The 288358-nt window shown below is 43.3% G+C and overlaps 1 protein-coding gene and 1 long non-coding RNA gene across 4 annotated transcripts; one reads left to right on the top strand and one right to left on the bottom strand.

Annotated features, from left to right (window-relative positions):
- Window positions 1–127281: 127281 nt before the first annotated feature.
- Window positions 127282–277272, top strand: TRPC7 (transient receptor potential cation channel subfamily C member 7). Of its 2 annotated transcripts, none has more exons than XM_042250549.2 (12): window positions 127282–127607; window positions 135727–136504; window positions 175794–175976; window positions 209407–209571; window positions 218027–218243; window positions 231698–231931; window positions 241989–242253; window positions 257827–258022; window positions 266604–266825; window positions 267470–267547; window positions 274359–274434; window positions 276410–277272. In XM_042250549.2, coding segments are annotated over exons 1-12 (2586 nt in total). In that variant the 5' UTR covers window positions 127282–127605; the 3' UTR covers window positions 276580–277272. The 2 variants fall into 2 exon arrangements, with proteins under 2 accessions (XP_042106483.1, XP_042106482.1); XM_042250548.2 differs by having other exon boundaries at window positions 267467–267547.
- Window positions 253846–283892, bottom strand: LOC121819648 (uncharacterized). 2 transcript variants are annotated; one of them, XR_006059960.2, is made up of 5 exons: window positions 279102–283892; window positions 277716–277816; window positions 277264–277360; window positions 275824–275997; window positions 253846–255464 (listed from the first exon to the last, which is right to left on the bottom strand). It is a non-coding gene; the product is annotated as an uncharacterized LOC121819648 (long non-coding RNA). The 2 variants fall into 2 exon arrangements; XR_006059959.2 differs by having other exon boundaries at window positions 277264–277355; window positions 279102–280667.
- Window positions 283893–288358: the final 4466 nt, after the last annotated feature.

Raw genomic sequence — 288358 nt, 5'->3', positions numbered from 1 at the left:
GGTCCAAAATCACTGCAGATGGTGATATCAGCCATGAAATTAAAAGACACTTACTCCTTGGAAGGAAAGTTAGGACCAACATAGACAGCATATTAAAAAGCAGAGACATTACTCTGCCAACAAAATTCCATCTAGTCAAGGCTATGGTTTTTTCAGTGGTCATGTATGGATGTGAAAGTTGGACTGTGAAGAAAGCTGAGCGCTGAAGAATTGATGCTTTTGAACTGTGGTGTTGGAGAAGACTCTTAAGAGTCCCTTGGACTGCAAGAAGATTCAACCAGTCCATCCTAAAGAAGATCAGTCCTGAGTGTTCTTTGGAAGGACTGATGCTACAGCTGAAAATCCAGTACTTTGGCCATCTCATGCGAAGAGCTGACTCATTGGAAAAGACTCTGATGCTGGGAGGGATTGGGGGCAGGAGGAGGGGATGACAGAGGATGAGATGGCTGGATGGCATCACTGACTTGATGGACAGGAGTCTGAGTAAACTCTGGGAGTTGGTGATGGACAGGGAGGCCGTGCTGCAATTTATGGGGTCACAAAGAGTCGGACACGACTGAGCGACTTAACTGAACTGAACATAAGCCACAAATACTTACTCTTATATTTCACATTAATCATTTTAGCTCTTAAATGATGTAGGTTTATAATCTGTTTTGCATTTACTTTGTATATGCTGTGAGACAGGGGTCCAACTTTATATTATTGCATGAGAATATTCAGCTGTTTCAGCACAATTTGTGAAACAGATTATCCTCTCCCCATTGAAACCTCTTGGTACCCTTGTCAGAAACCAGTTGATCATAACTGTGGAGGTCACAACAAACTTTTTAAGAATGACTATCTTTAGGGTTATTGCCGTAGGCAGTGAGATTGGCAGTGGCACAGCAACAAGTTGATAACTTCTTAAATTTTAGACTTTTGTATCATTTTTATGCACAGTGACCTTACATGACTTTATCATTTAAAATTTTAGTTTTTTTAACACATTACATTTGACACACCTTTTCTGATGAGTAAAGTCAATTACTAAATAGGTATCATACCTCAGAAAGACATCTTTTTCTAAAAGGAATTTTCTAAGCTGATTTAAAGATATTTTAAGATTCATTTTGTACAGAAGAGCTAACACCTATCCTACTCAAACTCTTCCAGAAATTGCAGAGGAAGGTAAACTTCCAAACTCATTCTATGAGGCCACCATCACCCTAATACCAAAACCTGACAAAGATGCCACCAAAAAAGAAAACTACAGGCCAATATCACTGATGAACATAGATGCAAAAATCCTTAACAAAATTCTAGCAATCAGAATCCAGCAACACATTAAAAAGATCATACATCATGACCAAGTGGGCTTTATCCCAGGGATGTAAGGATTCTTCAATATCCACATCAATCAATGTAATTCACCACATTAACAAATTGAAAAATAAAAGCCATATGATTATCTCAATAGATGCAGAGAAAGCCTTTAACAAAATTCAACATCCATTTATGATAAAAACTCTCCAGAAAGCAGGAATAGAAGGAACATACCTCAACATAATAAAAGTTATATATGACAAACCCACAGCAAGCATTATCCTCAATGGTGAAAAACTGAAAGCATTTCCCTAAAGTCAGGAACAAGACAAGGGTGCCCACTTTCACCACTACTATTCAACCTAGTTTTGGAAGTTTTGGCCATAGCAATCAGAGCAGAAAAAGAAATAAAAGGAATCCAAGTTGGAAAGGAAGAAGTAAAACTCTGTTTGCAGATGACATGATCCTCTACATAGAAAACCCTAAAGATTCCACCAGAAAATTACTAGAGCTAATCAATGAATATAGTAAAGTTGCAGAATATAAAAACAACACACAGAAATCCCTTGCATTCCTATACACTAATAATGAGAAAATAGAAGGAGAACTTAAGGAAACAATTCCATTCACCATTGCAACGAAAAGAATAAAATACTTAGGAATGTATCTACCTAAAGAAACAAAAGACCTATATATAGAAAACTATAAACACTGATGAAAGAAATCAAAGAGGACACAAATAGATGGAGAAATATACTGTGTTCATGGATAGGAGGAATCAATATAGTGAAAATGAGTATACTACCCAAAGCAATCTATAGATTCAATGCAATCCCTATCAAGCTACCAACGTTTCCCCTCCCCCCAGCCCCCACCACAGAGCTAGAACAAATAATTTCACAATTTGTATGGAAATACAAAATCCTTGAATAGCCAAAGCAATTTAGAGAAAGAAGAATGGAACTGGAGGAATTGACCTGCCTGACTTCAGGCTCTACTACAAAGCCACAGTCATCAAGACAGTATGGTACTGGCACAAAGACAGAAATATAGTTCAATGGAACAAAATAGAAAGCCCAGAGATAAATCCACGCACCTATGGACACCTTATCTTTGACAAAGGAGGCAAGAATATACAATGAAGAAAGGACAATCTCTTTAACAAGTGGTGCTGGGAAAACTGGTCAACCACCTGTGAACGAATGAAACTAGAACATTTGCTAACACCATACACAAAAATAAACTCAAAGTGGATCAAAGATCTAAATGTAAGACCAGAAACTATAAAACTCCTAGAGGAGAACGTAGGCAAAACACTCTCTGATATAAATCACAGCAGGATCCTCTATGACCCACCTCCCAGAATACTGGAAATGAAAGCAAAAATAAACAAATGGGATCTAATTAAAATTAAAAGCTTCTGCACAACAAAGGAAACTATAAGCAAGGTGAAAAGACAGCCTTCAGAATGGGAGAAAATAATAGCAAATGAAGCAACTGACAAACAACTAATCTCAAAAACTATACAAGCAACTTCTGCAGCTCAATTCCAGGAAAATAAATGACCCAATCAAAAAATGGGCCAAAGACCTAAACAGACATTTCTCCAAAGAAGACATATAGATGGCTAACAAACACATGAAAAGATTCTCAACATCACTCATTATCAGAGAAATGCAAATCAAAATTGCAATGAGGTATCATTTCACGCCAGTCAGAATGGCTGCTATCTAAAAGTCTACAACCAATAAATGCTGGAGAGGGTGTGGAGAAAAGGGAACCCTCTTACACAGTTGGTGGGAATGCAAACTAGTACAGCCACTATGGAGAACAGTGTGGAGATTCCTTAAAGAACTGGAAATAGAACTGCCTTATGACCCAGCAATCCCACCACTGGGCATACACATAACTGAAAGAGACACGTGTACCCCAATGTTCATCCCAGCACTGTTTATAATAGCCAGGACATGGAAGCAACCTAGTTGTCCATCAGCAGACAAATGGATAAGAAAGCTGTGGTACATATACACAATGGAGTATTACTCAGCCATTAAAAAGAATACATTTGAATCAGTTCTAATGAGGTGGATGAAACTGCAGCCTATTATACAGAGTGAAGTAAGCCAGAAAGAAAAACACCAATACAGTATACTAACACATATATATGGAATTTAGAAAGATGGTAACAATAACCCTGTATGCGAGACAGCAAAAGAGACACAGATGTATAAAACAGTTATGGACTCTGTGGGAGAGGGCGAGGGTGGGATGATTTGGGAGAATGGCATTGAAACATGTATAATATTATATGTGAAATGAAACACCAGTCCAGGTTTGATGCATGATACAGGATGCTTGGGGCTGGTGCATTGGGATGACCCAGAGGGATGATATGGGGAGGGAGGCAGAGGGGGGGTTCAGGATGGGGAACACGTGTACACCCATGGTGGATTCATGTTGATGTATGGCAAAACCAATACAATATTGTAAAGTAATTAACCTCCAATTAAAATAAATAAATTTATATATTTTTAAAAAAGATTCATTTTGCACATTCAAATCTGAAAACATGTGTACAGCCATACAACAATCCTTGTGTTTTCACTCTTTGGTCTAAGAACCACGGCTGAAGACACTGGAAGGGCTGGTTGATATTCTGGTGGTAGATAAAAGTATTAAGTATTACTTGAAGAACCTGTTACGGTTCTCTTTGGCAGACCTCTCTGGTCTTTTGGATTTGTGTTGCCTGTTTTTACTTCTGAATTAGAATATTTTGGTTGATGCTTTTTGCTTAAGAATTGCCCAATCTCTCTCTCTCTCCTTTCATTTTACTTAATGAATTTAAAGTGATTTAATTTGTCCAGTGGTTTCCTAAGGAAATCTGGCATAATCAAATTCTTTTAATAATATCCCAGAGAGCTTCTTTTATCACCTAAGTGTAATGATGCCTTTCTTGTATTTATGGGCTGCCAGGAGCATCCAGCTAATTTTATATATATATATATATATATATATATATATATATATATATATTTTTTTTTTTTAAACAGAAGAAAATCAATATGTTTTACCCAAAACTTTCACTCTTATTTTCTGGGCTCATAACTCTATAACCATTTATCAGTTCTTTCTTTTACTTCTTACCAGAGTGGGAGGTATAATGGTAATTATAAAATGATGGTGATATAGAGTAATTGATTTAATACATGTATATTGTTCCCCTAAGTCATATCTTGTCCTCTTGGGACCAGTGGTCACTGCAGTTCTTGCTTTCAAGGAACTTAGATCACTGGGAAGACAGACGCTAATTATACTATGACATAAGTAAATGTGTTTGCACAAAAGGAGGCGAGGAGTTTGAAGGAAATGAAGAGTGCTACAGAAATCTTTAGGGAAGACTTCCCTGAAGAAATGATGCCTTAGCTGAGAAGACTGATCAGAAGGAGGTGAGAAGATGAAGAAGGATAAAGGTTGTTCCAGAGAAAGAGAAATACTCATTTTTGCAAAGACTCTACAGTAAGGGAGTGCATACTGAAAGAACATCTTATGACTAGAACACAGAAAGGTAGGGAGGAGGTGGTATGAAATGAGGCCAAATAAATGAGTAAAGGCCATAAAATTTCCAGTCTTGCAAAATTCACATCCAGCTCTGCCACTTTCTACCAACATGACCAGGGCCTAACTAGTAAACCACTATTAACTTCACTTTCCTTATCTATAAAACAGGAAGAACAATACCTCAATGATGTTATGCAGAAGTCTAAATGAGATTATTACACATAAATATACATGAATACTCAATAATAATGACTCAATAATTAACAGAATTACTAGAGGTTCTTTGTAACTAGTTTTCCTACTCTTCCTCTCTCCTCTACAATCAATCCTGTGGTCAATGATCCTCCTAGTGAGTGAAGTCGCTCAGTGGTGTCCGACTCTTTGCGACCCCGTGGACTGTACCCCACAGGCTCCTCCACCTATGGGATTCTCCAGGCAAGAATATTGGAGGGGGTTGCCGTTTCCTTCTCCAGGGGATCTTCATCGAACCCTGGGTTTGATCGAACTCTGGGTCTCCTGCATTGCAGACAGATGCTTTAACCTCTGAGCCACCTCCTAAAGCATTGTTAATCATATAATCACAGTGTTTAAAAAATAATAATCTTATTACACTGTTTACAACAGGAATGGCAAATAGGCTTAACCTCAAGAACCATTCCTAAGTAAATTACAGCATATTTCTGGGCTGAAGTTTCTGGACTCAGCAGTAAATATAACTACAATTGACTGGACATCTCTGCATGGGCGCTGAATACAACACGCAGCAGCTATGCCTCTCCTCAGCACAGAACCCAAGCACTTCCTTGACCAACCGCATCCCTGTTTTTCAGTCTCCTCTCAACCACCTTCTGTCCTCTTTCCCAACTAAAAATGCACCTCAAAAGATGTACAAACAAGAACGATGTACCCCAAAATAACATGTTACTCCTTGCACATACTGTAAGTACCCTTCATTCCACTGCACATTGGTTCACATTTTCCTTTGCCTGGAATATTCTTTCCAACTCAGGGATCTCTTACTTATCCACAAAATCCTTGGGTATCCTACTTGAGAAGTCTATGCCCCTGTTGTTCTAGATCAGGCCCCTTGAATGTATGCTGTTGGAAAAACACACCCCTTCCCTTCAGAGACTATCTTAGTTTGAAGTCACAGAGGTGGCAATGTGTTTTGGTGATCACCATCACTGTCCTTCTTCACACTCCTAGCTCACAAGAGGGAACCATGCCTGTACATGCCTTCTCCTCCACTTCTGTGTCTCCAGCACTAAGCACCTACTCTGCCATAGAGGCCCAATGCAATCTTGTCAAATGGATTGATGGGCTCAAGGTACTTCCTTTCTCACATACCCTTTCAAAAATTTCTTGCCAACCAATTCAGTATCAATGTAAAATCTGAGGTAAGAAAGGAAGGAAAAAGACAAGTGAAGTATGTATTTTAAATATCAAGGATCTACTAGTGTTTCTCACATTTCAGTGAGTAGCAATTGCTGTATGTGGACCCTCCATGGCCCAAAGTCTTCCATTATCCTTGAAGAAAATATCTGTCTAAATTCCCCAAATCACCACTGGGATGCATGTGTAGAAATAATCCAGAGATCTAAAGAAAAAATTGAGATGTCTCTCTTTTTATCCTATTAGGCTTGTTTGATGCACTCATTTGTTATATGCCAAAGACAGAGGTTTTGTCTCATTATGACTGCTAAAGATCAAAATGAGAATTCTAGTCTGTATCCATTACTAATTCAGGATTTACACTGAGATAATTTTAGGTGGTGTATGGAGTCTATTGGTATCACTAATATCCAGAGGTTTGATAAATTAAAATCTAGGAGACAAAAGATACAGAACATACTCTCCTCAGGAGAATTCTGGTTCAGCTCCTGTGTTTGCCAGCTAATAAAGGAATCTGCCCGCCAATGCAGGAGGAGCAAGAGATGCAGTTTCGATCTCTGAGTCAGGAAGATCCCCTGGAGAAGGAAATAGCAACCCACTCCAGTTTCCTGCCTCGAAAAGTCCATGGACAGAAGATCCTGGCAGGCTACAGTCCATGGGGTTTCAAACAGTTGGACACAGCTAAGCGCACACATGGCATGGCAATGGCAAAATCCCTATACCAATAAATCTTAGATTTTATTGGCAACAGAGTTCTAGTTCTTACCAGAGAAAAAGCAATTGAAATATTGGTAAGACTTTACTGGAAAGTGTACACTGAGAATTTTTCTATTTTATACACTTAGGGTCAACTTGAGAATGACTTCCCCCAGCACTACATTTTGTATTATATGCAGGTTATTTTGAAACTGACAAGGAAATCAGAAAAGTTCCAGTCTAATAACATTTTTGTCTATAGATGAGAAAACCTGGAAGGAGTTAAATCAATGTATGAGACACTGTAAAACAGCATTTTTGAAAGAATGTTCCTTGGAGCCTAACTTTTGCCAGATGTTAATATTTGTTTTACAAAAGAGGGAGGAAAAAATGTCACTGAATTTGTCTAGGAAATGCTGATTTAAGCAAAGTTCACCCAGTACCTACTACAGGAATTCTCAGTCTTTAATTTGTTTGTAAATGATGAAAAATCTCCAAAAGAGAGAATACCCCAGTGTCACAATTAAAACCACTTTTTGTAACTGTTTGTTGGCACGGTGGTTGTTGAAAAATATTGGGCAAGAAACGCTGCTCTATCCCAAGTGTAAAGGGATTATATACCAGGAGAAAGCTGAGGACTGGAAAGGGAAAGACAGCCAAATTAGTTGAGCCTCTGAACTGACAGACTAGCAAAACAAGACAAAAACAAAGAGTAAAATCCTTGGTCAACCCAGCAGTCTGGGACCAGGAGTCAAATAAATACCTTTCCACACAGGGACTTTCACCACCTGCACTGGTTCCCCAAAAAGGACTCAGGAGGTAACCCAGAGATCTGTGTAATAACAGGACTCCTTAATGTCCCTTCACATGGGATGTAAAATGGAGATCAGGAGCATTTGAGGTAAATTGCATTCTCGACTTAAATCAATTCTGCCTTAGGTTACAACTGGATAATCCTGCTTTAAACTGTTGTCTAATGTATCCGTGGGCTGTTAAACAGCAAGTGCCTTTCATTTCATAGGAAATGGCTTTTAACTGTATAAAGCAATCTTTGTGGAAGTTTGTACTTCTCTTAATGCTTGTGAAGTGCTTTGGGACAGAGGTCAGTATAAAATCTGAATTTATTACTACTATTAGCAACAGTGAAAGTGTTATGAGGCCATTTATTCTGTGTTTGATCCTGATAGCTGAAAAAAGCCAATTCTCCGATGTGGAATGAGAGCTCAGCCTCAAATTATAAACATTCATCTTCTCCATGTGCTCTAGCTTCCAGCTGCAGGTATAAAGAGAGGACTGAGGCTTTTGTCAACTGAGCTCTAGAGCTTGGGCTTCCTACAGTTGAGAGCCACACCTCCCTAAGTGGGTGAAGTTGTGGGATACAGAAATGGAGCTGCAGAACATATCCAAATCCAACACGCATTCTAAACCATCAGAAGCAATTTTACTTTGGTACTCAGATTTTTTTCTCTCCATTTTATTTTATTTTATTTGTCCTCACTAGAACGATTTTAACAAAGTTAGCTATAGGCTTTTACCAGAGTTCAGAGTAGAAAGACAAAATGTTATTCTACTGACTCACTGGAAATTAGATTTTTAAAGTTCTATTCTTCAGATCTTTTGAGTCCAGGCTGGCCCTGAACCATGTACCCCGTCACTGCCTTTTCTTATGCATTCTTCAGCTGAAATTCCTCCTTTTTCTCCATGATGAAATGAATAATTGTCATTAAAATATTAGGTTGACCAAAAGTTTCTTTGGCTTTAAAGTGACAATAGAAGACATATTTTTCATCATCTTTCATTTTCACCAGAACTTTACTGAACAAGGTATTCATTTTGTTTTTCACTACATTCTGTGATTTTTCAGGCAACTTCATAATTTTATCTTCCCAAAATTTATCTTTTTGAGCAAAAAACTATTCTCGGTGCCTTTTACAGTCTTCCAAGGAATTGAAATTTTTTCCATTAAAAGAATTTTTAAAAACTGAAATACATAGAAATCTGAAGGTGCAATGTATAGTGAATATGGTGGATGAATCAGAACTTCCCAGTCAACCTATAACAGTTTTTGCCTGGTCATCAAAGAACATGCAGTCTTGCATTATCCTCGTGGAAGATTATGTGTTTTCTGTTGACAAATTCTGGATGTTTTTTGTCAAGTGCTGCTTTTAATTGGTCTAACTGGGAGCAGCACTAGTTGAAATTGTTTGGTTTTCCAAAAGGTGCTCATAATAGATGACTCCCTTTCAATCCCACCATATACACAAGTCAGCTTCTTTGGATGAAGACTGGACTTTGCTGTGGTTGGCGGTAGTTCATTTTACTTATTCCAAGACCTCTTCCACTCATTATTGTACAGTATTCACTCTTCATCGCCTGACACAATTTGTCTTAAAAGCAGAATGTTTTCATTACATTTCAGTAGATCACATGCAGAAATAGTCAAGAAGGTTTTTTTTCTCCTAACTTCTGTGGAACCCAAACATCAAAATGATTAACATAATCAAGCTGGTACAAATAATTTTCAGCACTTGATTTGGATATTTTGAGTATGTCGGCTATCTCCTGCATGGTTTAACATTGATTGTTCTCATTTAATGTCTCTATCTGATCATTATCAACTTTAACTGGTCTACTTAACCATTGAGCACTGTCCAGTTGGGAAATTTCTAAGCACAGAACTTCTCAAACCACTTTGATAGGTTTGAGCAGTCCCAGCACCATCTCCAGACACTGCACATTTCTTATTTTGTATTTCACTTGCATTTTTACCTTTCTTGAAATAGTAAATGATAATATGCCAAAAATGTTGCTTTTTATCTTCCATCTTCAATATGAAAATGGCTACACAAAAACTCACCAATTTCAATGTTTTTTAAAATGCACACTGATATAACAGTTGTCATAATACAATCTAATAAAATTGTTTCAAATGAAGTTAAAGACAACTAAGTACTTCTAGACCTGTCCTAACTTTTCTGCCAATCCAATATGTGCCATTGAGGAGAAATAAAGAAAAACATGTCTTGCATAAAGGTTGACATCTAGGTGTTGTTGATGAAGAACCTGCCTGCCAATGCAGGAGACACAAGAGATGTGAATTCGATCCCTGGGTTAGAAGATTCCCTGGAGTAGAAATGGCAAGCTACTCTAGTATTTTTGCCTGGAAAATTCCCTGGGCAGAAGAGCCTGGTGGGCTACAGTCCATGGGGTCACAAAGAGTTGGACATGACTGAGCATGTAGCCAACGTCTTGCATGAAAGTTGACTTCTAGCAGCCTTTAATTACTTATTTTCTTGAGCTTGTTAATTTTGTGATAGGAATGGAAGTGTCATTTCAGAATATATTAGCAAACATTTTAATACAAGTTGTAGTCCATGAAGTCTTATAGTTCTTCCCAGATGTTATAAAGGGTTAAAGACACATGTTTTCCTCAAAGTCCAGCTTGCATTAGCTATCTCAACAAAGTCACCATCTCTTACATGGCATTACAGTAAATTAGAGGAAGTAGAGTGAGGCTGGAGGGCTGTTCAGGAAGAGATGTTCTTAATTTGGGAGAAAACAGAACATATTAAAGTACTATCAAGAAGATCAAGATATATCACATTGATGATACAGGGAAGAGCAGGAATAATTAACAGCATATGGTTCCTGAGAAGATGGAAGAGAGGTAATGAAGAGTAGAAGTAGAGTTGAGAGGAGGAGAGCAAAGAGGCATGCAGATAAGGTGCCAGGCACTGTTCGACCATGCGTTCTACTTTCTTTTTAAGATAACATCATCTGCTAAGAGTATGAAGGGCACGGAAGGAAATTTAGACATCTTCTGCAAATGCCAAGAACTGGATGAGCCAAGACAAGTCCACATTAAAGGTCCAGTTGAAGTTGTAACCATGAATTAACAATAGAACTAACTTGCCAGATGGTATGATTTCATGACTGTTCAGATACAAGTCTAGAGAAGACAAGTGGATAGGTTACCGATCTCCAGCAGTATTCAGGATCAGGAATGTTCAGATGAGGAATGTCAACTTGTGGAAGCATGAGAAGTGAACCTAAGTGAAATGGAAAAGAGGGTAGCAATCTCCTTTCTTGACCTTGAGACTCTGTCTCTAACTCCCCACAGCAAGAGAGGTCTTGGTTCAGGAGTGCCAAAGCCAGAGTTCCACAATGAAGAATCCCAGACTCTACCTCCTTCTAGGTGTGGATATGAGGGGGGAAATGCCTGTAGCCAAGCATGCAGTAGGAGCTCAAAAAATAGCCAACTGAATGAGTAACAAGTCTGTGATATTCTATTTGAAAAAGCAACAGTAGACACTCAGAATTCTTTACATTATTTAGTGTGAGCAAGGGACTATTTGCATTAGCAGCATTTTACCTTTGCTGTAATACTTCTCAAGGGAATCGTGCTTTTCCCCCTTTGCTGGTAAAAATAAAAGGAAGGAAAAATAAAAGAAAGAATGGAAGGAGGAAAGGATGGAAAGAAGCAAGGAAGGAAGGGTGGGACAGAGGGGTAGATGAGAAGGAAAGAGGAAGGAAAAATGAGAAGGGGAAGAGAAAATGAGAGAAAAATAAAAGAAAAACAATTTCTGTATGTTTTGAAATATGTCTGAGAAAAATTACTGATAAAATGGTTAAATGAATTCTTAAGTAATTTTAAGAACTCAAACTGTCAACAGTCATTATGAGTTTGGATTCATTTTAAAGTCCTGTAAAGCTCTTGCTTGGTCTCATTACTTTTCTTTATGTACTCTATTTCTTGACAATATAGCTTTTCCCACATGGTAGCCTGTATTGTGCATTAGCTTTATTTTATGTGAATTTTAAAGATTTAGAGTCACAGGAGTTTGGTGGATAGAGAATGGTCCAAAAATGAAGGTGCATTAGATCATGTAAAGGAAATTCATGTTGTATTAATTCTGTTTTGATATATTAGCATATGATGGTGTTTTTGTTTTTGTTTTTTTTTTTTTTTTACTGCAAGAGCAGTTCCTTTGCCCTGGCCCTATATTAGGTATAGAATATAACAGATAACCAGATGTTCAAGTACTTAACTATAATTCAGGATGTTGCCATTTTAAAATACAAATGTGAGTATTTTTATTCTCCTGATTAAAAGGGCATTTTGTTTTCTTTGGCATGCCTTCCTTAGGAATTATTTTGAGTTATAGTGATGAGCAAATCAAGGAAAGCATTTTAAGAAGACACAGGATGCCCATTTTAAATGGGTTATAATTGCAGCAAAAAGACTTGGCTCCACTGGATGTGTTTTTCTTTTCCTTCATCATTAAAGCTGAGTCGAAATTCCAACGACATTAAAAAACCTTGAAGGATACATTGATTTTTATTTCTTTAACTCAAATCTAAAGGCAGTTATACAACAGCCATGCATTTCTGCACTTACTATTATATTTTATTGATCTATAGTTGATTTACAAAGTTGTGTTACTTTCAGGTATACTAACAGTGATTCAGTTTATATATATACATACACATACATATATACACAAACACACACCTGTACATATACAGTTGTATATATATACATACATATTCTTTTTCACTATAGGTTATTAAAAGATATTAAATATAATTCCCTGTGACAAGTAGGTCTTTGCTTTCTATTTATTTTGTATATAGTGAAGTCACTCAGTCATGTCTGACTCTTTGTGACCCCATGGACTGTAGCCTACCATGCTTCTCTGTCCATGGGATTTTCCAGACAAGAGTACTGGAGTGGGTTGCCATTTCCTTCTCCAGAGGATGTTCCCAACCCAGAGATCAAACCCGGGTCTCCCACATTGTAGGCAGACCCTTTACCATTTGAGCAACCAGGGAAGATTATTATATATATAGTAATATGTATATGCTAATCCCAAACTCTCAATTTATCCTTCCTCACCCTTTTGCTTTTGGTAACCCTACATTTGTTTTCTATGTCTGTGGGTCTACTTCTATTTTGTAAATAAGTTCACTTGTATCACTTTTTCTAGATTCCAAACATAAGCGACAACATATGATAACTGTCTTTGTCTGACTTTACTTAATATGATAATTTCTAGGTCCATCATGTTGCTACAAATGGCATTATTTCATTCTTTTTTTACAGCTGAGTGAAAAAGCAAAGGAATTGCAGAAAAACATCTACTTCTGCTTCATCAACTATGCTAAAGCCTTTGACTGTGTGGATCTTAAAGAGATGGGAATACCAGACCACCTAACCTGCCTCCTGAGAAATCTGTATGCAGGTCAAGAAGCAACAGTGAGAACCAGAGATGGAACAACTAATTGGTTCAAAATTGGGAAAGGAGTATGACAAGCCTATATATTATCACCCTGTTTATTTAACTGATGTACAGAGTACATCATGTGAAATGCCAGACTGGATAAATCACAAGCTTGAATCAAGATTGCAGGGAGAAATATCAATGACTTCAGATATGCAATTGATACCACTCTAATAGGAGAAAGTGAAGAAGAACCAAAGAGCCTCTTGATGAGGGTGAAAAAGAAGAGTGAAAAGTTGGCTTAAAAGTCAACATGCAAGAAACTAAGATCATGACATCCAATCCCATTGCTTCATGGCAAACAGATGGGGAAAAAGTAGAAACAGTGACCGGTTTTCTTTTCTTGGGCTCCAAAATCACTGCAGATGGTGACCACCATGGATTTCATGGTTGCATCACATGCAGCCATGAAATTAAAAGATACTTGCTCCTTGGGAGGAAAGCTATGACAACCCTAGAAAGTGAACATTGCTCAGTCGTGTCTGACTGTTTTGTGACCCCACGGGCTATACAGTCCTGGAATTCTCCAGGCAAGAATACTGGAGTGCGTAGCCTTTCCCTTTTCCAGGGGATGTGAAGATCAGACCCAGGTTTCCTGCACTGCAGGCAGATTCTTTACCAGCTGAGCCACAAGGGAAGTAGCCTATCCCTTCTCCAGCAGATTTTCCTGACCCAGGAATTGAACCAGAGTCTCCTGCATTGCAGGCAGATTCTTTACCAACTGAGCTATCAGGGAAGACCATGACAAACCTTGACAGCATATTAAAAAGCAGAGATATCACTTTGTTGACAAAGGTCTGTTTGGTCAAAACTATGGTTTTTTCCAGTAGTCTTGTACAGGTGTGAGGGTTGGACCATAAGGAAGGTTGAATGCTAAAGAATTAATGTGCTGGAGTAGACTCTTGAGAGTCCCTTGGATACCAAGGAGATCAAACCAGTCAACCCTAAAGGAAATCAACGCTGAATATTCATTGGAAGGACTATTGCTGAAGCTCAAGCTCAAGCTTCAATACTTTGGCCACCTGATGCGAAGAGCCAACTCATTGGAAAAGATCCTGAAGCTGGGAAAGATTGAAGGCAAAAGGAGAAGAGAGCGAAAGAGGATGAGATGGTTAGACAGCATCACTGACTCATTGGATATGAATTTGAGCAAACTTCAGGAGAGAGTGAAGGATAGGGAAGCCTGGTGTGCTGCAATCCATGGTGGTCACAAAGTCAGACACGACTTAGTGACTGAACAACAAACATTCATTATGGGCTTCCCAGATGGCTCAGTGGTAAAGAACCCGCCTGCCAATGCAGGAGACACAGGAGATGTGGGTTATATCCCTGCATCAGGAAGATCCCCTGGAGGAGAAAATGGCAAAAACCAGTCCAGTGTTCTTGCCTGGAGAATCCCATGAACAGAGCAGCCTGGTGGGCTGCAGTCCATGGAGTTGCAAAGAATCAGACATAACTAAGCAGCTGAGCACAATGGCACAATATTCCATTACATATTTATAGGTATGTGTGTGCACATGTGTGTGTGTGTGTGTGTGTGTATATATATATATAATATTTATGGCTGAATAATATCCCAGTAGGGATTTTCCAGTGGCTCAGTGGTGAAGAATCTGCCTGCCAATGTAGCAGATGCGAGTTTGATTCCCAGGTCAGGAAGATCCCCTGGAGAAGGAAATGGCAACTCACTCTAGTACTGTTGCCTGAGAAATCCCATGGACAGAGGAGCCTGGAGAGCTACAGTTCATGGGGTTATAAGAGTGGGACACAACTTAGCAACTAAAAAACAACATTCCATTCCATATAAATATATATAGTTACATATTATTTATTCATCTCCTGATGGACATTTAGGTTCCCTCTATGTCTTGGTTATTGTAAATGTTGCTTCCATGAACACTGGGATTCGAGCATCTTTTCAAGTTAGAGTTTTCTCCACATATACGCCCAGGAGTGGGATTGCTGATCATATGGTAGTTCTAGTTTTACTTTTTTAAAGAACCTTCATACTGTTCTCTATGGTGGCTGCACCAATTCACATTCCCACCGACAGTGCAGGAAAGTTCCCTTTACTCCACACCATCTCCAGCATTTATTATTTGTAGACTTTGATGATGGCCATTCTGACAGGTGTGAGGTGATATTTCATGGCACTTTTGTTCGGCATTTGTCTAATAATTAGCAATATTGAGTATCTTTTCATATGCTTGTTAGCCATCTGTGTGTCTTCTTTGGAGAAATGCCTGTTTAGTTTTTTTGCTCATTTTCTAGTTAGATTGTTACGTTTTTATAGTAAGGTGCATGAGTTGTTCATATATTTGGAAATTGAATATCTTTTTGGTCACATCATTTGTAAATATATTCTCCCATTCTGTAGGGCGTCTTTTTATTTTACACTTATGATAATATAAGGTAACTTTTATGAGAGTTACTGGACTTTTACAATTTATTGTACCACAGTTTTTGTTTATTCTAGCTAGGTAGAATGTCCTGGTATTTGAGTGCTGAGTTTCATTGGTCCCAAATGTCACTTTTATTTTTTTCTGATTATAAAAGCAATACATGCCTGTGTATTCATCTTTTCACCAACAATAACTGTGTATGTTTCGTAGAGAGGAACTAACTATAGTGACTGAGAGCAAAATTCAGGAATCAGGCAAAAATGTGGTTACAATCATGTCCCTGTCATTTATTAGGGGAGTTATTTTAGACAAGTAACTTAATTGTGCCAAGCTTCAGTTTCTTTATCTGTAAAAGTGGGCAAAATACTTATCTCTTGGGATTATTGTGAAGCCTCAATTAAAGTGCTTAGCACATGCTGAGCACTGATGAGTACTCAATAAATGCCCTATCCTAGCAGGGATGGGGAGGAGCTTAGAGGAGCTTTTACCCTTCCTTTACTAAGCTATCTAAGAACAACTTGGCAGGTTCTCCTTTCTTGGCTTCTCCAAGTATCTGGGATTCTCAACTGAAATAGCAGAGATGCATCTGTCTTCTCAGTTCTGCAGCTTAAACCTGATGGACTCTAGACATTAAGCCACCTTTTAGACATGAATAATCCCTAATTCATTTTCCTACTTGTTATTAAAAGAGCAAAATAAAATTAGCATTGACTAAGCTGTGCCTGCTTTCCAACGCTATGCTGCTAATTTCAATCTTGATTCAATATATGGTCTCAGAAGTTCCCAATGTCACTAGAGCAAAGCTACTCCCTCCTGCATGCAAGTAATATCTTGACAAGAACACAGTATCTTGATATGCAAAGTGTTATTCAGTTTACAAAGCATGTTCACACTATTGTATCACAGCACCACGGAAAGCCATGTGAAACCCAAGTACTGGAACTCTCAGGATCCCAGAGCTAATGAGTGGCAGAACCAGGCCCAATCTCAAGATTTCCAAAGATAAGTTTTCTAATTTCTTATTCACTACCTCTCTCCTCTAGCCGTTCAGACTCTGGTCAACATCTTGGACAGCAGTTCTCAGATTGGGGTTTATACAAGGATCATCTAAATAGTCTGCGAAAATGATCCAAGCTTCAGAGATTCAGATTTACTAATTCTGGCATGAGGTCTGAAAATTTGCAGGTTTCATCAGCTCCCAGTTAATTCTGATATGGTGGCACACCAGGAGAAACCTTGAATTCTTATAACTCTGTTCTCTGTCTAAGCTATGACACCACTCCTCTGAGAATGTTCTCAGAGAAAACCAGACTATTTTTCAATACCTTTCACAGATATAGAGACGTCAGTCAGCTTAGGCTAAGCTGTGCAACAATAACAAGACTCCCAGCATCACTGGCGTACAAAGCGAAGGGTGATTCACTGACTCACAATTATATCTCTATGAACTTGCCAGGAATATACTACATTCCCCTTTCATTTGGGGACCAAGACTGATGAACAGTCTCTATGTGGGATATCATGATGTCACAGTAGAGGGAAAAGAGAGATGGCAGAATCTCATGATGGCTCTTCAAGCTTTTGCTGGGGAAGAACGTCCTATGTCATTTCTGCTTACATTTCACTGACCAAAGAAAATCAGATTCCCAAGCTTGCTGATAAGGAGTCAGGAAGTAAACTCCTCCCTTAGAAATGGGCTGGGAGCTAATAGCTCTCGTGCTTATTTTCACCATAATATAATGAATGGATCACAGGGACCTCATCTGAAGTGTTGAGTAAGTCTGTGTGTGTTAGTCGCTCAGTCGTGCCCGACTCTTTGAGACCCCATGGACTGCAATCCACCAGGTTCCTCTGTCCATGAGATTTTCCAGGCAAGGATACTGGAGTGGGTTGCCATTTCCTTCTCCAGGGGATCTTCCCAACCCAGGGATCGAACCCGGGTCTCCTGCACCGCAGGCAAATTCTTTACCAACTGAGCTACAAGGGAAGTAAGTCTAAGTGCCCATTTTTCCTGGGCTAACTCAGATCTCTTCTTCAAATTAATTATCTGATGACTAATCTTAATAGTTTGCCACCCATAATGCCCTCCCACTTTTAATTTAACTATCCTCTTCAGGTATTATGTTCTACCTTGTATTGTCTTATGGCTGAATACTTTTGATTATTTAAACATCTAAAGGTCTAAATTTCAAATTCTAAAGAAATGTATAGCATTGTTAATATTTCTCCATGTTAAGAAATGTGCTTTAATATATTTAAGGATAACTCTGGGTCAGACAGTGATCCTCTGTATCTTACAATGTCTATTTCTGCTTTTACAGCACACCAGTGGCTGCTGGCCACATGCTTCAATCAAAGGCAATTTTCCTCTCTCTGTTTAGCTCTGGTTCCCAGCCAGCAGAAAGAATAACTTTGAAGCTTTCCCATTTTTGTAATAAACAGGCACTTCAAATGCTAGTGTCCTGTTCACCATTATAATTCATCTTACATTTTTCCCTTTCTCTGCACCCTCCCAGGCGGATAATGGTTGGTTCATGATAAAGTTGAAGTGTCTGTTTTGTCCCTGGGTCTACAAAGAATGAACTTTGCCAGAGTAATCTTTCTTATTTTCTCTGCTGAGTAAATAGGTGTTGGATTATATATAATTTTAATACATCTATAGAGAATATGATCAGTAAAGCTTAACAAGGCATACCATTAAATGTACCTCACTTCAAACCAACTGACACATTTTTTTTAAAAAGGCAGCTGACAAGGACTGTGTAAGAGTTTTCATGATAAGCTATATTTATTCACAATGTGATTTTCTGTCATGGGGGAATTGCAAATTTTATTTGAAATTGTGGCTCTAACCTAATAAAATACATATAATATTTGTAAAACCCACTGTAAAACGAAAGTGAGCTCTGAAATACAAATACATATTCATTGTCTTTTCTTTTTTTATTTTCATCTCTCCTTTAAAAATTTAATAATATTTCCAATTATTTTATTAATGAGCTCTGATCCATCCAATCCATAAAGGTATAATGAATGTCTATTAGGTATCAGGCCCACTTCAGGACACCAGGAAGCATGTGACAAACAAAACTCAGCTCCTACCCTCATGGAAATTGCATTCTAATGAGTACACACATCACCTTTCATCTTGGTTTTTCTACCCATAATGGACATTTATTTATAATATATTAAACAAACCTTTACTGAACACTTACTATGTGCCAGGCTTACTAGTTTGAAATGCTGGAGATAGAGCAGTGAATAAAACCAACAAAAATCTCTACATTCTTGGAGCCTACATTTAGTGAGAGGAAATTGATAATGAAAATATGTCAGAGGTATGTAAGTACTATGGAGAAAAGTAAGAAAGGAGAGGAGAAATAAGGATTGCTAGGGCGTGCAATTTAAACAGCATGCCTGAAGTTGATTAGGAAGAGAATGATGCAAGTATCTTAGCTAAGAACAGTCCAGGGAAACATAGCAGCAGGTGCAAGAGCCCTGAGGCAGGAGAAGAGCATTTTCAAAGGGCAGCAAGAAAGTTCTACTAAAGGTGAGAATATACACACATACAGCATGAACACGTCTAAGCTGTCTAAGCTATTTGTGGAATAATAAACACTGAATCATCAACTGGAATGATGCAGAAGTGGGCAGACAGCAGAGGATCGAAGCTGAAAGGATCTTGCAATTATTCTTATCACCTAAAATAGATACATGATGATGAGAAGAAGGTTAACAAAAATGACTGTGTGAGAGGTCTTCACAACCTGTCTCTGCATGAACAGCACCCTTCTAAAAAAAACATATTGTATCCAGATGCTGACTACCAGATGAGTAAAAACCTTTATCCATTTTAATCCAGATGTTTCAAGTGTTTAGATAAAGAAAAACAAGCACTCTCTGGAGCCAATCTTATGTAGTCAGTATTGTCTATAGTACAACAACTCCTCTCCCTTTTTTATTTCCTTTTTACAAAGGCTATAATTCTCAGGGAGCTCTATAATTTCCTAGGTGTCTTATCCCCAATTTATTTCTGTTTTTCTACATCTTTTGTAAAATAAAACAAACAGTTCTCTGGACCAACATCCTGAAAGAGAGTTGGTGGTACAGCAAATGTCAAAAAAAAAAACCCTAAATTTATATATTCTAAAATCCTAAGTAAAATTTCTGACCGTAATAATTACTATACCTGATTATTTCAGTGCTGCAATTTTGCATCAGTATTTTGTGTTGGTTTATAATAAATGAAACAGTTGTGGTGGTGCTGTCATTATTGTTGGTAGAGGTGGTGGTAGGAACACAAAGTTTTTATTAAATAAACTTCTTCATACTTTTCTTTTAAAAAGATCGCCACTGGAAGGATGAGGGAAGGCACGGTTGGGAAGTTTGGGATGGACAGGTACACACTACTATATTTAAAATGGAAAACTAACAAGGACCTACCATATAGCATAGGGAACTCTGCTCAGTGTTATGTGGCAGCCTGGATGGGAGGGGAGTTTGGGGGAGAATGGATGCATGTAGAGGTATGGCTGAGTCCCCCTGCTGTTCACCTGAAACTATCACATTGTTAATTGGCTATGAAAAGTACAAGCGTCAGTCATGTCTGAATCTTCATGACTCCATAGACTATAGCCTGCCAGGTTCTTCTGTCCATGGAATTCTCCAGATAAGAATACTGGAGTGAGTAGCCATTTCCTTTGCCAAGGGATCTTCCCGACCCAGGGATCAAACCCAGTCATCCAGCATTGTAGGCAGATTCTTTACCATCTGACCCACCAGGGAAGCCCCTCCCCAGTACCAAATAAGTTTTAAAAAATAAAAAGCCCACAACTATTAAGCATTTTAGAACTGATGATTAGAGGTATACTGATAGTTCCTACAGCTTTATCAAAGTAACTAATAAAAAATATTAGGAGACCACAAAGCATTGCTTGGGGGAAAAAAAAAAAAACACTTGTGACTTGAAAATGGACCAGAATTTGGATGCCAACAGTGATACTTAGAAGCTGTTTAATGTTGGCAATTACTCAACTCCTCTGACCCTCTGTAAAAATGAGGAAAGACATCATACCCGTCCCACAGAGCTCTACAGAGGAAAAGGGAGTCTTACCTATAAGATAGCCTACAGTTCCTGTGCTCGATGGATGTGAGCTAATACTGTGAATAAATAACTTGGAGATATTTGCTCTTTCACACAAGGGTCTGGTCAAAAGTCATATATGAGGGATATTAATTTTACATACATCTTTTTCTGGGTCATCTCGGGTTTTTTCTTTCTGGGGAGGAAAGGGGTCAGAGGGCAAGGAAATCCTTCTGGGTTTCACGAATAGGACATTGAGCACTGTATTAATTTCACCTTGGGCTGTTGATCATCAGAGGGAGCCACACTTTCCCAGACTTGGTTTTGTCCTCCCAGTAGGAACACATATCCACTTTGTGAAAATGAGATTTGCCCTTTGTTAATAAAATTCCACTTTATCTCAAATCAGAATTCTAAAGTGTATTACTTTTAAAATGGTTAAATCATTTCTTCAATAGTTTAACTTCTTTTATACAGACAGTATGCGAGAAGAGAACCATTATTAAACACTCAAAAGGGGGGGAAAAAAAGGTCTCTCAAAGCAGGACTGGCTGTTTAATAAATAATCCATTGAATTCTTGCAGCCCTTTCTTTCAGATAAAAAGCAGCAGCAAGGCCTGTTAAAAAAAAACCCATCATGGCAAAATCCACACCCAACAGAAAGTGTCTAACAGACTGAGATGACAGTACAAAGGGCTGGGAGCAGCTCATCTTTGTAGAGAGAACAGAGGTGTCTCCGGCAATTAGAAGCATGTTTGTCTGCTTAACTGTGCTTGAGGGGAAGTCTGGGAAAGCCGTAGTTTATGTGGGTGCTATTGAGGTGCCCTTGCCATAAGGCAGGTGGCAGGAGCATATTAGTGAAGGGAAAAAATAATGATCAAATCAGCCAAGTTGGTATGGGATGATTTTAAATACATGACAGCGTAATGGTGGTCTCATGATTTTTATTACCCGGCTGTTTTAATGTTTTATTTTTATCTGTTATATAGATGTATTCTTATACGCTGATATTGAGATAAGCTGCAAGGGAAGTCAAATTCTAAAACAAATTCATCTCCTGGGGACCTTTGTTCATCTGGCAGCCAAGACTCTTACAATATAGGATGTTTCTCCCATTTTAAAGTCTCTTGTCTCTACTTTCACATCTGCATCCTGCACTCTGGCCAGACTGACAAGTTTGTGGTCTCCAAATAAGACATGTCCTCTGAGAGTTTCAGCAGCTGCTTCCCCCTCCTGGCTGGCCTCCTCCCCACCCACAAGTATCTTCTCTTGCCAGGTACATGTCTACCATCAAGAGGCCTTCCTCACCTCCCCACAAAGAGTTCTTTGTTCCCTGGGGTTGCTTTCTCCCCGGGATACCCAGTGCCATACTTTCATCAGAGCTCAGAACCCTGTCAATAACTGTAGATATTTACTTATATCTCCCCATGAGACTGGAGATAGTCACCTCCCCATGCCAAGATCCAGCTAACCTTGACACAGAGAGAGCCTCAGTCAATAAATTAATGTAAATGAGTTAATCAATCAATGAATACAAATTAACATATAAAATCTATCTTCATAAAATAATATGAAGATTTGGGTTTGTCTTTATCCCTCCTTAAATTAGCATTAGCACCAGTGCTTTATACAGGTAAAGCTGTTGTAGGCAGTTTGGTATGGGCAGTTAAGGATTTGTGATACCACTATCTTTTCCCATTCTCCCAAAAAATAGTCAGACCACGTTAGAAGTTGCTATCAGGGAAGGGTCTGTGGCAGTGAGGCCAAAGCCATCCCTCTCTTTTCTGAGTAGGTTTGAAAAAACTAATTTATGAAATGGAATAGAATTCAATCCGGTGTAATTAAGTTGTCCCATTTTGTTCACTGGGAAAAATAATATGTATCCAAATCTCCAACAGATTGGTGTGAAAGTATTAGTTGCCCAGTCATGTCCAGCTCTTTGTGACCCCGTGGACTGTAGCCCACCAGGCTCCTCTGTTCACGGAATTCTCCAGGCAAGAAGACTGGGGTGGGTAATCATGCCATTCCCTTCTCCAGGGGATTTTTTTCAACCCAAGGATCAAACCCAGGTCTCCTGCATTTCAGGCAGGTTCTTAACCATCTGAGCCACACACACACAAATAGAATTTCAGATGTAGAACTGTTAATATGAACAACTTCAGGCCAAGAATGAGAGTCTTGAAAAATGAAGGCTAAAGGCATTCACATGGAATTTGATGTGATTCATCTGTGGCTCTCAAGCCACAGTCCCTGAGAGCACATGGAAGCTGGTGAGAAGACATGGGACACAGAAACGAGAGGCCAGCTCAGAAGCACCCTAACCAGGCGTCCTGAAACTGGGAAGCCACCAACTGCTCTGGAGAAGTAGACAGACTTCCTCAACACAGTCCTTTCTCACTCAGAGAAAAGTACTAGATGAGGAGCCAAGGTTAAAATGGTAGCTGTAGGACCACCCTGCTTTTCAGCTTACCCCAAAAAACTTGATGGTCTTGCTATTTCACATAAAAATATTTATTCAATATCTGTCCCCATGTGCAAGCCCTGTGATGCCACCACAACGTGGCAGGAGGGGCTGTCAGTCTAGTAAAGGGAAACAGACAAGCGGACAAATTAATACAGTAATGTGTCCTGGAAAACATAGACGGTTCAGGTTGCCATGGGCCACTAAGGAAAACTCAGATACTTCATCAGGGTGTCTTAGAGGGTCAGCAAACAGTCCAAAGAGGAGACAGCTCCGGAATGAAGGTTTGAGAAATGATGATGGTTGCTACGATCCAGGGCTCGGGTGGGAGCAGAGTCTGAGTGTGTGAAGGGGTACTATGGGGCAAGGTTCACTCTCCAGGAGAGTATGTTTAGGGGCCTTCCAACAGTCAATGGGAATAGAGTACTGAGCGTGTGGGAAGAGCACTGTTGAGCTGGGGTAGGTAGGAGGCTGGGTGGGTACGTGAGCCTGATATTTAAGGCTTTCATGTACATCATGGCTGTATATTGTCACCCTGCTTATTTAACTTATATGCAGAGTACATCATGAGAAACGCTGGACTGGAAGAAACACAAGCTGGAATCAAGATTGCCAGGAGAAATATCAATAAACTCAGATATACAGATGATACCACCCTTAGGGCAGAAAGTGAAGAGGAACTAAAAAGCCTCTTGAGGAAAGTGAAAGAGGAGAGTGAAAAAGTTGGCTTAAAGCTCAACATTCAGAAAATGAAGATCATGGCATCCGGTCCCATCACTTCATGGGAAATAGATGGGAAACAGTGGAAACAGTGTCAGACTTTATTTTGGGGGGCTCCAAAATCACTGCAGATGGTGACTGCAGCCATGAAATTAAAAGACACTTACTCCTTGGAAGAAAAGTTATGACCAACCTAGATAGTATATTCAAAAGCAGAGACATTACTTTGCCAACTAAGGTCCGTCTAGTCAAGGCTATGGTTTTTCCTCTGGTCATGTATGGATGTGAGAGCCGGACTGTGAATAAGGTTGAGCGCCGAAGAATTGATGCTTTTGAACTGTGGTGTTGGAGAAGACTCTTGAGAGTCCCTTGGACTGCAAGGAGATCCAACCAGTCCATTCTGAAGGAGATCAGCCCTAGGATTTCTTTGGAAGGAATGATGCTAAATCTGAAATTCCAGTACTTTGGCCACCTCATGTGAAGAGTTGACTCAATGGAAAAGACTCTGATGCTGGGAGGGATTGGGGGCAGGAGGAGAAGGGGACGACAGAGGATGAGATGGCTGGATGGCATCACTGACTCGATGGACATGAGTCTGAGTGAACTCCGGGAGTTGATGATGGACAGGGAGGCCTGGCATGCTGCGATTCATGGGGTCGCAAAGAGTCAGGCACAACTGAGCGACTGAACTGAACTGTGCCAGACTGGGTGGTCTGGCCTCTAACCTATAGGTGATGGCAGTCCCTTAAAAGGATCAGAAAGGTGATAGGGCTCTGAAATGAAGGAATTTCTTTACTTTTTAACTCACATGTTATCCCTTGGCCCTCAGGCCCTTTTATAATAAGAATTTGAGTAAAGCAAGCACTCATGCTAAGCACCAGAAGCTTTCAACATCTATAACTCATTTCCACTCACTTGCTCCTGTCCTATCTAATCTGCTTAACACATGCTTTTAATTGTCTGAGATACTTGATTAGCTCAGCACCAAACCTGTCCCATCCTCCACAATGGTATGGTCTCCCAACTGGTCATGGAATACTAGAGAAGATTTATTTCCCTCCTTTTGCCTCAACACCTCATCACACAACTTAAAGACAACGTGGATTAAAACCTTGGCCTGATTTTCAAACTCTCTCATTTCACTAATTCATTCCATCTTTTGCCATAATATACCCAAAGCCATGCACCAGGCATTTTATCCTAAGTTGCACCTGCTTCGGGGTTACCTGGCCCCGGCCCAGACCTCCTGGGTAAAGATGAATAAGAAGTAGGTCCTGGGATTCTGCATCACAGCAAGGCCCCTAGGACCTCTAATGTCATGTATGTCACCAACTGATCTACAGTTAGGCAAATTTACAGGAAAACATAGCCTCCTGAGTATTTTGAAAGCAACTGGCTCCACATGAAGGAAAAATGATTTTGGCATTTTAGGGAACTAGATGTTTACAGTTCCCCAAAATATGAAGTTCCTAAGCTGAAAACAGTAATTACTACAAAGGCCTGTGTTGTTTTGCCAAATTAAATGATCCTTTGTTGTCTCACATCTCCCTCCCTCACTACCCTCACTTCTGATGTTGCGGTTACTGACTCCACACCTCTTCTTTCCAATGTCAGTTTCTTTCACCAGAAGCCTTGCTTGAAAGTGTCAGGAAAACACGTTGGTCTCTATTTGCTCCCTGCAAAAGTCACCTATTCAGGAGGCTGCTGTTTACTCAATCAGGTACCCTTGGCTCAGCTAGACAATAAATAAACCAGGTGGGCATTAAGGGGGGTGCTTAGGAGCTAAGAAAGATGAGGAGAATAAAGAACCTGAATCTTGGGGAGATAGGCTGGAGTTCACTAAGAATGAGGAATGTGGGCAGATCCTGGGAGTTCACACAAAGAAGACACCCTGGCCAGGGGAGGATTGAGAGTATTGACCTTAAGACAGCATGTGGCATAATGTGAGTTAACAGCAAATTTAATATTGCACAGTGTTCAAAGAAGCCTTTTTCTTTGTGGAATGAAAATGAAGCTATTTCACTGGATATAAAAAAAATGGCAATATTTCTGACTGTCCTTGTGTATTTTTAGCTGTCGAGATGAGATGACTATCTTATAACCATAGTTAATGCATGATTTTCAATGGTTCAGATTTTCCATGTTGCAGATTTGGGTGTGACATTTTGGGATCTCTTTGTGTTGAGGGAAGATAGATGTCTTTCTTTGTTAATGATTTAGAATAAATTTCATCTGCGTTCTAACAGATTTTGTTCTTTTCTAAAATGACAAAGGAGGAGGAAAAAAATAGGGTTAGATGGCATTTCAAAGCCATCTTGTCCAGTCCCCTTCCCCAAGTGGAGAAGGAAGCCATTTGAGCCATTTCGGACACTAATTTGTTTGGACATAAATGCCATGACATTCAAACAGAACACCCACGTCTGGGCTGCTTCAGACACCCAAATACAAGAGGTGCTAAAATGAAGGACACATGAGGCTTTGGGCATAAAACATATGTCAAGTCAAGGCATAAATTTACTGGTTTATTGATTTTAAAGAGTTCATGCTCACTTCCAAGAACTGTGGTAAAAGGACACCGTTTTGTGATCACTCATTCCGACAGACTGGTACAGTTTGGTACTGCATCTCCATACAGCACAATGTTGGAACACTGGGAATAATCCTGTTTTGCAATTCAACAAATGTATATGACAGATTTTTAAAGGCATTTTGGAAGGAGCAGATTTGTGTTAGATAAAAGGCACTCTCATAGCCTGCTTGTGGGAGGATAAATTGTACAAATTCATGACATTATACACTTTGTGAGGATAGAAACTGCCTCATCCACATGACTTTTCTCCAGTGTCTATTACTGCCTGAAAATTACAGGTGCCTAGAAATATCTGCTAAATACATACATAAATCAATGGGAGTTCGGCTGTAAGTTTGGACCCACCATTCAGCCTTTAGAAAGCTTGTCTAAAGAAATAAACATGAATGAGATCAAAGATTCAGCTATGCAGAGTCTCACTGTGATGCTGTTAGTGATATCTAAAATTGTATGAGGGATAAATGTAAAAATTGGGTTGGGGTGGGAATAACAGTCCATCTGTGTAATAGGGTGCTAGCAAGGTTATTAAAGTGGTATTATATTAAAGTATCTAATGACAAAAAAGATGAAATAGGTTGATAAAAGTGGATTACCAACTTTTAAAAACTATATGATTTATCAAAAATGACTATAGCATTTATCACAGGATCCTAGAATATTTCCTCATTTTTGTTTATTCTCTACTTTCTAGAAATATCATGAATATGTATTATATATATTTGTAGCAATAAAATATTATTAAAGGTATAATTTAAAATCTTTCACCTCTCTCTACCTCTCACCTCAAAACTGCATCTTGATTCCTGAAATTAATACCTCCACTTATTAAGCTATATCAGAGGTCATTAATCAGTTTATTAGTTTTATTAATTTGTTTAGTTTAGAAAAAAATTCAAAGAAAGACTAAGAGTTTAAAAGGTACATACGGATAAATGTGTTAATATTTATTAAGAAATGGCACTTCTGAAGTCAAGTAAAAATTTTGATGCCATTGGGAAACATAGTAATAAGCCAAAATTTAATCAAACAAAAGGAGATTTGACTGTAATTCAGAGAGCTGAAGAAGGGAAGACTACTTTGTGTGGCATGTTCTAAGAGCATCCACTCTGGTTAGCCAGGATCTGAAGTCCTCACATACAGGAGCATGATGCCTCTGGTGGGGAGATGTGGCTGTGAAGACCGCTGTTAAGATGCCTGGTGACTATGTGGGAAGATCACTGTACTCAGACCAATGAAATAGGTGGATCAGCACCAATGGCCTTGCTTTCTTATCAGATGGCATCAAGCTCACTGTCTTAGCGTGGGGCTACCGTGGTGGCTCAGACAGTGAAGAATCTGCCTGCAGTGAGGAAGACATGGGTTTGATCCCTGGGTCAGGAAGATCCCCTGGAGAAGGGAATGACAACCTATTCCAATATTCTGGCCTGGGAAATCCCGTTGACAGAGGAGCCTGGTGGGCTACAATCCATATGATCACAAAGAATTAGACATGACTGAATGACTAAAACTTACTCACTGTAACAAAATGCCCATAGACTGGGTGGCTTAAATAACAAACACTTCTTTCTCACATTCTAGAGGCTTAAAAGCCCAAGGTTAAGGAGCTGGCAGTTCCATTGGGGGAGGCACTCTTCCTGAATTATAGACAGCCACTTTCTCTCTGTGTGTACACAGCTTTTGCTCATTGCATGTAAAGAGAAAGTTTTGGTGCCTCTTCTTCTTACTGTTGTTGTTGTTCAATCATTAAGTTGTATCTGACTCTTTGAGACTCCTTGAACTACAGCACGCCAGACTTCCCTGTCCTTCACTACCTCCCAGAGTTTGCTCAAACTCCTCTTGCTATAAGGGTACAAATCCCACCATGAGGGCTCCATCCTCATGACCTCATCCAATTCTATTTACCTTTCAAGGCCCAATCATCTAACACTGTCACACCAGGAGTCAGGACTTCAACTCATTAATTTGAGGGGACACAAATATTCAGATCATAGCACTCACCCTTCCTTTTGCTACTTTCTAGTCAGTTGTAGTTGAAAATATGACTTTGAAGAAGGGATAAATGAATTTTGCACAATGGGCACAGAACAAAGTCTAGGGTAAGGGAAGGAAACATGCCACTGAGAAGGAGGTAGCTATACTGAGAACCTTGTCAGTGCCAGGCTTGGCTTCTTGTATCATGTGTTCCAAGTCTCACATTCTTTCTAGGAGCGGGAATTACGGTTTTCATGGTCCACATTTTCCCCATGAGGAAAACAAGGCTCAAACAGGTTAGATCCCACAGCTAAGATATAGGTGGAACTGACTGCAGAAACTAGAGCTGGCTGACTCTGAAGCTAGTGCTCTTTCCATATAATGTAAATCACTGGAACTGAATTTCTATGCAAGCAGGGATCTTTGTCTGACTTGCTCACCAATGTATACCAAGCATTTAGCACCATCCACATAGTGCTCAGAAAGTGTTAGCTGAATGAATGAGTAAATGAACTACTCAAGACAAAACTACAACTGGCATGGAAACATCAACAGTCTTACATCTTTCTTCTTGAGTGGAGTCTCCAGAGAGGTTGCAGGTTGAACCCATCAAAACTGGGTGGCTTTGTCTTGGCTTGCCAAGAGTTCAGAAATGGCAAAACAGGCACATTATCAACATTGTTCACCAAAATAAGTAATTGCTAAAAGATGACCTAGCTAGGGGCTTCCCTCATAGCTCAGCTGGTAAAGAATCCTCCTTCAATGCAGGAGACCCCAGTTCAATCCCTGGGTCAGGAAGATCTGCTGGAGAAGGAATAGGCTACCCACTCTGGTATTCTTAGGCTTCCCTGCTGGCTCAGCTAGTTATAGAATCCGCCTGCAATGTGGGAGGTCTGGGTTCAGTCCCTGGGTTGGGAAGATCCCCTGGAGAAGGGACCTGGCTAGGGAAGGATTCATTATGGCTGAAGGGATGACTCCCATATGATAGCCTTGACTCTGCGGGCTCATTTGTTCTCCTGAGGCTGCCCATTCGGTCTCTCACTTGCCTTCCCTACAGCTGCCCACTGGGACAGGACTGCTGCCAAGCAGAGTAAAGTCCAGGGCAAGCTGCCATCACTGATGCAGCTGACCTTATGTCTTACTCCTTTGCAGCTGGCTTCACACTTTTTATTTCAGCCCTGTCCTTGAATATGGTTCAAGTGAAAGTGGTTTAACATTTTAGTCAGTCCCTAATTCAGCACATTCTCAATTCAATTTAAACAATGCCAAACAGTATTTATAGTCATCTCGCATAAGCAGCTCCTTGGAGCAACTTCATTGGAAATACTCCTCCATGCAATTTCTGTTAGAGACTTTAGGACTGTAGAAAAGACCAGGATTGACTGAATTCTCATAGATCGGTGCTTCCATGTGTGTTGAGGACAAGGCTGGACCTCTGCACCTGCATATGTTTGCATCGGGCACCTAGAATCAATACCGAAAGCAAATTTTCTTTCTGTTGTTTGAATGCCAAAATACAACTCAACTGTGAACAATGCACTTGAACTCTATAAGCTTCAATTTCTTATGCTGTCAATTGGGTCAACATAACCTTATAAAATTCTTGTGAGTATTAAATGAAATAATGCAGTGCCTGGAGTTCTCTCATTACTGGATCCTGAGAGGACATGTGGCTTCCTCTATTACACAGCATGAGGTGGCCCCTCTGGAATTAGTACCCAAGTCTCCCAACTCTGTGTTCACATGTTATCCTGTTGTGCTGCGTTAAATCACTTCATTCATGTCCAACTCCTTGTGACCCTACGGACTGTAGCCCACCAGGTTCCTCTGTCCAGGCAAGAACACGAGTGGGCTGCCATTCCCTCCTCCAGGGGATCTCCCCAACTGAGGGATCAAACCCGCAACACCCACATCTCCTAGACTGGCAAGCGTATTCTCCCAGGTGGCAAGCGTGCCACCTGGGAAGCCCCTGTTATCCTGCTGCACCTTCTCAACTTCTGACAGGAAGTAGAGCACATTTTGTATCTTATCCTGGCAATTTTCAATCTAAAAAGCCAACCTGGTGTGTGTGTTTTTTTAAGAAAGAATAATATATAGATTATATTTAAAATAATTTTGTTCTTTGTTTTCAAAATGTTGAAATTGAGTTGGCCCTCCATAACCAGTTCAACCAACTGCAGATTCCAAAATATTTGAAAAAATATTTTGCTACTGCTAAGTTGCTTCAGTCATGTTCGACTCTGTGAGACCCCATAGATGGCAGCCCACCAGGTTCCCCCATCCCTGGGATTCTCCAGGCAAGAACACCGGAGTGGGTTGCCATTTCCTTCTCCAATGCATGAAAGTGAAAAGTGAAAGTGAAGTCGCTCAGTCATATCCAACTCTTAGCGACCCCATGGACTGCAGCCTACCAGGCTCCTCCGTCCATGGGAGTTTCCAGTCAAGAGTACTGGAGTGGGTTGCCATTGCCTTCTCCAAAATATTTTAGGAAGCTCAAAAAATCAAAATCTGAATTTGCTCTGATAACTATTTACATAGTATTTGCATTGTATTAGATATTTTAAGTAATCTAGATTGATTTGAAGTAAATAGGAGTATGTGCTTAAGTTATATGCAAATACTGTATCATTTTAATAAGAGACTTGAGCATCCACAGATTTAGGCATCCTCAGGAGGTCCTAGAACCAACCCTTTCAGATACAAAGGGACAACTGTACTTCAGCCTCCCCCTACCCCCATTTGTTAGTCATGAGCCTGGAGTATAATTATTTTTGTGTTTTTCATGGAATAGTAACTTGTCCTTAATTCAGAAAGCAGACGTATAGAACTTTTTATTTTCCTATAGGAAAAAAAGGCTGTGATATTTTTTAATTCAAAAAACTGATTCCTAAGCCTGATACTGAATTAGGGAAAATTTGTGCTGCCAGATATTTTAGCAATCATTTTCATTCAATCAAAATATGACTCTAATAGGCTCACAAGAAATGCCTAATAGGTAATAATAAAAAGAGTCCACTGTGGGCTATTTGATTTTATTGGTGGTCAATTTCATTGCAGAATACCCAAATGAAGTGTCAAGTTACTTTGCATTAGAAATCATCATTGAAATTCAAGGAACAGAGGAACAGGGTAAGGATGAAAGTGACTGCCAAGGATGAATATCTGTGGAGCTCTCAACACTGCTCTGGGCTTTGCAACTGGGAAAGGTATCCCCATATCTAAAGAGTAATATGTTACATAGTTAGCAAGAAGATAGTACTCTGAGGTTGGACAGGCCTGGCTGTGCCTCTAACCAGCCCTGTGGCCTTAAGCAAATGAACATTTAAATGCCAGTCTTCACACTCCTGATGGGTATTATACTGGTAGTCTTACAGGGTTACTATGATAATTAGATGAGATAATACAGGATAAAACTTAGGGAAGCTGTTAGCATATGTGCTCAGTCGCTCAGTCCTGTCCGACTCTTTGCAACCCCATGAACTGTAACCAGGCTCCTCTGTCCACGGGATTTTCCAGGCAAGAACACTGGAGTGAGTTACCATTTCTTTCTCCAGTTAGCATGTGGCAAGTGCTTAAGAAATGCCACATATTTACTTATTTGATGTCTGCTTGTTTGTTTGTTTAAATATCTGCTAAATACCAGGCTGGCTACAAATCCAGCAGGCATATTTATGAAACACCTCCAATCACCCTGTCCATCCTTTCTGTTCCAGAGTCTGATCAAGGCAGACAGACTCTATGGAGTGCCACCTCTAGCATTTGAGAGATGTGGCACCAACTAGTTTCAATTCACTTTTTGCTGGTAACTTATTAGTTCCAGGCCTGGGGCAAGTCATTTAAAATCTGAATTTGGGGTTTCCTCATTTGTGAAACTGAGGAAAGTCTCTGAGAGATGTCATGAAGAACGATCAAAATAATACACATAAAGAACCAAGAACAGTGATAACAAGGTTTTGTCAAGCCTTCCTGTAACCTTTTGTTAGCATTATAATAAGAGTCACACCTGCATTATTTCTTTAATGTTTTAAACTACCAAATATCATTCCCAGTTTACAGGAGAGGAAATGAATGCTCAGAAAAGTTAATTTCCATATCTGAGGTCATACAGCTCATAGGCACCAGAACTAGAAACTGAACCCACTCTGTCTTACTCCAAAGGCCAGGGCAAATTACCCCTCCTTACACCACCTCTCCTGACCCCTTAAATAATATGGGTCACAGTATGATTCAGTGTCTAAAACAACAGATTCATGAGCCATTTGACTGATTCTCTGAATGGCATCCTCTATGAAATTTCTTCAGTCTGAAATCAATATCAATCTTTGGACCAGGGGAGTGTGCATACCAGGATCTTCTCACTGAATCTTATCATAGTATTAAGTATAAAAGATGTGTCTGTCCCTTGTTCTGGGTATGTGAAGTGTATCATTATCATATTATATCTAACAACTAGTCTATTCTAGACATGCTGGAAAAGGGTTTTTGGAACCTCTGGAACTGCTTTCAAAATCAGTGTAGCACCAGGATGCAACCTACCACCCTTCCCCACCCCCTGCCACACACACACAACAAGGAGTAGGGACTGGTTGAACTCATCAAAAATGGTATATGTAGGAAACAAATACAATCTACTGGAACTCTGGAAATCAGCTAAGTTTCCCCTAAAAATCCTTCAGACTTTGGGATAGATAATAAGTTGTAGGAAAATATAAAAGTAACATCCTTCTGCTGTGGAAAAAATGTCATTACCTATTGCTAATGGTAAATGGGAAGAGCTTACACTACCTAAAAGACATTCCCATGTTCTTAACATGCTTCAGTTTGGAGCCTACCAGTGTCTATTTTAACCACAGGAGTTTCCACCCTCCCTTTTGTACCCACTGGCAGGAAAAAGATGGAGTTCTTTGCAGAACTACTGTGCTGAAATCTTCTCAATACATTAAGCTGGAATGTTTTACTGAATCTTATAGCTCCATAAAAGCTGAATTAAAAATATGAGTACTACTTGCTCACTTCCTGATCCATCTTCCTGGAGAAGGGCAACACTCTTCCTGGTCATTTCAAAACTCTCTTGTTTTGACAGCAACCTAATTTGGAAGCAGTGACTGCAAACAACTGGGAAGAATTGGGCCTTGGTAGTTTGGGGCCAGCTTCACAGCCATAGCTCACTCAGGCAGCTGAGAATCCAGTAAGTGGAAGATTGTGGAAGGGTGGCCATTAATCCCCGCAGGGTTTCCTTTTCCAAAATGTTTTAGTCCTGGCATTAACATCTTGGTTCAGGATACTGTATGCAGCCAACTGGAATGACCAGACAAATCCCTGAAGGGTGGGTACACATTATCTACACTGATAAAATACTACTCCCGGTAAAGATGGAGTGAAACCTTTAGAAGTTTCTAAAGGTTACCAAGTACAAGCCATAAATTGCCTGTAATTTAACAAATATCTGATGATTATCTACTAGCTCTGATACACACCAGGGTTCTTGGCCTTCCCTAATCAATAGAAATTGACTAGAGGCCAGAGAAGAAATTCAGGCAAGGCTTTATTGGGACCCCAAGGCAATGGCACCCCACTCCAGTACTCTTGCCTGGCAAATCCCAGGGACAGGGGAGCCTGGTGGGCTGCAGTCCACGGGGTCGCTAAGAGTCGGACATGACTGAGAAACTTCCCTTTCACTTTTCACTTTCATGCATTGGAGAAGGAAATGCCAACCCACTCCAGTGTTCTTGCCTGGAGAATCCCAGGGACGGGGGAGCCTGGTGGGCTACCGTCTATGGGGTCACACAGTCATTCACGACTGAAGTGACTTAGCACCAGCAGCAGCTGTAGCAGGGGGTAGTGAGAACAAGCAGCAGGATCCCTTACTCCCTCCCTGAATGGGGATGAGCTGGGGTGAGGCTAAAGGTATGTCCAGGGATGGCTTAAGTTACTCGGTGGTGGTAAGTGTAGGAGGCATGTGCAGTATCCAGCTTTTGCTCCCGGCTTTTCAGATGTGGCAGTTGGGTTTTTTGGCCTTTTCGTATCTTTTTCTCCAGAATCTGCCCTAACTGCACATGCATGTGGTTATTTCTAGTCCCATATAGCAGGGGTCCCCAACCTCTGAGACCTGAAGCCTGATGATCTGAGGTGGAGGTGGTGCAATAATAATAGAAATAAAGTGTACAGTAAATGTAACGTGCTTGAGTCATCCTGAAACCACCTCACACATCTCCAGTCTATGGAAAAATTGTCTTCCACAAAACTGCTCCCCGATACCAAAAAGGCTGGGGACCATTGCCATAGAGTTTCTTTGTCATTTGTAGCTCAAGGAAACATTTGTCCAGGTGCAAGCTTTACAGCCCTGCCTGTCTCAGCTCCACATTACCTATTAGATATGTGAGCACTTGAGAAAGTTACCCAAATTTCCCAATCCTCAATTTTCTCATCTATAAGATGGAGAAAATAGAGCTCCTCATAAAGTTCTTTGTGGCTTAAGTGAGATAATCTCTGTACATATATTAATATTTATAGGTGCTTAGAATAATGCTTGGCACATGGAAAATGCCACACAAATGACTATTCATTAAATAAAATGCTTTGTCTAGTGATGTAGCGACTGAACAACAAGTGCCTGACAGATAAAAAGCATTCAATAAATGCTTGATGCTATTCTTTTTTTCTTTTTAATTGGAGGCTAATTACTTTTACAATATTGTAGTGGTTTCTGCCATACATCCACATGAATCAGCGATGGGTGTACATGTGTTCCCCATCTTGACCCTCCCTCCCACTTCCCTCCCCATCCCATCCGTCTGGGCCATCCCAGTGCACCAGCCCTGAGCACCCTGTCTCATGCATCGAACCTGGACTGGCGATCTATTTCACATATGATAATATACATGTTTCAATACTATTCTCTCAAATCATCCCACCCTCTCCATCTTCCACAGAGCCCCAAAGTCTGTTATTCACATCTGTGTCTCTTTTGCTGTCTCGCATATAGGGTCATTGTTGCCATCTTTCTAAATTCCATATATATGCATTAATATACTGTATTGGTGTTTTTCTTTCTGACTTACTTCGCTCTGTATAATAGGCTCCAGTTTCATCCACCTCATCAGAACTGATTCAAATGCATTCTTTTTAATATCTGAGTAATATTCCATTGTGTATATGTACCACAGCTTTCTTATCCATTCGTCTGCTGATGGACATCTGGGTTGCTTCCATGTCCTGGCTATTATAAACAGTGCTGTGATGAACATTGTAGCACGTGTCTTCTTTCAATGTATTTTTAGTTCTCCCATTGAACCCCAGCAGTGGAATTAGATTAGGTCAGTATTTGCATTATCTAGTTCCACCTTTTTATATTAAGGCAATCTTGGGCAAGTTGGAGCTATGTTATTAGTGGCTAGATGTCCATCAGCAGATAGTTGTGCATAGGACTCAAGTTCATAATCAGTTCTGATGAGATGCTCATTTTTCTCCACACCCTCTCCAGCATTTATTGTTTGTAGACTTTTGGATAGCAGCCATTCTGACCTGCGTGAGATGGTACCTCATTGTGGTTTTGATTTGCATTTCTCTGCTAATAAGTGATGTTGAGCATATTTTCATGTGTTTGTTAGCCATTCATGCATTCTTCTGGAGAAATGTCCATTCGTTCTTTGGTCCCATTTTTTGTGATTTGGGTCGTGTCTCTTTCAATTATGGAATTGAGCTACAGGAGTTGCTTGTATATTTTTTAGATTAATTCTTTGTCAGTTGCTTCATTTGCTATTATTTTCTTCCATTCTGAAGGCTGTCTTTTCACCTTGCTTATAGTTTCCTTTGTTGTGCAAGTTTTTAAGTTTAATTAGATACCATTTGTTTATTTTTGCTTTTATTTCCATTACTCTGGGAGGTGGGTCATAGAGGATCCTGCTATGATTTACGTCGGAGAATGTTTTGCCTATGTTTTCCTCTAGGAGTTTTAGAGTTTCTGGTCTTACATTTAGGTCTTTAATACATTTTGAGTTTATTTTTGTGTATGGTGTTAGAAAGTGTATGTATGCCCAGCAGTGGGATTGCTGGGTCCTACTCCAGTATTCTTGCCTCGAGAATCCTGGGGCAGGGGAGCCTGGTGGACTGCCATCTATAGGGTTGCACAGAGTCGGACACGACTGTAGCAACTTAGCAGCAGCAGCATGGCATTCTACTGGGCATACACATTCTTTTACAAGTGGCTGACCAGTTTTCCCAGCACCACTTGTTAAAGAGATTGTCTTTTCTCCATTGTATATTCTTGCAAGAATATATATAAGGTATATATAAGAATATACCTTATCATTTGTCAAAGATAAGGTGTCCATAGGTGTGTGGATTTATCTCTGGGCTTTCTATTTTGTTCCATTAATCTGTGTTTCTGTCTTTGTATATCACTGTTATCATTACCATCTCAGGCACTATGTTAGGCATAATGAGAAGAAACAAAAATGAAAAACATAGTTCTTCCACTTAAGGAGCTTCCCGTTAGTGAGGGAGTGAGACATGCAGCCTATGAGAATGCATCCTGCTGGTCACTGACCTTGAAAGTAGAACCAGACTATGACAGTCCCTCCCCAATCCTGTCAGCCCCCAAAGAGAGTAATCAGCTGTGATACAATGATAGCACACCTCGAATAACTAGACACAGGAGCTGCTTTAACTTTCAGATTTATGGTGATAGTGAAAGTGAAAGTCGCTCAGTGTGTCCAACTTTTTGCAACCCCATGGACTATACAGTCATTGAATTCTCTAGGCCAGAATACTGGAGTGTGTAGTCTTTCCCTTCTCCAGGGGCTCTTCCCAACCCAGGGATCAAACCCAAGTCTCCCACATTGCAGGTGTATTCTTTACCAGCTGAGCCACAAGGGAAGTGATAAAACAATAGTGATACGGTGATAACGGAAGTGCAAAACAATGGCCGTGTAAGGGAAGAAAAGATTAATTCTGATCTTATCAGGAGATTCTTCAGGGAAGAGGTGGCATTTAAGAGAGTCTTTGAAAGATGACAAGAATCAAAACACATCGTCATGCTGCAATTTCTTTCTCTTGCTTAGATGAAGTTATTGGCCCTGTATTCCAGTGGACCCCCTCCCCACTGAAGACAACTATAAACTGGACAAAATCCATGAGGCAACTGTTTACAGACACTGACTGACAAGTAGTGAAATTCTGTGATCCATAAGGGAAGGAGAAGTTATGAGATGAGTTACATGAAGGCCCTAATCATCTGCTGAGGAACGATATCCTGACCACTGCACAAGCAGAGCATGGCGGTTCCACTGAGCTGATGAGAAAGAGATCACAGTTTGGGCACACACAGCTACTGAAATCTGAAGAGCAGAGTTCATATACATGGGAATGGTGCAGAAGGGCCCCTGGGAAGCCTTTTTGAGAGTCTTCCACAGGCTTCACCTGAACACTGTGATTACATAAGGTAGACAAAATAAGGCTTACTGGTTGCTGCTGCTCCTGCTGCTGCTGCTAAGTTGCTTCAGTCGTGTCTGACTCTGTGCAGCCCCATAGATGGCAGCCCACCAGCCTCCCCCATCCCTGGGATGCTCCAGGCAAGAACACTGGGGTGGGTTGCCATCTCCTTCTCCAATGCATGAAAGTGAAAAGTGAAAGTGAAGTTGCTCAGTCGTGTCCGACTCTTAGCGACCTCATGGACTGCAGCCTACCAACCTCCTCCGCCCATGGGACTTTCCAGGCAAGAGTATTGGAGTGGGGTGTCATTGCCTCCTCCGTTACTGGTTGCTACACAGTCAAAATCAGAAAAAAAGATAATAGCAGTCAAACATGCTAGAGAATATTTGTCAAATCTAGCCTAAGAGGACAAAATTCATTAGCATCCCAGATATTCAGCCGAGACACAAGAAAAACAGCCTAAGACGACTATATCGTAAATAAAGTATATTCTAAACCTAGCCTAACAAAGCCTAACACCAGGACCTGACGAGATCTGTAAGGAAGAACAAAGTTTGGAGGCTTAGTCTTGTCAAGTTAGAGCAGGTAAGCAAACACCTCAGGATTTGCACAGGTCCATACTAAATAAATCATAGAATCAAGTCTACAAGGTTGAAGGTGATCAACCAGTAAGTGAACTATCTAATGGAACAAAATTAACACTCCTCAAAGGAAGATAAGACCCCAGAGTGGCTAAATGTATCATTACCCATATTCAGCATGCCACCAAAATTTACACACCCAAGGCAGGCAGGTGGGTGAGGAAAACCGGGAATGCGTAACCCATACTAAATAAAGAATGCATCAATAAAAATCAGCTCGAGATGTCAGATTCAGCACACAAAAATATTAAAACACAAATGATTGATATGTTTAGAGAATTAAATAAAAATGTTTAAATAATTAAAGAAATACTGTCTTAATAATATCAACTCCTGTTAGAAAACAAAATTCTTTCTTATCAGTTGGCACTGTTAAGAGAATCAACAGATAAGCCACAAATTGGGAGAAAATATTTTCAAAATATGTATCTGGTAAAGGACTTGTATTCCAAATATACCAAAGACTTTGAAAACTCAACAGCAAGAAAATAAATAACCACAGTAATGGAATTCCCTGGCAGTTCAGTGGTTAGGAATCTGCACTCTGACTGCCCAGGACATGACCAGGGTATGGATTCAATCCAGGGTAGGAATTCAGAGTTCACAAGCCATGCATGTGGCACAGCCAAGAAAAGAAAAGAAACAACCAAACGCAAAAGCAGGCAGGAATTAGAACACCAAAGATGCACAGATAACAAATAAGCGTAAGAAATTACTAATATGTTTGACATCATATGTCATTAGGGAGCTGAATATTAAAACAACAGTAAGATACCACTATACACTTACTAGCGTGGCAAAAAACTGAAATTAAATTTTTAAAACCTGACAATACTGATGGCTACCGAGGATATGGAGTAAAAAGAACCCTCATTCACTACCAGTGAGAAATGAAAGCGGCATAACACTTTAGAAAACACCTTGGCATTTACTTACAAAACTAACCGTAATTACCACACAATCCAGCAATTATACTTCTAAGCATTTACCAAACTGATTTGGAAATTTATATCCACACAAAAGCTTCACATGAATGTTTTTAGTAGCTTTATTTATAATCACTCCAAACTGGAAGCAACCAAAAATGTCCTTCAATAGGTAGGGACATTTTTTTGTGAATAGGTAAACAAAGTGATATATCCATACAATGGAATATTACTCAACAATAAAAAGAAATGCAGGATACAGGATGCTTGGGGCTGGTGCACGGGGATGATCCAGAGAGATGATATGGGGTAGGAGGTGGGAGAGGGGTTCATGTTTGGGAACTCATGTACACCCGTGGTGGATACATGTCAATCTATGGCAAAACCAATACAGTATTGTAAAGTAAAATAAAGTAAAAATTAAAAAACAAAGAAATGAAGGTAGCTCCCAGGCTCCCATAACTGGAGAGACTGTTTGGGAAACTAACAGTTGCCTGAGACAACTGTTCTCCCACCCAAGCAAGGAAACTGAGACAGAATCCCACTGTTGCAGCTGTTGGGCTCCCCTCTGACCACAAAGGCTGGTGAGAACTGGAAGCTGTGCAGCCCAGTGGCACTAAAGCAGAGAGATGCTAGCCTACAGACTGTAGAGTAAAGCCAGTGGACTATAGGTCCATTGATCAGGAAACTTGGGACATGGGTCCACGTGAGTTAAGATGAGCAAAGAGCTATATCAACTTTAGAGCTACTTCCCCCACTGCACCCAGGAAGGGAAGCTAATCCTAGCCCTACTCATTGCTGAAAATATCCTCCAGTCTGCCTGACCAAGGAACTGAACCAGAGCACACAGGAAACTGCACAGCCCATGAAACAGCCCTGCTGACAGCGGCACCTGAATGGAGAGCACAGCCTATGGCTTCCATGAACTGCAGAGCAAAACCAGTGACCTCGCCTTATCAGGAAATACATGCACACTCTTACCTGATCCAGATCCCCAAATGATAAGCTGCAGAAGCCCTGGGTTCTGTCCCAATGCCCTGCCAAGGCAAAGAACCTAATTCATAGTCCCACCTACCAGTGAATACAGTTTCCAGTTCTAACCATGTATTAAGTCTGACCAGAGAATCCATACAACCAAAAAAATCCATCCTACAGCCTCACTTGGGAAGGGAATCATGCCAGAAGTCCCATCCAATTGTTACCAGCCAGGGCACCATCCCTACTATGCCCAATCTCAGAGCTCAGTTTCCTTGACCAAATATATACCATGAGAGCAGGTCCTACCTGCACAAGAACTCACCAGGAGACATGTCTGGACACCCAGACTGGGTAGACTGACGAAGAGCTGTCTCTGCTAAAGCAAATCTGTAAAGCCTGGAAGAGGAAGAGAAAGCCAATTAGTCAAAGATGCAGATAAAAATATAAGAAACCACAGATCACAGAGAAACAGGTAAATATGACATCAAAAGAAAAAAAAACTAATAAAGCTCTAAAAACTGATCACAAAAAATGGAGACATATGAACAGTCATGAGTTTCCCTGGTAGCTCAGTTGGTAAAAAATCCAATTACAATGCAGGAGACCCAGGTTCAATCCCTGGATCAGGAAGATCCCCTGGAGAAGGAAATGGCAACCAACACTAGTATTCTTGCCTCAGAATTCCCATCAACAGAGGAGCTTGGTGGGCTATAGTCCATGAGGCCACAAGAGTCAGACGTGACTTAATAGCTAAACCATCACCACCACATGAACTGCAGACAGCAAATTAGAAATAATCCTCTTAAAGAATTTAATGAATTACAAGAACACACAAACAACTAAACAAACTTTGGAAAGTAATGCATAAACAAAATGTTCAACAATATAATAGAAACCATTAAAAAAAAAAACCCTAAGAGAAATCATAGAGTTTAAAAATACAATAAATGAACTGAAGAATTCAATAACTTTCAAAAGCAGATTCAACCACATAGAAGAAAGAATCAGTGACCTAGAAGGCAGGACATTAGAAATTAATCAGTCAGAAGAAAGAAAAGAATGAAAAAGAGTGAAGAAAGCCTGCCAGAAGCATGCAACACAATGAAAAGAAACAGTATTTGCATTACGGAAACCACAGAAGAAGGAAAGAAAGAGAAAGGGACAAAAGGTATATGTAAAACAATAATGCCTGAAAACTTCCCAACCTGGAAAAAGAAATGAACATACAGATCCATGAATAGAATACAAATAAAGGAGCTTAAATACGTTCAACTTGACTAGGGCTACACCTATTATAAGGCACATTATAATAAAATAGTTAAAAGTCAAAGACTAAGAAAAACATTTAAAGCAGCAAGAGAAAAACAGAATTTTCACACAGGGGAACACCTTGGGTTCTTCAAGAGAAACAGTTCAAGCCAGGAGAGAATGGGATGACATATTCAAAAGCTTGAAAGAAAACAAGTGTCAACCAAGAACACTACACATGACAAAGCTGATCTTTAGAAATGAAAGCAAAATAAAGACTTTCCCAAACAAAAAATCTCAGGGAGTTTATAACCTCTAGACCTGCCTTATACGATATACTTAAGAGATCTTTAAGTAGAAGTAGAAAGACATTAATTAACACCATACAAGCATAAAAAAGTAGTGTAAAACTTGTGGAAATAGTAAATATGCAGCCAAAGTTAGATACTGTAATTTAGTAATAGTGATATATAATTTGCCTACATCTCTAGTCTAAAACTTTTTTTAAAAAATGAACATAGGAAAAATAACCCTAACTATAATAATCTGTTATCAGTTACACAACATAAAAATATGTAAAATTTAACAATTACCTAAGATGTGAGGGAGAAGAGAAGTAAAAGTGTGAGATTTGGGAATTCTACTAAAGTTTAAGTTGCTAACAGCTTAAAATAGGATGTTGTAATTTTTAGATATTTTATGTAAGCCTCATGGTAATCACAAGGGAAAAACCCATAGCAACTAAACAAAAGAACATCATAAAGAAGTTAGAACATAATGACACCAGAAGACATCAAAACAAGAAAAAACAGTGGGATAAAAATACGGGAAAATGGATCTAAAAAACAACAAGAAAATAATTTTCAAATGGCAATAGTAAGTCCTTACCTATCAATAATACTTCAAATGTAAACAGATTAAATTCTCCAACCAAAAGGCAGAGAACAGTCAAATAAATTTTTTTAAAAAATCAAGATCTGACAATACATGGCTTACAAGAGACACACTTTAGCCTTAAAGACATGCATTGTTTGAAAGTGAAGGACAGATAAAGTCGTTTCAAGCAAATGGTAACAAGAACAATAAAAATGCAAGATATTCTGTCAGTCTATCAGACAAAACAGACTTTAAAAATGGCAAAAAGAGACAAAGTAGATCATTACATAATGATGAAATGGTCAACCCATCAGAAGCGATAAACAACTATAAACATTTGTATGCTCAATATCAAGCACCTACATATAAAAGCAAAGTCCCAAAGCACTAAAAGCACAAATAGTAATATGATAATAATCGGGGGCTTTAGCATCCTACTGTCAATAATGGATAGATCGTCTAGATAGAGAATCAATAAGGAAAAGAAGACTGGACACCAGGCACCTAAAAGGCCCAGAGAACATTCCATCCACAACAGCAGTACACACATTCTTCTCAAGTACGCAAAGAACATATTCCACGACAGACCATGAGTTAGGTCACAGAACAAGTCTTAGCAAATTAAAGAAGACCGAAATAACACCAATTGTCTTCTCTAACTACAGTGGCATGAAATTAGAAATCAATAACAAGAGAAAAACCGGAACAGTCATGACGTGGAAATCAAACAACAAACACTGCTCTGAATAAGCAATGAATCAAAAAAAAAGGGGGGGGGGAGGGTGGATTTAAAACTTTCCTGAGATATGTGTGAATAGAAACACAATAAACCAGAACTTATAGGATGTAGTAAAAGCAGTTCTGAGAGAGAAATTCATAGCACTAAATGCCTACATTAAGAAGCAAGAAAGGTCCCAAACAAACCTAACACTACATATTAAGGAACTAGAAAAAGAAGAATCAACTGAGCCCACAGTTAGCAGAAGAAAGGAAATAACAAAGATCAGAGCAGAAATAACTGAAATGGAGAACAAGAAAAACCAATAGAAAGGATTAATCAAACTGATAAGTTGGTTCTTTGAAAAGATAAATAAAATTGACAAATCCATAGCTAACTAACCAAGAAAACAGGAGAAAATCCAAATCAATAAAATTATAAATTAAATATAGACATTACAATGTATTCTACAGACATACAAAAGATCTATGGGATTACTATGAACACTATATGTCAACAAACTGAACAACTACCAAAAAAAAAATTAAATGTACAACTTACCAATACTGAAACAGAAAAAAAAGAAAAATCTGAATAGAATCATTACTAGTAAAGAGAATGAATTAATAATCAAAAATATCCCAACAAAGAAAAGCCCAGGACTGGAATGGCTTCACTGGTGAATTTTATCAAAGTTTAAAGAAAAATTAACTCTGCTTCTCAAACTCTTTCAAAAAACTGACAAGAATGGAACATTACCAATTCATTTTATAAGGCCAGTATCACCCAGATACCAAAATGAGAAAATGACACTACTAGAAAAGAAAACTAGACCAATATCCCTAAAGACTATAGATGTAAAAATTCTCAATAAAATACTACCAAACTCAATTCAGCACACATTAAAAGGATCATTCATAATGATCAAGTGTGATTTATGCCTGGGATGTAAGGATGGTTCAACATACATGAACCAATTCATATATTAAAAGAAAAATCATATTATCATCTCAATAGATAAAGAAAAACCATTCAACAGAATTCAACATACATTCACGATAAAAATTCTTAATATATTAAGCATAGAAGGAACACATGTCTACATAATAAAGGCCAAGGTATGATAAGCCCACAGCTAACATCATACTCAATGGTGAAAGGTTAAAAGATTTTCCTCTAATATAAGGAACAAGATCAGGGTGGCTCACTCTGCCACTCTATCCAATGCAGTACTGGAGGTAATAGCTACAACAATTAGACAAGAAAAATTATAAATTATCAGAATCAAAACAGGAGAGAAATTGTCTCTATTTGCAGATGACATAATTTTTTTAATATAAATTTATTTATTGTAATTGGAGGTTAATTACTTTACAATATTGTATTGGTTTTGCCATACATCAACATGAATCTGCCACAGGTATACACATGTTCCCCATCCTGAACCCTCCTCCCTTCTCCCTCCCCATACCATCCCTCTGGGTCGTCCCAGTGCACCAGCCCCAAGTATCCAATAATCAAAGACTCAACCAAAAAAGTCATTAGATGTAAATAATCAATTCAGTAAAGTTGCAGGAAACGAAATTACCATGCAAAAGTCAATAGTGTTTCTATACACTAAGAATGTATTTTCTGAAAAATAAAGAAATTGATTCCAGATATAATAGCATCAAAAATGATAAAATGCTTAGAAACAAATTTAGCAAAGCATATAGTTAATGCTACTGTATGATATACATAAAAGTTGTTAAGAGCAAAGTCTAGGAATTCTCTTCATAAGGAAAATTTTTTTTTCCTTTTTTCCTTATTCCTTTTGTTTTTATGGTATCTAAATGAAATGACAGATGTTAACTAATGTTATTTGGGCAATCATTTCATAATATATAAAAATCAAACCATCACGTTATATGCCTTAAAATTATACTGTGATGTATGTCAACTGTCTCTCAATAAAACTGGAATAAAAGGAAATGAGTTATCAAGTTATAAGAAGACATGGATGAATCTTAAATGAATATTGGTAAGGGAAAAGAGCCAGTTTTTAAAGAATTCCAATTATCTGACATTCTAGATCAGACAAAACTATAGAGATGGTAAACATATCAATGGTTACATCCAAGAGGAGGAAACAGGGTTAAATAGGTTAAAAAAACGGAGATTGTTTACAGTGGTGGAACTATTCTGTATGAGACTGTTACACTGAATGCATGACATTAGCACGTTTGTCAAAACCCATAAAACGTTTCAGCACGAAGTATGAGCTTTAATGCTGTAAATTTCAAAAATTCATGTAGGAAACTGGCAGATTCCCAAGATGAAATGTTAGGAAAGGATGAAATGTAGAATATGACAAAATAATTAAATGTTTTACAAATGTATGTAACAGCCTCACTGAAGGGGTTAGGAGCGAATGGCACTGACCTCATTTAAGTAACCCTAAAATGAGTGAAATCTTTAAGCCTAAAGGCAAAAGAAAACTATACCTAAGTACTGTGTTCCAGTTGATAAAGTTGTTCCCCAAGGAGTTCAGGTTAATAGTTATGAAACTGCTACACAACTGTCAGTCTCTCCCATCAGGAAGCTTCCATAAACCTCTTATCCTTTTCCATCAAAGGGCAGACAGAATGAAAAACCACATCACAGAAAACTAATCAAACTGATCACATGAATCACAGCCTTGTCTAGCTCAATGAAACTATGAGCCATGCCATGTAGGGCCACCCAGGACAGATGGGTCATGGTGGAGAGTTCTGACAAAACGTGGTCCACTGGAGAAGGGAATGGCAAACCACTTCAGTATTCTTGCCTTGAGAACCCCATGAACAGTATGAAAAGGCAAAAAGATAAGACGATGAAAGATGAACACCCCAGGTCAGTAGGTGCTCAAATGCTACTGGAGAAGAGTGGAGAAATAACTCTAGAAAGAATGAAGAGATGGAGACAAAGCAAAAACAACACCCAGTTGTAGATGTGACTGGTGATGGAAGTAAAGAAATTATTTTGCCGACAAAGGTTTGTCTAGTCAAAGCTATGGTTTTTCCAGTAGTCATGTATGGATGTGAGAATTGGACTACAAAGAAAGCTGAGCACCAAAGAATTGATGCTTTTGAACTATGGCATTGGAGAAGACTCTTGAGAGTCCCTTGGACTGCAAGGAGATCCAACCAGTCAATCCTAAAGGAAATCAATCCTGAATATTCATTGGAAGGACTGATGCTGAAGCTGAAACTCCAATACTTTGGCCACCTGATGCGAAGAACTGACTCATTGGAAAAGACCCTGATGCTGGGGAAGATTGAAGGCAGGATGAGAAGGGGACGACAGAGGATGAGATGGTTGGAGGGCAGCACCAACTCGATGGACATGAGATTGAGCAAGCTCCGGAAGTTGGTGATGGACAGGGAAAACTGGCATACTGCAGCCCATGGGGTTGCAAAGAGTCAGACACATCTGTGCAACTGAACTGACTGACTGACTGCTCTACATGTATATTGGAACTGAACAATTAAGCAAATGGTTGGTGGATTGTGGGTGGAAGTTTCTGACTATTGGAAGTTACAGACATACAAGAAGAGAACGTTCCATGAAGTAATGAATCAGAGTTGGAGGCATCAGCATGAACTCATCTTTGCCTTAAAGTTGAGGCAAATCATGTAGAGATGGCCACATACAGAAATATGTATAGATATGTGTATATACACGTTACTATCCACACATATATTTTCTTGTTCTATTAGCTGAAAGGCCCTATAAACAACAGCATCTAGCAGCAATGAACACATCAAGCACCCAGATAACAGAATTTAATATTCTCCTTTTAAGAAATCAGTATTCAGGGAAATGTCTGATTTTAGGTCTGAGGCAAGAAATACACAAAATGAGCCTTGATCATTTTGTAGCACCAGAACATAAGTACTTTTTTTAAAAAGTACACAATGAGAGAGGTTTGTCAAAGGGATATGGGGGCCAAATGAAAGAGATCCCAAAACCCAAGACTGAATGAATCTGAGCAGCAAAATAAGTAAAATAGTATTGGATTATAACCTGAAGTTAAAATAATATCTGTAATTTCATACTGGAAAAAAAGGGGTTAAAGAAATAAACATAACGAGACACAGATTTCCTGTGCAGTAGATTTCTAAATAATTCACGTGGATACTTTATCCTGAAGAAGAGGGAGCCTCCTTAAGTTTCAGCTATAATAGTGACTTCATTTCAAAGAGTACAATACGGAAATAGTAAAAAAGAATAACTTTACAGCAGAGAAATTTGACACACACGATACACACTAACCCAGCCAGTGGAGCAAAGTCAACATCAACAGTGACAAATATGTTGCTCATTGGTACACTTGGCAAAATGTGATTTTCATGGCCATTTACCTCTGTGGTCTTTCTTCCAAGAACACAGTCCCCTAAACTAACCATGAGAAAGCATTAGACAAATGTCCACTGAGGGACATTCTATAAACTACTTAACCAATACTCATCTCAACTGTCAAAGCCATTAAAAACAAGTAAGTCTGAAAATTGTCACAGGCAAGATTAGTTAATGAGCTATGACTACTAAAGATACTATGGTATCCCAATTGGATCCTGGAACTAAGGAAAAATCAGGTAAACTAAAGAAATCTATTTATTAAGTAAACAGACTTTACTCAATGATAATGAATCAAATTTATTTGTTACCTGTAACAAATTCATCCTACTAAGATAAGAAGAGATGGCAAGAATACACAGAAGAACTGTACAAAAAGGATCTTCATGACCCGGGTAATCACGATGGTGTGATCACTCATCTAGAGCAAGATATCCTGGAATGTGAAGTCAAGTGGGCCTTAGAAAGCATCACTACGAACAAAGCTAGGGGAGGTGATGGAATTCCAGTGGAGCTATTTCAAATCCTGAACGATGATGCTGTGAAAGTGCTGCACTCAATATGCCAGCAAATTTGGAAAACTCAGCAGTGGCCACAGGACTGGAAAAGGTCAGTTTCCATTCCAATCCCAAAGAAAGGCAATGACAAAGAATGCTCAAACTACCGCATAATTGCACTCATCTCACATGCTAGTGAAGCAATGCTCAAAATTCTCCAAGCCAGGCTTCAGCAATACATGAACCATGAACTCCCTGATGTTCAAGCTGGTTTTAGAAAAGGCAGAGGAACCAGAGATCAAATTGCTAACATCCACTGGATCATTGAAAAAGCAAGAAAGTTCCAGAAAAACATCTATTTCTGCTTTATTGACTATGCCAAAGCCTTTGACTGTGTGGATCACAATAAACTGTGGAATATTCTGAAAGAGATGGGAATACCAGACCACCTAACCTGCCTCTTGAGAAACCTGTATGCAGGTCAGGAAGCAACAGTTAGAACTGGACATGCAACAACAGACTGGTTCCAAATAGGAAAAGGAGTATGTCAAAGCTGTATATTGTCACCCTGCTTATTTAACTTATATGCAGAGTACATCATGAGAAGCGCTGGACTGGAAGAAGCATGAGCTGGAATCAAGATTGCCAGGAGAAATATCAATAACCTCAGATATGCAGATGACACCACCCTTACGGCAGAAAGTGAAGAGGAACTAAAAAGCCTCTTGATGAAAGTCAAAGAGGAGAGTGAAAAAGTTGGCTTAAAGCTCAACATTCAGAAAATGAAGATCATGGCATCAAATCCCATCACTCCATGGGAAATAGATGGGGAAACAGTGGAAACAGTGTCAGACTTTATTTTGGGGGGCTCCAAAATCACTGCAGATGGTGATATCAGCCATGAAATTAAAAGATGCTTACTCCTTGGAAGAAAAGTTATGACCAACCTAGACAGCATATTCAAAAGAAGAGACATTACTTTGCCAACAAAGGTTTGGTCTAGTCAAAACTATGGTTTTTCCAGTAGTCATGTATGGATGTAAGAACTGGACTATAAAGAAAGCTGAGCGCTGAAGAATTGATGCTTTTGAACTGTGGTGTTGGAGAAGACTCTTGAGAGTCCCTTGGACTGCAAGGAGATCCAACCAGTCCATTCTGAAGGAGATCAACCCGGGGATTCCTTTGGAAGGAATGATACTAAAGCTGAAACTCTAGTACTTTGGCCACCTCATGCGAAGAGTTGACTCATTGGAGAAGACTTTGATGCTGGGAGGGATTGGGGGTAGGAGGAGAAGGGGACGACAGAGGATGAGATGGCTGGATGGCATCACTGACTCGATGGACGTGAGTCTGAGTGACCTCCAGGAGATGGTGATGGACAGGGAGGCCTGGCATGCTGTGATTCATGGGGTCGCAAAGAGTCAGACACGACTGAGCGACTGAACTGAACTGAAGGTAAGATATTAATAAAAGAATAAATTGGCTGAGAGGTATATAGGAATTCTCTGTACTATCTTTGCTATACTTCTAAAAATCTAAAATTATTCTAAAATAAGGTATTTCTTACAAATACAATATAATTCACAACAGCATCAAAACCATAAAATTTTTTGGAGTTCAAGAAAAGATATATTAAGACTTTTAATCTAAAATTTAAAACTCGCTTCTGACAGAAATTGACCTATGCAATCAATATACTCCTAATAAAAATCTTAGAAGCCTTTTTCAAAAATAGAAATCGCCAAGCTGATTCTAAAGTTTATATGCAGACTTAAAGAAACTAGGATTCCTAAAAACGGCAGGGAGGTCAGACTGACACAATACAGATGGCTGACATATTTCCTACAACCTCCCCCACATGCACCTCTACCTCAACAGGGTTAATGTTCCAGCATCACATGCTTCACATTGCAAATCCATTTTAGAACAAAGGCTGCCATGACCAAAGGAAAAATATGGCCATGAAATGCTGGGGTAGCTTAAGCCCTAAGCAGCATCTGAGCAGGAAAGAGATAGCTGTTATTGCCTACTGTGCGGGTGACGCATCAGAGGCACTCTGGATCTTTGACTTTGCTCAGACCAAAGCAATCCATGCCCCAGCCCTTCTAAACCAGCCCCTCTGGGGTGAGGGTGCTGGTGCTGGGAGCAAGAACAGCCTATACTTAAAACTGAATCAGCTCAAATCCAACCCTAAGAACTTCTCCCCCAGGGACTTAGGACATAACCCCATCCCAAGTATGACAGTGCTAGCCAGTGAGCAGAGGGCAAGCCCCTGACAGTACATCCTACAGAAGATGCGACCTGTGTTCACATCAAATCCAGTTCTCCTGCCAAAGCCACTGGGCACGCGCAGACTGTAGAGAGATGCTCCCACATAGCCTTCAAGACTTCCACAGGTAACTGTTTCATCTAATTTCATAGAAATAGAGAAAGATACGCAAACTGAGAAGACAGAGGAATCCCTCTCAACTGAAGCAGCAAGAGAAAACCACCAAAAGTGAATAAAACAGAAGTAAGCAATTTATCAAAGAATTCAAGCCATTAGTAATAAGAACACCAACTGAATTAAGAAAAGAATAAACAACCTGAGAATTTTAACAACGAACTAGAAAATGTAAAAAAAAATAACCAATCAGATATGAAAAATACAATAACTGAAATTTTAATAAAACGCACACGAGAAGGGATAAGCAGCAGACTAGGCATAAGAAGAAGAAGGCATAAGTGATCTGGAAGATATTATACAGAAAATCACCCAATGAGAATAACAAAAAAGATGATCAAATTAAAAAGTAAGAAGAGTTTAAGAGATCTTTGGAATAATGTCAAGTACATGAACATTCACATAGGGCTTCCAGAAGGAGAAGAGGGAGAGGAAGGGGGCCAAAAAATGTATTTAATGAAATGACAGCTGAAAACTTCCCAACCCTGAAGAAAAAAACAGGGCACAGGAAGCACACAGGCTCCCAAACAAGATGAACCCAAACCCAATCACACCAAGAGATGGTGTGATTATGATGACCTAATTACAATTAAATGGCAGAAGTTGATGACAAAGATAGAATTCGAACGTGTCATGTATGAGGGAACTCCCATAAGGCTATGAATTGATTCTTCTGCATAAGCTTCACAGGCTAGAAGAGTCAGATGATATATTTAAAGTGCTAAAGGGGAAAATCCTGAAACTTAGCATGCTCAGAAAGATTATCATTTAGAATTGAAGAAAAGAGAAAAAAGTTCTCAGAGAAGCCAAAAATAAGGGTTCATCAATACTAAGCCAACCCCAAAAGAAATGTTAGATGGACTTCTCTAAGTCAGAAAGAAAAGCCTATAAAAAGAGGTAAATATCTTTAAGAAATAAAATTCCACTAGTAAAGGCAAATATACAGTCAAGGCTGAGGACCAACCACTTGAATAAGCTAATATGATGATGATGATTGAAAGACAAAGAAAAAAAAGCCCATAAAATCAAGAATAACTATAATAATCAGTAAGAGTATAGTATGAATATTTAAAATATGCCATCAAAAACACAAAACGTGTGGAACCATAAAAGGCCCAGAACTGCCAAAGAAATCCTGAGGGAAAAGAACAAAGCAGGAGCTATAACCCTCCCAGACTTTAGATAATACTATAAAGTTACAGTAAACAAACAATGTGGTGCTGGCACAAAAACAAACACGAAGATCAATGGGACAGGATAGAGAGCCCAGAGATAAACTCATACACCTACGGTCAATTAACCTTCGACAATGGAGGCAAGAATATATACAGTGGAAAAAACGACAGTCTCTTCATCAAGTGGTGTTCAGAAAGTTGGACAGCCCATGTAAACCAGTAAAGTCAGAACACACCCTCACACCAACACAAAATAAACTCAAAACAGCTTGTGTATGTGTTAGTCGCTCAGTCGTGTCTGACTCTTTGTGGCCCCATGGACTGTAACTGCCAGGCTCCTCTGTCCATGGAATTCTCCAGGCAAGAGCACTGGAGTGGGTTGCCATTTCTTTCTCCAGGGAATCTTCCCAACCCAGGGATCAAACTCAGGTCTCCTGCGCTACAGGCGGATGCTTTACCATCTGAGCTACTAGGGAAGCCAGCTTAAAGACTTAAATATAAGACACACCACCACAAAACTCCTAGAAGAGAACATAGGCAAAACATTTTCTGATATAACAACATTTTCTTAGGTCAGCCTCCCAAGGTAATAGAAATAAAAGCAAAAATAAACAAATATAAACTAACCAAACTTTCGAACTTTTGTACAGCAAAGGAAACCATAAACAAAATGAAAGGGCAATCTATGGACTGAAAGAAAACATTTTCAAATGATGTGACTGAAAAGGGCTTAATTTTCAAAATATACAAACAGCTCATACAACTCAACAGCAACAACAGAAGAGATATTCACGTCTCTACAAATGACCCAACGTTTTTAAGGCTGAGCAGTATTCCATTCTATATGTACCACATTTTCTTTATCCATTCATCTGTTGATGGACATCTAGGTTGCTTCGAAATCCTGATTATTGTAAATAATGGTGCAATGAACTTTGGGGTGCATGTGCCTTTTTGGATGATGGTTTTCTCAGCATATATGCTCAGTAGTGAGACTGTTATGTTATATGGTAGTTCTATTTTTAGTTTTTTGAAGAACCTCTACTGAAAATTTGGCAGAAAACTTAAATATACATTTCTCCAAAGAAGACATACAGATACCCAAGAAGCACATGAAAAGATGTTCAATATCACTAATTATTAGAGAAATGCAGATCAAAACTACAAGGAGGTATCACCTCACACTGGTTAGAATGGCCATCATCAAAAAAATCTACAAACAATAAATGCTGGAGAGGGTGTGGAGAAAAGGAAATGCTCTTGCACTCTTGGTGGGAATGTAAGTTGATACAGCCATTATGGAGAACAGTATGGGGGTTCCTCAAAAAACTAAAAATAGAACTACCATATAACATAGAAGTCCCACTACTGGGCTTACACTCTGAGAAAACCAAAATCCAAAAAGACATATGCACCCCAGTGTTCACTGCAGCGCTATTTACAATAGCCAGGACATGGAAGCAACCTAATCATCCACTGGCAGATGAATGGACAAAGAAGATGTCACACATACCTAGAATGGAATATTACTCAGCCACAAAAAGGAGCAACACTGGGTCATTTGCAGAGACGTGGATGTCTGCCATATAGAGTGAAGTAAGTCAGAAGGAGAAAAACATATTGTATATTAACACACATACAGTGCGGTAGAAAAATAGCATAGATGAACCTATCTGCAGGGTAGGAATAGGGACACGGACGTAGAGGAGGGAGGGGAAGGGAGGTGGTGTGAACTGGGAGATTGGGATTGATGTATATACACTGCACATGTAAAATAGATAACTAGTAGAAAACTGCTGTATAGCTTAGGGAGCTCAGTTTGGTGCTCTATGGTGACCTAGATAGGTTAGAGGGAGACTCAACAGGGAGGGGATATATGTATACACATAGCTGATTTACTTCATACAGCAGAAACTAATACAACATTGTAAAGCAACTATACTACTACTACTAAGTCGCTTCAGTCGTGTCCGACTCTGTGCAACCCCATAGATGGTAGCCCACCAGGCTCCCCCGTCCCTGGGATTCTCCAGGCAAGAACACTGGAGTGGGTTGCCATTTCCTTCTCCAATGCATGACAGTGAAAAGTGAAAGTGAAATCGTTCAGTTGTGTCCGACTCTTCAGGACCCCGTGGACTGCAGCCTACCAGGCTCCCAGGCTCCTCCATTCATGGGATTTTCCAAGCAAGAGTACTGGAGTGGGTCGCCATTGCAAATATACCCCCCCCCCAAAAAAAAGCCAATTCAATGTATCAGAGTATAAAACTATAAGTAGCACCAGAGCTTTGTGATTGGTAGAAAGAAATATGCCTCTGAACGTTAGCTCACTCAAGTTTCCTGGCACGAGTTTCAAAACAATGCTTGTCCTCAAGTTCTTGGGAGCCTTTCTACAACATGTTGGTTAGGACGCTTTTGTTCATGACCATGCTGCTTCATCTTTTTCTGAGTTAGTTATAATTCCTGTGCACTTAACCTTGCGATTCATCTGTCTCCTACATCTCCAGGGCCAAATCAACTCTCTTTATCTTAATGAGATCCAATTGCAGAGCAAGCTGCTCTAGTGTCTATTGGCAGGCTGGGCAAAAAGCTAACCCCTCATGTAGGGCATGTTTAACTACTCAGAGGAAAATGAGAAGGACAGATTGGGCACTCACTGTCTGAATATTTAGTGAGGACGGAAATGTTGCAAGTTATCCCCCTACTGAGAGTTCAGAGAATGAAGACACAATCCAGGATTATTTTAGGTGGGGAATGTGGTAATGACCTCGCCTCCAAGATTCTAGTATTCATCCATCTAAGAATGGTTACTGAGCCCAACAATATGCCAGGGCCTATCCTGGTTGCTGTGGGGGCCTCTAGAGGAGGGGTCCTGAGGGATGATGAAGGGCCAGGAGAAGGCAGTTTGCATGCTCGCTTCACAGCTCTCTGAGGCACACCAAGTGCCACTCATGGCTCTTGTGGAATGTAGCTCCAGCTGGGACTGCTGGGCAGTAGGTCTCTACTCCTGGGGATGCTCCTGGCTGTCGGGGTGGGAGAGATTCTCAGCTCAGGGTTTCTGGTGCATGTAGGAGTAGAGAGACCCTTCTGTTCTCAAAGGCCTTCAAGGGGGATGATCACTGATTCCCAAGGCTCTGATCTCCTGGACTCCGGGAAGAAGCCCTTCCCCTGACCCTCTTCACCTGCAACAGCTCCCCTCCTTCCTCCCAGAGAGCCTTCTCTCTCTTCACTGTCTCTTAATCCACCCAGACCCAACTCAAACAGCACTTCCTCCGTGAAGCATTTCTGACGCTTCATGAGCATGAGGATGGAGCATCCTCTATGCTCACAGGAGTCTTGTATGTCATGGAGATGGTGGCACTGTAGCTCAAAGAATGGGTAGTATTCTGAAAGAATTATGTACACAAAATATATACAAGGATCAGCCAGTGTTAATTCTGGGAGGCGTGAACACAGTCACTCACTTGTTCATTCACTCAACACATATGATTGAACTCTGTCTAGGTTCCAGGCTCAGTGCTCAAGGCTGAGAATTCAGGCAGGGGCCTTATTGCTATAGTCCTGACCTACACATGACTACAGAGGCAGGCAAGGGAGTAAGCACTGGTCCTTCTCACATTAACACACTTGCTTTCAGAAAGCAGTGTTCTGCTGCTTTGGCAACTGCAGCATCTGTGTCATCTTGACCTGCTTGCTCAATCTCAGGCAAAGAAGTGGGATTTAATAGCAGATTAATAGCAAGACGCAACAGGATTTGCGTATGGCAGAGAGAACCACAATTTCCATCCTATTTTTATATGTTGATACCCCAAAAAAGGCTTTTTCTTTTCTATTCTTGCTATGGGCTAGATAAGAATCATCTTAGAAATTGTAATATCTCTCTGGAGCTAACAGCAGGATGTATATTTTTTTCTGGATTTCTTTCCATTTATTTCTCCAAAGAAAAAAAATGTTTGTTTCCAAACAAAATGTTTGTTTACTGATCAGTTAGATAGCCCCTGGAAATACTGATGAGATAGATTATTTTGACCAAGTTGATGACACAGTATTTATCACAGAGGAAAAAAAGATTATTTGGATGCGGCTTCTCTTTAAGAAAATACAGAGAAAATCAAGAAAATACAGTGAAGGGATTCTCAGACATTCGTATCATTTTCCAGGGCTGTAGTCTCCCAAATGGGAGAGGCTCTGACATCAGCCTGATTTTGTTATAGCTGTTCTCAGCCTCCTGTTCAATGAGTTATATGACTGCTTAATCTTCAATAAGTGAAGTAAATTTATTTTCTTGTTAGGAATGTGAGATGCTTTCTGGAATAATGAGTGGTTCCCTGGAGAGACAGAAAATGGCCAGAGGTTCAGAGACTGTGAGTCTAAGAATATAGAAGCCAACCTTGCCAGCACTATGGAAGGAGGGAACAGGTTGGAGGTGGGAGGGGGTATTAGAGATCACCAACCACAGTCCAGTGAAGGACAGGGCTCAGACTGGAGATGGACCCATCTGGAGACTCTCAGCCTTTATTCACCAGACAAACACATTCTGAGAGGTTCCAGGGGCCATTGGTCCCAGTCGGGAATAAGAAAGTCCCCTGTCTTACACAGGAGACAAATAAGGATCTAGAGGATCGCTAATGGGCCATGATCACAAGAGAAACGAGCTCTGGGGGGTGGGAGGAGCGCAGTGAATGACAGAAGGAAGAGAGAATACTTGGATAGACCTCAAAGGGCAAGTGGAAGAGAGCTGGGTGGGCAGGGTTCAAGGCATTGCACAGAGACAGGAAGTAGCATCCATGTGCAAAAACATGGGATAGGAATGGTTCATACTGCAAACTGCTGGTACTCTGCCTGGCAGGGTTAGTGGGAACTTAAGGAGTACAGGGGATAAAGGAACCTGAAGGTACCTTTTAAACACTGTGCTACGACTTTATTAGGAAAAAACCAGCGTGCTCAGCTGTTAAGTTATGTCTGACTCTTTGCTACCCGATGGACTGCCACCTGCCAGGTTCCTCTGTCCATGGAATTTTTCAGGCAAGAATACCCACTGGAGTGGGTTGCCATTTCCTACTCCAGGGGATCTTTCCAACTCAGGGATCAAACCTGCATCTCCAGCATTGGCAGGCAGATTCTTTATCACTGAACCACCTGGGAAAACCAACAACCCATTCTAGTCTTTCCCGATGAACCTGGAAAAGTTACTGTATCTCTCTGAACCTCAGTTTTCTCATCTGTAATGTGGGGATAACTGCAGCACCCACTTCATAGAGTTGTAAATGCAAAGTCATCAGGACAATGCTCATAGTCCTGCCCTCATAGACTTCACATCCTAGTAAATGACACATGGGGGCTCCCCTTGTGGCTCAGCAGTAAAGAATCTGCCTGCCAATGCAGAAGTCATGGGTTCGATCCCTGGATCAGGAAGATCCCCTGGAGAAGGAAATGGCAATCCACTCCAGTATTTTTGCCTGGAAAATACCATGGAGAGAGGAGCTACAGTCCATAGCGTTGCATAGTCAGACACAACAACTACAAATGATACATCTCATCAATCAAGTGACTAGCACAGCTTACATTCTGAAAATATGGCAACCGTTCTCCCTCTTCAAAAAACTAAACTAAACTAAAAACAAACAAAAACAACTTTTTTTCATCTTCATTATCATGTTTCAGCTTTCTGAACAATGTTTGTTTTACCAACTTGTATTTTCTGGGGACTCAAAAGACAAGCTTGTGCAAAAGCCAACCAGATTATTTCAGCTTTCCTAAATCATGCCCCAATGTAAAGATAGTGACTTATGTGACTATTAGAAAGCACATTTATTTCTCTTTCTATTGGCAAATAAAGGACATCCCATGGGGAGAGACATGAATGACATAGAGACAAAACTATTTTCTACAAGGAAACTAACCTCTATAAATTAACAAGGAAATTAAATGGACTGGAAAGATCTTCCTACATTCCTGAGTTTTAAGGAAATAGCACGTCCATCTGATACTAACCAAAATTGTAAATGAAACGTTAGCAAACCAAATCCAGTACTGAGTTTAAAGAGTGAAAACTGATGTCAGTGCCAGAATGATACCATATTAGGGAATGTATTAATATAACTAATCACATCAACATATGGATACAGAGACAGTTTCCATGGAGTGGTTAAGAGAGAAGATCTGACTGGAGTGGGTCCAAGAGTGAATTAGATGATGAAGTGGAGACACAGTTCCAGAAGAGTATTTCAAGGCTTGCTAAGAACAAACACAGGAAAGAGAGAGATGGGATGGTAGCTTAAGACAAGGCCGCAGAACAAAGGCTAATTATGTGTGCAGAGGTGGGGGCTAGTGTTGTCTTCTAAGGTGTCAAATAGCAGAACACGCTGGCAGCCTGCAAGAAAGGAGATAATGTAGAGGGAACATGTACACATTAAGAAAGGAACAGAAAGAGATGAACTGTTTGACTATTGATGCGTTAGTTCCATAAGTGGTTAAGAGCTCAGACTCTGGACCCAGACTGATGGGTGTGAATCCTGTCCCCATCATTTACTAGCTGTGTGATCTTGCACAAGTTACCTAACCTCTCTGTACCTCACCTATAAAACAGTAATGGTGCCTTCAGCATAGAGTTACTATAGGAACTAAATGAATTAATATTTATAAAATGCTAAGGAGTATGCCTGATGGTGTGTTAAATAAGATAAATAAAATCAATGTCTTCTACTGTAGAATACTTAGTATATACGTTTAATACTAATAAACATAGAATAGATATTAAACATCTATATCATATTACATGTATTATTTATTTTTGACTGGGTATGTAAAAAAGCATGGAAACAAGGAAATCAGAGGATATTAGGCTATTAGTGGACCAGATGAGATCAAGAGTTGCTGATGTCACCTATATGCACCATTAACAAAATGATGCGTCAGCCAGAAACCCCCAAATTCAGCTTCGTGACAGGATGACCTTGACCGTTTTGACACAATGAGGAAGAAGTAAGGAGTGGGGGAAGGAGGCACAGCAAAGCAGAGTAGGGCCCAGACGAGGAGAGAGGCCAAGAGAACAGGGTTCAAAACGGAACTTCAGCCCTGCTCTATGTACTTCCGTATTACTTGAACCTACTGCAGCAAACTGTGTGAATGTAATATTTAGGAACTTCAAAACAAAATTTTAAGTGTGAGATGTTATCCTCAGGGGAAACTGGGTAAAAGGTACATGTAACCTATATGTATCTCAGCCAAAAGCTCAATCTGAAAAGAGAATAAGAAAGAATGTGCTTTAAATCTAATGTTACATTATTTTTTTCACTCTGACTCCAGTCACTACTGCAAAGAGGGGCAGATGAGCATGTATTTTACATACAGAAATTAAAATTATGACAAAAGAAGCATTTCTTTCTTCACAGGTGGTGATGCCCCAAGGGAAAGGCTGGCAGACAGGCCCTCTCCTGTCACAGTGTCCTTCGCTTTGGGCTTTTCACCGTGGTCCCTGGTCTTTCCTAGTTTTACAGCTCAGAATCTGGCACTTCCAGTTCACCAAGAAAAGGCCCAGCACATCTACAGAAGAACTCTTGATGCTAGGACAGCCTTGTAGCCAAGAACATGGTTTTGGCAAAAAGCAGCCTTGGGTTCAAATCTCTGTGGCACTGTGTGGCTTTGGCTATGTTCTTAACTTCTTTCTTAACTTTCTTTCCTCCTCAGTAAGAGTTAGATCTTAATAGTACCACCTTCAGAGAAGGCAATGGCACCCCACTCCAGTACTCTTGCCTGGAAAATCCCATAGATGGAGAAGCCTGGTAGGCTGCAGTCCATGGGGTCGCTGAGGGTCGGACACGACTGGGCGACTCCACTTTGACTTTTCACTTTCGTGTATTGTAGAAGGAAATAGCAACCCACACCAGTGTTCTTGCCTGGAGAATCCCGGGGACAGGGGAGCCTGGTGGGCTGCCGTCTATGGGGTCGCACAGAGTTGGACACGACAGAAGTGACTTAGCAGCAGTACCACCTTATTTGGAAGATTAACTGTCATGGATAACACAGTGGATTTAACAAGGATAATAAACTGATGGCTACCTTCACCAAAACTACAAACAATAGTTCAGAAACAAAAGAAGTATGATATGCAAGGCTTAAGAGAACAGAGAGTAGACAGAGAGAGAGTTATCAATAATATTTTTATTATGTCTATTACTGTGAAAGGAAACTAACAAACTGGACTAGACAGAGAGGAAAGTGGAATATAAAAGCATCTAGCCAGCCTTCCTTGTGAAATCAAAGTATCAAACAACTAGAAGAAATTTTAGCAATTCAGAGTTCTTTTTTAAAATGTAGAACTAAGGCCTAAGAAGGGCAGCAGTTTGTGCAAGAAGACATGGCAATTGGTGTCAGAGTCAAGCCTAGAACTTCTTTCTGACGCAAATCCTAATGCTTGGCCATTAGGTGTTTCTTCCTTCATTTGATACCTAAGAGGGATTTTCCAATGTGCCAACCAAAGTCAGGATTTTCTCTTTTTTTGTTTGTGGTTTTAGTGATTTGAAGGAGGAAATGAGGGTCACTGAGATGGGAAGGAAGGAAGAAATCATGGGAACCAGGAGAGGCATCAGGGTACCCTCTGTGTCTAAACAGAATTTTGCATTCTAGCTGTTCTGATTTTTCCAGAAGGTACCTGCAAAGTCAGAGAAACACTGCAGAAGACATCTACACAAAGGCGGCTGCTCTTGATGTTCTGAAACTAGCAGAGGTTCAGAATTAATTTGCTGGTTCTCTGGTCCCAGGTGACAGCACTGCTGGAAGCCTGAATGAAGTTCAGCAAATTAATCTTGCATATTTTATGGGTTCTGAGTGCTGTATACACAGCATTCTTGATGTTGATTTCTGTCTCAGTCAGCGCAGGTCAGGAGGTGGGGGGTGGATTTGTTTTATAATGACTTCAATTACAGATAACTGTTATACCCAGAATCACACATCAGCTACTGGTAAACCAGAAGATGATACTACACTAGCAGATGAAGGCCAAGGCTGCCCAGAACACACTTTTACCTCAAACCTGATGATAAAACAGCTCTGTTTCCAGAGAAAGTTCTGCTCCTCCTGTGCTTTCCTGTTGGGCCCCGTCCCTGCTCTGGATTTGGAATCATGCAGAAATGGCAGCACCGCTGCCTTATGCCCCTTTCCAGCTTCCTTTTGGGGAATGAGCAGCATTTGAATACTTCTATTTGATGTGAAAAGTTGAGTGGAGGGAAATGACCCAGCAATCCTGACACCCTCAAAATGAATCCCCAGTTTTGTATAGCATCCTGGGAAGATGCCTAAGTACCAAGCCCAGAAACAACAGGGGGCGCTGTAGAGAGACAAATGGCCATCAGGCATCCATCCAGACTGCCTGAGTCATGAAGGCCTTTCCTTTGTCACGCTGGGGCACCTGGAAGCCAGTCCTTGCCTACTCAAGCCAGCAGTGTGTGTGTCACCGAGGGCAGTGCTCTAAGCATATCAATTTGTGAGAGATCAGTACGTCCAGCGAGCTGTGGTGCCACAGTGTGGGCTGGGAGCACCGCAGCTGGAGAGGACCAGGTGCAGCCCAAGCCTGACCTCTTACTGACCTGATTCTCAACAGGACTAGAGAAGACTGAGCCCTCCTCCAGGTCTCAGAGAACTGGAGTCTCATCTCAGACAAGAAGCAGACATCAGCGCTCTCAGTTCAGTGATTAAATTTAGAAACCCATTATTTCTATTTTCTTACTCGTTCCTCACATTCGACTCTCTGAAAAGGCAAAATGTTTATGAACTTGTTCTTACAGTAACACCTTCCAGCTCTTACATTTCCCACGAAATCCTATCTTGAATAACACCATATGGTTGGGTTCTCTTTTACAAACTCACCCCACTAACAATGGTTTGCAGTAAAGCAGAGAAGCATGGGGGCAGCCCGACAGCACTCAAAGATGGGTACATCTGCACAGTACATTTGCCCCTGCCTCATGTCCACTTGCCTAGGTTTGACCCACAGCACATCTCCGCCTAACACCTGTTAGTCTTTGTGTGCCTGGTCCTGCCCAGAGTTCAGGATTTTGGGGCCCTGGCAGGAATCCCTCACACTAACGTGATTTTTATTTTTATAAAGAGAAGCAATGTGTTGTGGATATTTGTGGGGACCCCCACAGAAACCACCAAGTTTACATTCTCCACTGACTTATGACTATAAAGCAAAGTGACCTTAAAAAAAAAAAAAAAAACTCCAATTATTGCAACACAAACCCCACTTAATGTAAGTCCCTCTGGCAAACTCCCAGCTATTTCTCCAACTCTTCCCTCTTCCTCTGAAACCTGCTGGTCTGGTCAGACACAGCTGCCTCTTCCCCCTGGTCTGGGCCAGTGATCACCACACCCTCCCAACTTCAGAGGCAGAGCACCGTGCTTTCTAACTTCCCAAAGCACTGCCGTGATATTAACAAGACAGTACAGGTTCCCAGAAGCATAACTTCTTCCTGAAAGGCAACTCTATTCTCCTTGAGCTGGTCATTCTAAGATGCATGGACTCTATCTTATGCACGATGCCTATCCCAGCTGGTCCTTGCCTGTCTCCAGCCTGTCCTGGGTGGCAGAGCCCAACTCACTGCCTTCAGTAGGAAGCTCCAAGCATCTTCACACCCATAACCTCCCCAACACTCTCTTCTCTCTTGACACCAAATTAAAGAAGTCCTTCCACACTCTCACCTAACATCAGTGTCTTTCCTCCTCTAGAATTAATCCTCAGGTTGACAATTTCTTCAGGAGGAAACCCGCAAGTGTACCCTGGCAAAGAAAGTCAGAATAGTCCTAAGAGGTATATGTGGCAACATATAGCCTTTTACTGGGCTTCCCTGGTGGCTCAGATGGTAAAGAATCTTCCTGCATTGCAGGAGACCCAGATTCAATCCCTGGGTCAGAAAGATCCCCCAGAGAAGGGAATGGCAACCCACTCTAGCACTCTTGCCTGGAGAATACCATGGACAGAGGAGCCTAGCAGGCTACAGTCCGTGGGGTCAGAAAGAGTTGGACATGCCTGCGACAAGCACACGCTACTAGATGAAAGCACAGCATGAGATGCACCAAGGGTCCCCTGCGCCCTGTCCAAGCCTGATCCCAGTCCTCTTCACCACTTTTCCTCACCAGAAGGAGAGACACTGATGCCTGTGTCCTTGCCCCTGTTCTGGATGGAGCTGTCCTTCCTCTGTGAGCAGATGTTGGAGTGAGAAGACCATGTTTTCTAAGAACAGGCAAGAGCAGGCCACATCAAGAGGTAAGAGCAAGGTAAAATGAAATAAAATAGGTCTCTACCTCTTTGGGGACAAGACACACTGCCGGCTGCCTTCTGAGAACAAAGCACTTCCAATCGCAGTCGGCAGCACTTCCGCTGAGCTCTCTGCTGCATGTGGGGCTTCCCCCAGGAAAATGAGGGGCTATTATTGCCTTACATCTGCATGACTGAAAGGGGCTCGCCAAAGAGAGAGTCCTCCAAGGAGGTCAGAGGTTCAGTTCCAAAAACAAACTGCCGCATTCATCCAGAAATGTTCAAACTGCCTTCCACTTCACAAACGGTAGAATTTCTAGCTTCTAAAACAAGGTTAGTGACCGTCAGACTTCCTGCTGCCTTCAGATGACACTCTCAATGCTGTCACAGAGAGATCCCAACATGGACGCGTCTAGGTTCTTTAATCCAAATGGGTTGCTGGAAATGCAGCTAGGTGTCAAAAAAAAAAAAAAAAGAATGAGGTCATAAGACGGCAGGAACAGGTATTAAAGTGTAGTTTTTGATAAATTGAAGTCTTTAAGTAAAAACAGTATAATAAATCTGATGGCCCAATTTGGTAATCATGTCATGATGTACGTAAGTCAAACATTATGCTACATACTTGAAATTTACACAGTGCTGTATGTCAATCATATCTCAATAAAACTAAGATGATAAAGAGAGAAAAAAAACAGGATTCAGTGATGTTACAAATATTAGGAAGATGCTCTCTTAAGGACAGGGGAGAGTCAAATCTCATTATCAGACCACACAACTCTGTGATTTGGGCCAAGAACCACCCTGTGATCTCCGCTTCTCCTTCCCCTGGGTACCACCCCCTGGGCAGTGCCATGTAGCTAGACATAGTTGTGGCCTCTGAGAATCCCAATGCCTTGCCCAGACCAGGCTGCCGTTTCTAAGCAGCTGCCCCCCTCTGAGTATTTCCTGGGGTGCTCAAAACAGCACAGGGGTTATGGAGTCAGCAGGGCTCTGTATGTGCTCACAGGGGTCCAGAACAATGCCCCTTGGTTGCCTCCTTTAGACACTTCTCTGGCTCAACACAGAACTTAGTCATTCATCGAACAGAGACCTGAACCAAGCGATGAACAAGGGAAAAAGCCTTTGACTGCTAAAGTCTGCCCTGCCTGGTCCCTTCTGCCCTCAGGGTGCGTTCTCTCCCTGCGGCTCCTCAGCCCCTCAGGAAGAGGGAATCTTAGCCAATTCACCTACGGTCTAGCAGCCATGCTGACGGGAGAGTGACGGTCAGGGGACACTAAGCCCCCTTGCTCCGTGGACACATCTCATATGCAACACACCAGCGAGGAGGATGGGGCTGCTGTGCTGGCCCCGCGTCGTCGTCTAAAAGGTGTCAAGCTCAATGATACCCCCACTTGCTGTTAGTGACCATTTCTCTATTTTCCCAACCCAGGGATCAAGTCTGCATTTCCTGCATTGCAGGCAAAGTCTTTACTATCTGAGCCACCAGGGAAGACCATTTCTATCTCAGAACATGGCGCATTGACACATGCTGGCTGAAAGGGCTGTTTTTTAATAGAGAAGTCCAGAACACTTGCAAGAGAGATGGCTGACTGCTGGATGCCCCTTCTGCCAAGAGTTCGCACTGCTTTCCTCAGGATCCTCTAGCCGAGAGATGGGGGCAGTAATCAAACCATTCTTCCCTTCTACTGACTCTCCAGGGGAATTCCACTTACATGGTGGCTGCCTTAGGAAGAGATAAGTAAGACTCTACTCAGAGTGACCTCAGCACAATGAGTTCACAAGCCCTCCCCCCAAACTGGAACATGTCTATTCATTCAGAGATCTCTTGCATTTCTTAAGCCTCAGTGGTACCATATCACATGAAGTCCCAGCCTAAGGGAAAAGGGAAAATCAGAAACACCACAGACAAAACCTCACAAACATATTTAAACATCAGGAAGACATCTTCAAGAGAAGCAAGCAACTTCCAGCACAGCCAGAATGTTCTCCTTCACACTAGAAGTAGCCACTGTCCTAGGCGTGTGGTTCCAGGCCCAGCTTCATCCAGTTCTTTGGTAAACCAAATTAATTTGAGTTTGAATTTGATTTTACCCCTTTCATTTACAGATCGAGGTGCCCTTCAGCACCTCCCAGGGTTAACAAGGAAATGAGCTGATGAGGTATAATCTTTCAATTAAAAAAAGTACATATGTGAACATATGTTAGCTCTTTTAAATCAACAATCTCCAAAGTGACCATGAAATTATTATTTCCTATTTTTTCCTCAAATGCTCCATGAGGTAGCTACCAACAGGAGTGACAGGCTGTGAGGGTGGAAATCAGACCTGAGGCACAGCAAATACCCTCTTCCTTTGCCTTTCTTGCCAATGTCACTACATTTATTGATGGAGTAATTGGAAAGTTTGGCTTGGAGCCAAGTGTTGCCTTCTGAATGAAGGGCAGTGGGTAGAGGAGTCATAAAATGTTAATTGCAGCATGCAAGCTCAGGGCCACCTACCCCTTGCTCCTTGTTGCATTAATCACTGCAGCCTCCAGTTTACCCAACAGATGAGGCTTCCCTAGTAGACGCCTAGAAGAGGAATAATAAATGTTGACCTCCCCTGGTGCCAGCAGCTCCTGACTACATAATTAACATTAATAATATGGGCATGAAGTTATTTCCAAGCTCTGGAAACTCCATTTTCCAGACTGAGAAAATGAGTGCAGAATGAAGCAGTGGCCAGGATCCCCCAGCCAACAGTACCACAAGGCAGACACCCCATCTGTCACTGAGGAATCCCCAGCCTGCTGCCCCGGCGCTGAGCAGAAGCACAGTGATTGTCTGGAGAGACTCCTTTCTGACCACAGGCTCTGCCTCACCCCCTCCTACACCCACTGACATGTGCAGGTGAACACAGAGACTCAGAAACACACATACACGCACACTCACACTCATGCACACGCACACAGACACATTTCTGTTCATAACAAGGTTTGGAGCTAGAATTACCATTATTGCTTTTGTCAGTGAGATACTCCCTTTTGCTGGTGAAAATAAAGCTATTTATACCAGTAGGGCCCTGCTCTGTTTCATTAAATTTCTCAGTTGCATCTCAAGAGTCACTGAGAGCTTTTCTAGGCCAATGTCTTCATTTTAAAGGTGGGGAAACTGAGGCCCAGATGGGGAGGGGGCTGCTTAAGTGAAGGAGTGATGATCAGGAATGAATCTGGTCCTTTGTCTTCTAAGCTAAATGGTCCTGAGCTCCTCCGGGCTTTTACTTTACAGCCACCCCCACCAAGACTAACTCTATAATGAAAGCGGCTGCAGTTTATTTAGTGTCTCCTTCCTGCCAGGCATGGAAGCGGGCCTTCAACACACATGAGCTCTAATCTCACTGTTGATACTTCAGGGTACGTGATGATTATCTCCCGCATCTTAGAACTGAGGGAATCAAAGTTCAGGGAGACAGAATATTCAATGTGACCACTGAAAGGTCACAACCAATTATAGTTATCTGGTAAAATGGCAAGTTGATCATTTCCGCAGGCCTCAGAGCAGGTGAATGGCCAGGCCAAGCTGTGCCCCTGGAGCCCTTTCCCCCGACTGTGGCTCCTCACACGGCCCTAGAGCCGGCCGCGCCTCCACCACCCACCTGCTGCTCCCTGTGGCCTTCATCAGTGCTGCCCTCCACTCTAGATACTGAGCCTCCATCACAGCTGCCCTCTGCCACTTCGGATCTCAACTCTTTCCACTTCGGGCCTCTTCCTCTCCCATCAGACTTCTGACTATCCCTCTGATTCTTTTACCCCTTGTGCCCACACTGGTCAGGACAGCTTCTCTCCTGGCTAGTCTGTCCTGTTCCTCATTTGGAGCCTACTAAGCATTCACTCCTCACATTTTTGCAGCTTACTCTAAACACAGGCAGTATCTTGGCCTTAAAATTATGCCCATGAGTGTTCTGCTGCTGCTGCTTTCAAGAAGGAAAGCTTACCTTCCTTCCTCCTAAGCATGGGCTGGACTTAGTGACTGGCTCCTCACAAAGAGAAGAGAGACGAAGTGACGGTGTGCCACTTCGGAGATTAGAATAGTGAGGGAAGCCATGCCATGTGGAGTCTGAAGGAGATGGTGCCACAGCAGTTTCTGGCCAACAGCTGCATGAATGGGCCTGGGAGAGGAACCTCCAGCCCCAGTCACGTTTCAGTGACTTCTGCCCTCGCCCACAGCATGATTCGAAAGACACCAAGCCAGAAGCACCCAGCTAAATTGCTCCTGAGTTCCTAACCCACAAAACCTGTGAGATAAACATTCATTGCTTTAAACTGCTAGTTTGAATAACAACATAGGCCTTAATTGGGCTTCCTGGTGGCTCAGCTGGTAAAGAAGCCGCCTGCAATGTGAGAGACCCCGGTTTAATCCCTGGGTTGAGAAGATCCCCTGGAGGGGGGCATGGCAACCCATCCCAATATTCTTGCCTGGAGAATCCTCATGGACAGAGCTGCCTGGAGGGCTACAATCCGTGGGGTCACAAGAGTCAGACATGACTGACTAAGCACAGCACATAGGCCTTACCTAGCAGGAAGAGGCTCCTCCCACAATGACAATCAGATATAGCAGGTGGGCTACCTTACTTGTTCTCCTTATTTATTCTCCATGCTGCCCCCTTAATTGAAAACTGTCCTACACTTCTCCCTTCCCAGCGTCCTTCCTTCCCAGGTGCCCATTGATTCCAAGGTTCAAGTTAATGGGTATTTTCAGACCAACCTTTGCTGTTAGTTCCATTTGCCTAAAAAGCAAACAAACTAATGAGAAGTGAAAGAAAAATAACAAAATTACCAAAGATTTGGTGTACTTGTCTGACATAAACATACGCTGCTGCAAAATGATGTAAGCAGCTATTGTGTGCATTCTGAGTCGCTTCAGTTGTGTCCAACTCTTTGTGACCCCATGGACTGAAGCCCACCAGTCTCCTCTGGTTCTCCTGGAGAACCAGGCAAGAATACTGGAGGGGGTTGCCATTTCCTTCTCCAGGGGATCTTCCCGACCCAGGGATCAAACCTGCATCTCCCATGGCTCCTGAATTGTAGCGGATTCTTTACCACTAAGCCACCAGGGAAGCCCCAGGCAGCTACAGCACCAAAGAAAATGTTCCATTGCTTTGTTCTTGGTCTCTAACTTCGAGCTGCAAGAGAAGATTTTCCAGTCCAATGAAATGCAAACTGACATTGACAACATGTCGGAGAGGTGACAGAGACAAAAGACTTGAATGTCTGAAAATTGAGTCCAATTCTCAGGAGTGTGCCCTTTGCCCCATGTGCACAAATTATTTGAAACATCTATACAGGGATAAAATCCTACAACAATAGACACAGAAAACCTCTTTGGGTTATTTGGTAGCCATGGAATTTTACTGAATAGAATTTGCTTTAATAAAGTGGACTTAGAAACTCTGTTGGGAATTCCAAGGCTTTTATCAGGGGACTACTACCATGATAAGACAGAGTGCGTGTTCTTTAGGCCATGTACATGGCAGGAAGATGGACATGGTATTTTCTCTCTCATCCCCTTTGCTCCTCTTGTCCCATCCCCGTGTCACACTCCCTTGTCAGGCTGTTAAGCCACTCCAGTCTTCCCAGAAGAATGAGGGACCGGTTTCATTACTCATGACAGGTCTATCACTGGCAACCAAAGTGTTATCCTTTGCTTATTTGTGGCATGCTAACCAAGTCTTCAAATTGCCTAGGAACATCATCATTTCTAACCTTTGGAAATGGACAAGAAAATTAAGTTGAGCTTTCTAGCTATTTTACAAATAGCCCATAGCAAATAGCTCTGGTTGTAGGCACCATCATTGCTCATCCGTGCTCCATTAAATTCCCCACTCTGCCCGCCCCTGAGTGAACAGCCAATAATTATGTGCATCTTCAGGAAACCAGGACACCAGGTAGGAGCTGATCTTCTCACCTTCAGAATCACCAGGTTTAACCCCCTTCTCATAATAGGGCTCCATTGAGAATACTGTCTGGATAGAAAGCTAAGCCTCTGCAGTGTGACAGAAACCAAGTCCTGGGCTACCTAGATGGAAGGCTGTCCCATAAAGGAGGTGACATCATTTAAAGTAAGACATGGCTAGAGGCGGTCGTGTGGAGTGGATAAAAGCAAGCCTTAATTAGAGACAAAAATGAGCCTGCTGGGTTTGCTTTAGAAATTACAGATAAGGGGATGTCAAAATACAGGCTGTATGGGCTTCCACTCACCAATCCCACTGACTAAATGGATTTCTGAAGCAGCCAACTGGAAATGTAATCTATATTTCAAGAAAGCAGAATCAGCTTGCATCCGTCAAATTTGTTGATTTAGCGTTTCTGCACTTGCTAAAGCATGAAAAAGAATAAAATAATTTGAGATCAAAATCTGAAAACAAACAGGTGGATGAAAGCAAAAACAACCGGAACATTTCTCCTCATCCCAGGCTTCAGCAAACTCTAGGATCTAGTGGTGCGACTTCCATTTTGTCTCATCATCGGTAAAACGCAGATAGTAATAAAATATTAATAAAATCTTCTTCCTTATCAGATTATTGTGAAGATATTCTTTAATATAAAATCACACGTTAGAACGATTCCTCGCACATAGGAAGCCCTCAAAAAATATCAGCTATTGCTGTTGATGTTACTTATATCATCCCATTCTGTCTCTGCAAACAAAGACACCTGGGAAAGCCACTCCATAAGCATAGTGTTGCGCGGTGAGCAGGGGTCTGCACATTGGAATGAATCCAGCGTTTACTGGCATCAGCCAAGATGCACTGGCTGTATGTACCTATCCACTTCTTCATTACACGCACATTACAGCCTAACTGCCCAAGGGGTCACACTGGAGATTAGCAAAATCAACTGAACAACGGCAGAGAGAACAGTTTTCATTATTTTTTCTAACACTTTTTATTAATTTTTAACACTGTCCTTTTAAATAAGCACATGATCCTACTTAATTATGTTCAAGGGCTACTTCAATGTAGATGTGATTTCCATATCAATTACAGGCAGTGAACCTACTTTCTCTGAAATGTCCTAACATATATACCGCTGATCAGGTCAAAGGTTCCTGGCTAGTGGTGGTTTAGTCACTAAGCTGTGTCCGACTCTTTGCAACCCCACGGACTGTAGCCCACTAGGCTCCTCTGTCCATGGGATTCTCCAGGCAAGAATACTGGAGGGGGTTGCCATTTCCTTCTCCAGGGTAGTACTGTCAGAGATCTTTCCATGTGCACCATCAGGTATTCACAACAAACCTTTGAGATAGGGACTAGGCTGACAAGGCCTAGCTAGATCCATTAACTTACCAGAGGACCAGAAATGGTAAGAGAGAGAGTTGGGATGTATTTTTTTGTTTGTTTTTTGAGTCATAATTCAATCTAAATGCAGAAGCCCCTCGAGACATTTTAAGTAAAGGGATTAAATATGATGAGTTGAGTTACAACATTGTTGGGAGAACTGCAGGAGCAAAGAGGGGTTCATGCTATGATCCAAAGATAAACTATAGGAAGTAACTGCCCCCCACCCCCACCCTCCCCCGCCCAGAGCCCTTCCTTTTTTGATCCATGGCCCTTAACCCTTGAGCTGCCAGTACCGCTAACTCAGGAGCTCATAGACCCCCTCAGCCACTGGCTGATGCCACTGCTACCAGTTTTAGGTAAAGAAGTCCATTTCTCCCTGCCTGCACCTAAGTACTCAAGCATTCTCCCACTGGAAGAACATAAAGGAGATCTTCACTGGAAAATGTAGCTTACTGACTTTTCGCCCCTAGGGAACAGAGGAACAGGTTCCTATGAATAGAATTCAGGGCCCACAAACCTGGATGAGAGAAAATAATTACATCATCATTTTCACTAATTTCTTACTGAAATTTAACATATCTTTCAACTGTGAGCACAGGTAACTATCCACAGAAAAACTGATAGTACGGTAATATATTTACCTATAAAACACATAGGCATATTTATATAACATTACGGTTGACGGAATTCCAGTTGAGCTATTTCAGATCCTAAAAGATGATGTTGTGAAAGTGCTTCACTCAATATGCCAACAAATTTGGAAAATTCAGCAGTGGTCACAGGACTGGAAAAGGTCAGTTTTCATTCCATTCCCAAAGAAGGCAATGCCAAAGAATGCGCAAACTACCACACAATTACATCATCTCACACGCTAGCAAAGTAATGCTCAAAATTCTCCAAGCCAGGCTTCAGCAATATGTGAACTGTGAACTTTCAGATGTTCAAGCTAGTTTTAGAAAAGGCAGAGGAACCAGAGATCAAATTGCCAACATCCGCTGGATCATCGAAAAAGCAAGAGAGTTCCAGAAAACATCTATTTCTGCTTTATTGACTATGCCAAAGGTTTTGACTGTGTGGATCACAATAAACTGTGGAAAATTCTGATAGAGATGGGAATATCAGACCATCTGACCTGCCTTTTGAGAAACCTGTATGCAGGTCAGTAATCAACAGTTAGAACTGGACATGGAATGACGGACTGGTTGCAAATAGGAAAAGGAGTACTTCAAGGCTATATATTGTCATTCTGCTTATTCAACTTACATGCAAAGTACATCAGGAGAAATGCTGGGCTGGAGGAAGCACAAGCTGGAATCAAGATTGCTGGGAGAAATATCAATAACCTCAGATATGCAGATGATACCACCCTTATGGCAGAAAGTGAAGAGGAGCTAAAGAGCCTCTTGATGAAAGTGAAAGAGGAGAGTGAGAAAGTTGGCTTAAAGCTCAACATTCAGAAAACGAAGATCATGGCATCTGGTCCCATCACTTCATGGCAAATAGATGGGCAAACAGCAGAAATAGTAGCTGACTTTATTTTTCTGGGCTCCAAACCCACTGCAGATGGTGATAGCAGCCATGAAATTAAAAGACCCTTACTCCTTAGATGGAAAGTTATGACCAACCTAGATAGCATATTAAAAAGCAGAGACATAACTTTGCCAACAAAGGTCTGTCTAGTCAAGGCTATGGTTTTTCCAGTAGTCATGCATGGATGTGAGAGTTGGAGTGTGAAGAAAGCTGAGCGCCGAAGAATTGATGCTTTTGAACTGTGGTGTTGGAGAAGACTCTTGAGAGTCCCTTGGACTGCAAGGAGATCCAACCAGTCCATCCTAAAGGAAATCAGTCCTGAGTGTTCATTGGAAGGACTGATGCTAAAGCTGAAATTCCAATACTTTCGCTACCTGATGTGAAGAATTGACTCATTTGAAAAGACCCTGATGCTAGGAAAGATTGAAGACAGGAGGAGAAGGGGACGACAGAGGATGAGATGGTTGGATGGCATCACCGACTCAATGGACGTGAGTTTGGGTAAACTCTGGGTGTTGTTGATGGACAGGGAGGCCTGGTGTGCTGCGGTCCATGGGGTCGCAAAGGGTGGGACATGACTGAGCAACTGAACTGAATGGCTGATATATTTCAATAGTGCATCCCAGGTAAAAATTAGTGGCTATTTGATTCATCCCTAGATCTCACTATTTAAAGCGTTAATAAAGAAGTATATGTATTACTATACCACAATTTATTATTTTATAGTTTCACAGCCAATATAATTGGTTTACTATGAAATCTTATGTTTTTTTATTTTAATCATTTAAAAATCAATGTTTGAAAAGAAGTTCATGGGCTTCACCAGATGATGAACGGTTTGGAGTGCAGCAACATGGTCAGAAGGACATAGCTGATTCGTAGCAGCACAGGGAATCTGAAATCTGAACCCCTATCTATCAGACTCCATCAACCCTGATTTAATCATCACACAATATTGGGCTTTGAGAGTAATAGTAATCCTTTTTTGTATGTGGAATACCATCAACAACTTGAAGGTTCCTGGGAATATTCTTGGCATTGATACAGTCTTGAGAATCCCCAGCAAACACTGGAGGAGTAGTTTTTTCATCCAAAAGACCAGTCCTTTTCAGGGAGGGGAGTCATCTTCCATCATCTTTAAAGAATTTCACTCTATTTTCCCACACACATTGCCTTTTCGGTTGCAAAGTGCCTTTCCAGGTGACTTCATTAAGACATCTCAGAAATACGGAACTGACTCCTGTTTTCATCAGGCAGAGTAATGACATGTACAAAAACTAAATGTTTGGTGTGCTCAGAGGGAGAAATAAAGATGTTATCTTAAGACTTTTTCCATGAAACATCCAAGTCAAAAGGCACCTGTGTGGTATTTTCTTTTCTGACAGGGCTTCCATCTGTGAGTATGGTTAAAAATATGACTGGCCTGTTTGTCCTCATGTATCTGAGAATGCCATAAATAGAAGAGACCTCATTTAACAGATAAACAGGCCAAAAGAAACACTGTGTCACGGTTAAGGGCTCAACTGTGCAGTCAAAAGGACTTGGTTTGAACTCAATTTCTCATCCTACTTGTATAAGAAATCCTGGATAGAGAGTCACTTCATCACAGGTCCATCAACTATAAAGTGACAGGGCCAGGTGTGGGGATTTACTTCTCAAGACATTTTCTTTTTTATAACAAATGAGATAAAGTATGAGCTGATTAGCACCCACAGTGATTATTAACACAAAAGAGACAAGATCACTCAAGGTCGTTAACATGGGATGGTAGAGAGACAGGTCTAAGACCCAGGCTACTGGCTTTTTCTGCAGTGCTCCTTTATGTATGAAGACTTTCTATGTGACAATTTTCCATCCTCGAGCACTTGGCTGGGAAGCTGGTGAACTGCGTGGCACGTTTTTAGCTTATCCCTAGAGAAGGAAAGATGTAAAACCACCTTTTATGTTTATGGAACAAGCAGAGACCTCATAAGCAACCACTTGCTTCTTCCATCCCTAGAGAGTGAAAGAATAACAGCAGACCAGCCAAAGACAGACGTGAGGGGAGCTTTTAATCTCGTGTGTGTGTGTGTGTGTGTGTGTGTGTGTGTGTGTGTGTGTGTGTGTGTGTGTTCAGTCACTTCAGTCCTGTCTGACTCTTTGAGACCCTATGGAGCCCACCAGGCTCCTCTGTCCATAGCATTCTCCCAGGCAAGAATATTGGAGTGGGTTGCCATTTCCTTCTCCAGGGTATCTTCCTGACCTGGGGGCCGAATTTGCACCTGCCTGCATTTCCTGCATTTCAGGCAGATTCTTTACCCACTGAGCCACCTGGGAAGCCCCAAGTATTGGTTACTTGTATTAAAAAGTAATAATAATATATTGCTACGCACTTGATCTTCGTCATCAGATTTCTGGACTCTAAACTCCCTCTGACAAACTGGCCCTTCTCTTTCCACATCTCCGTGATCCATTTGCAGCACCTGCTCAGCCAAGGCTTGTGTTCAAATCATAATCATCTTGGCAAACTCATTTCCAGGTGATTCAACAGAGATTTGACAGGTAACATGTTCACAAGTTGTCCTGTCACTCACCCGGGGCTCCCTTTACCACCCCCTTGGCTGGTCAAGCTTAGAGAAGAGCACCTCCAACATAGACCAGGGCCTCAGGGACTCACAGTACAGGGGACAGACAGCACAGGCCACACACTGACAAATCCAGGCTTCTGGGGAGCATCAGGCAGGAGGGCTGATCTTCATGGAAGAGGGAGTTTGGGAGAGCTGCCTGGAGGGAATTATGCTAAGGAGCAGCTCAGCAGGTGCAGAAAAGGATAAAAGCCAGACAAAGGAGACAGCCTACAGCAAGGCCCAGAGGGTGAGAGAGTAAGACTGGGTTCAAGAAAAGAACAATTCTGTGAGATTCTGTAATTGGTGGACAGTCAGTAATCTTTTTACTTAATACTCTGATACCAGAAAGAATTTGTTTATTCTATGCTGAGATGGATCCAGTCTTTTCCAGTGTAGAAGAATTGCTTTTGCAGACTTCCAGCAGTGATGAGCTGGAGAAGGCAATGGCAACCCACTCCAGTACTCTTGCCTGGAAAATCCCATGGACGGAGGAGCCTGGTGGGCTACAGTCCATGGGGTAGCTAAGAATAGGACACGACTGAGCGACTTCACTTTCACTTTTCACTTTCATGCATTGGAGAAGGCAATGGCAACCCACTCCAGTGTTCTTGCCTGGAGAATCCCAGGGACGGGGGAGCCTGGTGGGCTGCTGTCTATGGGGTTACATAGAGTCGGACACGACTGAAGTGACTTAGCAGTAGCAGCAGCAGCAGCAGTGATGAGCACTCCACAGCTGCTGAGGTTTGTGTGAAGCATAGCAAGGGCCTTAAAAGAGACCCACCAGGCTGGGCCGGGCAGCAGGGTAGACTCTCGGTACACTTACCACCAATGAGAATGAATCAGGCAAGAAAAAGACAATATCCCCTCTGATACAGCCACCAAGACACTCCCCAGTCGAGGTCTGACCAGAGGTGGAACTGAATTTCCCCCAGGCATCCCACTGACTCAAGTTCTTCATAGGCAAGGGCAAGAGAATGAGTCAGTATTAGGGTTCAGTTTTTATTGATTCAGCCTAGTGTGTCAATCATTCCAGTTCTCCTGGGACTCGGGACTTCAGAACACGGGAAGAAAGGTGCTAGCAGGGTGCCAGGTAAACCAGGAAGAGGTGGTCACCCTAGTTCAACCTACGAAAAATTCACCTATTCTGTGCTGGGCTCCTAGGGGCTAAAAATATGCAGACGGATAAAACACAGTTCCTGCCCTCAAGAATTTCACAGCATAAGGGAAAAACAAACGGGCAACCAAAACAAGTCCTGGGCCCAAAGCGTAACCCTGTTTCATTAAGTGGCAAATTCAAAGAAATGAGTTCAACGATTAAAATTAAAACATAGTTCCAATTTCTACTCATGCCTCTCACCATATCACAGGAGATCCAGTTTACCATCCACACTCCTCTTTTTTGTTAATCCCCCTTTCATCTCCTCTCCAAATTCCTCTAAACCTAGTTGAGCCTCTGGGGCCATCCTCGTACCTAGCTCCCTCCCCAAGGTTTCCTGGCATCCCAAATGCAGGTGTCTTCTGCCTTCTCCCTTCCCTAAACGTGTAACACCATTTCCCAACTAGAAGTGGCTGCTGGAACAAAGCTTTCTCCTGGGTCATTTCAGAAAGGCCAGAGACCCCAATAACTCCATAGCTGCAGTCTTCTTGGCCGAGAGGAGCAGAGAGATTATTTTCTCATGTGATTGCTTTTCTTGCAAAAAATTCTCCACCTCATTTCACTCACATAAGCAGATCATTTCCAACTGCTCTGAAAAGGGCTGTGCTGAGGGCAATGTGTGTACAGGGAGGTGTGCAGCCAAAGAGGTGGGCATTAAGCTCAAGAACAAAGCAGAAACTTGGTCGCTGGAACCAAATCAGGCTTGTCCTGCATACTGGAGCTTTCTTACTGTTTTGGACCCAGAGGAACTACGTGTCGGGGTGCAAGAATGGCATGGGGTCAAGGCCGGGGCAGTGGGGCGGGGGAGGGGGGGTTGGAATGAGGCTTTAAGGCTTTGTCCATCCAACTCACAAGCAAATGAGGTTGAAAACAAAGAGAAATGCACAAACCAGTCCCTTGGTCTCTATTCTCTGATCCACTTAAGAACAATAGCTTCTTACAGGGGAGTCAGGGGTAGGGGATAGTTAGGTCTGCAGGGGGTCATCCATTTGGTCACTAGAAATGTGGGTTAATTCTGTCCCTGAAGGAACAGAGCCTCACTATAGTGAGTGCTAGCAATATATTGTTTGGGTGGGGAGAGGGCATCATTATATTAATAGTTCATTAATAAATAGTTCAAGGCTCTTTGTCATTGACCTTTATGGAACATCATAACTGTAAGGCTTCACAGACTGATATGGAGCCAAACTACCTGAGTTGGAATCCACAATTTGTGGGATTTTGAAAAAGCTATTTCACCTCTCAGTGCCTCAGTTTCTACCTCTGGAAAACAAAATAATACTACCTACCTCATAAGAATATTCAACAAGATAATATCTGCAAAGTACTTAGAACAGTGCCTGGTACATAGAAAGCATCACATAAGTATGTTAAATTACTCTCAATTTCAGTATTAATACCATTTAATTGGTACTTACTGTGTGCCAAGCACTATTCTCACAACGATTCTCTCCAAAAGGCAGGCAGTTTAAAATGATCTCTTGTTTACAGCTAAGGAAACTGAAGCTCCAAAAGGAAAGTAACTCACCTAGATCACATGGTTGATAAGTAACAAAATCAGAAGCTAACTCCAGGCTGCCTGACTTTGAAGCCCGTGCCCTGGGCTCTTTTGCCATCCTGATTCCCCAAACCAAGTTCTGGAGAACTATCCCTCCAAGAGGTTGTCTAAGATCTGTCTCCCCATCAAAGTGCCCCCAAAATCTGGGGCTGGGCACTCCATCACAGGCGGAGTGTCAGGCAGGACTCCACTGCCTAACAATTAGCACATGCTCCTGAGATGGTGGGAGCCACACCACCATTTCTGCTGGAGCCATCTGCTCCACTCCAGCCTCTGGCTCAGGAGAGTGCCTCCCTGGGAAGCACTCCTGTCTTCAGTGCCAAGTGACTCAAAGAAAACCTGAGCTCCTGGAAGGCCTGCTCTCCTCTGGCCAGGTCTCCTTCCCTGGGAGAGGAAAACCACCTTTGACTCCAGGGACAACTCAGAGAGGCTCGGGCAGGGCAGAGGACAAGGTGATCCCTCGACCTAACACCACAGCTGTGTACACAGATCAGCAGTAAGAACAGTAACTGTAACAACACAACAACAAATGCAGTGGTTATCACACACGGAAATGTGAGCTAACTGAAGGGGTTCTTGTGTGCAGGGAGCTATTTTGAACAATTGACCAGCTGACACGCATCATCTCGTACACGCCTCACAATAACCCCAAAACATTATCAATACACCCATCTCACAAATACGAAACTCAGACACAGAGACAAAGCTATAATCCTTGTCAAGGCCCTAGAGCTAGTGAGTAGCGGAGCAGGGGAGAGGGCCCAGGTCATCTGATTCCAGAATCTGTAAGTCTCCTCTCTCCTGCTCCAGAAGACCTGGCCAAGTTGAGGTGCTACAAGGCCATTTTCCCCTTTAGTCTGTGGATCTAACTTCTAAACAATATGTTTCATTTCTTTGACCCACCACTGACCCTGCCCGATGTCTTCCTGGCTGGTTTGAAACTGCCAGAGAATTCTTCAGAGCTCATCAGACTGAAGTGGGGAGTGTCCAAGCAAATAATGTTTCAGAGAGAATTGAGTTAAATAAATGAGTCTGTTCCAAAGGGAGAAACTGTAGCAAAGCTCCCCCTGGAAAACATCAGGCCAGCTGTGCAAGCTCAGCAGTCTGCTAGAATCCTGCTGCTCTGCGCCATGCCTGCCTTTCTTCCTCAGTGTCTCTATGTGTGTGTGCCCAGTTGTGTCTGACTCTGGGACCCCATGGACTGTAGTCCGCCAGGCTCCTCTTCCATGGGACTCTCCAGGCAAGAATACTGGAGTGGGTTGCCATTTCCTCCTCCAGGGGACCTACCTGACCCAGGGATCGAACCTGCATCTCTTGCGCCTCCTGCATTGGCAGGCGGATTCTTCACCACTGCGCCACCTGGACTCTGGCTATCGCCCACAAGGGCCTCATCAGGGCACTAGCACCTGGTAGTGGTCCTGGGCTGAGAGGCATGATTCTAGCTTGCACCCTCCCCTTTCTCCCACACTACCTTGGCCTAGGCGGTAGACACCTTTGCTCTTCTGCTGGTCCACACTGAGAGGGTTCTGCCCAGGACTTTCCTGGCAGTACTGGACCACTCTGTAGCACGAGTATCTGACACTGGCCCCCTCAGCCTGGTATGTTTAGAAATGGATGGTTCGGCCCCATGGTGATGGCCACGAACTGCTGTCTATGATAAATCAGATCATTCTCCAAAACAAGGAGGAGCCTACCAGTCACAGGAGCAGTCTTCACAAGCAGCTTCTCTTAAGACACAACCACTGAGGGATCTCCTCCTCTCCCCCCAGAGCCGGTACTGCAACTCCTTGCTTACTCTCCTGGGAGGCTCCAAGGTTGGGTGGCTTATGGTTAAGAACAAGAGATCTGAAACCAGATAAAACAAGTTCCAGTTCTAGCGAGGCCACGTGCTGATCACGTGACTTCAAACAAGTTGCTTTGCTTCTTGTTGCTTCTCTGAACCTCCATTTCTTCACTTAGAAAATGGAGAAAATAATATACCCTACTTTAAAGAGTTGCTACAATGGTTGAGTGATTTAATGACCACAAAGAAACTAGCACAAGGCTGGAACAGAGTTAGCACGCAAAACTGATATCTGTCCATTTCATGCTGGTTGATAATTTCTTAAGGTGTCCAGCTCCCCACGTGGGTTGGTGACTGGTAAGTCTATATTTTCATTACTCACTGCCCCCTGGGCCTCCATGTGTGCGGGTACAGATACTCAAGCTTCAAAACATCTACAAAAGACTCCTCCTCTTCTCTTCCCAAATTAGTGTGACCCATAAGACCTTCACCCATTTCTGTCCCTGACACACATAGCTTTAACTCTCATTCCACAGGACAAGTTACATTTTTCCCAAAAGAAAATGGTTATGTTTCATGCTTCTGTACCTTTCTGTGGCTTTCTCCTCTGCCTGAAATACCTTTGCCTAGTTTCTTGGGCTAACTTATTCCCACTGCTTTTCATTCAAGCACCACACTCTCTCTCTCTGAAAGTCTCGCCTGACATCCCCTCCTTCCCCTCCCAAGCTGGGTTGGCTGACTTCTTATGAGCTTCCTTAGACCTCGTCCTTCTTCCATCATTGCCAGGATCACAGTGAATCAGAATGGCCTGTGTGGCAGGTGAGTATCTCAGCCTACAATCTAAATTGTGCACGCACGCACACACATACACACACATACAAAACTCACCTTTTCTGTGTTGCCTGATAATTGAAATTAATTTCCTTTCAAGCGCCCAAATCTTAATCTCAGTCACGTCGGGTAATGTTTGTTAATTTTAAATTTTCTCAGGCAGTTTGGCCCCACTCCCAATCCCCCCACTTCCCCAGCTTGAGTCTGGGCTCTGAGTGTCTCATACAGTGCTGAGGCACCGGTGGGGCAGGGAGAGAGATGGGTGTGACATCTGCTTCTCAGTTGCCATCATTACCTCGGCTGACATTAGTAACTCACGTTGGCATCTGCTGACATGAAGCCCAACCCACCTCTGATCCTCTGTTATCATTCTGTAGAGGTCTCAGCTCTGGCCCATGATCTGCCTCTCCAAGTCCAGCATTACCGGGTTCCTTCTGTGTCTCTCTGGGCACAAGGGAATCATTTTCCTGTTCTGCATACGATGCTGGGCCCTAAGAGGCCATCTCAAGGCCACATGCCCCATGTCCACTGCCCCTGTGTCCTTGAGTGTCAAGGAACAATGCAAGGAGTCCTGTCATCTTCCCAGTCTCCACCAAGAAAATTAAGTGCAGGTACCCTCCTTCCAGGTTGTCCCCAGTCCCACCTGGATATACTGGCAGTTCTCTCACCCATCCTCCTTAGAACTCAAGCCTCGGAGTCATGGACCCCATCTAAGGGAACAGTTCCCGTATGCCACCAGTATCCACTTCTACTGCATTCCTTTCCATTCTCTTTCAGACCAGGAAATATGGATCTTTTATAGAGCAGGGGAAAAAACTCCCAGACTCTGATTGGTTTTATATCTTCTAGCCTCTGAGTCTCTTCAAGGAGAAGGTTTTTGGAAGCCCCAAATCTTTCCTTTGAAACTACTGTCTATGCTTTGATGTTTCAAACAAATTTTGAAACTCAAAAGCGACTTGATTGCTATCATTCTGTGTTCTGTAAAAACTCTTCCCTGAGGCAAAGAATGCCTCAAGGTCTAATTTGAATAGGGAAGTGCCATAGGACAAAAAAAAAAAAATCCTTTCCTGAGGCAAAGAATGCCTCAAGGTCTAGTCTGAATAGGAAATGTGCCACAGGACCCCCCCCCCCCACCTACAAAAAGAGAAAAAAACTAACCAGACACAGTAGTAAATACATCAAAACAGCATCTCACTCCTCTTAATTTGTTCTATTGTACACCAAACTGAGTTCTCTTTCTGAAAGCAATTATTTCATTTATTTCACTAATACTTAGCATGTGCTCAATAAATTTTAGTTGACTAAATAATACATCTATTTCTGTTCACAGTGTTTGGAATTTCAGAAAATAACATACTGGACCATCAACTAGAGTGCGGAAAAGTAATGCAGAAGTAACAAAGCTCTTTTTAGCTGAATGGTAAAGCCAACTGAACAAATCATCTTGACTCTTCTGAGAGACACTTTTCCCCCAGCATTTACTAAGCAGTTTATGATCAGACACTGTTAGATATTTTACATACATTATCTCACTTAACTCTATCTTGGGGCTTCCCTGGAAAAGGGAATGGCAATCCACTTCAGTATTCTTGCCTGGAGAATCCCATGGACGGAGGAGCTTGGCAGGCTACAGTTTGTGTGGTTGCAACAAGTCAGACACGACTAAGCGACTAACACTGGGGCTTCCCAGATGACGCATTGGTAAAGAATCGGCCTGCAATGCAGGACACCCAAGAGACACAGGTTCAACCCCTGGATCAGGAAGTTCCCTTGGAGTAGGAAATGGAAACCCACTCCAGTATTCTTGCCTGAGAAATTCCATGGACAGAGGAGCCTGGTGGGTTACAGTCCATGGGAGCACAAACAGTGGGACAAGACTTAGCATGCATGTGAGAGGAGGCACTCTATCTTAGAAATGAGAACTGGAATCTTCTAGGCAGTAACACCTAGTGCTTGAGGCTTAGTATTTTCACTAGAAATATGCCGCGGCCAGCACAAGCTAGAGTCGCACCTGCACAGGGAGAGAACGGAGCGTCCCCGCTAAGAAAAATAAGAGAGAGACAAAAGATGGGGTTGAGAGGATCAGCCCAAAATGGCTGATGCCTTGCTTTATTGTGCTGCAGTATATATAGGGTAAAGTACGTGACTTATGACATTCACAAGGTTGTTTTTAATCTCAAGATACAATCACTAGACCCTTACCATTGTATACAGAACACAATCAGATAATCTATCTTCTATGAAGTATACATAATAAGATAATCTATCTTCTAGGACAGGTTGCAGGAACTGGACATCTTGAAGCCTTAAGGGCTATAAAAATTCTTGAGGGTGGTGGGACAGGGAGCTTAGGAACATGTCCTAGGGCTCTGCATATCTGCTGAGGAGCTCCCAAGACTTAACCCTTCACGGGTCGTCCCCCGCAGAAATAGAAGGGCTCTTCCTCCCCACAGAATAGCCACCAACCTCAAAGGCTTATCAGTCCAGGTATAGTGAGAGGGAGAACATAGGAAGTTACAGGAAATGAGCATCTTTCCTGGCATCTGTGGCTCTGACCTCATTAGATCTGCAAGTGAGAAACCAAGGAACATATTTATCATCTCATGTTTTGTATTACCACCCTCGTACTGAGATAAATTCATGGAAGTTAATACAGGGAAACTGGCAATAATTTCAGGAAGGCTCTTGGAAACCTCATATTGCCTTTGCCCTGAGGCTCATAATTTGACTTTCAATCAACGTAGCTGAAATACATGGCATGAAAATTTTATAGCAAAAGGAAAATGTGTGTGCCAGGAGGTAACCTCCTTTATGAGTTAATTATTTACTTTTAAAGGGAAAATATTACAATGTAAATCACAGGTGCATTCTTGCTTAGAGTCTGGCTGGAGTGTGGGGATGACTATGCTCTCTGAAATCAAATGGGGTCATTTATTCAGATTCATCCTACAGCGCCTGCTGTCCAGGTGTACTGCCCAAGTGGAAACTAAGGAGGAGGCAAGGTGGTGCAGGGGCATCACCACGCAACACAGACAAAAGGCTTGAGCTCAAGCCAGGACTCTCTTGCCTCACTTGCTAAGTCACTTATGACCTTGACCCTATTTCCTCATCTTCTGGAGATAACAATATTGACTCTATAGCAAATGGTTGCAGGGAGGACCAAATTAGCTGATAGAAGTGAAAGAACTTTGTAAAGCATCACGCCCTTGTGAAATGAGAGAAGGAAACCTGGCTAACAGGTTTATGCTCCCCATCCCTCTCGTAGAAATAGAGAATACGGAGAACAACACTGGCTGGCGGTCCTACTGTGCCCACCATGCACAAGTGCCATTCTGTGTGATAGCTGATATGAACTTATTTAGTCCTCAACTCACTGTGGTAGGTGCTACTATTATTCCCATTTATAGATAAGGAAACAGAGTCAAGGAGAGGCTCAGTCACTGGTCTAGGAAAGTAAGCTGTAAAGCTGGGATTCTGAGGAAGGCCTACCTGGCTCTAGAATCTCTGCTATTAATAGCCTTGGCAAGGATGTCATCCAGGATTCCCAGGTGGCTCAGTGCCTCTTCTGCCTGCCAATGCAGAAGACAGAGATTCGATCCCTGGGTCAGAAAGATCCCCAGGAGGAGGGCACAGCAACCCACTCCAGTATCCTTGCCTGGGAAATTCCAGGACACAGGAGCCTGCCCATGGGGTCTACAGTCCATGGGGTTGCAAAGATTCGGATGTGTCTTAGTGCCTGAGCACGAGCAAGGATGTCTTCCAGTCCACCTTCAAGCGTCCACTCAGACATCTTTATCCTTTGATCTTACTGCAAAGCCATACTTCTCTGGGCCATAAAACATCTAAAAGAAGTACCTCTCTCCAGAACAGAGTCTGCCTTGGGATCTGGCGCTTCTTCCCCACTTAGTATTCATATTATATTATGTATCTTACAAAGATTAATTCCTGCTTTTTGGTCCTCCCTCTGCCCTCTAAGCTCATGCAGAGCAAGGTGAGCCCCTTTCGCATGGAAGCAAATACTAAAGATAATCCTCAACTCTACCATGAATCTCTTCTAAAAGCTAAATGACTCTTCAATTCTTTATCACTTTATGGAACAGTCATAGCAATTTTTCAGATGCTCACTGTCCACTTCTGTATTCCTCTGATATTCTCCCCTAGAAATAGGCTGTCTATGACTGGACTTACAATTGCAAGGGCAGTCTGTCCAGGACAGAGGTTAGGACTGCCATTTCCTATAGCCACAATCCCACCCACTAAATCACAGCTAAAAATCATGCTTTTATTTTCACGTGCTGCTGTATCCATCTGAGCTCAGCTTCCCTCCAGCCTGGTGTTTGAAAATCTTAAGGTATGAAAATTCTTTCTGCAGAGAACACTTTCCTGACTGAGGAAGGTTCAGCCAACTCCCATCACCCAGAGACAGATTATTATACCCTTAGATTACTCTGCTCCTGGATTACTCCTCTCATTCTCCTTCATGAATTCTTTTTTTCAACTTCTCTAGACATTCATTCAAATATTTATGGAGAGTCAACCAAATAGGTGATACTCCAGAAGCTGGGTCAGAACATATTAGGACTGTTTAGTAGTTCTGAACAAGGTAGAGACTCAGTACATCATTTGGAAGCCTTTAGGAAATCTACATAGATCTGATTCATTCGGACTCTCTCTTTCTCTCTCTGCTTATACAAATATGGTTCTACCTTGACTTAGAGCAAGCGTTCAATAAGCCTTTGGTGAACTGGATTAAAGGTTATAGAGGTGTGATGTACATGTGTATGATGAGCCACGATGTGTCCAAATGTCTGCTGCAAGGAAGACAAGGTAGAAGTGTATCCACCTTACTCTGTAGGTTCCAACATTTATGTTTTCATCTTGCAACTGCATTGAAAGACTAAGAAACTAGGTAATTATCAAAACAGTGTCTAAGTAAAGAAAATCATTTGTAGATTTTCTCAAGGACAACCTTTATTCTGGCTTTTTGGCTGTTGACTTTGGAGAGATGTTGGGTACCAAATGGTTTAATAATTTTCACAGAGGAAGGTCTTCTTTGATATCCCTAGTGTTTATGACTTTTCTGTGTGTAATAAATTGTTTAATTATCAGCCAAGAATGAATGGTGAAATTGTTGTAAAGTCTACTTATACTTAAAAAAAGTTATGAACAATTATAAATGAGTTTTTTAGGCTTTGACTTTTCATAGAATTTGCCTCTCCCCTTACACAGTACATCACTTATCTACTGTGTACCGCACACCACTCCAAAACTCATTTAAAACGACAGCCATGCTGAAGTTCACAATATGGGTTGGCTGGGCTCAGGGTGGATAACTTGTGTTTGTTCCACACTGAATCAGCTTGGAAGACTCAGTTAGCAACAAAAATCCAAGCAAGCCTCATTTAGGCCTGGGAGCTTGGTGCTGGCAGTGGGCTGGGGTGCCTCAGTTTCCTTCCAGGTGACCTCTCTCTCCAAGTGGGCTCTCTGGAGCAAGATGGCCTGGATTTCTTTACATAATGATTGGGTTTTGAAAGTAAAAGTGGAAGCCATAAGGCCTATTAAAGGTCTGGGTTGCAAAATTTCAGAACATCACTTCTACTACATTCTTCTTAGTCAAAGCAAGCCCCAGGGTCAATCCAGAGTGAACGGGTAGAGAAACAGACTTCACCTCTTGATGGGTGAGACAGCAAGTCACATTGCAAAGCAGTATAGATACAAGAAAACATTATTTTAAGGACTCTACTACATGTAGCCTGGCCAAATAGATGGAATAATATCACTCAGATGATAGTAAGAGGGACTCTCTCTGCCAAATCCTTGTGAGGGGTGACCTGAAGCGTTTCATCAAGTATGCCCACCAGAATCAAAGCAGTCAAAAAGGAATGATATGACTGAAAAAGGTCTTCCTTGAGGTCCACCCTGAGTCGAGTGGACTGGAATAAGCGCTATTTTTCAAAGCCCAGTACATGTGCTTGGCAGCCTGACGGCCATGGGTTCAAATCCCAGTTTTGCTATTTGCCAGTATTGGCAAGTTCTTGACCTCTAAGATCCTTTTTTTTTTTTTTTTTTTTTCTCAAGCACAAAATAGGCATAATATTATTAGGGGCCTCCCAGGGGCTTTTGTGACAATGAAACAAAATGCTTCAGATGAAGTGCTTAGCACAGAACCCGGTAACAAGTGAGTACCTACTGAAGGACAGCCCCCATTTCCCTCAGAATGTAAGTTTTCTCTTCTAATGAAAATGTGCTTCCTATCTCCATGGCGGAAGGCAGGCTGGGCTTTCCTTGGCAAGTAAGCAAGGGTGAGATCCAAAATACTGAACAACCTGTTTGGCCCAGGACTAGCCGTGCAGAACTGAAGCCAGTCTTAGGGCTTTGCCGTGCTGAGCATTAACCCTTCAGTTTCTGGATTGGGAGAGATTTAGGAGATCCCGGGCGCCATGCCAGGGCAAGCAGGGTGGAAGGGAAGCCTATGAAGGGCTTGGAGCAGTGGCTACATACTAGTAAATACAGAAGGAGTCCAATGTTATAACCCCAAGATGGTGACACAAGTGTGGACCAGCTAAAACAATGGCTTTACCTAGGCCAAGAAGTGCCAAGGCCCCTCTTCTGCAGATAGTTTGGTGAGTACAGCCAGCCTGGAAGAGAGAAGCCAAAATCGTATCCCTCCTGCCTGAAGGACTGGGGTCTAAAAAGCAATTGATACCCAGCAGTGATTCCAACCAGGTAACAAAAGTACAATTCTACAAATTACATCCAATGAATGGTCTGGCAGCCAGTGCTGGAAGATAAACAGCAGCCAAGAAATAGCAAGAGAAGCTGAGCATCCGAGGGAGCAGGAAAAGAATGCGTGAAGGTTCCAATACACATGGACACTCGTGAGGCAGGAACACAAAGTTTGCAGCTGCAAGTACCATAAACCAGACCAACCAAAGAGGCGGTACTCTTTAAACTGAGAAAATGGAAAGAGAAGGGGGTTTCTCAAAAAATATCTACATAACTGCTATTAGTCCAAAGGTCTGTGCTTAGTGCTGCAGGGGCCGAAGCAGTGACATTACCCTTGCCTTTGTGGGGCTCCTGTGCTCAGGGACCGAAGAGCCCACTGCCCCAGCCTGAGGTGGGGGCACCCCGTGAGGCCGGCGACTGTGATGACGAGGAGCAGGAAGCTGAAGGGTGGACTCCAGAGAGAACGGGCAGAGACTACATGGGTGTACAGGCTCTCAGCAAGAATACAGTGAGTGGGGGAGGAAGCCTGTCCTGGCTAGGCCTCGGAGGTCCAGGCAACGGAACAACCTTGCGAGGAATTCACCAAGTAACCGGGGTGAAAGCCTCCTAAGCCAACCAAATAAGTCCCTATTTCCCAAACCTACAGTCAAGACCCTTCATAATTGGCTCCAACTTACTGTACAGGCATCAACCCCCACAAAGTGGAATTGCCTGGAATGGGGAAATGAATAGCACATACTTCACAGGTGGTTATGAGGGGTAAGAAAGTTACTGCATGTGTGAAGCACTCAGCACGGAGCCTGCTCCTGGTTGCTGGCAAACACGATGACCCTTTCTGCCACCGTGTCCTGTTAGCACTTGTACACTGCACAGTGCTGTCCAGTCACTCCAAGTCACGTGCCCGTGCGGTGTCTGCCATTTTCTCATTCCTCAAAGCTACTGCACTGGCTAGCAGAGTCCTGATTTCCTCACAAAGTTTTGTAGAAATGAACTGAGATTAGAATCATTGTGTTTAGCTGAGTGTTTAATAAGAACTATACGTTCAGTAAATGTTCACTGACATTATGTTATTTTGATGATGTTTAATGTCCAGTTTAAAAAAACGATTTCCTTTTTCTGTGCATTCATTGTTGTTTTATTTTGAAGTAGGGTTGATTTCTGATACTGTGTTTCAGCTGTACAGGAGCTGGATTCAGAGATACACAGACATTTATCAATTCTTTTTTGGGTTCATTTTCCCCAGAGAGAGGAGTGCAGTGTCTCCAGTAGGCTGCCCTTTGCTATTCAACATTGTTTTTCCTGATTATCTGTTTGATGTATGTTAATGCCTGTTTGTTCCTTACAAACTCTTCATTTATCCCATACCCCTAACTTTTTTTTTTTAATAATCATAAGTTGGTTTTCTTTTTATTTTATTTTTTTATTATTTTTTTATTTTATTTTACTTTACAGTACTGTATTGGTTTTGCCATACATTGACATGAATCCGCCACAGGTGTACATGAGTTCCCAAACATGAACCCCCTCCCACCTCCCACCCCATATCATCTCTCTGGATCATCCCCATGCACCAGCCCCAAGCATTCTGTATCCTGCATCGAACATAGACTGGTGAAAAAAATTTACAGCAGGATCCTCTATGACCCACCCCCCAGAGTCATAGAAATAAAAGCAAAAATAAACAAATGGGACCTAATTAAACTTAAAAACTTTTGCACAACGAAGAAAATTATAAGCAAGGTGAAAAGCCTTCAGAATGGGAGAAAATAATAGCAAACGAAGCAACTGACAAAGAATTAATCTCAAAAATATACAAGCAGCTCCTACAGCTCAATTCCAGAAAAATAAATGACCCAATCAAAAAATGGGCCAGAGATCTAAACAGACATTTTTCCAAAGAAGACGTACAGATGGCAAACAAACACGTGGAAAGATTCTCATCACTCATTATCAGAGAAATGCAAATCCAAACCACAATGAGGTACCATCTCACGCCAGTCACGATGGCTGCTATCAAGGAGTTTACAAGCAATAAATGCTGGAGAGGGCGTGGAGAAAAGGGAACTAACTCTCTTACACTGTTGGTGAGAATGCAAACTAGTGCAGCCACTATGGAGAACAGGGTGGAGATTCCTTAAAACACTGGAAATAGAGCTGTCATACAACCCAGCAATCCCACTCCTGGGCATACACACTGAGGAAACCAGAACTGAAAGAGACACATGTACCCCAGTGTTCATCACAGCACTGCTTACAATCGCCAGGACATGGAAGCAACCGAGATGTCCATTGGCAGATGAATGGATAAGAAAGCCTGGTACATATGCACAATGGAATATTACTCAGCCATTAAAAAGAATGCATTTGAATCAGTTCTAATGAGGTGGATGAAACTGGAGCCTATTACACAGAGTGAAGTAAGTCAGAGAGAAAAACACCAGTACAGTATATTAACACATATGTATGTGGAATTTAGAGAGATGGTAATGATGACCCTGTATGTGAGACAGTAAAAGAGACACAGATGTAAGGAACCGACTTTTGGACTCTGTGGGAGGAGGCGAGGGTGGGATGATTTGAGAGAATAGCATTGACACATGTATATTATCATACGTGAAATAGATCGTCAGTCCAGGTTTGATGCATGAGACAGGGTGCTCAGGGCTGGTGTACTGGGATGGCCCTGAGGGATGGGATGGGGAGGGACGTGGGAGGGGGCTTCAGGATGGGGAACACATGTACACCCATGGTTGATTCATGTTAATGTATGGCAAAAACCACTACAGTATTGTAATCAGCCTCCCATTAAAATAAATTAATTAATTTTAAATAAATAAATAAATAAAAATTAAAAAATAAAAAAATTATTTCCTTTTCTGTTTGCTTCCAAACCAGCTTTCCCATTGCCAGTTGACTAGGGAGTGTGCAACACCTTTCCATGTTTCTCATCGGCCTGTCTCGTGCACCACCAGTGGTTAAAGCTTTCCCATGCCCCACACTCCTCTTCAGTTCCTGCATGCTCTGTAAATTCCCTGACAACTTCTGCCTTCCTCTTCTGAAGCCTCAGAGCATCAGTTGTCAGGATAATTCACTTGCAGTTAGTCATTCTGTACCTGTCACAGCTCCCTACTGCAGTTAAACAGATGATCTGTCTCATCCCTTTCTGTGGCCTGTGTCCCCACCACACCACCAACTTTTGGATGTTCCTGAAGCACCAAGTCCAGTATCCGGCACCTAGAAGGAGTTCAGTGTATTCATTTGGAGAATGAGATGAGATATGGTAGTGACTTGAAGAGTTGAGAGCAAAGTGCCTGTGAAACGTTCTGGGATGATTATAAAGAAATTTGCAAAAAAAGAGAATTAGCACTTCAGTTGATCAAAAGATCCACTTCAGGGGGTCTGTATGGATAGAGTCTAAGCAGGTGGTTCATGCCTATGTGTTGCTCATTTTCCAGGCTGCTCCCAAATGAAACTGAGTCCCAGTGAGCCCCTGTGAATTCACAGCACAGCTCCATCCAAGGGAAGATGGCACCCTTGGGCCTGACTTAATCATCCTTTTGAAACTGGGGAGAAATGAACTCTTGTTTCATACCATCTCCCTTACCTAGGAGCCTATTCATTAAGTAAGAACACTGAGCACCTAACAAAGTACAGACAATAACACAGGACCAAGAAGAATGAGTCACAGACCCTGGCCCGAAGGGGCTACGGGACTGTAGGGAGGAGTTCACACACGAACAAGAGACTCTTGCTCAACCAGTACCAACTGCCAGAACCCACCTACATCAGGTCCCAGAGTACGAGAGGACAGAGAAGAGGCAGACAGTCCCTGTGAACCTCCAGGCCACACTCCTACGTTTCACCAGCAACCCCTTCCCCACCTCCAAGACCTATTCCAGTCCCAACCCCTGCTGTAGGCTTTTTCTGTATTTTCCAGTCACAGAAAACTGCTCCCTTCTCAGGATCATTCAACCCTTTTGGTCAAAATCTGTCGCTTCCATACTATCCCAAAACACTCTGCACTGATGTAAAAAATCCCAAGGTTTGCTTCCAGGTTCATAAGAGGCTGAAGCAAATGTGAGTCTGGGAGCACAACCACAACACCCAATTTCAAATATTTATGTTCATCAAAGTGGCCACGTGATTGGCTGCAGTGGTGTTATTCAGTCACTACGTCATGTCCCACTCTTTGGGACTCTGTGCACTGTGGTCCACCAGGCTCCTTTATCCTTGGGATCCTCCAGGAGTGGGTTGCTATTTTCTCTTTCAGAGGACCTTCCCAACCCAGGGATTGAACCCGCGTCTCCTGCATCTCCTGCACTAGCAGGCAGATTCTTTACCACTGAGCCACATGGGAAGCCCTTGATTGACTGTATAAATGTATAAACATAAAATCAATCTGTATTAATAAAAGGTTTTATCCATTTTAAAATCTGTACAATCTTGTTTGAAAATGAGCCCCACCACTGAAAACAAAACATAAGTTTGAAAAAGACAGCTTCCTATCATACATCTGATAATTAACTCTTAATGCTCTAAAAATAATTTTCTGGTATGGTTTTATTATATTTTCATTATGTGTTGACTGGATATTAATTATTAATTGTAGTTTTTGTTTTTTTTTTTAATGTTCTAGAAGTTGAGTTCAGTTCCAGAAGCAGCACGGAGATGAAGCTGGGCATTCTGTCATTCTGACAGAGGCAATCCAGCTCTCCTTGCCTTTCTCCAATTTGAGAACCTTGATTGCTCACTTCGAAGGAGTGTACACACACAGGACAGGAAAGATGCTGATATCCTTCTCCAGGCTTTTACAGAGATGATGTCCATTTGCTCTATTTCCTGAATCCATGCCAACAATTGATAGAGTCAGTGATTCCGAAGGGGCCATTCATGTTCCACCTCTCCTGACTAGCTAGCTTTTCCTAATCAAACTGATGCTCCAGACCTCCTTCTCCTAAGGAGCCTGCAGTATGTTACCAGGTGTGTGGAGTTCCATTTGAGGACTGTTGGGATTTGTGGGCCATCAAGAGTTCATTCAATGATAAACATCAAACAACCTGGGTTGCCACAATCTACTATCATGAATATTTCAGATCACTTAGGGGAAATAGTTTCCCCGCTCCAGTACGCTTGCCTGGAAAATCCCATGGATGGAGGAGCCCAGTGGGCTGCAGTCCATGGGGTTGCTAAGAGTCGGACACGACTGAGCGACTTCACTTTCACTTTTCACTTTCATGCATTAGAGAAGGAAATGGCAACCCACTCCAGTGTTCTTGCCTGGGGAATCCCAGGGACCAGGGAGCCTGGTGGGCTGCCATCTATGGAGTTGCACAGAGTCAGACACAACTAAAGCGACTTAGTAGCAGCAGTAGCAGGGGAAATAGTTTAAGCAAGAGTTAAAATACTAGAGGGCAGTTTGGCATAGATGATAAGCACATTGTGGAATTCAACTATTATCCCAGATTTCTCCACTGATCTGCTGCATGGCCTTGGAAAAGTGACTTAACCTCCTTGAGCTTCAGTTTCTTCATTTTTTTAAAAACAGATAATATTAATACCTGCCTTTTACACATCTTGAGGAGAAGTAGGACAATCAGTTCAGTTCAGTTCAGTCACTCAGTCGTGTCCGACTCTGTGACCCCATGAACTGCAGTATGCCAGGCCTCCCTGTCCATCATCAACTCCCGGAGTTCACCCAAACTCATGTCCATCGAGTTGGTGATGCCATCCAGCCATTTCATCCTCTGTCGTCCCCCTCTCCTCCTGCCCTCAATCCCTCCCAGCATCAGAGTCCTTTCCAATGAGTCAACTCTTTGCATGAGATGGCCAAAGTATTGGAGTTTCAGCTTTAGCATCAGTCCTTCCAAAGAACACCCAGGACTGATCTCCTTTAGAATGGATTGGTTGGATCTCCTTGCAGTCCAAGGGACTCTCAAGAGTCTTCTCCAACACCACAGTTCAGAAGCATCAGTTCTTCAACACTCAGCTTTCTTCACAGTCCAACTTTCACATCCATACATGACCACTGGAAAAACCATAGCCTTGACTAGATGGACCTTTGTTGGCAAAGTAATGTCTCTGTTTTTGAATATGTTATCTAGGTTGGTCATAACTTCCAAGGAGTAAGCGTCTTTTAATTTCATGGCTGCAATTGGACAATATATATATATATTATATATATAATATATATATATATAATATATACATATAGTGCTGAGAATATCTGGTATTCAACAAATGTTATCTGTTACTTTTAATTAATGAAGTTTAAACATGATTTGCTTTTAAAAAGTTAAATGAACAAGGCCTCACTTTCACTGACCCACTTCTGAAATGCATTTCTGAATGACAAAGAAAGGCTGGAGGTGTAGCGAGGCTGTGGGAAATTGTGCACTATCTCAGGAATATAAAATAGAGAGCCTTGCCCACATAAACATTCATCATGTATTGGGGAGGATTCAGACATGCCTCTCTGCCTAAAGCCAAAGGCATTTTTTTTTTAGGAATGAAATTCTCAAGGTTTAGTGGTGATTTTTCTTTCTTTTTAAAATGTAATAACTTGGGGATCATGTCTAGAGCCCAAAGATGTCAAGAAGACACAGGCATTGGAAGCTAAGGGATATGGGTTCAGAGCCTAGTTTAACTGTAAATCATGTGACCATGGGCAAGTTACTTATATTCTATCTTTCTCTCTCTCTCTATTTTGTAAAATGTAACAAAGAAAACATATCCTCATGAGTTGACATAGGATTGAGTCAAAGTACGCAAAGCACATAAGCTAGATTTTTTCCCCCTATGTGACAATAAGCAACATAACCTCTAAATATCAATTCTTCATGAGTGTATTGAAGATGAAAATAATCTCTCCAGATTGTTTTTTACACTGTTATTGAGTCATAATTGGCATACACTAAAAACTGCATTTATTTCAAGTGCAATTATTTCAAGAGTCACAATAGTGTGTATCTATAGTTTGTTATTTTCATTGCTAAGTAATATTCCATTGGATAGATATAGTATAGTACACTTATCCTTTTGCCTGTTGATAAACATTTGGGTGGTTTCAATTTTTTAGACTATTCCAAATAAATTTATAAAGTTGTGACTTTCTCTAACAAGAAAACTTGCTTTGCTAACCAGTTTATGCTAGCCTCAGAGACTAGTTGAGAAGTGTTTCCTCCACATCAGTTTTCGCAAAGAGTTCATGTAAAATTAGTATAACTTTTTTCCTTAAATGTTTGGTAGAATTCACCAGAAAGCCATCCAAGCACTAACTTTTCTTTATGAGAAAGTTTTTAAGTAAAAATTAAATATCTATTTTAGAGTTATACAAGCTTATTGTTTCTTATTGAGTGAGTGTTGATATTTTGAGTCTTTTGAGAAATTTGTCCATTTCATCTAAGCCATCAGGTTTATAAGCATAAACTTGTTGATAACTTTCCCATATTATCCTTTTAAATAGCTATAGAACCTGTAGTAATGTCATTTCTCTCATACCAGATACCATTAATATATGCCTTCTTTTCCTCTGATTAATCTGGCTACACACTTAATTCTATTGATTATTTCAAATACATGTATTTTGTTTCATTTTGATTTCTCTCTTTTTTGTTTTCTTTCAGTGATTTCTGCCTTGAACTTTATTCCTTCCTTCCTTCTTCTTAATTTAGTTTAACTCACTCTTCTTTTTATGCTTTTGTTTTTAAGGTGGTAGCAAGATTGCTGATTTGTGAGCTTTCTCTTTTCTTGTACAGATGTTTAGTGCTATAAATAGCACCAAATAAAATACTGTTTAGCAGCATCCCACAAATTCTCTCAGTGTCTTTTTTTTAATCAATTTCAAAATATTTTCAAATTTCTCTTTAAATTTCTTTGTTGATCCATGTTATTTGGAAGTATGTTATTCCGCTTTCAACTATTTGGGGACTTTCCACGGATCTTTATGTATTTATAATTTAATTCTATTATTATCAGAGATCATATTGTAATCCTTCTAAATTTATTAAGACTTATTGTATGGCCCAGTAGTCTATCTTGGTAAATGTTCTTTATGCATTTGAAAATAATGTGTATGCTATTGGTATTGAAAGAGCTATATAAACACCAATCAAGTTAAGTTGGTTGATAGTGCTGTTCAAGACTACTGTCACTGAGGAATTTTTGCCTGTGTGTTCAAGTGGGAGTACTAAAATCTCTGTCAATAATTATGTTTTATTCATTCTTCTTGCTGTTTTATCAGTTTTTGCCACATGTTTTGAAGCTGTGTTGTTAGGCATAACAAAAACATTTAGGATTGTTGTGTCTTCTTGATATATTGACCTACTTATCATTATGAAATTACCTTCTTTATCCTTTATCCATGGTAATATTCTTTGCTCTGAAATACATTTTGTCTGATATTAATACTGTCATTCCAGCTTCCTTTGGACTATTATTACTAAGGTACATATTTTCCCATTCATTTACTTTTAATCTATTTGTGTCTTTACATTTCTTGTAAGCAGTGTATTATTGGACCGTGCTTTTTATTCAGTCTTAATGATCTCTGCTTTGTTGGACTAGCTACTTTTAATATGATAATTAATCCGCTGGGTTTTAGGTATCTTGCTTTTTGATTTCTGTTTGTCCTCTTTGTTCTTTGCCTGCTTTTCTTCTTTTTCTGAGCTTTTTGGACTATTTTTTCATGATAAAGTTATATTTCCTTTGTTGGCTTATTAGCTGGTAACTCTTGCTTCGCTGTTTTAGTGGTATCTCTGGGGTTTACAGCGCACATTTTTAGCTTATCCCAGTTTATCTTCAAGTGATATTATACCATAAGAAAGTAACAGTGGAGAAAAAATTAGAGACGGAGTATAAGGAAATGAGGGGCTTCCCAGGGAGCGCTAGTGGTAAAGAATCTGCCTGCCAATGTAGGAGACTTAAGAGACACAGGTTCGACTCCTGGGTCAGTTAGATCCCCTGGAGGAGGTCATCGCAACCCACTCCAGTATTCTTGCCTGGAGAACTCCACGGACAGAGGAGCCTGGCAGGCTATGGTCCATAGGGTCGCAAAGAGTGGGGCACAACTAAAGTGACCTAGTATGCACACAAACATAGGGAAATGAGGGAGTTTCAGCATTTGACACGCCAAATTTGGAATGAAATGTCAAATGAAAAGGAGTTTGTTATATCAATGATGTCTCAAAAAGGCTTCCCTAGAAAGACTAAACTTACATATTTCTCAGGTTAATGTGTTCTGTGATCTAGTCTTTTCCAAGAGTTTTAGATTTTAGACTGCATTAAAAAAAATCTTAATGCAAATAGAAGAAGGGGGAGGAGGTGAAGGAAAAGTATAAAGGGAAGGAGAGGGCAGGGCAAATGTTCAAGCGTGTGACTGCATTCTAACATCTTGACTTTACAGACTGTAAATTAAGAACATCTCTGCTGTCATTCCTGGTCTCCTTTCACAAGTCTACATTCAGTCATCCAGAAGAGCTGAAAATGGTTCTTCAAATGCACCAAGACACCTGATATAAGTAAAGGCTTTTGAAAAATGCCTTTCTTGTGGTAAGTCATCATACAGGCTGGTGTGGAAATAACAGAGCTAAGTCTGTCAGTCTATGTCCAATGCAGGATACAGCATGCTTGGGGCTGGTGCACGGGGATGACCCAGAGGGATGTTGTGGGGAGGGAGGTGGGAGGGGGTTCATGTTTGGGAACGCATGTACACCCATGGTGGATTCATGTCAATGTATGGCAAAACCAATACAAGTATTGTAAAGTAAAATAAAGTAAAAAAAAATAAAGATAAAAATAAAAGAAAGGGGAAATAATAATATTTCTAAATTGCAGGCTTTTTATGTCTTTTTTGAGTAAGAGAAATAAACTTATAAATTAAAAAAAAAGAACTCTAAAAAGATTTCATGAAGAACATATTCCTGTCTGCTAGCAGACAAAACTGCAGAACTTAGGCAAAGCAACGCAGTTTAGCAAGGCACTGAATCCTTGAACAGAGTCAGTACAGATGGGTGGTAGTGGCTTCTTGTGATACTGTTGATGCAGAGAAACCTCCTTCTTCTATGAAATCATAGAAATGTGTGAAATTCTTCACAAAATGTAAGATTCTTTCACAAAGTTCAGTGTCAAAGAAACAAAAGGAAATCCTCAACAGTCAGAAATGAACAGTCAAAGCAGTAAGGGGAAGGTACTGTCATGGTGGATTAAGGGAGTGTGGGACCATACATAGGCTCCAGGGATTGGGAGCTGGGGTTTTAAGATCCCTTTAGGAATCCAGGGTCATATCGGACATAACCCCCTATTATAGAGTTACAGTATTCCATGCGACAGAGCTGTCACAGATTTAAAGAATTCCCGCTATCTAGTATTCTACTAAATCATTACAGCAAAATTTATTTGCTCATTCTCAATGACAGACATTTGGGTAATTTCTGATTTTTATGAATACAGACATTGTTGCTATGAAAACCCGTGTCCCCTTATGCAAGTCTCATGGTGCACAAAAACAAGTCTTTTTAGGGTATATGCCTAGGAGTGGAATTGCTGGATTATAAGGTATATAAGTTCTTTACAAAATGTGATGTTTTCAATTGTTTTGATTTTTACTAACTGATGGGTATAAAATGGTATTTATTGTGCTAGTAATTTGCAATTGTTTGATTACTAAAAAGGTTGATCATCATTTTATTTATTTAATCTTTGGATGCTCCGGGTCTTGGTTGCTACAAGTGGGCTTTCTCTAGATGCAGAGAGTGAGGGCTACTCTAGCTGCTGTGCATGGGTTTCTCACTGCAGTGGTTTCTCTTGTTGCAGCATGTGGACTCAGTAGTTGAGATGCATGGGTTTAGTTGCCCCATGACACGTGGGATCTTCCTGGACCAGGGATCAAACCCGTGTCCCCTGCATTGGCAGGCTGATTTTAACCACTGGAACACCAGGGAAGTCTAGTCATCATTCCATATGCTTACTGGCCAGGTTAAGGTTCCTCTTCTGTGATATATCAGTTTATCTTTTGCCCATTGTCCTACTGAGTTCTTAAGAAGTTATTTATATATTCTAGGTATTAATTCTTTGTCAAGTACATGTATTGTAAATACTCTCTAATTTTGTTTATACCAGGCTTTGATGAACAAAAACATTAACTTTGCTTTTAATTGTAGTAATTTTACTTTTATAAAATGTAGCAAAATGTAACAGTTTTTCCATTTAGTTTGGAAATGCTGCCACCTTTTAAGTCACTTTCTATCCCAAAGGCATAATACATTTTGCAATATTGTCTCCTAAAGTTATATGATTTGAACTTTTATCTGTATTTGTTATCATTTTTAGAAAGGAAATTGATTATATATTTTAGTATGTAAATGAGCCCAGTATCATTTATTGAAAACCTTATCCTTTCACCCACTGATTTGCAACTGCAGTTTATCTGAAAACAAAGTCTATTTCTGGATTTCCTATTCCGATTCATTGGCCTATTTTTATATCCATATACCAATAACTCACTAAATTACATTTATAGCTTTAAGATAAATCTTGATATCTGCTACACCAATCCCCTCCACCATATTTTTTCCTTTGGGATGTTTTAGCTATTATTGCCTTTTTGCTGCTCTGCATAAACTTCAGAAATAACTGGAGCAAGCAAACACCCCACCACACACACACACACACACACACACACACACACACACACACACACAAAGTCCTGTTATTATAATGTTTCTTAAAGTTTGAAAAGAAAGATAAAGTAAGAAAATATTAACAGAAACATGCTATGATAGTAGTGATATCAAATTATACCAAGGCAAAGTGCATCTTTAGGGATAAAACAGGATCTTACTTAATGATGAAATTTAAAATTCACCAGGAAGATAGGACAATCCAGATATAGTATAAATGAACTACACAGTCTCAAAATGTAAAAGAAAACTAAATAGATTTAAGATGAGAAATTGATCAAAGAATCACCATGGGTATTTCAACTCATCTCTCTTGGAAGCTGATAGATCAAGCAGGCAGACTTGAACAGCAAAATAAACAATATTGACCCAGCAGATGTACCCTACAAATAGAGTAGACACTTTATTTTCAAGTACATATGGATAATTCACAAAAATTGACCATGTTCTGAACCACAAAGGAAGTTTCTACCAAGCAATTGATACAGAACAGCAAATTCTCTTTAACTACAAGGCGACAACATTAAAAATCAATAGCAAAAGGACAACTGCCAAGTCCATAGCTACAGCTCTGATAGGTTTTTCAGTTTGCCAAGCTCTTGGAAAGGGAGCCAGAGAGGAATGGTCTGTCCCATTAGATTAAAGAAAATGAGTTAACAATATAGACTATGAAATCAACCAGACCCCAATAGGGATTCTAGCTCACTACCAGCATTGCAACCTCGAGCAAGTGATACGGCCTTTCTGTCCTCCTATTTCCTCACAGTTAGAAGGGAAAGTGCCTTTCTCATAGGGTTGTGTGAGGATTAAATGAGATAATACACAGCAATATGCATAAAGACTACAAAGAAATATCTAATGTTTGCAATATTTTTAGGCTTTATTTTATATTGTTTAGTTATGATTGTTGGTATTATTAATTTATGAACATTCGTTTCTCAGCATCACAAAGTGAATTTCTCTTAGGTTTTCTGTCCTGGCACAGGTGCCTTTTCCAAATCCGAACCACTGATTAAAGTTGAAACACAGCATTACAGTAGAAGAGGCCAACCAAAATAATTAGCTTCGTTTCTCACACTTGGTTTCTCTGGATGTTCATGGCTCCCAAGGAAACTCTTTTTCAAATTTCCCTATTTAAAACATCTATAGCGATCATTCAGATTTGATACCTTTTACCAAACATATGAACTAATGATTTTTTTCCCTCTATTGCCCTTGTTATCTCTTCTTTGAAATCGTTTAGAAGTCCTTTATGGATGAGTATAGAGTTGTGGGACACCCAAAATGCTGATCAACTACCAGCAAAGTGACTGGGATTTGAAATCCTGCTGCATCTCGTTTGGTCTCCTGGTGACCCTAAAGAAGTCTGTCTAACAGGGAAAGGCCCCCTTTGCCAGTGAGATGGTGAGCACTTCTGGAGAGCAAGTGAATGACATTGTTAGCCACTGGTTGAGGTCATCAGCTCCCTCTCCCTGCCTCTGGCCCTCACTGCTGTACCCAGCTCCCAGTGGGCAGTTGCGCTCCTTTCATATCATGCCATTAACATAGAAAGAGAGGAAAGGAAGTGATTTAGTGAAAGAAAGCTCAAGAAGATGTGGGAAGTGTTACAAATCAAATCAGTAGAAGCATGGGGAAGAGAAAGGGCCCAGGGAACCTGAAAGGTGGGCACAGATCACTGGATCTGTTGCAGGACTTTTCCAGACATCTCTGATGATAATGACAAAGAAACATGGGTGACGATGAGAACAAAAGCCCCAAAACAGATGTCATATGAGAGAACAGTTAAAATATAATGTACATAGTCATGGAATAGAATAATTTTCCTAGTGAAAAATCATTTCTGCAAAAATTTGGTGATATGGGAGGAAACGTATGATAAAATGCTAAGTGAGTGATTGTAAGTGCACTGCAGTATGATCATGTTTCCTTCTTTATTTTGTTCTGTGGTGGTGGTGGTGGTTTAGCCACTCGGTCGTGTCTGACTCTTACGACCCCCATGGACTGTAGCCCACCAGGCTCCTCTGTCCATGGGATTTTCCAGGCAAGAGTACTGGAGTGGATTGCCATTTCCTTCTCCAGGGGATCTTCCCAACCCAGGGATCGAACCCAGGTCTCCTGCATTGCAGGCAGATTCTTTACCGACTGAGCCGCGAGGGAAGTCCTTTTGCTGTGTACCTGTCATATTTTCTGTCATAAATGTGTCAGTCACAGGCTGAAGCCACCCTACAGAGGGTCATGAACGCCAAAGTTAACACTGGAATTGCCTCCAGTTCAGTCTCCTCCATGGAGCAATGGACTCAACGGAGAGAAAGACTGCGCCTAATTTGTCTTTTTATCCCAAGTACTTATTCAGAGAAAAGGATCTGAGCTTGGAGGGTGCTCAGAGAATGTCTGCTCAAGAGAATGAATGACCATAAGAATATATGCAGGAGTGAAGAGGAGTTTGACATGGTGAACAATGAGGCTCATAGGTAAGAACACACTGAGAAGACTAAACAATACAGGAGAGAAGTACTGCTGGTAGGATGTAGCCAAAATACACTTATTCTCTTCTCCCACTGTCCCTCTGATTTTCTCCCTAGTAAAGCATAAGTGACATACAATAAACCACACATATTTAAATCAAACAATTTGACACATTTTGATGTCTGTTCTCCCCATCTCCCTACATTTAACCATCAGCAAAAGCAATATAATGAACACTTCAATTACTCCTGGGGGCTTCCCTGGGGCTCAGTCAGTAAAGAATCCGCCTGCAGGATTTGCAGGAGATGCAGGAAAAGCCTTTCGATCCCTGGGTCGGGAAGATCCCCTGGAGAAGGAAATGGCAACCCACTCCAGTATTCTTGCCTGGGAAATCCCATGGACAGAGGAGCCAGGCAGGTTATAGTCCACGGGGCTGCAAGAGTCGGAGGTGACTTAGCGACTAAACCACAACCACCATCAATTACCCCTAAAGGTTTTCTCCTTATACCCCCTTTAAACAGGCTTTGAAATGAAGGCCTGTGTGTAGGATTATCCAAGAGTGCTCTTGGGAACAACACCTGTGCAGGAAGTGAGACCAGCAGACCAGAGAGAGGAAAGAGCAGCGTTGAACTGAGATGTAGACACAACAGAGGCTCCAGCTCAGCTGACCCCAGGGGAGCATTTCAGTGTTGCCTCACAAGGGAGCCTGTCCTTTGTACCCCACCCCCACCAATCATTGGATATGGACTTCCCCCCAGGGAGGAGCTCAATCTTGCCGTCTCCCTTTGACCCGAGGCAATTCCTAGTGACAGACTGTCATGGACCCCAGGAGGTGACATCTCAGGAGTCACAAGAGTAAGTACCTGCATCCTGAAGAGGGATCTGGGCAGGGCACCACAACACATACCTTCAATGGGTCAAGTAAGGGACAAAAGGGCAGACCGATGTGGTCCCTGCCCTCATGGAATGGGAAAAACAACAGTGTCTTCTTCATAAGGGAGAATCAGTGCCACCAAACCGAAGCTTCTGCCTGCACTGTGCCATGCGCTACTCCAAGAACCGCACATTTATCAGAACCACTCCCGTCATACCCTGGGACAGTAGACAAGGCAACTGAAGCACAGGCTAAGTAATCACCCAACATCACATAATCAGCAAGCTCAGAGCTAATAAGCACCACTCCAAAGTGTGTGGTTACTGTTTTACATTCTAAACTACTATATCCAACTGTCTCTCTGAGCTTGTATCTCCACTCAGGTTTTTTTAAATTATTATTATTATATTTTATATTGCATATCTTATCTTGTAAAAGGTATTATTTTTACATGTTATGTTCAAAATGTGAAAATTGGCAGTTTGGCATACACTGATTTCTACAAATCATTCAACGCCTGTATTAGAAATTTCCAAAGTAAGCAACATCTGCAAAATTATGTGATATTTTGTCACCACATTAGGAAAGGCTATCATTATAGCTTGTAATCATTGAAGGAGTTGAAAACACCATCTTAGAATTAGTTTGATTCAAAGGAGTTATAACTATACATAGATATATTTCCACACACTCCATAAGCAAGGAGAACTTGAAGGTCTGAGCACAGAGCCTCACTTCTTATGCCCTGGAAAATGGTAGTCTTTTACTGAACTGTCCTAGTAGCTGAGAGGTATCAAGCTTGATCTATGTAGGTCTCTGATGAAACTCACTGCCTGTTACATCTGACAAGGTTCTATTACAGAAGCAAAAGCAATATGACAGATTAGATACATTAGAAGATGAATCGGGGATTTGACTTTATGTCAAATTTGGGAGAGCAAGTTAAAGAGCTGCCATGAAACTATTCCACCCGCTTCTTTCTGGTACTAGAGCCTAAATCTGCAGACAAGGCAATTAGAAAGAGAAGACAGATGGGAAATCTGGAAGCATGGAAAAGTCGGAACCTATGAGGATGAGCAGAAAGGACTAGTGCCCCGTGCAGTCTTTCACTGCCCCCACGCTCCTACTGTGATGGTGGAGATGTCCTGCATCCTTCATCAAGGAGCCAATCACGTCTGGATCCAGGAGTTAGAGAAACATGAAGGCAGAAACGCAACAGGAGCTGGAGTGAATCAGTAGATCAGCTGCAGCGTACAGCACGCAGCAGGCTGTACTCACACCCTGCACTCACTTCCTAGGTATGAAGATCATGTCTGTTGTTCCACTTCCACCCACCACCACTCCTGTGAAATGCCTCTTGGTGCCCCAGTGATTTAGAATTACTCAGGGATGGGAATTCTGGGAACTTTAGTTTTACCTAAATTGATGTAATACAAATCTACCACATCTACTTTGGGGGGCAGATCTATCACACATTCCACCTGAGAAAATGTTACCATGGCTCTTTTCAACACAGTTATTAATATTACCATTATGTAGGCAAAGACTTTTTTGCAAAGAAGTAGTGCTAAGTTACTAAATATTCAATACTTGACACTGGATTTATATCCGCTACCTTAGTTAACTCTTATGGTCAATTATTATATTTATTAGTCCTATTTTGCAAACAAATGCAGTAAAGTTCAGAGATATTATTAGGCTTACTCAAAGCTACACAGAATGTTACAAATTCTGCAATCCCTGCTCATCCGCAATTCACTCTGCTACGCCTGTGGCACTAGTTGGAGAAAATCGTTTCAAATGCTGCCTCTTATGAACATCTGAGAAGAGCTAGACTCTTTATTGCACTGGTGCACCCTACTTACTTCTTCCTGAGTGGATTCTGAGAGAGAGCCAGAGATTCGTAGAGAAGCAGAACTGGAAGGGAGCCAAGAGATGACCCACGCCTGGGAAGAAGGAAGCGGAAGAGGAAAAAAGAGGATTAAAAGTTCAGGAAGAAAGCAACAGAAGAGGATCACTGACTTGTAAAGGGAATATCCTCCAGGAAACTAAGGTGGGAAGAAGCAAGATATGTGAGCAGAGGAAGGAGTACTCACGTATTTTCAAAAGAAAAGTAGGACTTGTGTAGTGTCATGAGCAGACCAAGGGAAAGTCAGGAATCTGAGTAACAACTGGGTTAAGGATGTCCTTGCACCACTCTCAGTCAGACCTCTGTAAATGCGTCTTGTGTGTCTGACTGTGTAAATGTGCTCATCCGTGTCTGACTCTTTGCGACCCCATGGACTGTAGCCCGCTGGGTTCCTCTCTCCATGGAGATTCTCCAGGCAAGAATATTGGAGTGGGTTGTCCTGCCCTCCTCCAGGGGATCTTCCCAACCCAGGAAATGAACCCAATTCTCCTGCATTGCAAGCATATTCTTTACCGAATGTGCACTATCAGGACCCAAATGGCCTTATTCCTTCAGCTTAACTAAACTTCAGACAGGCTTCCCTTTTCTTAGAACATTTACTTTTGAAAATTTGTAATTGCAACCCTTTCTCTGCTTCTTTGAGATGCAAATCTTTTAAAAAGCCTCTTAACCAATTTTTACAACCCTGTACTAATTTTCTCAAGGACCTGGGAGCTGTCCCTTTCAAATATAAACATCAAAGGAGACAGTTCTCTTATCTCCTAGTTTCTGGGGGAGGATGGGAGTCTAACCTCCCGTGGACATCCTGTTCCAAAGTGTAAAACTACTTCCTGCCGTGAAGATACAGAAAGTTTACTTTTCCTTTCCCTTTCCTTATGGTCAGTTAACAAACAAGGGTGCCCTATGATCCTCTCCGCCCACCATCTCAGTTCTTAAAAATCATTCCAACCCTTTGTTTCAGTGGAATAGAACTCATTCGGTTTCAGCCTGTCTCTCTTACTGCAGTAACCTTGAATACAGTTTCTTTTACCTGCTTAATTTTTGCTTTGACAGTCATAAGCCCAGGATGGAAGGGGCAGAATTTTAACTTTGGTCTACCTGATAGCTCAGTTGGTAAAAGAATCCGCCTGCAATGCAGGAGACCCCAGTTCGATCCCTGAGCTGGGAAGATCCCCTGGAGTAGGGAGAGGCTGCCCACTCCAGTATTCTGGCCTGGAGAATTCCATGGACTGTATAGTCCATGGAGTTGCAAAGAGTCAGACACAACAGAGCTACTTTCACTTTCAGTGAGGAAAACACTTACTATGCTAAGGAATATATTAGCATCAACCAAATAAATAAAATGAGGAATTTAAGCACTTTGGATGTCAAAGTGAGAGAAAGACAGGGTAGAGGTTTAGAGCACAGGCTTTGGAATTCATCAGACTCAAGTTTCAGCCCTCGATCCACCTCTTACTGCTTTTATTATTCCTGCAACACTGGAAATGTTCCTTAACCTCATCTTTCTCTTTGGCACAGCAAAACAATGATGATAATAATAGTGCTAGTTGTGCTGAGAGCTAAATCAATGTACCTGATGCTTTTTTGAGTGGGGTCTAACTAGAAATTAAGAAAAATTATCCTAATTATTTACACAGAGGGAGATTTTTTTCCCCCAAAGTTTTATTCTGAAAATTTTCAAACCCAAAGAAAAGTTAAGGAATGGTCAAATGAATAACCACACTCTCTACCTAGATTCACTAACGTTTATACTTGGTGTATGTGTGTGTGTGTGTGTGCCTGCGTGCATGTGTGTGAATGTGTGCACACACATACTCTGTTTGAAAATAAATTGCAGACATTATGCTTAAATTCTTCACCTCTAAATACTTCAGCATCCAACTACAGAGAATAAAAACATTCTCTTACATAACTGAAATGCATCATCACACCTAGAAAATTCAATAATATCATGTTATTCAGTCCATATTTAATTTTTTTCAACTATTTTCAAAATTTCTTTTTTAAAAAAACTTTTTGATTCAGGATCTATTCAAATTTGATCTATTCAATATTGTTTGAGAATTCCAGAAAAAAATATTGATTAGGCCAAAGCCTTTGACTGTGTAGTTCACAACAAACTGTGGAAATTCTTAAAGAGATGGGAATACCAGACCACCTTATCTGCCTCCTGAGAACTCTGTATGCAGGTCAAGAAGCAACAGTTAGAACCAGACATGAACAACAGACCTGTTCCAAATTGGGAAAGGAGTATGTCAAGGCTGTATATTGTCATGCTGCTTATTTAACTTATATGCAGAGTACATCATGTGAAATGCAGGGCTGAATGAAGCACAAGCTGAAATCAAGACTTCCGGGAGAAATATCAATAACCTTAGACACGCAGATGACACTATCCTTATAGAAGAAAGTGCAGAGGAACTAAAGAGCCTCTTGATGAAAGTGAAAAGAGGAGAGTGAAAAAGTTGGCTTAAAATTCAACATTCCAAATACGAAGATCATGGCATCTGATCCCAATACTTCATGGCAAATAGATGAGGAAACAGTGAGAGACTTTATTTTCTCAGGCTTCAAAATCACTGCAGATATGAGTCACTGACTGTGACTGCAGCCATGAAATTAAAAGATGCTTGCTCCTTGGAAGAAAAGCTATGACCAACCTAGACAGCATATTAAAAAGCAAAGACATTACTTTGCCAACAAAAGTCCATCTAGTCAAAACTATGGTTTCTCCAGTAGTCAGGTATGGATGTGAGAGTTGGACCATAAAGAAAGCTGAGTGCCAAAAAACTGATGCTTCTGAACTGTGGTGTGGGAAAAGACTTTTGAACATCCCTTGGACTGCAAGGAGATCAAACCAGTCAATCTTAAAGGAAATCAATTCTGAATATTCATTGGAAAGACTGATGCTGAAGCTGAAACTAGCCACCTGATGTGAAGAACTTACTCATTTGAAAAGACCCTGATGCTGGGAAAGATTGAAGGCAGGAGGAGATGGAGACAACAGAGGATGAGATGGTTGGATGGCATCACCAACTCAATGGATATGGGTTTGAGCAAGCTCTGGGTGTTGATGATGGACAGGGAAGCCTGGCGTGCTACACTCCATGGGGTTGCAAAAAGTCAGACACGACTGAGCGACTAAACTGATACTGTTTTGGTCTTTTTAAATCTAGACAAATCTGAATTTTGTGTGTGTGTGTGAATTAGCTGCTTACTATAAGTAACTTTTTGGAGAAGGCAATGGCACCCCGCTCTAGTACTCTTGCCTGGAAAATCCCATGGACGGAGGAGCCTGGAAGGCTGCAGTCCATGGGGTCGCTGAGAGTCGGACACGACTGAGCGACTTCACTTTCACTTTTCACTTTCATGCATTGGAGAAGGAAATGGCAACCCAGTCCAGTGTTCTTGCCTGGAAAATCCCAGGGATGGGGGAGCCTGGTGGGCTGCTGTCTATGGGGTTGCACAGAGTCGGACACGACTGAAGTGACTTAGCAGCAGGAGCAGCAGCATAACTAACTTTTGAAAAGACTCCAGGCAAGTTATCAGTAAAATAAACCAGATTCTAAATATGCCTATTATTTTCCTCATTTTAGATTCAAGTTTCTCAATAGCTGCAGAATACACATTATTTTCAAGTACACATGGAACATTTGCCAAAGTTAAGTCATATGTGAGGGCCATAAAACAAGTCTCATCTCAAAAATGCCACAGGACTGAAATCTTACACAGGATGTCCTTTAACCACAGTGGTATTAAATTAGAAATTAACAGCAAAACGCTATTTCAAAAATTCTCTAGTATCTTAAAATTAAGCAATACATCTAAATAATTCACAGGTCAAAAACAAAATTCTAAGAAAAAACGGAACATATACTGAATAACATTATACAACATCTCAAAATTTGTGGGATGCAGCTAAGCACTGCTGAAAGGGAAATCTGTAATGCTGAATACTTATGTCAGAAAATAAGAAAGGTCTCAGATCAGTAAGCTAAGGTACAACTCAAACCCAGAGTCAACAGAAAGAATGAAATAATAAATATGATAAAATTAAAAGAGAAAGTTAATAATCAAAAATTACTAAGTTGGCTTAAAGCTCAACATTCAGAAAATGAAGATCATGGCAGCTGGTCCCATCACTTCATGGGAAATAGAAAACAGTAGAAACAGTGTCAGACTTTATTTTTTTGGGCTCCAAAATCACTGCAGATGGTGACTGTAGCCATGAAATTAAAAGACACTTACTCCTTGGAAGAAAAGTTATGACCAACCTAGATAGTATATTCAAAAGCAGAGACATTATTTTGCCGACTAAGGTCTGTCTAGACAAGGCTATGGTTTTTCCTGTGGTCATGTATGGATGTGAGGGTTGGACTGTGAAGAAGGCTGAGCGTCAAAGAATTGATGCATTTGAACTGTGGTGTTGGAGAAGACTCTTGAGAGTCCCTTGGACTGCAAGAAGATCCAACCAGTCCATTCTGAAGGAGATCAACTCTGGGATTTCTTTGGAAGGAATGATGCTAAAGCTGAAACTCCAGTACTTTGGCCACCTCATGCGAAGAGTTGATTCATTGGAAAGACTCTGATGCTGGGAGAGATTGGGGGCAGGAGGAGAAGGGGACGACCGAGGATGAGATGGCTGGATGGCATCACGGACTCGATGGACGTGAGTCTGAGTGAACTCCGGGAGATGGTGATGGACAGGGAGGCCTGGCGTGCTGCGATTCATGAGGTCGCAAAGAATTGGACACGACTGAGTGACTGAACTGAACTGAACTGACTTGAAAAAATAAAATAAAATTGATAAGCATTCCCTAAGAGTGATAAAGAAAAAAGAGGGATTACAAATTACCAATATGATTAATAAGAAGTACATCACAGAAAAGTCTACTGATATTGACAAGATGACAAGAGAATATTATAAAGAACTTTTGATCACTTAGGGGCTTCCCTGGTGGCTCAGATGGTGAAGCGTCTGCCCGCAGTGTGGGAAACTTGGGTTTGATCCCTGGGTCAGGAATATCCCCTGGAGAAGGAAATGGCAACCCTCTCCAGTACTCTTGCCTGGAAAATTCCATGGACAGAGGAGCCTTGTAGGCTACAGTCCATGGGGTCGCAAAGAGTCAGACATGACTGAGCGACTTCACTCACTCACTTTGATCACTTTAGATGAAATGGACAAACCTCTCAAAAAATACAACTTACCAAAACTGACCTCAGATTTAGATTAAATGTTTTTAGCAAATATACCACCTAAATGATGTTTTATATGTCTCAGTTCGTTAGTTGAAGAGGCACATAATGTAAGTTTATTCCATTTTTAGAGATGCCACATTTGATTATTTGGTTAAGGTATGAAACATCAGGTATGTCTATTATAAAATTATACTTTTCATTTTACCCCAAATAATCTCTGTGCATATACTTTGAGACCACATAAATATCCTATTCCTCAAAAGCTCTAACCCAAGTTTCAGCATTCACTTATCAGCTTAGATTGAGTAATCAATAATTAATTGATATCAAATTAATTGATTACACGGGAGTGAAAATGCTTATTTCCTAATAGTGTTATCCTACCTACATTTATTAGCTAGCATTCCTTTATTTAAATAAAAAAGCTTTTCTTTTCTCTCAGTCGCTCTCTTCATATTTCTCTCATTCTCTCTCTTATCTCAATATGAGAAACTCAAGAATTCAGTGTACTCAACACGGTATAATCACTGACCATGGCTCTTTTTGATGTGTAATTTTTCCCAAGCCAACTTTTGTACTTTTCTTTTTAGTGGATGTTAGTCTTTGTACACTTGTTTTTTGATAGGAGATTTTCCAGGTTTACCTTATGAAGTCCCTGCTCTGGGCCTGGAAATAGCCATTTCCCTAGGAAACACTTCAGTGGTGATTTGATATTTAAAAATCCAGATCTAGGTGCCAGGTGTACTGATTGCTACTAACGCTGATTTCCTTAAATCCTTTTCAGCAAACAGAGCCAGGAAGTGTACATACATGTCCATGTTATCTATCAAAATATATAGCATAACATGTAATGAGCTCAGATTGAGACTTCTCACTGAAATCCAACACTACATTATTTGTTCTCACTTATAAAAGTAAAAACTCTTCTTCCCCAAAACATCAACACATTTACTCAATTGCTCTATCCTATTATACACACAATACAATATCAGAATTACGCCACCAAATACCACCACCAAGATCAAAGCTACTAAGCAAATGGCATGAGTTCTTGGTAGTTCTTTGTTATGATACATTTTCTCTAGAGTATACAGTCAAAGCTCTGTGTTGAAGATACTTAATTTTTTCTCTGTGTGATTATTATCAATTTGACAACAGTAGTTTATTTCTTGCTTCTATTCAAATGTAATGTCTGCCTTTTCATATTTTATTTTTGAATATTTACAATTTTCACCTGTTCAACCCACATAAAAATGGTCTACTCAGAGAAATCGTACATTGATCCCTATACCCTCCGCATCATCCCAACACACCCTGCAACAACATACCATCTTCACTGACACCTGGTTGATATATCCTGTTCCATTCTGGAAGAGCAAGGAATTGCCCCTTCTTTGCTCTGTGACAGGCAGCCTATCAATGCACTCCATTATGCGCTGGACCCATAGACAGCATCCTTACTCCTGTTTGGCTGCATCATGCACCATTGTCTGGAGCACCATGTTTATTTCAATTGCTCTCCTTCAAATGGACTGCAATGTTTGTTATTACAACTTATTCCTGAATGAAAACCTTGCACATATGCATATTTGTGGAGGTGCTTCTTCAGGACAAATGTCCAGAGCTGGAATTTCGGGTTCAAGAGGTAAATGCATATATAATTTTCTTAGATATCATCAAATTCCCTTGAAAGGGGTTGCGATTATTTTACATTCCCACCAGAAATGTATGAAAGTATCTGAATTTCCATAGCCTTGACAAACATGTTATCTAGATTTTGAAATATTCTACCATTCTGATAAATGAGAAATTGCATCTCAATAAAGATCTAATTTACATTTTGTTTTGAATAAAGTTGAATATATTTTCTTGTATTTAAGGGCCATTTTATATTTTAGGAACTGTTGAGGATTTTGTCCAGTTTATATCATATTTTGTGGGGTTTTTTCCTTGATTTTTAAGAATTATTTGTTAGAGAAATGAGCCCTTTGACCATAGTCTTTTGATTTTTTTATTGGTCTTTTGACTTTGCTTGTGGTGTTTTGCCTTTTTTTTTTTCATTATTATTAATTAATGGATATTATCAATCTTTTCTTTTATTGTTCTAGATTTGGGACATTAGTTTGAAAGTTTCTTCATGTCCAGATCAAGAGATAAATCATCTTTGTTTTCCTCTATTTTTATATGGATTCATTTTTCACTCTTAGATCTGTGATCCATCTGAAATTTTTTCCGGCAATTGGTATGAGATAGAAGCAAATTTTTTTCCAAATGACTATTCAGTTGTTGCCAAGCCATTTATTTTAGAAGTCCATATTTTCAAAAACAGAGGGAATCCGAGAATTATTTTATGAGTGATGGATGAGCTGAGAAGTCAAACAGGGGGCAATGAAACAGCTCACAGATTGGTAACCACAGGAAACCACCATCAGCCCTGTGCTAAAGTATCAAAAGGAAAAGGAAATATTCCTGAAACCCAGGGTGTACGGCCTCCAAGCAAATAACAGAAATCATAGCAGTCTGTCCAGTGAGATCTGAAGCCCTCCAAGAGCTGCCCTTGCTGCCTAAGCATGGAAAGAAGCTTAAAAACACCCCTTTACTCCCGCCCTCCAATCTCCCACCAATGGTTCTGATTGGCCAAACCCAGAAGGATGTCAGCTAACGGGAGACTGGGCAATGCACCCTGCAACGTTTAGACCCCTTGTAAAATAAAACAGAGAGGGCAGAAAGGGAAGAACTGCTCTGTGCAGCTCTCTGTGCAGTATAGTGCTGGCAAAGGGCCAGCACTACACTCAGTGAAAAATGTAAGAGTTCTTTATCTTTTCATTAAAATAAATTCCCAGAAGATACCACATAATTTATTAACATTTCAGCAGTAAGTACAGTAAATAAATGTAAAGGCATATATGAGTCTAAAGACAGACAGTAATACAGTCTCATAAGTTCAAACCATCTCTCCTAAAATTAATCTGAATCACTGAGATTTTTATTACATATAATTGGCCCTCCATATCCTCTGGTACCACAATCACAGATTCAAACAACCAAGAATAGAAATACTCCAAAAGAAAATTTCAGAAAGATCCAAAAAGCAAAATTTGAATTTGTGGCATTCAAGTAACAATTTACAAGGACTTATATTGTACTTACAACTATTTACCTAGCATTTACATTGTATTAGGCATTATAAGTAATCTGGAGATGATTTAAAGTACATAGGAAGATATATGTAGATCATATGCAAATATCTCACCATTTTATCTAAGGGACTTGAGCATATGTGGATTTTGGTAACCATGGGTGACCTGGAACAAATCTTTTACAAGTACCAAGGGATAACTGCATGTGTTTGGAACAAAAAAAGATTGAGGAAATCAAGATTGTGGGGATGGAACTAGAAAGATTTAAAAAATAGAAATAATTCTATAGAAATAAGGAGCATCCAAGAGATAGAAAATGTGATAAATAAAGCAATAGCTGGAAGCAACTGAATAAAAAAGATTTAAATTTCATTTTAAAAGAATTAAAATTGAATTTAAAAAGAAAAACTATAAGCCAGATACAATGAACACAGGAGTTTAGATACAAAGGAGGCACAAATATCTCTTTAATCATTTAAAATTTCTCTAGGGGCTGTATTTTAATATAATGCTTTTAGAAATGTGAACTTTAATGAGTCTAACAATCTATTTTATACCTCAGCAAACCCATTATACTATTTATACATCTTAATCTAGCAAAATCCAAATATAGCCCCAGTTTTGAAAGTCTGTTAGTTGCTATAGAAGGAAATATTCTGATTTTTTGAAGGAATAATTTATTCTCAGATTTAGTCCAATGAGACAAGACCACTTTCTTGTAAGAAAATAAGCAATGTATCTCTGTTCAATACCCTAGAAAAATCAAGGGCTCAGAATCAAACACTTTGCTGATCTGCAATTCAGTTACTCAAGAAAGAATTCTCCAGCTGTAAGGTTCACTGTGCAACTTATTTCTTCCCCTTTCGCTTCTCTTCTTTCCTTTTGTCTCCTATTTGCCAGTGTCCTCCTCTGCACTGAGTAGCATCGCCACTTTGGGGAAGGAGAATCGAAAGGGTAAATAAGTCAGCTCAAGCAAAAACATTCTGGGACACAGGAGGATGAAATAAATAACAACAGTGTGTGAGGCACCATTCGTCATCATGGTTCTGCACACTCCATCTCCAATGAAACCATCTTAATCCAACACCCTTAGATAATGGGTTCCAATGACTAATACATGCTCACTGATCCAGAGCCTGAGGAGTATGAGTGACAAACAATAAACCTGCTTAGGATAATGTGATTGATAGTAATTCCATTTAAAATAAATTAACAAACGGTGATGTGCTATCCAGTTAACCATGCAACACAACTATAATTGTTAAGGTTGTTCATTTCATTACATGGTGCCCTTTCTCAGGGGGAAAAAAAAATGTTTTCTGTTCTTTGGATGAAGAATTGTTCCCCTTCACCTGATCTCAAGGTTTCCCCTGGTTACTTGGCTTTTTATTTCACTTTGGCTTCTAGAAAACCTGGAATCTGTCTATAACCTATGGATAGGACTCAGCGAGATATCTGCCTGTTAGCTTAAATCAAGCAGCTTACGTCCCTATTCTTATTATTGTCCTATTCTTTTTCAACTGTCCCTAATTTTGTTTCGTGGTTTATTTATCCTGTAAGCCATCTGTTGTAGGTTCTCTAGAAACAGATCAGAGATAGTATTTGGGGTCCAAGATGTTTCTTTGTAATCAATACTGGTGACAAGAAAAAGGAAGAAGTAGGATTGGGCAGAGAGAAAAGACAGGCCTGATTAAACTTTGGCCAGCCTGGAAGGATTCTCTGAAATTAGTACAGTCCTGGGCCACCCCATAATGGCTGGTATATACCCCCCTCAATTAGTCACCAGAAATAGGGCCCCCTGCCCTCCGCAAGGATGGGGGCTCAGGCAAGGTGGGCCTCCAAGCCAAGGCAGAGTCTGATGGAGCTGAGATTATCTGCTGATTCTAATCCTTTCAGCTGGCAGCAAGTCTTTCCTTAATAGGGGAGCTGATTTCCACTCTGACCTTTTTTCTACTCCAAAATCCTATTGCACACAGGATGGAAGAGAAGCCCCTCCAGGGGTCTGGTGTACCTCTCTTCTTAAAAGCAGCTTAAAAGAGAGATATTAGTGAGATAACTACAATGTCTAAAGTAGCAGTGGTTCTCAGGATCCCAACAGATACTCATTATTTTCTTCTTCCACTTAATTTTTTAGATTCTATTAGGCAGGGGGATAAGGGGGTGACAGAGGATGAGATGGTTGGATGGCATTACCAACTTAATGGACATAAATTTGAGCAAACGTTGGGAAATAGTGTAGGACAGGGAAGCCTGGTATGCTGCAGTCCAGCGGGTTGCAAAGAGCTGGACACGACTTAGCGACTGAACAACATCAGTCATTCTTGGTCTTGGTGCTGACCTGTTAATATGCTTCAGACCTTCAGCCATAAAGACCCCATGCTCTTTGGCTGGGGTCACCATACCAGCCTGTTTACAGTCACAACTTGGCAAGGAAGTACTAATACAGGCCCATGTGGACCAGTTCAGTTCCACCCATCCTCCTCCTTACCTCCACTGTGCAAGAGCAGCCCTATCTCCTCCAGATGATCAACTACCCTACCAAGATTGGGAGTCTTCTTGCTTTTGATGCCTAACACAAGAAACTCTAAGTGCCTAAGTGAAAACTAGAATTTATGATTCATCAGTGCTCTTCCTGTGTGCCCTTGAGAAAGCATGCTCCTTGTGGAAAGCAAGACTTCTAACCCAGCAGAACCCAAAAGAGTAGGGAAAAGAAGCACAATGACCCTCAGCAGGTCACTGAGAGTGATGATACGTGGGGTCACTACTGTTTCAAACCCTGATACCTGTGTTCATGTATTCTTCCTACTGGGGACATAACACCATGTAAGGGTCATTAGTTCAAAGCATTGTAAAAGATGGCATCTACTCCTGTAGGGTGTTCACTCTGAGCCTCTACTGATGTTTCAGACTAGCAGTTTATGAGTAATGATATGGCCAGTGAATTTCACGGTTACAGACCCAATCACGAACCTTCTTTGCTGAAAAGGGAGTCCTTTGGTCTGAGGTTATGTTACACAGGATTCCCATGCCAGTGAACCAGTTCAGTTCAGTTCAGTCACTTAGTCGTGTCTGACTCTTTGCAACCCCATGGACTGCAGCACGCCAGGCCTCCCTGTCCATAACCAACTCCTGGAGGTTACTCAAACTCGACCAAAGCCTCTATAAGTCCTTGGAAAATAGTGCTGGCTGAGGCCCAATGGATAAAAAAGGCAAACTCATACCTAAATATATGTCCATTCCTGTGGGATGTGAAAATGAACAATTAATCCTACCAGAATAAAATGAGTTCAATGAAGACAATCCGCCAGCAATAGTACAGTTAGTCTTCTTGATTAATGGTTGTTCTCTGTTGCTGGCTTTCCCAGTGACTCGGTGGGTAAAGAATCTGCCTATCAATGTAGGAGATGCAAGAACATGGGTTCAATCCCTGGGTGGGGAAGAACCCCTGGAGAAGACAATGGCAACCCACTCCAGTATTCCTGCCTGGAAAATTCCATGGGCAGAGGAGCCTGGTGGGCTACAGTCCACAGAATCAGAGAGAGTCAGACACAGCTGAGCATATGAGCTAAGGAAGGATCACTGGCGCCACAGTGTTGGGTGCCATGGGGATCTGAGCTACCTGCTCACGCTCATGTATTTTGCTTGTATCTTCTGGTCCTGAAGATACTCAACCCTAGATACATCACTTTCATTTTTCAATGAATTATCCCAGGACTCATCTGACTTTCTGACTTATGGATATGGTAGGCTCCAACACTGGAAGGGAGGACTCATTGGAAAAGACCCTGATGCTGGGAAAGATTGAAGACAAAAGGAAAAGAGGGTGGCAGAGGATGAGATGGTTAGACAGCACCACCAACGCAATGGACCTGAGTTTGAGCAAACTCCAGGAGATAGTGAAGGACAGGGAAGCTTTGCATGCTTCAGTTCATGGGGTCTCAAAGAGTCAGACTCAACTTAGTGACTGAACAACAACATGGTGGACACTTCTAGACATATAGTCAATTTGTTTGGTCAAATGACCCATCTCTGCCAGGACCCAGTAGCAAGCCAGAAGTTGTTTTTCAAATGGTATAAAAATTTCCACTGGAAATGCCAAGGCCATGCTCCAGAACCCCAAAGGCTTACATTATGATTGTCTCACTGGTATTTAACACAAACTGTATATGGCATCCTTCCCCATCAACTAGAATCCCTAATCATATTTGGTTGCTGGAGGGTGTGGCCCAAGAGCAGGGCTACTTGCATGGCAACCTGGTCCTACTGCAGAGTTTTTTTTCCCTGCTCTGGGATGTACTCAAAGCTGGCAATAGTTTATACATCCTGGAGTATAGGTTATAGCAGAATCCTCTAATATAGAATTTGCTGCCTCCAGAATCCAAAGAGGCCTAGAAGTCAATGTGCTTCTTTCTTTGGAGAGAAGATTGTAAGGCACAGTAACTTGTTTTTACTTGAGAAGGGATGTATCAGCATGTTCTTGATTCCTGGACCCCTAAACATATTATAAACAAGGAAGACCCATAAATCTTCAAGTTTTCATCTTCACCTTTTTGAAATAGATGTGTTTTACCAGGACCTCCAGTGTGCTGACCACCTGTGGCTCATCTAGTCCAGTAAATATAATATCACCAACCCAATAAATCAATATAATAGTCTTCAGTATGCTTAGACAGTCCAGATTACTTTGTTCTATGTTGTTATAAAGAGCAGGAAAGTTAATAAAAATCCTTAAGCAAAACTAGACATTTACTGTTGTCTCATCCAATGTAAATATCTGATCCTCTTCCATGATTTGAAATAGAAAACAATATATTTTCCAAAACAATGACAATGTATCTGAGGCCTATTAATTTACACCAATAAAAATACCATATCTAGTACAGTGGCTATGATTGGGATTATTATATGCTTGAACCTGAAGTAATCTACAGGTATCACCCTCAGACCATGGGTTCCTGCAGGTGTTAGACTGACCAATTAAATGCAAGTATCTTGGGAGTTACACCTCTGTATTTTTTAAATCCTAAGGAGTGCTATTAATCTAATCCCCACTACTTTTCTTCTCCAGGATGCCTATTGCTTTTTTACATTATTGTGTAGGAGGTATGAGGGATAGCCTCAAGAGCCTCCCACTTGACCTTCCCCACTGTGACAGTTCTTACCCCACATAACCAGAACCCAGTGAAGAGGTTACATCTGCCAAGTAGGCCAAACTCACTTAATATTCCGGGACCAGAGAACTGGCCATCAGGTGGATTCATGGACACACTGGATCTCTTTTAAGCTCTGCGCTGGCCAGCATGCCATTCATCACCTGGCTATTGCATACCACCATTCTAACAAGTGGGCCACAATGAGGCTTTGGGGCTCTGGGTGCTAATGTCAACTCAGACTCTGTATCTCAACCTGCCTGGACATTCCCCTTTCTCTTTTTCCTAGTGCAAAGCTGTTCAAGTAAATGACCACAGGATCCCGTGGGGAAGGACTACAGAAATCATTATCATACAGATCCTAGGTGTTCTTTCCCACTTTTTTAATCAGTGGTTTCCAGACCTAAAAATTGGATCAAGTCTAGGAACTAGGCAAGATCATGATCTTAAAAAAAAAAAAAAGACTATTTTTCAAAGCAGTTTTAGCAGTTCATAGTAAAACTAAGCAGTAAGTACAGAGTGTTCCCATATATCCCCTGTCCTCTCACATGGACCACCTCCCCAACAATCACATGCCCAAAATGAGTGGTATATTTATTACAACTGATGAACCTACACTGGCACATCATTATCACTCAGAGTCTACAGCTTACATTAGGGTTCACTTTCGGTGTCGTATATTCTATGGGTTTTGACAAATGCATAATGACAAATATCCATCATTATGGTATCATGAAGAATAGTTTTACTGCCCTAAAAATCTTCCGTACTATGGCTATTCATCTCTCCCTCCCTGCTAACCCCTGGCAACCACTGATCTTTTTACTGTCAATATAGCTTTGCCTTTCCAAGAATATCATATCATTAGAATTGTATGATATATAGACTTTCCAGGTTGGCTTCTTTCATTAAGTAATATACATTTAGGATCATGACGTTTTATTAAAGTAATAGACTCTCAGCCTACCAGTCATCCTTTCTTGATTTTTCTAGACACAAACTGAATAGTATATCAGTTAGCTATCCATTTATTTTTTTCTTATAAATACTGTTTTCTATCAAAATTTCTAAGATTCTATAGGTTATGCTCTTGACTGACAATCCAGTTTTGCTCATCATTACAATATTACAACAGTCTGGCTTAGGATGTTTAAGTAAACCTGACTCCATTGTTTCAGGGGTCTATTAAGACCACTGATATTGAGCTAAGTTCTATAACAACTATCCTACTGCTTTCAAACTGTGATGCTAGAGAAGACTCTTGAGAGTTTCTTGGATAGCAAGGAGATCAAACCAGTCAATCCTAAAGGAAACCAACTCTGAATATTCACTGGAAGGACTGATGCTGAAGCTCCAATATTCTGATTACCTGATGCAGTAAGCTGACTCATTGGCAAAGACCCTGAAGCTGGAAAAGACCGAAAGCAGAGGAGAAGGGGATGACAGAGGACGAGATGGTTGGATGCCATCACTGACTCAATGGATATGAGTTTGAGCAAACTCCAGGAAATGGTGAAAAAGAGGGGAGGCTGGCACACTGCAGTCCATGGGCTTGCAAAGAGTTAGACATGACTTGGTGACTAAACAAAAACTATTAACCCTGACCTACAGAGAAGAATCACACTGAAAATTTTAATAATACCGGAGCTCCCCTTAGAAGAGCATTTCTTATGCTTTTAGTAAAAGACATGTGCCCTAGGTCAGGTCAGTTCAGTTCAGTTCAGTCACTCAGTCATGTCTGCCTCTCTGCAACCCCATGGACTGCAGCACGCCAGGCCTCCCTGTCCACTGTCAACTCCCAGAGTTTACTCAAACTCATGTCCATTGAGTTGGTGATGCCATCCAACCATCTCATCCTCTGTCCTTCCCTTCTCCTCCCACCTTCAATCTTTCCCAACATCAGGGTCTTTTCAAATGAATCATTTCTTCACATCAGGTGGCCAAAGTACTGGAGTTTCAGCTTCAGCATCAGTCCTTCCAATGAATATTTAAGACTGATTTCCTTTAGGATTGACTGGTTGGACCTCCTTGAAGTCCAAGCGATTCTCAAGAGTCTTCTCCAACACCACAGTTCAAACGTATCAATTCGTTGGTACTTGGCTTTCTTTATAGCCCAATTCTACATCCATACATGAATACTGGAAAAACCATAGCTTTGACTAGACAGACCTTTGTTGGCAAAGTAACGTCTCTGCTATCTAGGTTGGTCATAGCTTTTCTTCCAAGGAGCAACTGCCTTTTATCACAGCCGCAGTCACCATCTGCAGTGATTTTGGAGTCCAAAAAAATAAAGTCTGTCACTGTTTCCATTGTTTCCTCATCTATTTGCCATGAAGTGATAGGACTGGATGCCATGATCTTTGTTTTCTGAATGTTGAGTTTTAGGCCAACTTTTTCACTCTCCTCTTTCACTTTCATCAAGAGACTCTTTAGTTCTTTGCTTTCTGCCATAAGGGTGGTATCATCTGCATATCTGAGGTTATTGATATTTCTCCCTAACCCTAACCCAACCTAAGGTCCCATGAACTTAATCATCATGAGCCTTCTATGGAAACAATAATTCCAGCATTGCCACATCTACAAGCTTTTTATTTCCCTTCTCCATTCTCTGCCATGGAAATCCTCATTTCATCTTTGGGTATTGTAAGCCATTGCTTTTTTCATGTTTCCAGGGACCAGCCTAGCAGGTACTTAATACTATCTCCTGGATCCTTGCCAGAATGTTAAATTTTATAATTAAAGAGTCAATAAACTCTTTACTACCCAATTTTTATTTCAGTTCCCCTTGATCAAGCACCTTAACAAGCAAGTCCTACATTGCATCAGTTCACCACCACTAAACCAGCATTACAAGAAATGCTAAAAGGTCTTCTTTGAGTAGAAAATAAAAGGCCAAAATTAGAAATAAGAATATATATAAGAGAAAACCTCATTGGTAAAAGGAAATATATAGTAAAGGCATGGATCCACCACTTGAAAAGTTAGATTAAAGGTAAAAAGACAAAAGTAGAAAAATCAATTCTAGCTACAACAAGCAATTAAAGGATACAGAAAATAAAAGATGTAAAATATTACATCAAAAACATAAAGAGAAGGAAGTAAAAATGTACTGCTTTTCAGTTCAGTTCAGTCGCTCAGTCGTGTCCGACTCTTCACGACCCCATGAATCGCAGCACGCCAGGCCTCCCTGTCCATCACCATCTCCCAGAGCTCACTCAGACTCACGTCCATCGAGTCAGTGATACCATCCAGCCATCTCATCCTCGGTTGTCCCCTTCTTCTCCTGCCCCCAATCCCTCCTAGCATCAGAGTCTTTTCCAACGAGTCAACTCTCTGCATGAGGTGGCCAAAGTACCGGAGTTTCAGCTTTAGCATCATTCCTTCCAAAGAAATCCCAGGGCTGATCTCCTTCAGAATGGACTGGTTGGATCTCCTTGCAGTCCAAGGGACTCTCAAGAGTCTTCTCCAACACCACAGTTCAAAAGCATCAATTCTTTGGTGCTCAGCCTTCTTCACAGTCCAACTCTCACATCCATACATGACCACTGGAAACACCATAGCCTTGACTAGACGGACCTTAGTCGGCAAAGTAATGTCTCTGCTTTTGAATATGCTATCTAGGTTGGTCATAACTTTTCTTCCAAGGAGTAAGCGTCTTTTAATTTCATGGCTGCAATCAACATCTGCAGTGATTTTGGAGCCCAAAAATATAAAGTCTGGCACTGTTTCCACTGTTTCTCCATCTATTTCCCATGGAGTGATGGGACCGGATGCCATGATCGTAGTTTTCTGAATGTTGAGCTTTATTTTTACAATGCCTTAAAATTTAAATTACTATCAGCTTAAAATAGTGATCTATACAAGTCTATACATATGAAAAAAAAACAAAAATTTATAATGGATACACAAAAAATAAAGAGAAAGGCATCCAAACACAACACTAAAGAATCCATTAGACAACAAAGGAAAAAATCAAGAGAAGACAGGAACAAAGAAGAATGACAAAAACAACCAGAAAACAGTTAACAAAATGGCAGTAAGAGCATACCTGTCAATAACTCTAAATGTTATTTAATTAGTATAATAAATGGTTAACTCCTCCAATAAAAGACAGAGAGCAGCTGAATGAATAAAAAAATAAGACCCATCTATATACCACCTGCAAGAGACACTTCAGATATAAAAACAGAGACTAAAAATAGAGGAACGAAAAAAGATACCCTATGCAAATAGAAAAGAAAGCTAGAAATACTCATATCAGACAAAATAGACTTTAAAACAAAGACTGTAACAAAAGACAAAGAAGAGCATTACATAATGATATAGAGGTCAATCCAACAAGAGGATATAACATCTGTAAACATTTATGAGCTCAGAGGAAAAGCATCTAAATATATAAAACAAATATTAATTGAAATACAGGGAGAAAGAGACAGCAATACAATAATTGTAGGGAAACTTTATATGCCTCTTACATCACTGAACAGATCATTTAGACAGAAAATCAACAAGGACACACTGGCTTTAGATGATACATTAGATCAGATGAACTTAATAGATATATGTAGAACATTCATTCTAAAGCAGCAGGATACACATTTTTTTCAAGTGCACATGGAAGTTTCATCATGAACTATCACATGATAAGCCACAAAATGATTCTCAATAAACTTAGGAAGACTGAGATTACATCAAGCATATTTTTAGGCTACAGCATCATGAAACTAGAAATCAACTACAAGAAGAAAACTAGAAAAAACACAAATGTGGAGACTGAACAACATGTTATTGAACAATCAATGGATCAATGAAGAAATCAAAGAGGAAATAAAAAAAAATACTTCGAGACAAATGAAAATACAACTTTCCAAAATCTATAGTATGCAGGAAAAGCAGTTCTATGAGGGAAGTTCACAGTGGTAAAAGTTTACCTTGAGAAATAAGAAAACACTCACATAAACAATATAACTGTATGGTTTGTTTTTTTTTTAATTAGAAAAGAACAAGCAAAAATGAAAGTTAGTACAAGGAAAGAAATAATAAAGATCAAAGCAGAAATAAATGCCATCGAGACTAAAAAACAACCGAAAAGATCAATGAAAGTGAGAGTTGATTCTTTGAAAAGATAAACAAAACTGACAAATCATTAGCCAGACTTACTAAGAATTAAGAGACAGACTAGGGACTCAGGTAGCCTGGGTTCAAGCCCTGGTCAGGGAACTAGATCCCACAGGTGCAATTAAGACCCAGTTCAGCAAAATTATTTAATTAATTAATTCTTTTTTAAAATAAGAGAGAGACTAAATAAATTATGTCAGAAATGAAAGAGGAGAAATTACAACTGACACCACAAAAATACAAAAAAAAATACCACATGAGAACATCATGAATAATTATATGCCAATGCCAACAAATTATACAACCTAGATGAAACATATAAATTTCTAGAAATACATAATTTTCCATGAAGAAATGGAAATTCTGAATAGATGAATTACTCGCAACAAAATTGAATCAGTAATTAAAACACACACACACACACACACACACACACACACACACACACACACACACACAAATCCCTCCAGACAGCTCTACAGGTGAATATACCAATCATTTATACCAGAGTTAATACCTCTCCTTCTCAAGTTATTCCCCCCAAAAAAATGGAGAAGGAGGAAGACCTCTAAATTCATTTCAAGAGATCAACATTACCCCAATAACAAAACCAGATGAAGACATCAAAAGAAAAAAGAAAATTATAGGCCTATATACCTGGTGAACATAAATGCAACAACTGTCAAAAATATTAGCATACCAAATTCAAAACTATATAAAAATAATTATAAACTATAACTAAGTGGAATTCATTCTAGGGCTTTAAGGATGGTTTAACATCCATAAACCAATCAACATAACATACCACATTAACAAAGGATAAAAATCATATGCTCATCTCAACAAATGCAGAAAAAGCACTTGACAAAATCCAATATTTGTGTATGATAAAAACCCAACAAAGTGGGTGTAGAGAGAAATGCCTCAGCATAATAAAGGCAATATATGGCAAACTCACAACTAACATCATATTCAATGGTGAAAAGCTGAAAATTTTTCCCCTAAGTTCAGAAACAAAATAAGGATGCCCACTTTTACCACTTCTATTTAACAAAGTTTTGGAAGTCCTAGCCACAGCAGTTAGGCAAAACGAAAGAGATAAAAGTCATCCAAATTGGAAAGGAAGAAGTAAAACTGTCATTTGCAGATAACACAATACTATATATAGAAACCTCCAAAGACTCTATGAAAATACTATAAGAACTAATAAATAAATTCAGTAAAGTTGCAGGATACTAAATACATAGAAATTTGTTGCGTTTCTATAAACTAATAATGAACTATCATAAAGAGAAACGAAGAAAACAATCCCATTTACAACTATATCAAAAAGAATAAAGTTCCTAGGAATAAAGTTAACCAAGGAGGAGAAAGACCTTTACTCTGAAAACTATAAGACACTGAGGAAGGAAATTGAAACTAACACAAATAAATTGAAAAATATATCATATTCATGCATTGGAAGAATCAGTATCATTAAAATGCCCATACTACCCAAAGCAAGCTACAGATAACAATGCAATCTCTATCAAAATAGCAACGGTGTTTTTCACAGAACTAGAACAAATAATCCCAAAATGTGTATGGAACCACAAAAGATTTCAAATAGCTGCAGCAATCTTGAGAAAGAAGTATTACACTCCTAGACTCGAAATTATACTACAAAATCACAGTAACCAAAAGGGTAAAACACAGCACAAAAACAGATACAAAGACCAATGGAATAGAATAGAGTCCAGAAATAAACCCATGCTCATATAGTCAATTAGTCTACAACAGAGGCAATAACATACAATGGGGAAAAGACAGTCTTTTCAATAAATGGTGTTGGAAAACTGAGCAGTAATTTCCAAATTAATGAAACTACCACTTTCTTACACCATATACAAAAGTGAACTCAAAATAGATTAATAACTTAAAAACAAGACCTGAAATCATAAAACTGCTAGAATAAAACACAGGCAATAACCTCTTTGGCATCAATCTTAGTAATATTTTTTGGATATGTCTCCTCAGACAAGGGCAGCAAAGCTAAAAATAAACAGATAGAAGTACATCAAACCAAAAAACTTTTACAGAGTGAAAGAAACCACCAACAAAATGAAAAGGCAACCTACTAAATGGAAAAGATGCTCAACATCACTAGTCACCAGGGAAATGCAAATAAAAATCACCTCATACCTGCTGGAATATGAGAAGGCGAGAAACACCACGTGTTAGTGAGGATGTCATGCACTGTTGGTCACAATGTAAACTAGTGCAGCCATTACGGAAAGCAGTAGAGAGTTTAATAAAACTCAAAAAACTAAAAATGAACTACCATATGGTTCAGCAAGTCCATTTCTGAGAATTTATCCAAAGAAAAAAAACACACTACTTTCAAAATATATATGTACCCCTATGTTCACTGTAGCACTATTTACAATAGTCAAGAATATGAAAGTATTCTGCCATCAATAAATGAAGATGATATGTGTGTGTGTATATGTCTCTCTCTATATATATATGTTGAATACTTACTCAGCCATAAAAAAAGAATGAAACCTTGCCATTTGCAACAACATGAGGAGACCAACAAGTTATTAGGTGAAATAAGTCACAAAGAAAGACCAATACCATATGACTTCCCTTATGTGGAATTCAAAACAAAACAAACAAACAGAACAGAAACAGACTCATAGATACAAACTGCTGATTGTCAGAGAGGATGGGGATAGAGGAATGGGTGAAATGGGTGAAGAGGATGGAGAGATACAAACTTCTAGCTATAAAGTAAGCCACAGGGATATAATGTATAGCACAGGGAAAATAGTCTAGAAAAATATATCAGGTTTGTATGGTGATGAATGGTAACTGGACTTTCTGTGGTGACCTTTTATATAAAAATACTGAATCACTGTGTTGTACAGCTGAAACTACTATAATATTATATGTTAATTGTAACTACAAAAAAAATTTTTTTAAGAGAATGAAAGCTGACATATGCTGAGCTCTGACTCTCTGCCAGGCAATGCGATAAGCTCTTTATGTGAGATCTCTCATTTTATTTTCATTGTAACTCAGTGAGGGGCTGTTATTACTTCATTTTATAGGTGATAAAACTAAGTGACACACTGGAAAATAGAATAGCTGGGATTGAAACACAAGTTTGACAAGAAGTGCTATGTAGTCTACTATGAGCCTAAGAAAAATCAACGTTCAAGATCTTGTTCAGAAATCTATCATCTTCTGAACTTTTGCTGTGGATAGTAAGAATCTAATTATTTCTGCATTTTACATGCTGGAATACTTTGATATGTATATAACTTTTGTTCATATTACAAGTATTTAACCATTGAACCAAATGTTGTGTATAATATCCTCCAGAAGTGATAAAAACTCCCTAATAATGTGGATACTGAAGGCTGGATTCTTCATAAAACATCATCTTATCCTATCACTTTTGAAGAGCCGATTCTGACCTATCTTCAATTTATTTATCTATAAAATAACTAGCTCATTTCCTCCATATACATGGCTGTTGCACTGTTACTGGCACATTTCTTAAAACATGGTTTGTTCTTTTATGAGCTCATCATGAATGGAAACAACATGGTTCATGTCAGAATTTCTCTTGGTTATTTATTAAAAACAGAATATCATAAGAATTCATCTCTATCATTATCAACTAAAAGCCACAAACTAGTAGTCTTCAAAAAAAATTCTAAAATTGAGAATATTTTACTCTGTATTGCTTCACTAATCATGATGATGAGGCGCCCAATCAAAGAGATATGATCAACGTCACAGCTAATCTAACTCTGGGGTTGTGTAAGATACTTTTGTTGGCTTCACATATTTTTTTCCTATACTTCAGTGTAATACTAAATAGCTCTTAATTCATTAACACTTTATTCAAAATGAATTAAATGTATTTGTTGCTGATTTTAATTAAAGATAAAATTCCCTTGTCCTTCAAGACCATAAAATTTTTAAATAGAAAGTCTTAATGTTGAGGAAATTTCTTTTTAAAATAGCATTTCATTCAATAAACCACAATCACAATCAGTAACAAGGAAGAGTTTGTGAAGAGGCTTGTAGGAATCAAATTAGTTTCTTGTCAAGCTTTTTAGAGTTTTAACTAGATCATTACTTTAACTTCTCTGGAACAAGGAGGGAGGAAGAACATTCAAACATCTCTTAAATGCACACATTTGGAAAAAAGCAATTGTTACCCACTTTCGCCCACCATTTACATATGAGAAGACTGAGATTCAATGAGGTTAAGTATTATGCTGAAGGTCACACAGTTAATAAGTGAATCAAAATTCCAGGGTTTTTTCCCACATACCATGTTATATGCAGAGAAAACGCTAGTAGCACATTAATGAACCAATGTAACCGATTTGCATATAAACCTAGAATGACATTGTGTAAAATATATTAAAGCCAACTCTTTAATCCTAAGTATTTAGACTGTTAGTTGTCAACCATGAGTTGGTTTCAAAGAATAAGTACTCTGATTTATTGTTCAGTGACCCAGGTAGATCCTGGGACTAATCCTGGTATTTCTCTTACACAGGTAATATTTCAATTAAGGGGGTTTCTCTCCAATGAGGCCATCAAAATACCTTAGTGTTTAAGAATCATAGATGATTTGTTAACACAGCAACTGGTGATAGTGGGGACTGTGGGGAAATGGGTTTTACATTAGGAATTTCCCTTCAAAAATTGGAAAGCTACAAATGAAAGCTAACCCTTTTTAAGCATTTTTACTAGCATCAGACTTGATCTACGTCACTGACCTCTTTCTGAGGCTAGACAATGCTAAAAGGTCATGAAACAAAAGGTTAAAGTTAGAAAATGCATTGCTCACAGAAGACAAAGTGGAGTGTGACCTTAAAGCTTATTAAAGTAAACTAATTCTGTTATTCTTAAGGTTCCTCTAGTATTAGTTTTCTTTTCAACTCCTTCCCTCTGTAAACACATATAGACACAACAGGTAGAAAACCAGTTCATCCCTCATTTTTCATTTAACAGATGAGTATTCTACTTTAGGAGCCAGAATCTGCTACCTTATATAATTGAGAGGGGTGTGTGTGTGTGTGTGTGTGTGTGTGTGTGTGTTTTATGCACCGCTCTGGAGCTTGAGTGGGGGCACGCAGAAATCCTAAGGAGCTGTGATAGGAAGGCAGAGTTGCTATCTCCCTTTCAAAGCTACTGGGAGAGGGGGTGGGGACTGTAACAACCCATCACCACACCGCATGCCTGTCTCACACACAGATCCTTCTCCGTCATGTTCCGTGGGAAATTTCCCCCAGACTAGGAAAAGAACAGTAAAGCGGGGCTGCCACCACGGAAGGCGAGTTTTCACTATTGCAACACAAAGGACAGTGGAGTGCGCTTTCATATCCTCACAACTTCACTCACTCGACCAGCTTCATACTTCAGCACCACGGAGAGTGGCATCTATTCGGCTACCACCCATGGGGAGCCAGATTCCCGCGACTCAACACCGGATTCCGGTCATCTAGAGAAGGGACAAGCCTGCGTATTTCACCCTCAATGTAAGCAGCTATGACGATTCTTTCATAATGATTTTCCCAGTAGAGGCTGTTTTCTCGCTGAAATATGGAATTAAACTTTTATTTATTAGCCTTCTCCCTCTTGTGCATTGCTTGTGGTTTTAGATGTAAATCTGGATTTACAGTCTTTATTATTTGCTAGGTTAGTAGAGCTGCTGTTGTTTTTTTTTTCTTTTACTTTTCATTGAAAGTCTAAGTTTACAAAGCCTTTTAGAAATAGGCAACTCATCCTGATATCCCGGTCCTTTTATGCTAGAGTGCAGTTTTATTCCCAGAAGAGAGTATGTGTATTGTCTCATTGTCTCCTACTTCACTACTGACAGTTTTTTAATTTGATATTTTTTGGTGGTTGTAGTTATCATAATATAAATACAGGGGTAAGAGGAGAAAGAAGATACATTCTAATAAGCTGCCACTATTAAAGAACTACAGGTGGGAAGAAGGAGATTAGTATTTTTCTTTCCTTTTTTTGTTGAAAATGTGTGCTTAGACATCCATTTAAATATAACGAATATGCTTTTAATAAAAGAGATGTAATCTGGCAGAGCTTTGACACAAGCTTTGAAACTCTGGAACACAGCATCTCCCTCTTTAAGTCTGAAGTCGCATAATAAATTCACTTAAGTATGATTGAGTAGACATAACCAGGATGCTACTGCCATCAGTTGTGATTTAAAGGCTTAATGGATTTAGGGTAGATTTGAAAGAGGCAATAATGATTGACCCTGGCTGGTGGCACTCAGTGAATTTTTGCTTCAGAATGCCACCTGCTGGTGGGTCCTATCTCTGAAGCACACATCAGATTTATGAATGAATTCACATTAAATCCAGAATATTCACTATGGACATGATTCAAACTCTCTATGATCTTTTAAACAATGACATTGATTCAATTATTTAACAGTTTACCAAGGTTCTATGTCATGATTAGAAGTTTAAAAAAATTTATTTCTAAATACTATTGCTCCTAAGCTTAGGGGCATATAAACTAGCTAACTCCTTTAGGCAGTAATTAACCCAGAAAAAAATTCAAAACTATGTGAAGCCTCATTGAGACTAATAGCACATGCATGCGGTGTCCTGGATGAGAGGATTTCTTGCTTGGGAAAAGCAATCAGCACTGCCCACCCCAAGATGAATATTCAGCATGTTACTTTTCTCAGCATTGCATTTCATGATTTAAGGGCTTCTTCTTACTTTTGTGGTACCAGATGTTTATTTTAGACTCTTTCATCACAGAGGTCAATAAACAATCAAAAGGTTATACACATATCTATTTTATTCCAAGACAAATCTTTGGAAGAAAAAAAGTACGTTAACTATTAGAACTTATTGGTGCTATACACAATGAGATATCTGTTTCACATCTCCCTAATTCTTAATAGACCAATAAGGAAATAAAAAGAAAAATCAAAGAAGCATACACAAAGCACTAGTTAGCATGGCTAATATATAAGGTAGTTTGAAAATATTGAGAATAACTGCTTTTCTAAATGATGGTATTTGGTGAAAATTGCTGATAAAATCATTTATTAACATTCAAGAACACTGGATAATGTTTTCACCCCAAGATGCAATGGGAGAAAAAAAAATCCCACATTAGCTTAAGTGTTTAGAAAGTATATCTCAATATAATGTATTGTAATGATAATTCGGCTGGTAAAGAATCTGCCTGCAATGCGGGAGACCTGGGTTCGATCCCTGGGTTGAGAAGATCCCCTGGAGGAGGAAAGGTTACCTACTCCAGTATTCTGGCCTGGAGAACTCTATGGACCGTATAGTCCATGAGGTCGCAAAGAGCTGGACACGACTGAGCGACTTTCACTTTGTACTTTGTATACTACTGAGTAGCATAAGGATACTTTGCTTTTTTCCCATAGGATCTGATTGGCAAGGTATATGAATTCATTCTTCTGTGAATAAAAAAAAATTCACTATTTATTCATTAATGAATATATATTCATGGAGTAAATAGTGAATATCTTTTTTATTCAAAATATATGTGTTGCACAGATTATTTTCACTAGCTTAGGTAGGAATTTGCATGCTTTGGATCCACAATTATTATAACTGTATTAAACTAAAATAGTTAATATTATGCAATTGTTACTAAGCACTGTAATTTATATATACTACCTCACTTCAACTTTAATAAAATAAAGAAGATGATACTTAGAAATAAATTGCTTGCCTTTGGAAATAAATTAAATGTTTTAGGAGTATTTTAAAGATGTGGGAATGCCTCAGTTACCCACAAGACTTAATACACCCTCTGATATTAGCAGTCTCACCTTTCAACTTCTGGTCATTATTTTATAGTGGAGCTAACTGGAAACTAGTTTTCCTTTGGAACTCATGCTTTATTTTAAAAGTTGTCAGTTGCAAATGGGAAATAGTAGTTAAAGGATTATGTAGCTCCTGTATTTATAAGAGGATACTAGTAAACCTTAACACCTCTGTTTTATTGGCCTTCCTTAATAACCAACCCAAATTCAAGTATTTAAGAATTAAGGTATTTGACCATGCATCTTATACTAAGCATGAGGGGTACTGAGTGTCAGGTACATATACCATAAAAACAAGTAATTCCCCTGCTGTCATGGATCCTGCACTCTAGTGGGAAATTCTACAGTCTAAGGAAACAGGAAGAAAAAAAAAAGCAGCAGTAAGACGGATGGCAGTGACATACCAGCTAAAAGCACATGCTGTGAAATCAGATAGATTAGACTCTTAACAATAGCCTACACTCACAAGTTATGTAGCCTCACCTCACAAGTTGTGTAGGCAAAAGTGGTTATTTTACCTGAGCTTCACTTTATCATCTGTTAAATGGGAATGACAATAGCAAGTATATCATATAGTTTATGAGGGTTTAAAGTAATAATGCATGTAAAGTTCTCAGCATGGTGCCTGCAATGTGGTTAGTGTGTAATAGGTGTTAATCATTACAATTAGTCATTAAGGAAAATAGCCAACCTTATCATATGATTGGTGCAAATTTAAAACAGTTCATGTAAAGCAGTTAGCACAGTGTCTGGCACACAGCAAATGTATAATATATATTAAGCCAAGCTCTTTTATAGTCATTTAGAAAAATAGTTAAACTTTACATATCAGTGCAGAGTAAAATGTAAGCCAATATATAATCATTTACTTAAGCGTACTGATATATAAAATGCTCATCATTATTTTGATGGACATTTGTATAAGGCTTTATAGTATCCAGGGCATCTGAATCACATTTTTCATTACATCATGGCTTTCATCTTGAGGCCCAAAGAAGGTAGATTTTAATACTTCTTTTCTATTGGTAAGAGAACTGAGGTTTAGGAGAAAACTTGAAATCACTTGGCTATTTCATCACTGTTGCTTTGAACTAAAACTCACAACATGTACCCTTGAGAGGATGCACAGACCAGAGCCAGGTTTTCCTGGATGAATGACCTAACTCCAGGATATTGTCTGGTGCTACGTTTAGTTGTGGAATGTTACAGACTGAATTGTTTTCAGGCTTGGATAATTTCTATAAAGACCTATAATACATGTAGCAATTTTACAAAAATCTCTAAAAAGACATTTTGATTAAGTATGGCCTTTGCTTCATTAGTGATTAACCACAGTCCTTGTCTTCAAAAGGCTTTGTGGTCATGCTCTTTTGCAGAGGGACTTGGGGTGTGGAATTCATACTTTTTAAGGATCACTGACGTCTGGCTTCCTTCAGATTGGCTGAGGCATTTGTAAGAGCAGCTTGATAAAAATAGCAACCAAGGGATCAAGAGGGAGTTTAATAATCAGTCCTCCTTTCAAACATGGTTTTGTTTCCACTGAAATCCTCCTTCTCAATGACATCAAATGTCAATGTATGCATTTATGGAAAATGAAAAAGATACACAGTATCTTAATTGAGGTGTTTGATGAATTTGATCACTTGTTATCTCAATAATATATGCAAATAAAAAGGCATTTGCATTCAAAGTTCATTTTTAAGAAAAATATTAAAGAAAGGGCAATCAAATGCTAACTGCATTTTAAAGAGAATCATTTTGCTCAGTTGACAAGATTCTAAGTCCAGCAGAGCAACACATCTGATTCATGAGTGTGAGCTTTGGCCACCAGCTATTATGGATCAAATGACTTTATCTCTCTGACATATCATCTTTTGTGGATTCTTTCCAACCCATGTGAAAAATATGGCTAAAGCCTGATTATCTATAAGGTCAATATTAAATGGCAAGGATCCAATAGCTAACTATTTTCATAGGTATATAAATGCTTAAATCGGGGGTGGGCAAAAAGGGCTTCCCTGATGGCTCAGTGGGTAAAGAATCCACCTATACAGGAGCCACAGGAGATACAGGTTCAGTCCCTAGGTCAGGAAGATCCTCTGGAGAAGAAAATAGCAACCTACTCCAGTATTCTTGCCTGAAAAATCCCATGGACAGAGGATGCTTGTGGGCTACAATCCAAAGGGTCACAAATAGCAGGACATGACTGAACACGCAGGCACACACACACCCAAAAAGGTTACAAAGTTTCAGTTACAAGATGAAAAAGGTCTGAATATCTAATATAAAAAACATGGTAACTATAGTTGATGACACGGTATTATATAATCAAAATTTGCTGAGCATAGAATGTAAATGTTCTAACCAAAACATATATACCAAATCACCTCAATGTATACTTTAAACACCTTACAATTTTATCAATTATACCTTAATAAAGCTGTAAAAAATAAAACAAATGTTTTAAAAGCATCATTAGACTATAAGTTGGAGCTAATAAGGACTCCCAATGAGGTTAAAAGGCCTCCATCAATATGAGAATCAATTCACAGAGCTCCAGGCTCTGCTATGAAAACCTTATGTTGAGAGCAATTTCATGGAGTAGCCTGTCCCACTATATGCCTGTCTGTAAACATTATCTGAAGGGCCATAACATTTCATCAATGTCAGATTCTGTAAGAAGAGGAACAGAACTGACAATTCTTTGAGCATCCAAATGTATCTCAAAGCTGAGGGATTTAAGGATGGGAAAGACAGGCTTGTTTATTTCTTACTACAACTGAGTGTCTGCTTTCAAGGTCATTCAGAAAAATGCATGTCAAATGAAGAGGACATTTTAACTTCTGATAAATTCTAGCCACACTTATTTTTTTCTTTGATAAAACATGATTACTATAGAAACATCAGGGTTTAAATAATGTACTACTCTTGTGCAGAAATTATTTGCCCAAGGTTTAGTCTTTTTGCTTCATCTACCTCAGGTTCTCCAACTAAAAATGAAAATGTTAATACCTTGCTTTTTATGTTTGTTTGTTTAATGAGGGGGATTAACAAATGATGCTTTAACATTCTTTAGGTTTGTAGGCATCCACATGGACTCTGAATTTAGATTGTGTACTTCTGTGTTCCTTGTGAGATGTTTCTCTGCTCTGACCTGGTTCAGTATCATTATATTTCCTTTGAATTACTCTCTCTGTGGCTTGTTGCTGTGTAACAGTTGTGTATTCTTGGTACTCATGACCTTGGTGCCTGACCTATTCTCCCACCTGAGCTATAAAAGTGATGTAGAAACAAGCTCTAGCTCTGGTTCCAAGACAGTTACTGTTACATCTCTGACACACTACTCAGGTGCTCTTGGGTGCATTCTAAGGTTGTGATGGCACGTCCAGAGAGGTGCTCCTGAGAGGGGAGAAGCCTCATCAGAGGACAGGCTGAGAAACTCCACAAGAAAGAGGTTTAGTCTTCTGTGGGCTTAACTCCCACCTGAGTGTGTGTCCCCAGATAACAGACCTTGAGACTGAATTCACATCATCTGAAATAAGGCCCTTTGGGGACATAACTGAGGTGACTGCTTAGCTTTCAACTCAGTTATTGCCTTTCCTTCTGAAAACTTATAATAATAAATGTCTGTGCCCAATTTGTGAGTCCTTCTCTCTCATCTGAAGATCTCTTTTGGACTCCCAATATATGGTTAGCATTGTTATTAACAAGCACCCTTTCTCCCTGGGATGATGGCACTGTTGAGAGAAATGAGCTAAGAAGGAGCTCATAAAGTTGAATTTTGAGAACCTTTTCCCCAGAAATCTTTTATCAATGTGCACTTTAGAAGAGTGGATGGCAGTTCAGAAAGTTCTTCCTAAAGAAGCAAGGAGCACTCCATCAGGATTTATCATCCACAGTTGCCTTTTGAGGGAGCTGCCCATCATTATTCCTTTCACTTTTTTGCAGATAAAGAAGTTATCTGAATAGTTTAGCAGCTTCTCCCAAGAAGTGTAACTCAGGCCTAAGCGTGATCAGAGTACAGTCTGACCTCAAGTCTCGCTTACCACCAGATTTGGGGCCCCCAAAAGAGCTAAAACTAGAGCATGTCAAAAGGTTAAATTAGCAGAAAACTAAATAGAGCCCAAATTTTTAAAAATCACAAGACTGAATGGCACTACATTTTTCTTAAATCTCAAAACACTAAGTATAACTTAAAAACCATCCTCTGTGATTATTTTTATCTTTTATAGATGACTTAAATGAAATACTGAGTACTCTTAATGCATCGAGACATGACCAATAACAAAAAGACAATTGGGAACATGGGAAATAGTTCAAAACCAATCCCCAAGTACGTACTCTCTAGAACAGAAACCTTCTTATTGAAATGCACACCATGCTAATATTATTTGAATAATATCAGTGGGAGAAGATGAAAAAATATGGGTAGGGCCAACTGGAGAATAAATAGTTTGAGAGGTTCAAGTTTGTAGAGAGTTAGGGAATACCTGGTCTAGACTCTCTGTTTTACAGTTGAAGCATCTTGAACTGGGGACCTGCTCAAGCAGCCAAGGTGAACTAGAGATGAAATATCCAGCTATTATTTTCTCCAGTCTGCCATTTTAAAACCCTGACAAACTAAAGAGTAGGTAACTTGTCCAGAATCACAAGGCTGGCAAAAGGTGGAGCTAGGATGCCTATTCTTGATCTTCTAACTTGAAAGCCTATCTCTCAGCCTCACTTGTCTCAAGATTGTCATCCAAGATAAGGATAATAATAGTATCTACATCATAGGGTTTACACAAAAATTCCACAGGCAGTATATGTGAAGTATATAAACCGCTTAGTACAGTTCCTAGCATATCAGAAGAGCTTAATAAATGTTGACTATTACTAATAGTGTTGTATTAACGTCCACACTATGCCACAATGGGAAAGAAAAACACGTTAGAAATAAACCCAGCGTATAAACTAAGCTGCTTCTCCATCCATATGAAAATCCAGAAACTGCAGCTGAATTTCCTCAGGCAGGCTACATCAGTGGCCATCAGTAAGCAGCAATGAGTCTAGGCCCGCTCCATGCAACACCATGACCTTTCATAGGTGCTCAGGCTTCATGGGGATGAGAAGAAAGCACATCCCAATATAGTAGAGGACTGAAACAGCAGTGTGGCCATGCCTGTGTGTTGCTGCAGTTTTGTCATAGTGCAGGAGCTCAACTGGGGTAACACGCCTGAAGCAAAGGCCTTAGTATCCATGGTGGCCATTTCTATAGCAGAAGCCCTGAAGAAGTGGGCACACCAATAGGTGGAAGGGGACCAACATGGACTGAGTACTTTCTACAAGCATGCTACCTCACTTAATCCTCCTGTCGACTTTCTGGCACACAAAAAGTTCTCCATGTTATATTGGTAGAAGCGCAGAAAAGCACTGCAGGAAAGCACAGAGAAGTTAAGCGACATTCTCAACTTTGCACAAATGGAAATAAAACATTTGTTAGCCTGTTTCAGCCACATCATGACCCCACCCTCTCCACCTCCACCCTTAGTTTGCCCTGAACCCACATTTCAGCTCTTTAGACACTTCTCCACTGAAGGAGGATACACTCCTGGGTAACTAAACCAATACTCTTCCATTAGTATAAGAACAGTTCAGGTTGTCAGTTTGTCTTAATCTCAGTGCTAGGACAATACTTTCTAATCAGATTTCATAACTTCTCAAAATATCCCAATTATGACTTTCTTTTTCATCTCAAGGGTGTCTGTTTGCTCTGCTCCCTGGGGGCCGTAGGACCCTAAGAGAGTAACTAGCGTCTCTGCCTTGTCACCCCACAGGCTGGGGAGCAGCACCTTCAAAAACATGCAGCGCCGGCACACGACACTGAGGGAAAAGGGCCGCCGCCAGGCCATCCGGGGTCCTGCCTACATGTTTAACGAGAAGGGCACGAGCCTGACGCCGGAGGAGGAGCGCTTCCTGGACTCGGCCGAGTATGGCAACATCCCGGTGGTCAGGAAAATGCTGGAGGAGTCCAAGACCCTCAACTTCAACTGCGTGGACTACATGGGGCAGAACGCGCTGCAGCTGGCCGTGGGCAACGAGCACCTGGAGGTCACGGAGCTGCTGCTCAAGAAGGAGAACCTGGCGCGGGTGGGGGACGCGCTGCTGCTGGCCATCAGCAAGGGCTACGTGCGCATCGTGGAGGCCATCCTCAGCCACCCGGCCTTCGCGCAGGGCCAGCGCCTGGCGCTCAGCCCGCTGGAGCAGGAGCTGCGCGACGACGACTTCTACGCTTACGACGAGGACGGCACGCGCTTTTCGCACGACATCACACCCATCATCCTGGCTGCCCACTGCCAGGAGTACGAGATCGTGCACATCCTCCTGCTCAAGGGCGCCCGCATCGAGCGGCCCCACGACTACTTCTGCAAGTGCAACGAGTGCACCGAGAAGCAGCGGAAGGACTCCTTCAGCCACTCGCGCTCTCGCATGAACGCCTACAAGGGACTGGCAAGCGCTGCGTACTTGTCCCTGTCCAGCGAAGACCCAGTCCTCACGGCTCTGGAGCTCAGCAACGAGCTAGCCAGACTAGCCAACATTGAGACTGAATTCAAGGTAACTCTCCCACTTCCCACCCTGCCGGCAGATGGCCCGGTGGGCTCTTCTGGGTGTGTCCAGGAGCCACGTGGGCTGTCTTCCGATCTTACTAACTCAGGGTCTCTCCCGTTCAGGCTCCTGGGGAGGAAGGGAAGTTCCTCAGCCTGTGGCAGATACAGGCCTGATGGAAAAGCAGCCCCATTAGGTGACATACTGACAAACGCAAAGGCATACAGTTCAGAGACAGGCAGGGCACAGGGAGGGTCACACTGCGGTTCTGGTGTAAATGCCCAGCTCTGTCCCAGGCAGCTCAGAAGGGGAATGTCTACAATACTTCTCGCTGTTTCCTAGTCCAGGTCTTGGACTCCTTAATTGTCTCACCAAGCTTACGTGTGTTCGTTCTCGTTTGTCTTGTTCATCTCTCTCACCCATCCTGGACTGTGTTGATCCTAGAGTCAATAGCAATAGCTTGCTGAACTGAAAAAGGCTTACAGTTATGTTAAAGGGCCGAGGAGGCAGTACACCAAAATGAAAATGAAACTCTCTCTGTAGAGTTGGACTTGTCATCTCAGTAGGTGAGCCCTTGGCAAGCCCCCTGAGAACACTTAGAACTCTCAGGTCAGCCCAAGGGATGGAGACCCATCTCCAAAGTTCATTATTCAATAGTGGTCCTGCACTTTTACTGTCAATGGATACTCCTCCTAAAAGAGAAAACTGGGACCTAATTCTTTTAACAGTTTACTAATAAATTAAGTGTGAATATTTAGTGGACACGTACTATGTGCCAAGCACTAACTTCCTTACCTATATGATGTTTAACCCCCTCAACGACCATTGGTATGGGTACCATTATTGTGCCCATTTTATATGAGAGCACAGAGGTAGAGACATATCATAAAGCAGATAAATGGTAAAACCATTGTTCTAATCTACGTACTCAGACCCCAGAGCCAGTTCTTGGCCATTCCAGGAGGTTGTGAGTCAAAGCCCTTGTTCATACGTTGTTTCTCAGAGTTTCACTTGTTTCTATCCGAAAGATACCTTCCAATGCAGAGGTGTGACTGAAAGAGAAGAAACTACAGCTGGGCTCATAATTTCTCATCCTATCATTCAATCAGAGCCTATGATGCCATGGAGCAAGCAAAAAAGTGTCATATGTGGGGCGGACAATGAAGCTGGCACAAGATGTCACTGGCAGGAAAAAAGTTCATTGTCCAAACAGGATGTCAGTGCAAGAGTTGCCCCTGCCTGGGACACAATTAGTGGCCAAGAATGGGCACCAACGGACAGCAAAGGAGGCCCCATGGACCATGTTGTCCAGAGAGATCTCAGAAGAAACAGAACTGAGCTGGGCTTTAATGAGCAGGAAGAACTGAATCAGTGGTAAGAGAGATACAGGCATTCAGAGGAGGAAAGTGGAGGTAAGGGCCAGAATGGCCCATAGCAGGCAGGGGACTGATGAGAAGCTCCATGTGACTACAATAAAGACTTCCTCTAGGGGCACACAGGAGGAAGGCTGAAGAGATGAGTGGGCATATCTCAGAGGGCTCTGTGTGTCAAGCTGAGCAGTTTGGATATTATCCTCTTAGAAATGGTGAGCTACTGAAAGTCTGTGATTAGGAGAATGAAATGAAAGCTAGGGTTTTGGAAATTTACTTGACTGGTAGGTAACATGAGTTACAGGATTTGGGGTATGAGACAGTGAGACTGAAGAGAAGGACAATTTAGCTGTGCATGCATGAGGCCAATGAGGCCTCTCTGTAGGAACGGGATCACTCACAGTCAGGCATAGAAGCACCAGGCCTACAGGAAGCTGCGGGGCACTGCAAATTGTGAATAGATGAAAAATCCTGTAATTAAACTAATTTTACTCCATCTGTCCCCTTATCTTGGATCCATCTACTGAACTGGAGCCACTTCCATAAATCCTGTAACATACATAGCCTCAAGAGAGACTTGGCATATGTAGATGTGGAAATTAACCAAAGAAACTCCCAAGGAATGCAGTTATTGCCTCTCAGATCCTTATTCCTGTACAATAAACCATCTAACAGCAATAAGGTCAGTGATGTCCCAAGGAAGCGTAGTGGAATTTTGCTTGTTCCCTAGGCTTCAGACTAAATTCACACAAGCATTTAAAAGAAATGGCTAAGACAATTAAATTAGAGTTTTCTGCCCAAGAAAAAAAAATTTAATTTTTTGGATCAGATTATATGGATAATGCCACAATTCTCTGCTTATCTGGAATCTGGGAGCGTGCCAGATTTACTAAATAAAATGATGCTAGACTAACACTTGAAAGTACATCTGAACCATTTGTTTTCTTTACTAAAACCCAAAGTCTAGCATATTTTAGTATATTCAATATCTAAAACTGAAAGTTTGTTGAAAACACCTACTATGATATTTTGATTTAACAAGTAAATTGTGAAAATCATGTACAGTTAAGAAAATGACTAACATGATGACAAACCTTTTCTACAATGCAATGAATAAAAGCAATCATAAATACACTTGATGGCTATTAACATCCCCCAAGTTACCTTTGTTTGAAATAATGTCTTTCAGATTGTCAACAAACGGTGCCTTATAAATTAACATAAGCGTTCCTTTAAAACTTTATTACTTATTCAACTATCCTTGTATGTGCATTCCTGTCATCATGAATCCTGTCAGAGAAGAGGGCAGCTTATTAGTAAGAGGGAAGTCAAGTCATAAAAAGAGAAAAGAGAGCAACTGATGTGTTCTAAAATGCACTCTTCAAGAGTCTCTTGCACTTGAGCGGGAGCACACACTGATGTGTGTCATGTGTCATGGAGATGGCCCAGAGCCATCCACGGTGTGAAAAAGCTCTCGGGTTCTCACTGGAGATGCCATAAGGCATCCTCCAGATCCTCTAAGACACTCATTCTTGGAGTGACTCTTCCGGACTAGAAAACAGCATGCATGAAAACCTGGATCTGGTTGCCCAAGCTATTGTTTCTAGCGTCTTTTTAATTTATCACCAGAAAGTTTAGTCATTAGCAAGTAGTATAGCCAATGTCGAGGTCTCCAGTAAATTCTGGCAGGAGTCAGATGTCTTCCTGCAAGCCATTATTTTTAGTGTAGGAATGATGCACATATTTTCTTATGTCTTTCTAATCTTTTGGGGTCTAGAAAGATATCAAAACTTGGCATGGCCAGTAAGGCTTTCCTAGTGCCATGAATGGTGCCTAGTAATCTAGTAAAGCACTCCATAAATATTTGAATAAAGGAAACGCTAGAAAGATAATCATTTCACTGATGAAGCAAGTGATTACTTTTATTAATGATTTGAACTCTTCTAACACCTATAGATTTCACAGAGGTATCTGATAGACCTGGAGAAATGGGGATGCTCTAAAGGCTACAAGGTGGCTGAAAGGATGAAACTTAACACATTAAATCAGTGAAGACCAATCCTAGGCTGCACCATCTGCTGTCAGTGACCACTAAACTCCTGGAGGGCAGAGTGTTTTCCTGGTCTTATCCACACAGTACAGAACATGCGGCATTTGGGAGGCACAACCCACAAACGACATTTTGGTTCACTGACTTATCTACATGGTAGGAGAGAAAAGAAGGGGAAATCTATCAGATGGGCTTTTCAGAGGTATTTCATCCTGAGGGAATGGCCTCTGTGTAAAGGTACCTGGATTAGCATGGAGTAATAAGAGATTTGCCTATCTCAGCTGAGTTACAGCTTCTGTCACCAAGAACACAATAAGGTCTTTACACTGCTCTTGACTTAGCCTTGTTGGTTTTCTTCTGCTTGGATTATCATCCTGATAAAAATGCTCAGGGTCTCCTATATTATGCTGGTGTCTTTTCCGTCAAATTCCTGGGCATTCTGTCTATATGAGTTGTTTATACACAGAGATGTTGTTTCAAAAGGATTATAGATGTTCCCCTTTCTTCCAACTTAAGAGTCATGCCCACAGCAACATCTAGTGGGGACAGGAAGGGGATGAGGAAGCAAAGTGCTACAGGCAAAGTGCTATAAAGTGCCACAAATTTTATAGACCAACATCCTAGGCAATACTATAGAGGGATGTTTAGGGCTTTGGAAGGAAAGAGAAAGCAGAATGGGGACTAGAGATATTCCTCTTGTTTTCTCACCTTTTGCTTAAATTGGAAAAGTACTCAATGTTCACAAGTCAAGAAACTGTGGAAGCCCAACAAACACTTCACCCTAGATATTTAAGATTTGGTCATCCTGAGTAAAAACAAGCTCCAGCTTAGAAGGCTTTTCAAGGCTGTAAACTGTGCTTCAGTGACGAGCAGTTTGTTCTCAGAGACCCCAGAGGAGAAGAGCAGGAGGACAAGAAAGCTAAAGCTGTAACTTCATCTTGCTTAAAGTGTTGAGGATTTTTCTGTCAATGGGTTGTTAATGACATGTATTATGAGAAATAGATAATGAATTATGTATCAATGTTTGTGTTGCCATTTTAAGACCCATAAAAAAAAAAAACTCTTCGGGCCTAAAATACCACAAATTAAAAATTCAAATAATGATAAATCGGACCAATTTGCCACCTGCTACGATCTCTAGTGAGATCCCATTGTGGAAGGTAAAGATGTTGAGATGACAGTTTGCAATCTGCTTGCAAACTTATCGAAATGGAAGAGGGAAGGGTGGGGGAAGGAGTGACTTGATATTGTGGAACACATTTGGACCCTGGAGTCTGGAGCCAGGGAGCTGGCGTAAAGGCCTACTCTGGGTTTGGGGCAGCACCGAAAGGTGAACACACCCACTGCCCTCAGCTTCCAGTGGAATCCATTTCTCACGTGCTTTGAATGTTTCTAGTATTTTTTTTCTTTTTTTTTTTTTAAATTTTAAAATCTTTAATTCTTATATGCGTTCCCAAACATGAACCCCCCTCCCACCTCCCTCCCCATAACATCTCTCTGGGTCATCCCCATGCACCAGCCCCAAGCATGCTGCATCCTGCGTCAGACATAGACTGGCGATTCAATTCTTACATGATAGTATACATGTTAGAATGTCATTCTCCCAAATCATCCCACCCTCTCCCTCTCCCTCTGAGTCCAAAAGTCCGTTATACACATCTGTGTCTCTTTCCCTGTCTTGCATACAGGGTCGTCATTGCCATCTTCCTAAATTCCATATATATGTGTTAGTATACTGTATTGGTGTTTTTCTTTCTGGCTTACTTCACTCTGTATAATTGGCTCCAGTTTCATCCATCTCATCAGAACTGATTCAAATGAATTCTTTTAACGGCTGAGTAATACTCCATTGTGTATATGTACCACAGCTTTCTTATCCATTCATCTGCTGATGGACATCTAGGTTGTTTCCATGTCCTGGCTATTATAAACAGTGCTGAGATGAACATTGGGGTACATGTGTCTCTTTCAATTCTGGTTTCCTCGGTGTGTATGTCTAGTATTTTTAAATTTTATAGACCAACATCCTAGGAAAATACATTTCCTTGAAGCCTGAAAGCTTGGCTGGTAGTATAAACAAATGCCTGCTTAACAAGCAGGAAATGACTTGAAACTTGTTTCCTTTTCCTTTGGGAAAATATTTTTAAGCTGTGAAAGCTGCAGGTCTTAAAAGCGAGTGGTTGTCATTGTTGTTGAAGAGAATCGGGCAGAAACCCCTCAAAGTGGTCACTTACATATCATCCAAAAGACTCTCAGGGATGTGACTGTGCCACCCCAGCCCTCTGCTTGAGCAGCTGAGATGCAGAATGTAAGCAGAGAAGAGACAGATCACAGATGTCGGGTGAGGGACTGTAATGGAAGAGCCCCTCACTACACACGCAGGTAAAATGCGACCAGATCACATGTTGTTGGTCTCCATACCTGAGAGAAGGATCCAGGGATTGACTTATTTCAGGAGGAGAGACACAGATGATTCTGCCCATGTCAGCTTTGTCTTTGTCTATTTTTCTACCTAAGTGTCTGGAGGAGCACTTTCACCAGAGCATTCATTAATGAGTCATCACAGGAAAATGAACTAATTAACGTGTCCTTTAATGACAAGTTTTCATTGGTCACAACTTTCCGCTTCTACTCGTTATGCCAAGAGTATTAGCCTCTAAAATACAGGGAGCCAGAGTCAGCAGGGTTGACTGGTATTCAGATGGGATACAGGAGGCCACTCTGCTAGATGAAGACAGGACAGGATAGGGGACAGGCTTTGGGTGAACACCCAGAACAGCCATGCTTCATTTTCTCAAGGCTATGGAGGAACACAGAGCATGCTCTGGAATCAGAATGACCTGGGTTCCAGGTCAGAGTCGTCTCCTAGCAATCATACAACCTTGGGCATTTATTAGGAGTTAGTATTCTTATTTAAAATGAGGGTAGGGGAAGGGAACAGGTGTTAGAGAAGAATTGCAACATTTCTTCCCGACCCCAACACTTGCCCTTACCCTAATCTCTGTAAATGAGATCTCGACTCATCCCATTATTAAGAGCTTCCAATGCCTCATCCCACTCAGCTTCCAGGAGTTCCTGGCATGTATCAGGTACTCAGTAAATATTAGTTCAGTAAACAAATAAATAGACTCAGTAAGTGAACTAATCACTAATGACCTCCAAGGGAGTTGGTGAAGATTAAATGAGATGACGAATATAAAACTCTTTGCAGAGGACCTGACCCATAGTAAGTACATAATTTTCCCCACAGATGGCAGTGGGCAATCCCACTGTGTTCCTCAAAGCCCACTGGATTTTTAGCACTGCAACTTGTCTTCCCAATAAACACAACTTAAGCTTCATCACCTCCTCTATTCAGAGGGTCTTCCTGATTTCTGCTAAGCCTCCCTCCCCAAGGCCAGAGTACAAGCTGTCTGTGTGAGCTCTATGATTTAAAAAAGGCAGGAGAGTGTCTTCCAATTGGAAAAATGCAGACCACTGAAATTGAAGACGCCCAGCACAGCACGCTGCTACAATACTGCTGTGAAAAGAAGCAATGCGAGCAGAAAAGGCAGAGGCTGCAAAGGAGGGGAAGGGAGGAAATGGGCAGGCAGAGCTCCTGCGAAGTACAGACAGAGATTGTTTTTTGAAAAATATCTCTGTGGAAAAGATTCATCACTACACACACACACACACACACACACAAAAAAAAAAAAACCTGGGAAAAAATCATTTCCTATACAAGTGCAACTATCAGTCTGAAATATCAGAGATACAGAAAAAATGAAGGCAGTTCTTGGAGGATATCAGTCAATGAGCAGTAGCGCAAATTGCATCAAAAGGAAATGATGAAAAAAAGTAAAATTCTGTATATAAATTAATCACAATAGGGCAAAACCAATCAAGTGTGCTGCACACACCATCAACAGGGAGGCATGTGTTTTTCTAACAGCAAATTCACATGCAGATTAAATGTGGAAACTCTTACGTCAGGAGGGTGGATGAAAATAAGGCCTGTAGACCCACAGAATGTCAGAACTGGATGGATCTGAGTGAGAGAGCTATCTGAAAATTCAGCATTCATGCAGCAAATACTTAATTAAGCCTTTAGGATGAGCCAGGCTCTGGGTTGGGTGCTGGAATGCAATGATGAAAAGATTAAGTTCCTGCCCTCAGGACCTCATAGTCTAGCAGAGGAGACAGGCATTCTTCATGTACTCACACAAACAGAGCTTTACAAATCATGCCGAGTGCTAAGCAGTAAAAGAGCAATTTGCAAAGCGTTGACTTAGTGGGACAGCTGTGTGCGGGTGTGCGTGTGCTTAAAGATTTCTCAGAGATGACAATATTTAAATGAAAATGGAGGGTATGGGAGAGATAAACAGACAGCAGGGAAGGGGGGAGATGGTTCCAGGCACAGCAACTCTACATGAAAATGCCCAGAGTAGAGAGGGAAAAGAGAGGCCTGTGCAGAGAACTCTGAGTAGCTGCCTATCACGGGGAGGAAACACAAGAGGTAGCAGGTGACACAGGTGCCGAAGAAGCCCTTGGCCATGGCCTTCCCACTTGGCAGCCTTGGTAAGAAGCTGGACTTCAGTTCACTGTAGGCTGAACGGGGAGCTATCTGAACATTTCAGCAGGTGAGTAAGCGACTCGGCTTGGGAAGAGCCATTTCGCACACTCTGCCTGGAGCACTAGTATACCGAATGGCTTGGAGGGGACAAGATCGGAAGGAGTTGGACAGGAAGGAAGGTGGACGGGAGGGGGGAGGGGGGAGTGGCAGAGGAACCAGCACCTCTCAGCCTGCTGGTGACTCACTGGAGCTGGAGCGACAGTACAATCGGAGAAGGCGAAGGCTCCTGGCTGTTTCCAGGGCCGCTTCCTTGTCTAGGAGCTCCTGGGAACTTCTGTCCCTGGGACCTCTCTGCTCTCTGGAGAGGCATGGGGAGGGAAGGGAGAACACAGCTTGCTCTCCTTTTCTCCTCCAAGGTAGAGGCCCTGTGGAGGAACAGGAGCATAGGAGAGGGATGAGAAGTCGGACTTTCTACCTTGAACTCTGGAGGTGCAGAGGGGCACGTGCCCCCTGCTTGGCCGAACTATTCACTGCACGGCCAGCACAGAGCAAAGTGGACTCAGAGGTGACAGCCCAGTATAAAAAGGGTTCCGCTGGACTGTAACCTTTCCACTGTGTTTTCCAGATTCGGAAAACATCTTTCTCCCTGTGCATGCTGCATAACAGCAGAGAAAATGTCCAATCTCATGTCTGATTAATGCTCAGCTGGAGCTGGTTTCAGCATAAATAAAGACACGCAGGAGACCTCCCCCGTCGTCCTCCATGGCTCTGGATGTTGGAATTACCAGGCCAGGAGGATGCTGGGGGCAGATGAGACCTCCCTGCAGATGAGGAACCTTCCCTGGCGAACTCCCAGTTCAGTCTAGCTGGATATATTAGTCTCCCAGGGCTACAGAAACAAAGCACCACAAATGTGGTGACTTAAAAACAACGGAAATTTATTTTCTCACAGTGCTGGAGGCTAGGAGTCCAAAACCGAGGTGTTGGCAGGGTCCCTGCTCACTCTGAAGCCTCCAGGGTAGAACAGGTGCTTCCTCGGCAATCCTTCGCTGAAAGACACTTCACTCCAATCTCTCCCTTTGTGGTCACATAGTGATCTCCCTGTGTGTTTCTGCGCCTCTTACCCTCTTCTTCTAAGGACGTTTCTGTTGTTCAGTTGCTCAGTTGTGTCTGACTCTTTGCAACCTCATGGACTGCAGCATACCAGGCTTCCCTGTCCTTCACTATCTGCTGGAATTTGCTCAAATTCATGTCCATTGAGTCAGTGATGCCATTCAACCATCTCCTCTGTTGTCCCCTTCTCTTCCCTTCAATCTTTCCCAGCATCAGAGTCTTTTCTGATGAGTTGGCTCTTCACTTTAAGGTGGCCAAAGTATCAGAGCTTCAGCTTCAGCATAAGTCCTTCCAGTGAATATTCAGGATTGTTTTCCCTTAGGATTTTCTAATCAGAGAAGGCAATGGCAACCCACTCCAGTACTCTTGCCTGGAGAATCCCATGAACGGAGGAGCCTGGTGGGCTGCCGTCTATGGGGTCGCAGAGTCGGACACAACTGAAGCAACTTAGCAGCAGCAGCAGCAGCAGGATTTTCTAATAAAGACCAATCATTTTATATTAAGGGCCCACTCTATTCCAATAGGACTTTGACTAATTATAACTGCAAAACCTATTTCCAAATAAGATACCATTCTGAAGTGCTAGGAAGGATGTGAATTTGGCAGACACGCTACTCAACCCTATATCATGGGGTAGCACCAGATTGAGACACTGAGGAAGGCTGATACCTGGAATCCAGGCAGACCCACAGAGCAGGGCAAGATAAAAGGACAGAGGTTAATTATCCTGGGAAGCCAAAGACAGTCCTAAAACTAGGTGGTCGTTCTGGAAGAAAGGAGGGAGACAACTGATGCTTTCCACTGACCCAGGCACAAGCTGAGATACAGATAGGAATTCTGTAACTGCCTGAGTGTGTGTGTGTGTGTGTGTGCACGTGTGTGTGTGTGTGTCTATCTGTCCAGAAGAGACAGCGAGGTAAGAAGTGGGAGGCAGCTGACAGAAGTAATTGGGGAAACGGTACCAGGGCATGACCTCTATCAAGTAGTAGAAAAACATTTTCAAGGGTTGCATTTGGGAATAATGAAAATAAATTGATTATAAAATGTTCAGAAAATACAGAAAAGTAGAGGGAACAAGCAGGTCAGCATTCATTCTACCATCTGAGAATAACTCTTATTTTGATATGCTTCCTCTCAGTACCTCCTCTATCCCCAACTAGAAAGACTGAATTAATACTATGGCTTAGGTGATGGATCCTTACCATCTCATTTTTGTCTCCCTTCATACTTGACCCTCATTTCTACCCTCCCCCATTCCCCCCAAAAATCACCCACTTCAGTAACATTCAATGCACTTAAGGCATTTCCCCATGTGATATCACCATGTTATAAATAACAGTTCCTAGAGAATGTTAGTGTCATGTGTTGGGAGGAAAACTTCCATTACCATCTTAGGTTGCAATGGTTGGGTGGCCTGTGACTCGACTCACAAAAGACAGATTAACAGGAGAAAAGACGGGAGTTATTCATATGCACACAGAAGTGCATGAAAGAGGTGGCTGGCTCCCTCAAGAGCTAAAGACAGGGGTTTATATACCAGCTTAGCAAGAAAAGGAAAGGGAAGAAAGGAGTTTTAAGGAAAAAGAGGAAGCGCATGGGTTTTAGGGAAACAAACGGAAGGCTTGAGAGTCTGTGATGTTTGTTCTCATCCAGGGGGTCAGTCTCCTTTCTAGCTGTAATCCGTGCCCCCAAGTCCCCACTGAGGGGATTTACAGCGACTGTATTTTGGGGAGGCTCTGCTTCGGTCAGCAAAAGAAATTTAGCTGCTGTTTGTTTGGATGTTTTTAATTTAAAATAATCTTCATGCCACTTTGAGGATTTTGACAGTCACTACACACATAATCATGAAAACGAAATCTCTAAGTGCCACCACAAAGTTCTTGTGAACCATTATAGGGTAAGAACGAGCACCAGGAATTAAGGGTGGGCAGGGTGACTGAGCCCTGCACGGGAGAGACAGGCAGGCTTGTGTGGGGGAGGAATTTTCTCTCCACCCTTCTGAGTTCATAGCTGAGACCCCCTGTAAAAAAGATTAACAAAAGAAAAACAAACAGAAGTATAGAAGCATGTAATACTTCTTGTATATATGAGAATACCCAGGGGAAAAATGAGTAACTCTCTGAGGTGGCTTAGTATTCAGGATTAAATACCATCTTAATGGGGAAAGGTGCAAAGGATGGAGGGTGGAGGCCTTTTAGGAGACAGTAACTGATTTTCAGGAAATGTGAGTGGGCACTTAGAAGAACAGAGGAGAGGCATGATGGTTTGTGACAAAGCCTGTCTGGATATATATAGTACCCCTTCTCCTGCAATAAGAGCCCATCTTTCTGGTTCAAGAAGCTCCAAGGGAAGCGATTTATGGCCATCAAGTTCCTTTTGGAGGCTCTGGCTTGAGGCAGATAAGGGACATTCAGAGAAAGCCTCTTTCTACACTTGCCTTTTTTTTTTTAAGTGTATCATGTAAACACATAAGAGAACTCAGAGGTGAGTAACTCAAAGTGGTGGTTAGGACGTGGACTTATATAACATCTTAACAAAAGAATAAATTTTTAGACACATGAAAAGACAACAAAAAAGAACTTTGAGCTTCCAGGGAACAAAACTGTAGAAGGTAAATATAGGGGGAACCGAATGGGAGCTTAGAGCTGGTTTGAACAAGGCTGTGGTGTGGATTTTGCTGGTGCTGTCTCTGATGATTAACTTCTGCCTCCCCTGGTAAAGAGCAGAGGAGTGACACCCTTTACAAATTTATGTTCTGCTTTTAGCCAAATGGAGGAGGGCAAAGAGTTTTTCTTCTATCTGTTTCTTCTTAATTGCTTTTAGCTTGAAGATTTCTTGTGACAAAGTGGCATATTTCAGGGTGGCATATTCTGCTACCTTTCAAGCCCATGAACTGTCGGAGCTGGCAAATATCCCTGCAGCTCTTGGTAGAGTAGAAAAGAGAGAGAACTACATTTGATTGCAAATGGGAAAAAGTTTCCATCATTCAGAAATCTCACGTAGCATTGACGAACTGTGTTTCTCTCTTTCTCATTTCTAAACTATGTGATCAGTACCTACCACAAGTGTTATACATTCAAATACAGTGTACGGATTATAAACACTCTATAATAAACACTCTTAATATCCTGGCACAGGCTTCCTTTCAAAATGTATGTTAACCTAGCACCAGGAGGCCATGGACTTTTCCACCAGCTCTCAAGAAGACAGATTTAGTAGTACGGTACCATCTGCACTCCTGCCAGCCCTAGGAACATGGAGGAGTTAGAATATAGGCTCTGGTCACTGAAGATGCAGAATGGTATAGAGCCAGGAAAAATAAAGAAACTAAACTTGTATACCTAGTCCTAAAATTACAGTGATGTAAGCATGATTGAGGCTAAAATTTTCTAAATACTATCAATTCTCAAACAGATGAAGTCTCCCCAAATGCTTGGTAGCATGATTATATTTCATACTATAATGATCTTTCCACCTCCCATAACAGAAATTAATAACAATGACCTGTTTTTTCTGGGCTCCAGGACAGGTTTGCTAATTACTGATGGATAAATAAGTGCTTTGAAAATTAAGAGGGGTCATGATGAATTGAGCTTCCCAGGTAGTGGTAAAGAATCTGCCTGTCAATGCAGGAGATACAAGAGACACGGGTTCAATCCCTGAGTCAAGAAGATCTCCTGGAGGAGGGCATGGCAACCTGCTCCAGTATTCTTGCCTGGAGAATCCCATGGACAGAGGAGCCTCATGGGCTACAGTCCATGGGGTCGCTATGGCAAAACCAATACAATATTGTAAAGTAATTCACCTCCAATTAAAATAAACAAATTTCTATTCTAAAAAAAAGAAAAAATAGGAGGAGATAAAGAAGAAAAGACAAAACACATGACTGAGTGAGCACAAAAGTACACACACACGCTGAAATGCTATTTCTGTTTCTCTTTCTCCTTTTCCCCTTCTGTCTGTCTGTCTGTCTGTCTGTCTGTCTCTCTCTCTCTCTCTCTCTCTCTGTCTCTGTCTCTCTCTCTCACACACACACACCATGGAAATACACTTCCTATTTACCGATAATACAGCTGCTTGGGGGAATCAGAACTCTTGTTTGCATTTTGTGGAAGAACAGCACACTGCATGCACGGGGAAGACCAGGGCCTTGCCTGGTAATAGCTCTCCAGCCTCTCCTACATATGCTTTGAAAACAGTAGCCCAAGAATCTTTCTGAGGACAAGATCTCCTCTGTGGTGACTACGCATGTTGCTTAAAGTTTATGCTTAAAAGGATTCATCTAATACCTTCCCACAGCGCATCAGAAACTTGATGTTTTATGTGCTTAAACCTGATGTTTTAACACAAGCATGGAGATAAGCTCCAAGAAGTGTGGGGGAATGTTTTAATTCGACTGAAAAAAACTAGGAGCAAGAGTTTATTTCCCCAAATAGTATCTCCTCTAGGATTACAAATATGGAAACCAGACTTTAAACACGGAGCTGGATCTTCACCTAAAGCAAATATGTGAGGAATGTGCTCATGGTAGTCAGATTTCAGAGACAACTTGAGGGAACCGAACAGCTTAGAGCCCCATGGTCATGCTATGCCCAGGAGGTGGCCTATGGCACATGTGATTTGCTGCCATAAAAGACGGTCCTCTGGGACAGTGGGGCCACTGAGTGAGGAGACCCAGGGTTCCACCAGGACCTGCCATGTGACCTTGGCTCTGCCAGTTTACTTCTCCGCAGTTCATCTTCCTCACGCATAAGCCAGGTGCTTTTACTAACACCCCCTTGCTGAGCCTCCACGTTTCCAGCTCCTTCCGCTTCTCATTCCTGTAGAGCATTTCCATGGAGGACATCTAAGTGAGATTCAAGAGGAGATGATTATTCCCATTTTACAGATGAGGAAACAGACTGAGTGGTTAAATGACTTTCTGCAAACGGTGTTCTTCTTTCTACCGTGTGCCAGATATGGTACCAGGTACCAGGTTTACAAGTGTGAGAGAGAACCGAACTCTGTCCTCAAAGCAATGAGAGAGACTGGAGTGCTGAGAGATAAACACAGTGTAGTAGAGAAGGGGCAGCACATAATGGGGTCACAGAGAAGAGTGCAGCAAGCTGCCTGGTGATATGAGAAGGGTTCCTGGAAGAGACGATATTCTGAAGAGGTTCTTGAAGGGTGAGTTTGGCAAATGAAGGAGATTTTGAAAGTTTGGCAAATGAACAAGATTTCGAAAGACCAAAGTAAGGCAGACAAATGAGCACATGCAAGGGCACAAAGAGCCCAGTGTGCTTGTTGGACAGTGGTAGCTGGAGGGATTTACAGGAAAGGGGCTAATCTTTAAGAGGTATATTGAAATATGATGATAAAGATGCACAGATTTTACCCTGCAGCTTTTAAACCAAGGGGTTAGGGGCTTGGCAACCAGGCGGAAGGAACTGTTGTTGGTAAACAATCCAATCAGGAAGCTAATTCACAAGTCTAGACACTGAATTAAGATCTCACGAGCGTGAGTGTGGGCAGTAGGGGTCAGACAGTAGAGATTCTTTAGATCAGAATCCAGAGATCTTGGTAACTAACTGACAAAGATGAACCCAGGATTTCTAGCTCAGAAGGCTGAATGGATAGGGACTCTATTTCCTGAAGCAGAAAGCAGAAGATCAAGTTTGAATGTTTGGAAGACCCATATGTTCAGTTTGGGGCATGCAGAGTTTGAAGAGTCTGTGGGACTTACCAGTGTAGATGACCACTTGGCAGCTTAAGATTTAAATCAGCTTCTTAGAATACAGGTTGGTGTAGGAGGTAAAAACATATGGTCATCAGCACATAGGTAACAGTAGAAGTTGTAGAGATAAATGAAATCATATTAAAGCCCCAGTCTCTCTCTCTCTCTCTCTCTTTTTTTTTTTACATAACAACTTTAAGTCCTTTCCAAGTTTTATTTATTCATTCTTTGGATAAATCAGCCAAAAAACTAGAATCTTATTTTCTTGATTACATTTGAACTTATTTAAATGCAATCACTTACTAATCTTTTACCCATGCCCTACAGGACTTTTAGAAACTCAGTGCAGTTTTCTATACACAAGATAATGAGCCTTTAACAGGCAGGCTTGGCTCCAAGACCATCTCTTAGGGCCAAGTATACCCAACCTTGTTGCTCCTGGATCTGTTCCCTGGTAGCCACACACCAGTAACCCAGCTTCCCATAAATAAAGTTATCGAATCAGAGTAGATGTATGATCATTTTATGCAATATTTATTATGTCCTACAATGTATCATGCCCTGGACTGAGATATACAAATGAATGAAGTTGATTAGTCAAGTATGAAAATGTCAGAACTACAGAGAGCACTTTGACGGGGCTACTGGACCCTGAGAACAAAACGCAGTGGGTGTCCAAGCCTGAAACAGTGGCGTTCCTCAGGGCTATCAGGACAGCCATCCTGGAGTTAGCTGTGAGCTGGTCTTGAGAAGGGTAGAAGTTCTTAGAGGAAGAAGATAGGGGCATAAGTCTAGGCTTGGGGACACAATGGACAAAGGTGCCGAGGTGAAGAGAATGGTGTGTGCTCCTCTGATCACAGAAATCATAAGTACTGATTTGCCTAATTTGGTTTGGGGGTTTTCCCTTTATAATTAGCAGGGCTCAACACTTTTTAATTGCTACTGCGCCATCTAGTCATTAGCCCCTCTTAATCAATAGCATTTTTCAGCAATCACAAGCAATTTTTAAAAACTCACTTCTATACATATGCTATACTATAATTACTCTTTGAAAAAAGAGTTTCCTGAATGTTTACTATTCTGAATCCATAATCAGGGAGTCATGACATAATCCTCTGGAAGGGTATGTTATCTGGTGATGCCAATTCTATATTAGTGTTTCTCTGAAATGCTTTCACAATATACAGTAAGCACAAATAAGATGCATATTTAAGGTCATATTTACTCTGAATCTCATTTCAGATCTTCTTTTAATGTGATATTAAAATAAACAAAGCTATTAGATACCAAGTAGAGAAGACTGCAGTCCTAGTCAAGACAGCACCAAGGGTGGATACATACCCATCTCCATCACTGAGATTTAAGGGTTTAGCTGATTCACCCAAAGGAAAACAGGCAGGTTGAAACATCATTACTCACTCAAAAATTGTCTTGCTTACAAACAACACCTAGTTGTGGATGTGACTGGTGATGGAAGTAAAGTCCGATGCTGTAAAGAACAATATTGCATAAGAACATGGAATGTTAGGTTCAGGAATCAAGGCAAATTGGAATTGGTCAAACAGGAGATGGCAAGAGTGAACATCGACATTCTAGGAATCAGCAAACTAAAATGGACTGGAATGGGTGAATTTAACTTAGATGACCATTATATCTACTACTGTGTGCAAGAATACCTTAGAAGAAATGGAGTAGCCATTGTGGTCAACAAAAAGAGTCTGAAATGCAGTACTTGGATGCAGTCTCAAAAATGACAGAATGATCTCTGTTTCCAAGGCAAACCATTCAATATCATGGGAATCCAACTCTATGCCCTGACCAGTAACGCTGAAGAAGCTGAAGTTGAATGATACTATGATGACCTACAAGACCTTCTAGAACTAACACCCCAAAAAGATGTCTTTTTCATTATAGGGGACTGGAATGCAAAAGTAGGGAGTCAAGAAATAACTGGAGTAACAAACAAATTTGGCCTTGGAGTAGAGAATGAAACAGGGCAAAGGCTAATAGACTTTTGCCAAAATAATGCCCTGGTCATGGCAAATACCCTCTTCCAACAACACAAGGGAAGATTCTATACATGGACACCACCAGATGGTCAACGCCAAAATCAGATTGATTATATTCTTTGCAGCCAAAGATAGAGAAGCTCTATACAATCAGCAAAAACAAGGCTGGGAGTTGACTGCAGCTCAGATCAGGAACTCTTTATTGCCAAATTCATATTTAAATTGAAGAAAGTAGGGAAAACCACTAGACCATTCAGGTATGACCTAAATCAAATCCCTTATGATTATACAGTGAAAGTGACAAATAGATTCAAGGGGTTAGATCTGATAGAGTGCCTGAAGAACTATGGATGGAGGTTCGTGACATTGTACAGGAGGCAAGGAACAAGACCATCTCCAAGAAAAAGAAATGCAAAAAAGCAAAATGATTGTCTGAGGAGGCCTTACAAGTAGCTATGGAAAGATATACCCATCTGAATGCAGAGCTCCAAAGAACAGCAAGGAGAGGTAAGAAAGCCTTCCTCAGCGATCAGTGCACAGAACAGAGGAAAACAATAGAACGGGAAAGTCTAGAGATCTCTTCAAAAAAATTAGAGATACCAAGGGAACATTTCATGCAAAGATGGACACAATAAAAGACAGAAACAGTATCAACCTAACAGAAGAAGATATTAAGAAGAGACAGCAAGAATACACAGAAGAACTATACAAAAAAGATCTTCATGACCCAGATAATCAAGAAGGTGTGATCACCAACCTACAGCCAGACATCCTGAAATGTAAAGTCAAGTGGGCCTTAGAAAGCATCACTACGAACAAAGCTAGTGGAGGTGATGGAATTCCAGTGGAGCTATTTCAAATCCTGAAAGATGATGCTGTGAAAGTGCTACACTCAATATGCCAGCAAATTTGGAAAACTCAGCAGTGGCCACAGGACTGGAAAAGGTCAGTTTTCATTCCAATCCCAAAGAAAAACAATGCTAAAGAATGCTCAAACTACTGCACAATTGCATTCATCTCACATGCTAGTAAGGTAATGCTCAAAATTCTCCAAGCCAGGCTTCAATAGTACATGAACCATGAACTTCCAGATGTTCAAGCTGGATTTAGAAAGGGAGAGGAACCAGAGATCAAATTGCAAACATCCGTTGGATCACCGAAAAATCAAGATAGTTTCAGAAAAATATCTACTTATGCTTTATTGACTATGCCAAAGCCTTTGACTGTGCAAACCATAACAAACTCTGGAAAATTCTTAAAGAGATGGGAACACAAGACCACCTGATGTGCCTCCTGAGAACTCTGTATGCAGGTCCAGGAGCTGGACATGGAACACTAGACTGGTTCCAAATAGGAAAAGGAGTACGTCAAGGCTGTATATTGTCACCCTGCTTATTTAACTTATATGCAGAGTACATCATGAGAAATGCTGGGCTGGATGAGGCACAAGCTGGAATCAAGATTGCTGGGAGAAATATCAATGACCTCAGATATGCAGATGACACCACCCTTATGGCAGAAAGTGAAGAGGAAGTAAAGAGCCTTTTGATGAAAGTGAAAGAGGAGAGTGAAAAGCTGGCTTATGTGGTAGATTCATGTTGATGTATGGCAAAACCAATACAATATTGTAAAGTAATTAGCCTCCAATTAAAATAAATAAATTTAAATTTTTAAAAAAGAAAATATTAGAATTTTCAAAGGCAAAAAAAAAAAACTCAACATTCAGAAAACTAAGATCATGGCATCTGATCCCATCACTTCATAACAAAAAGATGGGGAAACAGTGGCTGACTTTATATTTCGTACTCCAAAATCACTGCAGATGGGGACTAAAGCCGTGAAAGTAAATGACATCTTTAGAAGAAACGCTATGACCTACCTAGACAGCATGTTAAAAAGCAGAGACATTACTTTGCCAACAAAGGTCCAACTAGTCAAAACTATGGTTTTTCCAGTAGTCATGAATGGATGTGAGAGTTAGCAAGGGAGCTAGCTATTTTTATATATGAGAGAGGAGGTTTCCAGATAGAGGGTCACCAGTACAAAGAGAGAGAAGAGTGCAAAGCCGAAGAAGGAGAGCATCTGGTGTTTTGAGGATGGAGGCCAGTCACTGGGGCAGAGTGGGTGAGGAGAACAGGAAGAGCTGAGGCCAGAGGAACTGCAGGCGACAGGTGGTCAGAGCCCTAACAGGCTTTTTTTCTGGTGAGATGGGGAGTCACTGGAGGGTTTCTGTAAGTGGAGTTGGCAGATCTGATGTGTACTTGAAGAGGATCATGCTGGCTGTTGGGATGTGATGAATTGTAAGGGGCAAGAGAAGAAGCCTGAGAACCAAGTGAGAGGTGGTTCTAGTTACCCAGGGGAGAGATGAAGGTAGCCTTGGAGCAGAAAGATAAATGGTCAGGGTGGGCGAGAAACACAGAATTCTAGACATCTTTGAAAGATAGAGCTGAGAAAATTATTGATGGATATCAAGAGAAAGGGCAGGATGAATGAAACTTTTGGTTTAAGCAACTGGAAAGAGTTATTATGAAGTGAACACCGTGCAGGAGGAGTTCCTTGCTCAGCTGGTGTTTCCTCCCTCCTTCCCCAGCTCCTTGAGATGAGCACACTTCCCTCCCCACTGATGATGACCTCATTCTGATGCCAACGCACCTGCTGGTAGCTTAGAGCACGGGGGTACCCTCAGCTGCCTGAGCTTAGCTGTCTTACTCCCAGCCTGCCCCTGGGAGGCACAGGGTACTGCCCTTCGCCTCTTACCAACACGCCCTCCTCTCTCTCTCCATCTTCACCAGGAAAGACCCTGAACCTGCCCCTTCAGGGTGGTGCTCACGGTTTCAGAGCACATGCCAGGGCAGTTGGTATTTTTGTCAGATGAGTACTTCTCAGTGTTAGTATTATGGGATTTGGAGTCAGCCATACCCCCACTCCAGTATTCTTACCTGGAGAATTCCATGGACAGAGGAGCCTAGTAGGCTACAGTCCTTGGTCACAAAGAGACACATGACTGAGCGACTAACACTTTCACTACTTTCTTCATACTCAGATTCAAACCACTGAAGTCTCTGGGCCTCAGTTCCCCTTTCTGCAAAGAGGAATGATAACTGTACCCACTTCCTTGGTTTGTCATGAGAATTCAATAAGCTAAATATGTAAAGCATTCAGCCCAGGGCCTGGCACATAGTAAGCATTCAGTAAATGATAAGTAATAGTGGTGAAAACTGTAACAGTCACCTTCTTTAACACTGTCCCATTCTAGTGGCTACAAAGACCAAACATACATAGGCAGACCTCAGGCGGGGGCTGGGCAGGCAGGCAGGGGAAAGGAGGGGCTGCTTCGATGTGAGTGAACCACAGGGCTTCCTGAGGGTCCCTCTTACTCTTTCAACTCATACCCCCTGACTGATCGCCTGAGTCACAGCTCTGAGCAATCATTCCACTGTGGAGCCCCGACCTGTGGTTGACACAGTAATGTGTGAGAGCAAGAGAAAGGCAAAGGAGGGGGAGACAGAGACAGGGAAGAGGGGGCTGGGGCCTCCAGGGAGGCCTGGAGCTGTGAGGTGTGGACGTGGGACAAGGCTCACACAGGCACATCTGCCCTCCTGTGACTATTCCCTGTGGTCACAGCAGGGAAAAAACAAAAGCAGAAAGCCCAGGACAAGCTCTTCTGGGAGCTCAGCGAGAGAGAACCAAGCAGCACCTTCAGTCTGAGCAAGGATGCACAGAGAGTGTACATGAACTCCTCTCTGGATACAGGAGTGCATTCGTGTCTATTCAATAATAAGTTACATAAAACATTGGAAATGTGCATAACTTATGCACATACCCATCTGTGGTTGAAGTAGCTGACAGCCACCACAATCCTCCTGCTGGTGAATGCTCTCTGCCTTCTGGGCCTTTACCTTGCCATCTCTTCTTTCTGGAATGTCCTCATCCCTCCTAGCTTCTGCTCATCCTCAGGGCTCATATCCCACCTCTTCTTGGAAGTTCCCCACATCTGCAGCTGGGCAGTACGTCCCAAGACCCAAGACCAGGTCCTTACCTGGTCTCTTGTCATGCTCTCTAGCAAGACCCTGAGTTCTTCAAAGACTGTATTTTATTTCAGTTTCCATCCCTAATGCCTCGCACATAATGAGTGGTCAAATATACCTGCTGAATTATAATAAAATACTCCAGTTGCTGTATGGAGGTGAGAGTTGGACCATAAAGAAGGCTGAGCCCTGAAGAACTGATGCTTTCAAATAGTGGTGTTGGGGAAGATTCTTGAGAGTCCCTTGGACAGCAAGGAGATCAAACCAGTCAATCCTAAAGGAAATCAACCCTGAATATTCATTGGAAGGACTGATGCTGAAGCTCAGGCGCCAATACTTTGGCCACCTGATGTGAAGAGCTGACTCACTAGAAAAGACCCTGTTGCTGGGAAAAAGATTGAGTGCAGCAGGAGAAGGGGACAACAGAGAATGGAATGGCTGGATGGCACCACTGACTCAGTGGATGTGAGTTTGAGCAAACTCTGGGAGATAGTGAAGGACACGGAAGCCTAGAATGCTGCAGTCCATGGTGTCGTGAAGAGTCAGACACGACTGAGTGACTGACAACAACAACTCGAGTTGCTCATGTGTTTCCTTGAAAGACAGACTCTGGATCAGAGGACTGCCTTATTATCAGAGGGGACTTGTTATAAAATCAATAAGCAGAGCAGCAATCCATTCCTTCTGCGACTTCACAATGTCATGATGATGGCTTAAGGAGCCCCTTATGATGTCAGTACCTGCCAATTAAGTAAACCCAAAATCAGGATGGAAACCAAAGTATCAACAAAAGCACTGTCAACACAGCCTGGCTTAGGAAAGTGGTGCAGTCATCTGCAGATACAGTTCAGCACCTGGGGCCTACACCTCCTCTGTGAATCATCAAGGACTCTGGTCCAAACCCGGCCCAGCCTCTGTCCTGCTCCCTGCACCTTCCACCTGAGGCCTGACACAAGATGAAGCTGCAAGAGTGAAGCCATTGATGGGTGCCTCTGCTTTGTTAGAAAGGTGCTTGAAGACCAACACCCCAAAAGAGACAAACTGTCCATGTTTACACTCTCTGCTAAGCTACAAGCCACAAGTGTCATAACATGGCTAATACTCGTCACATACTGTGTTGAGCCACTTAGATGGATTATCTTATTTAGTTTACTCCCTGTGTGTTCAGTTGCTTGGTCCTGTCCAACTCTGTGACCCCCTGAACTGCAGTCCACCAGGCTCCTCTGTCCTGGGATTTTCCAGGCAGGAAAACTGGAGTGGGTTGCCATTTATACTTGTCACATATCGTATTAAGCAACTTATATGGATTACCTTATTTTGTTTTCTCCTTACCCATAAGGTTTAAAAAAAAATCATTCCCGCTCTATAGATTCAGCTCGAACACAGAGAATGATTAAGTTAAACACATCCCACTGACTGCATGCAGCAGAGCTGGGATCTGACCTCAGATACTCCAGTTCTAGAGCCAGTGAAGTACTAACTACCCAGCCATCTCTCTCATGCAAAGACTCATCAGGCCTGTCCCAAGAAATTCTAAGATCACCAGTGGTTCATAAACAGTCATCTTTCCCAAATTCTTAAACACCTAGGACACAGATAACCCATTAGGAAATGCAGGGAGTAAGTCTGGGATGAATAAAAGAAGGCCTCCTGCGGAGAGCAGATGATAAAATCAAGTAGGCAGTGGGTGACCAGTGGCACAGCCTGCGAGGTACACCTTTGAGAGGCTCACTGGAGCAGGCAGCCAGCCTGACCCACCCAACCTTGAACTCTGAATCCTGAGGAGCTCGGGGCTGCCTACATCCCCTGGGAGAGCCAAGGCAACAAATGCTGGCTCTCTGAGTCACATACTGGACTTGACAGACTCATGTACCACCTTTCTTAGACCTGAGTTCCTAGATGGAAATTAAACGCTGGAGGATATTTGCCTTTTATTAATATGACCTGCCAGAGCACACGCTTATTTGCATGGTGACGGTTAATGAAACGATTAAGTGGTATGCACGGAAGCTAAAACATGGATTGAAACTTTTCAATTTTCATCTGCAATAATGAGCACTAGGCTCAGGTTCTTGCCCTGCATTTCACATCCATTAATTATTTCAGTGACTACAGTTACAATTAATAAAGACTCAGCCATGTGTGTTAAATCTTAACATTCCGTTTTCTCATCCATCAGCTAAGTGGAGAATGTGTAGAAGGCTGTGCTGGAGGGCAGGATGAGGCTCTGAAGTCCTTTCTTAGCAAAAAAGGTACCGATCCAGACCTATGTGCCCAGCACCATGCCTTGTGCTTCATCTGCCTTACCTCACGAAATCCTTACAATGTAATTTCAGTAAGTGTTTTAATTCCCCTTAATCATCACTGCCTCCCAGGCCACCCCTCAGAACCTGAACTTGATTCTCCACAAGGCTCCCCACAAGCCCCATTCTGTCCTTGTGCCTGGCTTCTTCATCTCCAGATACCCTCCCACCTCACCCTCCCACAGTCGTAGTCTGTCCTCAGCAAAATCCCCTGTGTCGCTGCCCCCTCCTCTTCGAGACGCCTCGCCTTCTTGCGCTTTCTTAAGACTGGCTCCCCTCAGGACACACTTCCCCTGCTGTCCTCTCAAGTGGGGCTGGCTCTGCTCCCACAGTCCTCACACCACTGGGCTGAGAGGATTGACGGAGGGAGTGCATCTCTCTCTTACTGTTCCTTACCACTCCCAGATCTTCTCCTTCTCTCCTTCCTAAGAACACCGAGCTCTGGGCCACCTTGCTTCAGCTCCCATCACCCATTATGGAGCCTGCAACAGTGGGACACTCCCTGCCATTTCTCCATGGTTTCAGTTCCTGCTGTTTAAAGTCTTGACACTTTACACACACACCATCATTTTAACACCTTGACTGAGTTTTATGAGCTGTCTCCTCCAGTGGTCTTACCTTAGTCGTCATTAGCCTACTGAGCCTACATGTCTCATGATCAATAAATGCAAACTCTCCATAATCTAAGCATCACACATCACAGTCTCTGACTACTAGCTCAAAACGTTATCTCTCCCTCAAATGGCCCAGCTCTGTCAATCTTCTGCCCACCGCTACAACTTCCAACTCACGAACCGAACCACCGCTTTTGTTTTTAGATAGGCTCTATTTTTAGAGCAGTTTAAGGTTCACAGCAATACTGAACAGGAGGTACAGAGTGTTACCATATACCCCCTGCCCCCACACATGCATAGCCTCCCCCACCAGAATGGAGCGCTTGTTACAACTGATGAACCCGCACCGACACATCAGTATCAGCCGAGTCCATACTTCAAATCAAGGCTCACTCCGTCTTTACACATTTTGTGAATTTGGACAAATGTATAATGACAGGGATCTATCATTGTGGTATCATGCAGAGTAGTTTCACTGCCCTAAAAATCCCCTGCTCCACTATTCATCCTTCCCACTCCTCAACCCCTGGCAACTATGATTTTTTTTGTGTGGCTCAACTGGTAAAGAATCTGCCTGCAATGCGGGGGCCCTGGGTTCAATCCCTGCTTGGAAATGTCCCCAGGAGAATGGAATGGCTACCCACTCCAGTGTTCTGGCCCGGGGAATTCCATGGACTGTATGGTCCATGGGGTCACCAAGAGTCGGACACGACTGAGCGACTTTCCCTTTCACTATCTCCACAGTTTCACCTTTTCCAGGATGTCATAGAGTTGGAATCACACAGCATTTTGTGGCCTTTTCAGACTGGCTTCTTTCACTTAGTTGCATGCATTTAAGGCTCCCCCATGTCTTTTCCTGGCTTGATAGCCCATTTATTTTTAGCACTGAATATTATTTCACTGTCTGGATGTACAAAAGTTTACTTATCCATTCACCTACTGAATGACATCTTGGTTGCTTCTAAGTTTGGACATTTATAAATATTCGTATGCAAGTTTCTGTGTAGACATAGCTTTTGACTCCTTGGGCAAATACCAAGGCTTGTGATTGTTGCAGCATGGTAAAAGTAGGTTTCATTTTGGAAGAAATCATCAACTTTATGTATAAATGGAAGTCCTGTCTCCCTTCATGCTAGCCACAATTCATGGACTATCATAACCTCCCCTAACTTCTTGTGAAAGTGAAAGTGAAGTTGCTCAGTCGTGTCCGACTGTTTGCAACCCCGTGGACTGTAGCCTACCAGGCTCCTCTGTCCATTGGATTTTCCAGGCAATATTACTGGAGTGGATTGCCATTTGTAGTTTTTGGCAAAAAATACAGTCTTGGCAAAATCTAATTGTCCGCCTACTCATGCTGGCATCCGGGGAGGTGAATGTGGTTACAAAGAGTCCACCACACTAGCTGGTCTCATCTTAAAATTTTATTTATCTGTTTCTGGCTGTGCTGGGTCTTCACTGCTGTGTGGGGTGTTTTCCTCCAGCACGGCGAGCCAGGGCTGCTCTCTAGTTATGGTGCACGGGCTTCTCATTGAAATGGCTTCTCTTGTGGAACATGGGCTCTAGAACATGCAGGCTTCAGTATGTGCAGCACGTGGGCTCATTCATTGTAGTTTCCAGGCTCTGGAGCATAGTTTCAGTAGTTGTGGCACATGGGCTAACTTGCTCTGTGGAATGTGGGATCTTCCCAGACCAGGGATTGAACCGGCAGGTGGATTCTTTTACCACTGAGCCACCGGGGAAGTCCCTAGCTGGTCTCATTTTCAATTTCTAACCATGACTCTCAAATGGGCTTTTATTTGTTCTTTAGCAAATAATATCCTGTCTCCCTAATCTATTCACTCTTTAATTGACCTAAAGTCTATTTCAGACCTCCTCCCCTCAAACTTCCAGCATCTTCTCCCCAATTCTTACTCTCAGCTGGTAATTTTTCTTCCTATTTCACTAGAAAAAAAAAACTGAAGCAATACAAAGAAAATGTCTACAGAGCCCAACACCAATACATCCTTCTACTACTATCCTCACCCAAATATCTGACATTCCCTCCCACTACAGATAAAACGTATGTGATTCAAGTTCATTCCTCTATTTATATACTACATCCAATCTTCTGTCATATATGCTGTTGAATTATGGGATTCATATAATGATATGCTGATATCATGGAGAAGGCAATGGCAACCCACTCCAGTACTCTTGCCTGGAAAATCCCATGGACAGAGGAGCCTGGTGGGCTGCAGTCCATGGGGTCGTGAAGAGTCAGACACAACTGAGCGACTTCACTTTCACTCTTCACTTTCATGCATTGGAGAAGGAAATGGCAACCCACTCCAGTGTTCTTGCCTGGAGAATCCCAGGAATGGGGGAGCCTGGTGGGCTGCTGTCTATGGGGTCACACAGAGTCAGACACAACTGAAGCGACTTAGCAGCAGCAGCATACTGATATCATATATAATGATCAACATAATTATCTACTGGACAATTCCCTTCAACCTACAAAATATTGTGGTTTCTCCCATAAGGAGAAGGAGGGAAAGTAGGGAGGAAAGGAGGAAGTCAAGGAGACAGGAAGGGAAGAACAGTGAGAAAAAAGAGGAAGCTTCTGTTTTTACCCCCACTTCTCATACCAGCTACTTTCTGTGCCCTCCTGTGTAACAAAACTCCTCAAAAGGGCTGCCTATAATAACACAGATGTGTGTGGGGTGGGTGTGCTTAGTCGCTCAGTCATGGCCAACTCTTTGCGTTCACATGTGCTGTAGCCCGCCAGGATCCACTGTCCATGGGGATTCTCCAGGCGAAAATACTGAAGTGGGTTGCCATGCCTCCCTCCAGGGGATCTTCCCAACCCAGGGATCAAACCCAGGTCTCCCACATTGCAGGCAGATACTTTACCATCTGAGCCACCAGGGAAGCCCAGGAACACTGGAGTGGGTAGCCTATTCCTTCTGCGTGGGATCTTCCTGACCCAGGAATCAAACCGGGGTCTCCTGCATTGCAGGTGGACTCTTTACCAACTGAGCTACCAGGGAAGCCCCAGTAATATAGATAGAAATCTTCAGATCTCTCTCTTTCCCTTTCCTGATCCTCACCAGTTATACCCTTCACTCAAAACTGCTCCCATCAAGAAGACCAATGGCCTCCAAGTTGCTATATCCAGTGATCAATTCTCCATCCTCCTCTTATTATATTTGGGGGAAATAATACTACCAGTTTTATAAGGTGATCATTTAATGAAACACTAAAGTATTTAGGAAACTTTTACTGTGATCATATCTTAAAAACAGCCTAAATGTCAGAAGCAGAAAACCTCCCAGATTTACAGCACGTACATGTTGATTTATCTCCATTTGCATTTCAGTTGGAGCTCTCGGCAAACACTGCTTCCTCATAACTGGGTCTCTGACAGGAAGAGGCAGGGCCATGGATTCAAGACCCACACTGCTTTTTATACATGCTTCAATGCCATTCTCCCGAATCATCCCACCCTCTCCCTCTTTTTAAATTTAATTTCTAAGGTCTCCATGGGAGAATGAGTGTTGATTATCCTGTATGGTGTGCATGTCTCCACAGCATCAATCTGAGAGATTCATTTAACTTTTGACCAATCAGAATAATGAGCTTCTGTCTGTCTCCTGATTTAAGTTTACCCATAACTTTGAAAAAGTTTGAGAGTTGGCATTTTTAACCAAAGTCAAACAAAATAGTAATTTCCTAAAATTGGTGTTGTCAAAACAATAGCTTCAGCACCGAACATTCGAGGTCTCAGAACACCACATTACATCATTCTGGTGCGCCCCTCTCCATGTTGAAGCCAGAGATTCATCTCAATAACAAGTGAGTTTGTGGAATTTATGGGCCAAAGCGAAAAGAAAAAAATTCTGAGCCAATAAAAAAAAATCAAATAATCTCTATTAATATCTCTGCTGAGCAGAATACAAAAAATAATGGCAGATGAATTCTCTAAAAACTGTTCAGTACGTTGACCAAATAAAACACTCTGAGCCAGTAATTTTAGGCTGAAAGCTGGAAAAAACTTGCTGGCAATATTTTGTTCCTAGAAAGAAAACTTGTAAATCTTCAAACCAGTGTAAGAGCACCTAACTGACCATCTTATTTGTCATATTAATAAATACATCTAAGCTACGGGTTCAAGAGTAAATAATCCATATTTGCAAACAACATCCTTGTCTATGTAGATAATTCCAAAGAAGATACAAAGCATGAGTAAGTGACTTCAGCCAGGTCATAGGATACAAGGTTAACATATAAAAATGAATCATATTTCTATATACAATAATGAGTGAGTAGACATCATTTTTAAAATATTTCCAATAGCTAAAAAATTGAAATACTTATACATAAGTCTTACAAAACATGTGTAGACTCTACAGGCTGAAAGTTATAAAACACTAATGTAAGAAATCAAAGAAGACCTAAATAATGGAGAGATATACCATGTTCATGGTTTGGAAGATTCAACACAATTAGGATGTAAGTTCTCCCCAAACTATCTATAGATTTAACATAATTCCAATAAAATTCATAGCTGAACTTCTTAAAGACAGGAACAAGCTTATTCAAAAATGAATATGAAAAAGAATGGCAAAGTTGGAGGATTCTAAGTACCTCATCTTAAGACTTAATAGAAAGCTACAAAAACAAAGATAGTTGGTATTAGTGAAAAACAGATAAAAAGATCAAAGAAACAGAACAGAAAGCACAGAATTAAACCCATACAAATGGGGTTAACAATTTTTGACAGCTGTACAAATCAATATCATGGAGTAAGAATAATATTTCAACAAATGAGGCTGGAACAAATGAAGATCCATGTGCTATAAAAGGAACCTTGACCTGTGCATTATACCTTATGTAAAAGTTAATACAAAATGGCTCATAGACCTAAATATAAAACCTCCAGATGTAGAAGGCTCAGGTTTGGAAAAAGCAAAGGAGCTGGAGATTAAACTGCCAACATTCACTGGATCACAGAGAAAGCAAAGGAATTCCAGAAAAAAAACATCTATTTCTGTGTCATTGACTATGCTGAAGTCTTTGACCAGGTGGATCACAACAAACTGAAAAATTATGAAAGAGATGGGAATATCAGACTACCTTTCTTGTCTCCTTAGAAAACTATATGTGGGTCAAGAAACAACAGGAACAACTGGACATGGAACAATGAACCGGTTCAAAATTGGGAAAGGAGTATGACAAGGCTGTACCCTGTCACCCTGCTTGTTTAACTTATATGCAGAGTACATCACGTGAAATGCAGGGCAGGGTGAATCACAAGCTGGAATCAAGGTTGCCAGGAGAAATATCAACAACCTCAGCTATGCAGATGATGCCACTCTAGTGGCAGAAAGTGAAGAAGAACTAAAGAGCCTCTTGATGAGGATGAAAGAGGAGAGTCAAAAAGCTGCCTTTTAAACTAAACATCCAAAAACCTAAGATCATGCCATCTGGTCCCATCACTTCATAGCAAATAAAAGCAGAAAAAATGGAAATAGTGACAGATTTCATTTTCTTGGGCTCCAAAATCACCGTGGATACTGACTGCAGCCATGACATTAAAAGACACTTGCTCCTTATAAGGAAAGCTATGACTAACCTAAACAGCATATTAAAAAGCAAAGACATCAGTTTGCCAACAAAGGTCCATATAATCAAAGCTATGGCTTTTCCAATAGACGTGTACAGATGTGAGAGTTGGACAATAAAGAAGGCTGAACATTAAAAAATTGATGTTTTTGAATTGTGGTATTAAAAAAAACTCTTGAATGTCCTTGGACAGCAAGGAGATCAAACCAGTCAATCCTAAAGGAAATCAAGCCTGAATATTCACTGGAAGGACTGTTGCTGAAGTTGAAGCTAAAATATTTTGGCCACCTGATGCAAAGAGCTGACTCACTGGAAAAGACCCTGATGATGGGAAAGATAGGCAAAAGGAGAAGAGGGTGGCAGAGGAGAGATGGTTAGATAGCATCACCAACTCAATGGACATGAATTTGAGCAAACTCCAGGGGATACTTTGCTCCAAAGATGGAGAAGCTCTATACAGTCAACAAAAACAAGACCAGGAGCTGACTGTGGCTCAGATCATGAACTCCTTATTGCCAAATTCAGACTGAAATTGAAGAAAGTAGGGAAAACCGCTAGACCATTCAGGTATGACCTAAATCAAATCCCTTATGATTATACAGAGGAAGTGAGAAATAGATTTAAGGGCCTAGATCTGAAAGATAGAGTGTCTGATGAACTATGGACGAAGGTTCATGACATTGTACAGGAGACAGGGATCAAGATCATCCCCATGGAAAAGAAATGCAAAAAAGCAAAATGGCTGTCTGAGGAGGCCTTACAAATAGCTATGAAAGGAAGAGAAATAGAAAGCAAAGGAGAAAAGGAAAGATATAAGCATCTGAATGCAGAGTTCCAAAGAATAGCAAGAAGAGATAAGAAAGCCTTCCTCAGCAATCAATGCAAAGAAATAGAGAAAAATAACAGAATGGGAAAGACTAGAGATCTCTTCAAGAAAATTAGAGATACCAAGGGAATATTTCATGCAAAGATGAGCTCGATAAAGGACAGAAATGGTATGGACCTAACAGAAGCAGAAGATATTAAGAAGAGGTGGCAGGAATACACAGAAAAACTGTACAAAAAAGATCTTCATGACCAAGATAATCATGATGGTGTGATCTCTCACCTAGAGCCAGACATCCTGGAATGTGAAGTCAAGTGGGCCTTAGAAAGCACCACTACAAACAAAGCTAGTGGAGGTGATGGAATTCCAGTTGAGCTAATTCAAATCCTGAAAGATGATGCTGTGAAAGTGCTGCACTCAATATGCCAACAAATTTGGAAAACTCAGCATTGGCCACAGGACTGGAAAAGGTCAGTTTTCATTCCAATCCCAAAGAAAGGCAATGCCAAAGAATGCTCAAACTACCACACAATTGCACTCATCTCACATGCTAGGAAAGTAATGCTCAAAATTCTCCAAGCCAGGCTTCAGCAATAACGTGAACCACGAACTTCCAGATGTGCAAGCTGGTTTTTGAAAAGGCAGAGGAACCAGAGATCAAATTGCCAACATCTGCTGGATCATGGAAAAAGCAAGAGAGTTCCAGAAAAACATCTATTTCTGCTTTACTGACGATGCCAAAGCCTTTGACTGTGTGGATCACAATAAACTGTGGAAAATTCTGAGAGAGATGGGAATACAGACCACCTGACCTGCCTCTTGAGAAATCTGTATGCAGGTCAGGAAGCAACAATTAGAACTGGACATGGAACAACAGACTGGTTCCAAATAGGACAAGGAGTACATCAAGGCTGTAGATTGTCACCCTCCTCATTTAACTTATATGCAGAATACATCATGAGAAACATTGGACTGGAAGAAACACAAGCTGGAATCAAGACTGCCGGGAGAAATATCAATAACCTCAGGTATGCAGATGACACCACCCTTATGGCAGAAAGTGAAGAGGAACTAAAAGCCTCTGGATGAAAGTGAAAGTGGAGAGTGAAAAAGTTAGCTTAAAGCTCAACATTCAGAAAATGAAGATCATGGCATCTGATCCCAGCACTTCATGGGAAATAGATGGGAAACAGTGGAAACAGTGTCAGACTTCATTTTGGGGGGCTCCAAAATCACTGCGGATGGTGACTGCAGCCATGAAATTAAAAGATGCTTACTCCTTGGAAGAAAAGTTATGACCAACCTAGATAGCATATTCAAAAGCAGAGACATTACTTTGCCAACAAAGGTCTGTCTAGTCAAGGCTATGGTTTTTCCAGTGGTCATGTATGGATGTGAGAGCTGGACTGTGAAGAAAGCTGAGTGCCGAAGAATTGATGCTTTTGAACTGGAGAAGACTCTTGAGAGTCCCTTGGACTGCAAGGAGATCCAACCAGTCCATTCTGAAGGAGATCAGCCCTGGGATTTCTTTGGAAGGAATGATGCTAAAGCTGAAACTCCAGTACTTTGGCCACCTCATACAAAGAGTTGACTCATTGGAAAAGACTCTGATGCTGGGATAGATTGGGGGCAGGAGGAGAAGGGGATGACAGAGGATGAGATGGCTAGATGGCATCACCAACTTGATGGACGTGAGTTTGAGTGAACTCTGGGAGTTGGTGATGGACAGGGAGGCCTGGCGTGCTGTGATGCATGGGGTCGCAAAGAGTCGGACACAACTGACTGAACTGACTGACAGGGGATAGTGGACAGAGGAGCCTGGTGTGTCCATGGGGTCACAAAGAGTGGGACACTACTTAGCGACTGAACAATAACAACAATCAAGTTAAATGTATAGTTATCATATACTCAGCAATTCCACACCTATATATTTACGCTGAGGAACTAAAATTTTATCTTCATACAAGAACTTATACATTAATATTTATAGAAGCTTTATTCATAACTGCCAAAAATGTAAACAACCAACTCCTTCAATGAGTAAACAGATAAACAAAGGGATACATGCATGCAGTAGATATGAAATAAAAAGAAATGAACTATTAATACACACAACACTATGGATGAATCTCAAAGGAATTATACTGAGTGAAAGTAGCCAGTCTCTAAAGATTACATACTGTATGATTCCACTTATACAACACTCTGGGAAAGGCAGGACTCCAGGGCCGCTTCGTCCCAGGCCCAGCACAGCTACAGCTCATGGTCCCAAGAAACACTGCACTTGGAGCAGCTTCAGAACGGTGAACCTGGACAAACTGACTCTTGTGCTAACTCTTTGCCCATCACGAGCTAGGAATGGCTGTCCCTTGTTTCTCTCTTTAAGAACAGACCTGAGTAAGCCCTAGCAGGAGATTAAGTAATGAAGATGTGCATACAGCAGTTCACTGAAACAGATGGCAACATCTACACTGATACAGCCTACACTGCTGGCTTTCTGGGTATCATCAAGATTAACAAGACTAGAGAGAATTTCCATCTGACTATGGTGTCATCTGACTATGACACCAAGGGTCACCAAGGTTCACTGTATTACTCCTAGAGAAGCCAAATATAAGTTGTACAAAATGAGAAAAAGCTTTATGGGTACAAAAAAAGATACCCCATTTGGCAAGCCATGATGATGATACTATCCACAAGGTGAACAACATGATTCAGACTGATCTGTGGACAGGCAAGACTACAGATTTAATCAAGTTTAATACTGTGAACCTATGTGTGATAACTGGAGGTGTTACCCTGGGAAGGGTTGGTATAATCACCAGAGATGAAAAGAAGAAATTCAGAGTACCTTTTTAATGTATGGATTATATATGAGTGAGAGAAGAAGAATCAAAGGTTTCTCGAGCATTTTGTGTTCACCACTCCATAAGCCAGTCTTGCTTCCAATCCAGTAATTAAAACCATAAAAAAGCAAGAGGTCAAGAGTTTGAAATCGATGGCCAAATTAAGGCGTTAATTAATTAAAATTGCCATTTAATTTTTTATTTATTTTGTTATTTGTGTTATTTACTGTTAAGTATACTAAGCATTTTACATTGTTTTGGTATTTATTCCCCCAATCATTAAATGATATGTATAGTATTACAAATTAAAAATTGAGATACAGAAGAGTTACATGGCTTGTTGTATTTCCCACAACTGACAACAAAGGTCCGTCTAGTCAAGGCTATGGTTTTTCCAGAGGTCATGTATGGATGTGAGAGTTGGACTGTGAAGAAAGCTGAGCACCGAAGAATTGATGCGTTTGAACTGTGGTGTTGGAGAAGACTCTTGAGAGTCCCTTGGACTGCAAGGAGATCCAACCAGTCCATTCTGAAGGAGATCAGCCCTGGGATTTCTTTGGAAGGAATGATGCTAAAGCTGAAACTCCAGTACTTTGGCCACCTCATGCGAAGAGTTGACTCTTTGGAAAAGACTCTGATGCTGAGAGGGACTGGGGGCAGGAGGAGAAGGGGGCAACAGAGGATGAGATGGCTGGATGGCCTCACCAATTCGATGGACGTGGGTTTGGGTAAATTCCGGGAGTTGGTGATGGACAGGGAGGCCTGACGTGCTGCAATTCATGGGATCACAAAGAGTCAGACACGACTGAGCAACTGAACTGAACTGAAATGACAAGTAGTGAAAAAAAAAAAAAAAGAAAGAAAGAAAAGAAATTCAAACTCCAGGCCTTTCTGACTTCAAAACCTGTGCGCTCATCTAGTACACTACAGAATCTGTTGAGTATTCAGGTATCCATATCCCAGCTCACCCTTTATTTCTCCAAATTAATTGAGTGTCAGCCCCAATTAAGCCTCTAGTTTTTAGTGTGCTAAGAAGGGAACATGCTGCCCACCAAGAGGCAACTTGGTGAGAGGGAAGAGGACAGGACTGGGGTCAGACTGATCTGTCCTGAATCTTGACTCCTCACTTACGTCGCTATGTCATCTTAGACAAGTACGCTGCTCCAACAGATTCAACAAGCGTTTACTCAGTGCCTGTCATGTTCCAGGGAATGTTCTAGGCTCTAATGATATATCTGTGAACAAAACAGCAAAGATTCCTGCCCTCAAGAAGCTTATATTCTAATGAAATATATGGATAATAAATATAATAAATAACATGTATAGATGTCATATAGTCATAAGTATTGTGAAGAAAAAAAAAAGGAAAGGGTGAATGCAAATGGAAAAGAGTTACAATGTTTTTAAAAGAGACTCAAGGAAGTCTTCTGAGAAAGTGACATTTGAGCAAAGACTTGAAGAAGTTGAGAAATCTGTCCATGCAGATACCTGGGGAGAGAGCATTACAAGAAGAGGATAACCAGTACAAAGGTCTAGTCCATGTCAAGTGTGTTTGAAGAACAGCAGGGGGGTCGGGTGGCTCGAATAGACTGAGGGAGAGAGAGAACCACAGCAAAGCAGTGAGAGAATGGAGAGGCTAGGCAACGTATGTCCTTACAGGACGGTATAAGAAGTCCGCTTTTACTCTGAGGGGATGGAGAGCCATGGAAGGGTTTGAGCAGACCAGTGCCATGAACTGACTGCTTTTTCTAAATATCTTTCTGACTGATGTATGGAAACTAGACCACAGAAGACCAGGACAGAATTAAGGAGGTCAGGTAAGAGTCTCTTGGTTAGTCTAAGCAAAAGCTGATGGTTTAGATCAATATATATTTAGAAGGTATTGCTGGTGGGATCTGCTACTAAATTGTATGTCAGGTTTAAGAGGAAGGGAGGAACCAAGGATAAATTCAAGATTTTTTTGTCCTTGACAACCGATAGGTTGGGAAATATTAGTAAGGCAGAGAAGACTAGGTCCAGAGTTAGTTTCATTGACTCTGAAGTGCCTATTTGGCATTCAAGTGGAAATACCAGATGTCAATTGGATATATGACTCAAGTTCAGGAGAGAAGGCTGAGCTAAAGATATAAAATTTAAAGTCATCAGCACATAGATAGTATCTAATGATCTTAGATAGGATCACTAAGGCAATGAGTATAAAAAGACAGGAGAATTCAAAGGACTGGGCACATCTATAGGACATTCTAAAACTAAGACATCAGGGACATGAGAATTAACCAACAAAGATGCAAAAAGTACTCATTCAGGAAGAAAAAACACAGAACAGTATGTTATGCTGGAAGCCAAGTGAAGACTGTCTATCAAGGAAGAGGAAGTGATCAGCTATGTCAAAGCACCTAACAGGTCATGTAAGATGAGGACTGAGAACCAACCACTGGGTTTAGCAACCTGAAAGCCATGTGTGACCTTGACAAGAACAGTCTCAGTGGAAGCAGTGGACGGAGTGTGAAAGTTTTGCTGAACAGGGTAGGAAGAACAGGGTAAGAAATATGTCAGGAGGGCAACTATGAGTGTACACAGGTCTAATGAGTTTTTCTACAAAACGGAACAGAAAACTAGAGTAGGCATTGGTGAGGGAAGTGGAGTCAAGAGGAGTTTCTTACTAAGACAAGAAAACAGCAACATGTTTGCATACTAAGGCAGCAGAGAAAGGGAGAGATTAACAATGCGGAGAGGAATGGAGAGCAGTGCAAGGGACTGACATTAGGAGGAGGAGCTGGCCTTAGACAGGAGCAGGGGCAGTCCACCCAGAGTAAGAAGAGGGAAAAGAGCCCACAAGCACAGATGTATAAAAGCAGGCGATGGGGATGATGTGAGCAGGTGGAGCTTCTCTCCTGATGAGTTCTATTCTCCAAGTTAACAGGAAACTAGGAGGGGGAGGAGGCTGGACAGCAGGGCAGGAGAGGCCTGAAATGCTTGCTTGGGACGGGAGCACTGAGGACTACCTGAGGTTGGAGGGGGTGAGCTCTCCAGCCACATTCACTGTGCAGAGGCGGGGGCAGCGCAGCGGAGAGTCAGACTCAACGGAAGTCAGGCTTTAAGCCAGTGATGAGAACAAAACAACAGGAGGGCAAGAGTACTGATGGGTGCAAGGATGATAATAAAGACTGCCCGCAAAACGGAAGCTCTGCAAGGGGGCAGAGAGGGACCTGACGGGGGTGAGGACCAGTGAAAACATGGTATGGTCCATGGCTTGTAGGTTCAGTGAAATCAAAGGATTACTAGAACTGGGGTTCCAGACGGAGAAAGCTGGACATATAGGAGGTAGTGGTCAGAGAGAAGGGGACCTAAAGTTGGGGTCATGGAGGAGCTTCAGTCATTGGGAATAACTAAGAGAATGAATGGCTGAATTGGCACTGAGAATAACACCACTAAAGAAAATGTCATCATGGAAATGCGAGGGCAGGGTAATGGGAGGGACATCTTGGATACCGAAACCACCAAGAACAGCAGCAGCTGGGGGAGTGACAGTGAGACAGGAGGTAAAATCTTCAAGGCAAGCGAGAGAGTAATCAGAGAGATGAGTGACCAGTATAAGGAAAAGTGGGTTCAGCCTGTTAATTTCTCTCTCTGAGTCTCGGTTTTCTCACTCATGAGTTGGAAATGCTGACAGTCCTTCTAAAATGAGTATTTTGGAAGGACTGAGTACGGTGATACAGGGAGAACACCTGTCACCCAGTGGACCTGGCAGACTTCAGCATGCCGGGATATGGAAGTACTTAAAAGGGCACCTGTGAAGTCTTGGGAATACGTCACATCTCTCCGACTAAAGGTAAAAAGTGTGGCTGAAAGGCTCACTGAGCTCAGGACTACCCCACCTTTCATAATCATCATAATTCCCCGGATGTGCACGCATGGCGCTCCCTCTCTGTGGGAGGCTGCGCCTGGCATGACCCTCCCGTCTGCAGCTGTCCACACCCATGTCATCCCCATCTTCCTAGCAGGCTGGTTTCATCTCTTCCACCCACATGCAGGCACCAGGTGCGCTGCCTTCCAGACTGTCTAATAGAGAAGGCAAAAAGCAAACGAACTGTTTTGGCTGCCCTGGTGTTTCTCCCTGTTTTTTATGGCCCAGTTAGTAGAAGAGCCCAGGGAAGTGAAAGTCTCTAATGAAATGGTACCTTCCAACCTGAACTGCACTGAACCCAGAAATGCACAGAGGCTCTAAGAGAGCACAGTCTCAGTCGCCCGTGACAGTCTGCTGGAGCAGTCATCTTTCTACCCAGCATTTCCCAAACACCCTTCTTATCCCTAGTGAAAGTGAAGTCGCTCAGTTGTGTCCGACTCTTTGCAACCCGTGGACTGTAGCCCACCAAGCTTCTCCGTCCATGGCATTCTCCAGGCAAGAATACTGGAGTGGGTTGCCATTTCCTTCTCCAGGGGATCTTCCTGACCCAGGGATCGAACCCAGGTCTCCCACATTGCAGGCAGACGCTTTAACCTCTGCACCACCAGGGAAGCCCTTAAATACAAGAATCCAAGTACTAACATCAAAGATTTCAAGGGAGGAAAGGAAGGTTGAAAGACAAAGGGGGGAGGAGGCAGGAGAAGGGGGGCGAAAGGGGTGGCCTTACAGATGTCTCCTGCCACCTACAGATGCCCAGGCGTTATGGGACTTTTCCCTGGGCCTCCAGAGAAGAGAGGACTGAAACTCGGCCCTACCAGAAATCAGACCAGGCCAGAACCAGAATTCGAGTTCTCTGCCAAGAGGAGGTGGTCAGTCTCCAATCCTCAGCTCAGGCTGAGGGCCCTTCGACCAGATTCCTGCATCCAGGACCGGGGGACTAAAAAAACAGGGAAGGATAGGAAGGGTTAAGGAGAGGAAAGAGAGAGGGAAGGGGAGAGAGGTCTTATCCCTAAATTGTATATGAAAATGAAGAGCAGCCACTCTTGTAGGGACACAGCTTCTTGATCCTCGTCCTTTTCTTAGCTAACAGTCACTTGCTTCTTTCTCTAACACAAAAGGATGTTTTGATGCAGCACTGCTGCAGGGAGAAACAAGTCATTAATTTGGAAAAATGGTGGCGTTTCTACAGTTTGCCAGGCTCCCGTCTTTGCTGAGGAATCCAGGTTCTGGAAAGGCAAAACTGCACTCCTGTTTACCAACTACCATTCATCACTCTCGGGGCTTTTGACATTGATTAACACTGAAAGTGACATTTGGCTCTGCGCTGCTTTCATATAGACTCATTTCAACTAAGAAACCAATAAGAAATCCTACAGGGGAAAATATTTGGGGGGAGGAGAGGTTTGCGAGTGACGTGAAACATTCTTCTGTCCAGCATTTTGGATCATTATCTGGAACTGAAGTAGTGTGTTTTAAGGAGAGAGAGAAATTGGCACGTCACAAGGAAAGGCAGTCAGCCTCTCAAGATAATTCAGAAAGGGGTGCCTCGGGAGGAGAAGAGAGAAACCCAGAGGCAATTCATTAAACAACAACAACAAAAAAGAGGTCAAGGTCTGAAAATGATTATTCAACAGGCAAGTAATTTAACGTGCCATGATTTGCTGTACAAAAGGATCTGTGTTAAGGAAAGGATATTGTTAGATTTCAATTACATTTGGTTTTTAAATTTATAAGCAGATTTTCCAGCACATTAAAAGAAAGCACACCTGTGTACTTTTTTTTCCCTCCAAATTTAGTATATCAGCCGTATCTTTCCAGCAAACTTCCTGCATAGAACAGTTACCACCACAGATTGGTGGTAAATGAGTAAAGTGATATTCCCATCAGCCTTAAAAGTGCATCTCCTTATGACTCCCCCCTCAGAGCAGGCAAGGGGAATTGCTGCTTTCAAAGAGCCCAGGATGGGCTTTGGCAGGCATCAGAATCACTCAGAGAACAAGGTTCAAAGGTTAACCTTTTAAGATTAAAAGACAGGTTAAAGACAGCTTCCTGGGTCTCATCCCCAGGAATTCTAAGTCTGTAAGTCTGCAGCGGGCCTGGGAATCACAGTTCTAGCACACCCAAGGTACTGTGATGCAGGTGGCCATGAAATACAGCCTGACAAATCCTGGCTTAGAGAAGATGTCCTCTAGACTACTGTAGCAAGAGAGACAGTCCTGCCTTCTGGTTCCAGCACATTCCCTGGTTCCAGAGTGCTCTATTAAGCTCACACTTGGTGGACAGTTGCTGATCGACACTGTTGAGCTAGGCAAGCCCATCTGTGGGGTTCGGTGTGACACACCCCTGATTTCTCTTTATTCTGTTAGAACGATTACAGGAAGTTATCTATGCAATGCAAGGATTTTGTGGTGGGCGTGCTGGACCTATGCCGAGACACAGAAGAGGTGGAAGCGATTTTAAATGGTGATGTGAACTTCCAAGTCTGGTCCGACCACCACCGTCCGAGTCTGAGCCGGATCAAACTCGCCATTAAGTATGAAGTCAAGAAGGTAAGCTTCCCCACCTCTCCTGGCCTTCCCACCTCCAGGGTTGCTGGCCGACCTTTGTGCTCACACATATTGTGTTCCCACAAGAGGAGGGTGACAACAGCAATTACCCAACCCACCTCCAGACAGGGTCTAGACACCTCCAGCCTTGCAGGACTGCTCAGAGCTCCCTCCTTCACCCCTGGCCCATCAGGAGAGAGAGATGGTGATAGTCATTCTATGAACAGGCTTCGAGCCTGGAGAATAAGAGAGGGGATTTTCAGCCTCCAAACTACTGGCGAGGACCGGGTTACAGTGAATGCTGCATCAGCTAGCAGGCCAAGTCCCAGGTTTTCATGAAAAAACATACCACTCAGTTCTTTCAACAGCACTTACTGAGCTTTCCCTGGGTGCCTGGGGACTTGTGTACAAAATGTCTTAGTGCAGAGGCTTTGCGGGATCCATGGTTCTGGGTGGCTTAGAGGAATTTCACTCTCAAGGCTTATGAAAGGCTTTAATAGGAAGCATGATTAGACTTCCAAAAGAGTAAGTCCTACCTCCTCAATCAACCTCAAGGTGTCTTTAATGGCCACTGGCACCCAGGAGCCCTCACACCCACAGTGGCTGGTCAGACCGAGGTCCTAAGGAGCAAGGCTCAATTACAGTTCCACTCTGGATGTATTCTGGATTTTGTAGAATCTTTTATATTAGATGACATCATTCATCCTGATGAAAACCGCAGAGCTCCAAAGATCCATGTGCTTCAGTACCAGTTGCGCTTTCCAAAGAAGCAAATGGCTGATCAGTCTTTAAGGGTTGTTTTTTCCCATCTATTTTACAGGGTGACTACTGGGGGTATTCCCAATACCCCCAGATTGGCTTCTTGGCATTTTTCTTCTTGTTTGCTTATCTTGTGTGGGGTGAACCATTCTTCAACAACAGTATATGGTATTCATCTAGAGAGAGCTTCTAAGTATGATAAAAAATCTTCCTGTCCTTTTAATAATAATCAAAAATTCTAGGAAAAATTCTAGGAAAAAATCTCTTTGTTCAAAGACTGTGAGTCCTGAAGATAAAATTGATAAACCATGCGAAAGGTAGCCTTAGATAAATATTCAAAAGCATAGAGCTAAGGGAGGGGAGGAATCGGGCTGCAGTTTCAAGTATATACAACCCCACTGACCAAGTGTAGGGAGACTCACATCTTAGCTTATCTCAAGAGCTCGCCGAGACTGTTCACCAAAATACAGCAAGCAAGCATTTCCTTAAGGTGCTGAGATATTCACGGTCTTGGAGTTCAGAGACACCCTGCTGTAGACTGCTTGTTATGGTGATAACAAGCCTTGAGTTTCTAGCATTTCCTTTCTTCTCCAAGCTGTGGCATTATCCTGTCTTCTACCACAGAATGAAAGGGGAAGATGTATTTGACACCCCAAAGAAAAGGAGATGCTTGATATTTGTAGATGAACGTTCACAGTTTGGGCTCTTCACAAACAATCCCAACAGCCCAGGAAATGCAAGCATTCACCATATTTCTGAAACATAAATTCAAACCTCTTAGCAAACCAGTCACTGAGGGTGAATCCTTCAGCTAGTCCAGAGTATGGCCACCACTTCAGAGCCTATAATGCTCCTCCTCATTGTCCGCTATCAAGTGCAAAATGGCCCTGGTGATGAATGAGAAGAAAAAGTGAAACACTATAAACGGGACAGTTTTGTTCAGAATAAAAAGGTTTTGTGAGGGAGATTATTTATTCTAGTAATATCAGGAGAGTCACAGAGGTCTCAAGAAACACCTATCATGAATGTCAAGAGTCTACTGCAATCCATAGGTAGGGAGACGATAAATAAAATGACCTGCATAAAATGTCAACCTTGCTCCCTTCAAAAATCTCCAATAGGTAAATTCTCTCACATCACATATGCCATCATGCTACCTAGACTGACTCAGAGTTTTCCTTGACGTTTATTCTATCGTGAATTACCAGCAAAAATACCTAATATTTTAAAATCGTATTAATATTGTAATGAGATTTCATTTTTAATTTATGAACTTCAGTATGCTTGCATGGGCACAGTCTAACCCTGGGTCTTTGAATTATGAAACGACCAGCACCAAGGCCTATTTACACCTGACATATATATGAGTCTTCAGGCTAGAATATAAAACCATAAAAAAAAAGTCCTAGGACTTGCCATATATCAAATCAAACCATTAATTCAGTGATTAAAACAAACTAGTTATTCTTGGCAGTTCCATGAGCTGCTAATAGGTCTGACCTTAAAAAAAAAAAAAAGCTTTACATTCAATTATATTTAGAGACCTTGAGTTACACAGAGTCAAAGAGATTTCTTTGCTTAAAGACATTATAGAGCCTTGATCATGCGCTGCTACTGTGAAAGAAGAAGAGTGCAATATGTGTTACTGGACCGCAATACTCTCTTTCTCATGGAGCGTCTGGTAAGACTGGTTTTCCATGCAACAGCCTCAATGTTTATGAAATGCATAAATCTGAGTGGCATGGGTGCTGCTCTGTGGCTGGTACTGCACCCCAGATTACATCCTTCCTCTGAATGTTAGCCTCTTCTCAGGCATCACCCTAATGTCTGGTCCCCTGGCTGCCTCGGCCATAACATCAGCCTCCATGAGATAAAGACAATTATCCCACCATGACACAAGGGACCACTTAGGAAAGAAGGATGAAGAGAGTGTCAGGAGATTTCTAGCATGATCCTTACATTTAATGGCCACACGGTCTTGGATAAGTCCTTGGAGCTCTTTGGGCCTCATTCCCATTCTGAAAAATAGGTGTATAAGCTTTTGCTTCACAGGATTTTCTATGAACTTTCAAAGGAACTGATACAAGAGGAAATGCTCTGCAAACTGAAAAGGTCTCCACAGCTCCTCAGGGAAGTGTCATCATTGTCATTCAGCAACGCTCTCCCTTCTTTGGAACAGGAGGGGTTCTTTTATCCCCAGAAACACCCTCTAGCTTGTCCTTTGTTATCTCCCTGACTCTTTGCGACCCCATGGACAGTAGCCTACCAGGCTCCTCTGTCCATGGTATTTTCCAGGCAAGAGTGCTGGAGTGGGTTGTCATTTCCTTCACCAGGGGATCTTCCCAATCCAGGGATCAAACCCAGGTCTCCAGCATTGCAGGCAGACGCTTTACTGTCTGAACCACTAGGGAAGCCCATTCTATCCTCTAGAATGCTAGAAATGTCCCCCTGGGGAAGGACATCATCCCTATAGCCTAAAACTCCTCTCCCAAAGACCAAAAGGCCTTGTGAGGATATGGTTGTTCTCCATGACTTCTGCCTTAATAGGGGGACTCAGCATCCCCACTGTGTTAGAAAGGCAGTGTTGGAGAAGTGGCTAAGTGGGTACCCTTATAGGTTAATCACTGTCCAACCACTAATTAATGGGGTCACTTAGGTTATGCAGTATACATACACACTATACATACAGGCCTTCATCTTCTCCCCCACAGTCGATGTGGCTGTCTCCTCCATTTCTATCTTTGTCCCCAGGGAACTATGCATAAACGTCCTTCTTAAAGGCTCTCCTCTCCCTCTGCAGAGCAACTCTAAATAAATGCTTAGGGACTTTGAGCCTCACCAACTGGAAGGAACTAATCAGTCTCTGAATCCACTCAGGTTCAGTTGGGCCCAGGCCACATCCGTAAGGAAAGCCCATGGTCTGACACATGGTCACTGCTGAGTGACTGGTCACAGAGACTGAGCCACAGCCCTTGGTGCTCCTTTTAACATGTCCAGCTGAAGACTCACAGCTGGGCCCTTCACTCCCATGCCCCACCCATCTCTCCTCTTTATCACTTCATTTCTAGTCTTACAGGCATGCTCTTTTCCTCTCTTCCCCCTGTGTCATCTCTTTTCTTCCTGACTTCAGGTCTGCCTTGATGAGGATCAGATAAATCTCCATTCACTCTAAGAACTTTGTAGGCGTGGGTCTTCCCGGCTCAAAGCGCCCATAGAGAGTGAGACAAGAGACCCAGAAGGTCTTACTATGCAGAAGAGAGACGTTAGCTCCACCTGCAGAAGAGATGCAGGCCCCCTTGGACATAATTAAGCAAAAGACTGCTACCAAAAAAAAAAAAAAAATAGAAGTACATGAATATTTTGTCCAAAATTATATTAGTGCCATTGCAGAAAGCATGTCTATTATTAGGCAATATCACCAATAAGGGTGGTTCATTTAACCTGACAAGTTGTTTTAGCCCCAGTCTATGAGCACTATAGACACTGATTAGCCTGCCAAGGACCCTGAGGAAAGGAAGACACAATCTTGCCCTTAAGGAGCTGTCAGTGCAGTGGGTAAGGTACAGGTAGATATGCTATGACCATAAAAGCAACAGCCTCTGTACTCAGCTAACTGAACAAAGTAGAGTTCATAGCAGTTACCTTTTTCAGACTTCCAGGTGGCCCTCAGTTCTAGCCTCTTGACACAAGGCTTGATTTGGAGGATGTAATCATGGTCCTTCCAACTTATGAGACCCACCCACTCTCCTCTAGAAGTAGCTCCACTCAGCTGAGCTTCCAGATCCCAGAATTTCAGAGGTAGCCCCCCACCGGACTCTGCCAAGCTCTTAGGTGATTCTTAGCCCAGAAATCTAGTATCACGTAAAATAAAGACCTAGGATAGGACCATGGGAGATGGAGAAGACTGCAGGTGGAACCCTCACTAGCCCCACTTAGTAACACTGTTCCCTTTTGCTTCACACAGCATATTATACTAAGGAAATAATATCCCCTGGGATCTGCATCCACTGGCTCACTCATCGTTTCATTAGCATTTACTGCTGTCTACCACGTTACCAGCTCTGAGTTCAGCACTGGAGAGACTGAGAAGCCCCAAGCCTTTCCCTTGAGAGGTACACAGTAGCAAGGGACAGAAATGTGTAAACAAAGCATCTCCATCCTGTCTGAGCAAGGTACACAGGATTAAGAAGGGGGTGGCAGGGGGGTCAGAGGAAGCAGTGACCAGCTCAGTCTGGATATCAGGAGAAGTTTCCCAGAAGTGGACATACTCGAGGTGGGGCTTAAAGAATGAGAGGTGCTGGATGGGATGGGATGGCAATTTAGGTAGAGAGAGGTTAAAGCTAAAAAGCCAAAAGACACCTAGGAAAAAATGGCACATTTAGGAAAGAAACATGTTTATAGGAGGATGTGACTGAGGCTGTACTACTGTGGGAAAGAAACTGGAAAGCTTGTCAGAAGCAGATCCTCAAAGGTATTACATGCCATGCACAAGCACTTGGACCTTATCCTGCCAGTGCTAGCCTACAGAATTTTCTATGATGATGGAAAAGTTTTGTTTCCTATTGTCTAATATGGTAGCCACTACCACATATGGCTACTTAGCTTGAAATGTGGTTAATGTAATTATGAAACAGAATTCTTAATTTTTCATTCATTAAAATTTCAATAGGCAATTGCGGCCAGTGGTTACCAAACTAGACAGTATGATGGTACATCCTCATTCATGCAGTCAACAAGCTTTCACTGAGGGACTATAAAGCATGCTGTGCTAATCACTGAGGATGTGGTATAGTGACTGGAATTGACATGAAGCTAACCATTGTGAGGAAGACAGGTATTACTCAAAACATCACACCAAAAAATTGTAATATTCCAACTGAAATAGTGTTACAAAACAGAGAATCATGACTTTACAACTTCTAAAGACAGACACAACCTAATTGGGAAAGTTAATAAAGACTTCTTGGAGGAACTCATGAGAAAAGTTAACCAGAGGTGCGGAGGGTATTTCTGGCAGAAAGAATGTGTTCAAAGCTGTTCAGAGCATGCACAAAGGCCCTGTGGTGAGAAGAAATACAGCATATAAAAGGAACTGAAAGAATGTGGATGTGGCAAACTCAGAGGCATAAGGAAGAATGGGGAGTGGGGTGAGTCTCGAGGGGCAGACAGGAGCCAGACCAGGCAGAGGCTTGTAGACCATGCAAAAGGATTTCGTTTTTGTTCCTTTCTTTAGGAACAGTAGGAATCCACTGGAGGATATTAATCAAGGTGGTTGTAAAGATTAGGACAGAAAGCCTCTGAGAAATGCCAGAAGGCAAAAAGGGTAGGTGTGGATGCAACATAATTGTTCAGCAAAAGGGACAGACTATTAATCAAGGCAGGTGAAGTTATGCTGTGTTAACAAGCAAAACCAAAGCTGTATGGGCTGTTAACCAGAAAAAAAAAAAAAAAAGATTTATTTATTGCTCATCACTGGACAGCAAGGAGATCAAACCAGTCAATCCTAAAGCAAATCAACCCTGAATATTCATTGGAATGACTGATGCTGAAGCTGAAACTCCAATACTTTGGCCACCTGATGCAAAGAACTAACTCACTGGAAAAGACCCTGATGCTAGGAAGGATTGAAGGCAGGAGGAGAAGGGAGTGACAGAGGATGAGATGGTTGGATGGCATCACCAACTCAATGGACATGAGTTTGAGCAATCTCTGGGAGTTGGTGAAGGACAGGGAAGCCTGGCGTGCTGCAGTCCATGGGGTCTCAAAGAGTCAGACATGACTGAGTGACTGAACAGCGACAAAATAATCACTCATCCTATTTCCATCTTGCAACAGAATTCAGAGGAATTCATACAGGAACCGAAGATGATAGAATAGCCACCACCTCAGATATTTCCACCCTGCCAAAGGGAAATCCAGCCCTGGAGGGTCTCATATCAGCAATTAAACACTTCCACCTGGAACGGACACACAGTGCTTCTGCTTACAACTCATAGACAACAATTAGTCACATAACCCATGCTGCCATAAGCAGGGCCAGAAAGCATTAAATAGTCCTCATTTGAAATAGTCATGCATTTGAAAAGAGAAAAATAAAGAAGCTATTTGGTAAATAGCACTAAAGACAACCAACAGGAAAAAATTTGAGGAAATTCATATGAAGTGCATCTTCATCTCTGTAAATAGGAAGCAGAATCACCCTCTGAAGTAGAAGGCAGCCTGAAAAAAGAAAAAAAAACTTTAAGGTTTGAGAAGGGAATTCTCTGGTAATCCAGTGGTCTTCCAGTGCAGAGGGTGTGGGTTCAGTCCCTGCTTGGGCAGCTAAGATCTCATATGCCTCGTAGCCAAAACCAAAAAACCATAAAACAGAAGCAATACCGTTACAAATTCAATAAAGACTGCCAAAAATGGTCCACACTGAAAAAAAGTGTCTTAAGAAAAGTTTGGGGAAAATTCTGTAGGAGATGAGAGAGAGCTGAACAACAGAGCCAACAGTCCAGCCAGCATTACAGATTATAAATTCTTTGGCAACAGCCTGTATTCTTAAAAAAAAAAAAAAAATGAAAAATCTCTACAAAAAAATGGAAATGTATGAAGTCAATGTCCTCCATGAACCTCAATTCCCTGCTGGGAACTTCAAGATTCGTTCATGGACATGGAGCCCAGAAGTACACAAAATGTGCCCACAGGGCACAGCACACAGGTTCCCTCAGAGACCGCCAAGGTGGGTGGGGCAAGCTCAGAGGGGAGAGGCATGGGGGGAACATCCCACCCACATCACCGCCCTGTCTAAAGCTGGGCCAGGGCCTCTAACAACCGCAGAAGTCCCTTTTGTTTCTTTCTTCAAAAATTCACCATCTTGTGCACATTTGACAGTCGTCCCATAAGTTGGCCCATTGTTCCACCTGGAAAAAATCCCATGAGAAGATGACAGAAACTGTTGTGTAGCGATTTATAGTGGCCAGGAGTGTACCTGCTCACATCCACCACTTACTAAATATGTGGCATTAGTAACTCCAAGGTACTTAATCAGCTGGCTGGCAGGAGCCCCGTGGATAGGGCGGATGCTCCTCCAACCCTCAAGAGCCTCCTGGCCTAAATCTGTGCTGGGAGAGACCATGAGGCCCAGCAGCAGACGCACAACTGACTGAAACCCCTCCCCCTAGTGTGGTGACCACCGGCAGGGACACCAGAGAGGGCAGCTGACCTCTACTGAGGTTCAGAGTCATTTCCTCCGTCTGCAGAGAGCACAGGGAATGTGTGGACACCAGGGTTTTCTAAAGGACGTCTGAGAGGCCAATCAGACACTCAAATGCTCTGAGCAGACTTTCCCCTGCTGTGTTTTCCTGCTGAGGCATCATTGTGAACAGATGCTCAGAGTTAAGAAGACCAGAACTGTCACAAACACAGTCTGGCTGGTCAGACACCACCCCAGACTGTGCTGCAGGATGCCCAAGAGCTGTCAAACGCTATTGGAATCCACTGGTATAGAAAACATCAATCAGCGTCCTCTGGGGATTCTTCTCAGCACTTTGCAGGTGCTAGCCTGGTCACATGGCGCAAAAACGACCAACGTCCATTCATCTCTTGGCTCACAGGGGCTATCTTTGGCCTTGGAAAAGTAGTTTTGTTTTTCTCAAGCAGCAACCTTAAGAAGGACTAATGTAAGTATGTGAGTATCCCTTTTCTTCCTGGAAAAACTCTCAAGAGAAGAAAAATAAGTGCTGTTGGGCAGCAGTTTACTATTGTGGCTGAAAACCTGGCCACATATGTGGGACTGCAAATCCCAAGTCCTTCATTTACCACACAGGTGACTTTAGATATTTCATCTCTGGGGCTCAGTTTTCTATTCTGTACAATGGGAACAAATAACAGTGCCTATTCAATAATAATCTATGTTTACCAATATAGCTTTATTTTGGAGGGCTCCAAAATCACTGCAGATGGTGGCTGCAGCCATGAAATGAAAAGACGCTTGCTTGGAAGAAAAGCTATGACAGCCTGGACAGCTTATTAAAAAGCAGAGACATTACTTTGTCAACAAAGCTCCACTTCGTCAAAACTACAGTTTTTTCCACTAGTCATGTATGGATGTGAGAGTTGGACTATAAAGAAAGCTGAATACTGAAGAATTGATGCTTTGGAACTGGAGAAGACTCTGGAGAATCCTTTGGACTGCAAGGAGAACAATCCTAAAGGAAATCAGTCCTGAATATTCACTGGAAGGACTGATACTGAAGCTAAAACTCCAATACTTTGGCCACCTGATGCAAAGAACTGACTCACTGGAAAAGACCCTGATGCTGGGGAAGATTGAAGGCTGGAGGAGAAGGGGACAACAGAGGATATGATGGCTGGATGGCATCACTGACTCAATGGACTTGAGTTTGAGCAAGCTCTGGGAGTTGGTGATGGACAGGGAAGCCTAGTGTGCTGCAGTCCATGGGGTCACAGAGTCAGACACGACTGAGTGACCGAACTGAACTGAACTGAACTGAATATACTTAGAACACAGTACATAATGTTAGCTAATAGAAACTATATGCCATGTTGTTCTTACAAGCAGAACCTATCCATAGGACAAAACCAGTTTTTCTCAACCTCAGCACTATTGACATGTGGGGCCAGACGATTCTTCACCATGGGCACTGTCTTGTGTATTTCAGGATATTTAGCAACATCCCTGGCCTCTACCTACTAGGTGCCAGTAGCACCCTCCTCGCAAGTTGCGTCAACTAAAAGTGTCTCTAAGACATGGTCTCTAAAATCCCTGGGGGAAGGCGTGGAGACAAAATCATTCCCTGTTGAGAATCTCTGGGATGGTTTTGGGGATCAAGGCTATAACCCCTTCACTGTAAACCACTGAGGACAGGAACTGCAGTTCTCCAAGGATGCACGGCATTTGTAGACCAAACAGATCAAAATCAAATGCAGTGTATCTCTCTGGAACAAACTAAGTTCTCCTACTTAGCTGCACAAAGGAACCACCTGGCTACTTTGTAAAAAAACATCAGTGTCAGTGTCCCAGCCACAGAGCTTCTAATCCAGTTCTCCCGGGTGGGAGCCCAGGGACTGCGTTTTTTGAAAGACTCTCTAATGATTCTAAATTTTGTAAAGACTGAGTTCCTGGTGGGTGGGACCTCTCCTCAATCATCTCGGTCTCTGAAGACAGAGAACTAGTTCTCCCTCTGCACATAATACTGTGCAGGCTCTGCGGTGAGCAGATGAATAGACAGATGGGAGGAAATATGAAGACACAGGTCTTACTGCACTCCAGACATCTGTAATTCCTCTCGTGATCAAAAATCCATACAACAGAATTCAGCTGATGTTCCAGGCGGGCCTGAGAGCTTGGAGCATCATCCCATTCCCTCCACTGCTCGCCTGTGTGCCTTCTGGGTTTGTTTGTAACGCTGGAAAAGAGCTCTGACTCTGCAGAGAAGCCCTCACAGTGGTTCATGGCCTGGCAGTCTCAGGGATGGAGAAGAGTGGTGGGTGGCTTCAGGGTGGCCCCGCATGTCAGGGAGAGGCAGTGGGGCCTCTGTCCTCACAGGGGAGCTCAGATCACTGAAGAGTTCCAGACTGGGTCTGAGGAGCACTCCTCTGCTCCCTGGCCTGAGTTTCTAACCTGCCCCCACACCGTGCCTGGCTCAGCTTCGAGAGGGACAAGCAGAGCACCCAGTGCATCCTCTCTGCCCTTCCTTGGGCCTGCTGCGATCTCTCACGCAGCTTTCTCTAGACAGCAAATACTACTGCACATTTGCAAAAGAGATTTCAGTTCCTCCAAGTCCACACAACCAGACAAGAAACTACTGTCTTTTTGGCTATTTTGCTGCCTTTTGTTCAGTTCTTTGAATATATAAATATTTGCATGAACGGATAATCCTTTTAAGCATTTTTCTTCTTCTCGGTGCCATGTAACCTTAGTTTATGGGCCTTTTCCTTATACCCATCGTGAACTGCATCTGTTAAGGTATTCAGAAGCTGATTATTTATTACATTCTGATTTAGGGGCTAACAGGAAGAGAGGAATTTGAGGAGCACTCAAGGAAGGAATATAAATCCCCACTGCCTCCAAGAAATAGATGCAAACCAGATGCATTTACTAACCAGCTTGTCTTGTGAAAAGGACAAAAGCCATTTTCAAACTGTCACTTTTATCCCAGAGTCTAATAGATCTTAGAAATTAGGCACCACCTCCCCCCACCCAATTATTTGAGTAATTAACTCAAATAATTAAGCTCAAGACCAACTCCACCTTTGTGTCTCATTATTTCTGTACTAAATGCTCATATATGGATTCAGAGTCTTAATGAGTATTTGATCTCTTATATATTCCTCCCATTATATACCATAATGCATTACTCTTTTATTAACATTCAGCTGCCTAAGGTCACTTGCAAATTTCTTGATGGAAGGGGAGTTTTGTGAGTATAATTGTGAATAAAAATCTTTGCTTAATAGAGATGCTTTGATTTATATAATCCAAGCCTTAGTCCTATCTTGTCTGGATTACTACAGCAGCCTCCAGCTGACCACCTGCCTCTGCCCTTAGCAAACCCCCCCTTCTCCTCACCAACACACACGAGCAATAGTCAGAGAACTTTCTGAAATAGATCTCATCAGTCCCCACTTAAATATTCCATCTAAAAGTGAGCAAGAAAGGCACAGTCCCTGCCTCCAGGGAGTTCTGAGTCTAATAAGCATCACTCCCAGAAGCAGAGCTGGAGACAAGGGTCCTTGTGCAAGTGAGTGAGAAGCCTGCAAGGAAGGGCAGCAGCAGTCTGAGGCAGGAGCAGCTAAGGGGAGGTGTGGTCTCAGTGGAGCCTCACTGAAGAGCCCTGCAGGCGTGTTGCCACGTGACTCCCTCTCTCATCAGTCACTCTCCATCTCCATGCCCTCTTAGAGTAAATATCATTTGTCACTTATTTACTTGTTTACTGTCGATTTCCCTCACCACAGTAAGCTCTATGGTGGCAGCTCTCCACTGTATTCCTAGCCTAGAGCAGACCCAGGCAAGTAGAATATTCTCAAAAATATTTACTAAATAAGTGATTTACTGAATGAGTTTTCCTCCAGTTTTCAGTTTTCTCAAATATAGCAAAACCCCATGTTTAAGGTGAGATACATTCCTAAAAGCTGTTTAGGAAATTCTCAGGATTCTCTTGAGAAATAAAATGAGATGAACAGGAAATGAGCCCGTGATGACCTGCTACACATTAGGCATTACTTGTCTCCTTCCTAAACTCCCACAACTACGGGCACAGAGTCCATGGCAACTCAACAGCATGATTGATGGCCTTATTTTATTTAAAAATGAAAAGAAAGAAAGGTCATTTAAGTACAAAATACCATTGTTTGATTAATACAGTTAATAGTAATTTGGCCAGCAAGCTGCATCCTGAAGAAATTACAAATCAATTAATCTTTTTATACTTAGTGTTCCATAATAAAACCACCAGATATATCATCATCTGACTGCTTTGCTTGCTCCCTTCTCTGGGAAGGTGTTAGCTCTTCCTGAACTCACAAGGCAGACTTGTGAGCCTCACGTGACACCTATTATCAGCTAAATCTGTAGACATTCAAAAGCTAAGACCCCAGTCCTGTCATCAGAAGCTTACATCCTCAAGGGCTCCACACTTCTGAGTCCAGTCCTTTATCTAACGAGAAAAGGAAAGATTCATTCAGGCCAAAAGTGTTGTGGGAAATCCTCACAGAGGCAGAGGAGGCAGACGCTTAGTCAGACCTAGGAAGGTGTGTCAGAGGGATTCCAGATGGAGAACACAGTGGAGCAGAGGATAAAGCTGTGAGGATGTCTGCACAATCAGAGGTGGTCGGGTAAGGGCGCAGGGGAAGAGAGGCTGTGGTGGAGGGGACCAGAGCCGGGGCCGGGGTGGGGGAGGTCAGGAGTTGAGGGAAGCACAACCCACTGGGCAAGCAGGGCCGCCTCTGATGGGCTGTGAAGAAGTCGTGCGGAAACGCACAGCCTTCATTCTGCGACGGAAAGGGGGTCCTTGAGCTGTCTACGCAGCTTGCCTTCACAATTTTACTCATTATACAAACAGCATCTTAACAATCAGAAGAGTATTTGAAAGGAAAAGAATAGTCTACAGTTACATGCCCCATATAGCAATTGCTTTTATGTGTTTACATCTTTCCCATTCTTTGCCAGAGTAGGCATGTATTTACATACTTACAGCTATAGGGTAAATAATCTTGTGATTGAATTTACCTAGCATTAGAAAATAAATATTTTCTATTTTTCATTTAATTATCACGTTTATGTCAGCATGAGATTGATATATCATTGTTTCAATCTTCTCTATTAATAAACATTCACTTTTTATATATTTATATTTTACTCCACATATTTATGGATATATTTATTTATTTATAGTAAATATATATATATTTACTCTATATTTACAATAATATCCATATATATTTCATCTCCATATATATCACTTTCCTTCCTTCTTTTCTGTTATTTCTGAGAACTGGGTTTCTGACAGTGAGGCTATTGTGTCACAGATATTTGCGAAACACACTGCAAAATTATTTTCCCAGAGGGCTACACCATTTTTCAGTGTCGACAATATTCTACAACTAAACTGGCTTCATCGATACTTTGTAAGCATTAAGTATCATTAGGATTTTTCCTCTAAGAGATGTAAAGTACTATCTTATGCAAATTTTAAAATTCATTCCTCTGATCACTAGGCAGGTGAGCATTTGAATTCCCCCTGTGCACAGCCACTCATTACACCACACCACCAATATCCTTTAGTATTTCCATACTGAACCCTTGATCTTTTTCCGTATTGATGTGGATGGCTCCTGAGCAATATAGAACTTTTTACACATTTGTGGCCAAGTCAGTGGTATGTCAGGACTGTAGGTAGCCTTGCTTCCATAAGACAGTTCTAGGAGCATGATGATGTTTATACAAGAACAAGGACTAGCTAAGATGCTTCAGGAGGAGTCCAGGCGTTCCAGGGGAGGTGATGAAGGCCTAAATATAACAAGGCAGTAGCTATGGTCAATAAAGATGGAATCTGTACAACTGTTACTTTGGAGGTAAAAAACAAGACTTTGTAATCCATGGCACAAGCTCAGCCTAGAAGCTTCTGTAGGAGTCTACCAAAGGATAAACTGCTTTACTCGGATTCTAAGTTGCCCTAACAGAGACTTCATCTAGGTGAGGGATGGATCTGGAGGCTCTTTAGGAGCTTGGAGGATTCTGAAGAAGGATGGAATAGCTCAGAGCCCACATGGATGGAGGGTGGAGTGGGCAGAGGGCAAGGAAAGAAGAACCGGGACCCAGAAGGTAAGGAGAGGAGATGCTCAGAAAGAAGGCATGCAGAACAGCTTAGAGACGCTCTCTCGCACTGAGTGCCAGTCCTGTTCCTGCTCACCATTGGCATGCTGCATCCTCAGAGCAGTCTCATCATCTTTTCCCTATTTTAATGATGAAGGAAACAAGGCCCAGAGAGGGATAACAAGTCACTGAAAATTAGGCAGCTGGTAAGCAGCAGGCAGGGAGTTCAACTTACACGCCTGGTCCCAAACCTGTGCTGTTAACTACCACAATGTGCTGGGACCCTCAGGACTAAGACCAGCTCTCTTGGCCTAGGAGGCTGTGAGTGGGTTCCCCAAAGAAGAAGACAAAGGGAGACAGTAAACCCAAAGAACCAGACACCCTTGCTCAAGTCCACACGTTCTGTGCATGAAGGCAGAGCAGCACGAGAAACTGGAGGAGGGGTCTGGCTACATAAGTTAACACAGCCAGGATCTCCAGGAATACTCACCCTCTCTCCAGATCCTCAGCTACCCCTTCCCATCCAGTTTCCCCAGATTATTTTCATGGGATGCACAATAACACTTAATTTTCTAAGGAAGGACCCTCATTCAATGGGCAAAAAGGAAATTTTTTAATGTTTGCTCATTCAGAAGCTGCTTTTAGTGACCATCAGGCTGAAATTCAGTAAAATGAAGACCCATTAGGGAGAATTTATAAAAACAAAGTTCCAACAACCAAATCCATTAGCACTAGTTATAGGTCTTTAGCTGATAATAAACCACTTCCCAGAGAAAACTGACATCAGGGTGGGTGACCTATACACATACAGACACGTCATGTTCTATTATAACTGTATACTCATAAACAGTACACACGTATCCCAAAGGATATGTTACATGGTTGCTAAAGACTTCCTCCTGAAATAACTGACTCCCTCCCAGATAATCAATGCACTGAAAACCAGACCTTTCCATATGACATGGAAACAATATTTTGTGTGGGGTAGTAGTTAAGAGCCCTGAGCTACGGCATGAGACAGCTGGGGTGAGCCTGGGCAAATCACTTAAGCTTGATTTTCCTTCATCTGTAAAGCAGGGTAATAATACTTGCTTACAAATTTCCAGCACACAGTAAGCATCAGATAAATGTGGGCCACTAGCACTTTACAAATGTTATCTTTCAGGAGTTACTCTGATCTGTAGCAGGTACTAGTAGTGAGGAACTGGCTGCATATTACCTGGTTGGCAGGCAAGGCACAGCTCACTCCAAGTTGTTATATACAATTACTAGAAAAAAAAAGTTATCTAACTATAATCTGTTCCGACAGAATTATTATATTATTAAAATGTTACACATTATACATGTATGTATAAACAATGTTAAATATGTAATTAGTAAAGAAACACGCTTAACCAGTATGAATTTGCTTCATGACTCTCTCATCTTAACTGCTACTTGGTACAGATGGAGCTCTGGAGTGAGAGTGCCTAAGTGTTTCACATCCTGGCTGTGATCTCAGACGAGTCACTTAGCCTCTCTCATGCCTCTTTCCTCATTTGAAGGAAAAAAGAAAGCTAATCATTATATCTATGTCATAGGATTATTGTGAATATTAATCATTTTAAAATGTTTGGTACCTCATAAGTGCTCAATAAATATTGGCTTTTATCACTTTTAAATTTTTCTAAAACATGACAAATCTAAGCCAGTGTCTCCTACTGGGGCTTCCCAGGTGGCTCAGAAGTAAAGAATCCCAATGAAGAATGAAGAATCCCAATCCTACCAATGAAGGAGATGCAGGAGACTGGGGTTCAATCCCGCACTGGGAAGATCCCCTGGGGAAGGAAATAGCAACCCACTCCAGTGTTCTCCCCTGGGAAATGCCATGAACAGAGGAGCCTGGTGGGCTACAGTCCGTGGGGTCACAAAGAGTCGGACCCCACTTAGCAACTGAGCAAACACACATGTCTCCCACCCAGGTTGCCAGGAGATCCTGCCTCAGTCAGTCCAGGGCATCCTCCTCTGTGTCATGTCGCAGTCCTGAAGACTTACCTGTGTACCCAAAGAGGGCTCTTGGTCTGTGCCCTTCTTTGTGTGGACACTCCTGAAACCCCTAACACCCACTAACCACCTCCATCTGTCCACAAGCTGTGGCTCAATCTTATTCATTCAACACTTTGTTTTCTGAGCACTGTATCCTGGATACTATAGCCAGTACTGGGAATGCAATAATAAAAACAAAACAGACAAGAATCTCTGCCTTCATGGAGGTTCCAGTAAAGCAAGATTGCTAGGCCAGACTGGTGCCAGAACACTCTCCTGAACTCCCGTAAAGAAGCCCCTTGGCCTGGGCCAGTACGCATAGCACTCTGATTGTCCCTATTTGGGGGTCCTTTTGCCTCCAGTGCAGACAGTTCATGCAGACTCTGATATCTACACCCCACAGAAAATTCCCAAAGCCCACTCTCCTCTCCTGGACTCAGGAAGTGCTTCTTCACCACCGGGTACCCTCCCCTCCCCTCCACTGGTCCTTGTTCTGAGAAAAAGGTCAGCATAGGAGCTTCAGAACCATTCCTAAAGCCCCCAGAAACTGTGAACTTCCTCCAGAGCCAGGACTACTTGTCTCTTCCAGAGCCTTCCTGGCCACATCCACAGGAGACAGAAGGCAAACCACTATTCATTCTCCTGTGATGAGCCTTTAGCCAACAAAACAAGACAGGCTCCTCTCCCAGGCAGGTTATTCAGACACCCAGTGTACAGAGTGGGTAACCAGAGTGGGTAACCCAGAGTGGGTTAAGGGAGAAGGCATTTATGGTTCAACAGGCAGCACCCGAGTTACAGAACCGTCAGAGGGAAGGAAGACATAGAATAGACTCTTGGATCTGACAGTCAGAAGAAATTCTGAGACAGCCATTTCAGTAGGGTTCAGGAGCCAGGCTTCAGATGGTCGGGGAGCCACACGGAAGATGAAGAACAGAGGTGAGAGCCAGCTGAGATTAGATTGGATGCTTCTTCCTCAGAGAAGGATGGGAGTGTAGCATAAGCATCAAGGCAGAGAAGAGTGAGGACCAAGGAGGGAGCTCTTGTCCAACAGCTCAGTGATCTGGGCACGAGTCAAGAGTGTTTGAGAATGATGGTGGATTCTGTAACCTCTCCTCTCCCATCTCTCCAAGAGCAAGGAAGGCGCATTATTTGGCTCGAGAGGATGGATTTCTGCTCAGAATGGAGCTTCCCTCAGCTGAACAAGAGGCCAGACCAGTGGTGCCCACGCTGCTTAGAAAGGCATCACATTTCTTTCCATGTCTATCAGACTTCTGATAATCTGTTCTTGCCGACTTCACATCCTGCCTCTCTCTTCTTGGTTCACTGTGATCCAGCCCACTGACAGTCTCATTCTTCCTGAAACACACCAAAGTCTTCCATAACTACCCTGAGCAGAGACTTTCCTCTGCTTACTACTCAGTCCCTTCCTATCCTTTTACCCAAGGCATGGGCTCCCTTTCTAACCCTCAGAGCTTAGAGCTATTGCCTTTGCTATACATTTGACATTACAGTGACTCGAAGTTATTCAAATCTGGCATGGAAGAAATGTAAAAAGTCTCCTGCATAGCTCCAGATGGCTTTGTAAATTAAATTAAACCCACAACTGGCCCAGGAACTTTCCCCATCATAATTACATTATTGATCATTAACATTTGAAGAGGCTGCAGAATGAATCCTGGACACTGCAATAAATTATCATTGTCTACTGGGCAGGTTCCATGAATCAGGTGCCCCGGAGCCTTCTGAGACTGTCTGATGATGTAATTTAAATGATGCTGTTTTTGCTCTTTGGTAAATGGGAGGCCAGCAGGGGCAGAAGTGGGGCAAGTGTGTGTGTACATCCAATCTACACTATGGGTGACTGGCCCCAAATACTTAATAGTGAAAGTCTAGTACAACTCTCTCTAGCTCCCAAGGTACTCCGCTTTTCCAAGTCATTTTTAGTTTCCATCTTAGTATGATGCAAGACCCCTTCAGGAGCACCCATTTCCCATCACTCCCCAATGGTCCACTCACCCTGGGATGCCTACACCTCTCCTGACACTACAGGCACTAAGGCATCGCTAATACTAATAACGACAACAGTATTTTGGTAAGTGCTTAATCTGTCCCCTTCACCATGTCAAGTGTTTTGAATACATTCATTCAGTTTAAACCATCAGTACTGTCATCCCCATTTACAGATGAAACAGATTCAGTTCAGAGGTAAAACTGAGCTCTAAGATCTATCTAACCCTCAAGCCCAATCTCTTTGCAGCTACTTCTCCCTAGCATGCTCTTCCTGGCCCTCTCAGTGGCCTGGTTATAGCCTTCATGGCTCCACTCAAGAATCATTCCTCCAGGAAGCCTTTTTTCATTATCTTTTCACATCCCCTCCTGGGCTTGGTGCCTCTTCTCTGCTATTTCACGGCATTAAGGGCTAACCCTGTTATGGCACTGATTGAACTACACTGAATTTCCTGCTAATCTATTTCCTGATGTAGACATTGAGAGTCATGAGAACAATATTGACAGACATTATTTTCAAACTGAGTGTTCCTAGTATCTGGCTCAGTAGGTATTTTCTGGATGAATGGAAGGATGGATGAATGGATGAACATAAATTTATGTATACGCAGATATGACCTTAAATAGATCATGATAATTTATGAGACTCAGTTTCCATTTCTGAAGAATATGAACATAGTTAAAGAGAGATTTTATTTGTCAGAGCATGATAAAAACTAGTATGACCAAAATTAACTCAACCCATCAAGAAATTTTCTATATATATCATGAGCCCCTGAATGACAAAGGAGACCACTGCCTCTTCAAATACCAAGCACATGTGTCGAGGGGACCTGTGCATTTGTTGCTGAATATTCATACCTCTCACTAAGGGGAACTTTGCACTGATAACTGAATCAGTGACATCTAAGAACAGAAAGCCAGCAGTCACCTGCCTAACCAGACTGTGCTTCTGCCAGAAATAAATGCTGCATGTGTTTGGGGTGTGATGAATATCCACATTTTTGATCAAAGTGAAAGCAGCAAGGCTGGAAGTCTTGGGTGACAGCAGGCACCAAGAGAAAAGAAACCAACATTGACTAATTATCTAGCAAAGGTATGTGCCAGGCTCTCTGTCTATGTATGAATGTCCTTTAAAGTATCAGAAGGTAGAAATAAGCAGTATGACACATGAGATTAGGAGACACCCTTTAAAAGTTTAATGTATGCCCTAGATGGGAAAAATTATGGTGGTTGTTGGGGAGAGGGGTGCTCATAACAGACACACCCTGTTGTTTGCATAGGGCCTAGAACCACATGAAAAAGAATCGGAAGAATGTCTACACAGGGTTTAACTTTGTTGGTCAAGTTGGTGCTAGAAGGTGGAAGAGTTGAAAATAAAGTTAATTTTTAAGGAAAGTCTGAGAAAAAAATTCCTAGAAGGAAGAACTCTGGCCAAGACTGGGTGTGAGGGATAAGCAGGGGATCAGGGCTCAGCAGATGGTGGTTCTTGGATCTTCCCTGGCCTCCCCACAAGCCAAGATGAGCTGTGTGTAGGGAGCAAGGAGTACTGACTCAGGATTTAACACCTCTCTCCATCCAGCTTTCAGAAGGCTAATTCAAAGTCAAATGGAGATGAAAAGAAATATAACAAGTAATCCTCCACTTCTTTTTGGATGGCTTAGTGGGTAAAGACTCTGCCTGCAATGCAGGAGACACAGAAGATCCAAGTTCAAGCCCTGGATGGGGAAGACCCCCTGGAGAAGGAAATGGCAACCCACTCGATTATTCTTGCCTGGTGAATTCTATGGATGGAGGAGCCTGGCGGGCTGCAGTCCATGGGGTCGTAAAGACTTGGACATGACTAAGCACAAACACAGATGAATGAAAGAATCCTCCACCTCAGAGTCATCAGAAGCAGAATCATGTAGGCCTGAACCCTGAGAAGGACAAACTACAGAACAACGGAAGACATTACTTCACCTCAGGCATCACTTTTCAGAGACTCTGTTGGAGTGCTGACCTTAGAAAAGATGAGAAGAGACAGCCATGTCTGAGGTCAAAAAATGGAGATCTTTCTCTGCTGAGAAAGCAGGTGCCTCACCTGAGAAGGAGATATCCCAGGTCCCAAGCATTTAGCACCCACCACCCTGCAGGAGCCTGGCAGCAGAACTACAGGAAAAAGCGAGCCCCTGAGAGCAGAGCAGAGAACAGAAGGACAGACTCACTCTTCAGAGGCAGGGACCAGCCAGGAGGTGTCCATGCGAGCAGAACAAGAGCCCAGAGGGCTGCTGGTGGGGCAGCCAGAGCAGGGCTACAGAGGCCCAGGGCCACAGCGCCGTGCACTGGACCAGTCACCGAGGGACAGTTCAGGACACACTTAGTGACAGGTACAGTGGCTTGTGTAGAATACTTGAATCCAACAGAAGTACACAGGAAGAGGTGATCATAAAAAAAAATAAAAAAATAAAAAAAAACCTGCCATCTAGCTTGAAAAGGCTACAGATTTCGCTGTAGCTAAAGAAATGGGAATTAACAAGTTCTCCAAAGGCAAAGGCCTTGACCATACTGCTCACTGTTGTGTTCTCCATGCCTGAAAATGCTTGGTGCGTGGATCAGTCAGCACTTACTATCTGTCTGGTGGTTAGATGCAAGCATGCTTACTATTTCGGCTAGGTTTGCACTCACCAGCTGCCAACATCTGGAACATGGGGGTTACAAACATGCTATTTCTAATTCTCGAACCAATGGCTATGTCATTATTTCAGCATTTCTTATTATCATCAAAATACTGGTAACCCAAACGTTTTGTCAGTGTTGAGAATTCAAAATTTTAAATTTAAAAAAGTGATAAAATCCTAAGTATGTTTCAAAAATAAAACTACATATAAATAAAAGTATCAAGTAAAACAAATATATGGGCAAAATACATGTTACACATATATCAGCAATATATTCGTAGAGGAGAAATTAACTTTGAGTGCTTATTTTTTAATAATTACATAAGAGTAAAATGCAAAGTGTGACTTTAAAAAGTAAAGCGTATCAAATAAATCACTGCAGAGTTATATGCACATTTCTCTGCAAGAGAACCCTGGAAATTTGGGAATCAGACAAAAAAGTTACAGGTAAACTCAAGACATCTGCCTCTGATTCCTTCATCTGCAACTGACCTAATACTTTTGATAATCGGAGAAGAAAATCTTCTTGAAAAATGTAGGATCACTTCACCTTACCACTTACTACTAGCTCCATCAACCTAGGACTATAATTTTTTATTGACTGAAAGCTGTGTTTTATATTTCAAGAAAGCATTTCTGGTCTATCTTTGCCTTCTTCTGCTTAGTTAAATATAAATGTCAATTTCCTATATCAATATCAATACCTTTGGATGATATTTCTCCTGGAATCGAGAATTTCCAGGAAAAATATCAATAACCTCAGATATGCAGATGACACCACTTTAATGGCAGAAAGCAAAGAGGAACTAAACAACCTCTTGAAGGTGAAAGAAGAGAGTGAAAAAGCTGACCTTAAAATTCAACATTCAAAAAACTAAGACCATGGCATCTGGTCTCATCACTTCAGGGAAAATGGATGGGGAAACAATGGAAACAGTGACAAACTTTATTTTCTTGGGCTCCAAAATCACTAGGGATGGTGACTGCAGCCATGAAATTAAAAGACACTTGCTCCTTGGAAGGAAAACTATGACAAACCTAGACAGCGTATTAAAACAGAGACATCACTTTGCCTGCAAAGGTCCATAGAGCCAAAGCTATGGTTTTTCCAGTAGTCACATAGAGATGTGAGAGCTGGACCATAAAGAAGGCTGAGCACTGAAGAACTGATGCTTTCAAACTGTAGTGTTGGAGAAGACTCTTGAGAGTCCCTTGGACTGCAAAGATATAAAGCCAGTCAATACTAAAGAAAATCAGCCCTGAATATTCACTGGAAAGATTGATTCTGAGGCTGAAGCTCCAATTCTTTGGCCATCTGATGAGAAGAGCTGACTCACTGGAAAAGACCTGGATGCTGGGAAAGATTGAGGGCAGGAGGAAAAGGGGGCGACGTGAGATGGCTGGGTGGCATCATCAACTCAATGGACATGAGTATGAGCAAACTCTGGGAGATAGTAAAGGACAGGGAAGCTTGGCATGCTGCAGCCCATGGGCTCACAAAGGGTCAGACATGACTGAGTGACTAAACTGCCACCACCACCTTTGAATGTACGTTCTCCTATTTGATAAAATCTTTGAACTCAAGGTAGAATTATTCTTGCAAGAAAACTTTGTTTTTACAGACAATTGAATTTCTTTCTCTCATTAAGAGCCATTTAAAAATATAGAGATGAAAACTCTGTAAGTGAGCATACTTTTGATTTATTAAAAACTTTAATGCATGACACAACTCTTCAGACAGGGCTTAAGATTATAATGATTTACATGTCTGACTTTTATTACAGAAATACAGTATTATACCAACACCAATAACAAAAAACCAGTATGGTATATGTTAGTTGCTCAGTCATGTCTGACTCTTTGCAATCCCATGGACTGTAGCCCACCAGGCTCCGCTGTTCATGGAATTTCCAGGCAAGAATACTGAAGTGGGTTGCCATTAAACCATTGAACCAAAATGTAGGACTGCTTTTTCTGAAGCCTTGAAAACTGCTTTGAGTTAGTCATGCTTATAAATGGAGAAACGGAGGCCTGAAAACTGAATCCACCCTGTCTTTAATTTATCAATGGTAAAACCAAGACTGGCCTGAAAACTGAATCCACCCTGTCTTTAATTTATCCATGGTAAAACCAAGACTGGCAGCCAGGCAGGCTGACTTCAGAGCCTGTGTACACTTTATGACCTTGCACCTAAAGGACAAGAGTAATGGATCCAACTTGGGAATATTATGAAGATCCTAGGCTCAAAGAATTATCTGAAACTACAGCTTTTCCTAGTGAAGTATCATCATCAGGTGAGATTTGGCAAGAAGCCAAAGATCCTAGAAGGACCTTCAGCAAAGCAAGTTTTGGGCTGGAGCCTTTACATTTCAAGGCTGTTAATGAAGACCTGGGTGACCTCCACATTAACCTGTCCTTGAAGAGTGGTGAACAGGCAGCTGAGCGACAGCTGAATCAGTTGCTGCTACTCTTGTCTGCACGCAGGAGAGCGAGCCCAGGAGTTCATCTTTAGCACGATGACTCACTCCTTTTAGCAAGATGAAGTTGTCGAGGAAACTGGCTTCAAGCCTTTCCCATTGCGTATTCCTGATATTTCATCTCTACTGGGACTTTGCGATCCCACAGGCAGAAGCACAGAGAGATAAGAGTTTTAGCAACTTGAATTATGAGGTCCCCTGGCCTCTGTAAGCTTGGAGAAATCACTGTAGATCCTCATGCTTTGGCATGTCTGCCTGTTTGGAATCTACCCTGTGGAAATACAGGATAATAGTTCAAAACATTGTCTTTGGCTACAAGTCCATACTCTGCAATAATCACCTTTGTGTTTATAGGCAAGTTGCTTAATTTCTCCGTGTCTCATGCTGCCATATTTAAAATAGGGATATAACAATGTGTATCTCAAGGAATTGATGTGAGGGTTAAATAACCTCGCAGTTGTTAAGCAAAGAGCCTGACAAAGAATAAATAATCAATAAACATTAGCTATTCTTTATAATAACAGAAATTACTATATTATATAAATATTTGCCAGATTGATGTGTTTGCAGTGGTAATGGCAGACCACTGAAATTAAACAATCCTCATTCAATCCAAAAGAGAATCCTCACACCCTATTTTAGCCTCTCATTTCAATCTTCTCCGGCACAAGAAGGTACGAGGCTGATTTAGTTTTCATCACCTCTCCCTGTCTGCCCTCTACTAAAGATGTGAAGACAGTTCAGTGTTCATCAGATCCTGAGTAGGAAAGGACGTGTTATATTTAGAAATCATTCTAGGATTATGAGTCAGAGAAAATGATGTAGCCGATCTTAGAGGCTTCAGAAGAGTACAATTTATCATTCAACGTGTTTACCGAATACTGGCTATGTGCAAAACATAAGGCTGTAAACTCCTGAGGATACAAAGGCAGGTTCCCTTAAGAACAGCAGAAGAGCTCAGACCTAAACACCATAGTCCGGCTATTCACAACTTGACCCAAGACCACGACTGTCACCTGAGTGGGCTGTACAAGACCCAGGAGTCCAGGGCATCTCAGGGGCTCAAGGGACTTGGAATCACTTAAAGTAAAGACAAACTTGGATATTGAAGGTTGATTAGGAACCGAACCAGAGCGGAGCAAGATGGACCTCCTTGAAACAGGCAGGAGGGCAACATAGGCCATGTCTGGGAACACTATGCAGGACAGTTGGGCTGGAGGGGAGGGCTCAGGAATGTGAGTAGTTGAAGATAATCCAAGAAGGTTTGCTAGAAGCTGCTCCCATTTCTCTTTAGGCTACGGCATAGCCAAAAGTGGGGTGGAGACAGTCACTGCCCAGGTATGGGGAATGGCCTCTTTGTAATACTTCTGAAAGAGCAGAGGCCCGCATCTGGAGCCAGCTAGAAGCTCACTGAGCCCACAGCTTAGCCAGACTAGAAACCAAGTCAGCTCATCAGGACCCTCTGGGCTCACAGCTGTGGGAGTACTCCCAGGAGCCCTGAAAAATCACGGTCAGCATCTATCTCCAGGAGGGCCAGCCAAGGTACACTGCCACTGTGTGTGCACTCAAGAACTGGCTCATCCTGGGAGAAGCCCAAAATCATTCTTGCCCTGGCAAGAGAGATGGGGCTGAGTCACAGGTACAGTCCTGAGAACCTACCAACCTGGGGCGTTTGTGTAAGTAATCCCTATTGATCAGGAAGTCTCAAGGTCTGATTAATTTGAGGTCAAAGAATTTTTCATGTCCTGCTGTCCCTGGGAAACAGGAACAGAGAAGTTATCTCTGGGAACAAGAAAGCTACTCAACTGAAGGTATGATATCAAATCTCAGTGGGCAGCCAAGAGCCTTCAGAAGCACCCATCTCCTCTTGCTGCCCTGCAAACTTCCTGAATCATTCAATCAGCAGCTGCCTGGCTGGACCCTCCGCCGTGGACGTGACTAAAAGGACGCCAGGGCTGGCTGGGCCAGCAGGTGCACAAGTGAAAGAGGAGGTAGGGGAAGCTGGAATCGAGCGAGAGGCATCTGTTCAGGCGTCCAAAGGGAATCTCCCAGCAGCGAGGGGTGTTTAAAGCACACTCGTTTGGTTAGCAAATGAAGAATCTTGAAGACAGTGCTGCCAAAAGGTGAGGGGTGGGATGCAGTGCGGAAGCAACAGATAAAAAACCGAGAAGCAAAACTCCCCTGAGCCGAGTTCCAGGCCCCAGCTGACTCCTCAGCGCAGCTCTTGGGCACCTCTTCCAGAGGATGATGAGTTTTCTCCTGGTAAGCTCTCTAAACTCCTAGCATGCTTACCTTTGAGAATGAAGTTTTGTTGCTGTTGACAGTGCTGTCATCACTGTCTTCCAATCTCCTGGAACTTCTGTAGTGAAAATAACTTCAGTGGGGATGTGAATTCAGTCATCTATCGACTCATCGTGTCTCCGGCGGTGGAGGAGGGCAAGCAAGCTTTCAGCCTCTTGTTCCCATGTGTCTCTTCCAGATGTGGTGACATGGCCAGAGGTGCTAGATTCTGCTGCACCACAAGGACCATGTCAGGTCCTGCACATGGCACCGGTTTGCAGTCTGAACTTCTAGCTGCACACTCACCCATACAGAACACTGCCTGAACACCCAAGCAGTGGGTGCCATGATGAGTACTATAAGAACCCTCCAGAAGGGGTCTTCTCTCTAGCGGAGGATTATACAGGCATATTAACTATGATTAAAGAGAGAGACCATGACTTACTTGAGAGGAGAGAAAGGGAGATTCTAACTTGAGCAGGACAGACTTTCATGGAAGAGATGGTTACTGAGCTGGACAAATCTTGGATGTGTGGAAATGAGAAGGAAAGCACTCCGGCAAGCAGAGACACCTTGAGCAGAGCTCAGAGATGGTCGACTCTGGGAAGGCTCTGAGAACAGCTTTGCCAGAGTTTGGCCAGAGACTGGAAATGGAAAGGAAAAGAGAAGAAGCGGGAACCTCAGCTGAAAGTCAGGTTTTAAACTCTCTGACTCTCCCATTGTTTGCTCTGTTCTTTTTCCTTCTCTTTCACTTGCTGCCTTTCTCCTCAGCCCAAATTCCATCCACCTAACCCTAACCCTCCATCCTTCCATCCAACCCAAACAATGCAAATGGAATGGGTGTGGGATTAGCATAGAACATCCACTGCTCTAGAGAAGAAAGTCAGAGGTCAACTGTCCTTTCCAAGAGGATGCAGCCCACTGCCATGGGGTGCAAGGAGACACCTAGGACTTTGGCTGGAAAACCATATAAGCATCTCTTCGGCACACATGAAATCTGTAGGCTCACAGAGAGGCCCTTCTGCTTGGCAGATAGAATCTGACAGGGATCTGACCCAGAAAAGATGCAGGAAACTTCAGCCGAGAACGGCAGCATAAGGTGGTTAAGAAATGTTCACAGTAGAGTCAGATCTGATGTTCACAGCACCATCAGCTTTATAATGGGCATATTGAATTAAACGAGAGAATGTTCACAAGTGCTCAGCACAGGGCCTGATCCATATGAGAGCTCAGTACATGTCTGCTTTTTATTCTTTCACTTGTGACAAAGAACTAAGATCAGGAAGGACTACAATCCAAGCCAACCAAATCAAGAGACTTCCAGAGGGAGCCTACACATGAAAAGACCCCAGGTTTTGGAATCAGACAAAACCTGAGTTAGAACTCTGAGTACACCATTCTCCAGCTGTGGAACTGCGGGCAACCTGAACTGACAAAGTCTCAGTTTCCTCAACTGAAAGATGGGGTTGATAACACATCCTCATTTGTATATGAGGATGAAGATAATGCATCCATTTGTGGAGGGTTACTGTGAAGATTACAGATAATATAACCAAAGTTCCCTCATATACTAGGTCCTCAATTACTAACTGTAAAAACACTCGAGCTGTGATTTTAAAACATTTTACCCATACTTCAGTTCAGTTCAGTTCAGTTCAGTCGCTCAGTCATGTCTGACTCTTTGCCACCCCATGGACTGCAGCACGCCAGGCTTCCCTATCCATCAGCAACTCCTGGAGAATGCTCAAACTCATGTCCTTTGAGTCAGTGATACCATTCAACCATCTTATCCTCTGCCGTCCCCTTCTCCTCCTGCCCTCAATCTTTCCCAGCATCAAGGTCTTTTCCAATGAGTCCATTCTTCACATCAGATGGCCAAAGTATTGGAGTTTCAGCTTCAGCATCAGTCCTTCCACTGATAGTGCCCATGCTTAGAGGCTCCTTGAAAGAGGTATGACTTTTGAGGCTCCCTACCCAAAGCTCCAAACCCTACACATTTTCCTTCTCACTCTCCACCATCATTTAGAACTATCACAGATTATCCTCCTGTAGTGCCCATTCAAGAGCTGCATGGCTAAGTAAATAGGTTCAGTGAACATGGTGATGGTGTTGACTCCATACTAGAATGCTCCATGATTTAAAACTTAATATAACAATGACAACTTCTGCTTTCTTTTTTTATTGCAATCAAACATACTAAGTTTCCTCAGGAATGTTTAACTCTAAAATCACCATGGCCACTCAAAACTCTGATGATGGGTAAACTCAGCAAAGGGAAGAGCAAAGAGAACTACTGAAAGCCCTGGAGGGGGAGCAGAAGCGGTAGCAGGACCAGCAGGAACACCAATGCCCACCTTAAATCCAAAGCACCAGGCCATGTACTGAGCACCCAGCACACACTCTCCTCTCTCATGGACCACGAAGCTAGAAGCAGTGAAGGGGCTCGCTCAGGGTCACACAACTAAAAGTATCTGGATTTGAACCAGGATCGTCCAACCTCAGAGCTTGTGCACGTAACCACTCTGCTAACTGCTTGCACAGAGAACAGAGTGAAGGTTAAGTTGTCTGTGTAGGCAAAGCAACTACATGGATGCTGTGGATGTGAGACTCTCAATAATAAGTCTCACAAAAGGGAGAGATGCAGGAGAAAGCACACTGATGGGATGAGCACTCCGTGTTTGCTTATTCACGGAAGGCCTACTCTGGAACTGGTGGTGTTCCTGCTAAGCCCTACTGCACTTACACAGTCACAGAGCCAAGAGCTCTCCGTGGACAAGGACTGCGACTGCTCTTCACGTGCAGTGCTGAACACAGCAACTGGTAAGAGGTGGCGGTGGGGAGAAGTACGCTGAAGTGAATGAATGCACAAACGAACCAACAGGCTAAACTAGTCAACAACTGACGTTTCCATCTCTCTTCTTCCCTCCTCAACTTCTACAACTTGAGAACTTTGCCGAGACAAAAATGGGACAGAGTAACATCAGCACCCTTGGATCCACCCCTATTGTCTCTGTTGTCGTTCAGCTGCTCAGTCTTGTCCGACTATTTGCAACCCCATGGACTGCAACACACCAGGCTTCCCCGTCCTGTGAGATGTCCACTCCTATGAGAAGATTTAAATAGGCAGTGGCAACACAGAGTTATTCTAATTCCATTTTACTATCCACACTAAAAAAAGCCACTTGACTAGTATAGTACCTGTCTCTCTTTGCCTATGTAGACAGTTTCCAGGGCAGGGGGTAAAAAGATTTCTAGAAGGAAAGGCTATTGATGAGCTAAGTGAAAAATCCTGATCACAGTCACATTGGGCATCAGCCTTTGATGGTTTTTCTGCAGAAAATAAAGTCATTTTCTCTATAAGCACTAGATTTCATAAACTTTTTCTCTAGCTAAGTTATTCTTTGGCTTATCAAATCACGCATTGCCACATCTCATTATTCTGTAAATGAGACCTAGTGTCAGAAAAATCTGGGTTTAATGGAGATGGAGATCACACAGCCTCAAAGCCTCTGAGAGCAAAGGTAGCCCTTTTCCCCTACCCCTAAAAGAGGCAAATGCAAGATTTAATAGTCTTTAAGGCGGCATCACTGATACAATGGACATAAACTTGGGCAAACTTCGGGAGACGGTGAGGGGCAGGGAGGCTGGGCGTGCTGCAGTCCATGGTGGGGGGCGGGGGGTGCCAGCATGGAGCTGAGCAGGCCTGACAGTGACCCTGACTGCCCTCGTGGAGACCAGTTCACTTTCAGCTGATTGCCTGCATCAACTAAACTGTGCTTTCATTGGAGGACGAGGAGGGAGGCATAGGCTAGACAAGGAGTGGCCTCACTCATCTGCCTGGCTACTTGAACCTTTCCAAAGGCAACAACACTTCAAGAAACTCCACTCAAACCACGTGGAGAACAGAATGAAAATAGGAGGGTGGAGTAGAACCGCAGCCAGAGAGAAGGAGAATGGAGAAACAAGAGGAGGAAGGAGGGGAAAAAATGGGAAATTTCAGAAAGGAGAATCATGGGCTTGATTTTATTTATTAAATACCACTGCAGAGCTTACTATTTGCCAAGTACTGTCCTAAACACTTACAAATACTGACTCACTGAATCTTCATTATTAGCCTCATTTGACAGGCAAAAAGAAACTAAACATGGGAAGCATCAATGATCTAAGATCATGTGCCCAGTGTGTGGCAGGACCTGAACTTGATCCCGGGCAGCCTTGCTCCAATCCACAAACTTAAACACACCCCCATCAGGAAAGTCTGTTGTAATAGGAATACATGACCTAAGGGTGTTAACATTCCATGAAACAGCCAGAAAAATACTCAACAGTTAGTTAAGGAATGTTGATAGTCTTCAACTAACTATTCTTAAAATATCAGATATTTCCTTGTAAATGAATATAAAGCAGGGAAGAGAGTGAAGGGGCTACTCTTCCTTCAGGCTATAAAAGAAAAATAACAATGAATGGATCAACTGAAAGCAAATTAAGAGCCAGAATTTGGCCAATATGCCCAAGAGTCCCCATCTGCCAGTACCGTATTCTCACTAAAAAGTCACCAGGGGCTGGGAGGAATAGGACATTTAGGTGAGATATTTACAGAAAACTAGCTTTGGGTATAAATATTATACTAAACATGAAGGCTGATCAAACATGCCACCACAATAACTGGCTTGAGATGGACTCAGAAACCGGGGGCCACATGAATTCTAGTCCCTCCCAGCCTTCAAGTCCTGTTTCCCGGTCTCCTTTACCAGGACAGGGAATTCTGTCTCAGAGCTCCCTTCTACTTCTCTTTCCAATTTAATTGCTTAGCTCCCGGCCTCAGCCTAGTGCTCTGGAACAACCCAACCCAGTCGTGGGTACGGTCTGACATATATTCTCCTGACAGGCTGCTGTACTCCACATAAGCCTATTTTAAGATATTTTCGGCTCCAGGTCATTACTCCCTGTGAGGAAGAGTATGAATCACATAGATGGGAAAGCTGAGGTGGTCAAACCAGTTCTTCCCTTGAAGAACTTTTATAACCGCGTAGCATACTCTCAGTCCAGAATGGTTGCGGGGCAGGAATGGCCTGGGCAATCCATCCTTTGATCAATCCACCCTCTTGTGGGCCAGATGGCAAAAAAAGCTGGCCACGACTACACTGTTTCTCTGAGCTCCCGTTCTATCGTATCTAGCTGTGGGCTTTTCTTCCTCTGTTTCTCTCTGACGCTGCTTTTGAAGATTCTCCCCCTGCTCCTGCCTTTGTTCCCTGGCTGAGTGCTCTTCTGCTTAGGGTGTGCGTTGTGTCTTGCTAGCGTGCTTCATGTTACTCTCATCTCCCTTGAGTTAGGAACGTTTCTCTGCGCTTCAAAAGCACAGTGGGGGAAAAAAAATCTGTGATACACACTGAATTATTTCCCATGAGGTTGCCTTCTAAGTCCTGCTACAAATACAGTAAAGATAAATAGCAGTTTGGGCTTTGGCTATCAGCTACTTTCAGCTTTTGGGGAGCATTATGTTATAAGTCTGTCTACAAATAAATAGCATGTTTGGAGCTAGACTGCTTTATGATGGAGGAAGAAATGACACTGTGGAAATTAACAAAAGCCTAGTCAGAGGAGAACAGAGTCTCAAGAAAGCCTCCCTTGTTTAAGTTGGGTCCACTGGCCTCCTCTGCGGTAGGTGAGGGAGAGTGGGAACGGTTCCCACTTTGTTCTTGCTCAGAATTTCTCCTCTTCCTGCACTGCTGCCAATCTGTTACGCTGGTTTGCCTGCAGAAGGCAGCAGAAGGTGCATGAAAGGGCCCTCCCCAGATAAAGATAGAGAGGCCAGTGGTGGGCATCAGGACGAGGGTCCTCCCAGAGCAGCCATGGAGCAGGGAGCCACAGGGTGAGCCAAGCATCTCCGCCACTTCATGGCGCTGTGCGTTGCTCCTGAGCAGGGCCACGTCAGCACCCAGAGAAGGTTCACTGCTGGAAAACAAAACTGACTGGCCCTCATGTCTGCAAGCCGGCCTGCCATGGGACCGTGTTGTGACCAGGCTGAGAATCACCAAAACACGTGTAGGACGGTCTGCTGTTTGCTCCACTTTGTGGTGATCCAGCAAGGGCACAGGAAACCATAGCATGACCTGAGGGCTCCTACCTGGGTTGAGGAGAATCTGTTGCTCTGGTTGTTGAAGGAAAAAACCACAACGGTTGCAATGAACCTAATAATGCTATCTACCAAAAAGCCTCATTTGCAGCTAATGATTGAGTAATAGTATCACCAGGGGCTGCTGCAGGGCCAAATAAAGCTTTGATAGCATCCTCACAAATCATCTGGCCGCTACTGTGAGTTCCCAGAAACTGGAAACAGGCAGTGGTTGCCATCTGCGTTGAGAATTTTTTAAATAGCTCTATTTTTATTGTTCTTATAATGAAAAGGGAATGTTTTGCATTTCCCAGAAATTGCTGTATATGTCCTCTTAATACCCAGTGAGGCAAACAGGCTAAAAATTGGGACATTATGATCCACTGAAAAGTCACTCTTTTTGAAGAATGTTCAGTCTATCTGCTCTAGTCTCAGCTCTAAAGGCACATGGCTATCCTGATGGGGCCAAAGAGCAGGGCTGCCTAAAGCAAATACTGGCTCACCTTTGTCACAGGGAGGAAATAAGCTAAGGAGCATAGTTTTCTCAACTGTGTACTTTATTCCCATTAATGTTACTTAAATGTTGCCTATTGCCAGTTTCTACTGGCCAAGACAGAATCAAATGGACAAATGGCCAAGTAGCACCAAATATTTGTAGGTAGAGGATGTTTGGTTGCAGCAACTCAAGTCAACTCGCTGAATCAAACAGAAAAAGGAAGATGCTGTATTTGAATCTACAGATGTCTCGTGGACCATGTGGGCAAAGTGGAGCTGGGCCTCAGAGGGGGTAGGAGCATCTTTCTAGACAACTTCATTCTTCTTTCTCTCTCTTTAACTGGCTTGTTTTGCTACTTAGCGCACACAGTGGAAGATAGCCACCCACATCTCTCAAGGCCACACATTAACCCCTCAGTAAGTGAAAAGACGGCCTCTCTTGATCACAGGCTCAAATACACAGCTGAGAAAACCCAGTGGATCCAGTTTAAGTCTGGGTTTTACCCTTGGTCCAACATCTGTCAAGAGGGGTACGATCAACACAATACAAAGCGTCCACAAAAGTCCCATCTTGTAACCCGGCCTCTAGGGCAAGGCAGTTCCAAGAGCAGGGAGGTGGCAGGGAGAAGCTACTGTGTGGGGACACAACAAGCAGCGTGGGCCCAAGCCCAACACCACGGAAATCCAGGGAGGGGACACTGAGGAGGGCTAACGCGTCGTCCGGAAACACACAAGGTTAGGAAATGAGAGAGCAACTTTTCTACAACATCTCATGCAATCTTACAGAACAATGCGCCAAACTCTGTTTTGCAGAGGACAGTATTGAAACTCAGAGAGGTTAAGTAGCTGGCCCAAGGCCACCTGGCTAGTAAATGGTAGAAGCAAAATTCAAACCCATGTTGACTCTAAAACCCCATTCAGGCTCCATCTATTCCAACATGTTGACTCCCAGATGAACTCTGCCCAGAGATAAGTCTCCTGGGGTTGGAGACAAGCATTTGCCCAGAAGCTGGCTATTGTTTTCTGTGCCTGAGACTTCTCAGGGACCTCGGTTTGCCAAGCCCTGATGCAGCCAGTCCTGTGAGAGCTCTGGCCACAGCACAAAGGCCCCAGCATCCCCAAGTCAGAGGGACCCAGCAGGTGCCTGACCAGCTGCTCCCTCTCTAACACGCAGGCCACCCCCGCCCCAGGGGAGCATGTCAGCCCTGGGCTACTCAGGCCATATACTGTTCAAGTGCTACCGATGCCATTTTCCTGTTTGCGTTTTCCTTTTGTTTTTGTTTTGTTTTTACAGTTCGTTGCTCATCCTAACTGTCAGCAGCAATTGCTTACCATGTGGTATGAAAATCTCTCAGGCTTACGTCAACAGTCTATCGCTGTGAAATTCCTGGCTGTCTTTGGAGTCTCCCTAGGCCTCCCTTTTCTCGCCATAGCCTATTGGATTGCTCCGTGCAGCAAGGTACAGACTGCTTAAGGTGCATGTCTTTGCGGTTATTTCTTCTCTCTACTTAGCATAACGTGAAGTCCATTTTGTCCAAATATGCAGCTGATCATTTCCCACATTTGAAGAAAATAGCCCTGAGATACCCAATGAAAGTAGAAAACCACTTAAGAGGGAAAATGCTAAGGTTTGCTTTTTTAAATCATTTTCTTAAAAGCCAGAAGAGTGATAACGTGGAAACTTTTATATACATGAGGCATAATCTGATCAATAACAGAATATGGGGGAATAAAGGCACTTTTCCTTTTCTAATTATGCAATCTCCTAAACACACCCTCAAAACCCACAGTAATAATTATTATAATAATGCAGACAGGAATTAGTTCCATGGGGAATTTGATAAGCTAATGCAGTCAATAGTGTCCTCAGTGAATGGATCCTCTTGTCAGATCCACCAAGAGAAAACTCATGCCAGCAGGACGATGGGCCAGAGACTTCGGGTCTGCTAACGAGGCCACCTAGCCAGGCGGACAATGAACTGACTGCCTTCAAGTAGGAGGGCTATCAGAGAATGGACAGCCAGTGCTTACTGAGTACTTTCTTTTTGCTAAGCCCCATTCATGGAACACCTTATTTCACTCTCTCAGTTAGGATGCATATACTTCACAAGCAGATTCAGAGAAGAGAAATGACTAGTTGCTGAGAATCAAAGGCTTCTCATACTGGGGCACTGCAGATCCGCCTCAACATCTTCCTTGTTTCGCAGCTTCTTTGTCTGGGTTCTGGCCCACATGGGCAGCTAATTAGGTCATGAGAAGGAAAACAGCCAAAGGAAAAAGGAGGGGAGCTGGAAAGGCGCCATGCTAGGTTCTTTGCTTCAGAAAGGGGGCTGTCTGGTTCCTGCCTGTAATGGAAGAAGTGAGGTCTGCAGGTGCCAAGCTGCCGCACCTCCTGTTCCACCATGCCTACAGCCCTTCTGATTCAAAGCCACAGAAGGCACCAGTGGTTACTCCAGCTTCAGGCAAGAGCGAGTGCCTATAAAGACGAATCATGCAGAAATTCTGAAATATGTTTCATGGGTTACATGATCATCAGAGGTTCCAAAGCTCTGTGACTTATTACAAAAAGAACTAAGCTTAGGTAATCAACATTCGGTAGAAATATGACTACAGGGAGATTAGTTCCACGGGGAATCTGGTCAGCTAATGCAGTTAATAAAAGCGTCATCAGTGAATGGATCCTCTTGTCAGCTCCACTATGAGAAAATTCATGCCAGGAAAATGGGTCCAAGGCTTCAGATCTGCTAATGGGGCCGCCTACAAAGGAGGGCAACGGAGTGACTGCCTTAGAGTAGGAGGGGTATCAGAGAATATAATCAGGACTCAGACTCCTTCTCCTGTAGAATAGTATTAAAAATAAAAGTCCTCATACTGAATATTTGTGGTGTCCAATCTTATATCTATTGAGGATTTTGTTTCTACGCCTGCACCCCTACCATGGCACAGATTGCTATATCAGTATTCCCCAAATGATACATACGGATGGGAAAACAATCTTTTCTGTCCTTTATCATGAGCTGGGAAAAGCACAGTGAATGAAAAAAGACTATCCAGATTTGAAACTGGATCAGCACTGGTCACTGATTTTGGGCACTTGTTTTCATATTGGTGTTATCTAGTCTGTATTGCAAATTAGATCACTGCCTTCATCGAGAGATGGATGGGGACTTTGCCTTTACATTCCGTAAGCCCCCAACTAATTCTAGGACATCAGTCATTAAAATTACACCCAAACACTGCCTACGCTGACTTTTGTCATTAAACTACATGTGACAGTTTCCAGGGAACTAGGACTAAGCAACACCAGCAAACTGGCTTGCCTCGACCGACCTGCGAAAACATTCAGAAAGAGATGATCTGCCAGCTGATGACTGCATTTTTTACACTTTCAGTAGATCTGAGAAGAATCCTAGTCAATATTATGCAGATGTGATGCCAAAAAAAGGGGAGGATGGTGGAAGTGGGAGAAATCCTGGACTTTCTGTGGACGCAGTAATCCAGTAAATTCAAGAGACAGATGTCACTATAGAACACAGGGGTTCTATAGCAGTCTTCTGGAATATTCTAGAAGTAATGATTACAGCAAAGTTTGGCCCCATGGCTGGAGCTTCCTCTCCTCTCTTCAGATACTTGTCTGATCAACATTTTGTGTTCCTGAAATGTCCAACAAGACAAAAAACAAAAACAGCACTTGAGATAAATATGAGGTTGCCATTAAGCCACTTGCGGTTTCTTTGCACTTTCTGGGCTCCAACTCTGAGCTCAGTGCAGTGGAGGGTGTGTTCACAGCTAAGTGACAAGCATTATTCCACAGCATGAGATAATTTTTGGTGGCAATGCTCATTCCAAGGAAAGATTCCTCATTAAAGAACTTGTCAAACTCACTCTGAGGCAGCCAAAGGACAGATAAAACAGTCAAGATATTTTAGTCTTTCCTTTCACCATTTAGAAAGAAGTCTTTCCAAGTTTGGGGGAGACATTAGATTTCTGAGGATTACAGAGAAGTCACATCTTCTGTGTAGGGAAACCAGCCCTCTCTAAAGGCCCCTGGTCCCCAAGACGAGTGGCCCAGTGGGGAACTCTGTTAAGGTCCTGGTGTCTCTCCACCCACGGGTCGTGCCTTTATATCTGTCCAGTAATTCTATAGAAAAGCCAGTCATTCTAGCAATTTCATGTGCTAAGAGCTTTCCTATACCTCCCTCAAAGAAATTAGACTTTTGATGCTTTTATAAATGTACTCATAAAACGTCACTGCTAAGCCTCATCAATCTGCTAATGTCCATCCATGTCTAGCAAATGTTTAGATTTCTGTTTCCAACTTAATGGTACATTTACTTCCTAATAGTTGCTGTCCAAATTTAACAACTATCAGAGACCAAAACTTCTGAGCCTGCCAGAATAACCTCATCACATCTTTCCTAGTGAATTCCCAAGGCTGTCCGTTATATTTTTATGTAAGTTTCTGAGGGTCCCTAAAAAGACAGCTGAATAAGGAGATGATATATGTGTAGAGTGTCAACAGGAGTTGAGCTTACTAACACGAAGACTAAAGAGGGTAACCAAGTCACAGACGCGTACATATGGTAATAACTACAGGTCTGGAGCGCGGCACTGGTTTATCAGGGTCAATAAAGAGAACAGTGACTTTTCATCGTTTTACCACTGAAGGGTAGGTGAGTTCTTGTTCACCTGGATGCTCTCAGGTAAATCTCTTCCCAGAGAGCTCTTTATCCTCTAAACAAGGTCTGCCATGCCAAAGGGCTTTTATGACTGATTGCACTGTTTTCCATCCTTTGATTTCCCATTCTGATTCATAATTTAGGTTGTCTGTCTGTTAAAATCTGAGAGCTGGAAAAAAAAAAAAATCTGAGAGCTGAGAAAATAACCATCATCCTCAAGGGCTCAAACAGTCTCTCAGCAGCAGGTAGATGGGAGAAGTCGGCATCGGGAGCGCTGAGGAACTACACAAGTTCTAGCTATGCAAGTACAAGAGGGGAAGCTGTCTACCTCTGTTACCTGTTAACCCTTGTGGTCCAGCTGTCCTTATAAATTAGTACCCAGACTTGGGCGAGAGCTGTAAGCAACTTTAGACTCCTACCTGATGTCTTTGCACTGTTGTAATCTAACAGTTCATAACTCGTGCATGTAGAAATGTTAAAATGTTAGCCACTGCCCTAAACCTCCTTAGCCTCATCCCAACAAAATCATCTAGTGAGAAAGGCATGAGAGACTGCCCAGCCTTGACAAAGCTGCAATGTCGTCCAGAGACAAGACAGAGAGAGGACAGGGCCTCCACAGGTCTTTGTATCCTCCTCATCTGTAGCTACCAGAGAGCCGAAAATGAAGTGAAAGTTGTTTAGTTGCGTCCAACTCTTTGTGACCCCATTGACTAGTACAGTCCACGGAATTCTCCAGGCCAGAATACTGGAGTGATGCATGATTAAATAAAAACCCTAATGCAATGTTTAAAGCATTGCCACAGAGGGGGAATCTGTGCCAGGAAATAGAGCATTTTCTGCTCTTCTGTTCCAATAGCTGCTGCCCTCAAATCCAGACAGAGGGTCCATCACATGTCACCCTGTTGGGAGAGGACTTACGAGTGCCAGAGGGCTGACCACCACCTCATCCTTAGCCAAGTGTGAGCCCTGCAAAATCCTCTCCCCATCTCTCCACCCATTTCCTACCAGGGTTTTGCTTGTTTCTGTCTCCACTAGAACATCAGCCACTTTGAAGGGAAGACGCAACTCTTACAGTTTGTTTTAGCTCCATCACCTGCAGTGCCCATCAACTTGCCCATAGATAGTTCCCCAAAGGGCTCATAACATAAATACACAAGGACGCGACAGAGGTCTCCCTTTGTGAATCCTTGCACACAAGCTTTTTAAGAATCAGTCGATTTTTTCTTTTTCAGTCTTTTTTTTTTTTTCGGTCAGTCGATTTTAAGTTTCCCCTTAGGAGAACTGCCTAAAGCTCTCGAGTGCCAAATACTGAGTATATCCTATAGGCCAGTAGCTGTGCTTCACTGCACATGTTAAATAATTCATTCCCTACATCAACTCTATGCAATAAGTACTATTTTATCCCCATCCTACAGGCGCATTCACTGAGACACAAAGGGATTTAGAAGCTTGCCAAAAACCATAGAGCTGTGATTTAAATCCAGGGTCTCTGCTGCAGAGACCTGACCTTAGCCACTGTCCATGTACACATACACATCCCAGCACTGCCAATCACCCAGTGACATCGGCAGCATTACAGCCTTCAGTGCTGAATGGAAAGATCTTAGCTGCTAACTACTGACCTTGGAATGAATCTGATTCAGAGCTTTATAGTTAGCAGGGCTTTTCTAGAAGGGAGGAGTCAAGATCACCATGTGATTTTCACTACTCATTCCTCTTCTTTCCTTAGAAGCCCGACCTTTATAACCCACTATTACTCAGCACCGCTTCAGCCCCCAAGACAAAGAGCAGAATCATATGGTAATGTGAAAACACAATGATCAGAGACACCATGTGCTGAGTGAATATATACTCCCCACTTCAAAGAAAGAAGATTCCTGAGCCCTGGGTTAGAGATTTTTAAAAAGAATTTTTGAGGGAGCATTCTGAATAATAGGCCACGAATTTAGTTAAGGTCATTCAAAAATTTGAGACCCACTCCAGCCTTGTATTTCTTTTTGAAAATGCTTGATCCAAAGTCTGCCTCAGCTGATTCAGCTTTGCACAGCTTGTACACTAAGCCCTTGCTTGTGGCCACGAGCAGCAGGCAGCGAGTGAGGATGGCATTTGATGAGAAAGACTGGGGTTCTGAGTGAGGAGAGATGCTGGCAACAGTCTGCATGCTCTCCTGCAGTCGTGGCCTGCCTCATGGGCTTGTGGCTGCGGGGTCCCCATTAAGTGCTTCCACTTGTGGGCCAAGAGCCCAGTGCCACTAAACACAGAGGGGTGTCAACAAGTAAAAGCAGGTGCCCACCCTGAGGGCTGGAGAATGAAGTTCATTTGGAGCTAATTAGGGAGAACTACTCAGTTATTCTCATATTTATCTGTTTCCCAGAGCAAAAGAATAGCACCCAGAAAGTCTGGGGTGAGCCAGAGACTTAGGGCTGCAAGCTTGGGTTTCCTGATACGTTGTCAGCTCATCAGGGCCAAGAAATGATGCAGCTGCCTGAGCCCATGTTTCAGACTCACCAGCTGTGCTCGTCTCGCAGAGCACACCAAGGCCCATGTCTTCTGAAGCTCTTCCACCTCTTTTTACACCTAACACTGTCATCTGACCCAGCTTTAATGACTCCACAACTAAGAGCAGCACTTTTTTCCTTTATTTTGGTTCACCTGGTGGCCTTGTGAAAGCAGCAAATTTTCCCCAAGCATAATTTGCTGCAAAAAAATTGAGACAAATAGGAAATGTCACCAAAAAAAGGAGAAGGAAATCACTGAAATGATTTGATCTAATCTGACCTTTATAATGTTTACCTGTTAAAAAGATGCTTTCAAGACCAGAAGAAAAATAGGAAAAAATGCATCAATTACTAACCTCGCTTTTCCTCCCTATGGCTTAAATCAAGTGGGACTGAGTTCAGGGTAATCTTCCACAACACTGAAGGGCCTTATCAAGGATTTTCCTTATGGTCTGCAATAAATACAGTAACTCTGACAGGTGCATTTTCTGCCAGAAGACAACTATTTGAATGAGGGGACCAAGAGAACATTAAATTTCTCAAAGCAGCTCCTGTGGGGAATCCCAGGGCCAGCAAGGGTGCACCTGCGTGGCAGATCCCTGCAGTCAGGTACCTGCCTCGATGAGAAGATAGAGAGGGGTCCCCATGTCCCATCCAGGTAGTCACCGGGAGATGTTACTTAGAGCCCAGTGATTAAGGAGTAGGGAAACATGGCTGCCAACCCTTTTAACAGCTGTGTCGGTCTCCATCTTCCCCACCTTTGTCTGGCATCTCTGGGACCCTGCTGGGACATGCAGGCCTGGTATCCCTTGCCCTGCCAACCCTTCCTCCCCCTACTCTGCAGTCACTCTCCAACTCCCCTCCCCTCTCTCCACCACCCCAGCCAGGGCACAGGGACAGGAGGCCACGCAGGGACTATGTGAGAGCCTCTGTCTACAGCAAATCACCCCAGCTTGTTGGCTGTGAAATGGGCTCCAAAAGGCCAACTCAGTCAGGTGAAATGCTGAAAAACCCAAAGCAGGTTTTTGACATCACATTCATAAGTCAATATGAAACATGGTTAGATTCCTTTTACTTTTTTCATTGAATTTATATGAGGTATTTTATTTGTCCTTATATTTAATATCTGCATCCTGAATTTAGTACTTCTACCTATGGCTAAAAATTATCTACAGTCCATACCTTGTAAATAACAAGATTACACTTTACAGAGAAATGTCATGCGTAGGATGTTTGTGGGCCTCATGGTTTTCAGGTAAACCTCTCTGTCCACTTCTGAAGTTATTCTAGTGCCATATGACAATCTGATAAGACAGGTGATTCCAAACAAGTCCTTTCCAGCACAAGTAGGGATTTCCAATGTTCACACTTAAAATGCCGTTTTTTTTTAAGTGATTTTTTTTTAAACTATCATTTTTAATTTCAACAGATGGGTTCTATGGCATTAGAATGTTACAATAATAAGTAGCACTGTTAAAGTAGATGATTATCACACTGAAGCATATTGAAAAACACTATCAAGCCATCTGATTTATAAATGTTATACTGAATATAGTCACAGTTAGGGAAGTTTCACCAGGAGAAACCCTATAGTTGATCTTCTGCTGAACCAATACTCTATATGCTGGCTGACATTTCACTCTGGGACTCCTGAATGAAGCAGAACATGAACACTAATTGGTCACCGACTATAACTAAACATTTTCCCGGAGAAGGAACTATGTTCCAGAAAAGGTCCTCCTCTTTGCTCTTGTCTTATTAGTACACCTGGCTGAGGGGTCAGATTAGGTGAGGGTAACAGCAGTGACCTGGAAGAGACCCAAGTGAATTCATTCACGAGAGTCAGCAAAGACCCCTTATGCAGCCCTCGAGTTACATCTCAGAGATCCAAGTGGCCTTTGCATGGCAAGCCACGGATAAGGAGATGTGACCAGTACCTGCTCCCTAACAAGGCATCTTTTGGATCACTTCAGGTTCACATGGAACTGCACAAATTAAACACGTTCTCGGCCACAAAGAAAATCTCAGTAAGTTTTAGAGAAGTGTAATAGAGGCTATGATCTGAACACACTGAGATAAAACTAGGATTTTTTAAAGCAAGGGGGGAAAGTCCTGTGTGTCTACAAACTAAATAACCTCTGGCTTGAAATCAAAAGGGAAATTATAAAATATTTATAATTGAGTATCAAGAAAAATGCTACCAGTCAAAATGTATAGAACATGGCTAAAGCAGAACCTAGCGCAAACTGTACAGCTTTAAATAAATTTACCAGGATAGAAGAAATGCTGAAAATAAATCATCTCACCTAAAATCCAAGAAAATAGACCAAAGAGCAACAGAGCATATCCAAAGTGTAATTTTTTTAAAAAAAAATTCTGAACTCTATTGAAACAGATTTTTTTTTTCTAGATTCAAAAAGCATAAAATTCTTTTCCATGTGGTTGTGGGTAGCTGTGCAGTCAGACTGTAACATGATGTTACATCAGTATATGCCACTCCTTTCTCTTACCACTCCCATTGAATTTTCTAAACAGGAAAAATTAAAGTCATCAGAAAATGGATTCAGTCAAGCAGCCTCTCACATAAAAACTCTAGAAAATGTCTGGGTTTGGCGAGCAGCTTCTGTCCAAAATGAAGAATTCTCTGGTTCAACTTTCAGCAAACGCCATTTAAAGAGAGCCCTGCGCCTGCATGCAGCTGCCAGATTAACGTGTCTTATGCACATTTTGTTTTCAGCTAGGACGAACACTGAGGAGCCCTTTCATGAAATTTGTAGCCCATGCAGTTTCCTTCACAATCTTCTTGGGACTGTTAGTTGTGAACGCATCAGACCGCTTTGAAGGTGTGAAAACCCTGCCCAACGAAACCTTCACAGACTACCCAAAACAGATCTTCAGAGTGAAAACTACACAATTCTCCTGGACAGAAATGCTCATCATGAAGTGGGTCTTGGGTAAGCAAGTCACTCTGTCTTTTATTCTCTCCTCCTCTAGTTATTTTAGGCCCTTACTAAACTCTGACTTCAGAAGCTCTTCTTCTCTTGAGTGCACTCTTGACAAACAAAATGGTGAGGAGATGACCAGCACGGAAGTCAAAATCAGCTTCTGTCTGTGCTGATGTATGGCGAAACCAATACAGTATTGTAAAGTAAAATAAAGTAAAAATTAAAATTTTTTTTAAAAAGGTGCAATATAAATCGCAATTTTGAGAGGATTTGTTTGGGGGGAATTCATTCCATACTTTTTATTATATGTGTATTGAAAGTGACTATAAAGTGTCTGTGTTGGGGGGAGGGGGACATGTGGTCTTACTTATTTAAATATAGTCTACTAGAAGCCTAGCGGCTCAGATGGTAAAGAATCCGCCTGCAATGCAGGAGACCTGGGTTCATTCCCTGAATCAGGATGATCCCCTAGAGAAGGGAATGGCTACCCATTCCAGTATTCTTGCGTGGAGAATTCCACAGACAGAGGAGCCTGCTGGATTACAGTCCATGGGGTCCCAAAGAGTCAGGCATGACTGAGCAACTAACACTAGTAGCCTTAGGAAAAAAGTATGAGTGCATAGCTTAAAAGATATTTTTTGTTACCACTGAATACTGATACATAGTAAAATACCAATAACATAAAAATCTAAAAAGTTAGGGGACTAACATATTCTCGTTATCTATGCTAATGAACATAATGAAGCTGTGAGATTCCTCTGTGGTGATATTTTGTGCTACCAAAGTCTGCCACTAGAATTGCCAAGGAAATTATTCCCAGGTATCTCAATGACTAGCCAAGACAGGGTATCTCCTTTCCCTAACTCACAAGAACTATTGCTAGTAGAAATAAGCAAGATAAAATTAAACAGACAGTGGCTAAAACTGTACATGGTCAAATGTGTTACAGATTTTTCTAACACTGAATTGATTGGTTAAAAAAAAAATCAGACTTTGTAAGAAACAATGAAAAATTGCAAAAGTTACAACCAGTGGTATTGTATATAACAAAAACTTGATCAATAAATTATAAGATTTACATCAAAAAGATTTGAATTTTATAAGAATGTTTTGAGTAAAACTAAACTGAAAAAAAGACAAAAAATTTATGCAGTATCAAGATTAGACCAATTAATTAAACTGTCCTAATGATATTCACCCGGAGAAGGCAATGGCAATCCACTCCAGTATTCTTGCCTGGAAAATCCCATGGATGGAGGAGCCTGGTGGGCTACAGTCCAGGGGGTCACTAAGAGTCGGACACAACTGAGCGACTTCACTTTCACTTTTCACTTGCATGCATTGGAGAAGGCAATGGCAACCCACTCCAGTGCTCTTGCCTGGAGAATCCCAGGGACAGGGGAGCCTGGTGGGCTACAGTCCATGGGGTCTCACAGAGTCGGACACGACTGAAGTGACTCAGCAGCAGCAGCAGCAGCGGCAGCAATGATATTCGCCACCACCCCCTACCCCGCCCACCCCTAATTGCCTTTCTTAACAACAACTCAATCTTGGCATAGCATTCGTCATGTTTATATTCACAAACATTGAGTCAAAACATATTCAGGGTCAGAGTGTCTGCACTGCCAATCAACAAATTCACCGAAGAACAAATACTTGAAAAGACAGCCTAATACCTGCCCTGTGCTAATTACATGACTGCACAGTGCCACAGGTTCAACCCTTCTGGCCTAAGAGCACAAGAGCCGAACCACTGCAGAAGATCCTATAGAACCCCAAGCTGGGAACAACTTGGAATACAGCTTTTAAGCTGCATCTCTCAGTCATAACAAGGTAATGAGGAGAAGAATGGTTTGACCCAAAGGGCAGAAGCAGGAAAGCATGCCATGCTTCCCAGGAGCTTTTAATCAACTGGCAAGTCTCCAACCAAAGGCTTCCTTAGTGGACTCGCCGGCACTCAAGTTGCAAAGGAACAGGAAAGCCTGTTGTAGAGTGAGTTCTGTGGCCTTCCACAGTTCAGAGTCTATCCTCATTCTCCCTAGTATAACACCCCCACCTCCAATTTAACTAAATTAAGCACTTTAACACCAGGTACTTTGCAATGGTCTGAATGTTCGTGTCCCCCCAAATTCATATGTTAAGACCCTAATTCCAATGTGATGGTATTAGAAGCAGGGCCTCTGGGAGGTGCCTAGGCCATGAGCGTGGAGCCCTCATGAATAGGATTAGTGTCCTTTAAAAGAGACCCCAGAGCACGCTCTCACCCTCACTCTGCCAAGTGAGGATACAGCAAGCAATCTGCAACCTGAAACGTTCTGGCACCACAGTCTTGGACTTACAGCCTCCAGAACTGTGAGAAATAAATTTCTTTGTTATAGCAACCCAAATTAAGACATCGTTTTCTAAAAAAAAAAAAACAAATAAACAAAAAAACTCACATGTTGGGTTTATGAATAAAACAAAGGATTTACAGCACCACTCACTCAGCTCATAACCCCACCTGGACAGCAGGTATAAGACTAGTGAGTGCAAGCATATTCCCCCTTTAGTGGGTATCCTATCATATGTCACCGTGATTCTCCTATGAGGCCATGGCGTCTTCCTGATTCCGTATTTCTCTTCCTGGGTGTCAGGGCGTCCTCACAATAAGAGGGAAGTATCTCTAGCTACAGAGGCGCCAGCTTCCAGCTTCTACCATCAAAGCAAAGCTGTTACACCATTAGTCTTATGAAGGGGAAGGCTTATTTTTCATTGACCTACTTTCTGTTACATTTGAGACAAAAGAAAAATTCTAACTACCTTTTCTTACTAGATTATATTTTTCAAACTTTTATTGTAAATAATTTTAAGAATTGGAAATATCAAGAGAAGATTATAATGAACTCTGTGGGCCAGTCTCCCATCTCCAACAATTAGTAAATCAACACTAATCTTTGCTTCATCTTACTTCCTTTCTACCAACCCTCAAAAATTTTGAGTCAAATCCTAGGTATCATAAAATTTCATTTACAAACGTTTTGTGTGAATCCTAAAAGAAAATTTCTCGTTTACTTTTTTCCAATCTTTATGTGCTGCCAAGTTCACTGACATTTTTTTCTAAATCATCTGTGATTTCGATCCTCAACCAATGAATTTTTCATTTCAAATATTGTAGTTTTCAACCCTTTAAGTTCCACTTGGTTCTCTCTTATAACTTTCATTTCTCTGTGGTATTTATATTTTCCTTTAAATCCTTGAACATAATGTATGTATTCATAGTAAGAACCATTATAAAGCCCTAATTTCATCATTTCTATCATTTTTGGGTTATTGACTAAACTTTCTCCAGACGTGGATCATTTTTTTCCTATATCGTGGTGAGCTAGTAATTTCTGATTGAATGATGGACACATCACATGCTATATTGTTCAGCATCTAGATTTCACTGTCTTCAAAGAGATACTTTGTTTTCTTCTGACAGGTTATTAAATTCTTACAGATGAGTTTGGTCCTTTTCAGACTTTCACAGAGTGGATCTGGAGAAGCTTTACAATAGGATTGATTATCCTCGTACTGGAGACACACACCTGGTGTCACTACTAAATGGCCTGAGCAATCAACAAAGGCTCTCAGTTCTGGAGGGTCAGGACTCAAACATCTCTCCCCTCTGGATGAGCAGTTTCTGAGCCTCAGAAATGAGTCAGCTTACAGACCTCTGGCTGTTGTTTATGGAATTTTACTCTATGCATTCGTGACTTAATATTAAGGGAACATTCAAAAGGGTTTTACTTATGTAATTTACTTATGTACATTTCTGGGCTAGTTTTGTTTGTGTTTGGCTTTGTGTTTTTGGTTCTGCGTAGCACCTTTCTCTCTGAAACCCTGCCATATAACATCTAACCACTTCAACCTTCCTGAACTCCCATCTCTGTCTCTTCAATTCACTGGGACTGCTTTTATGCTTCTAGGATCCCTCTCTACACCCTGAACATTGAAATGTGCCTCCAATTTAAAAAAAAAAAAAAAGAAGACAGGGCTATCATGTGACTTTTCTTGCTTGTTTCTCTTCACGAAGGATCACAGCGCTGTGCTGTTTCCAACATCTGAAAATAGTTTCCTTTCTTCCCCAGTTTACTGCTTCACCATGACAGATAATAGAAATCGGGGTTCTTTTTCTAAAACAGAACTACAAACATAAAAGAAAATGAATAATCCATTTTCAAATACCCAGTCAGTATTCAAATTTCTTTGAGAAGATAAATTGAATAAATATCTGCCTAGCTTCCTTTCTCTCCTCCTTCAGGCCTCTGTTCACATTTTATCTTATCAGAGGAGTTGAGCTGGTAAGAGGAAGCTCCCTCACCTACCCCCTTTGATGAGATGAAATATGAACAGAGAAGGAAGAGAGAAAGCAGGCTTTGCAGGCATCTGGGTGAGAAGCATTCCAGAAAGACAGTTCAGCCTGTGTTGACGGCTTGGATCCAGGAGCGAGCTGGCGAAGTCTGAGGAACGGCAGAGAAACGAGTGTGGCTGCAGCAGAATAAATAAGGGAGAGAAGAGGGACGGGCGGAGCCAGTCACACAAGGCCGTGGAGGCCACGGTACGGCTGAGATGACTAGAAATGGCTGGATAGTTCTGACCACGGAAGTGACATCCCACAGCTTCATTTTCTAGGGGATTGCAGGCTGCTGGGCAGAGAACAGATGACTCTGGGACAAGAGCAGAAACAGGGAAGCCAGTTAGGAGGCCACTGCAGTAATTCAGAGGGAAAATGGCTGATTTTGAGGAGGGAGTAGAGTAGATTATATTTTGCAGGTAAAATCAATGATAGTAATTGCTACTGGATTGTCTGTGGGGTGTAAGAGAAAGAAGGTGGTCAAGGAAAATTCCAAGTGTTTTAGTTCAAGTAAGGTATAAGAGAGATTTCCTCGAAGGCAGGAACTGCAGCCATGAAATTAAAAGACTCTTGCTCCTTGGAAGAAAAGCTATGACAAACCAAGATAGCGCATTAAAAAGCAGAGACGGTCACTTTGCTGACAAAGGTCTGGCAAGTCAAAGCTATGATTTTTCCAGTAGTCATGTAAGGATGTGAGAGTTGGACCATAAAGAAGGTTGAGTGTGGAAGAACTGATGCTTTCAAACTATGGTGTTGCATAAGGCTCTTGAGAGTCCCTAGGACAGCAAGGAGATCAAACCAGTCAATCCTAAAGGAAATCAACCCTGAATATTCATTGGAAGGACTGATGCTGAAGTTGAAGTTCCCATACTTCGGTCACCTGATGCAAAGAGTTGACTCACTGGAAAAGAACCTGATGCTGGGAAAGATTGAGAGCAGGAGGAGAAGAGGGTGACAGAGGATGAGATGGTCGGGCAGGAGGAGAAGAAGGTGACAGAGGATGAGATGGTCGGATGGGATCTCAATGGACATGAGTTTGAGCAAACTCTGAGAGACAGTGAAGGACAGGGAAGCTGGCATGCTGCAGTCCATGGGGTCGCAAAGAGTCGGACACAACTGAGTGGCTGAACTAAGGCAGGAAAGACCAGGGAAGGAGCAGTTTGAAGAGAGACATGGAAATCAAGAGTTCAGTAGAGATTATCTATTAGATCTCCAAGTGGAAATGTCAAGTAGCAAACTGGATATACATGCTGAAGTTCAGAGAGACTGGAGTTGGAAACATTATTCGGGCATGTCAGTCTATTTAAAGTAAATTATATGTAATACCTCAACTGTGAATGTGAACGGATGAACCGAGGGCCAAGCCCTCCGGCACAGCAATATTTAAAGGATGGGGAAACAAGAAGAATCTTATCCAGCAAAGGAGACTGAAGCAAAAGAGTGGTGTCTGAGAAGCCAACCAAAGTCACTGTGTCAAGACCCACGGACTGATCACTTATGTCGAACGGTGCTGACAGATCAGGTGACAGGAGGCCTGAGGATTGACCCCTGACTTCAGAAGCAAAGTTCCTGAGTAGCGAGAGGGGATGGGCCCCAGCAGGCCAGCGGAGGGCTGGTCCTTAGCCGGAGCGCGGACACTTGCTCTACGGTGCCAGGAGGAAGGCGGCGTTGAGGGCACAGAGCAGGTAGCCTGGTGAGCACAGGGGCAAATGCACTTGCCCGCATAAGTTTTCAGTTAGCACTGTTTCCATTTTCTCAGCTTCTTCCTCCACAAAGCCATTCTAGCTATTAAGCATTATATTATATACCAGGCACTGTGCCAGATACCAGCGAAGCAGCTCTAAAATAGGACGAATATTATCTTGACTCTAAATACTTCCTGGAGCTAATTATTCAGCATTACGACTACTACTAACAACTCGTGAGAGAAACACACGGAGCGCGGTGCTCACTGTTCTCGTCGGGCGGCAAACCCTACGGTCCACAATCTGATCTGATCTCTGCCTGGACTTGGAGAGGCCTGAACTGGCATCAGGCTCTTACTGAAAACAGCCTCAAACACTACGCCCGGGCACGGCCAGGAGAAACACAGCACACGGTTCTCTTCCCCCAGGACTCATGAATGTGGTCCTTGGGACAGACTGGCTATACTAACATCCAAACCATGACTCCCTCTCCACCAGGGCTGGACAGGACTTTAGGACCCTAACAAGCTCAACTGGCTCCTGCAGAGATGGAGAGAGGGGTTAATCATTAGGGGCGAGGGGCCTCGTCCAGGTGTCCCTGCTTCTGCCCTTATCACCCCTGTGCCCCAGCAGATGCTCAGCACAGGAGCTAGAGATCCTCTGAAAATGTAATCAGATTGTGCTACTTTGCCTCCAAACTCTTCAACACCGTCCCATCTCCCCCAGCGTGAGAGCCAGTGTCACGGTAAAGCACTCACAGCCCTCCACCTCTGCGTCCTCATCTTCCACCACCTCCCGCCTCCCTTGTTCTCATTTAGCCCCACTGGCTTCCTGGCTTCAAACTGTTTCTGCCTCAGAACCTTGACTTAGGCTGGTCCCTCTGCCTAAGAGTTTTCCCCACGAGCAGCACCACGGCTCACTTCCTCACCTCCTCAGGTCTGTGTTCTAAAGTATCCTTTTCTGAGTGGTGCCCTTTTTCAACCGGCCTGTTTAAACATGTACGGTCCCCCACTCACTGCCCCCCTAGCCCCACTTCTCATTTTCTACACGCTTTTCTCTGTCTCTCACCAGGCTCCTCTGTCCATGGGATTCTCCAGGCAAGAATACTGGAGTGGGTTGCCATCTCCTCCTCCAGGGGATCTTCCCCACCCAGGGACTGAATCTGTGTCTCTTGCGTCTCCTGCATTGACAGGCAGATTCTTTACCACTGTGCCACCTGGAAGCCCCAATTAATATTAGCATTTCTGTAATCAAACAAATTGTCGCTCTTTTCATCCTCTGTGAGCTCTCACTCCATGTGGATATCTGGTATTCCCAAAGACCTCTTTCAACGGCCACACAGTGTGTCAATGACCTATTGCTTCTCCAAATCTCTGCCGGGCATGTGGGTTGTTCTTCTGCTGTACAATTCTATGGAAGGGTCAAATCCAATCAGAAATATATTCTTCCTGAACTCCAGATGCTTTACTTGATTACCAACAGAGTTTTGAGGCACTTCTAGATTATAAATCCAGGAGATTTAAAGTAAGGGCAGAGGAGATGGAAGCCACAAGGAGATTAAAACTACCTGCAAAGACAGAAGGAAAACCACGACACAGTATCAAGGGAGACACAAGAAGAGCATGACACAGGAAGGAGAGACGAATTTGCTAGTATACATGTGTGTTCTCTAGAGCTATAAGATGACCTGCTTTGGAAAGGACCAAATAAACCAGAGATCATCGATCCTTGGCCTGGAGAATCTCTGACATCAGTTTATACCACAGGAACATATCTTTCTTGCCTATCTCATTAGCAGTCACTCTGGGGTAGAAGAAAGAGCTGATAATCCATCATGTGAGTTAGAGACTGTGGCTGTATCGATGCTCACCAGAGGACTATAACATTTGTGGTCTGCAGAAAGCCATGGAGCTTGGAGGACAGGAAGCCTCTCCACTATGCATGTCACTTCTCGATCTAGGAAGAGAATTATGACATGAAGACTCTCTTGACCCAACTCTTACAGAAAACCTGGCAGTGTTTTCTTAAACAGACACCCCAGCTGGAAGCCCAACTGAGGGAGATGTAAGTGTCTAGCAAAGCAGGAAAACACGCTTAAAGAGAAGAGGAGGAAAGAGCTTGAGACCAGTTAGCCAGAGACCCAGGCCTGACTGTGTCCCTTCCTCCTTGGTGGCTCTGCCTCTCTAAATTTCAGCTTTCATGTGTATAAAATGTGAGGATCAAGTTGCTCCCTCACCCTACCCACCACAGATTACAAACTCTCTGAAGCGAAGTGAAGTGAAGTCGCTCAGTCGTGTCCGACTCTTTGCAATCCATGGACTGTAGCCCACCAAGCTCCTCCATCCATGGGATTCTCCAGGCAAGAATACTGGAGTGGGTTGCGATTTCCTTCTCCAGGGCATCTTCCCGACCCAGGGATCGAACCCAGGTCTCCCACATTGCAGGCAGATGCTTTAACCTCTGCATCTGAGGGCAGTGCTAAGTCTTAGCTGCAGAATCATACATGTAAGTTTGACCAAGAATAAAACTGCAAAAGAAAATGGGCTGCATTTCTCACCTAAGTCATTCCTTTGATGGTTTCTTCATTTATTTAGGTAAATTCCAAACAGACTACTTCAACCAAACTGCCAAAATTTCTCCCAGCAAGTCAGGCCACGTTACTGCTCTGCTTATCACCTTGAGGAGCTATCTGGCTGCTCAGGGTGACTACCTAGATACCGAGCTGCCTGGTCTCCCCTTCATGGCCTGAAGGAGGGCCTTTCAGGATCTAATGGGCCTTCACTAGCTTTCCCTGCTGCCAATCTCCAGCCCCTTATCCCTACCAACCCTTAAGCCATACTGGGCCTCCTGCTGCTGCTGCTGCTAAGTCACTTAAGTCATGTCTGACTCTGTGTGACCCCATAGACTGCAGCCCACCAGGCTGCCCCATCCCTGGGATTCTCCAGGCAAGAATACTGGAGTGGGTTCCCATTTCCTTCTCCAATGCATGAAAGTGAAAAGTGAAGTTGCTCAGTTGTGTCTGACTCTTAGCGACCCCATGGACTGTATGTAGCCCACCAGGCTCTTCCGTCCATGGGATTTTCCAAGCAAGAGTACTGGAGTGGGGTGCCATTGCCTTCTCCAAGCTTCCTGCAGTTTCCTAGAATAGTCTGTTCTCCCTCATGTCCACGGCTTCCACCCCTACTCCTTCCCCCAGCTAACTCCTCATGTCAGGAGTCACCTACTTCATTCAGTCAAAAGTATGTTGTTACAGGCACTGTGTTGGGTCTCACGACTATAATACTGACCGCTCTTATCCCTGTGTGTCCACGCACAGTCTCTTGGACATTCTTATTACAGCACCTGTCACTTGTTAGCACTACTATTTGTAGACACACTTGTCTCCAGCACTAGACCATGTTTGCTGGGGAAGGGACAGCATCTTCTTGGCTGCTGTACCCCCAGAATGGTCCCTGGCAAAAAGTCAGAGCTCAACACTGTCCATTAAGTGGTGAATGAGTTCCTGAACAGTGACATAAGTCTGTGCCTAGTAGAGAGTACGTGGGGGGCTGGGGGGGGGGGGGGGCGGGCGGCAGTGCAGTGAAAAGAGGGTCCTGAACTCCCTGAGACTCTGGATAATTTACTTGTCATCTTTGTACACTAGTCTGTCCATCAGTAAAGTGGAAATAATTAGAGTACGTACCTACCAGGCTATAAGCAAGCTTTAGAGTTGGAAAAGGGCTTAGTATAGGGCCTGGCACCTAGAGGGTGCTCAACAATGATTAGCTACTAAAAGTCAGAGGAGAAGATGAGCTTTGTTAGAAAACTTTTGAATCTATTAATATCATCTCCTTGCCTGGAAAACAAATGAACCCTAAATGAGTCTGGGGCCCAGATCTGTTGCAAAGAACCTCCTGTTGAGCTGGAGTTTGGATGTCAGGGCTTGAAGGTTGAGGGCTTCTCGGCATATTCTCCCACCTGTGAGTTAACAGGATGCCTAAGTCCCAACTCAATAATCAGAAGGTAACCCAGAAGAACAGACAAGCCTCCCAGGAGGTGGCCTGGGAGTCCAGGGACAGTGTAGAGAAACCCAGTGTGGAGGAAGGGGCTATGGCCATTTAAGGAGCTCACACAGTTCAGTCTCACAGGAATCTGAAGGGGGAATCCCTTCTGAAAAGCACCTGAGGCAGGGATCGGAGCGAACAGTCTTTTGAACTGTCAAGCCCCATATCAGCAGCCTGTAGGCCTTACTTAGAACCTGCCTGAATGAAAAGCTACTAATTTCCCTCAAGGCTTCCCAGCATGTCCCAATCTGTTCCCCTGCCAGTCATCCCCATTAATTACCAGTGACCTTGCTCTCTGGGCTCCAGACATCCCTGAGTGAAGGGGTTGCCTGAAGGAGGCTCCAGTGCCCAACATCCTTACCCTCTAAGCCCCTGGGCTCTATATACTCATCGGACTGACATGCTAGGGGCAGGAGTCCAGGGGGCTCAGCTTGGATATAAAATGCTGAACTACCCTCAGCACCTTGGAAGCAGGAAACCTAATTTCACTCACTAAAGTACTTAATTTCACACATTTCTCTTTTCGTTAAGCATTCCTGTTGCTCAAACCCTTGGGCCCATGCTACTTTCACTCAGGGCCTTGGAATAATTTAAATTAGTCTGGGTAAGTTAATATGCAAATATGGGAAGACTGACGTGGGCGCTGGACCATGGAAGAAATGATTTGCAATCCCCAATGAGGTGCCTCTATGTTGGTCAGAGAAGTCAGTTTACTGTAAATAATTTGCATTTCAGATTTATAGAACTTTTAGTGCTGGAAATTACATCAAAATTTCAAGAAAATCAAGGAACTTATCCAAGGTCACACACCCAATAAGTGAGCAAGGTAGAACTGAACCAAGGGCTTCCTGAATTAAGGCAATTGATAGCCTGTAATTTTCCTAGTGCTCAGCTAAAAGCAGTCCACCAAGACATTAGGAATTTTAATTATCAGGGGGAGGGTGCAGGCGCATGGAGGAAAGCAACAAACATTATTTTTCCAGCCTGTAATGGTTTTTCCCGTAACATACTTTAAATACCTATTTGAACTGGCACAGATGAAAGTACATTTCAGTGTTAAGGAAATTTTACTTCACTGAATTACCACAAAAATTTTCAAAGCATAAGCTTTGGAAGTAAGGCTTTGTGAAGATAAAAAGCAGGAACAATGAGGTGTGTGTGGTGGTGGGAGTCTTGTAAAAAGATTTTCAATGTTTTGGGTCATTTCCTTTTGCGGAGACTCCAATTTGATACAAACGTGCAGACCTTAGAATCTGTTTCATTAAACAAAACCACAGCTTCTGTAAACAACTGTGGGAGAGGCAGGGGGAATCTGAGAAGACAGGCCCTCCGTGTTTGATGCTCAGGAGCCAGGAGGGTGCCAAGAGGCCGGCAGTGTTAACCTTTAGGGAACAAGGTCAGTGAGCTGGAATTGTCTCACTAACCAACCAGTTAGTGATTCTCTTACCACATTAACCTCCTAAGTAAGCAGGTGACGTGGAACATGGTACACTGAAGAATGGGCTAGTTCTGCATCAAGTCTTTCCTATGTCTGAGAAGCTATAAACTCTTTGATGTTAATCAGAAAACATTCAAGAGTCTTTTTCCTTCATTAAGTGTTAGCTGCTCAGTCGTATCCGACTGAGTCTTTATGACCCCATAGGCTGTAGAATGCCAGGCTCCTTACTGGAGTGGGTAGCCATTCTCATCTCCAGGAGATCTTCCCAACCCAGGGATTGAATCCAGGTCTCCTGCATTGTCAGGCAGATTCTTTACCATCTGAGCCACCAGAGAAGCCTTCATTAGCTGCTTTCAACCCCAATTCTATTTCCTGGAGGAGGAAAGACCATAGTGGTCAAGAGCATGGACTCTAGGGCCAGACCTTCCAGACTCAAATTTCAGATCTCCTGCCTCCTATCTGGAGAATATCCTCACTATGGCTAAGGATATGTTAACTGTAAAACTGGGATAATAACAGAATGCACTTCATAGGATTATTGTAAAGATTTGAGGGAGTTAATACACATACATATAATATGTACACAGTATGTATATATGATAATAAATATATGTATTATAAAATGTTTATTATCAAAATGTTACTGAATAATTTATTTTAATCATCTAAACCAATTTACTTTTAATAATCAGTGAAGATAAAGGTAGAGAATAGCACTATTCAATATGAATATAAGGCAAGCCACATCATAAGCCACAATTTAATTTTAAATTTTCTGATAGCTACATTATAAAAGCGGAAATTAATAATGGTGTGATGGTGTGAAGTCACTCAGTCGTGTCTGACTCTTTGCGACCCCATGGACTGTAGCCTACCAGGCTCCTCCCTCCATGGGATTCTCCAGGCAAGAGTACTGGAGTGGGTTGCCATTTCCTTCTCCAGGGGATCTTCCCGACCCAGGGATCGAACCTGGGTCTCCCACATTCCAGGCAGATGCTTTAACCTCTAAGCCACCAGGGTAGATTTTATCTAACCCAATATATCTAAAATATTAGTATTTCAACACAATTGAAATTTTTTAATTGTTGAAATATTTTTACACTTTTTGTATCAAGTCTCTGAAATTCGATGTGTATTCTACACTTTTATATTTAGCATCCCTCAATTTAACTGGCCACATTTGGAGTGCTCAGTATCCACGTGTGACTAGTGGCTACCATATCGGATAGTGCAGGTATACACACTCAAGCTATTAGTCTAGGCTACCTCATGAGGCTAACTTGGAGGCAGGGTGGGGGTGCTAGGAACATCTTGTTGAATTCTACATTGTTTACTATGTAACAATGAAGACACAGTCTTTAAAATCCAGTAAGTTATAAAGAAGTAAGGGAAAAAATAAAAAGCAAAAACTAAACAGCTGTAGGAGAGGCAGGAAGAACCGGAAACATTCACAGAAATACAAAGGAAAGCAAGTTAATCAGGGAATTAGGAGAACTGGGTTCTAGGTCATAAGTGGGGCCTTCAGAAAACCCTTTCCCATTCCTGGACATCAGTTTCATTATACTTAGTTTAGAACTGTATGATTACTTATAACCTTCCAGTTCTTAGAATATACAAATGTCAGCCATTATATTTCTAATTATTACCTCCAAGACTCTATCAACAGATGAGAATTCTCTCCTCACACCTGGAGATGATTTATCTGTAAGCAGGACCGGTGGCACGAATTCTTGCAGCCTGATCATTTCCTAACTCTACATCTGCCTTTGAAAGCATATTTTTGTGCGCTGCTGGCTCTCAACACTCCAAGCTCCAAAGAGCTTATTACATTTACCTGCACCCTGGGTCCTTCCGTGGTCCCTATGGTCACACACACCCTGAGGACTGAAAACAATGAGCCTGACCTTCTCACTCCCCCGCAGGAATGATTTGGTCGGAATGCAAGGAAATCTGGGAGGAGGGGCCGCGGGAGTACGTGCTGCACCTGTGGAACCTGCTGGATTTCGGGATGCTGTCCATCTTCGTGGCCTCCTTCACGGCGAGGTTCATGGCTTTCCTGAAGGCCAGCGAGGCCCAGCTGTACGTGGACCAGCACGTGCAGGATGACACACTGCACAATGTCTCGCTTCCGCCGGAAGTGGCCTACTTCACCTACGGTGAGTCAGAAGTTGCGGTGAGGACGGTGAGTCTGCAGGTGTTCTGCTGCGCGTTGATTGGCTTGTTTGCAGGACGTGGCCAGGAGCTTGGGTGCTCTTCAGTTGGTGGTTTATAACGCCACTGTGGCCCACTTTGGTCTTCTCTGCTGTCAAAGCAGACACTCCTCACCACCTCCCAAGGAAGTCCTGGTCCCTGCAATAAACTAGCAGTAGAATGTGGAATTAATAACTATGAGAAATGTATCCATTTGTGTTGGAAAGGATGGATTTGTTTTGGAAAGACTCTTGGAGCCTCCGTGGGATTCTTTTCTTTTTTCTTCCGTTTTGAAGACATCTCATTTTTTATGTGGATCCCGGAGTTTTTCCTTCCATATTGGATCCATGTGTTCTGTGTAAGAATAAGTCTTGCTTTCCCAGTTCAAAAGTTATTTTCTCATGGTAAGATATGTTCTTAGAAGATGCCTTAATTCTTTCAAATCACAAGGCCATACAGTGTGAGGTGCTAGATTGCATTTTCAGTAGTACTAGTAAGAGTTATGGCTTCCCTGGTGGCTCAGAGGGTAAAGCGTCCACCCGCGATGCGGGAGACCTGGGTTCGATCCCTGGGTTGGGAGGATCCCCTGGAGAAAGAAATGGCAACCCACTCCAGTGTTCTTGCCTGGAGAATCCCATGGACAGAGGACCCTGATAGGCCACAGTCCATGGGGTCACAACGAGTTATGAGTTATAGCATTTATCGAGGACCCACTTAGATGTTAGGAACTGTATAGACATTTTACATTATAAACTTCAGTCCTTGCAACAGCCCCATGGAAAGGTTATTTTTGTTGTTCCTATTTTATTGATGAAGAAACAGGTTTTCATGGCATGGTTTATAATGTTCCCAGAAATTACAGGATTGCCTTGGATAGCAAGGGATCCTTGTTCAACATGAAATGAAAACCATGCAGAACGGCATAGCCTTTATGTTCCCAGGCTTTAGAGTTAGAGAGACCTGAACTCAAATCCTACTTCTGCAGCTTACTATAAGGACTTGTTTGCTTAATTTTTCTGACCCTCAGTTTCCCTGTATGTAAAAGTGGGATAATGCATATGTCAGAAAGCTTGCGTTGAGGGTTAAATAAGATAGTACACATGAAAAATTCTGCACTGTGTCCTGAAATATTAAATGCTCACTGATAGTAACAGTTATTATCACTACTACCTCTGGGGTCATTTTCTTGCTCAATCATTATATCTTCTGTACTAAAGGAGAAAGATGAGTGGGGGAGAACAAACAATAGATATGTGTTGTTACCAGTCAATTAGCTGGACATTATAGTGGCAGCCGCTACATCATGAGGGTTTGAGTGTCAAATGTCCCTGTTATATGAAAGCCACATGGTGCTGTGACCACTGAATCTTGATCCAGGGCAGTAATGATCTGCAGAAGATTGGCCCCTTAACATAAAAGTTGAGTTGTTGCCCATATTCAATGTAGATTGAGGTAGGCAGATTACGTTAAATGTAAATGTGGGAAACCACCCCCCCCCATTAAGAAATGGAGTCTTGTAGTATTACAAATCATCCCATCTTCGTTTAGCAAATCCAGACATTTTAAAAACATGGGCTTGTATATTTTTTCTTCTATGCTGCTCAGGGTTCGTTAAGGAAAGATGAGAGAATCTTGATACTGCATTGAATACTTTTCTTAGGGCTGTGATTCAAGCCACAGTATTGTTCACTCGTGACTTCTATTCCTTTTATGGATTGTATTAAAGTCGCACCCAGCCCAAAGCTTTGCACTTTATTGCCCTTGCGTTGTGGTTCACCCTGTGCCCTTGAAATCTTTTTCATCTCAAAGGCTTGGCTTGTACCCCAGTTATGGAGGCAGAGTGCCCTCTAGTGGTCATCCAAGCAGTGGTCCCTTCTAACTTATACAGCACCAAGCAGGCAGGTGTTTTTCAGGTTGCAATTTGTTTCCTAGAAACAACTGCAAGAGGAAGAAAATCCCTTTGTCTGAATTGTCAAAGTGCTATTTGCTTTTACAACCATCAAAACTCTTAAAAGCCAATCAAAGTTGAATCAGTTCAGTAAATTCACTCAGTCATGTCCAACTCTTTGTGACCCCATGGACTGCGGCACACCAGGCCTCCCTGTCCATCACACAACTCCCAGAGTTTACTCAAACTCATGTCCATTGAGTCGGTGATGCCATCCAACCATTTCATCCTCTGTTGTCCCCTTCTCCTCCCACCTCAGTCTTTCCCAGCATCAGAGTCTTTTCAAATGAGTCAATTCTTCACATCAGGTGGCCAAAGTACTGGAGTTTTAGCTTCAGCATCAGTCCTTCCAATGAATATTCAGGGCTGATTTCCTTTTGGATGGACTGGTTGGATCTCCTTGCTGTCCAAAGGACTCTCAAGAGTCTTCTCCAACACCATGGTTAAAAAGCATCAATTCTTCGGCCCTCAGCTTCCTTTATAGTCCAACTCTCACATCCATACATGACTGCTGGAAAAACCATAGATGGACTTTTGTTGGCAATGTAATGTCTCTACTTTTTAATATGCTGTCTAGGTTGGTCATAACTTTTCTTCCAAGGAGCAAGCGTCTTTTAATTTCATGGCTGCAGTCACCATCTGCAGTGATTTTAGAGCCCCCAAAAATAAAGTCTGTCACTGTTTCCATTGTTTCCCCATCTATTTGCCATGAAGTGATGGGACCAGATGCCATGATCTTAGATTTCTGAATGTTGAGTTTTAAACCAAGTTTTTCACTCTCCTCTTTCACTTTTATCAAGAGGCTCTTCAGTTCTTCGCTTTCTGCCATAAGGGTGGTGTCATCTGCATATCTGAGGTTATTGATATTTCTCCCAGCAATCTTGATTCCAGCTTGTGCTTCATTCAATCCAGCATTTCTCACGATGTACTCTGCATATAAGTTAAATAAACAGGGTGACAATATACAGCCTTGATGTACTCCTTTCCCAATTTGGAACCAGTCTGTTGTTCCATGTCCCCTTCTAACTGTTGCTTCTTGACCTGCATACAGATTTCCCAGGAGGCAGGTCAGGTGGTCTGGCATTCCCATCTCTTGAAGAATTTTCCACAGTTTGTTGTGATCCACACAGTCAAAGGTTTTTGCATAGTCAATAAAGTAGATGTTTTTGAATACTTTTCACTAAAACTTCTGACTGGGTCAGACTTCCCTGGTGGCTCAGATGGTAAAGCATCTGCCTACAATGCAGGAGACTCAGGGTCAATCCCTGGGTTGGGAAGATCCTCTGGAGAAGGAAATGGCAACCCACTCCAGTACTCTTGCCTGGATAATCCCATGGATGGAGGAGCGTAGTAGGCTACAGTCCATGGGGTCTCAAAGAGTCGGACAACTGAGCGACTTCACTTCACTTCTCACTTCTGACTGGGTCACTAGGATCTGATAACAGCTATCTTAATAGATTATCTTACTTAATAGATTATCTTAATAGATAACAGCTATCTTAACAGGTTACAGGAGTAGCTTTTATTATTACAGCTGAGGTTTAAAATAATAAATTATCAGTCAGTTCAGAGGCTCAGTTGTGTCCACTCTTTGCAACCCCATGGATCGCAGCACATCAGGCCTCCCTGTCCATCACCAACTCCTGGAGTTCACCCAGACTCACGTCCATCGAGTCTGTGATGCCATCCAGCCATCTCATCCTCTGTCGTCCTCTTCTCCTCCTGTCCCCAATCCCTCCCAGCATCAGAGTCTTTTCCAATGAATCAACTCTTCGCATGAGGTGGCCAAAGTACTGGAGTTTCAGCTTTAGCATCATTCCTTCCAAAGAAATCCCAGGGCTGATCTCCTTCAGAATGGACTGGTTGGATCTCCTTGCAGTCCAAGGGACCCTCAAGAGTCTTCTCCAACACCACAGTTCAAAAGCATCAGTTCTTTGGCACTCAGCTTTCTTCACAGTCCAACTCTCACATCCATACATGACCACAGGAAAAACCATAGCCTTGACTAGACGGACCTTTGTTGGAAAAGTAATGTCTCTGCTTTTGAATATGCTATCTAGGTTGGTCATAACTTTTCTTCCAAGGAGTAAGCGTCTTTTAATTTCATGGCTGCAGTCACCATCTGCAGTGATTTTGGAGCCCCAAAAAATAAAGTCTGACACTGTTTCCACTGTTTCCCCATCTATTTCCCATGAAGTGATGGGACCAGATGCCATGATCATTGTTTTCTGAATGTTGAGCTTTAAGCCAACTTTTTCACTCTCCACTTTCACTTTCATCAAGAAGTTTTTTAGTTCCTCTTCACTTTCTGCCATAAAGGTGGTGTCATCTGCATATCTGAGGTTATTGATATTTCTCCCAGCAATCTTGATTAAATTATAGGGAGAGACAAAAACAAAATTCCTTTTGGCATCTGTTTGAAGAATCTGAGTCCTATTTCATGGTATCCAAATGTGCTATTTATCTATAGAGAGGGCAACAGATATATTGGAAAAAATATCATTTGGTCCCCTACTTCTCCTTCTGAGTTATGACCTTGATGAGGACACAAAGTCCATAAATTTATCTATTTCCATTTATAATTTAGAATGCACTACATGAAACTCTGGCAAGTAGAGGTCTGGCTTCCGTTACTAAAGATCTCTTACCGCCCTTTATTATTGTAATTGTTTGTTAACAGAGTCTATGCAAATAAAGAACAAAATCCTTCCTCTTCCTTCTCTCTTGGGGGCCAAAAATCAGTATGTAATATCCTTACTATTTGCATTTATCTGGCTCTGAAAAGGACCCCATACCCCAAATCCAATCTTTAGAATGGCAATAATAGTACCTACTCTACAGGGCTGTTGTGAAAATTACAGCTAATGTAAGTGTAAGGGCTAATTTAGGTTTCTCTATGTTTCTCCATTTAAGTTTCACTTAGTATTTCTCAACAGGGACGCAATTGACTTGTTCAGCAGGGCAGTCCTCATAGAGCAGGTCTGTCTGGAACACTGCAGGATATTAACATCCCAGTAATAATCCTACTTAGTCACTGAGATGACCACGGATGCCCCCCAACACACACCATCCTAGGAGGAAGGTGCTACTGTCACTTGAAAAGCACTGTTTTCTGTCTTGACACATAGTAGGCAGCTTGTTAAAGAAAGCTGCTGCTCTCTGCACCATCAGAACTCCAATGGGAATACTGTACAGGTTTGCTCTGCTGTAGGGATACACACAGGGTGGTGCAGACCCTCACCAGTGACCGCAAGCAGAGTCTCCCCAGCACAGGACAGGTCCCAGGACTCTCACCATGTGGAACAGGGGTGCCATAGCCATCCTGGATGGCTGGTCACCACTTCTGGGTCCTTAGCTCACCCAAGGGGCAACTCCCAGACACACACTGTCTGGGAAACAAAACCCAGGAGCGTCTTCTCAGGCAAGAACCTTCCGATTCCTGGCCCCCGTGTGTGTTGCCACTTCAGTCCTGTCTGGCTCTTTGTGATCCTGTGGACTGTGGCCCTCCAGGCTCCTCTGTCCATGGGGATTCTCCAGGCAAGAATACTGGAGTGGATGGTGATGCCCTCCTCCAGGGGGTCTTCCCAACCCAGGGATCGAACGCGCGTCTCCTATGACTCCTGCATTGCAGGCAAATTCTTTACCATGAGCCACCAGGGAAGCCCCTTCCTGGCCCCTATGTGAGCTCATTTGTTCTGATTTATGGCTAAACTTTTGGTTAGAATTTCATTCACTCATTTAACAAGTGTTTATCAGCACCTGCTATAGGCCAGACCCTTGTCCCCAGGGAGCCCTGGGTGGTCTGCAATTTGTTTTCCAGCTAAGCACTTTACATATATGACTTTTATTTCATCCTCATCACAGTTCTGTAAGGTTGATGATATTATCCCCAGTTTGCAGATGGGGAAAATGAAGCTTACAAGTTTCACTGGACAGCCTCTTCAATAAGTGATGCTGGGTAAACTAGACAGCTACATGTCAAAGAATGAAATTAGAACATTCTCTAACACCGTACACAAAAATAAACTCGAAATGGATCAAAGACCTAAATGTAAGGCTGGACACCATAAAGCCCTTGGAGGAAAACATAGGCAGAACATTCTTTGACATAAATTATAGTAATATCTTTTTTTGATCCACCTCCTAGAGTAATGAAAATAAAAACATAAATAAGCAAATGGGACCCAATTCAACTTAAAAGCTTCTGCACAGCAAAGGGAACCATCAACAACCTGAAAACACAATCCACAGAATGGGAGAAAATATTTGTGAATAATGCAAATGACAAGGGAATAATCTCCAAAATATACAAAAGCTCATGCAGCTCTGTCATAAAAACAACCCAATCAAAAACTGGGCAGAAGATCTAAGCAGACACCTCTCCAGAGAAAAAATACAGATGGCCAAAAAGCACGTAAAAAGATGCTCAACATCGCTGATTATCAGAGAAATACAAATCAAAACTACAATGAGGTATTACCTCACACCAGCCAGAATTTTGCTGTTGTTCAGTCACTTAGTCGTGTCCGACTCTTTGCGACCGCATGGACTGCAGCATGCCAGGCTTCCCTGTCCTTCACCATCTCCCGGAGCTTGCTCAAACTCATGTTCATTGAGTCAGTGATGCCATCCAGCCATCTCATCCTCTGTTGTCCCCTTCTCCTCCTGTCTTCAATCTTTCCCAGCATCAGTGTCTTTTACAATGAGTCAGGTCTTCGGTATCAGGTGGTCAAAGTATTGGAGCTTCAGCTTCAACATCAGTCCTTCCAATGAATATTCAGGATTGATTTCCTTTAGGATTGACTGGTTTGATCTCCTTGCAGTCCAAGGGACTCTCAAGAGTCTTCTCCAACACCACAGTTCAAAAGCATCAGTTCTTTGGCACTCAGCTTTCTTTACAGTCCAACTCTCACATCCATACATGACCACTGGAAAATAATAGCTTTGACTAGATGGATCTCTGTTGGCAAAGTAATGTCTCTGCTTTTTAATATGCTGTCTAGGTTGGTCATAGCTTTTCTTCCAAGGATCAAGTGTCTTTTAATTTCATGGCTGCAGTCACCACCTGCAGTGATTTTGGAGCCCCCCCAAAATAAAGTCTCTCACTGCTTCCATGGTTTCCCCATCTATTTGCCATGAAGCAATGGAACCAGATGCCACAATCTTAGTTTTTTGAATGTTGAGCTTTAAGCCAGCTTTTTCACTCTCCTCTTTCACCTTCATCAAGAGGGTCTTTAGTTCCTCTTCACCTTCTACCATAAGGGTGATGTCACCCTCATATCTAAGGTTATTGGTATATATCTCCCCGCAATCTTGATTCCAGCTTGTGCTTCATCCAGCCCAGCATTTTTCATGATGTACTCTGCATATAAGTTAAATAAGCAAGGTGACAATATACAGTCTTAATGTACTCTTTTCCCAATTTGGAACCAGTCCATTGTTCCATGTCTGGTTCTAACTCTTGCTTCTTGACCTGCATACAGGTTACTCAGGAGGCAGTAAGGTGGTCTGGTACTCCCGTCTCTTTAAAATTTTCCAGTTTGTTGTGATCCACACGGTCAAAGGCTTTAGCATAGTCAATGAAGCAAAAGTAGATGTTTTTCTGAAATTCTCTTGCTTTTTCTATGATCCAGTGAATGTTAGCAATTTGATCTCTGGTTCCTCTGCCTTTCCTAAATTTAGCTGGAACATCTGGAAGTTCTTGGTTCATGTACTGCTGAAACCTAGCTTGGAGAGTTTTGAGCATTACTTTGCTAGCATGTGAAATGAGTAGGATTGTGTGGTAGTCTGAACTTTCTTTGGCACTGCTTTTCTTTGAGATTGAAATGAAAACTGACCTTTTCCAGTCAGAATGGCCATCATCAAAGGTCTGTAAACAACAAATGCTGGAGAGTGTGAAAAAAAGGGAATCTACCTACACTGATAGTGGGAATATAAATTGGTACAATCACTAACTGGGAATCAAACTACCGTATGACCCAACAATCCCACTACTGGGCATATACCCTGAAGAAACCATAATTGAAAAAGACACATGTACCCCAATGTTCACTGCAGCACTATTTACAATAGCTAGGACACGGAAGCCACCTAGATGTCCATCAATAGATGAATGAATAAAGAATTTGTGGTACATATATACAATGGAATATTACTCAGCCATAAAAAAGGAATGCATTTGAGTCAGTTCTAATGAAGTAGATGAACCTAGAGCCTATTATATAGAGTGAAGTAAGTCAGCAAAACAAATATTGTATATTAATGCATATGTAAGGAATCTAGATGGAGAAGGCAATGGCACCCCACTCCAGTACTCTTGCCTGGAAAATCCCATGGACAGAGGAGCCTGGTGGGCTTCAGTCCATGGGGTTGTAAAGAGTTGGGCACGACTGAGCGACTTCACTTTCACTTTTCACTTTCCCGCATTGGAGAAGGAAATGGCAACCCACTCCAGTGTTCTTGCCTGGAGAATCCCAGGGGTGGGGGAGCCTGGTGGGCTGCCGTCTATGGGGTCACACAGAGTCGGACATGACTGAAGCGACTTAGCAACAGCAGCAGCAGGGAATCTAGAAAGATGGTACTGATGACCCTATTTTCAGGGCAGCAATATAGACACAGGCATACAGAACAGATCTGTGGGCACAGTCGGGGAAGGAGAGGGCGGGACATCGCAACATGCGTATCCGTGTGCAAAGTGAGGCAGCCAGTGGACACTCGCTGCATGGCACAGGGGGCTCCAGTCAGGCGCTCTGTAACAACCTAGAGTGGGGGTGGGTGGGAGGCAGAGGGAGGTTTTCAGGAGAGGGGACATATGTACACCTATGACTGATCCATGCTGGTATATGGCAGAAACCAGCACAATATCGTAATGCAATTATCCTCCAATTAAAAATAAATGTAAAAATTTTTTTAAAACTTAGAACTACCATATGATCCAGCAACCCCACTCCTGGTCACATACACAGAGAAAATTCTAATTTCAGAAGATACATGCCCCCCAGTGTTCATTGCAGCATGATGCACGATAGTTATGACATGGAAGCAACCTAAACAGCCGTTGACAGAGAAATGAATAAAGAAGCTGTGGTGCATAGACACAACGGACTGTTACTGAGCCATAAAAAATGAAATAATGCCATTTACTGCAATACAGGTGGATCTAGAGATTATCATACTAAGCATGTCAGAGAAAGACAAATATCATATAACACTCATGTGGAATCTAATCTTTTTTAAGATGCAAATAAACTCATTTATAAAATAGAAGCAGGCTTACAGATATCAAATACAAACTTATGGTTACCAAAGAAGAGAGGGACAAATCAGGAGCTTGGAATGAAAATACACATACTTATATATAAGATAGATGCTGTACAGTAGGGAACTCCACCCAATATTCTGTGATAACCTATATGAGAAGAGAATATTAAAAATAAATATGACTGAATCACTGTGCTGTATACTTGAGACTAACACAACATTATCAACCAACTATACTCCAATAAAATTAAAATATTTAAAAAAATTTTTAAGTGACAATAAAGGATTTCAAAGGAAAACAAAAATGTTAGCCACTGTCTAGAAAGGCCACTTTCAACCTCAGGTCTTCCTGACGCCTAGGTCTATGCTCCTCACCACCACCTTCTTGCGATGGGAAACCCCTGCTTATAGAGCGCCAACCCTGGGAAGGAAGATGGGATAGCAAGCAGCGTGGTCGGGGCCATGACAGGAGAATACACAGGCTACCGTGGGAGCAGAGAGGGGGACAGGGAGGCTGCCCAGAAGGCGGGGTGGGGGAGGGGGGGGGGGGGGGGAGGGGCACAGAGGACTTCTCAAAAGAGAAGACACTAGAGCAGAGTCTTGAAGGAAGACTGGGATTGAAGTGAGGGGAGGGTGCTCTAGACAGATGAGCCAGCATATTCCAAGAGGGAGGGTGGCACCTTCAGTATATTGGGATTAAAGACACGGGCAGGCAGACAAGTGATGAGGTCAGAGGCCTCTACGGATACCTAACTGGTTTCTCTTCCAGAGCAGAGCCTATGGCCCAGTGAGTAACCCAGCTTGTTTTCTTTTAGCCAGGGACAAGTGGTGGCCTTCAGACCCTCAGATCATATCAGAAGGGCTATATGCGATAGCTGTCGTGCTGAGCTTCTCTCGAATCGCATACATCCTGCCAGCCAATGAGAGTTTTGGACCTCTGCAGATCTCCCTGGGGAGAACCGTGAAAGACATCTTCAAGTTCATGGTCATTTTCATCATGGTATTTGTGGCCTTCATGATTGGGATGTTCAATCTGTACTCCTACTACCGAGGTGCAAAGTACAACCCAGCGTTTACAACGTGAGTATCCCAGAGCCCTCTCCTGAGGAGCACCCCGGCTCCTCAGGCATCCTTGGCAGCCTCTTGCAGGTGGTTCCTTGCAGGATATTTGGGTTTCCTTGGCATTTCTAAAGGTTAAAGGAGACTTTAGTCAAGGGTGGTTTCAAGTTCAGGTTCTGGTATTGGAAGAGCAGAAGAGCTACGTTAAACCTTCACTTACATCTTACAGGCTATGTGGCCATGAGCGTGTTCCTTAACTGCTTTGAGTCTTAGTTTCCTCATCTTTACAACTAGGCAACTGATAATACCTGCATAATAGGGATAGTGTGAGGCTTCAATAAGGTGATTTAACTGCCACATAGTAAAGTAAATGGAATTATTACAATAAGCTTAATCTGTGTTACCTAGAAAGCAAAGCCCTGGGCAAGTCTTGTATGCCAACATTTCATTGGAGAGGAGGAGTTGCAATCCAAATGAAATAAGATGGAAGGAAAAAAGAAAATGCGTGTGGGAGGAGGGAAAGCATATACATGTTGCCGATTGGGCCACCATCTACCAAGACCCATGACTTGGTCATGATGGACTTTTACAGTGAGACACACAGTACTGCACTGCAGAGCAGCCTATCAGGATAGAGTCAGAGAATTCATCAGCCACAGCTTTCCCACCTACTTTCTCTCATTAGTCAGATTCACTCAACAGGACATTCATGAACCTAACACTTCCAGGTTAGCCCCTGGGGAAGCCACATCCACACAAGTCTGCCTGTGGGCACAGCTCCGCAGCTCTCCATGCCTGGCTGGGCAGACCAGCGCTGCGTACAGGCAGCGAGCGAGTTCTGCAGCATCGCATGCCTCAGCAGCACAGAAGGCTCAGGCAGGGGAGGCGAGAGGAGGTGGAGTGACCTGAGACAAGGTGCTTGTCAGGCCCGCTAAACTCAGGGTCCAGAAGGAGCTGCTGTAGGCAGAGCGAGCAATGCCTCGGCCTCCTCCAACCCTGCCCCCGCCCCGGGGTGGGGACAGAGCTCACCAAGCTGATGTCCACAAAGACCTAGAGCTCCTCCCCTCTGGGGAATGCTGGGTGGTCTCCCGGAGGGTCCTTGGTAGCATTGAGCAGTAGTCTAGTAGAAGAATCTGGCAAATCTGAGTTTACATCCTGGCGTGGGCGTTTAGTAGCTAATGACCTTAAGCCAGGTCACTTGATTGGTCTGAGCTTCTGTGTCCTCATTGACAAAATGGAAATAAGGCTCATAAAGACCTCACAATAAGGTTCATAAATACCTTCACAAATAAACAAAGCAGTTCTGTAAAGTGCCTGAAGCCCAGAAGCGTTTCCAGTCCAGGCCCTGCCCCAGGCTCACCTCATTCCAGAATTGCTCCCAGCCTTCATGGCTTCCATCCAGAGTCTGGACGGAAGGACAGTCAGGTCTCCAGCCATAAGCACGGCAGCTGGGACCAACAGGGCTAAACTCTTGTTGACATGGGTCCCCAAGAAGCCCCAAGGGGGCTGGAATTTTTTTTCCAACCAGTGACAAGCGTGGAGCCACACCATGCAGACTCCCTGAGCCAGTCCCACCTTATGGGCAGACCTCCACTTGACCCTTCTCCCAGAGAAATCACCCTTCAAGGGAAGGTCCATAACTTGAAGAACCCAGACCGAGTGCGATGGACCCCATGCCCCTCAGCCCTGAATCGCAGACTGCACTGCTCAGCCCAGGTGGAACTGCCTAGAAGGGTGGGCCCCTGGAGCTGCTGAAGCACAGAAGCTGTCACTCTCTGAGGCAAGGAATCAGTGTGTGTTCACAGAGAGCCAGGGCCTGGCCCAGTGCTGAGAAAGGTACCCGAGGGTGGCTGGCTGTGTGTCTCAGCCCACCGCACCCTCGGCTCAGACAGACTAGGTTTCGGTCTGACAGTCTGAGCTCTTCTCTGCAGGTTGTGTGGTCCTGGGCACGTGCTTCTTTCCCCACCCCACCCGGCCGCAGGGCATTCATGTCCCCAGGTCTGAAATGACAACTTCAAGATGGCCATCTTCACAGGATTGTTGTAAGGATCCAAAAGGAAGACAGTGAATATAGTGCTTGGCATATAATAAGCCTTCAGTCAGTGATAATAGTGGAGATGGTGGGTAAGGAGGAAGAGGGGGTGGATGAGGAGGAGGGCACGGATTGAGCTACGAGAAAGGACACCTGGGGACTGACTTCCTAGGACGCTTTCTGGACAGGGACCTAGCCTACCAGCTATTCACCAGATCAGGCCAAATGCATTAGTGAGTTAGGTGGATTACTTCATAGCACTCCAACACTGGGTTGGAGTGTTGAAGGGGTGAAATAAGCTTGAATCACCCAAAAGCGAATTTTGCTCTGGATCTGCTAGAGGCAAAGCTAACTGTATGCACCCAGGGTGGGATGCGCTGTTTACGGATAGCAAGTCAAGATGTCAGTCAATAACACAAGGGCTCTGACCCTCTGTGGTCAGGCCCTGATGTTCTTCCTGTGTTTTCAGTCTAGGATGATGCCTTGTACAGAGCATTGCTCACTAAATCCTTCATAAACAAGCCTGAGGGAACCCACAGGAGAAAGCAAGACAAATTCAAGGCAGTAGAGTAAGCGATCAACTGGGAACATGAGCATGGGTACCTCTGTCTCCTTTCTCCTGCCCTGGGTGTTCTGTGCAATCCCCTCTTTGCTCCCCCTACAAGGAAGCTGTGCTGTTGGCCCACGGTTCCTCCAAAAGTCACTATCATGACACCTGAGACCTGAACAAGGTCATAACTTAAGAGTAGGGTTGTGAGTGAAAGTCACTCGGTCATGTCTGACTCTTTAAGATCTCATGAACTCTACAGTCCATGGAATTCTCCAGGCCAGAATACTGGAGTGAGTAGCCTTTCCCTTCTCCAGGGGATATTCCCAACGCAGGAATCGCCTGGGGTCTCCTGCATTGCAGGCAGATTCTTTACCAGCTGAGCCACCAGGGAAGCCCAAGAATACTGGAGTGGGTAGCCTATCCCTTCTCCAGAGGATCTTCCCGACCCAAGGATCAAACCGGGGTCTCCTGCATTGCAGGCGGATTCTTTACCAGCTGAGCCACCAGGGAAGGTCCAAGAGTAGGGCTGATGGGGCCACAGTTCTCAGCTGGACACACACAGCCAATCTAGGGAGGGAGTCTCTGGCATCAGGAAAAGTCATGGGGAAGAGTGAGAGCAGGAGGAGGGGCCAAAGCACTTGGCTCGTCCCAGGTGCTGCGAACTGAAGAGAGATTCCGTAGACATGAGAGACCCAAGCGAAAAGGATCCAGGCCCTCCAGCATGGGCAAGGGAGAGGAACAGGCATGGCAGCGGCAAGCAGAGTAAAGAAGGGACAGGATATTTATCGCCTTGGCAGCCCCTAAAAGGGGATGTGAAGCTGTGAATAGGACTTGATTGAACAGGGAAACAGTCAATAGAGCAGTGAAGTGGAGAGGAAAGAATGGATTTTTGTAAATGTCATCTCTTACCTTTTGACTGCTCTCTGGAGCATGTCACACACACCCCCCACCCCCCAACCCAAGATTTCCTTGATACACAAAGAGCCACATGAGGATAAGGGATTCTCATGATTTAGGGGACTCAGAGCTACTCTGAGTGCCTCCAAGATTGACAATAAAGCCGAATGCTTCATAGCAGTCCGTACCCAGGCCACTCTGCCCCACTCAGAATGCTCCCTTTGGCCCACCCCCCAGGGGCCCTCTGTCTGTGGACTTTAGAGCTTTCGGGGAGGATGGATCCTCTCATCTGTTTTTATAGTCAGAAGACTCAACCATACAGAAGGGAAATTTGGGCTGGAGCACACTACAGGTGCCCTACCCCTATCTTTGCTTCTGTAACCCCACCCTAGCCATGTTGAAGGACAGTTTGGGTCCCTAAGGGGTGTTCAGGTTCCGCTTTGGAAGTCAGCCATTAGGAAGCAACAGGGCACTGTCCCATAAGCTGCCTGTTCACCTCAGGGTGGGGCCCAGGCTGGCTCCTAAGAGCCAGTCCCACTCGAATCCCACTGGTTACATGTCCATGCTTACGTGCTCAGTCGTGTCCAACTCTAGGCGACCCCATGGACTCCTGTCCATGGGATTCTCCAGGCAAGAATACTGGAGTGGGTAGCCATTCCCTTCTCCATGGGATCTTCCCAGCCCTGGGATCAAACCCAGATCTCCTGCGTTTCAGGCAGATTCTTTACTGTCTGGGCCACCAGCAAAGCCCTTGTTGAACTAAGTGAGAGTCTTACTGAGAGAATTTTAAGCCCTGTGAAGTCAGAATAGGTAGTCAGATCTCAGCAGAGAGCATGGTCAGCAGTCAAATCCTAGGAGCAGTTCCCAACTTCCCTGCTCCCTTCACCTTCAGAACCGAAGGTGTGCTTACATTTCACACTGGCTTCAGTGTCAGGAGCTGGCATTCAGGGAGGTGCAAGAACAGGGGCATGTGTGCATAGGCCACTGGGCAGTGAGCTGGGCTTGTCTGCCCATGACAGACGGGCACCAGCTGGCAGCTCACTGTCTCTAAGTCATTTCTGTTAGGTACTGCAGGCGGCCAGAGGGGAGGAGGAGGAGGTGTGCAGACCAGCTTTATGCTCTCAGAGTATGAAACCTCAGTGTCCCGAGACAAGGCTGAGGAAGCGGAAGTGAAATCGCCTGAAAATGCATTTTCTTTAAAAAAAAAAGTCTTAAAGTTCTCAATTCCAACTGTTAGAAATTGTGTTCTTATTGGGAACATATCTTTGATGTTATCATGGAAATCAGTAGACACATAGGATTTGCTTTCTGGAGTTTCGTTTTGCAGCCCCTTTTGTTGGAATGCACATATTCCATAAGGCAAAGCTTTTCTGCTTAGAGATCATATGGAAACCTTGGGATCCAGCGCTCTAGTTATTGTTGGAAAAAGAGAGACAAAAATCCTTGGCTCACTAGTGACATACAGCTGGATGAGAATACCAAGGGAAAGGGTGGGCTTCCGTATCCTCCAACTGGTGACTGTGGTAGGAGAGGTACCCAGAGAAGAACAGAAGGAGCTGGGGGCAACGAGGGGACCCAGGGCAGGGAAGTGAAGGGCTCTCTAACATGATTCAGGATGGGCTTCTGGTCTTCCCTTTGGGTGAACTTGGCCTCCCCCACTTAGTTTTGATTGGAGATTAAATGTAGGCCCTGATCCTCAAAAGGGACCCCAGCTATCTTTTCTACAGACTGTCGTGGAGTCAACTTCAAATACCTCTCTTAAGGTTATTCCTTTTCTGAGGAATCATTTTACCAAAAGGAACTTCAGCAGTGCTGGGCAAAATTAGAAGCTTCTGTTTTCTATGATAGTCCTGGAAAGTTTCCATACTCTATGTACACAAACTTGTTTGTACAGCAGGGGCAGAAGGCATTGAGTCAGCTCCAGCCACCTCAGTGGGGCTGCAGGAAAGCCAGCTCCTCCCTCCAGAGAGCCAGGAGGTGAGCCCTGGGGCTGAGGAAGGGCTCCCTGAGACTCTGCCCATACATACCACACCCCAGGGCCACTGTACCACCCTGCTGCTGAACAGCTCATGACAAACACATGATATGCCCTCTCATTTAATCCACACGACTATGGAATAACACAGACACTACTACCAAGAAACTGAGGCTCAGTGAGATGGACTTGCCCGAGACCACGGAACCAAGAAGAGGATTTGGACCCAGATCTGCATGGCTTCAGGCCTGTCTTCCACCTTCTGACCTAAAATTCCCCCACTCCCACACCAGGGCCTGGGCTCCAAGGTAGAAGCTAAGTGTCTTTAAAAGTTGGGTCACTTTCCTATGACACTAAATACTAAAGAATGGCATATTAAATTCAGATTTTAACTGTCCTTAGGAGCTGGATGATTCTACATATCTCCACTGTCAAGAAGCAGCCTGTGATTATCCCTGGGCAAAGCATGCTTCTATTCCAAACTGTGCTCACTCATTTGACAAATGTTAGGGAGCAGCTACTCCATGCCAAGTTCTGTGTTTGGCCCTGAGGTTATAAAGATTAATAATATAATCTTCCCATCCTTGAGGAACTCATAGACAAGTAGGGAATTTCAACAAAGGGTGGAGGCATCAGTTATTTACACCATGTGATCAAAGGGTACTCAGGCAGCCCAGTGAGGAGGAAGCACTGAAATCTGCCTGGCAGGGTCAGGGAAGGCTTCATGGAGGGGGTGACCCTAATCAGAGGATCATGGAGGCCTGTTTAAAGTAAAAGAGCTGAGCACTTTTTCTAAGCGTAGAAAGCAGCTACCTCATTCCCGTGATTTGGATTTGTTCAGATGTTTCAATGCCTCATAATAGGTGAGAATTTTCTTAACAATAGCAAAAGCCGCTTCCATTGGCAAGGTCTGGGGAAGGAGCAACAAATAGCATGTCAGGCCACAAAAGGTGGCAAGAAGAAGCCCCTGAAGCAGCCCAAGAAACAGGCCAAGAGGATGGATGAGATGAGGCAGTTATGCAGAAACAGAAAGAGAAGCAGAAGAAACTCTAGAAGCTAAAAACAAAGAGGGGAGAGCCCCATGGTCAAGGAGCAATTAAGAAATCTGCCCAAAGGTAAGCTCTTCCCTGTGCCTGAGGCAGTGGTGATCTCTATTCCTTTCCTGTTTAAACATCTGGATCCCCTGCCATAACATCTGTTGCAGCCTATAGTTAGAATGCTAAGTGTTGTCTTAAGAGCCTATGGTACATTGAAGAGAAAACTTTTGTGAAAAGAAAGTAGGCAAGTAGGTGAGAGTTTGGGGAAATGGTGGAAAATTCAATCAGATAATCCATCAGGAGCTAGACTGTGATGGTCTTTAGAAGTAAGTCCCAATAGGGTGTCAGCGTCTCTAAGGCCTTTTTTAAAATGAGGAAGCTGGTTTTATCTGCCTCCAGCAAGAACACTGTGATAATAGTGTAAAGGGTGGATTGGAAGGCGGAGGAAGGGACTCTTTGCCTGAGCTTGGTGCTGGGGGTTTTATAATGAGCAGAAATACTCATGGAACTTTCAGACTGGTTGGGAATGTGTTAGTCGCTCAGTCATGTCCAACTCTTTGCGACCCCATGGACTGTAGCCGCCAGGCTCCTCCATCCATGGGATTTTCCAGGCAAGATACGGGAGTGGATTGCCATTTCCTTCTCCAAAGGGGGTCTTATAATGAGCAGAAATACTCATGAAACTTGCAGACTGATTGGGAAGACAGATATTAATCAAACAGTCACAGGAATGAGGGCATATGTGCAACCGAGCAAATGTTCTGGAAGAAATGCAGCTCCGAAGGGAACTGATGGATCCATGAAGAGTCCGTGGCAGGAATCACAATCTGAGAGGATGCAAGCCTGCACTAAGGGGTGGCAGCCAGGATGGAGAACAGGCAATGGAGACGGTTAGAGTAAATGCGTCCTGGTGGCTGCCTGCATGTCAGGGTGTGTGGGCGGGGTGAAAGGAGGGTGGTCTCAGGTTCTGATGTTGATTAGGCCCTAGAAGTACGTAGAAGGAGAATCAAGAGGGTATCATGGGGAAGAGGGTAAGTTCCTAGTGACTGGGGAAAGGAATAGGGGCTTGGTTTGGCCTTTCCCAGAACCCACACCCAGCAGAGCTGAAGGAAGACACTCCAAACTACCTTCCAGAAGCATGGGTGAAGTGGTCCATGTCCTGAAGGACTGGAGGAGCAATGGGGACCTTGAGGTGGGCCCATCCTCAGTACCAAGGGACAAGCAGAGACCTGCTGAAGGGGAGAAAGTGCTCTTACGCTAGAAGTGTCATATTGTGCTTTGTAAACAGAAGAGCCTGAGGCTTCCCTGACCCAAGGAAGGGAGGAAAGGGAGACGGTCCGGGTGAGCCATATATGCCCAGAAGCATCCAGAAGGGAGTGATAAGCCAGAGGGGCCTCCTGAGAGCAAAGGGCCACATCTGCAAGAAGGGCCTGCCTGCAGCGGAGGACCTGCTGGGGCAGCTGAGGTTGAATGGCATTGTCTGCCCTCATGCAACTCACTATAACCAGCAGCCAGTCAGGAGAAATCAGAACAGCATCATAGGACCGTGGCCTTTGCCGTGTTCCTTGTACCGAGCACGTGGAGTGAGTTTGCAGGTGGGAACGTGGAGTGGGGTCAGCCTCCTGGGCTCTATGGAGGAGAGGTTTTCCCAGGGTGCCAAGTCCATATTGCAATATGGGCATCCCCAATATGGAAGTGTTATCATTGTACTGTATCATATTTGAAAATTATCATCTCACCTTTCATCTTATACATTCAAGTTAGGCTTAAGGGTTTGGGCAGGGGATGAGAGAGCTCATTGTACCCATTTTCATGTGGGGAAACTAGCCCAGAGAGATTGAAGACTTGATGGAGGAGATGGCAGTGGTCAATGCTGGGACTCAGGTCAGGCTCAGAAAGGCTAGGCATCTGGGAATAACCTGTAAGTGTCCAAAAATAATAATAATTTCGGCCTAATATAATTTATCTTCACATAATCCTCCAAGAAGTGATAAAAATATATATCTTTCCCTGAGCTACTTTAGAAAAATGATTATACCTATTACAGCAGACATTCTGCTATCGTATAATGTTTATTTATACCCTCTCCTCATGATTATTCATGACATGAATTCTTAAAGCCTGGTACCTTTGAGCTTCTGGAACAGGCCAAGAGCCCACAAAGTTGTGAGGAAAAAAGACTTGATGGAACACAGGAAATGTGCTTTTTTGGATGACACCTTCAGAGCGTATTTGCAGGCACTCCTCTATCTTATTCTCAGGCTGACTTGCAACATCTTAAACAAGGAAATTTCAACCTTTTATTCACCAAAATGCAACTCTAGGATGGAAATAAGGTGTACCTGTCATTCTTCAAAGTGACAGAGTGACAGAAAACTGGACTGTCCAGGTCTCGCTCTAGAATATTAACAGAAAAACAGCTAGCTATGGGGTGAGTCTGAGGCAAGCTGGCTAAGACAAATCACAGCATGCCTCGGTTTCCCAGCTTCAATCCTTCATTGATGAAAGATGTCTCCTGAGACCCCACTGTGAGCCGTGCACTGTTCTGGGCGTTGGGGGAAGAGCCGTGAGCAAGTCATGACCCCCTGGAGGTCACAATGCTCTGTGAATGGGAAAAGAGGGGAAATGATGTTGGTGGTGATAAAAAATAAACAAAAAGAAATGAGAACATTTTTGGCCATGCCACATGGCATATGGGATCTTTGTCCCCCAAATAGGGATCAAATCCACACCTCTTACATCGGAAGGGCAGAGACTTAACCACTGGAGAGCCAGAGAAGTCCCAGAACATTTTAAATGAAGTGCTAAGAGCTAGGAAGGAAATAGAAACATCACGAAAGTGTTAGTCCCTCAGTCGTGTCTTGTGACTGCATGGACTGTAGCCTGCCAGGCTCCTCTGTCCACGGGATTCTCCAGGCAAGAATACTGGAGTGGGTAGCCATTTCCTTCTCCAGGGGATCTTCCCTGACCAGAGATTGAGCCCAGGTCTCCTGCACTGCAAGCAAATTCTTTACCATCTGAGATAGTAATCAGGAAAGACCTCCTTCAGACATGGTCAGAGAAGGCTGACCTGACCAGGTGACAATTAAAGTTAACGTTTAACAGCTGAGAAGAATGAGGGGGACAGCCGCGTGGGGAGGAAGGGGAAGGGTGATCCAGGCAGAGGGAGAAGGACCCTGAGTGAGGGGTGAGCCAGCATGAGGTCAGGGGAGCCCCAGCTGGGTGACTAGATTCAAACTGTTAGCCTATGGAAAGCTGTTAGGGAAAAGAGGTAAGATCTGATGCATAGTTTTAAAGGATTATTCTGAGAATTGATGGTAGGGTGTGAGAGTCAACCTGATGCTGGAGCCTTTGCAGCTGAGGGTTGGGGGAGGGGGGGCCATGCTAATATCAGCCACACTTATTGCATATTGTTATGTGCCAGGCAGTATTTTGTGTACCTCACAAGCATTCCATTAGCTCATTTAACCGTCACCAACACCCTATGCGGTAACGATTGTTTTCCTATTCTGAAGCTAGAAAAAATGAGCCTCAGAGAGGCTACATTATTTAGCCAAAAGCTCACAGTCAGACACAGAGCCTGCACTGACTGCTTCACCAGAGCTTCCCCTCGACCCTGGGATCAGTAGCAGGAAATCGGGATGTGCGACGGGGACTCGTTCATCCAAAGGACCATGAGTTTACTGAGTATCTTCGGGAGACCAAGTTCTGCACTAGGTCTGGGACTTCAAGGAGGAAGGAAACGCAGCTCTGCCCTCAAGGAGCAACCAGGCTCCCAGGGGGAGGGGTGGGCCCTCAGCATGAATCAGTCCAGGCTCTGTGCACCCCAGTTCCTCGGCCCTGATTCTGGGGCCAGACTCCTCAACTACTGGACCATCTCCATCACTCCTCATTCAGGGCCCAGGATAAACCAAGAGGTGAATCAGAGGAGCGTGGCAGGGGTGCAGTCCAGACTTCCTCAGGCACTGGACACTCCTGCCCTGACCACCCTCAAGCCTGGTGCAAGTGTTTCTCGTTGGAGAGGCATAGCACTCGTGTGGGGTCTTTCTGGATTCCAAGCACCTTCTCACAGTCCCCACTGGGAGGCGGGTGAGTATTGTTCCTGCTTCAGCAGAACTCTAGCTCAAGGCCAGCTATTTATTGTCTTCCGACCTGAGAAACAGCCTTTCAGGAGCTGAAACAGCTGCTTAATTTGAAGTCTCTTTTAATCCCATGGACAGAGGAGCCTAGTGGGCTACACACAGTCCATAGGGTCACACAGAGTTGAACACAGATGAAGCAACTTAGCACGCACGTATGCACGCACGTGCAGATTTGGGTAGGTAGCCGAACTGAACTGTTTGGGGCTGGGGAACAGAGTTCCATGACACTGGGGGGAAAGGCCTTGTGGTATTCTGAGGCAGCAGTGATTTCCATAACAATCACCCCAAACCCTCGCCTTGTTTGTTCTCTGAGGCCCTGACACAACTGCCTCTTCAGGGAACCTATTATTAAATTCCTATTATCCAGGCGAGACAGCCTCAGAGAACAGATTACCTCCTCCCTGCCTTCTGCTTGACAAATCAACCCCAACCTCCCCCCCCCCCCCCCCCCCCCCCGCACACACACCCCGCCCAGTAAGAGGGTGAATCAGGGTCTATTCAATAGCACCCCGAGGCACTCTTCCCCTTTGACTTCATTAGAAGCACTTCTTATGCTAGGGTGGCCTACTGGTGAAACCTCAGCCCCTTCTACCGCAAGGCAGCAGTCAAACAAAGACAGCACAGGCTGCAGAGATCAGAAAGAATATTTGCCTGAAATCAACGGTTGGTGATGATCTTTGCAGACAGGAAGTAAAATGAACCTTGTTCAGGAAAGTCAATATGCTGCTGGCTTAACTCCATTCAGCCCTGTATGGAAGCCCCTGAGGGCTGATGGGCTTGTAGATGTTGTTCCTGGGTAGGGCAAGGCAGACAGAGCATCCTTGCCCACAGCCTTGTTGCACTTGTTCCACCAAGGGGCTTGCTTTAGCCTGGAACCTCCACAAAAACAAACCAGTTCTGGGCATCCTGCATCCTATTCTGTAGGGTGGCTGGCAAGTAAGCAGAGTTCAGTGAATGTTCAGCAAATAAACACATGAGTAAAAATAAAAGATACCATTTATTGGACCCTTACTCTACACTTCATGTAGGTTGTTCCATTTAATCTTACAGCAGCTTAATAAGAAAGCATCACTGTCCGTTTCATAGCAGAGCAAACCGAGGCTCAAGCAGGTCCATAGAGCCAGTGCACAGCAGGGCTGGGGCTTGAAGCCAGGCGTGCGTCTTTGCTTCCTTACCCCTCCAGCCACCTCTGTGAAGAGTCCTGTGACTGACCCAACTGCAGGAAACTGTGCCAAGCTTGGTGAATAGCCAGAGTGGGTGGGAGCAAATAAGGAGCAGCACCTCCCACCCCTATCAGTAAGGAACCTCAAATTTAGCCTAGAGACCAGCCATCTGAGAGTGGTTGGGGGGCAGGTTTCTGCGAAACAAATGGCCTCATGGTGAATATCAACTAAATCAATCACAAGATAACTTTTTTCTTGAAAGACAGCCCCATACCTCTGCAGTGACTGGTCTTCTGCCCCATGCCCTGTATCCCATAGCTCCTGAAAATTACGAGTGATGATTGGTACATGACTCAGAGAGTATCATCACCACTGACATTGGGGCTGGCTCCAATGCCCAAGATCTTGCAGTTAAGAATGTACTACTGATTCCTATCCACCGCCAGCGTTCTCTCTAAGAATGTGTCATTATGGGTTTCCAAGGTCAAGGTAACACAGGGCCGGGAGGACACATTTCATTTATTGCCTGCTACGTGTTAAACCAGAAGATGCCACTAACCTGATCTATCCAGTTACTTGTGGAGCTGTTGTCACCGCAAAAAGCATCAAGTTCTCATGGAAGCTTTTGTCCCCCATTTATTTTTCAGCAAGGATGTCTGTCATTTCACATCAATTCATAAGAGCTCTTTATGTCAGAAGGACATCAGCCATTGGAATATGGGCTGCAAATCCTTTCCTGTCCTTTGCCCTGTAATTTTACTTAATATGTTTTCGACATATACAAGTCAAGCTTTGTGTTTGCATGCCTTTCCATCTTCCCCTTTTTAGTTTCTGAAACTTCTCCCAGACCAAGATTATATAAATATTGATATCTTATTCTGGCTTTCTGACTATGTAATTTTTAAACATTAAATGGTTCAGTTCCACTTAGAATTTAGTTATATGTATGGACAACATATTGTATTGCTTGCCATTTACCACTTAGCCCAGCTAATTGGGCATAAACTCAGCCCATAAGGTCCCGTCTGAGAAACAACACCAGCAAAAACAGTCTATCCAGTTAGTTCACCAAATGTTCACATCACAGGGCATGAGTACAAATGAAAGACTCAAGAGACCCCAGTAATGAATCTAGCCATTATAGATGATTGAGACAATGGACCCAGCTTTTCCTTAATGGAAATCTTTGTTACTGCAACGCCTTCTGCTCCATGATGAGGGGAAGCAAGGGCTACAGACACTCCCTAAAGAACTTAGAAGAATTTGTTAAAAATGCATACTTTGGCTGAGATCCCTTCCTGCCCATCCCAGCGTCAAGGCTTACTGCTTTGGAGGGGCTCATTTCCACTCTAGCACACCCACTGAGTCTGAGCCACCTATAATTAGATTCTCTTGGAGGTCATGGCCAAGTTCAAGTCCGGAGGCAACTTCTAAACCTGTAGAATAGAAATGAAACTGGTGTGAAGACTGTCTGACAGCCAGGCAACAAATTGAACAGATCCGCATTCTAAGCCTTAGGGGTGGGGGTGGGGTGTTAGAGAAGGGACCAAGGCATAGGTTTAGGGATCTGTAAATATTCTTCTCTTACTGGAACACATACTGCTTAGTGGGCAATCTCTTCCTCCTCCAGATTAATAACATAGAATGCCTAAGTGAAGGTACCGGGGTAAATCACAGCTTAGTAACAAAATTCACAGCAAGAAGCAAATGAGAACAAAACTCATGCCAAATCTAGGCCATTTTCCCAATCAAAACGCAGAAGGTTTTCCCCAGATGTGTTCCAGAATGGCCTGCTTCATTTATGACAGCCAAAGGTTAGTGGGGTTAAGAAAGGGAAAATGAATTTCTGTAAAGTGTCTCTCAGTTAAACGTATCATCCATTTCTTCAGTCGTTCCCGGTAAGTGCGTTACCCTGGACCAGCACCTGTCTGCCCAGGCCCCCTCCCTTGGAGAACGTGTTCTCTGGTTTCCACCAGACGCTGTTAGGCAGGGACCGAGTGTCAGAGAAATCACATCCTACCATCTCCTTCCAGTTCTGATTTGTGGCTCATCCAGTGGTTTTAGGTTCTCTGTGCCAAGGTTCCCTTCCACAAGGGTGACCACTGTAAGATTGCTTCTTAATGGAAGGCAACAACTGTCCGAATCGTGCCCACACACTGAACAGCATCTTTTTCACAGAAAACGGATGCTGCATCTCATGTGAGGAGAATGGGCATCAGGTGCTGGGGCTCTAACGTGATCCCTTGATATCCAGTCATTACTGATGAACCCCTAAACTCCTTCTTACTAAAACCAAGTTAAATATTCCAAACTCACAGATTCCAAAGAAACCAGAAACAGATGATGGCAACAAAAACTCAGTTTAGTGCTCAGGCTTCAGACTCTGGGATTCACAGGGAATGAGCAAACAGCTGGCTAGACACACAAACACGTACACCCACACACCCAGCCACACACACACTCTCTCTCTCTCTTTCACACACAAACATACACACATACAGGAGAGCTGAAAATTCATGCAAGTCAATGTTGGATTTTTAGCCCAAGTGACAAATACTAGTATTCTTGTACATCTTGTCAAATAAATACCAATCCTCTAAAAAAATGCTGTTTTTTTCCCCCAAGACCTAGCTAATCCTGGCCATTTGTGGGTGAGTGCTAAAAGTCTGAAATGTTAAAGAGAAAAAAGAAAGCGCTTTCTCATAATAGTACCCAAAATCTGGATGCAAACTGAAATATCTGTACTTAACCCTTCAGGTACCACACACATGCATTCTGTAAAGCACCCAACCAAAACCCAGCTTTTAAATTGAGTTATGTGTCACAAACCTGATATAGGGTCAGAGCCACAAAGTATAGACTATGAAATAGTCTATACTATTCATATAGAATAGTACTCTACTATCTAAAACCAAGGTATTTTGGTACCTTGATCATCTCAGAAGCATCAAAGAGCAGTGTCCTAAAAGCCAGCTCTCCCTGGGCTGCCCTCACAGCACGAGCAGCCTCTTGAGCTGCAGGGCGAAGTTTAGACTGTTACCTGGTGAATTTATTGATCAATATGGACACACCAGACTCATCACTCTCATTCCTGAAAACTCATCCCCAAATTAGAGCACCCAATATATGAGGTTGGCCTCACTACCCAGAGCCAGGGTGAAGGTAAACCTTCGTGGTTTGAAGGACCTACTTTTGAAAATCTCAGGAGTGCCTGGATTCGTACCCACACTTCCCTCCTGGGAAAGGCAGGGTAGGCTCTTAGCATCACTCCTTCCACCTGTCAGATGGAGGTAATAAGCCAGCCCGTTGCAGAGGTGGTCACGGGGCTTAAGTGCACTGCCCTGTAACGATGACCAGCAAGCCCCAGTCACCAGTGACGCTGGCTCCATTCACAAACACCAGCCTCTTCCCTTCCTTGTGGGGCTGGATAGTTTGAGAAGAGACACTCAAGAGGCTACTGAAGGAAGAGTGTGCTTTCTGAGGCTAATAACCTACAAGGACAAACATTTGCCCTGGTAGTTAATTTTAAATGGTAAAGTAATTTCAACAAGATAAGAACTGCTGCTGTAGCCAAGAGTCCCAATAAAAGGATTGAATGGGAAAGAAAGAGCCTGCCCTACTGTGTTCTTTCAAGTTTTCTTAGGGACCTGAATATCTCATGGTTTCAGAATCCAGGCACCAGCGAGCTGCCTCAGCCCCACTCCAGAATAACCACTGATGTCTGGGTGGTGGCAGTTCTCCAAGTGAGAGTTGCCAGTTGATGCAAACTGCCTAAGAGGACTGTCTGTTTCCTTCTAGGGTTGAAGAAAGCTTCAAAACTTTATTTTGGTCCATCTTTGGCTTGTCTGAAGTGATCTCGGTGGTGCTGAAATATGACCACAAATTCATCGAGAACATCGGCTATGTTCTCTACGGCGTTTATAACGTCACCATGGTGGTCGTGCTGCTCAATATGCTAATAGCCATGATCAACAACTCGTATCAGGAAATTGAGGTAAGACCAGTTAATTGGAAATGCTCTCTCTCCCTGACTTTAATCTGCATCCCTGTTTGAGGGATGATGAGGGTAATGATGTTAGAAGCCCATGTGTTATTAATTATGAATGCAGAGCAAACAACAGGCATTCTTCCTGGATTGCTCCAAGAAGCACCCCCAGTCAGCCAGCCACAAGGCATGGCTCACTACACCTGTAATGGCCCAGCGAGGGCAGAGTCGGTGTCATGAATCTTTCCTCTTTTACACGTACCCCCTCAGGAGAGCATGTAGGTGACCCATGGCAAATTGGAATGACTATTTATTCCCACCCACATTCACTTCTGCCTCGCCTATGTTATTTATTAAGTACCTACTGTATGCTGAGCCTGTGCTTGGCACTGGTGATACAGAGATGACCAAGACACAATCTCTGCCCTTAAAGAGGTTTGCACTCAGTACAGTGAGGAAAATCAGATAGACCAACCACACGTGCCAGTGCAGTGGGGCCAGTGCCCCCAGAGAAGTCCTAGCAGGTGTAGGAGGTGCGGGGCAGAGACAGGGAGTGACTGTGGGGAGGAAGCTTGCAGAGGCCATTCAAAGACTGATTTTGCTAGACAGACAAAGGCATCGAGAGTATATCGGGAGGCAATTTATCAAAATCTAAAATGCATGAACCATGAGCTATTGATTGCAGCCTTGTTTGGAACAGCAAGAAATGAAAAACAAACTAACTGAGCGTTAATAGGAATCTAGTTAAATAAATTATGATGCGTCTGAACCATGGGAACCTGCGCAGCTTTTAAAAAGGATGAGGACGTTCTCTATATTCTGATGTAGAAAGACCTCCAATTATAATGGTAAGCAGAAAAAAAATCAAGCTTCAGAACAATATATATATTGAACTGTCTTTATGTAGAGAGGAAGAAGAATGAAAACATATTCCTTTTTGATTGTACAATCATTTGAAAAAGAAAAATAACCGGAAAGGGTACACAGGAAGGGGGTATACTGTTGAGAGATGGGGGTTGGAGGACAGAATAGCTGTAAATGCTTTTTCTTTAAACCCTTTCCTGCTTAAAATCATATCACTCTGTACCTATTAGAAGTTAAATGAATAAATTCAACATTAAAACAAAATAAAATGCACTGATGCTTTTGATACAACAATTCCATGCAGAAATATGATTTTACATAGATGTTCATTAAAAGAAAATTTTGGAAATAGCCCATCAACATTTTAAATAAACTGAGATAGCACAGACATTCAGTTCAGTCGCTCAGTCGTGTCCAACTCTTTGCAACCCTATGAATCGCAGCACGCCAGGCCTCCCTGTCCATCACCAACTCCCACAGTTCACTCAGACTCACGTCCATCGAGTCAGTGATGCCATCCAGCCATCTCATCCTCTGTTGTCCCCTTCTCCTCCTGCCCCCAATCCCTCCCAGCATCAGGGTCTTCTCCAATGAGTCAACCCTTCGCATGAGGTGGCCAAAGTACTGGAGTTTCAGCTTTAGCATCATTCCTTCCAAAGAAGTCCCAGGGCTGATCTCCTTCAGAATGGATTGGTTGGATCTCCTTGCAGTCCAAGGGACTCTCAAGAGCCTTCTCCAATGCTACAGTTCAAAAGCATCAATTCTTCGGCGCTCAGCTTTCTTCACAGTCCAACTCTCACATCCATACATGACCACAGGAAAAACCATAGCCTTGACTAGACGGACCTTAGTCGGCAAAGTAATGTCTCTGCTTTTGAATATGCAATCTAGGTTGGTCATAACTTTTCTTCCAAGGAGTAAGCGTCTTTTAATTTCATGGCTGCAATCACCATCTGGAGTGATTTTGGAGCCCAAACATATAAAGTCTGACACTGTTTCCCCATCTATTTCCCATGAAGTGATGGGACCGGATGCCATGATCTTCATTTTCTGAATGTTGAGCTTTAAGCTAACTTTTTCACTCTCCTCTTTCACTTTCATCAAGAGGCTTTTAGTTCCTCTTCACTTTCTGCCATAAAGGTGGTGTCATCTGCATATCTGAGGTTATTGATATTTCTCCCAGCAATCTTGATTCCAGCTTGTGCTTCTTCCAGCCCAGCATTTCTCATGATGTACTCTGCATATAAGTTAAATAAGCAGGGTGACAATATACAGCCTTGACGAATTCCTTTTCCTATTTGAAACCAGTCTGTTGTTCCATGTCCAGTTCTAATTGTTGCTTCCTGACCTGCATACAGATTTCTCAAGAGGCAGGTCAGGTGGTCTGTATTCCCATCTCTTTCAGAATTTTCCACAGTTTATTGTGATCCATACAGTCAAAGGCTTTGGCATCATCAGTAAAGCAGAAATAGATGTTTTTCTGGAACTCTCTTGCTTTTTCCATGATCCAGTAGATGCTGGCAATTTGATCTCTGGTTCCTCTGCCTTTTCTAAAACCAGCTTGAACATCAGGGAGGTCATGGTTCACGTATTGCTGAAGCCTGGCTTGGAGAATTTTAAGCATCACTTTACTAGCATGTGAGATGAGTGCAATTATGCAGTAGTTTGAACATTCTTTGTCATTGCCTTTCTTTGGGATTGGAATGAAAACTGACCTTTTCCAGTCCTGTGGCCACTGCTGAGTTTTCCAAATTTGCTGGCATATTGAGTGCAGCACTTTCACAGCATCATCTTTCAGGATTTGAAATAGCTCCACTGGAATTCCATCACCTCCACTAGCTTTGTTTGTAGTGATGCTTTCTAAGGCTCACTTGACTTCACATTCCAGGATGTCTGGCTCTAGATGAGTGATCACACCATCGTGATTATCTGGGTCATGAAGATCTTTTTTGTACAGTTCTTCTGTATATTCTTGCCACCTCTTCTTAATATCTTCTGCTTCTGTTAGGTCCAGACCATTTCTGTCCTTTATCAAGCCCATCTTTGCATGAAATGTTCCCTTGGTATCTCTAATTTTCTTGAAGAGATCTCTAGTCTTTCCCATTCTGTTCTTTTCCTCTATTTCTTTGCATTGATCGCTGAAGAAGGCTTTCTTATCTTTTCTTGCTATTCTTTGGAACTCTGCATTCAGATGCTTATATCTTTCCTTTTCTCCTTTGTTTTTCACCTCTCTTCTTTTCACAGCTATTTGTAAGGCCTCCCCAGACAGCCATTTTGCTTTTTTGCATTTCTTTTTCATGGGGATGGTCTTGATCCCTGTCTCCTGTACAGTGTCACAAACCTCATTCTATAGTTCATCAGGCACTCTATCTATCAGATCTAGGCCCTTAAATCTATTTCTTACTTCCACCGTATAATCATAAGGAATTTGATTTAAGTCATACCTGAATGGTCTAGCAGTTTTCCCTACTTTCTTCAATTTGAGCCTGAATTTGGTAATAAGGAGTTCATGATCTGAGCCACAGTCAGCTCCTGGTCTTGTTTTTGTTGACTGTATAGAGCTTCTCCATCTTTGGCTGCAAAGAATATAATCAATCTGATTTCGGTGTTGACCATCTGGTGATGTCCATGTGTAGAGTCTTCTCTTGTGTTGTTGGAAGAGGGTGTTTGCTATGACCAGTGCATTTTCTTGGCAAAACTCTATTAGTCTTTGCCCTGCTTCATTCCACATTCCAAGGCCAAATTTGCCTGTTACTCCAGGTGTTTCTTGACTTCCTACTTTTGCATTCCAGTCCCCTATAATGAAAAGGACATCTTTTTTGGGTGTTAGTTCTAAAAGGTCTTGTAGGTCTTCATAGAACCGTTCAACTTCAGCTTTTTCAGCGTTACTGGTTGGGGCATAGACTTGGATTACTGTGATATTGAATGGTTTGCCTTGGAAACAAACAGAGATCATTCTGTAGTTTTTGAGATTGCATCCAAGTACTGCATTTCAGACTCTTTTGTTGACCATGATGGCTACTCCGTTTCTTCTGAGGGATTCCTGCCCACATTAGTAGATATAATGGTCATCTGAGTTAAATTCACCCATTCCAGTCCATTTTAGTTCGCTGATTCCTAGAATGTCAACGTTCACTCTTGCCATCTTTTGTTTGACCACTTCCAATTTGCCTTGATTCATGGACCTGACATTCCAGGTTCCTATGCAATATTGCTCTTTACAGCATTGGACCTTGCTTCTATCACCAGTCACATCCACAGCTGAGTATTGTTTTTGCTTTGGCTCCATCCCTTCATTCTTTCTGGAGTTATTTCTCCACTGATCTCCAGTAGCGTGTTGGGCACCTACTGACCTGGGGAGTTCCTCTTTCAGTATCCTATCATTTTGCCTTTTCATACTGTTCATGGGGTTCTCAAGGCAAGAATACTGACATGGTTTGCCATTCCCTTCTCCAGTGGACCACATTCTGTCAGACCTCTCCACCATGACCCGCCCATCTTGGGTTGCCCCACAGGCATGGCTTAGTTTCATTGAGTTAGACAAGGCTGTGGTCCTAGTGTGATTAGATTGACTAGTTTTCTGTGAGTATGGTTTCAGTGTGTCTGCCCTCTGATACCCTCTTGCAACACCTACCATCTTACTTGGGTTTCTCTTACCTTGGGCCGTAAAACACTGATTATAAACAATAAGACTTTTTTTGTGTGCTGACAGAGCAAATCTCTATGATATTGTGAAATGAAAAAAATGCAAGCTGTAGAAAAATATCCTTGGGCAAATCTCATGTACATAATAATACAAATGTGCCTATGCAGAAAGCAAAGGTAAGAAATGGTACCCTCTGAGGATGGGAGTGAAACAAGAAAAGAGCTTTGAAAGGGGACTTTCACATTTGCTTGGTATACCTCAGTACTTAAATCTCTTATAAGAAACAGTTATTCGTGTTTAGAAAATAATTGTCATGGATTAGTTTGCTAGGGCTCCCACAACAAAATATCACAGACTGGGTGGCTTAAATAACACAGTTATTCCCTCATAGCCCTGGAGGCTAGAACGTCAAGGTCAAGCTCCTGGCTTGGTTTCTTCTGGGGCCTCTCTCTTCAGCTTTCAGATAACTGCCTTCCTGCTACGCCCTCCAGGGCCTTTCCTCCATGTGTCTCTTCTACTTACGATGACACCAGTTATGTTGGATTGGGACACCACCCTTAAAGCCTCATTTAACCTTAATTACCTCTTTAAAGACTCTCTTTCCAAATACAACCACATTCTAAGATACTGGTGCTTAGGGCTTCAACATATGGATTTTAGGGGGAAGCTTTGGTCCATAAAACTCCTCCAGAAAACAATATTCTATACAGTAGGAACAGCATGTACCCAGACAGAGAGGAGTCAAACAATGTGGTATATACTTGGCACTAGGCTTCCCAGGTGGCACAGTGGTAAAGAATCTGCCTGTCAATGTAGGAGATGCAAGAGATGCAGGTTCGATCCTGGAGTCGGGAAGATCCCCTGGAGTAGGAAATAGCAACCCACTCCAGTATTCTTGCCTGGGAAATCCCATGGACGGAAGAGCCTGGTGAGCTATGGTCCTTGGGGTTGCAGAGAGGCAGACACGACTGAGCATGCCTGTAATACTGGGCTCTGCGCTCAAGAGTGTAGACTGAACAAGGGAAACAGACAAGAGGAGAGAGGAAGAGGTGAACCTGCGTGATCCCTCGTCTTAGCCCCCAGCTCTAACACCCCAGCCATGTGCAGGAAAAGGCAGCACTGTGTCAGCAGGCAAACAACATATATATATACAAGTATTTTACAGGCTTGGTCACCTGTGCGGATAATGAGCTGTTGCTAACTAACTTTCTTGGGCCCCAGCTTCCCCACGTGTCAGAGACCCCAGCTGGTGCCTGGCATACGTGGGTGTCTAGAGCACTCGCCCCCAGTTTCTGCCCCATCCTACGGAGCACATTGTGTGTTGGTCCAAATGAATATAGTGTGGGAAGTCACGTGACTGGCATGAGCGATACCCACTAGTTTGGGACAGGCGTGAGCAAGCCCATGGCTTGTGATGTCAAGTTGCCCACCATGGGGTGGTGCCAGGAGACAGAGAGAGCGGACTGTGACCCCTCCCCTTGGGCACTGGGCTTCTCCTTGCGGGGTGGGAGCACACAGTCCCCACCAGCTCACTGCTGACTCCTGTAGCAGGACCCTGAGGACTGCTGCCGGGATGCGCCTGGCGTGTCCGTGGTCACACTGAACTGTGGTGAAGTAAATCCCTGTAAATCTGTAAATCCCTGCAGGAGAACACTTATTTCTTCAATAGCTCTTGAACATCCACATCTGAATCCACAGACGCGCCTGCCTCTGGGCCTGCTTCCGCCCCTGCCACTGCCCTCCCGTGGGCAGACACGCCTTCTCCCCCTGAGCAGCCCTTCCCAGGTCCCTGGGCCCCCTGCCTTCCCCTCCTCAGGAGCAGCCCTCCCCGCCTGCATCCTCACCCTCTCTTTCTCTGTCTAATCCTTCCTGTCAGCATCTAAATGCATCTCTTGATCTTGAAAATTAAATGAGTAACTACGAACAACCCTCCCTCCACCCCCCTTTGCAGCTCTTACCCTCTCTGTCTCCTGCTCTTTATTGCCCACAAAGAGCTGTTTACGCTTCTCGCTGCCTCTCCGCTGATTAACTGCTACTCTTCTCCACCCCAGTGCACCCACACTTGACCTGGTTGAGAACTCCTCACCCTTTGGATCTCAGCATAAACACTAGCCATTGGGGCAGCCCTCCCTGACCCCCAAGGGCAGAACCCCACCCCCAGCACGCCCCCAGCTGTGAGCCCAGATCTAGAAACAGAGAGCTGATGAGTTAACATACTCCTGTCACTGGCCAGGCTGTGTCCCAGGAGGTCACGTCTGCCAAACCCAGTGCTTCCCTGGCATGGGCCGGCATACAGTAGGTGACCTGTAAGTCGGCACGTAGTAGGAGGTTGGCTGGTGACTGAAGGTTGAACACCAGGTACTGGGTTAAGCTATGGAGATGCAAATACTATTTACTGAGAGTTTACCAAGTATTAATATCCTACATTGTTTTTCATGCATTAACTTCTTTCATTCCCACAACAGCCTGTGAAGTAGGTGTTACTGTCCTCATTTCATAGATGAGGAAACTGAGGCCCAGAGCAGTTAAGTCTCCTGCTATGGTGACCCAGCTAGCGAGGAACAGAGGCAGGATTTGAACCCAGGCAGGCTCGGGAGCCTGTGCTCCCACCACCATATCACCCTTCCTCTCAGGTTGGGAGTCCCACCTACATCTCTCTGTTGTATGGCAGAGATCAGAAATGACCCTGCCCTCACAGAGCTTCCAGTCTAAAAGGCCTGTAGAGTACGTCCCCATAGGCCAGGCCAGGTGCTGATGGGGTCTCAGCAAAAGCAGACAAATTGGTCAAGCTCACTGGTGGTGACCTTATGCCCTCCTGGCCTGCCAGCAGCCTCAGGTGGGACCCGGCTGGACCCACAGCCCCTTGAAGTGAAGCCAGTGCGATGGGGAGAAAAACCCACTGCTCACGGAACACGTAATCAATGCCAACCCCAGGGCCATGGGAGGCCAGCAGTGTGATCACCATGAGCAGAGGAGGAAGCCCAAGGCCACTACCTACATCACACAGCTGGTAACAGTCCAGTTGATTCCAAACCCCTGGCCTCAGACTGCCCTCTTAGGACAGGGGCCCATGGAGCCTGGGCACCTATAGAGAACACAGCCCTGCTACCTCTCAGGGGGCCCACTTGGCATTCTGGCATTGACACCAAGTCCGAAGTAACAGATCTGGGCTTTAAGTCTACCGCCACCACCAGGGAAGAGCAGACTGCCTCTTGCCAGCTACATGCAGGCTTGCTCCCTTGAATTGCATATGCTAGCTGTTGTTATTGTTCAGTCACTAAGTCACGTCTGACTCTTCGCGACCCCATGGACTGCTGCACGCCAGGCCTCCCTGTCCCTCGCTATCTCCTGGAGTCTGCCCAAGTTCTCGTCCATTGAAGCAGTGATGCCATCCAACCATCTCATCCTCTGTCGTCCCCTTCTTTCACCTTCAATCTTCCCCAGCTTCAAGGTCTTTTCCAGTGAGTTAGCTCTTTGCATCAAGTGGCCAAAGCATTGGAGGTTCAGCTGCAGCATCAGTTCTTCCAATGAGTATTCAGGGTTGGTTTCCATTAGGATTGACTGGTTTGATCTCCTTGCTGTCCAGAGGACTCTCAAGAGTCTTTTCCAGCACCGTAGTTCAAAAGCATCAATTCTTTGGGTCTCTAGACTTAAACGCTAGACTCTTAACATTGTTGGCAGCGCTCGAATACACTTTCTAGTAGGAAATACACGGTGGCATCTAATATGGTAGCCACGAAACCACATGTACTAATCACTCAAAATGTGGCCAGTCCAAACTGAGATGTGCTGTGAGTATAGACCACATGCCAATTTTGAAGACTTGGTATGCAAAGAAAATGTAAGCTGTCTTATGAATCATTTCTATAATGATTACATGCTGAAATGATGACATTTGGGGTCCACTGCATTCAGTAAAATACATCACTGAAGTTAATTTCACTTGTTTCATTTTACTTTTCATAATATGTCTCCTAGAACATTGAAATGCCCCGCAGGGCCCACCTCTGTGGCTGGTGGGATGAGTCTGCGGGAGGGCGCGGCCTCTGACAATGTTCTGTTGTCTTCCTCGCCCTGCAGGAGGATGCCGACGTGGAGTGGAAGTTTGCCCGAGCGAAGCTCTGGCTGTCTTATTTTGATGAAGGAAGAACTCTACCTGCTCCTTTTAATCTAGTGCCAAGTCCTAAATCGTTTTATTATCTCATAATGAGAATCAAGATGTGCCTCATAAAACTCTGCAAATCTAAGGCCAAAAGCTGTGAAAATGACCTTGAAATGGGCATGCTGAATTCTAAATTCAGGGTAGGTAGCACGGGACCTAAGGGACTGGAGGGGCAGCAGATGGGGAAGAGGGGAGCTGTGTGTCTTTGATTAACAGGATGCCTCTGAAACCAGGCAAATCAGGAGCTCTGAGGAGGGACCCCGTGCTTTTCAGAATCAGCTGGCACTTCAGCACAGCTGCAGTACCAGCAGGGGCCGCTAACCGGCCTTAGTGCCGCCCCCCGCCCCCTTCCTGTCGGACTGAGCTGGGACCCCACGGAGGGACTCCTTAGTACTAGAAAGCAGATAGCTCTCCCCAGAAAGTAGCTGGATTGTACTTTGGGACGCCTGGGAAGGGAGGCTCCCCATCCATTATCTCCCCCTCCTGGAGATCCTCAATTGTTAGCATATTAAAAATCTCTGGGCAATCACTCTAGCTGAGTGCTTTCCAAACAAAGCTGACCAAACAGTAATTCTGTAACTCACTGACAACCTGCAGAGCCAGAGGCCCCAGGAAACATGTTCCAGGAAGCCAAGCCACAGTGGGTACAGGGACCTCCTGAGGGCCCGCCTTTTAGAGGCAGCCCCCTAGGCAGGTGCTATTCTTACCATGTAGGTATGTATTAAGTCTTATGTAATATGTGTCACATACTATGTATTTTGTCTTTTTTTTTTTTTCCCAGAAGACTCGGTACCAGGCTGGCATGAGGAATTCTGAAAATCTGACAGCAAATAACACTTATAGCAAGCCCACCAGATACCAGGTAACCACCCCTTTCCCAGGTATAGGCAGAAGTGGACTCCGTTAAGACACCAATATAGTCACAGGGCTATGTCATTCCCCCTAGAACACAGCTTCATTCCTTCCTGCAGTCACATTTATTTATATGCCAGGCACTGTATTGCTTCCTGGGGTTACAGACAAGGTTCCTATCTTAGTGGCACTTCCAGACATAGAGGGAGAGACACTATGGATCAGTACACGTGCAATTAAATATGTAACTTCAAGTTGATCAAAGTGCCCAGATGAAAAAACTCAGGTGCAAAAATGGAGAAAACCAGGGAGCCCCTGCCTCTATATGGTTATCAGAAGTTGCGTCTTTCAGGAGAGGACAGCTAGCTAAGACCTCGTCGATGAGAAGGAGGCAACCACATGGGGCCTTTCAGGCAGAGGAAAAGTGTAAGCCACGGCCAGAGGGGAGACGCCTGGGAGGTCGAGAGCTGCTGGAGCTCAATGAGCAGTGGGGGAGGGGAAGGTGATGAGGTCAGAATTCAAATCAGGACCACAGAAGCAAGGTCCAGGGTGTGGATTTTACTCTGAGGTATCACGAAAGGCAGTGGGAGGAGGTTAACTTGGGGGAGGGAGAAGATGATACGATTTTACTTATGCTTTAAGAAGACTACCTGTCTGCTATAGTGAGACAAGACCAGTGCGGACAGGAGTGGAAGAAGGGAGACCAGGGAGGAAGACATGGTCCAGGCACGCGGGACAGGTGACTTGAAACGCGAGAAGGGTGATGGAGAAAAGCTGACTGACTCAGCATATGTTCTGGATGTATTGCCAAAGGGAAATGATGCAGACCAACAGGAATGGGGTAGGGAGAGGCAGGCGCCCGGTGTGGCTCCCAGGCGGGCATCGACGTCTTCAGTAGGCACTCGACCTTAGACTGCCAGCCTGCACACGGCCGTTATAAAACTTAGGAGGTCTTTTATGCTTGCAGATCTTGCTTTGCTTTAGAAATTAATGCAGTCTCTGTATCAGTTTGAATCAGTCAGTGATAAATGGTCACTGCAGGTTATTGATTATAAAAGTGCAGGCCATCCTCCTCCTGCTTTCCTGCCCCCGATGACCAGCAGTTTTATCCACGCTGACCGTTTCCTATCAGATGTAAATCTGACGCCGTCCTGAGTGTTCCTTGGGGCCAAGGTGATATGTCCCTGGTGCCAGCATCCCCGAGGGAGCTATCACAGACCCAGCATCTTCCCGACCCAGGTCTCTAATTGAATCTCCATCCGTATTTCAGAGGCTAACTCTGCAGTTAGGGGGAGTTAAGTGTACAATTAAGAAGTGGCTCATCCCTCATAGTACTTATAGTTTTATCGGATGACAGGGGCTAAAAAATTGGCAAAGGGCAAATCTTGTATTGATTTAATTGTGCGCTAAATTGGCCCTGCCCAGTGCGATCAGCTTTGAGTTTATTTTATAGGACAAATCCTTCAGTCAGGGGAAGGATTTATATTTCTTTGCTTCTTAGAGAGAAGTAGAGATTATCTGTGCCACGGAAAAGATAGAAAACCGTAATGGATTAGGGCCAGATGTCTCCTGGGTTTTGAGCACAATCAGCAGCTGCAATCAGGGAAGACAGCCGCTGTGGTCAACGTCCTACAGCCAGATGAATCCTTTGTGAAGGAGACCGTGCTCCACAGTGGTCTCAAGCAATCGCTATTCTGTCTTCCATCATTACTGGCCGAGTCCCTGCAACCCTGACTCCCCCAGAGCTTCCTGCTGTGATTATGCAGATTAGCCGGTTTGCAGCTTCAGGCTGACAGTCTGGGAAAGTAGGCCCACCCTGTATCTTTCGAATCCACCAAGAAAAGCCTGGGGCAACTTACTCAGATCGTTGTCACCCAAAAGAAGACAGAGAAACTGGGAGACAGAAAAACTGGGCCCGTGGGCATCAGAGGGAGTGGGCGGAGGGGACAGCAGATGGAGCAGAGACCATCTTGCTTTTGTACATTTGCACTTTGCTCAGCTCTTTAAGGTCAGGTCTGGGCATCTTCCTGAGCCAACATCTGCTTAAACAGGAGTAAACCTTGAGCCAGCACAGATGGACAGCTGGGAGCAGATTAGACACGAGGGTATGTATAATTTCACACATGCCTGTGAGAGAGGCAGGACCTGAACCCCACTGAACACACAGGGAACTCTGTCACCTGGTGGGTTGAAGTGAGATCTGTCTGCACCACGCCACACAGCCCAGGCAAAAGCCCCTTAGTCCTTTTTGTAGAGTCACACCCAGGCCTCCCTGGAACCTGCCCTGTCTGTGTCTGACAGTCCCAGGGAAGAGGTCTATCTGAGCCTGAGGGAAGGAAGCGAGGAACAGAAGGCGCTTTTGCTATCACGGGGCAGCAACCATCTCAGAAGGAAGCATTTGGGCAGGGATCTAAAAATGGCTCAGCCTTTTCCTTGAGCCCACTGGTGGCCTTCCACGCTGCACTGCTTTCCTCCCAAAGCATCTTTCAGAAGTGCCAAGAAATTGTGAGAAGCCCAGTTCACTCCCTCTTTCTCACCATGCAGGCTGTACCCAGAGCCTCCCTTGCACGGAGCACATATGCTGTCAGCCTCTCACTGTCGAGGTGCTGAGACACTCTGGAGCAGTCCCAATAAGATAAAAGCCCAGTTGTTGATATACATGTTAGTTGCTAAGCTCCTTTCCCTTGTGTCTCTAGTAGATCTGCTTGGTTGCTCAAACTTAGCACTTGCTGTTCAGTCGCTCAGTTGTGTCCGACTCTTTGCGACCCCATGGACTGCAGCATGCCAGGCTTCCCTGTCCTTCACCATCTCCCAGAGCTTACTCAAACTCATGTCCACTGAGTCAGTGATGCCACCCAACCATCTCGTCCTCTGCCGTCCCCTTCTCCTTCTGCATTCAGTCTTTCCCAGCATCAGGATCTTTTCAAATGAGTCAGCTCTTCGCATCAGGAGGCCAAAGTACTGGAGCTTCAGCTTAAGCATCAGTCCTTCTAATGAATAGTCAGGACTGATTTCCTTTAGGATTGACTAGTTTGATCTCCTTTCAGTCCTAGATGTTGGGTGTTTAAGCTTCCCATCACTTCAGCTTTTCAGGGTTCTCCATTATAAGAGAAGACAGTTCCTCTAGATTTCCAGGGGTCTGAATTATTTTTCACAAAATTGGTTCTTTGCTTTTGTAATTTTTTTTCCTAATTTGGGTTCTGTGGACATGACCCCAAACAATGGAACAAAACCATGATGCCAGCAAAATGGCCAAAGTGTGTTTCCTATCATAGCTACATGTGACCTGATCAACATGTGTCCCCTTGTTGGAGTATGTACAGACTTCATATCCTCACTCTCTGAGGATGCATCTCCTCCAGGGGCAAAGCAAATAAACCGTGTCCCAACCAAACTGAAAAATCCAGGCACAGTTCATCACTGAAATAATTCTTTATGATGTAACCCATTCCCCTGAAACCCAGTGGGCATCCTCCTTCTTGCCTTCTCGATGACCTTTTCTGCAGAGATCAAAGCCAACAGGTTAGACAGCTTGCCAATGCTGATTTCTTGTCTCCTGGGGTCTCCTAAACCCCAGTTTAACACGTGACCTGTCCTGCGATCCATTTTGTCCACTCTCTTCCCAATGTTCGTCAGCTCCTCTGCTGCTGGGCGGCAGCATTACTCCTCTCTGGCTGCTGCTCGTTGACACCTTCTGCGCGCGCGTCCTCTTCCTTGACCCTGTCCTCAGCTTCCCTGGCTGCACAGAGCGGTCCCTCCCACTCCCTGGACGCCAGCAGCGGCCAGAGGTCACCTGGCTCTCAGACTCTGGGCCAGAGAACTGTGGGGCTCCCACCCTGGACGTGGGCCTCGATGCCACAACCATTCTTATCCACTAGGTACCTCAGTGTTAGTTACTTTGCCTGAGTAAGATCGCTAAATACAGTCATCTCCAGTCCTTGCTAAATGCATCAGGGCAGAGCAGGTCAAGCTGGCATCGACAGGGACATGCTAGTGTGGGGAAGGTTTATTATCTCTGCGAAGTGAAAACTCCACGGAAGGTAAGCAGGAGGGAGCAGAAACTCATGAGAGAGGACCATGCTTTTCCCCCACATAGTGAAGGAGGGGAGGCTTCTGATGTCCATCTTTTCTGCAGACAGAGATCCTCTGTAGCAGCCATGTTAAAAAGAACTTTGGGCATTTTTCTAACCATTTCAGACTTCCTGGGGATGAGACTCCTGCAGATCCCAGGTTGTCTAACATGCATATGCCAGAGGAGAGGCTAGGTCCTCATCAGGGCATGAAGTCTCTAAGCACCTGAAAGGCGGCCACACTGTTGTCCCTGAAGGTGCCTGTCACTCCTGGAGTGAACCAGGCAGTAGAGGAAGGTTAAAGGGTCTGGACATGTCTGCCATGCTCATGTAATTTTGCTTCCATGTTAAGCCTCTAACATCCTCATCTATAATGAGAGGCTTAGAAGCAAACCCTTGCTGTTCTCCCCTCGGAGAGATCAAGTCTGCCAGGGTTCATGCGCGGGCCGTGGGCATTCAGGACGATGCTTTACTAGTCACTCTCTTCTGCGGGATAGCAATCCATTCTCTGAAAACTAGCTGAGGCCTCTTCTTGCTCAAAAGATTCTGTGCCTTGTTAAAGGATAAACTGGTACCTAGAAGTGGTCCAAACCCTCTATGACCAATGGGAGCCCATTTCCTGCATCTCATCTCTGAATCCATTATGCACTTAGTCTTTTCCTGAAGCTTGAACAAAGCCCCAACTTGGGTTTCCATTTTGCTAAGTCCCAGATCTGCCACTTCCCAGCTGTATGAGCCTGGAAAAGTCACCTCCCTCTCTGAGCCTCGTGACCTCCTCTGTACAAAGAGACGACAACCCCCATCTCCTCTGGTTTCTGGGAGGGTTCCTTGAGGTCATTTTGTCAAAGAGGCCAACACAGCTTCTGGACTGTAGGAAGACTCAAAACATTTGTGTTTATAATAAATACATACTATGAAATTTTTTAATGATCAGTTTGATCATGTTGCACTAAAACACAGTGAGCACAGGAAGCCCGGAGGGTGGTTACCCTCGTAGCTGTGAATGCGTTCTACTCAGCCACGTCCCGGAAAAGGGAGCTCTTCACTTCCATCTCTGGCTTATAATTTTGCATTGTAAATATATAGTCTCTTTAACTGACAGATTCAGAAATGGAAGGGTCTCGAGTTCTTGAGGTTTTTTTCTTTAAAATGACAAGAAACTTTATGAATAGATCCTCTGGTCTTGTGTAAGCCTGAAAGTCTTCAGTAGAATATTTCCGAATTCCTTATTCAGTACGAGTGTTAGATACTTGGATATCTGGTTTGTTGGTTTTTATCCCCCCATGAGAACTTGGCTCAGGACAAAGTTTATTTTGTTTCTGTTGCTCCAATTCAAAGTGAAATGAGCATCGCTGACTCCCACTAAAGGCATAGATTCTTAAAACTCAGGTAACCTGCCTCATTGACTACAAGAGTGTCAGTGAGCGATCTGGCATTGCAGTTTAACCACCATCAGGATAAGACCCAGGCCTCCCAGAGAAGGAGCAGCGTGAAGGCAACTCACCACTTAACTGTGCAGCCTGAAATTAGAGGCTGACTCAAACCACAGAGCCCAGCAGACCTCCAGCGGGGGCTAGGAGGGGCCCCCATGAGCTCTCAGAGCACAGTGTGAACGGCCTTTCCTGGGGTCGAGTGAACCATGGGGTCAAAGCTGGAGACACCCCCTTGGCAAGGTCACTGCCATCACAGGCCCTGCGGCACCGCCAGTCGGTGATAATACTAACGCGTTCAATCCTCCAGCTCTCTGCATCCTGGAAGCTCACTTCTCTTTTACTTGCAAGAAGCTTTTTCCTGAGCCCATGTAGTCAGAGAGGACTTAACCACTTGCTTGACCTCACACAGCAAAGCTGAGGACAGAATTCAGGGCCCTTCAACCTAGCAAATGGCAGTTCTGTCCCCTCGGTCCTCAGGGTGAGCAGGTGAGCGGAAGGGATACTGAGGAGCTGGGAATCCCCGTCTGCGGTGCTGCTAGGCTCCTACAGATTCAGACGGGTCGGCCACAAGGATATTTTTAAATCCTGCAATTTCGCAGTAACCCGGGAGCGACTAGCTCGCAGAATCCAAAGTTCACCCCCTGCGGGCCCTCTTACCCTTGGCTCTGTTCTTGGTGGCTCTTCAGCGTTTGTTCCTGCCTCCTGTGCTGAAGGGATCTGGTTTCTGCATATTAAGTAGCACCTCCAAGATTTCAGGGAAGCGGGATCTTGGCAAAACCTCCCAAGGCTCGGCTGTATCTCTCTCTGCCTCTGGTAGGAATTTTCCAAAGTACAGTGGACTGGTCCTCCGTGCCTGTTCCTGACTGCGGGCTCAGTGGACCTCTCCTCCTGCATAGCAGCTCCATGGAGACGGTTCTACCTGGGCTGGCCTACTAGGACTTTCTTACTCCCCCAGTTTGCATCGGTTGTTGAAATCAGGCCCAGAGAAGAGGGCGTGGTGGGCTAAGGTCACAAGGGGCAGGGAAAAGTCAGGCTGAGGACCCTCAAACAGTGCACGTGGATCTCAGGTGTTTCTGTCTCTCTTTGTGGCTGGACCTCCTGCCACTGCGAGTATCCCACTCTTACATCCTGGCTCAAGTGCTACTGAATCCAGAGAGACTGGAACCTCCCCATTAGGCAGGTCACTTCTCAAGAGCAAGGCATCAGGCAAGGGAGGATCCCCCAACTCTGCCAGGCACTCTGCCAGAGGGAGAAGTCACGCCTACAGGATGCAAGCTTGGCTGGGCTGATTTGATCCCTCCCTGTGTTCATGTTTCAGAAAATCATGAAACGGCTCATAAAAAGATATGTCCTGAAGGCCCAGGTGGACAGAGAAAATGATGAAGTCAATGAAGGTAAGCAACTGGATCTGCTTCCTGGAGGGCAGAAGCCAGACGTGGTCTCACCGGGCCTGCAAAGTCAAGGTATCAGGGCTCAGTGGAAATGAGTGGAAAACCGGCAGGGCTCAGTCCCCAGCCTGAGACCCTGGAGAGCCTCACTGGAGGTGTTGGCAGAATGCAAGGGAACACAGTTGCAGGACTCGGGTCTCTGGCCCCTGGCTGGTCGTCAGCTGGGGCTGCCCTTAGCTCTGACCACAGGCCCCTCCACCTCAGCACCAGCACCAGGACACGGAGCCCTGCTCACAGAATGGTTCTGCCTCCCCAGTCACTACTGACACGAGTTGCCTCCTATCCCTTGAGCTCAGGACAGCCCTGAGCTCCTCATGCCCAGAGCACATAGACAGCCAGCCGTAGACAGCCCCTGTTCTGGCTGGCTCCATCCTAGCTCACATCCTAGGTCTCAGAAGCTACCAACCAGCAGTTTCTCAAAGAATTCCTTCCACCCCCTCAGAAGTGCTTGCTATAAAAGCAGGTCCAGAACCCCCCTCCTCCCCAGACCTAATAAATCAGCATGGCCTATGGGTCTGCCTGTGATACAATACCAGGCATTCTCATGCCAGGCATTCATTCTGATGCACGCTGAAGTTTGCCAACTACATTATTTTCACTGTTTGGGTTATTCTCCAGTCTATTTTAAGCAGCTCTTAAGTGAAAAGCGAATTACCATACACCAGGTAATTAATCTTCATGAGACACCTGGGACAAATATTTGCTACCTTCCAACAGCGAAGGTACCAAGTGTTTCCCTCACCAGTGTCCCAGGAGCCTCTGGAAGGAGCCTAGTCATTTAGTGACCCTCTGCTTCATCCTGGGACATCACTGTGCAGCCTCAAGATCAGCAATGACCGAACGACCCCTGGGCTGACACTGTCTAAGAGTTGAGTAGCAGCCCATCTGCCCACCCTACTGTTGGGTCTTAAATATAACACAGCCGGGTACCATGGCAGCCAGCACTCTGAAGTGTGTGATGTGATTGACAGGAATGTAACTGATTATAGAATGTGGGGCTGTGCAGGTTTCATGCCATGGGAATCACAGCATGAAACCAGGGCTTAGTGAAGCCCCCATGAAAACAAGAGATGTATGCCTTTGTCAAAACTGGCCAGACTATAGCTTTAAGACTTCTGCATCTTCTGTGAGTCAGGGATACTTGGAAAACAGGTATGGTTAATGTGTCCCCCAGCAGTGGACTCCCACTTGAGCCAAGAGTCGAGTCCAGGATCTTCCAAACCAGGCAAGAACCTTTCAACCCCACTTTGTGGTTGATAAGAAGGTTCCCACAGCCCAGGCCTGTGTGGACTTTTAACCACATGGCTCACTGTGGAAATGAGTGAAAAACCCCACCTGGTGGTCCCTTGCCATAGAAGGAGAAGGCGGCAGGCCTGCCGTGGTGCACCAGTGAGGGACGCTGCTTGCATGGTCTGAGCAGACCCTGCTCCTGCGAGGCTGCCTGGCTCCACAGCCACGTCCACTGATCAGCTGAGCTGGTCCCCTCAGATGCCTAGGAGTTCCTCTTCCCTGCAAATGATGACAAAGCAAAACATGAAGCATGATGAGAAAGAAATGTTAAAATTAACAAGGGTGCTGCTCAGAGTCTTAAAATCTGCCTTTAATGGCTCCAAGACCAGTGTTCTATCATGATAAAATGGGTGCAAGCAGTTCAACCTGCTCTTGATTCCTCTGTCCACCTCAAACCCTTCAGGGAGAGCTTGACCAGGAATGGGAGGAGAAGGGTCTTCAGCAGAGGAATGAGTCCTTTAGTGGGAGGAGCTGGGTGGGATTTAGGTCAAAACAGACCTCCAATCCCCTCACCTCCACCCTGCTGGATCGGTAGCCTGACATTCTGCTGGAAGAAGGCACGCCTCAAATGCCTCTAGGGTGAGCCCCTTCTGCAGGCTCATACTCAATGAAATCTCCTCTGTCCTTGCAGGCGAACTGAAGGAAATCAAGCAAGATATCTCCAGCCTGCGCTACGAGCTCCTTGAAGAGAAATCTCAAGCTACCGGAGAGCTGGCCGACCTCATCCAACAGCTCAGTGAGAAGTTTGGGAAGAACTTAAACAAAGACCACCTGCGGGTGAACAAGGGCAAAGACATTTAGCAGCCTGCACCCATCGGCACCTGTGACTTCTACCAGCATTCCAAGGCCAGGTGGGATGCCCTGGCCACCAGCCCCAGTGGGAAGGGGTCCTGGCCCACTCCTCTAGGACTCTGAGGGGACCCACTGGCTCCATCCTGACCAGCCTTGCTGGCATCTGCAGCCCAGTGTCCTGCCTGGACCCAGAATGATTGTGAATCTAGGCTGTTGGGTGAGAAACTCGACCACAAGAGGAAGGGAGGAAGTGGCCCCCTAACACGTGGGGACATCTTCGGTCCAGTCATAGGGACATATGTCCCAGTGGCCAGCGCAGGAAAAGGCCATCTCGGATGCACACTCGTGCCCTCCCACCGCACACAGACCGCTGTGCTGTCTGCGTGTAGGAAGACAAACCACCTCACCCCACACACCCCTGCTCACTCCCTCCCTGCCACCCACACACCCAGAAGAACCGGGCGGTGACCTGTGATCTATTCTTAAGTGCCAGATGAGAACACAGATAGCCTACTAGCAAAATAGTTCTATTTGTTTATATTTAAAAAAGGTTTAAAAATCCTAAATCAAAAATCGTACTGTCGGTAGCACTGTTCAGAGAGCAACAGCAAAATCCAAATGATGTATTTTTACCTTTATGAAAATTATCTTGTATTTACTATTTTTACCTGAAATGGAAAGAAATAAAATTACCTCATAATAGCCCGGGGAGACTCTGGATGCACTGCCCTCCCCGTTGTCTGGTGTCCTCTCTGGAGGTGGCCCTGGGCGTCCACAGAGCAGGGCTGCCCTCGGAGGAGAATGAGCAGGTGAGAGGGAGGCAATCCCAGGGGAGTCATGCAGCCAGGAACCCCCACCTCCAAGCATCTCTTCCTGCCCCCAGACCTAGTGACCCCCAAGCTCGCCAAGGTCAGGAAGGAGACAAAGGAAATGACGAGGAAAGTGAAACAATTTCCCCCACCCCACTTCTCACCCTTTTCCCTTGAGTGGCAGTGGAGGGGAGCTGGGAGAAAGGAGCCCAGATCTTTCTGAAGGGGCCTGAGGTGTGAGTAGAGACAGCAGCCACCAGAGGGCGCCCGGGTCCTGAGCAATGCCCAGTCTGAGCTGGCTGGAGAAGATGCCGCTGGGTGGGAAGGATCACTTACTAATAACACGCAGCTGGTTGTATCGAGTGAGCACTTGCTGTGTACCAAGCACTGTGCTGAGGACTCTTCAGGCATCCGTCCACTGAACCCTCACAACAACCCTATGAAGAGAAAGAGGATCAAGGGCTCAAATTCAGATGCCTTGCAGATACCCAGGGCGTGTGTATACATGTGTGACTATGAATGTTTCCTGTATGTATACATGTGAGAGGCTTGTGTTGTGATATGCAGTATATCTTCAGAGATAAATTGTTTACTTAATCCTGCTCTAAGAACAATGCAGACCAAATGGGGTGATAGACAGAACTGAAATAGTTCCAGCATTGAGGTATCAGGGAGAGGCCGTGACAAGCCAGACAGCCACGGTCTGCCTCCAGTGGGTGTGGACACCCAGCCCAGCTAATTGTTGCCATAAGGAATAACAGGCCCAGTCTTGCTAAATCTTCCCCATTTCTAAGGGGTGGGGGGGGACAAAGGTTACATTTGTTGGGCCTTGGCAGTCAACATGGGTGACTAGAGAAGCTGTCCTGAAATGTGACCCCAACCCAGGCCTTTCAGGCAAGAAAATCCTCAGCAAGAAGGATACACAGGCACCCAACAGGGACCAGGGTTATCTGCCTGAGCAGGGGACCTTACAGACATAAACTCTGCTCCAGGAGTTTTTCACCTGGGGGCCATGTGAGGTCCATGAATGGATTTCAGAGACCCTGCCAGTCCTGAAGTTCCCACCAAATCAGGAGCTTGTCTTTAGATGTGTGTCGTTATGGAGGGAATACCAGCAGCTTTTCTCAAAAGCTCATCCCTCGCCCTCAAAGCCTGCAGATGAGGATTGAATCCCTTCAGTAGAATTTCCCAAGTCCCCAGACAAGTACCAAGGATGGGGTGTGTGTGTGTCCAGTGGAGGATACATAAATTACTCTTCCCACAAAGCACATCAGCCTCCCAACCCCGGGGACAAATGACCAACAATTTCAGGGATGATGTCCTTTCAGATACTGCACATATTGACTTCAAAATGCTAATCAACATTTTAAGATGCATTATGCAATTTCCCTATCTGCCTTCTACCAGCAACAGCCGGCAACCCCATTTTCAAATCCTGGGATGCCCTTTTCCTATCAAACCTAAGTCTCCAATGTGCGCCTTCGGGAGATAAAAGGAAAACAAGTCCCACTGAGTAATTGAAAGCTGGGAAGGAAAACTAGCAGCACCTGTTAGGCTTTGGCTGCCGCGTCTGGTTTGATGGTAGTCCAGGAATGGACCTATGGCTGCCAGGGGAGAGGATTCCACGGACCCAGTGGATTCATGTGGTGGGGGGGGTGGGCCACCTCTCTCATGGAAGACTGTTGGAGAGGCCTGGGCACTGAGGGCTGTGGAGCCACCAACCTGGAGCAGACATGCAGTGGTTTTCCAGGCACCGACAACTTCTCTCCCTTTCCCCCAGTTCCTTGGCTCCTATGGAGTTAGCCAGACAGAAAAAGTGGTTCTGGAAATGCAAAACAGGAGGCAGAGGAATGGAGTCTGGGAAGGGCACAGGGACGGAGAGGAGGAGAAAGAGCCCAAGAGCCCCTAGACTCATTCTTAAAAGTGCCGGACCTGTCCCCTTGCAGCCCGCTGTACTTCTGTCATTTGTGACTTTAGATTTCTGTGACTTTAGGGTATGCTTGTAACCTGAGCACGTGGGGCTCCGGAGATGCAGCCCTGTCCAGGTTTCCGGGTAACCAGTGGTTAAGCAGCAAGTTCTCCAGCTACTTGTCACCATCTGATGGTTCCTAGTAGGACGTGACATTTCCTAGTAACATTTCCTGGGTAAAAACCCCCAATTAGTGTCCAAAGCTATTCCTGAAGGACAAGAGCTCACACATTTGAGAAAGCACAGCCAGCCCCCTCTGCCCATCACAGAGCATCTCCCCCCATCCCACTGAGGCCCGGGAGCTGAAAAACTGGCCAGTGCAGCTCAAGCCTGGGGAGACTCCCCGAACACGGGTGTGACTCTGCAGAAATTGCTCCCAGCAGCCTCGGGCTTGGGGAGCCCCTGACAAGATACCTTCAGGTGTGCTTGCCTGGGGGAGGCTGAGACACCTTGTCCCACTCGGTGTCTGGTTAAAAATAAGCAGCCCCACCGCCTGTCACTCCTCAAAGTGTTCATTAAGGCTTATGTAAAGGGTAGAGCTCAGGCTCCTGGAGGCTGACAGGGAGGCCACGCCCCATTCTATGTTTATCCCATCTTGTCCCCTCATCCCCTGAAGGGTGAGCTAGTAGAGGGAAGGGACTTTAGGAGGAGCACCCGATGTCAATCAGCCCAGGCTGGCTAACCAAGGAGCAAAGCCCCTTCCACCCTCCCTGCAGACACAGCAAGCTCCCCAGGTCCCCTGCCTCCTCCCTGCCTGGGAGCAGAGGCCGCCTTGCTAGCTCTTGAGAAATGCCCCAGCTTTCTCCCTTTGCTTCCCCACCGTAGTCAAGCCACAGGGATGGCCCATGACCTGCACTTTAGGGAGAAAATGACAGGGGAAAAAAAAAAAAAGAAATGTGTCCAGGGTTTGGGATTCCCAAAGGCCTGAGTTTTTAAAGAAAGGAGAGGATTGAGGGAAGAATAAAAAAGTTTGAAAGAAGTGGTATTTGAGGAGTCAGGACTCTTTCCCATCCAGAAGGGATCTGAGAGGGACGGAGGGGAGGGTCTGAGAGCTGAGAGGCTGAGGCAGCTTGGCCCTGCCTGTGGAGGACAAGTGGGCCATAGAGATGGACCACAGCTGGAAGACCATGTCTTTGCCCAGCTGCCCCCCCGGGCATCCAGGGAGGCAGGAGGAAGAGGGGCAAGGACAGGGCTCCCCCAAGCAAGCAAGACAGGGAGGAGGGCACTCTCACTACAATATGATTAAAAAGTGAGACGCCTCAGAGCATCTGCCCATCAGCTGTGCCCACTAAGAGGCGAGGCCGTGGGTCCCCTGGCACTGAGCCTACACATCCCCAGGCCAATGGCCTGCCTCACCCCGCAGTGCACTGGAGAAGCAGAAGGCCAAAGAAGCCCTCGTATATCCAAAGGAGAGCATGCCAGGACCCGTTCAGGTGTCTGAGTGCAGACTCAGCCTCAGCCTCACAGTAGACGGCGCTTCTAACTGAGCCACTTCCACATAACCACCTCCCCTGTGGGGTTGTCCCTGTGTGCTGTGGGTAAGGCCAAGGAAGGGGCCAGGCAGACGCGGGGCAGGGGAGGGCATGGCTGTGCCATCTTCATACTGGCCAGGACCCCCTCTCCGGCTGGAAGCAGATCTCACCCTAACCTCAACCCAACCAACCAGAGGACCCCGTGCCCCTGAAGCCAACACAGCCTCGAGCAAGGCAATCACACGTCTGCCCTGAGATGGCTATCCATGCACAGCCCAGAGCAGGGCAATCGCACGCCTGCCTCGACCCTGATATCCGTGTGCACACTGGAAAGGAGAGCTCCTTTCTTCCAATCAGGTTGCTGAACAGGAGAACGTGAATCTGGGGCTCCAGTAGACGCTTCTCCCCTCGCCCAGAGACAGGCTGTCTGCCAGGGAGGTCAAAGGTGAGGAATTAAGGCGAGGGAAGAAGTCAGTGTCAGAGGGAGGTGGGGGAGGAGAGAAAGGAAGAGGGGAGGGAAGAGAGGACCGGTGGAGAGGGGAGCTGTGCCACATTCTCGCCCTGGGCCCTCTTCCTGTAGCTTTTCCTACACCTGTTCTGGGAGCGTTCTCAGCTTTGTACATGGGCAGTTAGTCACTCAGTCGTGTCCAACTCTCTGTGACCTTATGGACTGTAACCCTCCAGGCTCCTCTGTCCTTGAGATTCTCTGTGGAAAAATACTGGAGTGGGTTGCCATTTTCTACTCCAGGGGATCTTCCCAACCCAAGGATCCAATCTGGGTCTCTCGCATTGCAGGTGGATACTTTATCACCTGAGCCCTTTGGTGCCATATAAAGTTCCATTTTTGTTGAGGGCAGTTTGTCATTTTACATCCTCAGAGTCCTGATAAGCACAGAAAGAACTCTAGGATGTAGTTGCCCCACCCTCCCCCTGGGCTGTTCTGCATTTCTGCAGTTAGAGGAGCAAGGGCCAGAAACTAGCAGGATTGTTCTTCTTGAGACTCTGTGAGCCTCTGGACCGTGGGTGAGGCATCAAGCTGGCTAAATTCTTCAATAGTGAAACCCCAGGACACTGGATCTACTGGCTGCTCTGGTGGCCAGGAGATGGGTGCGACTCAGGACTGGGAGAGGACCCTTTGCTCTGCTCTGCCCAGGCTTCACTCTGGAAGGATCCAGAATTGACACCCTGGGCACTTCTGCGGTGGCCAGTGGCCCCAGCAGGGCGCCTCTCACCAGCTTTGCCAGCAGTGCTCAGCGGGGAGGCCAGGCGGGGAGCGCGAAGCAGGAAGAGAGACAGGGGAGAAGCATGGTGGCTACAGTAGTCGCCCTTATCGGGGAGGCAGTTACCGCGCAGACCCACAGACACCCAGCAAACAGCTTGAGGATGACCAATCTGTAGCCGATGAGGTTCCTGCTGTAAATAGGAAGTGTAGCTTTATTTGTAGGTACAGGCTGTTGAAGTTGACACTCAAGTCACATAGACATCAATACAACTGAGCATCGGATGTGGGGTGCTGGCCCTGCTTTCAGTGAGCTTACACCCTTGAGAGCAGCAGGAAGCCCAGTATCCACACCAGCGAGAGCTTTCGGACCAGCAGTGCCGGGGGAGCAGTGGCCACCCCAGACCCCAGCTGGGTCAGCCTCCTTGTCAGAGGAAGTAACTCCTGATCATTTCAGTGAGCGAACAGAACAGAGCCGCGGGGTTTCATTCTCAGCTCCAATCAATCACAAGACAGACACTCCAGCAAAGTAGAGCCTCTGGTGGCTCCCCCGCCTGCCAAACTAAATTAGAAGCCCCCAAGGCCTGTGCAGCCCGGCTGAAGGTGAATGTCCTGAAAAAAAAAAAAAAGAAAAACACCTCACTGCTTCTTCAGGCGCGTCTTCACGTAAAGGCGCTCACAGCATCATCACTGTCTGGCACCAGCACCGTGAACAGAATATGTGTTCAGGGCCTCAGCAAAGGCCCTGGGTCTGGGGGCCAGTGTCTTGTGATGACCCCCTCCACTTCCAAGCCTCCGGGTCCCAGGCACCAGCTCAGAGGTGAACGACTCCCACTGTGCTGAGGCTGCCAGGGGAAGGCTGGTATGGATCAGTATTCTAGTCACTCTGGACACATCCTTAGTTTTTCTCCCAAAGGGTAGAAATGCCATTTTGCTGATTCTTAAAGACCTTCCAGTCTGTCATCTCCCTGCATACACATGACATGAAAGAGTCAGCCTGAGGTGAAACAGAAGGGATCTCTTCCAGAAAACAGAGCTGCTGGTTTAAGACAAAAGCACAGAAACGTGAGGAAACCAAGGGAGCGCTCAGCCCCTACGCAGGGTTCTGGCCAGACGCCTCCAACTCTGAAGTGACCCAAGGTATGCTAAGACCTCCGCTGGCCATCCTGGTGCCCCACTCAGTCAGAGACATGATGAGAGGAACTTGGAGGGGAGAATGGTACTGGGCCCAAGCCCCAGCACTCTGGCTGGAGGAGGCAGAGGCAGAGCCCCGCACGTACTGCAACATGGGTCCCCTGGCGGTGGAGACCTGAGGAACCCAAGCAGATGTGGAGAGCGACCGTGCCTGTGGCTCCATCTGTGGCACCTGGGAACCGGCACTGGGCTCCCACAGGCCTCCCTGGAGGCCACATCCAGAAAGAGGCTAGAGCCAACACGTGAGAGGCGGTGCGCGGAGCTGCGCTACTGCAGAGGGGGGCGTACAGAGACACTGCTTACCTGCCAGGCCTCTGAGGCTTCTCCCTGCAGGCTGTGGTCACCCAGGGACAGAAGATACCGTTGACCCAGAGCACAGGAGCGGGAGTCCGTAGCCTCCCCCAAGTCACACCCCAGGCCTCCAAGCCCAGCAGCACTGATGCTGGTGGAAAAAGGTCAGGTGAACAGAGGCCTGGCTGCTGCCCTGCTCTACCACGTATTGGGGCGACTTCCCAAGAAAGAAAGTGATGTTGTGGAGAATGAGCGATCAGCGGCCCCAGGACACACGCCTCTAGGGACTCCTGCCTTTGCTTGCCCCCTCCTGTGTGGACGCCAGGCTTGGTCCTGTGACTCAGGGCAGCCAGTCCCACACCAACAGTGGCTCCATAAGCATGTGCTCACGGGTTTGCCCTCACAGAGATGCTCAGCTGCACAACTGTGTTGAAACGCCATGTGGAGAGAAGCCTAGAGAACAAGAGGCATCTGGGCCTCTCCATTAGGGTCAAGCTCCCAGCTGTAAGCAGCTTCACAGGAAGGGAGAGGGTCAGCCCCGGGGAGCAGAACTGCCCAGCTGAAGCCTGTCAACCACAGAATCATGGGAAACAATAAAGTGTTGCTTTATGACTTTGAGCTTTCAGATGGCGTCTCACCCAAGCAACAGAGGACTGAAGCCTGGACCCCCCACCAGAGGAGAGGAATCTTACCCATCCATCTCAAGAGAATGACGTACTCCTGGGGCCTCAGTCAACTGCCCAAGAATGAAGTCAGCAGGTGTTAATGAAGCCACAGTGAGGATTCCCAACTACCCGGATCAGTTTTGCCCCTCCTGGGAAGAAATCCTGTTTCTATCCACCAATAGAAACCAAGAAAACAGCTTTGGCCATCTTGTGGAAGGAGGCAGGCTTTGCTGAACAAGCTGAATGCAGCCACTCAACAAAGCCAAGCCCTCAGCTGGGAGCAGTTAAGTAGATTTGTGAGATTTTTAATAAGTGTGGTGGACTGTGCAGAGGAAATGTCACAAGCAGTCAGTGAATCATTGCCTAGTGGGCATAGATAACTCTGCCTTTGATTCCCAATCTTATAGCTCTCAGAGCACTTTCTCGTCCCTTCTCTCGCTTAATTAAAACAACAATCCAGCCAGGTGGGCAGGGCAGGATTTGTTATCCTGTTTGCATAGAAAGAGCTTATGTAATGCAAGAGCCCTCTTGAGTGGAAGTTTAACCGCAGGGAGCCCCTGAGCCCAGTGCATGGGACTGGGTACAGAGTGAGTGCCCATAAACGCAGGTGAATGAGAGGGGCGCCCTTCCCGCTGGACAACACGTGCAGGAGCCCTGTCCTTGGAGGCAGCCTGGGGTGGGAGGGACACACCCTGCAGGGCATTTCTCAGTGCGGTTCTAGGACGCCTGCCTCAGAATTCCCCAGGGCACTCGCTGATAGTGCAGACAGGAGGGAGCCTGGGAATCTGTATTTTAAGATGCTCCTGGGTGACTCTGATGGTCGAGTGTGAAGGACACTGTCACAGAAGTCCCCTTGCCGACAACATGGGCATCAGCATGGGTATCAAGTTACCTGACTGATGGGCAGTAGGAATGCGCCCGGGACACACGATCCAGTGCTCTTGCTAGCTCTCTGATCCGCACCAAGGAGGCGGGACTGAGCCGGCTTTGGAAGACGTGTGAGACTTGGACACGTAGAGAAGACGAGGGTCGAAGCATTGCCGGCACTAGGAAACAGAGTAGGGGTGAGCCCAGCCCCACTCTACCTTCTGCTGCATAACCGTCATTAAACAGCATTGCTATCAGGTGGAAACTCAATCAAGGGACCAGAAACACTGACAGGGGATGGAGTAACCACTTTCTCCAGGGACGGCCTTGTTTGGATTTGGTCTCCGGTTTCCCGGAAGTGAGGAAATGTCATGCTTGCACAGGGCCACAGGCAGGGTCCCCTCCTCTTCTGTCCTGGGACCTCAGGGTCCACCTGGTATAAGAGAGCAAAACTCTGAGTGCACAGCCTGCCCCAGTGAGGACAGCAAGCTTCCTGGATGTCCTGGCATTAGACCACCTGGGAGGGACCCCTCACCATGCCATCTCTCCCATCCCTATGTAGGCAGTTTCTGCCAACAGAGGACAGGGAGAAAACTCCAGGCTCCCACCAGGCTGAGCAAGTCAGCTGGGGGTCGGGCATTCCTCTTCCTATCACAACTAATGATGGGCAGGAAGGAAGGGAGGGGAAGGACACAGGGCTGAGATCCATCTTTTATTTTTATCACCCTTTCTGACTCTTCATGATAGAATCTGAACCACTTCCGTTGTGTATCCGGAGGCAATGTGATGTTTAAGTGCGCTCGTAATTAGACCCAGGTAATTCGCTCTTTAATAATCAGCATGCTTCGCCCTCCAGCTCACTAAGCCACCCCCTCTCCTGCCTCTGTTCTATTTTCATCCAGGCCCCCCTCCCAGGCGGGGATGTCTGAACCGGCCCTCCTGGCTTGTCATCATCTCCCTTTCTCTCAAAGCGGCCTGATTGGCCCTCATAGGCCTTTTCCGCCTGGAAAGTCAGAGTGAGACTCTGAGCAAGGGCTCAGAGGGGCCTGAGGAGCAAATTTTGGGATGGAGTGCTACTTGGGATCTTAGACAGTGCAGAGGCCCAGCCCACACTGTCTGGCTCAGCAGAGCTCAGCCTGAACCCTTCTGCTTGGGGGTGGAGAGACAGTCACTCCGAGGCAAAAAAAAATGAGGAGAGCATCTCTCCCCCCACATCCCTGGCCGCTATCCTCTTAAGTGGCTACAGAGAGGACAGAAAAGTGTCCTTGGTGGTGATATCATCAGTGTCTCCATGACTCTAGGGCTCCCGACTAGAGCCACTGCCTTCACAGACTCCAGCCCCACCTTCAGCAGTGTCTCCAGGCCCAGGCAAGGAGGGGAGGTCAGAGAGGTGGAAGGAAGCATGATGGATGAGGCACTTAAGGAATGAGAACCTCAGAGAAGAGAGAGAGAGAGAAAAGCAAGTTACTGTTTCCAAAAAAATTATTATTCTCATTTAAAAAGCAAGCACGGTCACTGGAGAAATTGTCAAAAGCCACAGCACTCAAAAAGAAGAAAATGAAAATTGCCGTTAGTCCTACTATGCAGAGATCATTATTAGGAGGTATTTACTTATGATTTTCTTTGCATGGTATATCATTCTTAATCCACAAACTCAAGTGGGTTAGATTGTCATGCTCTTTTCCTGTTAGTTGAACTCTGTGAGGCTTTGTCCCCTGAAGTGACAGAAGTCTCGGTTCTGAGTCCCCACACCTACGGAACTGGCGCTCAGTTCTGCAGCTGAAGGTAGAGTGGGGCTGAGCTCCACCTCTTTGTCCTCTTTGTCCACCGCCACTGTTCTCTCTGCCTCTGAAAGGTCAGTCCTGCAAGTCGCTGCTACACAGACCCTCATCCCCACCCAAACGCGGTCCTCAGATACCTCCTGCCACTCTCGTGGCCTTCTCGGAGCACGTCTCGTGGCCTCCTCACAAGCCCTCCTGCAGTCTCCAAACCACTGCGGAGCCGGAGGAAGCTAGCTGTGCCCCACACCCCACCCCCGGCTCTTCCACAGGGCGTTAAGGTGAGCTTTCAGGAACCATTCTGTTGCCTCGCACCCGGTGGGGCTGGGGAGCCGTCCGCATCCTGGGGCCTCTGCCTCCTCCCTAGGGCTCTACCTAAGAAAGGTATCTGTTCTCTCCCTCTGCTCCCCCAAGCTATCTGGGTTTCTGTTCTCTGTTCCAAAGCAGAGTGGCCCTGTGCCCCCTCTCAGGGACCCATCAAACATCTAAGGTCGCCTCGTGTCCCCACCAGCTCTGCTCTCCTCACCACCGACCCAACCCTGCCCTAAGATCAGGGAGATCTCTTTCAATTTCGGGGATGGGGAAGCCTGCCTTTGCACAGGAGTACCCCATAGGGCAGAGCAGTGTATTCCTGTGTGTGTGTGTGGGTGTGTGGGTGTGTGGGTGTGTGGGTGTGTGGGTGTGTGGGTGTGTGGGTGTGTGTGTGTGTGTGGCCTGCTGTGGGTGAGGGCTCACTCAGAGGCTAAAATCTGCCGATGCCCTGCCAAGGAGAAAGACACCTCTTTACAGTTCACCCAAAGGCACTATGCAGGCTGGCCACAGCCTTCCCCTTCCTCATGGTGTCTTATTCCAAACCTTATAACCAGGCCTCGACTCCTGAAACTGGAAAGCCGATCATTTGACTCCTTTGTTAAAGGAGGCGGTTTATGTTGGACAGTCTGACTGCCATCTGCCTACAAGGATCGCTGGTGTCAGGACACGGAGAAGGGTGCCTTGGGAGGTGCTTGAGGACATTTCTGTCTCTCTCTCACACACACACACATACATATACACATGTGTGTGCACCCACACACACACTCCCAGCTCCAAAGACTAGATTCAGATCTCTGGGGTTGAGGCCAGAACTGCATTTTTAAAGCTCCCAGGTGATTCAGAAGGGTTTGGGGAGAAGGGGCATGAGGAGAACAGAGTGGGTCTCTTGAGAACACCACCGCACAGCTTGGCAACACTTATGGGCGGTGCAGGAATTGCCAGTCTTGCCTGGGCGGGTGAACTCGAGACACAGCCAGGCTGGACGGGGGCCTGGCGTATCTTAAGTGCCCTTAACACTCCCATGCCTCTTCCTGTTTTCCCTCTTTGGTTCCAGTTGAGAAAACCCACTCAACACTGTATCTTGTGGGGTGTCATTTTCGAAGGCTTTTTCAAAGAGGGGCCAGATGATGCCCAGTCATCCAGCCCACGTCTCCCATCTCGCAGAGAGCCCACAGGCAGCCTCCTTAGGGAGTGGTGGGAGAAGCCCCTTCC

This window comes from Ovis aries, chromosome 5 (assembly GCF_016772045.2).
Source record: "Ovis aries strain OAR_USU_Benz2616 breed Rambouillet chromosome 5, ARS-UI_Ramb_v3.0, whole genome shotgun sequence".
In the NCBI taxonomy this organism is placed as follows: Eukaryota; Metazoa; Chordata; class Mammalia; order Artiodactyla; family Bovidae; genus Ovis; species Ovis aries.
This window is presented reverse-complemented; position numbering and strand designations above follow the sequence as displayed.

What these genes read in the sequence shown, in the direction of transcription:
- TRPC7 (XM_042250548.2), top strand. An exon ending in ACATTGAGACTGAATTCAAG is followed by an intron (nt 136,505 to 175,793) that starts GTAACTCTCCCA and finishes TTATTCTGTTAG; the next exon opens with AACGATTACAGGAAGTTATC. An exon ending in TACAACCCAGCGTTTACAAC is followed by an intron (nt 242,254 to 257,826) that starts GTGAGTATCCCA and finishes GTTTCCTTCTAG; the next exon opens with GGTTGAAGAAAGCTTCAAAA.